Consider the following 223,794-nt stretch of genomic DNA (forward strand, 5'->3'; position numbering starts at 1 on the left):
CAGATTTCCAAAATCAAGGTGGGGGCAGGGCCACCCTCTCTCCGGAGGCTATAGCTGAGGCTCCTTCCTCACCTCTTCCAGCTTCTGATGACCCCAGATGTTCCTTGACTTACAGACACATCACCCCAATCTCTGCCTCTGTCATCACCTGGCGTTCTTCCTGTGTCTTCTGTGTCTGTGTCCAAATTTCCCTCTTTTAATAAGGACTTGACTGCAACTAGTCACATCTGCAAAGACCTGACTTCCAAATGAGGTCGCCTTCACAGGGACTGGGGGTCAGGACTTCAACATGTCTTTCTAGGGACACAATTCACCCCACAGCAATCATTAATGAAGAAACCAGTAACATTTTACAACCCAGGTCAAAGAAGAATCCAAACCACAGACACATCCACGGGCAACCCAGAATCCTGAAATGAATTCGTAAGTACAAGCAAGACCGGTCAGTACCCAAAGGGCAATCATCAATTGCTTTCCACTGGACAAAATTAATTTGCATTTCTATGAACAAGAATTGTTTGCATTACTATCAATTTTCTGCCATTGTAGAGCTATAAAACAGTTCAAAGATAATGAAAGACAAAAAATCTGGAAGAGTGAGCCAACAGGACACCCAATACATTTTTTGACATTTCAAAGTCTTTTGCAATTTATCCTGACAAAATTTCAAACACACACAAAAATAGAGAGAAGAACACCAGTACCGCCCACGTGGGCATTGCCAAACTCTAAGATCAGCTCCGGCCACCTTTGTTTCGTCTATTCTACACCCACATCCGCAGGATCATCTTGACGCAAATCCCAAACACGATCACATCATTTCATTCATGAGTATTTCCATGAGCAGTCTGCAAAGGCTTTCAGAGAGAGACAGGACATGATCCTACCGGCTTTTAGAAAAACCACTCTCGTTACCAAGTAGAGAAGGGACTAAAGGAAGAGACTAGGAGGAGGCAGGAGGGAGGACTCCACCACACCACACACACACGCACACGTGCGTGCACACAAAACATGCAGTGTGTGCACGTGTGTGGATACACCGCACATGCGCGCGCGCACACAGGTCCACACGCAGGCATGCACACAGCACGTGCACGCACACCACAGGTGCCTCTGCATACTTGCGTGCCCACCACACGAGCCCCCCTTCTTGGATGACGCCTTCACACAGAAATATCAGGTCCCCAGAGCCCCTCAAGCTATGCAGGCCTGAGCCCTGCGGCTGCCCTCAGCTCCTGCCTCATCTGTCTAACCTCTTGGCTCCAAGCAGCCTCCGGCTACCCAGACTTCTCTCCAGCCTCCAAAGACCCCCGGCTCCTCTCCTCTGCTATCTGGAAATGTAGGATTTGACCACACAGCGTTGCCCTCCAAGCTCCCCGCTGCCCCTGCGCAGCTGAGCAGGAAGCCAACTGAGGCTTCAGGCAGGGACCGAGTCCAGGCCCCCCACAGGGGCCCAGGTTAGTTTAGACACTTGAGACCCATTAAGCCCCTCCCCACAGACCTCTGCACCTCCCCCATCACCATGTCAGCTGGCAGCCGAGAGTCCGGCCTAGGTCTCCCAGCACCAGGGCTCCCCTTCTTCCTGCCCTCAGGGCTGCTGGCACCCACAACTGCCCTCCAAGCCACACCCCCACGTTCAGCCAGTCCGTCCCCAGGCCCTGCCTGCCGGGGCTCTCCTCCCCACCAGGCTGGCGTCTTAGCAGCTCCATTTCCCACCAGCCACCTACTGCCAGCCTCCACCCTTCCGTCCACCTTCTGTCCAGCAGCCACTGAAACGCAATGTGACCGTGTCACTGCTCTGCCTAAAACCCTCTTCGGCCCCAGGTCTACTCCCAGCGCAGCCCTGCCTGCCCTGCCGCCTCACCCCTCCCCAACTCCAGCCACGCACCCCAGCCTCTCCCGCTCCCCCCCATGCTCCTCCATCCCTCCCTGAACCCTAGGAGCACAGCTCAGAGGCCACCTCTCAGGGCTGGCCCGTCCAGACAAGCCTCTAGCATGACGAAGATCAACTCCAGATGGGGCTTCCCTGAATCCCTGGGTCACGCCCCTCAACAGGAGCGCACAGCTGGGTTGAATGAAGCCCTGCCACCAAGCCTGGGGTTCCACCATGGGGCCTTCGTTGGGTGTGTCCAGGCTAGACTTTGGGAAGGGCGGTGAGGCTCCTGGGCTAGGTCACAGGACATCCCCCTGGGTCACCCCCCAGGCCATCGGTCCCAAATCCTCGGCAGCAGTGCTCAGAATTGGCCACTGGGGGTCAGGGTTGAGCTGCACGATGAGAACCCGGCTCCGCTGGAAATGGAGAGACCCCACCCACCCACCCAGCCCTGGGGAAAATGGCTACCCCTGCGTGGTCAGGCAGAGCTGATCCGGGAGGGCCTCTTGGAAGAGAGGGGCTTCGAGGTGCTTCCCTCACGACAGAGCTCCACACCTCGGGCGAGCGGCTGGCCACCAGGTTTCCCAGCTCCCTGCACACGCTGGTGACCCCCTCACACGCCTCCTCCAGGAATTTCTTTCTGCCTGCAGGTCTCGACCTCTCAGCGGCCTCCTGTCCCACTCACAGCGGACGTGAGGCCAGAGTTCACTCCAAGCCCCCATCTAGCTGCCGGAGCCCAAGGCTGAAACCCCGGACCAGGCCCAGAGCAGCACGGGCAGGTGGGACCGGGGCGGGGCTCCTTCCAGCATCAAAGGCACTGAGTGGGGCAGAGCCCTTGCCCGCATCATCTCAACTTAACCTCTCCACACTGTGAGGCAGGAGAAGTATGATCCCCATTGGACAGGTGAGGAAATGGAGGCTCAGAGGTGTTGAGTACCTCACCCTGGGTACTCAACAGCAAGGACAGAGCTGGCTCTAGACCTGCACTCCCGACCGTCGCCTGGAGGTGTGGACAGACCTCAGGTGACTCCTGTCTCCACAGCACAAGTGCCAGCTCTGCTCAAGCCCACACTCCTCCACCCTGGGAAGGAAGCCGGGCCTCGGAGTTTCCAGCCGCTCTAGCGTCCGCCCACGGACACTGCTGACGGTGGCAGCTCCCTCGGGAGCTACACCTGCCTGTTGCTCAAGGATGGCACCTGCCAGGGGACCCCCTACCAGAGCCTCCTGCTCTCGCCTGTGAAGTGGGGCCAGAGCAGCCCTGCCTCCTGGGTCACCGTGGGATGGAGAAGGCATGGATGTGCCAGGGCTCCGCCAGTGCCTGGCACACAGCAGGCATTTAAACCAGAGGAGACAGACCAAGGGGATCAGCAGAGGGGCCTCGGGCCTGGGTGGCGACGGGGGGACAGGGGCTGTCTTCTGGCCGAGCCCAGGCCTGGCCACACCAGGCAGCCTCCCCTGGGGGCAGCATCCTCTCACGTCCCCCCCGACAGGCCCCCCGGGTAAGTGGTTTGTCCAGGACCAAGGGGTTTCCTGGAATGTGGACGTTCAGGCCTGAAACGTGGACAGTCACAGGTAAACGGGGGGGCCGGCCACCCGCCGTCCCAAAACGGGGACATTGGCGGTGACAGGGTCACGGGCAGAGAGGCCCTCGAGAGGACACAAAGTGGACACCGGGAAATGTCCCTGAACGAGACCTGTTGGGACGGGGTTGCCATGGTGACAGGAGCACCCACACATGGGCAGGGGCGGGTGGGAACTGGCCCTGCTGCTGACTCAGCAGGGCTGGGTGGGGGGCCCACAGCCTCCTCCGGACCCGGCAGTGCCTGGAGCACCAAGAAGAGGCCCGGGAAGGAAAGACACCCAGGTCCTGGGCTCCAGACGCAGTTCTGAGGACACAGCGGCCACACTCCGGGCCTCAGTCCAGCAAGGACATAGAGAAGAAGCCCCTGAAGTACCTGCAGGGCCTCTGGGCACAAGAAGGTGGCCCTGATCGGGGCAAGAGGCCACCACGCAGCCGGGTCCCGGCTGACACTGCCACGCGTCAACCAGCTCCTCCGTGCCCAGGCTGGGCTGGGCTCTGCTCTGCTCCAAGGTGGAGCCATGAACTCCATGCCCACAGCCCCTGCGGACCCTGATCTCCCCTCAGGGGCCCTCCCAGACCACGTTGGCCCCTCCCAAGACACCCTCGCCCAGCCCAGCCTCTGACCTGCTCTCTACCACTGCCAAGTCCACCACCACGGCACAAAGGAGCTGTCTGCACAGGCGACGTCCCCACGCACACGTGCTGCCTTCCCACCCTCCCGAGTTCCCGGCTGATGCCAACGGAAGCTAAAATTGTGGTGGGCGAGGTGAGGGGAGCTGCCCTGTCTGGATTCAAACCTCTGTCCTCCCCCAGCGCCAAAAACACCGGTGCCCAGGGCCTATGCAGCTGGACTCTCCCCACAGATGCTCTAGGACCCAGCAGGCCAGGCCAACCGGGTCAGCGGGGCTGTCCCTCCCTCCCCACTGCGACCCACAATTTGGAGCCAGATGGGGGCTGAGGTCCCAGGCAAGGAAATCTGAGCTCCGCCCAGGCCCCAGGCCTCACGTGGGCCCCGGCACCAGCCGAGAGTCGAGCCGCCCTCGCGACCTGCACACGCGCAGCCGCGGGAGGCCCTGCTGCGCACGCTCCAGACGTGGAAACGCCGCTCCTGCCACGCCTTCCTCTCCTGCTGGAAGCTCCCACCACCTGCCATCCCTGGGGACGGAGGAAGGGAGCCTCCCTAGAGCCCAGGGCTGAGCGCACCGTGGTGGTGACAGGGTGGTCCCAGACCCCAGCCCAGGGCTCTGTGGAGGGTCGGGCGGAGAGGACAGATGTGTGCCCCACGGGACACACGACCAAAAGGGCCAGGACAAAGGGCTTCTAGACCTGAGTCATCACCCACAGTTCCAGCCAGCTCAGACCCTCCGCCAGAAGCCCCTCCCCCACCCCAAGCCGCCGGCTCTAGGCTGGGTAGAGCCGCAGTCCTCAGCTGGGCCGGTGGGTCCAGCCCCCTCTCCTGACCGCTGCCAGGGTGACAACAGAATGGTCCTCCCACGAGCCCTGGAAAGAGGCTCCCCACCCCGGGCCGGGCACACAGAGAGGCAACACTGTCATGTGGCCCAGCAGAGCTCATGCGAGCACAGGGCCAAGGGCTAGGGGGGCGTCCAGGGCAGCCCCACCTTTAGGAGACCCGGGTCCCCGAGCTGCGGGTGCCTCCCTCTGGTCCTGGTGGCACCCCTCCTTCAGGTACTCGCTTGTGCAGCCAACGCCCAGCCCTGCTCAGAGCCCAGGATGCCGCCTCCCTGGGCCCCCTGCCCGGCCGAACCCTGCCCCCTCCCCGGCACTGCCCCCCTGTACCGTCTCCCCAGCCCTAGGCGTGGCCCCTCGCAGACCCCCACGTGCTGATCGGCACTCCTGCCACAGAAGCCCTCCCAGCGTCGGGTCCTGCAGGGCCCTCAGAGCCCTGCGGACACCAGGCCTCCCCAGGGGTCGCCCACAGCAGGACCCCAGAGGCCACGGAGAAGGCCTGGCGGTGGACAGTGCCCTGGCAGAGGCCCCTCCCGGGGTTCTGAGCCTTGTGGGAGAGCCTCGGGCGCGCAGACGAGACACAGCAGGGCGGCGGGGTGCTGCCCCGTGCAGACCTGAGGGGGCCCAGAGGTGCGTTAACAAGCCACGTGTGCACGTGTCAGCCTGAGGGGGAGCACGCTGAAACACACACGTGTTCACCACACGTGTGCATCAAGCATGTGACCACGGGGCTCCCGGCCTGCCCTGGCCACCTCCCCCATCACAGATCCCCCAGCGAGTGACGGCCCCTCACCTGAGCCCAGCCTTCCCCTGCAGAGGCCCAGTCTCTCAGAGACCGGGCTGGGCAGCGCCCACTCCAACCCAAATGGACCTAAAGGCAGCAGGCAGGACACCACCGTGCGCAATCTGGAACGAACCGGGAGGTTCATGTGAACGTCGGGGAGGGAGGGCGGAGCACCAGGACCTGCGGGGGGCGGGCGGGGAGGGGGGGGCATCGCGCGCTGTCCTCGGCTTCTGCCGCAGGCTCAGGCCAGGCTGCACCCTCTGAGCTTGGGGTTGGCGCCAGGCAGGTGGGAAGGGGGAGGGAACAAGCAAGACCAGAGGCCCCTGGCCCAGCAGGACCCATCACCCTGGCCCTACCAGCTGCCGGCTTGGTCTGTCCTCCCCGTCCCACGGACAGAGAGCTTGGTCCAAGGTCAGCGAATCTGGCCTCTGGAGCATCCCAGACCCACTGGGCCCAGAAAGCAGCTGAGCTGTGTGGCCATGAGGCCACGTGGAGGGACAAGCACTGCCCCCCTCCAGGGTCATGGGGAGGCCTGGTCTCCTGTCTGACTCAGGATTCCGCAGGAGTTGACTCGAGCATGAACCAGCCTTGCCTGCCCACCAACCTTCAGTAAGAATTCACAGACAGGGACTTCCCTGGTGGCGCAGTGGTTAAGAATCCGCCTGCCAATGCCTGCCAATGCAGGGGACACGGGTTCGAGCCCTGGTCCGGGAAGATCCCACACGCCACGGAGCAACTAAGCCCCTGCGCCATAACTACTGAGCCTGCGCTCCAGAGCCCGCGAGCCACAACTACGGAGCCTGCGCTCCAGAGCCCGTGAGCCACAACTACGGAGCCTGCGCTCCAGAGCCCGTGCTCTGCGACAAGAGAAGCCACCGCAACGAGAAGCCTGCGCACCGCAATGAAGAGTAGCCCCCGCTCGCCGCAACTAGAGAAAGCCCGTTCACAGCAACGAACACCCAACACAGCCAAAAATTAATTAATTAATTTTAAAGAAAAAAAAGAGTTCATGGACAGACCCGGAAGCCAGGCTCACGGATGCTTCCCTCCTGGGTCCGTGTCTGAGCGCTCTGCCGCCCACATACACACTCCCGCCACCCACGTGCTTGTCCGAGGGCCCAGTCGCACCTGTGACCCCCTCCCGCCTGAGACACGGAGGCACCTGCTCCCTCCCTCCCACTCCTGCCTGCGCTCTGAGTGACCGGGGGACCAGTCCACAGACACTCCGTGGGCAGTAAGCCCTCCCAGGAGACAGGCCCCAAGCTCGCGCAGGGCAGGGGGCCCCCGTGAAGCCCCCCGCCGGGCCCAGTAGGCCTGATCGTGGTGGCTGGCGTCTGGGCAGGAAGGAGGGGACAGGGCCTTACCGCCCCCGCCCCTCCTCTTGCTGGGGAGGGGAGAGGGAGCCCTCTGGTAACCGACTTAACAACCCCCCCAGGCTGAGAAGGGCTGGTGCCCAGGGGAGCTGCACGCCTCCTCCGTGCTTCCTGCTTCTCAGCACGGGGAGGGGGCGTGCGGGCAGGGCAGGCCAGGGGGCCTCAGGGCACCCAGCCTCCAGCCCAGGCTGCCCCTCCAAACCCCACATCGCGAAGGCCTCGGACGGGTTTGGACTCTGCACTCCATCCTGACCTCCAACCTTCCCGCCCCTCCCAACCCCCAGGCCAGGGCTCCTGCCAAGGCGCCCTGCTCCCCGCATCCCACACCCCTCGGACCCTCTTGGCCTAAGGACCTGGCCGACCCATCCTCCCCTCCTCAAAACTCTCAGGAAGACCAGAGCCCGTGTCCCTAGAAGGGCGGACCAAGCTCCTCCCTCTCCCGTGGCCGTGCCCCACACACGCCTGCCAGGCCTCTCCCGTCTCCTTGGTTTCAGCACGAGCATCATCTTCTCTACAGGACCACCCTGTTGATGGACAGGTGTCTCTCTGCTTTCTTCCTCCTAGAGCCCCTGCCCTCCAGCTAAACCTTGCGATGCACTTGGCACTTCCCGATGTTGTTTCCTGCCTCCCCCAATAGAGGGGCGGCCCTAGGAAAGCAGGAGTTTCCCCCTCTTTGTTCACTGCTCTTTTCCTAGACGAATACTTGCAGAGCAGACAAATGACTCTGGGCCCAGGGCTGGGATATTTCGGAGCTGGCTGACCAGGAGCCCCTGTGGGACCCCAGTCTGGCTGCCCCAGGCCTCTCCCACCGGCCCTGAGCCCAGGGTCTCCCTCCTGGCCTAGCCCAAGGAGATCAGGAACCGTCAAGAACCCCCAAGCCATGACCTGCCCCTGGGGACGGCTCAGTGCCACTAGTGCTGAAGGAGAGAGAGGCAGCTGGGCGCCGGGTGGCAGGGCCAGGGGTCCGAATGGCTAGGTTTGAAACGGGCCCTCTCAGTTTGGCCGAGTTCTCTCTCTGCTTCCCTGGAATGCGCTCTGAATCACCTGTCCCTTCTCCGTGAGCTAAGCCTCCCAGCCACCTACTCAGAGGCAGCACTTACCGTTCAGGGCTATCTTCTGAGCCCTCAGTAGGAGAGCAAGAGAGGGGACGGGCCTGGGGCCAAAGCACACACAGAGGCACGCAGGGCCGCACGCATCCGCCCGCGCCTGCGCGTGTACGCGTGTCTGCGTAAGTGCGTGCGTCTGCCGCGTGCATCTGTGTGATGTGTGCACGTGTGTGTGTGTGTGTGAGACGACCATCAGGTTCAGGTGGAAGGTGGTTGCCACACCAGGTGAATCACACACAGCTGTGAAAGCCGCTCGACTGAGCTTGCCCGTGACTCGACGCTGTGTCTGGTCTCCAGGCCCACCAGCCACACTGGGCTGGGTCAGGGCGGCTGCACCCCCCTCCCTTCTCCCTCCTCCCTGCGCAGGGGTGGGGAGAGAGGCTCACCGCCAGGACCTGCTTCCCCCCCCCACCCCGCCCAACAGCAAGCGGCTGCACAGACGCGCACACGCGCGCACACACACTCACACTCACACCGCGCAGACTCCCACGGGCTCCCATTGCGCAGGCCCCAGCCCCCGGAGACCAGGCAGAGGCCTCGCCCCTCCCCTGCGGCCCCCACCTCTCTCTCCACAGCCTGAAAGCCCTCACAGGCTGGTTGGAAACAGCCGATTCATTTCTGAAAATGGAACTCATCTCCCCAGGATGACACGCACACAATGCCCCATCCACGTGCAGACAAAGCCCCCTGCTGCCCCGAGGGCCAGAGAGCAGAGGCTGAGGCGCCCCCCACCGCTGGCCGGCGTGAGGGGCACCTGGGGGGTCACCACACCTGCAGGCCTGGTGCCCCCTCCTCAGCCCCCCCAACCCCTGCTGCCCCGGGGCCCCCATCCTCTCAGCTTCCGCCCCCAGCCCCCTCAGACGTGACGGGCCGGGTGGGGAGCCAGCAGCCCCCAGGACAGACTCAGGAGAGCAGAGAGCAGGCTGAGAGGGGCTCGGAGCCCCAGACCCTGGCAGACACTGGTGGGGCGAGCAGGGACCCCAGACTCACGGTTTGCCTCAGAGGAAGCCAGGGCCATGCTGGGAAACCGCCGGGAAGGTTCTTGTAGCTCTGGCACTGCCTGCTCCTCCCGGGGCTTGAGGGGAGACCTGCCTAGAGCAGCCCGGCCCCGGGCAAGTCTGGGGTGGCATTTGGCATCCTGCTGAGCTGGGGCAAGAGCAGGGGGGGCAGGAGGGTGAAGAGCCCCCGTCACAGGCCCACGCTCGGGGGGCACCAGTCGGCCATGTGCTGAGCCCCGGGCCCCCCCAACACACTCAGGAAATAGGGACCCCCAGCACCCATCCCGCGGGACACCCACAACCAGGCCCAGAGAGGTGAGCCCTGCCCCACCCCCAGGACAGCCGCTGAGCGACAGGAGGCCTGGGCCACTCCCTACAGGCCCAGCACCAGGGCAGTGGTCAGCCATTCACCCCCCAGGCCAGCCCGCACGCCGGCTCACACATAGGCCACACGGTCAAGGGGAACGGGCGGCCCATACACCAGGCCTGAGCCTCTCTCCGTCCTGTCTCTGGTGTCCAGGAGCTGTGACCTGACCCAGCACCCCTCCCCACGCACGAACCCCCCCCAAAATCACGAAAGTCAGCCCCAGATGCAGGGGCCTCTCCTCACGCTCACCCATCCCCTGGCCTCGGTGGGTCTCAGGCTGGGGCACCAATGACCAGTCCAGAACTTGCCCCACCCAGACCAGAGGGCAGCTCCCTCCCTCCCAGGCCCAGCTGGTCACCTTCTCTCTGCTTCTCAAAGAGAATCTCCTCGTCCAAAGCTGTGAAGCTCGTGTAGCCCACGTGGGACCGTGAGTATCCCGAGGAAAGTTCTAGCCCCAGTGCCCCCGTCCCCACCTCACACCAGAAACAAAAGCCTGTGTGTAGAGGCCGCTTGGAAGCACAGGGTTCTTGGGGGACCGGGGGACTAGGGGTCCCACCTGGGGGCAGCCCACTGGACGAAGGCTCGGCCCTGCTGGACAGCTGGAGCCCCTGGCCAAGGCTCGCAGCCCTCGGTCTCCCAGAGCCTGCAGCGCTCGCAGCCCAGGGCTCCGCGACAGCCGGGGGACCCCCTCCCCCCCGCCTCCTGGCACGTAGCAGCGCTGCCACGAGGCTGGAGACTCTTCGGGAAGCCAGCTCCCTCCGAGGCTGCCAGCGAGCAGGTCCTAAAAGCCCCCCAGGTGGTTAAGGACGGACTGGGACGCTGGCAGGGGGCCCATCGGTGGGGGCCACACCTCCCCCCTCCACCCCTGAGGCCGCCTGAGCTGGCCACCACCACATGTCACCCAGGCCACCAACTTCTGGCCATGTGTCTCCAGACAGGTCAGTGAGGAAAAGTGCAGGTGGCCACACACAGAGGGTCTGCAGCTTGACTGGGAGGGCACCGCTCCAGGACTCCCGATTCGAAGGGGGCCAGGAATATGATGGGAGGTGCATTTTCGAAGGGACTGTCTTGACTTATGTAGCTTGTGCTTTGGGGTGTGGCCGGGACAGGGGCTGGGGTCGGGGTGGGGGGGCAGATCCAAGCCCTCCCTTCCCAGAAGGGTGGTTGGCAGCTGCTCTCTGCAAGAGGAGGGGGCCTTGGGGGAGGAACCCAACCAGCCGAAAGTGCTGCCCAGGAGGAGGTGCCCACGCGCTCTGCCAGGCTCTCTCTTGCCACTGGAAAGGGGTGGATGGACAGAGACGCCATGAATCCTTGACCCCGGCAAAGTGGCCACGGCTTCTGCCAGAGAACTTGAGGCAGCTACCATTCTAAGCTGACAGCCAGATCCCAGAGTTTCTGGTTGTTTCTTTCTCAGAATCCAGCCCAAGGAGGCCCCTGCCCAGATTCCCAGCTCAGAAGCACCTCCCACCTGCCCAGGGCACAAACCATTATCGGTCCTGCCTCACGGTGGAGGCCACGGGGCCAGAGGGCCTGGACAGCCGAGGCTCCCCCTTGCCAGGCACAACGGGCGCCGGCCTCTCTTGGGACAACGGCACCAGACACAGCGTCGCGTTCCCTGAGCCGCTGCCGGCTCTCCACGAGCTCCTGTCAGTGGTGTACTCTGTCATCTGCGCCGTGGGGCTAACGGGCAACGCGGCCGTCGTCTGTGTGATCCCCGAGCGCCCAAGGTGAAGACGGTGACCCACGCGGTCATCCTGAACCTGGCCACCGCCGACGGACTCTTCACACTGGTGCGGCCCACCAACATCGCCGAGCACGTGCTGCAGCGCTGGCCCTTTGGGGAGCTGCTCTGCAAGCTGGTGCTGGCCATCGACCACTGCAACGTCTTCTCCAGCGTCTGCCTCCTGGCCGCCGCGAGCATGGACCGCTACCTGGTGGTGCTGGCCACGGCGCGGTCCCGCCGCATGCCCCGGCACACTGTCCGCGGGGCTAAGATCGCCAGCCTGTGCATCTGGCTGGCTGTCACTGTCACAGTGCTGCCCTTCTTCACCTTCGCCGGAGTCTACAGCCATGAGCTGCAGGTCACAAGCTGCGGGCTGAGCTTCCCACGGCCTGAGTGGGCCTGGTTCCAGGCGAGCCGCATCTACACGCTGGTGCTGGGCTTCGCGGTGCCCATGTGCACCCTCCGTGTTCTCTACGCGGACCTGCCGCGGAGGCCGCAGGCCCTGCGGCTCCACTCCGGAGCCAAGGCTCTGGGCAAGGCCAAGCGGAAGGTGAGTCTCCAGGTCCTGGCTGTGCTGGCCGTGGGCCTGCTCTGCTGGACGCCCTTCCACCTGGCCTGTCGTGGCCCTGACCACAGACCTGCCCCAGACGCCACTGGTCACCATCATCTCCTATGTCGTCACCAGCCTCAGCTACACCAGCTCCTGCCTCAACCCCTTCCTCTAGGCCTTCCTGGACCAGAGCTTGTGGAAGAGCCTCCGCCCCACGTTCCGGTGCCCGGGGGCATGAGCGCCCCTCCTTCGCGGCCCGCGCAACCGTAGAAAAGCTCTGTTCCTGCAGAGCAGCACCCCACCTGTTCACGTCCCATCACTATTTCCTCCAGACAGAAAGAGAAAGACCCACGAAGGCTGGCCACCGAGCCCGCAGAGGTGGCCATGGACCCACCCCTGTCTCTGCCTCCTAGACAGCCCTTGGGTGGCCAGCTGCAGGGATTCAGGTCCTGGCACAAGAGACATCCTGGGGGGCACCTGGGGCAGCAAAGCCAGGTGTTGCTGTAAAAGCCGAAGGTGCACATCAAAGGAGGCCATGAAGCACACTCTCACAGCCCGAAACTCAGGTGACATTTCACCAGGAGGCCTGTGCCCGTGTCCCCTCCTGGCTCCCTCAGCAGGGCTCAGGCTCCCTTGAGCACCCCATGCCCCTTGTGCCCTTCACGCCAATGCCTGTGGTCCCCCCCATGTCCTTCTTCCAGGACCTCTGGACCCCCACCGTCTAGAGGGGGCACCTGTCACTTAGACAGGCTAGCACCTGGACCCCTTCCTCCCTGAGGTGTGGCCTGCGGCCGAGACTCAGCCAGCAGGGGCTCCACACTGAGCCTGGGGGTGGGATGGGAACACTTAGGGGCTGGCTGCTCAGAGACCATTTCTGCCACTGGTGGGGGGTCAGAGGACAAGTCCCTGAAGACCGCTTTGGTAGGCCTCGGCCAGGCTCCGCACTCTTGGCCCCGTGGCTCCCAGCTGCTTCCAGGCCTGGAGCTCCAGCCTTGCCGTTCCGTAAGTCACCTGCCTGGCACCCAATAACCCTTCGAAGCTTATGGGGCCCCAGGTCGGTTTTAGTGCTGTGACACAGCTCTGGCCAGTCTGTCCAGCTGGCAAGCAGGACACACCTTTCGCCACGCGGTGAGGTGGCCCCCAGGCTGCATGGCCGCCTCCCCCCCACCCAGTCACGTGGAAGAGCTCGGGCCCACACCCCTCTCCCCTTCCCTCTCTCAGCCTGAAACAACTCAGAGGCTACCTGCGTCCTGTTATCTTTCTGACCACATGGTATTAGTAAGCCATTACTGTATAAAAAATTCCCCCCAAATTAGCAGCTCAGAACAACATTTACTAGTTCACAACTCTTGTGGGTCAGGAACCTTCCAGCAGCTCTCAGCTGGCTCCAGCTCAGGGTCTCTCACGACATTTCAGGCAGGACTTCAGCCGCGGCCCCAGTCACCCGAAGGTCGCACTGGGGCTGGAGGCCGCTCCCTCTCGTGGCCGCTGGCAGGAGGCCTCGGTTCCTGGCCCTGAGGGCCGTCCACAGGCTGCTTGGGCATCCTCCAGGGGTGGCAGCAAGCCCCCAGGGCAGCGTCCGAGAGAGAGCCAGGCGGAAACCTCCACACCTTTAAGGCCTATCTGCAAAGCCATTCGGCTACTTTCTATTCCTTAGAAGGGAGTCCCCAAGTCCCACCCACACTCAGGGGCTGTGGCCACTTCTCAAAGCGCCACTAGCACCCAGCCTCTCCCACGAAGAACTAGCTGTTCCCGATCTGCTCTCTCACTGCGTTGCAGTCACACCTCTCCAAGCAGCAGCCGTGATTACCTCGTCAGCGCTCATCCTGCGCCCTGCGAGCTCCTTGAGAGGGGAAGCTGCGCTCCCACACCCCAGCTAAGACCCCAGCTGGGCCGAGGCGAGGCGCGAATGCGGGGCGTGAAGGCAGAGCAGCAGGGGCGGGCGGAGCTGTGTCAGCCGGAAGCCCACGGGAACGCCGAGCCGAGCAAGGGTCTCCCACCCCGTGCCCAGCAGAACATCTCCCTAGCACAGGAGGTGCCAACCAAGCCTCCTCAGCAGGCCCCACACTCTGTTCCCTGGGGTGGCCCCCGCCCCACAGCCAGCCCAGCAACGGGAGCCACCGTCTGGCACTGGGAACTCCGTGGTGGGGACCGAGGAGAAGCAGGCCCAGCCAGGCGGTCCACATCCGATGGGAGGGAGGGTCTTCACGCAGGGCCCGCGAGACACCAAGGCGGGGGGGAGCCGTGGGCCAGCCAAGGTTGTGGGGAGAGGAGAGCCCTCACCGGGATCCCGCCCGGGGAAAATGCCGCCCCCTCCACCGTGACTCCGGAGACGGACTGGGGAGCGCGGAGGGAGTGTCCCCGTGCTCTGGGCTCCTTTCCCAGAGAGAACTGGCCCTCTCCTTCCGCTCCCCAAATCCCCTCGCCGTGGCCCGGCGCGGCCCCTGGGCGCAGTCTCCCGCGGGCCACAGCGCCCCTGGTGGGCAAAGTCCAGAGCGCCAGGTGAGCCCGCAGCTTCCCCGGTCCAGCCGATCCGCTGACCCCTCGCCCACCCGGCCTTCCCCCACTACCCCGTGAGGAAGGTTCGGCGTCCCTTCTGCGCAGGCGGGGAAACCAAGCCTCAGGGAAGCCGGGAGACTTGACCGAGCCCAGCTGGTGGGGGTTGGGCGGGGGCGGGGATTGGGGCGAGGAGAGGGGCAGGGGGCGGAGGTGGGGATGCAGGCTGGAGGCCGGGTCGGGGCGGTGGGGCGTGGAGGCGGGGGCGGGGCTGGAGGCAGGGGGCAGGGTCGGAGGTGGGAACCGAGGTGAGGTCTGGGTGCAGGTGGGGAGGACGAGCCAGGCGTGGTCCCGCTTCCGAGGTCCCGCGGGCTGCCGGCCGGGCCCTCAGCCCTGCCTGGACGGGGACGAGCGCAGACGCCCGCTGTGGGGTCGGCCTGGTCGGCAGGAGCCCACCCTGAGCCGCCTCCTCCGCCAGGACCTCGCTGCCTCCTGAGCGCCCCCCATGCTAACTGCCACTGACTGTCTTGCACAAGGCGTTCCCAAACGGCCAGACGCCCAGCAGGACATCTGTGCCCTGGAAGGGCAGTGTCAGCAGCACCGAAGTGTCTGCCAGGGCCACATTAAAGATGTAAATGTTGGTAGCTGTCTTCATCTTGGTGTGTCTGCAGAGAGGACGGGGAGGAAGAAGGCTTCATTTGGCCACCTTGGCCGACCTGGCAGCAAAGGGCAAGGGGCCCTTCTTCTTGGCCATCACAGGGGGAACCCTAAACTTTCCCTTGATGCTAAATTTTTGTGTTAACAGCAATTTGCTTGTCATTAAAACTTACATAAACCCGGACATTGGCCCCTCTGCCTGTGCCCAAGCACTGCGACCGAGCTGGCCCTGGATGCCCCTGAGAAGCCCCTCTCTCTGACAGGGTTGTCTGCCCAACAGTCAGCCTGGGTAGAACCGGGCCCACGCAGGAGCCAGGAGGATATCAGAATCTCAGGGCTGCCAAAGGAAGCAGTTCTGTCCATCTGTCATCAAAGTCCCTTGGATCCGCCCGAGGAACGAGAAAGGAGCTAGAGTGGGGGGAGGTGGTCTGCTTAGACTAGATGGAGTGAAGAGAACCCACAGCCCACTGTGGGGAAGCGCCCACCCACCGGATCCACAGGGACCTCTGGCTACAGGGGCAGGGAGTGCAGCGCTTGATTGTTTGGGGAGAAACTTTGTGCTGAAGCAAAGACAGGCCCCCAGCACGTCATGAACTAGTCGACACCTTCCCAAAGTGGGAGCTTCCCGGGGGGACAGTCTGCCAAGCACAGAGCCAGGTGAGGGGCACAGAGCAGGCTGGAGGACGAATCAACTTACACCCCACGTGCTAATCCCAGAGAATTTACCCCCATGGCCCCCCAAAGAGTCAGAAACACCTGTTGCAAGCAGAGCGCCCTGACCAGCGTGCAGGGGGTTATTCTGACCCTCCAACACGGCCCCTGGAGACAGTTCAGGGCTGGTTACGTGCAGGGGAAATCACACTGTCCACATGCATAGATACAGGGAGACACATGTTACACCGGCACAAATGCACATGTCTTTCAGCCTTGGCACGAAAATGCTGCAGCCATAGCGGCTCTGGTTCTCAGAGCCTCCCGCTGCTGGCAGCACGGACAGAGCCCCGTCCTCCCCAGGAACGATCCCACAGGGCCGGGGCCCCCAAAGCAGGAGAGGCCAGTCCAGAGTCAGCACCTTGTCCTCCTTCCAGGTGCCTCAGCTAACCTGGCCAGGTCTGCAGCTCAGCTGGCAGGCAGAGGCAGCTCTACCACTGCAGATGTTTCAGCAGCTTGTCTGCAGGGAGAACGCTTGCCAAGTCACCGACCTGCAGCCTCCATCTGCAGACTGGGAGGGTACTTCTCTGGGTGGTCACAGCGGGCAGGGTCCCCACGGCTCAGATGGTCCTTGCAGCCTCCCTCAAGCAGGTCTGCCAGCCCCAGCTCTCCTTCCAACTCTGCATACGAAGCCGCCTCTGACTGGGAAGCTCAGGCATCCCCCCACAGATAACTGGAGGCTTGTAAGTGAAGTAGGGCGTCAGTCACTGGGGGTGCAGGGCAGAACCTGTCCCAATTGGCATCCTTCCAAGGCCACCAGGACCCAAGCAGGACACAGGGTCCTGACAGCTGCACAGCCGCTGACCTCTGATGGAGTCTGAAAGGGGGGCTTTGAGGCACAGCCCGAGGGGGGGCCCAGGCAACCCAGACAGAGCACCACAGAGCCCTCCCCACCCCACAGCTGAGACCAGGCACATGGGGCTGCTTCACAAATGACAGGGTGGCCTGCGGCGGTCCTCCTGGCCACCTCGCAAACCTGAACGGCCATGTCTGCGGCGCAACAGTTCATGCGTCCTGGAGGGAACAGGCTTGCTGAGAAGCCTCCTAAAGGAGTTCCACTCTCAGGGCGAGTCCCACTGCCCAGGGATGCCCACTGGGCTCTCCAGGCAGCGCCAGGCCCATCCAGCTGCCCAGAGGAGACACTGCAAGGCTCCGTGCAGACAGCACACAGAACGAGGGGCACGTGGGACTGTACAGCTGCTGTCACGCTTCCAGCTGTGTGCCCACCCGGAGCGGGAGGCAGCAGGGGAGAGGCCAGAACAGTCCATGAAGCTTGGCAGTGCCGGGGTGGCTCTTGCCGAGCATGCTCACCAGTGAGTCCTTGCACCCCCTCCCCGCCCTCCACTAGGAGGGCAGCTTTAGTATGACCAGGGCCTCGGGGCAGCCCTAATGCTCTGACCTGTCCCATGATGTCACCGGACCCTCCAAGGCCACAGGGTGGCCCGTGGAGGCTGGTGATGGGCAGCTGCACGTCAGCCTAGAGAGCGGTGACCTGGGTGAGCTCCGTGTTGGGCGTGGATGGGCTCTGCGGGCTGACAGGCACCATGGGCAGGTCCACGCCTAGTCATGCCGGCCGTGGCACCATCTCAGCGGTCTTGCGAGCAACAGCCACATCCTTGGCAACGCTGCGCACGCGGTCTGACACCTGCATCTCCCGGCGCAGGCTGGGCGCGCAGCAGAACTTGCGGAAGCAGGCCTTGAAGTTCTCGTCCAGGAAGGCGTAGAGGATGGGGTTGAGGCAGCTGTTGACGTAGCCGAGGGCCGTGCAGAAACGTAGGATGGCCACCGCAGTCTCACTGCCTGGCTGGACGCCCAGCCCTTGGACCAGCACAAAGACCTGGACGGGCGTCCAGCAGCCCACGAACACAGCCACCACCACCAGCACCAGGCGCGTGATGCGCCGCAGGTTCCGGTCCTTCTCCCGGGAGCCGGAGAGCAGGCGGACGCCTCGCAGCCGCCGGACCATCAGGCTGTAGCAGACGGAGATGATGAGCACGGGGATGATGAAGGAGAAGAGGAAGATGCAGACGGCAAACACGGGGCCCCAGTAGTCCTGGGGGGCGGGGATCTCCACCAGACACTCGATCTCTGCAGGGAGAGAAGCAGGGTCAGGGCAGGCGGGCAGGGAGAGAGCCACCCAGAGCCAGGCGAGCGTGGCACTGGGGAGCAGGGTCCCCTGCACTGACCTTCATCCTCAACCTGTGCCGAGCCCATGATGGCAACGGGAACGCCGACAACAGAGGCCAGGGCCCAGATGGCCACGTTGACAGCCTGGGCCTTGCTGGATGTCCGGACGTCAAGGGCACGGATGGGGTGGCAGATGGCTACGTAGCGGTCCACACTCATGGCGGTCAGCGTGAAGGTGCTGGTGAACATGTTGTAATAGTCAATGGCGATGACCGCCTTGCACAGGGCGTTCCCAAACGGCCAGAAGCCCAGCAGGACATCTGTGCCCTGGAAGGGCAGTGTCAGCAGCACCAAAGTGTCTGCCAGGGCCAGGTTAAAGATGTAAATGTTGGTAGCTGTCTTCATCTTGGTGTGTCTGCAGAGAGGACGGGGAGGAAGAAGGCTTCATTTGGCAGACCTGGCCGACCTGGCCGCAAAGGGCAAGGGGCCCTTCCTCTTGGCCATCACAGGGGGAACCCACTCTGCCCCCTGCTAAAATGTAGGTTCATGGGCCCAGCCCAACGCCATGGAGCCTGAAGGCAAGTATCTTAACAAATTCTTCAAGTACTTACAGCACACAAAAAATGGTTCGCAACCTAAAGACTTGTCTGCCTTGGAAAAGATGGGTGTGGGGTGGGGGGGAGCAGAGTGTCTGCCTGACCCTGCATGAGAGCAGAGACAGGACTCATAAGACAAAGAACCTGTCCTCCTCCCTTTCAAGTCTCCCCCAAGACCCTTCTTGGACCAAAATGTTGGCCCTTCCACCACCAGAGGTTTCCAGGGACTCCAGAATCTGGAAGAGCACACCAAACCAGGCCTCACTGTTGCCTAGCAACCGAGACAGGAAATGGTGACAGGGATGGGACAGATGCTAATGGGGTCTGATTGTATGCAAGAACCTGGCATGGGTCTGGAGAAATTGTGGGTGCTTAATAACTATCTGCTAAATGAATTAATAGTTGTTATAGTGGTGATGGTGGTAGTGTTGGTGATGGTGGTAATTATGGTGGTGGTGGCAATGGTGGTGGTGGTGGTGGAGATGGTGCTAGCGACAGTGGTGGTGATGGTGGTGGCAGCGATGGTGCTGGTGATGGTGGTGCTAGTGCTGGTGGTGGTGGTGCTGGTGGTGGTGGTGGTGATGGTGCTGGTGATGGTGGTGGTGGTGCTGGTGATGATGATGGTGGTGGTGCTGGTGATGGTGATGATGGTGGTGCTGGTGCTGGTGGTGGTGATGGTGGTGGTGGTGCTGGTGATGATGGTGGTGCTGGTGGTGGTGGTGGTAGTGCTGGTGATGGTGATGGTGGTGGTGCTGGTGCTGGTGATGGTGATGGTGATGGTGGTGGTGCTGGTGATGGTGATGGTGATGGTGGTGGTGCTGGTGATGATGGTGGTGCTGGTGATGGTGATGGTGATGGTGGTGGTGCTGGTGATGGTGATGGTGGTGGTGCTGGTGATGGTGGTGGTGCTGGTGATGGTGGTGGTGGTGGTGCTGGTGATGGTGGTGGTGCTGGTGATGGTGATGGTGGTGGTGCTGGTGATGATGGTGGTGCTGGTGATGGTGGTGGTGCTGGTGATGGTGATGGTGATGGTGGTGGTGCTGGTGATGATGGTGGTGCTGGTGATGGTGATGGTGGTGGTGCTGGTGATGGTGATGGTGATGGTGGTGGTGCTGGTGATGATGGTGGTGCTGGTGATGGTGATGGTGGTGGTGCTGGTGATGGTGGTGGTGGTGGTGCTGGTGGTGGTGGTGGTGCTGGTGATGGTGATGGTGATGGTGGTGGTGCTGGTGATGATGGTGGTGCTGGTGATGGTGATGGTGGTGGTGCTGGTGATGGTGGTGGTGCTGGTGATGGTGGTGCTGGTGCTGGTGCTGGTGATGGTGATGATGGTGGTGGTGCTGGTGATGGTGGTGGTGGTGGTGCTGGTGATGGTGGTGGTGATGGTGGTGGTGCTGGTGACAGTGGCAACACCAGAGACAACAATGTTCCATGCCAATTAAGCTGCCATGAAGGAATCTGGGGTTTCGTTCTGCCTCTTAGAGAGAGATTAAGAATAAGCTCAAAGAGGCCTTAATCATGACCAAATAACAAGGACAGTGATGATGGCAGATGCCTGTGCCAAGTTCTTCACTTGGATTTTAACTCATTTAAGGTTCAGAAGCACTATTTTGATGCCCAGTCTGCACAGGAGGACATTCAGACTCAGAGACCTAAATGGTCTTCTCAAGGCCACAGAGCTGGTAAAAGGAAAAGTGGGTCAAGAGAACTAGAAGAGCAGCCACAGACAGGAGGAAAGATTTGCCAAAGACCCAACTGACAAAGGACTGCTGTCCAGAATGCACGAAGAACTCCTAATACGCAACGATAAGAACACAGACAGCCTGGTTAAAAATGGGCCAAAGACCTTAACAGACCCTCAGCAAAGAAGATATACAGACAGCAAAGAAGCACATGAAAAGATGCTCCACCTATGTCATCAGAGAAATGCAAATTAAAACAACAATGAGGACTTCCCTGGTGGCTCAGTGGATAAGAATCCGCCTGTCAATGCAGGGGACACGGGTTCGAGCCCTGGTCCGGGAAGATCCCACATGCCGCGGAGCAACTAAGCCCGTGCGCCGCAACTGCTGAGCCTGCACCCTAGAGCCCGTGCTCCACAACAAGAGAAGCCAGCGTAATGAGAAGCCCGTGCACCGCAACGAAGAGTAGCCCCCACTTGCCGCAACCAGAGAAAGCCCGCGCAGAGCAACGAAGACCCAACGCAGCCAAAAATATTTTTTTTTAAACAAAATAAAATAAAACAACAATGAGATACCACTACATACCTATTAGAATGACCAACATTTGGAACCCTGACACCACTAAATGCTGGTGAGGATGTCAAAAGGTACAGCCATTTGAAAGACAGTTTGGCAGTTTCTTACAAAACAGACTCTTACCATAAGATCCAGCAATCACCCACCCTTTGATATTTACCCAAAGGAGTTGAAAACATATCCACATAAAAACCTGCACACGGATGTTTATAGCAGCTTTATTCATAGTTGCTGAAACTTGGAAGCAACCAAGATGTCCTCCAGTAGGTGGATGAATAAATAAACTGTGGCTCACCCAGAAAATGGAATATTATTCAGCAGTAAAAAGGAATGAGCTGTCAAGCCATGAAAAGACATGGAGGACCCTTACATGCATATTGCTAAGTGAAAGAAGCCAATCTGAAAAGGCTACAGACTGTATGATTCCACATTCTGGAAAAGCAAAACTATGAACACAGTAAAAAGATCAGTGTTTGCCAGGGGCTGGGAGGTGGGAAAGGAGGAGAAGGCAGAGCATGGGATTTTTAGGGCAATGAAACTATTCGGTGTGATGCTGTAATGGTGGATACGTGCCATTGTATATTTGTCCAAACCCATAGAAAGTACAACACCAAGAGGGAACCCTAAGGTAAACTATGGATTTGGGGTGATTATGATGTATCAATGTAGGTTCATCAGTTGTGAAAATGTACTATTCTGGTGGGGATGTTGATAATGGGGGAGATTATGCCTGGGGAGGGGAGGGCAGGGCAGGGACTATATGGGAAACCGCTGTACCTTCTCCTCAATTTTGCTGTGAACCTAAAACTGCTTTAAGAACATTGTCTGTAAAAAAAGAGCAGGGACTGGAGCTGGGTGTTTCTGGCCGCTGAGGCAGTCCCCCCAAGCCCCACGGCTCAGAACACATCGCTCTGCCTCTGAGCCCGGCGTGCTCACAGCAGCTCGCGGGCACCACTCTCCGTGGGGACTGCTCGTGGGCAAGACGACCTCCCCTCTCTGCTCTAATCAAGACGTGCCTCTGAGGGTTTTGATGCCCCCGCGCAGAGGAGAGGCCCCAAAAGAAACACTCACAACCGGAAGGAGGAACAAGCCCACCCCCACCCACATTTCTCACCCATAGCACACCATCCAGCCACGAAGGGGCACGTGAGTCTAGTACCCCGGGGTCAGCACTGGGGGAAGGGCGGCTGCTCCTCCCAGCCCCTTGTCTGAGCACACACACGACACACACCAGCACGTACAAATGTACAAGGGCATGCTTACACACATGCACACACAAGGACACAGCCACAAGGGCGTGTGCACATGCACACATACATGTGCACGCATGCACACGTGTGTGTGCATACATACACAAGCACATGTGCGTGTACCCACATGCACACATGTGTATGTGTTCACGCTCACACATTCACGCCCATGCTCACATACATGTACAAACACGTACATGCTCGTGTGTATTGTGTCCATGCACACAGATGTATGTACAAAGTGCAGTACACACACGTATGTGCACACACCCAGACATGCACACACTCACATACGTGTACACATTCACACGGGTGCACACTCCCATGTGTGTACACACAACCATTTACATGCTCACATGCATGCGTACACATACATGTATGCACGTGTGTACACACATGCACACGTGCGTGTGTCCCCACGCCGTCCCGATGCCATCCCCACACTGTTCCCACCCTGTCCCCACACTCCCCCCCCATGCTCTTCCCACTCTGGCTCCCCATGCCATCCCCACGCTGTCCCCCACGCTGTCCCCACGCTGTCCCCCATGCTGTCCCCACGCTGTCCCCCACGCTGTCACCACACTCTCTCCCACGCTCTTCCCACTTTGTTTCCCCATGCTGTCCCCTCATACTGTCTCGGCCATCCTTCCACAATGTCCCCACACCATCCCCCATTATGTCCCCCCAGCAGCGTGGCTGCCATCCTTGACCCCACGAGCGTTCCCATTCTGAGCGCCAGCAAATGCTGGAATCGGCCCAAACACCAGCAGTGAACACGGAGCCCCGGAGCTGAGGAAGGGGCTTTGTGAGGCTGTCCCAGCGCCGGACCTGGACGCCGCCGACAAGAGCTGCCTTCCGGGATCACTGTGGGGGCCCGTGGGGTACTCACGCGGCAGCCTGGCTGGGAGCCTGGCCCACGGCTCAGGTGGAACGTCACCTCTCGGGAGTCAGGGTGACGCTCCATGTGGGACGGAGCTGCACCCCCTCCCACGCCCGGACTGGCCCCTGCCTCTCCCTCCCCCCAGTCAAGTGCCTCCCGAGGGGCTGAGCCACCAGGGCCTCAGGACTGACCCTGCCCGGTGGCAGGGGGACCGGGAATTGAAGAGGGGAATGGGAGATCCCCACCTGCCAAGCCTGCCAGAGCAGGCAGCTCTCGGGACCCACCAGTGGGAAACTGGGTCGGGGGGGGGCCCAGCCTACCTGAGGATGACATACATGACGAGACAGTTCCCCAGCAGCCCCCCGATGCACACAGCCAGGTAGAGCCCCACGATGGTGACCTTGAGCCCGAGGGGCAGGAAGGCGCCGTGGCTGGCATTGAGCAGCAGGTGCGGGGGCAGCAGGCTGTGGTTGGGGCTCAGGAGGGACAGGTTGCCCTGCAGGTGGCCGCCGTAGAGGACCTCCCAGAACGGGGCAGGGAAGAGGGACTCCATGCCCCGCCCTGCGCGCAAAGCCCCGCGGTACCTGGGAAGGCACAGGGGCATGTGAGCGCAGCACCCAGCACCCACCCTGCCCCGGGCCACAGACACGGAGGCACGTGCGTGCGCACACACATACACACACACACCAGGGCACATGGAGACACGCAAACGTGTATGCCAGGGACAGGGATACACGAACACAGGGGCACACGTGCACACACACAGGGACACAGTCTCAGCTGGCCTGCGGGCTCCCACATGGGATGCGCTTACGCAGCGGGATGTGTCCACCCACGGGGGCTCACAGACACACACACGCACGCACACACACACACAGATGCCCAAAGCTGCCCTCGTGCAACACGCAGACACAAAAGGGACCAAGACACGCCCAGAAGCACCTGGAACACTGGACACAGGGCAACCGAGCCCAGGGCCTCCTGCTGCCCCTCCCCAGCCCTGCCTGAGGGCTGCGGCCACCGCAGGTCACCTCCACGCCAGCCCCCAGCGGCTCAGCCTTACCTCGGTGACCTCCCTGGGAGCTGGGACCCCGGAGACCCGAACCCTCGGCCTGCGGCAGAGCAGGGCTGGGAGCGCCAGCCCGACTCAGCTCTGGGTCTGGACGGGACTGCGGCTGCCGCTCAGTGGCAGCTGCTCCTTCTCCTTCTCAGACGCCAGACCAGACGCAGCAGCCTGGTGCACGGAGCTGGGGGAGGGGAGGAGGCTGCAGCTCCAGAGGGGGAGGGGCCGTGCAGGATGGAGGAGGGGGCCCCAGGCTGGATGGGGACAGATGCAAAGGGACCAGGGTGCACCCTTAGAGATGAACAACAGAGAGAGGCTTGGACCCACAGAGCCCAGACAGAGACAGGCTCGAACACATGGACACAGGGACAGAGGTGCACGTGAGAACTCAGACGCGTGGACGGACACACACACACACACACACACACACACACACACACACACACGGACACACAGGGACTCAGGGACAGACACATGGAGACACAGCAACAAACACACAAGAACAGACACAAAGGGCATGCAGAAACACACAAAGCCATGGAACGGAGACTCGGAGAGACACACACAAGACAGAGACAGACGTGAAGCTCCATCTCACACAGAAGCAGGGCCTTGGACGGACTCAGACCTGCCCCAGCCGGAGTTCCATGCCCAGAACAGCGCCCCTCAGCTGGGATCCCAGGGCAGCTCAGCCACAGGGGGCCGCCGGTTGGGTGGCTGGGGCCGTGCCCAACCAGCCCTGATCAGATCAGAGCCTCATAAACAAGCAGGATGTCTGGATTGTCCAGTGTGTCCCGTGTGCCTCCTGGGTGCCAAGCCCGTCACAAGCACGAGCTTGTCCATCCCCACTACCCCTAACTGGGCCTCAGCACCACCTTTGTGCCAACAAGAGCAGTAAGCCTCAGCACCTCAGCAGTGTGAAGCCACCTGTCAAAGTGGCAGAGACAGCGTTCAAAGCCAGGTCTGTCTGCCACCTGAAGACCCACCAAGGGCACCTCTGCCACAGCTGGGTGCCTGAACAACATCTGAACATCATTCCCTCACAGCCTGGGCCCCCAGCACCCACACAGCAGAACATGGAGCTGCCTCCTTCCCATCCCTGAGGTCACATGCCTTGTGGGTGACCCCTGAGCTGAATTGCCAGCCCCACCCACTCAAGGGGTCGTTCTTCCTGCCCGGGCTCTGCCCACACAGCCCAGACCCTGCTTGGAGCATCTGTCTCCAAGGATGGGGACCTGGTTGCTAGGCGACTGGCAGCAGCGTCGCTAGGATACCTGGCGAATCCGGAGAGGACAGAGCAGGCAAATACCCTAGGGCTCAGCATCCCAGGCTGTCCCCCAGGACTTATCTCTGCATCTTCACTGCAGTCGACCCAGGGACACGTGTGGAGACATGGGGCACATCCACAGAGGCACTCAGGACACAAAGACTCACAAAAACACACACAAAGATGCCCAAATAGGCACACAGGTGAACAAACAGACATGGGTGCATGCTCAGAGGACACACAGACACTCGAAGGGACCCACAGACGCATGGGCCACACCCACGCAAACCCACACTAGGGTGCACGTGAGGCACGAGGTAGACACGGGAGAAGAGGCAGATCAAAGCCTCAGACGCCCAGGGGACACACGTGCACCACATTCTCCAGGCAAAGCTCGAAGCCCCATCCCATTGACCCTGGGAGCCCCGCAGGGCAGGAACCCCAGGGGCTTGCCCTCCTGCAGCCTCTCCGACCTGGGCTTCCCGAGGCCTGAGCAGCCAACCTCAGCCCCTCCCACTCCCACTACCTGGGCCCACCTGCCCGCCAGTTTACGAAGCTGCATTTCCTAATGGCCTTCAGCCTGGGGAAAGGGCGGGGCTAGGAGGCTGCCTTGAGGCTGGGTGTGAGTTCCCGTCTGGACAGACCTCCCAGGAGGGCACATCTGGCGGAGACAGCACCGAGGACGAGGACGCCTGGGCCCACCTGCCCGCACGGGCAGTCTCAGCCCAAGGACAGGACGGTGGGGGGCCAGGCCAGGGTGCTGACGACACTCCCTGGGGATGGTAGCCCCCCGCCCTGGACCCTGCAGGGTTCCCACAAAGGGGGCCTGGCCCAGGAAATGGCCCAGCCTCTCTCGACCCCTGTACGGCCAGAATAAGACACAGAACGTATGTGTCACACATGGGGCAGCAGGGAACACGTGTGAGCATCTGTATCAAAGCAAGACAACCTCAAACACACACATCATATGCAGGCCAAACAAAACATGCAAGGGTACCAGCGACAGCCCAAGACACGCAGCTTACGTGAATGACAGCACAGAACACAGGTCCGCAACATATCAAGTGACAGCCTGACCAGGGCTACACTTGGAGGTCACAGGCATTCCGGGCAGGACCCAGGTCCCGGAGTGCCGGTGACACCCACAAACTGGGGTGAACGCACCTCACTCTTGCACGCAGTGACTCAGGGCCCGTCAACGCCAGATGGCACACTGTCTGCTGCCCCTCGGTCCGTATATGCTTTGCCACCCCCCCACCCCCGGGAGTCGGGCACGGGAATCAAAGCACAGTCGCCAGCAGCCTCACCCAGAACAGCCATCCCCAGGGATTCAGTCACCAGGCCAGTTGTGCTGTTAAAAAGTAAAAGGAATGGGGCTTCCCTGGTGCCACAGTGGTTAAGAATCCGACTGCCAGTGCAGGGGACACGGGTTCAAGCCCCGGTCCGGGAAGACCCCACGTGCCGCAGAGCAACTAAGCCCATGCACCACAGCTACTGAGCCTGTGCTCTAGAGCCCGCGAGCCACAACTGCTGAGCCCGCGTGCCTAGAGCCCGTGCTCCGCAACAAGAGAAGCCACCGCAATGAGAATCCCGCACACCGCAACGAAGAGTAGCCCCCGCTCGCCTCAACTAGAGAAAAGCCTGCGTGCAAAACAAAGTAAACGGATTTTCATAATTCTGGGCTTCTTCATAAAATATTACTTTTTCCTTGTGATTTTAACTTCCTAATATTCACATACAGTGACAGAGAATTGTAGATTTGCAATATAATGTTAAATTTTGCAGTCATTTCATAATACTTACTAATACTATTTTGAAGTTTTACTCTCAGGCCTTGGCGTTGATCAGCATGCTCTCAGATCTCAGCATTTCCATCAGCCCTTGAAAAACACGTGAATCCTGGACACAGAAACAGGCAGGAGACGTGGCCCGGGGCCTCCCAGTGGCTGGGCCCCAGACGCAGGGATCACCCCCCCCTCCCAGGGGAGCCGTAGGGGGGTGGAGAAGCAGGAAGAAGCTCCTCTCAGGAATGTGAACTGTGCCAACACCAGGCCCTCTGGGAATTAGGGAGGAGAGGGTGTCAAAGGTTTTCAATCCTACAGAAACAGGGGGAAAGTGACAAGCCCTTTCTTGCAGGAGAGTGTGCCCATTCTCTCCCTCTCCCCAAGTGCAAGTCACTTCCTCCCCTCATCTCCCTGACCGGGACCCTGGGAAGCTGAGAGGAGGGCCCAGACTCCTGTCTCAGAGAACTCACTCCTGTGGGAGCGCAGAGTGAGGGCCAGAGGTGGTACTGGCCTGGGCTGTGTGTATCCAGGAGGACTGCTTGAAGGAGGTAGGTCAGCCTGCCTAAGCCCTCACTGCTTCTTCTGGAGCCCAGAGACCTTTGCCTTCAAAAGCCCCTCAGTGATGCTGAATCCCAAGGCCCAGGCCTCCCCCTAAAGGCACAAGCCCGGCGGCGGGAAGGGGAAGCACCCAGGAAACAGCTCCTGCAAAGGCTTGGGGGCTGGAAGGAAGGACAGTTTCATGCAGCTTTGGGAAGGAGGGGATGGCATGCCAGCTCCGGAGATACGGGGCCACAAAAGGGAGGGGATATGGGGATATATGCATGCATATGGCTGATTCACTTTGTTGTACAACAGAAACTAACACAGCATCGTGAAGCAATTATACTCCCATAAAGATGTATTAAAAAAAAAAAAAAAAAGCTTACCCTCTCACTGGGAGGCCAGAGCAAGCTTCCAAAATCAATGGGAACAGTCAACAGCCTGCTTCAGAAAGGCCAGAACCTCAGCTGAGACCCCACCCCCAAAGCCAGGACAGTCTCTCCCCTCAGGGACTCAGGTTGTGAACTCCCAAAGCGGCACCATCCATGGGCCTCAGTGACCCCCTCGGTACATCCATGAATGAAGGGGAGAGGCATGTTTACACTGTGGGAACCACCAATACTTTAACAAATTATGGACTTAATGCACTAATTTTGGCCTAACATCAACTGTGGAATGAGTACATGGATTAATGAATCCAGAATAATCTGACGAGTGCACGAACAAATTAAAGAATTAATCAATTAAGTGAATCAGTTATAAAATATTATGCAATTAACAAATGCACAAATAAATTACAGAAATCTAGGACCCAGGACCCAGAAATCAAAACCCGAGTCTGGGGACTTCCCTGGTGGTTCAGTGGTAAAGAATCCGCCTTCCAATGCAGGGGACGCGGTTTGCTCCCTGGTCGGGGAACTTAGATCCCACATGCCACAGGGCAGCTAAGCCCGCGCACCACAACTACTGAGCTCACGCGCCTCAAGGAGAGAGAGAAAACGTGCACACCACCACTAGAGAGAAGCCCGCGTGCCGCAACGAAGAGCCCACGTGCCGCAACTAAGACCCAACACAGCCCAAAAAGAAAAGGAAGAAAGGACTTCCCCGGTGGCGGAGTGGTTAAGAATCCACCTGCCAACGCAGGGGACACGGGTTCGAGCCCTGGTCCGGGAAGATCCCACATGCCGCGGGGCAACTAAGCCCGTGCGCCACAACTACTGAGCCTGCACTCTAGAGCCCTCGAACCGCAACTACTGAGCCCCTGTGCCACAACTACTGAAGCCTGTGCGCCTAGAGACCCGGCTCCGCAACAAGAGAAGCCACCGCAATGAGAAGCCCGCGCACCGCAACAAAGAGTAGCCCCCAGCTCTCCACAACTAGAGAAAGCCTGTGTACAGCAACAAAGACCCAATGCAGCCAAAAATAAATAAATGAATAAATTTATTTGAAAACAAGGAAGAAAATAAACATTTTTTTTTTAAAAAACCAATGGTCTAAAAAACAAAAAACCGACTCTGTTCCGACACCACCCCTGGGACCCCCAGACTTGCCCTGGAAGAGGTGAAGAGTCCTGAGTTCTGCTGTGGGAGGCCTCGTGGGCCATGAAGAGGGGGAAGGGGCTCACTCACGAAGGTCTCCTCAGATCTGCGCCCCTTGACCCCAAAACTAGCCAGCAAAGACCTCTCCAGCCAGGAAGCTGGGCCCACAGCCCGCAGAAGAGTGCGTTTGGGGCTCTTCAGAAAGGAAAAAGAGCGCACCCGGGCTGTTAAAGCTGGCGGTCATCTCCCTCGTGGTCCTTGACAGCCGGGAGGTCCCGGGGCGGGGCATCTGGCCGAGGACCTCAGCGCACTTGGACCGCGGTTCTGACCACGCACCTCCCCGAGGGCTCGCTCCGCCCCCGTTGGCTTGGGGGAGGGGCGGGCCTCCTGGTTGCCGAGCAACCGCGTCAACAAGTCCCAGAGAGTCTGGGCCGCGTTGGAGGCCCAGACCCGAGAAGGCGGAAAGTATGGGGTGTGGAAATGGGAGGCAAGGGCCGGGCACTCGACCGCCGCCGCTAGGGACGGGGCGGGGGAGGGAGCGGACGCCAGCCTCTGTCCCAGTGTGGGCCAGGACCCGGCCCAGGATCTGGGGTCCGGGGTCTGGGGTGCTGTGGGCTGGGCCGGGCGAGGAAAGGAGCCCTGCAGGGCTGCACCGGGACTTCCGCGGTGTTTCCCTCTCCCACCTCGTGGGCCCTTCCCCCTCTACCACCTTTTCCCTGGGCTCCTCTCTCCCTTTTACTCCATCTAGACCCAGCGGGGGACAGGCTGGGGGGATGGCGTCTCCCCTGCAGCAAGCCAGCTGTCCATTCGATTCTGCGACTCCCCCGCACACAAGTGAGACCTCCCACAGACACACAAACGGACCCACACAACAACATCAAACGCACACACATCTCCCAGAAAAGCATGAGTCCTCTGCCCAAGATATAATGAAGGCCCACCCCCTCCATCTCCAGCCCCTAACACTAAGACAGAGGGATCTGAGGCCTACGCAGACATGGGGGACTGAACACAGCGAGGGTCCTGGCATGGGAGGAAGTGTCCTCCTAGCCTCACCCAGAGCAGTCTCAAGCTGTCTCCACCCCTGGGTAGTGCCTGAGGTCAACTCAGGGCGGCAGAAACAGCCCGTGGGCAGGAAGGGAGTGGATCAGAAAGTTCTAGCGCAATGCAGGAGTGAGTAAGGAGGCCGAGCTGACCGGGACGTGTGCGAGGTGCGGCAAAGGTGCAGAGGTCAGAGGTGCGGGCCCTAAGGCGGGCTGCGCGGGGTCCAGAGGGGCCGGAGCTGGGAACCCACGGCGGGGCCAGGTCAGACCGAAGGAGCGGGCGCCAACGGGACATCGTCTTCCCTCGGCAGGGCCCGAGGATGCAGCCAGAGCCGGCGAAGGGGACCGCGCGCAGGGTCCCGCGGGAGCGAGCGGGCAAGGGCGCGCAGGGCGCAGGGGCCCGCGTGGGGTGTGCCAAGGCGGAGCCCCCGACGCCGGGCTGGACCCTCGCGCTGGAGGGGCTGGCGGCCATGCGGCCCGCGCAGCGCCACAGCCACCTGCTCTTCGGCGACCTGCTGGAGGACGTGGGCGCGGCCGCCTCCGTCTTCCCGAGCGAGTCAGCGGAGCTGGGGTACCGCATGCCTGACCCGCGCGCGTGGACGCTGCCGCTCGAGCCGCCGGCGCAGCGCCAGGACCGGGTCCTCGGCGTCCTCAAGGCCGCCGAGGCCCGCGGCCGAGTCCGCGCTCTCCGACTGCGCTACGCCCGCCTGCAGGTGAGGCAGGGGCGGGGCCGGGGCGAGGTCGGGACGGGGGGACCACCCGGCCCGGGGCTCTGCGGGCGCGGCGGGGCCGCCCGTCGCTAAGGCTCCGCAACACCCCCGCGCCCTGACCCCGGCACCCGCAGGCGGAGGAGGTCTCGCTCCTCATCCTGCGGCAGAAGTCCGCGCGCGCCGCCCTCCGGCTGGAGCTGTTCCTGCCGCCGCAGCTGAAGGCCACGCGGATCCCAGACCCCTTGGACCGTCAAGAGGTGCTTGCGAGCCCGGGAAGGGCGGGAGGGGGGAGCCCGCCCTCCGCCCCGCACACCCGGCCCCAGCACCTCCTCCCCCGCAGCGGAGGCGCGTGGAAACCATTCTGGAGGAGAAAGTCGACGGCAGCATCTTCCCGCGCTGATGGCGACCCCACAGTGCACGACTGCGCCCCACCCTCCTACATAAAGTTCTCACTTTCCAAGCGCCCCCTGGTCTCTAGGCTTCCTTTCTCTAGGTCCCCTGGGAGGCAAGGGGGACGGATGGATGCTGCGTCTCCCACATCCGATGTCACAGACACTGGGGTACTCAGAGTGCAGCTCCTCCAACAAAGTGGAAAGCTACAAGCTGGCTGACATCAGACTCACAGGGGGCAGGGACGCCCCTAATCCCCCAAATCCCACGCTGCCCCCATCAGGCAGTCTGGTGCCCTGCGAGTCCGTGGGAGCCCCCAGCCTGGGCGTGATGGGGAGAGCCTGCAGCAGCAGCAGTCACACCCCCAGAGGTAAGGGCAGCCGCAGGGAGAAAGTGGTACCCAAGTGGGCCGCCCCCAGACTGCAGGTCACTCCATCAGAGGGTCAGAGAGGAAGGTGACATTCTGGACAGGAGACTGGGGAAGGGGAGACCCCTTCAGGCAGAAATCACCCTCGGGTTTTCCTTTCCATCCTGATAGTCCTCCTCTGCCCCTGTGATCCCCCTTACTGGACCCCCACACACACACACACACACACGTACATACACATGCACACACACAGAGGACAGGAAGGACACCGCCCTTGTTCCATTCTGACAAACCCACATCCTGCAAACCCCCTGGATTCTGAAGAACCTCCCAAGTTTCTGCACAGATCTCTCCTTCGAGAACTTACTCTCCTGCCCAACACAGGCTCTTTGCAGAGACTGAGATTTCTCTTAGCCGGCTCTCCCTTTTCCTCCCTCCCAGCAGTCCAGCGGGCTACAGAGGTGGGGGCCTCAGACAAGGCCCTCCCCTGCCAGGAGGCTCTGGCAGAGTTGCCAGCCTGCAGCAGAGAACTGGTCCTGGAGGGGTGGGCCCTCTACTGGCAGAGGTCAGAGCTGGGGTCCAGCAAGGACTCCTGCTCTGTGGCGGCCAACACCCTCCCTGACGCAGCTCAGAATGGGGACCTGAGCCCTCTGTGTCCTCAGCGAGCCCTTCCCCCTCACAGGACCCTTCGCCTGTTCTGGGTTGTTGCACCCTTGGCATTGATCCAAGCCCAGAACTGTGTGTGGAGCTGGAGACTGGAAGCTCCATGAGGGAGGGGGGAGCTCTCTATGGGCGGGAGGGGGCGGGGGGCGGTTCAGGCAGGTAGGGGAAACAAGGAACAGGGGAAGAGAAGGTGGCTTGGGCGAGGGGCAGAGAGACAGGGAAGGGGAGCATCAGGCACGCACTTGAGGACAGAGGACGAGAGAGGCACCCACCGCCCTGAGGAGGCCAGCAAGAGGGCGGCCACACAGACAGCTCTGCACCAGGTGTGGGGCTGGCACATGGGCATCCTTTGATCCCCACACCAGGGAGGGGTCCTCGGTCTGCAGAGAAGGCCCGGGAAAGTGCCCGAGGACATTTCTGCAGGGCCTGAAGGAGGTTTCTGCTATGGGAAAGCAAAGCATGTAGGCCACAGCCCAAGGTACTGGGGGCTGTGAGGGATCAGGTGGGTCTCTGGGGCTGGGAGCTCATGCTCTAGACAGAGGGTCCTGGGTTCAAATCCCACCCCCAGCATTACCTGCTGCACAGCCTTGAATGAGCCCCTGCCCAGCCCACTTGGTTCCTCCTGTGGAACATGGGATAGACTCCCCAGAGGAAGGGCAGAAGACCCAGGAGGGCTGAGGCAAGGGGCATGGAGAGGCCTAAGTGGCCGGGGGACATGCGGGGGTGGCGAGAGGAAGGACAGTGTATGGAGGGCTGGGAGGGGGAGGGGCGGGCCAGAGAAGCGTATAGAGTGTGGCCTGAGTGGAAGAGAAGTGCGCTGACCCACACCCGCATCCAGCTGCCCCACACGTCTCAGGAGGTGGGTGAAGATGCCACGTCAAGCACCATGGCATAGGCAGGGCTGTGTGACCTTGACTAAGCTCTGGCCCGTCTTTGAAGGACCTACCTCCCAGGACTGTTATCTAGGCTAAATAAGAAGCAGCCACCTCCCATCTGGGCAGGCTTCCAGCCTCTGCCCTGTTCCAGCCAGCCTGTCAACATGGCAGCCAAGCCCCCCTGGGCACACGGCATCAAGAGGCCCCCCAGACTGCAGGGCCCCTCTCTCCTCCCTGACCTTGGCCCGCACTCTCTTCAGCTCAGCTCCTGCCCTGCTGCTCTACTAGCGGCTCCAGCTCTGTCCTGTGCTGAGCAAGAGGCAGCACTGAAACACCCACCTCCGCGCTCTGTGGTTCTCCTTAGCCCTCCTCACCTCTCACCCAGTCTGCAAGTCCACTTCTTGTCTGCTCCGGGGCTTGTCTGTCCTGCTCACTGCCAGGTCCCACTGACTGGCACACAGGGGACACGCAGACATTTGCTGGATGAATGAAGAGCGCATGTAAAATCTCCACTCCCCTTTATACCCCCAAGAGCACTGAAAAAAGTGATCACCTACAACTTGAGCAACTGGAAGGCATTTTGTGAGCGGGCCCTGGGCACCAGGGGACAGGCGCTGCATACGGTCGGAGGCCAGGGGGACTCAGACACTCTGCAGACCACTTCCAGAGCAGGCTCAGGGCCTCCCAGACACTGGCCCAAAGCATGCTGGGATAAGGAATTTAACTCACAGCTAGACCAGGTCATAAAATATGAGGAGAGTTGTCCAAAGAGAAGGGACAGGCATTCGTAGCAAAGGGGAGGTGTGGCTTTAAACTGTAGAACATCTGGGGGCAACTGGAGGGGTTGAAAGGGACTCAGCCAGGCCCCACGGACAGGGACATTTGGCGACCCCGGATATAAGAACCAGTACCCCCGGCATCACTGGCACCGAAGCCCAGGAACCCCCTTCCTTGGGAAGTCCCCTACAGCACGGTGACAGCGCGCCCTTAACCCTATTTCACAGGGGAGGACACCCAGTGCCAGAGAGGCTAGGGCCGGGCCGGGACTGACCACGGGGGACAGTCCTTTCCAGTGGCCTCTCCCTCGAGCGGGGCAAGTAGCCTATGGGGACGCCCCCCCACCTCCACCCCACCCCACCCCACCCCACCCCACCCCACCCCGTAACGGCAACGCTGGACCGGCCCCGCCGAGCAGAGCTGGGGCACGGCCACACCCCCAGCTGCCGCAGTACCAACTCAGCCGGCCCGGGGGGCCAGAGGCCCCATCATCAGCACGGGCCACCCTAAGCGACGGTGGGTACGGAAGCGCCGCGCTCCTGCGCGCGGGGCGGTGGGGAGTGGGCGCGTGGGGCGCTGAGCCGGCCGAGCGCGGGGCGGGGCGCGCCGGGCGGGGCGGGCCGGGCCGGCGTCTGCCCGCGCGAGGAAGTCCCGGCCCCGCGCTTTGGGGAAGTGAGGCCGAGGCGCCTGCGCACTGAAGCCTGCGCCCGCTCCCCGACGATTCGGCCGGACCTCGGAGCGCGCGGGCCGGCGGCTGCGGCGCGAGTGGCTCGGGAGCGCGGCCGGTGAGTGCGCGCGCGCGGCGCCGAGGACCGCGGCCCTGCCCCTCCGGCCAGGGCCCGGGGGCCGTGCGGGGCGGGAGCCTCGGAAACCGGCGCCGGAATCTGCGCCCCAAGGACTCCGCCGCGGGGTCCACGTGGACCCTGGGCCGCGGCGGGACTGGAGCCCGTCCCCGCGCGTGGGGGAGGGGCCGTTGCAACCGGGTTCCCCTTTTCTGCAGCTCAAAGCCTGGGGAAGTGATTGCTCAAAGCGGGGGTGGGGGGGCCGGAAGAACCCAGGTTTCCGCGTCTCCCGTCCCCCCCCTCAGCCTGTGGGGAGGGGCCGAGGCGGGACACCCGGTTTGCCCCCGCCCCCACCCTGTTGGCTCTGGCAGCCACTCATCCCTGCCAGTCGCAGGGGAGGCGCTGCGCCCCCGGCCCGAGCCGATCGGGGGCTCCTGGCGCCAGCCTCGCTCCAGAACGCGCAGGAGGACCTCCTGCCGTCTGACTTGAGTCCTGCTGCTGCAGTACACGCCCCTTCGGCAGCCAGGGTGGGGCCCAGAGCGAACCTGGCCCCTCCCGCCCCTGCCTCGCCTTTGGGTCGCTGGTGAGTGGGGCGCATGGCGAGTTCCTTGAGATTGGGGTGGGGGCGTCAGAGGCTGGAGGAAGGGGCAGACTTCTCCAGGCCAAACCCTACCATGAGAGAGAGGGAGAGAGAAGTGGGTTGCCCCCACCATTGTAGAGGTGGGCCGTGGCGAGGGTCACCAGGGCCAGGAAGACCTGGCCTGCCTTGGAGGAGCCAGGCTGGGACTTCCCTACGGGGGAGGGGGGCGGCGCAGCAGACAGGAAAGGTGCTGAGGAGGATGAGAAGAAGGGAATGGAGCCCCTCTGTCAACCCCCCTCCCAAAGGTTGTGGCATTTCTTTCCTGGGATTGTCACATTTTCTTATTCTTTTTTTGGACTGGGCGGGCTCGGGGACGTTCTTTTTCCTTCTGTGGAGCAGAGCAGCAGCCGCTCCCGAGGGAGCCTCGGTCCCCAGAGGCCAAACTTGCTGCCTGTCCAGCTTCTCCCATCCCAGACTTAGGGGCCAAAGCCTGGAGGGGCTGGGGAAGGGGAGGGAGCCCCCTCCCACGTGCCCGAATGAGGGGCGGGAACCCTGGTTCAGACCCTGGACCCCCACCAAGAAAGAGAGCAGGTGCCCCAGGGGTACAGGTGGCCCCAGCCAGCCTGAGGAGGGTGCAGGGAGCCAGGCCCAGGGATGGGTGACCAGGTGCAGGGCCTACAACCAGGACAGAAGGGGCGGCCTCTCCGCCTGCCCCTCCCCACCCCAGACTCGGCCCCAGCACCTGGGCCCTGCACCCTCAGGCAGCTCCCCTCGTCCAAGTCAGAGCTGAGTTGGAGAAGGCAGCCTAGAGGGGTACAGCCTTCTGGGTGCTGGGGGGGGGTGGGGGTTGGGGCCCTGCCCCCACTCACAGTGGGTAGGGGTGCAGAGGAGGAAGAGCGGCTCTGCCTGGGGAAGTCACAGCCCGTCTGGGGTACAGCTACCAGACCTCAGAGGTTGCCACACCCCTTCCTTTCCCTAGAAACTTGACCCCTGAGGGTAGGCATGCTGTCGGGCTGCTTCTTCCCCATCTGTTTGCTGGAAGCCAGTGGGATCCAGTTTGAGGGTCGCCCCCAGCGATCTCAGGGGAAGCCAGGCAGGTGGCCGAGTGGCCAAGGCCCCGTGGGACCCTACACCTGGCCCCCAGATTTGGGTCAAGGCCGAGGCCTCCGCACGCCCAGGCTCTGGAGGCAGAGGTGCCCCAGCTGTGCATATCCCGGGCTGTCACCTCTGAGCGCAGCACTTGGTCAGTGGCTGGGAGGCAGGAGCTGCCTAGCCTGGTGACTGACCCGGGGCCTGTCCCAGAGCGTCCACTTTCCTCTCCTGCCATCGGACACCCCACGAGGCCAACATGGACCAAACAGACGTTAAAAGGCCAAGAGCTGAGGGATGGGGGGCAGCAGGGAGGATGATCATTTAGTGAGAAAATAAAGTGAAACCAAGTCCTGAGCATCTCGCGGCGGGTTTTCAGGAAGGTCCGCGCGGCAGACGTGCCAGGGGGCGCCCCCGGCCCCGGCCGTGGGGCGGGGCGCCTCGCCTGGGCCGAGGTGGGCGCAGGCCGAGGTAGAGGTTGGGAGGCAGGTGGGGAGGCGTTCAAAACTGCCTCCTGGACCCTGATTGGCCGCCCCCGCGGCTCGGGTCCGCGGGTTTCCCGCGGGGGCCGCTCACCAGGATGGGGCGCCGGCGTCCCCCGCGCGCCCGCACCGTGGAAGGTGCGCCCCGACGCCGAGCGGAAGGGACCCCGCGGCTCCGACCCGCCCGGGAGCAGGACGCGCCCCCTCCCCCGCCGCCACCCGGCGCGCCCGCCCTGCCCTGCCCTGCCCTGCGGCGAGGCCTGGGGCCGCAGCGGTTTCCGCAGCCTGGCGGGGGGGGGAGGGGAAGGGAGGCCGGGAGACCCTGGGCGCGGGAAGGTGCCAGCCGAGTGTTCGGGTGCCGGGCCAGTGACCGGGCCGAGAAGGTGGCGGTCCCTGGCGGCTCTCGGCCCTCCTCACCGGCTCCTGCTGCACTTCCCGCACCCTCAGGACGTCCCGCCCCAGCCCCAAGTCCTACTCAAGTCCTCCTTGTCGCAGGCCTGGTCTGCTGCCCCTACTGAGTCCCCAGGAGCAGGTGGGGAGCCTCCCCAGGGCTGATCCGGACTCCTTCGTGGGGAGCAACCCTCACCACCTCCCACCAGCCGAGGAAAACCTGGGATGGAGGGAGCTGGGATGGGGGGGGTCTAAATGTCTGACCACCACCCCTATGCACCGCCCTTATAGCCCCAGACTCTGAGGGCCTCCAGCCCCCCTGGGAGGGGCCAGGAGCCGGAAACCAAGAAAGAGGAACCCTGGCTTCCGGCTTCCCAGGGAGCGAGCAGATGGGGGTGTCCCAGAACCTCCTGTGGAGATCTTGTCTGGGGTCCCCTCCTTCCTGACCTCACATCCCCTCACAGCCACAGTGTAGACTGGAGTGGGGGTCAGGGCCTGGGCAGAGCGGTCTGGAGGCGGGAGGCCGGGCAGGGGGCGGGGGGACGCCTCCGGGAGGATCGGGACCTCTCCAGGGCGGCAGGCCGCCACCGGTGTCAGGTTCTCCGTGAGAGTCCCGGCCTCTCTTCTCAGAGCCCCAGGCTGTGGTGAGGGTCCTGGAGCAGGCACCACGGAGCCCCGGCAACCTCTTCCACCCACCCATGCCCACCCCGCCTGAGGCTGAGAAGCAGGTGGGCCGCCTCCACCGCTGACTCTGTCCCTCGGGGGCTGGGGGTATGACTAGGAGTTGGGAGACCCTTGGACACCTGGGAGGCCAGAAGGGTCATGCCCCCCCCCGGGAGCAAGCACGGCCCCCAGCAGGCAGGCGGGGGGCGGGGGGTGAAGCAGGTGGTTGCGACAGGTTCTGCCTGGAGGCTGAGGTGGCCCCGTCTTCCCCCAGCACACAGGGCCAGAGGAGGGGGACCAGCCTCCCTCCATGTCCAGTCCTGATGCGGCCCCCCCGGCCCCCCCCGGGCGAAACCCCTGCTGCTTGTGCTGGTGCTGCTGTTGCAGCTGCTCTTGGTACGTGGGCCTGGGGTGCACCGTGTGCCCGGCGGGGAGGGGGGCACTGAGCGGACCTGGGGCCCAGGACCCCACTCAGCCCCTCGGGGGCCTTTGAGGCATCACCCACAGCCCTCGTCCAGGGGCCTGGTGACCGGCGGCCAGTGCCCAGGCCCCTCTGTGTGTGTGAGACTTTCATGGCTGGTGTACCGAGGTTGTGTCCACATGCAGGCACCTAGCCAGCACGTGCACGCGCACGTGTGTACGTGTGTGTGCCCGCGTGCGCGCGTGTCTACTGTAAGCCGGCCCAGACTGGCCCTGGGGACCCACAGCAGAACAAAAGCAGGTCCTACAGATTGTGTCAGGTGGAGGAGCTTTAAGCAGAGACCTGGCCCTGGGACAGTGCAGGGGGTGGACATGGGGCCTCCAGGGGGAATGTGGTTTCTAGGCACGTAGGGAACCTGTTGGGGTTTTTGTGCCTTGCAGAGGCCTGGCCCTTTTCGGGCTTCCATCTCTTGGCTGTTGAGTGGACAGCGCTGAGGGGACCCAAAGGGGGATCAGCTGACCAGTGCAGTGAGCAACTGAGGCCTGAAACAGCAGAGGGAGCGCCTGGGGGTAGAGACACGAGGCCGTGAATTGTTAGGGCCCGCTGAGCATCTGGCCGTGGGGGCCAAGCGGGGAGTCTGGCGTCTGGCGGGTGGGGGTAGGGTGGGACTGAGTTCTGCCTGGCCCTTTGAGTTTGAAGTGTCCATTAGCTGTCTCAGTGGCCCTGGGGAGCCAGCACTGACGCTGTGCCAGGAACGCAGGAGAGAAGCAGGACCCCGAGGGAGAGTCAGGGGTCAGACACACGGGCTGGGGGCTTTCTCCACATCAGCCGGAGTCTCTGGGAGACAGCAGTGGGGGTCGAGGTCAGGCCAGGGAGGGAGAGGTACCCCAGGGGCCTGTGAAGCACCAAAGGCAAGAAAACGGGCCCAGGGCCGGACTGGAGTGTGGGAAAGGAGCAGACCCACCCTGCAGGGGGTTCACACGTGTGCTGAGAGCCCCTAGGCCTCGTGCCCATACAGACACGTGTCGGTGTCACTGTGTGACCAGCCTCCTGCGCGCACACGCGTGCCGCGGAGGGCAGTGCCACCTTCCCCTCTGCCGGCAGGAACGAGGAGCGGCGGCGAGCATGGCGGGCCTCCCGGGAGAGCAGGCTGCAGCCCCTCCCCAGCTGCGAAGCCTGGTGAGTCCTGGCCGGGGGTCTGCGCGGTGTGGGCGGGTGGGGGGATCCGGGCGGAGGGGGCGGGGCCTGGCGCGGCCGGTGGCGGATACCCGGATGCGCATTCCCCGCAGCGCCACGCCGAGCCCCGAGGAGGTGCGGAGCTGGGCGCAGTCCTTCGACAAGCTGATGCACAGCCCAGCGGGCCGCAGCGTGTTCCGGGAGTTCCTGCGCACCGAGTACAGCGAGGAGAACATGCTCTTCTGGCTGGCGTGCGAGGAGCTCAAGGCCGAGGCCAACCAGCACGTGGTGGACGAGAAGGCGCGCCTCATCTACGAGGACTATGTGTCCATCTTGTCCCCCAAGGAGGTGCGCCGCGCGGGGCCGGGGTGGGGGGCGGGGGCGCCTGCGGGCCCCTGACCGCGGCCCCTGTCCCGCAGGTGAGCCTGGACTCCCGGGTGCGGGAGGGCATCAACAAGAAGATGCAGGAGCCGTCGGCGCACACGTTTGACGACGCGCAGCTGCAGATTTACACGCTGATGCACCGAGACTCCTACCCCCGCTTCCTCAGCTCCCCCGCCTACCGCGCCCTGCTGCTCCGGGGGCGCTCCACGTCCTCCAGTGAAGCCTAGACTGCCCACCGTGGCTGCCTGGACGCGGGACCCCTCCCGCGGGCAGAGACTCCTTTCACAAGAGCGCTTCACGTGTGGGGCACACCCGCCGGGCCCAGCGCCCCGGGCGGTCCCAGGCAGGAGCTCCGGGTGCAGGGCAGGCCAGAAGCCCCCTTCCCCACCCAGAGGACCCAGCGCCCCAGGATCCAGCCGAGAGGCAGGCGTGAGGGCCTCTGGGCCTAGGCGGCCCCTCCAGCACCACCACCCCCACTGAGCGCTTCCTGCTGGGGTTCCCACCTGGTGAAAGGAGGCGCCCTCCCTGAAAGCATCCTGGACCCACAAAGCTCACAAGGTCCTCCTCCCCGGGCTCCTGGGGGCCCTGAGAAATGCCTTTGGTGGAGAACAGAACCTCTGTACTGTCTAGTTCTGTGACAAGAGGAGACCTCCAGCTGGTGCCATCTGCACCCCGGGATCAGACCCAGGACCTCAGAACGAGGCTCAAGGCAGCAGGACCCGGTTTCTCTTTTATATGTTCATTGAGTTTAAACCAGGAAACATGGCACTGTGTGTTTTATCAAAAAAAAAAAAAAAGTTTTCATATTTAACTCCACTCCTCTTCCCCGCAAAATAGAATCTTATTATTGAAGATATTTTTAAAGTAAAAGCCTCTCCCCTCTGTCCACATTTGTGGGGGCAACTAGAGGAGGAGGAGTTGCCCAGGACCCCCAGCAGGGGAGCAGCCAGGCTCAGTGAAGGGACCCTGTGCTCTGCTCCAACCCCGCCCCTCAGAGCAGCAGCCTCAGCAGGCAGCTGTGCTCCGCCCTCCCCACGCGAGGGCGCTGTGGCCCCAAAGGCACCTGGCCACCAAGGGTGGCAACGCAGCAAGAGGCACCGGCCAGGTCCTGGGCAGGCAGGGTCCCTGGCAGGGGCTGGCCGGCTGGGGCAGGACACTTACGGGGGAGACCTCCCCGAGAACCTGGGTGCCGGGCGGTCACCTGTACTGTCTCACGGGCCCCACAAGGCACACACTTGCCACCCTGTTCCCTGAGTTTCTGCTTGGTAAAGCGATTCAGCGCTGCAACCGGGGCGCAGAGGGTCTGGTCAGGGGTCCACCCCCATCCACACTGCTTCCACGAGCAGTGGGGCATCGTGAAGGGTTGCAGGCAGGCACGGCTGTGGGGCCCAGACTTAGCCTCCCGCCCATAATCCCTGGACCCTGAGCTGCGGTGCCTGGAGAGGTCGTGAGACCCCGGCTCCTCCGTGCGCCCGCGGCCCTCCCCACCTGATCCTCATGCTATGCGTGCCCAGCCCTGCCCCTCCCACGGGCGCACTCGGGTCCCTCTGAGAGCCAGCGGGCTCTTCCGTCCAGTGCTGTTCCACGAGGCCAAGCCTCAGCGTCACCTGACCCCAGGGAGGTGGGCTGTCCCCGCAGCGGCGGGGGTTGGGGGGATCAAACCAGAGATGAGGGGATGGGGTACCCAGCTTGAAGCCCAAGCCTGTGCATGGCCCACCAGGACCAAGGGCCAGGGAAAAAACAGTGGCAAAATGAAACATTTTAATAACTGGGGGGAAAGAGGAAGAAAGGTGCACTGCAGGCAGGGTGGGGGGCAGGGTGTGCTGCCTTCTGAGGAAGGCCAGGTGGGCAAAGGGCAGGTCTCCAGACAAGCTGCATCTGTTGGCAGAGGATGGGGAAAGGGCGATGGCCCGCACTGGCCGTGGCCCAAGGCTGCAGGCACACATGCGCAGGGCTCAGCAGAACTGCAAGAAACAGGTGAGAGGCGTCCATCCAGCCGTGCGGCCCGCAGGACCCCAAAGGGCAGGAGGCAGGGCTGGGGTCTCCATCCACCATCTCCAAAGCTCCCAGGGGGCTGACTGGCATGGCCATCCCCCAAGTCACACCACAGACCCCACAAAGGCCGGAGACACCCACCTCCAGAGAACAGGGCTGGGGATGGCCTGGGCTCACCCACCTACCTTCCAGCGGTTTCCACACTCGTTGCAGACGACGAACGTGGTCATAGGCTCATCGGAGCTGCGGGTCTGCACCTGTGGGGAGGGCCACGGTGGGAGGGGCCCAGCCCCAGGGCCTCAGTCACTTGCAGCTGGAGGCCCCAGGGAGCAGGACTTCCCAGGAGTCACAACCTGGGGAGCCGCCACCCATGGCCTCGGGCCGCGCTGGCCTCACGTCACCTGGGCTGAGGCTGCCCTGCAACCCCAACCTTGGAGTCGCCCCAACCGCTTTCCTCTTACAGGGCCCCCCGACATCTCTTGGGGCCGACATCAGCGTCCACCTCCACGACTCTAGTGTAGTCCTGCTACCACCACCGGACACCCATCCTCCCACCAGCAGCAACACAGCGGGGCCGGGCTCCCAAACTTCAGTGCCCCAGGACGGGCTGGAGCCACCGCCCGAGACTGCCTACTGGGGAGCAGGGGTCCTCGGCAAGAGGGAGGCCCCAAGGGTGACCGCAGCTCCCGGCCCCATCGGAGACTAGGTTGTCGGACCCCCGTCCCAGCGCCACTCACACCGCACGTGTCCAGGCGCAAGGGGGATCCAGCCTGCATAGCAGGGGCATGGGCGGCTCCGAGGAGGGGCGGGGCCCCGGGAGGGCTGCCAACGCTCACCTGCGTGTAGGTGCAGTTCTTCTTCCTGCACTTGCCGCAGGTGAACAGGTCGGTCTGCGTGCCGCCCGTGCGCGCCATCTGGTGCTCGCGGATGGCCTCCTTGGTCATGGCCTTGCGGATCTCCTTCAGCTCGTCGCTGGCCATCTCCTGGGGCGAGGGGCGCGTGCTTAGCCCGCGGCCCCCCAGGGGCAGCCCCCCGCGCCCCCACGGGCTCACCTCCGAGGTCATCACGGCGATCTGCTGGGGCGTGATGGCGCCGCACAGCACATTGCGCCGCAGGCTGGGGTTCTTGGCGTCCTTGAGGTTGGAGAGGCGGCTCCGCACGCGGTTCTTGTACTTCATGTCCGTGTTCCCCACGTCCCGGAAGATGCGTGCGGACGTTTAAGGACCCGTAGGGAGGCCGATGCCCTGCCCTCCACCCCTGCCCCAAGTCAGCCAGGGCCTTTCGTGGGGGCCGTGTCGGAAGAGCCAGCCACAGCGGGTCGTCGACACTGACGCTTTCCCGGCTGAGACCCAACTGCAGGCTGGAGGCCCGGGACCCAGGCCCACCGCAGGCCCAGTCAGACCCCAGAGGGTCTGGGAGGAGCCCCCTGGTCAAGACAAGCAAGCCCGCCCGATCGCCCAACCCCCTGGCGAGGGCGCAGGACAGTGGCCACGAGGGGAGCTGAGCCTGGCCGGCCCCGCAAGTCCTCCAGAACTCCAGCCCCCGAGCCGCTGCACAAAGGATATATTCCTCGATCTGGGCCGACAAGCGCTCGCAGTCTGCACCGACAGCCACGTGGTCATCTGCAAGAAGGAGCCCTGACCGGCTGCCCTGCCGGCTCCCCCCTGCGCGGGATCCAGGTTCCCTGCTCCCCAAAGACCCCCGGCTCCCTGCCCCCAAGGTCAGCAGCACGGGCTTGGACTCAGGCCTCCACAGGCAGGCAGGGCCCAGGCCACCTGGGACTCAAGCGTGTGTCAGGAGCCAGGACCCCGAGGTGTGCTGGGTGGCCCCGGCCCAGGCACTCACGGTCCGTCTGCAGGGCAGCGGTCAGCATCTCGCGACACTTGTTGCGCACGGCGTCACAGGTGACCGGCACCGGAGGAAACGTGGTGATCCTGGGTGTCGATGGCGTCCTGGGCAGCTCTGGCCTCTTGCGGCTGGAGAGAGGCCCGCTCGGGCCGCGTGCACCTCCATGAGATGCCGGTCCCCAGAAAAGCCAATGTCACAGCCACGATGCCCCCAGACCCCGTCTGCTCCACCCTGACAGCGGCCCAGAACCCTGCCCATCTGCAGTCAGGTCCAGCATGTCCATGCGGTCAGGCCAGAGGCAGTGAGGATCACTGGGTGGGACACACTCCAGACGGGATCCCCACCCTCAGGGAGACCTGGAACACGGGGCCACACTGCCCGACGCAAACTGCCAGGTCAGGGACAGGCAGACGGGACTAGGGATCACCCAAGACCAAGTACCACTATGCAGGCAGCCCCACCCTTTGTAGGTCTGGGCACCCCCCTCCATGGGTTGCCTGTCCACAAGGCTCTGTCCACCCACGGCCCTCCTCTCACGCCCCTGCATCTCGTGACCTTGTGACCTCCACGGAAGTCAGTGGAAGCAGGCGGCTTCCTGGAGGAAAAATAACACGTGCAGGTGGGCGGATGAGCCCACGTCTCTGCACGGCCATGCCATGAATCCAAAGCTCAGCTTTCCCTCGCCCTTGGCCACTGCTGCCCAGTGGGGTCAAGGGCAAAGCAGCCTCTCAGCCACAGCCCATCCCTGGGGCGGCAGGAGCAGGGAGGCCTCAGTAGCCCCAAAACCTGCACCATGCCACAGCCTGGGGCATCGCCGGGGAGGGAGGGGCCGGCAGCCAGAGACACCAGGCCAACGGGGGTAGCCAGAGTTAGCCCGCGAGAACCAGACCCTGGACCGGGGCCTGGATCCGGGGGTGTGGGCGATGGGCTCCCACAGGCCCGCTCAGGCTGTGGGTCAGCTCCGTGCAGCCCGGCAGACAGGGCCTCCCCCTCAGATGCTTGGGGCTAAAAGATCCAGAGGCATCTCTGGAGGGAAAATGTCCAGCAAGAGGCTGACCCTGGGGAGAGTCCCTCCCGAGGAGCTGAAAGGGCTGATGACCTCGGCCCCCGCACCCAGGGCCCCTGGAAATCCGCACCCTGGTCTGCCGAGAAGGTGGGGCCATGGGCGGGGTGTGTGTCTGCCTTCCAGACGTGCTACCTGGGGTCCTGGGCCTCGGAGGCCTCCTTGGAGGACGATGTGGGCAGAGGCCCGCCCCTCCTCCGCTCCCTGGCTTTGGCGTCTGAAGCATCTACATGTGCCGGGAAAGAAGGGAGGGCTGGCTGGGAGAAGGCAGACCCGGAGGGCAGGGCAGGGCCAGGGAGGGGGGCAGACCACCACCAAGGCACAGCCCCAGCCATCGGACCCTGCCCCCAGCCCCAGCTTCCTGCGAACGACTGGGGTCCTCTCTCCCCAGCCAAGGAAGGTCCTGAAAAGTCTCCCTGAGTACAGAAATCCCCCCCAGAGTGACGGCCTTCACGGATGGCACGTTTGGACTTGGACAAAGGCTGGTCACCGCAGGCAGGCCGGACATGGCCACTCCCCAGCTGGGCCTCAGGCCCCAGAGCGAGCCATCGAGTGAGTCCCAGCCTGCACTGGGGACCTTCCCACAGGACGAGAAGCGTCCCATACGCCACCAGAATAAATACGCTTGTCCAACACGCAGCCCAACAGCCACGCAGGACTGGAGAGAAGCCCAGGACATGCAGCTCTGTTTCCCAAGGGTTTGGACAGAGCCCAGGAGGGGCTGGGAAGGGAGGGGAACCTCAGGGTCCAGTGGTGGCATCCCCGTCGCCCCACTGTCCCTAGAAAGAGGCTGCCCCTGTTCCCCCTGAGCGGCTCCAGACCCCCCTCCCTCCTCCTCCTAACCCCACCCCCCTCCCTCCTCCTCCTCCCCCTCCTCGCCCCGCCCCCTCCCCTCCCCACGTCCGGGGCTGCCCCCTGCCCTCTGACTCTTCCCCCCGGGCGACCTCCCCCAGCTCTGCCAGGTCCCCCTCCAGGGCTCAGCGCAGCCCCCTCCCCTCTACTCTTCCCCTTGCTCCTCGTGGAGCCCCTCTCCTCCCAGCCTGAGCCCGTGCTGCCGGGACTGGGCCCCAGGTGGCCCTGGCTCGGGAACAGCACAGTCTGTGAAGGGCCAGCGCATCGTGGGTGCCCCCTGCCCCCACGCTCAGCCTAGGCTGCCTGACCCGCACCCAGGAGCTTTTTCCAGGACTTGATGAGAGACTTGGCCAGCGTGACGACCTCCTCGTCCGAGCTCTGCTTCCGCAGGGCGTTGACGGACATGCCGACGCGGGTGGACTGCAAGGCAAGCGGCCAGGTTGGGGGCAGCGGTCAGACCCTCCCCACAGACCCTCGGTGACTCCCACAGGGCAGGCTGGGGACCAGCGAGGGGAGGGATGCCCTCCTGACGGTTACTGCCCCATCTGCGGGAAGCTCAGTGAGGGACGCAGTGGATTTTCCTTGAACGCCCCTCCCTGTCTCTTGGAGCATCAGAGAAAGGCAAGGGACAGTCTCCTCAGGGGCAGGGACTCATGCCAACCAAGGGCCGGGGTGGGGGGCAGGAAGCTCTGCCAGGTGCCTGGGAGCTGGGGGGACACACAGGGCCCTACCTGCAGCAGGTGCAGCGTGACGGGCATGGCCTTCAGCTCCCGCAGCAGGTCCATGGCTCCATCCTGGAAGGAGAAGGGAGGACCCTCGTGAACGACTTTGAGGTCTCAGTGGGCAAGCTCAGCTCCTCCCACACACGAGGGTTGGGGGAACACAAGGCAGTGACAGTTTGCAGATCCACCTGGGGTCAGATGCCCAGGGAAGGCAGGCATGAGAGGGGAAGCAGCTGTGCACTTAACCCCAGCCCAGGGCCCCCGAGGGCCGTCAGGGGGAAGGGCCGAAGCCCCTCCCCAGCAGGGGCGCCGCACCAGGTGGAGGCGCAGCCCCAGGAGTGCCCGCACCTGCCCGGTCCCACATCCCCCGCCCACGTGGCTCAGGCCGCCTCTCCTCAGTGCCGCCTGCTGGGGCCAAGCCCTCAGGGGCCTCTGCTCCCCTCATGTGCACCCCACACCCCCTGCTCACTCCCTCCAGCCGCGTCACCTCGCCTGGACGGCTGTGACAGAGCCCCGTCTCCCTGCCCTGCCCGCATCGGCTTCCTCGCAGCCGCACGCACAAGGGCCACACGCCTCCGCAGCAGGCAAAGCTCCCCAGGGCCCCTCAGGGGGCCGAGCCGCCCGCCCTGGGACCTCTGCCCCTGCTGCTCCCACTGCCGGCGACACGCCTGCCCCGCTCTCCCTCCAGAGCTCTGTGCAAATGACACACTCTCGGCGAGGCCTCTCGCGCGGAAGACGGCAAGCAGCCTGGCACCACCCCACGCGCTCCCTGCGTTGCCTTCCTCCACAGGAGGCTCATGGAACCCACCGGTGTGGTTTCACGTGTGCGTGTCTCCCTCACGACATGAAGGAGGCAGCCATCCAAGGGGTGACAGCCTCGGGTGTCCTGCAGCCTGGCCGTGGGAGGGGCAGAACCTGCCCCATCCCTGATCTGGACGGCATCTCTGCTCAGGCTGCTGCCCCCCCCTCATCACCCCCGCAGGCCCTGCCCCTTGGGCTACAGAGTCCAGCCCTGTAGTCAGCTCCTCAGAGGGGACAGATGGGCACCAGAACCGAGGGCACAGAGCCACTCTGCGATCGATCATCTTCCCCAAAACGGAGCCCCGGGCTGCAGAACGCCAGCTTTCTGTGGCCTCCGGACCAGAGGGGCTTAAACGTGATTCCCAGTCACGGCCCCCAACTCCCCCAAGGGGCCTCAAAGGTGCTGGGACCCACCAGGAGCCTCTGCTAGCTCTCACTCCCCACTCCATGGCACCCCAAGCCCCCTAGCCCCCTTCCCAGTCCACACCTGTCCCCCCTCCTCATTCTCCCCTGGGCTTCCATCCATGCGGTGCTCCAGCTAGATGCCCCCTCCCCCAGTCCTGCCTGGCCCGACCCAGCCCTCCGTGGGTTCCGTAGCCCATCTCTGCCCCCACCTGGGGGGCATTTGTTTTGTCTCCTTCAGAGGGGAAGCAGCTTCTTTCTCTGGTCATCTCTGGAAACAGCCAGAGATGTTCCCACATCCCTGCTCCGTGCTGCCCACAGCCTCCCAGGGGTGTGAACATCATGCAGGGTTTGGGGCAGGCGGCTGCTGCTTGATGGATGAATGAAAGCGTGGGAGCCAGCCCCCTTCCCAGCCCCGGGGGGAGAACCCTGTCCAAAGACCCAGACTCAACCATGCTCAGCCCAAAAGTCACCCCCAAACCACCAGTGCAGGCACACAGCCCTGGGGTGGTTGGGCAGGCATCTCAAGACCCCAGCTGAGCCTCCCTCACGGCCCCCACCACCACTCGGCCCGCCCCAGGAGCTCAGTCTGGGGAGAGAGCAGGTCGCGTTTATTGAGCCTCTCAGGGAGCCAGCAGGACTCCTCTCCACCCCCTAGAGGCAGGTACCACCCACCAAAGATGCTTCCTGCGAGGATACCCAGATCACCAAGGTCCAAAGTTGAGAGGGGCCTGAAACTGAAGCCCCATGTGCTGTCCACCCCTACCACCACCAGCCCGAGACCGGGCACAGCCTTCCCCAAAGGCTCACTGGCCGAGGGACGACAGAAGCCGGCCGCAGAGTGAGCACAGCTGGTCGCGGGGGTCGGGGGGAGTCCTGCGCCCGCGTATTCCCAGGCCAGGCTGGGGGCTTCCTAGGGCTCTTTCCCAAGGGTGCCTACGCATCTACCCACTCCCCAGTAGCTGCTGGCTGAGCCCTGGCTAAAGAAGGGAAAGGATTTATTAGGGCAACCTGGTTCTTGGGGGGCTGAACAGACAAGGAAAAAAAAGGGCCTCCCAGACAAGAAAGGCCTCTGGCCGATTGGCCAGTGAAAATGAGACGATGGGGGCCGCAAACCCCAGGCCAGGCAGAGGTAGGGGAGGCGCTGTAGCTCCAGGGGAAAAGGGGGTCCAATCTCACACTCCAAACTCTTGAAGGCGGAGAATGGGTGTGGGAGACCTAGGGTGGGACAGAGGGCTCTGAGTCGGGGATGGGGCTCGGCGGGGAGTTCTGGGGGACTTCGAGGATGCCCAGGCTGGGGAGGAGGAAGGCGAGGAGGGCGGGGCGGCCAGTCAGGGCTGCACGGGCCGGGGCTTCCGCAGGGGCCTGGAGGGACTGGGCCGAGGAGGGTCTCCACCAGCCCGGGCTCCCGAGGGGCTCCGGAGTGAGGGGAGGAAGCGGGCGGATCCCAGGCCTGCGGGGTCTCAGTCTGGCAGTTGGGGTTTGAGTCCAGAGCGGTTGGCTCCCGGGACAAGGTCCAGACCGGATCGCGGCCTCTGCCGTGGGTGCGAGATGAAGGGCAGGGCTGGCCCAGGGCGGGGGTCTCGGCCTCCGGCGGGGGTCTCCCCGTGTCCCGGGAGTCTCTCCCGGGGCGGAGTCTCGTCCTGCCCCTCGGGTGGTCGCCGCGGCCCTGACGGGGGCTCGGCAGGCTCGGCGGGGGCTCGGCGGGGCGGGGGTCCCGGGGTCCTGGCGGCCCGCGCCCCTCACCGCGCTCTTCTTGGTCACCATCTTGTCCAGCCTCCGGGCGATCCGCGCAATCTCCTCCTCCTTGCCCATCATCGCCTCGGGGGCACCGCCCCCAGCGCCCGCCGCGCCAGCCTCGGCCTCCCGACCCGGACCCCGGCCCCGGCCGCCGCAGCCTCCCGCACCCGCCGCAGCAGACGCAGCCCCGCCACGGGCGGGAGACCCTCCGTTCAAACCCCCGACCCCCGCGGCACCGCGCTGCATCTTGGGACACGTAGTTCTCACGCCCGCCCGCCACGCGCGCGCCCCCCCTGCCCCGGACCACAACTCCCAGGAGCCAGGGGGCGCGCAGGGCATCCTAGGAAGTGTAGTCCTTCCGCGGGCAGCCGCCTGTGGACCGGTTAGCCGGCGGAGGGCGCTGCGGCAGCGTAGGGCGCGGCCGTGCGTGGGGGCCGCGGCGCGGAGCCCGCGCTTTCCTCCCAACACCTCGCGGGGGCGGCCAGGGTCCGACTGCGCAGGGACGCAAAGGCACGCTGAGGTCCGTCCCCTCTCCCCGCCCCATGAGCCCTCCTCCGCCACCTTCCGCTGTCCCGGGGCCGCTGCCCGACCTCCTGAGCGCTGCGGCCGGGATTGTGGCCTCGGGGACCCTCGGGGCATGGTCAAGGGGGGTGTCCCCAGGCTGGTTTTCCGGGGTTTCTGCATGCCCACCCCCAACCCCCAGCACCTTGTCCTCCTTTGCCCTGCGGAGAAATCAGATGGGGACTGGCCTCGAGGCTGGCTCGGTAACAGTGGCCTACTCCCGGGGGCTGTGCTGATGGCCCACACCCTGCCTCAACTGGTGCCTCCGCCAGGGTTGGACCGTCTGGCACGAGCCCTTCTTGACAGCCCAGGTGATGCTTCTGGGAGGCCTCTCCTGATCCTCACCTTTCTGACTGTAATCTTAGGGACCGGAAGCTGCTTTGAGGTTTCTCGGAGATACATCCGCCCACTCCAGAGGGGAGAGGCTGAGTGCTTTGCTGCATGCTGACCGTGTGGTTGACACGCTCTGCCCTGTGCTCCAGCCTTTGTCAGAAGCCATGGCTGAGCTCAGCACCTCAGGATGCCCTGTCGTGGTGCTTGGAGGAGGAATTTCCTCCTATCAGTCCTCGAATCAGCTTAACTTTGTCTGTTGGGGAGGCCTAGCTGCGCAGCCTCCTCTGTCCTGGCTTTGAGTGAGGGAGGCTTCTATGTGTGGGACTGGGTTGGATGTTTCAAGCCACAGAGACTCTAAAGCATGACCTAGAAGCTGGTTAAGAAGGAAGGGCCCTGCCCCTTGTCCCCCAGGGGTGGGGCCCTAGGGTTTTGTCCTTTCTCCTCAGGTGGCAGAGGCACCGGCCCCCAGCCAGCCGGGTAGACACTGAACATTGGGCACACAGAGGAGGGCAGGGGCTTGGGGACTGTATTCCAAGGATGCAGAGTTTGTACCCCAGCCCCCGTGACCGTATCCAAGCTGCCAAGAGGGACAGAGGCGGCCGCAGGACAGGGACCAACTTGGGGCGGGGGGCAGAGATGGAGACAGGGCAGGTCTGGGAGCTGAGGAGGGGGACTGGGTCGGGGGGGGAGGGAGAATAGGACAGGGTGTCAACCTGCGGGTCAGGAACCAACCCCCTGGCAGAAAGACTGGTGGGAAAGACTCCCGGTCGCCTCTGCATTGCTCTCTAGGGGACACGTATTGTCCCTTCAGTTACGAATGAAGCAGTGAACCACGTGTCGCAGCAGGGCTGGGACTGACCACAGCACAAACTAGAGCCACTTTGTGTCACAGCCATCCTGCTGATACCCCAGCGTCCTGCCGAGGCCCACTGCTGTCGGGAGCTGCAGCGATAAAGAAGCACTTAGGTTCCGTATCACACAGTTTAGAAAATAATTTGGTAACTGTGTTTCAGTGTAATTGGTTTCCATGGTAACCCCATGGGCTTACTTTGTGCGCTGCCCCGCGATGTGGCACCAGAGCGAGGACAGGGAGGCGAGGAGGGGCTGTCAGCTGAGCACCAGGGCCCTGCCCCGGCTCGGCCAGTGGGAAACCCAGACCGCCCACCTCAGGCCCTCGTCCTCGTTCATGAGAGGCCAGGTGGTCTCTACCTCTGGAGCTTCCGGCAAGGGCCACAGAGACAGTTCGTCAGGAGCCTGACATGTCTCAGAAGCTCTCGACTAAGGCCACCAAGGCTGCACACAAAGGGAGACCAAGACGCCACGGCGCTCGAGAAGAGTGGCCAGGAGGTGGGGCGTCCTGCGGCAGGAGGGCCCAGCCTGGGGAGCCTGGCCCAGGCAGGGCATGTGGTGGGGAAGGGGGAGTGGACGGGCAGGCGGGGGTGCGTGGCAGGGGAGGCAGGGTGCTTCCCAGCTGGGGACCTGCGGACCACGGCCCTTCACCCCATCACGGGAGCTCTGAGCCCTGACACGGTGCAGTCCCACGTGGAAGCCACCCCCACGCAGGGTCCGGCCCGGGTGACCCGCCTTGTGTCCTGCAGGTCCCACAATGAGCAGAGGCCGCTAGGTGGCAGGAGTGAGCCACAGACGGCCTGCGGGCCAGGTGGCCACCACCCTCCCCACCCCCCAGGAGGTCCAGTGGGTTCTAGCCACAACCTCGAAGCAGCCCGGGTGGGGCTGTGGTTAGTCCTGGAGAGTGACCCTCACGTGTGGGGTCTGTCGGTGGGTCCCACCGTGGCCAGGGTAGCACTGACTGACCAACCCCGAAACCCCCAACTCCCCACCTTAGAAGTCCCTGGTCCCAGGGCCCCTCATGAATTCACAACCCCCAGAACCTTGCTCAGGTCAGTCACGGCCCACCCAAGACCCCTCGGACCCTACCCAACCTTGAGAACTTCTTCCTCCGAGGAACGTCCCCCAACAAGCTGCCTGGGCCCCCAGACCCTCCCGCGCCCGCAGAAAGCTGTGCCTGCAGGGTGACACCAGGACCGCGAGGCTGGCTGTGCCCACAACAGCGTGCTTACCGGGGCTCCAGAGCCCGCGTCCTCCTTGCTGCACCCGGGGAGTCGGCATACCGCCCGGGTCACGTGGGGGACGCGTGAAGCTGCCCACGTGCGTGCACGCCGGGCATGGCACAAATCACACGCACACACGCACAGGGGCTGTGAGACGTCTGTCTCCCCGGGCTGCTCGGCCAGGAGAACCAGGCCTGAGTTCCACCCTCTGCTGCATCCCAGCCCCCAGACACCTACTGGGTAACGGAAGGAACGTGGCACCCTGGGGGGAGCTGGAAAGAACTTACACCTTCACCTTCTGGCCACCCCCAAGCAGGGGAGCCCCCAAAACACCCACCCCCCCACCCCGTGAGAGGCCAGCTCGGGACCAACTTGCCTGCTACTCCGGGCTGCAGGCCTGACACACAGACTTTCCTAGAATCAGGTGGGGCCCTCTCCCTAGGACCCCAGCCCCTCCACTTCCTCCTGAGATGGGCCCAGGAGGAGCAGGAGTGGGGCACGGAGAGTTGAGGGCCAGGGGCACCCAACAAGGAGGTGCCAGGCCATGTCTGGAGACTGTGAGCCATGAGCAGGGGTGGGGTGGGGGCAGGGCTCCTGATTAGAGGTCACAGGTGAAGAGGAATCAGCAAGGAGCAGGGACAGAGCCCCCAAGAGTGGGGGACAGACGAGCTCACCTTCCCAAACCCACCCAGCCGCCTTACTCCAGGATGCCCTCCTGGACACCCCACCAGCCCACCGCCAGGGGGCCTCCCTCCGTCCCCACGATGGTCCCCAGGGAAGCGCCTGGTAGAAGCCCTGTTCCTGCCCCCACCCTGGGGCTGACCCCCCAGCTCCCCCTTAGGGCTTGTGTCCCCTCCTGCAGGGGTCTTCCACGCTTGACCCCTTTATGGCGAGAGATACATGGGTCTGCCCTCAGGAGTCCTGCTCTGTAGGGAGCCTGGCCCTGTCCTGGGGGCTCTGAGGGGGCAGACACAGCCCTGACAGGGGTCTGGGGACACCCCAACAACACGTCCAGGGTCCATCCCCCAAGGGACGGGCTGCACCTTTGGCCCAGAGGCCTGCCCCTCCCCCATCCTCAGTGCACGGAAACATCGGAAGCTCAGGCCATTTATTTTTCTATTTGTGTCCCCCACCACTTGCCGCCCAAAGCCGGCCATGACCCCAGCAGGTCGAATCTGTGCTTCCCTTCTGGCTGGGGCAGGGGCCTCGGTGGGAAGGCCAGTGCTGCCAAACTCACACGGAGACCACTCCCCCTCTCCCCATGGCCACGGGGGTGGGGCAGGGAGATCTCTCAGCCCCAGAAGCCCCCACCCCTCCCCTGTCACCCTGTCGGCAGCTCTCCCCCGACCCAGGCACCCAGCTGTTTCCGTACCCTATTTCATCAGACCCTCCAGCCCACCCCGGGGGCTGCAGTCCCCCACCACAGGGGCTCTGTGGAGCTCGGACCCCAGCCAACCCCATCCAGGCCTCCCTCCGATCCCGGCCTCTGAGCTCAGGCAGGGCAGTGACCAGGGACCAAGTCCAGCACGAGTCCCCTGTCCCATGTGCCAGTGCATATCTCGGCTCTGCCATCCAGCCGCCCCCTCTCTGGGCCTCGGTCTCCCAGTCTGCAGAATGGGAAGAACCGCTGCCCCCAGCAGCCTCTCGCGGAAAGTCCCCAGCCCAGCCCACAGCCTTGGCCCAGGCCCAGCTCCCTCCCCCAGAGGCAGAACTTTGGGGGAGGCAGGAGGCATCCCCCAGAGGCCAGCAGCAGCCGGCCCTGGCAGCCTGCTCCAGGCTCGCTCTAACAATGCGCTTCCCCCACACAATTCCCAGAAACACCGCCCTCCCTGCCCTGCCAGCCCGCCAGCCTGGCGGCCACTCCACCCTCCCCCTCCACAGGGGCCCCAGCAGCCGCAGGGTCAGGGGCTCCGGTGAAAGCAGGGGGTCTGACTCACAGGGGTCCCCAAGGCAGTGCCTCCTAGCGGTCCAGGCACACCAGCCCTGCCCTGGTGGAGAGAGACAGAGGAAACTCCTGGGAGAGGCAGACTGCGGGCCGAGGAGCCAGGCCTTGGGAGGTGGCCTTAGCCAGCCCCACTCCCACAGCAGACCCCTGCCCTTCTCTCCCAGTGGTGAGTTGGTGAGTCCGTCCTTCTGCCTGCACAGGCCCATCTCCACACAGCAGCTGTGGAAAGCTAAACCAGATCACACCCCTCCTCTGCTCAAAACCCTCCCAAGCCACCAAGTCTCCTTCAGATAAGAAAACGAGACCCTCCCAGGCCCCACACAGCCCCTGGTCCCCTCTCCAGCACAGGTCCCTGCCCCAGGGCCTTTGCATGGGCTGTTTCCTCTGCATAGAAGACTCTTCCCCACGTGTCCCCTCATTGCTTTCACGTGTTTCCTTCAGGGTTGGCTCCACGGTCACCTCCTGAATGGGCAGGCAGTGAGCACCCCGACATAGCCCTCCCTCCTCCACAGCCTGGCGCTCTGGATTCTGACTTGTTTGTGGATATGTTGATCGGCTCCCTCTCCAACAGAGCGGAAACTCCCCACAAGCAGGGCCTGGGGCTGTTTTGTTGCGCTGCTAAATCCCTATCTCCTGGAACAGGGCCTGACCCACGGTGGGGTCGATAACCAATCGATGGATGGATGAATGGATGGCTCCTGCCCCTGAGCAAGAAGGGGTAGGTGGTCCCCAAGAACACAGGCCTGCCCCCCGGCCAGTTGGCAGCCCCAACCGGTTGGACCATCAGAGCCATTTGTCACCAAAGCCAGGGCATCAGCCGAAAAGAAACTCACAGCTGCCGTGCCCACCAGGCCCCGTGGGCCAGTGACCGACCACCTGGCGGGCTCTACCCCTTCTTTCCATGCTTCCCAGGGCAAACGAGAACTGTCACCAGAGCCCAGTAGGAGAGACGAGGAGCCAGGCCAGCCCAGGGCAGGGCAGTCGGGGTGGGAGCCCGGGATACGCAAGGGTGTCAACACAGAGCCCCCCAAGCAGCACACACGGAGAGCCCCATCCCTGCCCCACCTCCCCTGAGAGGGACCAGGGCACCATTCCTGGAGAACCTGGGCCGGGGTCACCGAGGTCTGAGCAAAGACGGCCTTCCCAGAGGCTGCCCGGGGCCCAGACTGCGCGGCATGGGGGTGGAGCCAAAGACAGGAACACTGGGCCTGGCTGGCCAGCTGGGCCGGACAACTGGACAGACAGAGTGTCTGGCGCCTGCTCAATCAGGCTGGCCCTCCTCTCCCTCCTCTCAGCTGCGGCCTTCCTTCCTGAGCTGGTGTTTCCTGGCTCCTCCCTGCTGTTGCCGTGGAAACCAAGAGGGGCCTGGGCCCCCTGCCCCCGGGTTCCCACGGAGCCCCCGCTGAGCACCAAGCGGGGCCCACACAGGACGCAGGTCGCTGGATGATGAGCATGGCCCCGATGCCCCCGGGCTCGCCGGGCTCAGCACCCCAACTCCCCTCCAGCCCAGCAGCCCGGCGTTTGGAAATGCCTCTTCAAGACCCCAACACCTGGGACACCCACAAAAGTGACCTAACCCAACTGCCCACAGCCCACCTGCCCCCCGGAAGCCACCGTCACGGGGTCCTCCTCACACACACTGCATTCAGTGCCCCCTCCACCCACAGGCCCCTTCAACCCAGAGAAGCCCCCCACCCATTTGTTCCTGCTGGCCCAAAGCACTCAGGGGCGGGCCCAGCCCCTGCGCAACAGCCCTGAGACCTGCAATGGCGCCATTCTCTCCACGCGCCCAAGATGCCCACGGGGCACCCCGACGAGCACACCGACACCCTAGCTCCCACAGCGCCCAGCTCTTCTGGGACTCGCAGGTCCCACGACGGTGGCAAACCATGCACTGACCCCAGCACTCCTGAGAGCACCGCCCTGCAAGCGTGAGCACCGTGCCAGCTCCCTCGTACCCCCGTGGCCCTCTGCACACTGGGCCCGGCACCCCAGGACTGAGCAGGAAAGCATGGGTGGCGCGAGCCTGCAGCCCCAGGCCTGAGCCCCAGGGTCCACCAGGGTCAGGCCTGCCGCTGGGCGTGTGCCCACTTGGTTCTAGGCCATCGGGTGGCCTCCCCAGAAGCCACCCCCATCCCCACCCGCCTCCAGCCTTTGGAGCAGCCTCAAGGACAAGCCGGAGGATCCGGGCCAGTCCTGGAGCCCTGGTCTCTAGGGCCACAAGGAAGGGTCTGAAGTGGGCGGCCTGGCTCCAAAGCCGAGGTGTCAGGAGACCAGAGCCCTCTCCACCTGCATGAGCGTCTGACGGGGACCCCACCCCCGCCCTCTGGGAGCAGGAGGGTCCTGCCCCGCGGGACTCAGTAACTGGTCCCAGCCCCGCGGCTCCTGCAGCAGCCAGGCCCGGGCGGCTGGGAGCCTGTGAGGTCTATGCCCCGGGCAGCAGCGCCTGGGAGGTCTGCCACCCCCAGGGCCCAGCCAAGCCCCCACTCAGAGCCACCGAGGGGATTACCCAGCATCCCTTGCAGGCTTCGACCAGAGCCTAGGGGTCCAGTCCAGGCTGAGGGAGGGAGTGGGCGGAGGGCCAGGAAGGCAGTGTCCACTGGACGCCCAGGCCAGCCCCCGCTCGCCGAGCAAGCTTGCCCTCCCTCCCACCTTCTGTCTGGGGAGATGCGGGCTGCAGACAGGGCCCCCCCAAGGGTGGGCGGCAGCAGACCTGGACCAGGCCAGCCTGAGGGGGGTCCTGGAGACGTAGGAACGCCCCCAGACTGTGGATGGATCAGGGGCCACAGTTTGGTAGCCAGAGAAGTCTTGGGGAACCCCTCCCTTGGTGGGTGTCCAGGGCCAAACCTCCACTCTACTCCCCGCGGGGCCCCATCTCCCCACGGCAGAGTCCAGCCTCACCCCCACACCCGGGCAGACAGACACGAACACACAGACCACATACAGATGCACAGACACACACCTCGGATGCACAACTGGCCACACCCACGCCGGCCCCCCTACAGCCCCAGGGAGTACCCCCAGCCCTGAGGCTCCAAGGTCAGGGCCACCCTGACTGCAGCTCCCACCCCTCTGTCTTCCCAACTGGACCATGGGCCGGAGCCACCGTCCTTGTGCCTGCCGGGCAGCACACAGGGAAGGGTAGCCTGACCCCCAGGAGGTGGGTGGTTACCCCAGGAGACGCTCCCCTTGCCTTGCCCAGCCCTGGCCCACAGGACGTGACAGCCGGACACCTGAGTTCCGCAGCCCAGCCAAGAGGGAGGGTCGCTGGCTGGCGCCAGAAGAAGCAGCCGCCCTGGGGGGCGGGCACTGTGGCCACTGCGCTCCCAGCAGCTTGAGCAACTCAGCTGTCAGGGGCTGCACGGGGCCAGGCAGGGCCCCTAGGGGAACCCAAAGTCCGCCCCAAGGTAGGGCGCTACGGTAGAGGAAGCAGGAAGCCTCCTTCCCAAGCCCAGTGACGATCATCCCAGACCCACGGCTGCCCAGGCTGAGCCAGGCCCTGGTGACCCTAGATCACACCCAGAAGGCTGCAGGGAGAGGCCACCTCTGCCGAGTGCTGGCCCCTTGGACCCATCCTTCAGCCTGGAGTCCTCCTCACACGTCTCCCCCCTCAACCCCTGCAGGCTGCCCAGTCCACCCACCCACACTGGTCAAAGGCGAGCTGGCACCACTGGGAGGGGCTGTGCACCTGTCCACCCCCAGGCCCCCCGTTCTTGCCTGCCTCCCAGGAAAAGCCAGTCTTCCCCTGAGACCCAAGAGGACCCACCTTGACTATCCCCAGTGCCCCAGCATGGGGTGAGGGTCCATGAATTAGGTGCCAGGGCCTGGGAGATCTGGAAACCAGTCTGAGCCACCCAGCCCTACACCACAGAACCTGCCCTGGGGACAGGGTGCACGCCCAACGGCCCTCAGAGGACCCCTGTGGGCGCGCTGGCCTCTCCCCAGGACAGCTCAGGAGCAGCCGTTGGGGGGAGCTGTCGGACCCACAGGGGACCCGCCCCACTCAAAAGCACTGACTGTGGCCTAGAGGGACTACCAGGGACGGAGGACCCAGAAGCTCTGGCCACACAGACCCAGGGTCACCGACACCTATGGTCACGCACGCACCGTGGAGCTCCCAGCACATGGGGTGGGGCTCCTGATGTGGTAGTGGGGCTACAGAGCTCCCAAGCTGCGAATGGATGTGCAGGAGGGAAAACTCATGCCAGCCCCAAGAGAACCACCCTCAGCAGGAGGGGCGGGGAGGGAGCCTGCCCTGGGGGAGACCCCTCAATGTCTGGAGCCCAGAACCCCTCCTGATGGGGTGGGAGGGGACTGCAAGGAGGCTAGAAGCTCCTCTGGAAACCCTCTGGGGTCTGATGGCCCAGGGGAGGGCCCCTCTTCGCCCCACTTGCCCCAACTCGAGGTCCAGCCTCATTCTCTTGCTGCAGCGCTGGTCTGGCCCGCTGGGTAACCAGCTACTACTGGTCCCATCAGGCCCGGGGGAGGGGGATGAGGCCCCGGGCTCCACCCACTCTGGACCCCTCCCCTCCGGCTCTGCTAGGGGTCCGGGGCATCTACCCTCTCCCTCCCGGTACTCAGCTGCGGCTGGCCCGGTTCCCACTTGGTTTGGGAGTGGGGTGGGGGACACGGAGACCATCTTCTCCTTTAACCCCATGAACAGGCCTGGGGTGGCGGAGGGGCTCCAAGCCCCCAGCGCTGCAAGTTCCACGTGTGGGTGGAGGGTGGGCGAGCATGATGCCCCGGGGTTATCCAGAGCAGCTCCCCCAAGACACAAGTTGCTTTTCCCTAGGCGCCCTTCCCTTGGAGCCAGCCTCTGGTTGGGAAGGCAGCCTTCCCCAGTTCCTCCCCGGGGGGTCTGACTCTTTGTGTGTGTGGGTTCGTCTCTGAAAGCCTGACAGCCCCCAAGAGGACGCCCCCTGCCAAGCTTCGGGTCACATCAGCCACCCTCTCCCACTCGGGGGGGTCTCTCCTTCAGAGGGTGCGGGGGGCGCCGCGCAGAGGAGGCGGAATCCGACCGGGCCGAGAAGAAAGGGAGCCCCCGGGCGGAGGGGGCGGCCCGGGCCCGCCCCGCCCCGCCACGCCCCGTCCGCCACGCCGCCCATTGGCCCCGCGCCGCTATATCTGGGCGCCCACCCGGCGCGAGGCCACCGCCGTCCCTACCGCCGCCCACCCGCCCCACGCGTCCGACCCCGACGTGCCCGCTGCCCACCCTCCGCGCTCCCGCGCTCCGTTCCGCCCAGGCCGCGCCCAGCTGGAATGCAGAGATCGCCGCCCGGCTACGGCGCACAGGACGACCCGCCCGCCCGCCGCGACTGTGCATGGGCTCCGGGCCCCGGGGCCGCCGCTGAGCCGCGCGGCCTCCCCACCGCCCCCGCCGCGCCCGCCGCGCCCGCCGCGCCCGCCTCGCCGCCCAGCCCGCCACGCAGCCCGCCGCGCAGCCCCGAGCAGGGGCGCTATGGCCTCAGCCCGGCCGGCCGCGGGGAGCGCCAGGCGGCCGACGAGTCGCGCATCCGGCGGCCCATGAACGCCTTCATGGTGTGGGCGAAGGACGAGCGCAAGCGGCTGGCGCAGCAGAACCCAGACCTGCACAACGCGGTGCTCAGCAAGATGCTGGGTGAGTGGCCGCCGGGCGCGGGCGGGGGCGTGGGGGGCGGGCGGGCGGGGCGCGCGGGGACCTCACGCCAGGGCGCTCGCGGAGCTCGGCGGTCCGCCCGCCCGCCCGCCCGACGGCACCCGGCTGACCCGCGCCCGCCGCCCGCAGGCAAGGCGTGGAAGGAGCTGAGCCCGGCGGAGAAGCGGCCCTTTGTGGAGGAGGCGGAGCGGCTGCGCGTGCAGCACCTGCGCGACCACCCCAACTACAAGTACCGGCCGCGCCGCAAGAAGCAGGCGCGCAAGGCCCGGCGTCTGGAGCCCGGCCTCCTGCTCCCAGGCTTGGCGCCGCCGCCGCCGCCGCCGCCCGAGCCCTTTCCCGCGGCCACCGGCCCGGCCCGGGCCTTCCGCGAGCTGCCGCCGCTGGGCGCCGATTTCGACGGCCTGGGGCTGCCCACGCCCGAGCGCTCGCCGCTGGACGGCCTGGAGGCAGGCGAGGCCGCCTTCTTCCCTCCGCCCGCGGCGCCCGAGGACTGCGCGCTGCGGGCCTTCCGTGCGCCCTACGGCCCCGCCGAGCTGCCCCGGGACCCGGGCGGCTGCTTCGGGGCGCCCCCGGCCGAGGCGCTCAGGACCGCGCCCGCCCCCGCCGCGCCGCTCTGCGGCCTCTACTACGGCGCCCCGGGTGTGCCCGGCCCGGGCCCCTACCCCGGCCCGCTGTCGCCGCCGCCCGAGGCCCCGCCGCTGGAGGGCGCCGAGCCGCTGGGGCCCGCCGCCGATCTGTGGGGCGACGTGGACCTGACCGAGTTCGACCAGTACCTCAACTGCGGCCGGACTCGCCCCGACGCCGCCGGGCTCCCGTACCACGTGGCGCTGGCCAAGCTGGGCCCGCGAGCCATGTCCTGCCCGGAGGAGGGCAGCCTGCTCGCCGCGCTGTCCGACGCCAGCTCCGCCGTCTACTACAGCGCCTGCATCTCCGGCTAGGCCGCCCGGGGCGCCGCGTGTCACCGTGTCACCGCTCTGTCTCTCTCGCAGGCGGAGTTGCCGCTACTCGTCATAGCCCCGCAGGAACCGGCAACGCCGGGGCTTGGCCGGGCGGAGGGCGCCCCTACGGGGCGGTCCCCACACGTCCCGGGGCTTGGCCGGGAAGCCCAGGCCTAGGACGTGTGGGCTGGCCCTGCCAGGGCTAAGTTTTTGAAGCGCCTAATCCTTTTCTTGCCATGTATTTTCTAGAACTAGGCTGTATTTTTTACTTTGCCTTTTTTATATACGTGAAACAATATATTTAATTTTTAATTAAACTTTTAAACTTTTTCTTGCAAGGGGTTTCAGTGACGCAAAGCACCAATGTAGCAAGGGCTCTTTAAATAACGTTCGTTTGCTGTAAAGGAGGAGCCGGGAGCTGGGTGCCCCAGGCGAGGCCACAATAAAGTGCCTCTCCTTTCCTCGGAACTCCCGCGTCTGTGGTCGCTGGGGGTGGGGGAGCAGTTCCCCCCAGGGTCCTGGGCGTGCCCTTCCCTCCAAAGTCCAGGGACCCTGACTCGCAGCTGGGCTCCAGGGCGTGCACTTCTCCACCCTTCCAGGACACTCCGCACCCTGCCAGCTCTCCACCCTTCCAGGACACCACCCCAGACAGCCGGCGGGAGGCAGGGGCTGTGGGCACTCCGCACCCTGCCAGCTCTCCACCCTTCCAGGACACTACCCCAGACAGCCGGCGGGAGGCAGGGGCTGTGGGCACTCCGCACCCTACCAGCTCTCCACCCCCCCAACCCCCATTTTAACTCAAGCCTCATCGCGGTCAGACTACACCCAGAAATTCCCTCCACACCCTCACCCGGGTTTCACCATCCTCATCTCATCCTGAAAACAACTTCCTTCAAGCCCAGTGAGTGCCCAGGACAGCGCCCCTCTCTGAAGGAGGCTGGTGGGGTTGACGCCTGTCTGCAGACGTGACATCCTGGGACTCCCATCTGTCATTCTCTCTCAACCCAGTGTCCCCAGAGAGGGCAGCACCATGACAAATCCACACTGCTTGCCAGGGTGACGTGTGTGGGCTCTACCAGTGGCACGCAGTCAATGACCAGAGCAGGGGAGCTCAGGCCTCACGTCTCAAGCCTCCACCTCTGGAACCCATCACACTAGCCTTGGGCCCTCTCCCAGCAGGACCGGACACCCTCTTTCCACACGGCTTCCTTGGTTCCACTAGCGCCCCCTCACTGGGGAGCCCATGGGTTCAGGGAAAGTTGGCAACAATCATCTTGGGCGATTCTTCTCTCCTGGGACCGGGTCCTGAAGTGAGGCGCCTACACACTCACACCCTTCCCAGGGTCTGACGGGTCTTCCCAGCCAAGACGAGAGGTCGTGTGTCCCCCTGGCCTGTGCTGCCCCAGTAGCATATGGGGGGGCGTCCCGCTGACCTCTGACAACTCTGATGTAGTGCGTGCGCCCTGGGGCGTGGGCATCTTCTGATGACGTGCACTGCCGTGTGGCTGCCATGAGCCTGAATCCGACTGCGTGTGTATGAGTGCGTGTTAGCAAGTGCGTGCACGTGCTCCGAGCATGGCTGTGATGCTGTGACAGTGTGACCATGTGACTCGACGGGACCCTCCGTGAGGATGACTGTGTGTGACACCCGGGGTGTCTGAGACTCTGTGTGCGCATGCGTGTGTCTGTGTGTCAGCCTGGGTGTCCGTGCACGTGGGTCTGCTGCCTGAGCGTGGGTGCAGAGGTGAACAGGGTGTGGGGCTGTTCTTACAGGTGTCCTGCCTCTGAGAGGCACGGGGACATCACCTCTCTGTTAGCTGGAATGAGCCCCACACCTCGGTGGGTGGAGTCGGGGAGCGACACCTGGGCCCCCACACCCACCTCATAGTGAGCAGGGCCCAGAAACCTCAAAGACAAAGGGACAGAGAAAGACAAGCTGAGGAGGGCAGGAGATGGATTCGGAGGTGGAGAGAGGAGCCCTGGGCGGGTCGAGGCACAAACAGAAATGGCCCCCAGGACACCAAGGACAGCGCTGGTACACAGGAAGGAGGCAGGGAATGAGGCCCAAAGCGACGAGGGTGGTCCAGTCCAGCCGCATCTGTCATGGCGGAGGGAGCTCTGAGACACCAATGTTGAGTCCTGGGCTCACGCACGAAGGCTCACGTCACCCATGAGTGTGCACACCCAGCTCTCATGGCCCCTGACTCCCACTCTGGGCCTGCCCCTGGTAGGGGGACAGGTGACCCACCCACTGGAGCCCTGGGTTAGCAGGGCCAACGTGCGCCCCCCCCCCCCCCCGTGGGGATGGCCTCTGTACGGATGGGGACCCATAGCCGCCAGAGTCCAGCAGCCTCTGCCCCCTGCCACCCCCTGGGGGGCAGACCCTCCCATCTCCTCCCCCCACCCCCTGGCCAGGGCCGGGGGAAGGGAAGACCAGCCCAGCCTCTCCTACCGCCTAGAGCCAGGTGACAAGCCCCTCGGAGGGCCCCCCTGCCCGGGCCCAGGCATCGCCTCACCTGTGCCCCACCCCAGAGACAGCCATGGACACACACAGAGAGAGGCTGCAGAGGGGCAGGCAAGGCTGTCTCTCTAGTACGTGGAACAGTTTTCTAACGTCCTCCTCACCCCACCCTCGGAGGCAGGAGGATGGGGGCCCCAAGGTGCCTGGGGTGGCACAGGCCCCGCTGCCCAAGTGGGGAAGGGCCGAGTAGCTTGCTCCCCAGAAGACCCTCCCTCAGTGCCAGGGTGGGATGCCAGGAGGGGGGCATGGGGGGGTCCGGGGGTCCCAATTTGGACCAAGTCCCTGGAGCCAGGGGCTGGGGGCATTCAGGAGCAGAATCAGGACTGGGGACACACATACACACACACACACACACAGAGGGCAGCTGTTTTCAGGGAGTGCCTCAGGTGGGCACCATGCCTGGGACCCTCCCAAGGGACCCAGGGCAGGCTGGGCAGCCCTCCTAGGCAGGACCACAGCTCCAGGGCCTGGGTGGTTCCAGCCCTGGGTCAGGCTTCCCCCCCTCCACGCCCCCCCCCGGCTCCACCCACCTGCTTCCCCTAAGGTCAGAGAAGGGAAGTCCCCACCCCCAGCTCCCGCTGAGTCAGGCCCGCCAGGAACAGACCCAGGCGACCTAGCTCCTGGCGGGAAGTTCTAGCAGCCCGGCCTGGCCTAAGCCACAGCTCCCACACCCAGGACCCAGCCTAGCCCGGGGGTGAACTGAGCCGAGGTGTGGAACCCTCCCCAGCAAGCCGCCCACAGGAGGAGGTGGGGGGGGAGCAGGTAAGGTGCACCCCTCTCCTGAGTAGGCACGATCATCACCTCAGCACCTTCAGGAACACCCCGTACACAACCAGCCACACACCACACCAGGAGCAAAGCCGTGCTCACACACCCGCCCCCAACAAGGCCAGGCTGGGCAGGCGAAGAGGAACTTAACTGTCCACTGGATGGACAAATACGCTAGACGTTCCAGCTGCTCAGCTGTCAGCCTCCAACACCTACAGACACTTCTAAGGGGACAACTCAGTGGTTTTTAATCTATTCACAGGGTGGTATAATTATGATCACTAACTTCAGCACTTTTCCATCACCCCAAAAGAACCTCGTCCCCACTAGCTGTCACTTCCCATCCTCCTTGCTCCCAGCTCCTGGGAAACACTAATCTGCTTTCTGTCTCTGTAGACTTGCCTATTCTGGACTTTCCATGTAAGTAGAATCACACAATAAGTGGCCTTTTGAGTCTGGCTTCTCTCACTGAGCACTGAGTCTTCGAGGTTCATCCATGTTGTAATTTGAATCAATACTTCATTCCTTTTTAAGGCTGTATAATATTCCATTGTATGGATGGAACACAGTCTCTTTATCTCTTCATCAGCTGATGGACATTGAGGTTGTTTCCATGTTTTGGCTACTGTGATCAATGATGCTATGAACATTCGTGTGCAAGGTTTTATGTGGATGTGTTTTCAGTAAAGTAACATAAGTGTGTATCTCTAATGACCAAGTCTGAACAAGTAGATTACCTCAAATTCATGTGCTGGGTAAATGACCCTGAGAAAACCATAATTCAAAAGGACACATGTACCCCAATGTTCATTGCAGCACTATTTACAATAGCCAGGACAATGGACAAAGAAGATGTGGTACGTATATACAATGGAATATTACTCAGCCATAAAAAAGGAATGAAATTGGGTCATTTGTAGAGACGTGGATGGAGTTAGAGCCTGTCATACAGAGTGAAGTAAGCCCGAAAGAGAAAAACAAATAGCATATATTAACGCATATGTGGAATCTAGAAAAATTGTACAGATGAACCTATTTGCAGGGCAGGAATAGAGATGTAGAGGTAGAGAACGGACATGTGGACACAGGGCGGGTAGGGGAGGGTGGGACGAATTGGGAGATTAGGTTTGACATAAATACACTACCATGTGTAAAATAGAAAGCTAGTGGGAACCTGCTGTATAGCACAGGGAGCTCAGCTCGGTGCTCTGTGACGACCTAGATGGGTGGGATGGGGGGTGGGGGTGGGAGGGAGGTCCAAGAGGGAGGGGATATAGGTATACATAGAGCTGATTCACTTCACTGTACAGCAGAAACTAACAGGACATTCTGAAGCAATTATACTCCAGTAAAAAAAAAAAATCATATGCTAGAGCAGCTACCCCCAAAGGGGGGGCTCCAGAGCAGCTGATCTCCAATCCCAACTGGGCGCCCACAAGCAAGACTCAACCCTCCACCCAGCCCACCCACCCCCACTCCTGCCCCAGGCTCGGGGAGGGGCCCCCAGGAGCAGGCTCCAGTCCAGCCCACAGTGGGTTTTGGCCAAGCGTGTGGGAGTTCCTGGCCCGGGACTGGGGAGGAGGAGGGATGGGAGCACCCGTGTTCCTCCTCTTTGTGTTTCAGGACACAGCCCACTCCGCTTCCTTCCACCCCCTCTACCTCTGCACAAGCACCCAGCCTCCCAGGGAAGCCCGGCAGGGCTCCCCACCCTCTGCCTTACCTTCCACGCCCCCGACCCACGCCCCCGTCCTGCTCTGGCCAGCACAACCCGGCCCATCCCCCAGGACCCCTCTCCCACGCCCCCGCGCCATTCCCCCACGACCCCAGCCCCCTGCCCCACGCCCCCGCCCGCCCGCGCGAGAAAACAGGAAGCGGCCCGCGGCGGCGGCGGCGCTGGAAGGAAACGCAGGAAGCGGCGGCGGGCGCGGCGCTTATCTCGGGCCCCAGCCGGACCCCTGGCCTCACGCCCCGCGCCGGCCGGGCAGGGGACGTGGGGGCGGCCGGAGGACAGGCCTGCTCACCTGGCGGGGGGCCCTGGCCGCCTTACCACCGAGCCACAACTGTCACAACTGGGCCATGGAGGGAGGCGACAGGACTTCACTGGGCCAGGCTGTGCCCCTCCAGCCCGGGGACCCAGGGGCCGGTGTCCAACCGCAGGACGCCCCACCTCCCCACAACGCACACTGGCCCGCCCCGCCCCCCCCCCAGGCCCTGACCACCCCGTTTCCCCCCTTACGAGGACTCGCTTTGCCCTGCAGGTGCGGGCTCCCTGCTGCTTCTTCCGGACTTTAACTCTTGGGTTGAGGGGGGACGGCGCGCCGATGGTTGTTTCTGTGTTTACAAAGCTGGGTCTTTTCCTGGGGAGGGGGCAGGATGGGGACTGTCCCTGGGCGCCCCCCAGGGTCCCATAGGCCACTGGCAGGGACAATGGGCCTCCAACACCTGGCACTCCCTCCCCCCGCCCCCTGAGTATGTGCTTTGCTTCCTGGAGTGGGGGGCCGCGTGTGTTTCCGCGTCAACCACGACTGGAACGGCGCCTCCGCGCACACCTGCAGGCAGGGACCCCACACTCAGGCTCACAGGCAAGAGCCCGAGGGCCCTCAGGTCTGCTGCAGGTGTTTCCTCCGCGCCTTCGCGGCACCCAGCGCCAGATGCAGGGTCCGGCCGACTCACGTCCTGTCCCAGAGCCCTGGCTCCGCGAACGCGGAGGTGTGTCTGTTCAGGGCCTGGCATGGCGGGCACCCGTCTTTCCCACAACCTCCCACCGCCTCCTGGTGCTCAGCTGGGCTGGGGTGGCGGCCAGTCGGGGAGGGGACACGGGGGAGGTGCCGCTGGGGCCCATGAGTGGGCCCCAGGCAGGGCAAAGGCGCTCTGCCGCCCTCAGAAGGACCAGTGCTCGAGGTTGGCACGGACCCCACCCCTGCGGTCTGTTGGCAGCCTGAGGAGGGGCAGAGGTGGGAAGTGGGGGTCGGGAGAGAGAGGGGCCTGTGGGCGGGGGCGGGGGACACACAAGTGGCACAGTTGGGGTCACGTTTTTGGTTTTCTGAATCCAGAGACTCGTTTGCCTGTCGCCCGTGTTCCAGATGTTCTTTCAAAGGCTCCCAGTCTGGGAAGGCCGTGGGACGCGGACTACCCTTCAAAGCCTGCCTGGCCCCTCCTTGCAGCGCTGCACATGGGCGGTCTGGCTCCCTGGCCAGTGTCTGCCACCCCGGCACAGCCCCTCCCCCTGGGTCCCAGCGCCCACTCCCCCCACTCTGCCCCGGGGAAGCAGCTGAGAAGGCACGCGTGTAGGACAGGACACCACGGGGTGCAGGCCCCAACCCCACCACGTGTGTGCCCCAGAAACAGTGTTTTATGGGGGAAGAACCAGGCTCAGGCCACATGCCCGGGGCCTTGGCAGGGAAGGCAGGGCACTGGGGCCTGGCAGATACCTCGAGTCCACGACAGGCGGGGCCCATCCACCGGGTCACACCGCCTACACTCTGCCCTCTGTGGCGCCGTGACCCGTGGCCAGTGGCTCTGTCCTCACCGTTGAGTCTCTTTCCATCTCTCTGTTGGTTCTGGTCAGTTCCAGCCAGCAAAGATTTGGGTAGTTCATGTGCCCCGGTGCCGAGCCTGGAGGGCCAGACCTCAGGGCTGAGCAGGGCGGCCCCAGCTTTCCCTCCACCTGCCCCAGACGTGGTCTGGTTGGGATGTCCCCGCCCTGGACAAGTGAACTTCGTCCCAGAAGCCAGAAGCCCACCCTGCCCTCATCCTGCATGAGCAAAGATGCTGAAGTGGGTTGAATGGTGGCCCCAGAGATACGTCCACCTCCCAGAACCTATGAGTGGGACCTTAGGTGGAAAAAGGGTCTTGGCAGATGTAATTAAGGATCTTGAGGTGAGGAGATCATCCTAGATTACCCAGGTGGCACTAAATCCAGCAGCAGAGATCCTCAGGGAGGAGAGACGGCCACACGAAGCAAGAGGCAGGTACTGGAGCAACGCAGCCACAAGCGAAGGAATACCCGGAGCCACCAGAAGCTTCAAGAAGCAAGAATGGTTTCTCCCCTGGAGCCCCTGGAGGGAGCACAGCCCAGCCCTACAACACCCGATTTCAGGCCAATGATACTGATTTTGGACTTCTGGCCTCCAGAACTGTGAGAGAAGAAAATTTTATTGTGTTAGGTCACCTAGTTTGTGGTAATCTGTTATAGCAGCTCTAGGAAACTAATACAGATGGTTTCTGAGATATGGGGACAGCGGCCCACGTCCCCACAGCCATAATGCTGACCCGTCATCGGGGCTGGCAGAAGCAGGCCTGGGCATGATGTGCAGAGCCTCTGCCTGGCACCGAGGCCTCGAGAGAAAGTGCAGAGGGTGGACAGCGGCGGCCGGGGCGGGGGGTGGGGGTCTTGTGCTGAGAACAACTTCGAAGTGAGATGAGGGAGGGACCACTGGGGTCTTCGAGCTCAGGCCACAGGCCTCCAGCCCCCGCGCCCAGGCAGTCAATTTGCCAGGACAGACCAGGGTTAGACGTCAGGAGGGTGTGCCTGAGAGAGGGGCGCCCTGCCAGGCAGCGTGGGGCAGGAACCTGGACCCGTGCACTCACACATCCCTGCGCACACACACCTCGACATATACATTTGTGTACACACACACACACACACACACACACACACGCTCACTACCAGGGAGGCTCTGGCAGGAGACCCCAGGGAGGAACAGCCGGGCCAGGGCGCAGGAGCATCTCGTCCACCACCATGGCTGCAGCCCAGGACTCAGGCGGAGATTGTGTCCCCGTAACTGAGGCCTCTGCTCCTCCTCCCAGCCCCCCTGAAACGGGCTTGTTGGGAACCGCCTCAGGCGTGGGCGGCCGGAAGGGCTGCCCATTGCCCGCTCACCACGGCAGCAAGGAGTGCTGTGGGCGGGCGGCCGCCATGACGGCCCAGAGGCCACGCCCAGGCGCCCTTAGGAGAAGCGCTCTCCCCACAGGCCCTGGCGCGGAGGCAGGTCCGAGTGCAAGGAGCCAGGTGCCCTTGGGAAAGCAGGAGCATGGTGGGGGCCTCTGTGGAGGGCCTGTCCCCTCCCCGTCCCCACACCCGGAACCCCGGACTCTCTTACTGACCTTCTACCAGGCCCGATTCAGCTCCCCCAAGCTTTGTGCTCCAACCAAAGCAGGACTCTTCCCTCCTACCCGGACACCTGGCCACAGCCCCAGGCTTGCACAGCGGGAGCCAGCGACGTGACCGCGCCCCTCAGCTTGCTCCTCCACCAGTGTCCTCCAAGTTCAAGATGAGGACTCCCCCAGGGACTCAGGCCAGGACCCTGGGGTTGCCCGGACCTCCCCTCACCCCATTCACGGCCAAGCCCACCTCCTCCAGCTGCACCCCAACCACACAGGCCCCATGCCCAGGCCACCCTCACACTCAGAGTGCGACCACGTGGCCTGGGAGCCTATAAGGTGACGGGATGCACCCTGAGGTCCCCAACCTGCACACAGGGCACAGGCGGGCTGTCATCTGCTTGGGGCCTGGCTCTCATTGCGGCTCTTACACTTCCTGGCTGTGAGATCTGGGGCAAGTCCTGAAAGCTCCCCGGGCCTCAGTTCCCTAGTGTACGAACCAGGGACAGTAGTTCCTGCTGCTCGGGCTGCACGCGCTCACACGCACACACAGGGCCAGCTGCGCCCCGCTGACGGCTCCGCCAGCAAGGCCTGTCTGCATCTCCTGCTTGCCTCTGTTCTGCCAGGGTGCCCAGGGCAAGGCCTGCTTCGGTGCCTACTGGGTCCGTCCACCTGTCAGGGAAGAGCATGACGACAGGTGTGCCGACCAGGCATCCACCTTGACCAGGTGCTCTGCCTGCCCCGCTGCGCCCCCCTCTCCACAGGCTGTGATCCGGGAGGGGGCCGCGGACCTCCAGGCCTACGCGGCTGTAGGTGCGGGACTCCAGGGATCAGCCCTCCACCCTGCCACGCAAACATAAGGTCCCGGGACACAAGACGGTGGGTCCCTGGCTGGCCTGGCCAGTCCCGCAGAGGAGCTGCTGCCACCCTTCCCAGGCCACAGGAAATGGCCTGGCCCAGCTTGCAGCCAGGGCCGCAGCTCGCTTCCCTTCAGGCCCGTTTCCTTTATCCGGTTGTTTTGCTCCGAATTCACAAAGCTCAGCCTTCCCCTCCCCTCCATTTCCACCCTTCCCCCATCCCAGAGTGGAGCAGGACGGATACGATGCTACATTTTAGGACCAGCAGGAGTCCCCATCTGCCCCCGCGCCCCCCGCCCAAGCCTGCAGCGCCGACTTAGCAGGAGTCCCGTCCCGAGGCGCCCCCTGCTGGCCGAGCCTGGGAGCACCGCCGCTCCCCCCCTCCCCCACACCGCGTGTGCGGGAGGCCCCAGCGCCCCCTCCCCACCGAGGCGCGGAGCCGGGGCTGCCTGGCCCCACAGCTGGCAGGCGAAGAAAGAGCGAACAGGGCCGCAGCACCAGCTCAGTTTATTGGGGCCTTGCTGGGGGCGGAGGGCGGGCCCCCTCCGGGACCAGCTCGCCAGGCGGGCCCCGCCTCCCAGTCCCGGGCCCTCCGAGGAGTGCGGGCCGCGGCGAGGGAGGGGCCGGGCCGCAAGGCCCTTTCCCAGACCCGCGCGCTCGGGGCGCTTAGGAGCCCCAGGAGCCGTCGGTGGCCGCGGCGCGCAGCGCGAAGAGCTTCTCCCAGCAGGTGGCGACGGCGTCCAGGGCGCGCAGCAGGAGCCGCCTCCGGCCGCCCCGACGCCGAACAGGGCGCGTCTCGGGCCGCCGGCTCCGCTGTCGGGGACGCGTCGGTCAGGGCGTGGGCACGGTCCCCGCCCGCCCCCTCCCCCGCAGCTCGTGTCCAGCCCCTGGGAAGGGAGACCGCGGGGCCGTGGGAGCGAGCGGGGACGCGCACCTGGCGCAGCGTCCGGCAGTGGCGCCGCATCACCGCCTCGGTGCGCACGGCCACGGTCCAAGCCGCCTTTTCCAGAGCCCCACGGCGGCCCCCGGCCACCGCCCCACGTAGGGTCCGACCCAGGGCCACGATGGACAGTAGGATACTGTGCTCCTGGGGAGGGGAGGAAGCGGGGGACTGGGGGAGGAGCCCCGTGGGGAGGGGGCTGGAGGGCTTGGGTGGTGATGTCTCCATACCTTCTGGGCGCCACAGGAGGCTCCCACCCGGCCCCGCCATCGGGAGGCCGCGGCTCCAGTCAGGTTTTTCTGAATGAAATGGAGCTGTCTGGAGCCCGGCCCGGTCCACCGCACCGCGGCCTGCAGGTCCTCGAAGATGACCGCGCGGTAGTGGTGGAGCACGTCGGGGACGCTGCAGGCGCCGAGCCTGGCCCGGCCCGGTGCAGCCCCCAGCAGCGCCAGCAGGAGCGCCCAGAGCGCGGGCCTGGGGGGCCCCTGGAAGGGATACAGGCTCAGAGTCTGCGGAGGGGCCGACCCTCCTGCAGCACTGCGGGCAATGTGCTCCCCGCCTCTGCAACCGACTCCACACACACGTACAAAGGAATCTCTGAGCTGGTATAACGGAGACGTCGCCATGCCATTCAACAAATGCTCTAGGCACAGGGCTGGCAGGTTTGGGGAAGGACAGACGACAGCACCCGCAGCTCTGGTCTGCATGGGTGTGAGGGCCCAAGTGCCCATAAGACTGGAGGGCAGGACTGACCTAGGTCTGGCTACAGCAGGAAGCACCCCCTGTACAGCCTCACCCTTGGCCATGCCCTGACCCATGCCCACCAGAGCTGGGCTCATCTCCAGGTGCCCCACAGGAGAGGGCAGAACTGATCTGCCCCCTCGATGGCCGGGCAGCTCCTCCTCACCCTCCCCATGGCTCTGCTACCAGCTCTGAGAGCCGTGGGAGCTGGGGTTCCCTTGCACCCCCAACCCAACCAGGACAGGGGTGAGGGCTCAGAGCTCAAGGCCACACCCCCTTGGAAGGGGAAGGCTTGGGGAAAGCCCAAGGCGAAGGGAGGAAGGGGACTGCGGTCCACACCACCAGGGCTCCCCTCCCCCAGAATGAAGAGAACTGGCTCTCACGGGGAAGAAGCCCACCCCCACTCACAAGCCCAAACATCAGAGAGAAAGAGCAGCTTGTCTGCAGGCTCCCAGCCCCCAGGCTGGAGTCACACAGCACTGGAAAATCAATCATGCGAACCCAGCGAGACTTGGGACTCAAGACACAGGACTCGACTCTGCTTCCCAGCCTGGCAGGAGAGCCTGACCACGCAGGGCCGGACCTGGAGTCCGTGGGGGCTCCCTGCCTGAGGCACCTGGCAGCGTTGGCCGGAGGATCAAATGCAATTAGCTGTGGGCCCTTCTCGAAACCCACCCCCTCCCTAGACAGGCTTAGCATGATGGTCGACTCGGTCGCCCCCTCTGCCTGCTGAGGGTCAGAGATCATAGTGAGAACAAGAGCCGCTGGTGCTGGAAGGATGTCCAAGTGGGGTAGGTTGGTTGCCCAGGGGGTCCCGGGAAGGCCTGTCTGCCCCTGACCAGGGCCCGAGGCTCAGGCCAGCCCAACCCATGAGGAAACGGTGGCCCCAGCTCCAGGAGGGAGACTCCCCGCCCCCCCCCCCCCGCCCCGCCGCTGCCGGGAAGGCCAGTCAGGAGCACTCCGGGCCAGGCTGCGGTGACGGGAACCAAGGGGGATTTCCCGGTGGGGACACAGCGGGACAGCAGCCTCTCCTGGGCTGTGCACGCTCCCTGCCCCTCAGCCGAAGTCAGCCCCCTCCCCAGCGGCCCACCGCTGCTCACCATGGGCTTCTCAGGGTCAGGCCCTCCCTCACTCCCGCCAGTGGGCCTCGGACATGGTCCTGGGGTCCTCAGGTGGGGAGTGCCGCTGCGCTCCAGGTCCTGCTCCAAACCTGGCCAACAAGGCTTCCCTGGACGGCAGGCAGACGAGGCTTTTGAAGTTGGCTCCTCTGAGCAAAGGGGGGAGGGAGCAGCAGGGAGGCCCCAGGATCCCAGCCCTGCCCCCTCCCTCTCCCCACCGCTATCCAATCACTTCTTCAATTAACCTGACCCTGGAGCCCAGCCCCAGCGGGCTGTCTTCCCACCCAGTGGATCTTGGATTAAGCCATCGGACCTGGGAGATCTTCTCTGCCGGGGAGGGGGTAGGGTGCTCCGTGGGCAGAGAGCAGGGCAGGGCCCAGCTGGTGGGGAAGGGCAGCCAGGAGAAGCGGGGGCCGCCCCGCGCCCTCCTCCAGGGCCTTCCTCAGTGGTCAGCAGGTGCTGCCTCTGCCAGGAGCCTGGCCACCAGCAGGACCAGGTGAGCAGGACTTAACCCCCCCCACCCCCCAGCTCCCCCACCCTGACGTCCGGGGGGTCCTGCCCCAGCAGGTCCCAGGCAGGGGACTTCCCGGGCTCCCCGCTGGCCCAGCACTCAGGGGAGAGCTGCTTCCCACTGCTCGCCCGTCCTGGGCTCAGGGGGGTCTTTTGCTGGGGGAGCTCACGGCCACTCACCCAGCCAGGCGTGCAGGGAGCTGGGCCGCAGCGCCCTGCTGGGCGGTATCCTGGTGCTGCCCAGCCCTGCCCCCAGCAGTGCCTCCGAACAAGGGAAGCCTAGGAACTCAGCTAGCCTTGAGCTGGAACTGAAAAATGTCAGTGGAAGAAAAGCTAAGATATGTTTTTCCCAGGGAGAAAAGTAGTTTCACCACCACCTCGAGGCACTGAGAAAACAATCCCCAGGCAAATGAGGAAAGACATTTGCACGTGGACAATCAGATGCTCTGGAACGTTCCAAGGGCCCTGTGGGAGGCCTCACCTGACCTGAGATCAGAGAAAGTGTCCGGGAGAAGCCACAACCAAGGGCTGCCAGCTGCCCTGTGGCCGCGGCCAAGTCACTGCCCCTTCCTGGGCCTCAGTTTCCACATCTGTACAGGGACAGGCTTTCAAGCTCCTAAAAACTTCAGGACTCGCTTTTCAGTGCGACGGGCAGGATCCCTCCCACCTCCTCCAGAAGAGACCAAAGGCGACTCCTGAGGGTCAGTGCACACACCCAGGAACCCCCGGCGCGGCCCTCGGGGACCGGCTGACCTCGGGTGAGGAGAGGAAGGGTTTCCAGAGCCACAGACCATCCGTGAGCGGGGCCTGCCCCGGCCGCCCACCCTGGCACCAACAGTTCCTGACCCCACACAGGGATGGTCCGATCCCGCCCAGGGCTGGCCACGTCCCTGTGGCTCCCAGAGCATCGGAGGTGGACCCGGCTGGGCCCGCGCTCTGCAGGCAGACGCCCACGCCCTTGGTGCTGATGAGGAGGGCATGCTCCCCAACCTCGGCTGCTGCCAGAGGGCTAAGCCACGGGTCAGTGACTGACCCGCAGAACGAGGCACCGAGGAGCCCCTCTGGGATCGTTTCTTACAGAAGAACGTGTGGGAATAACTGCCAGCCGCCCTTCTCGTCACCACACGTGACAATCTGCATCTCTTCTCTCTGGCCCATGGCCTCTGGACCAACCCTGGCCTCCGGCCAGATGTCTCCAGCCGTGGCCAACGCACCCCCTTCCAAGAGAACTAGCTAGTTTCCAACTGGACACAGACGCAGGGATCCAGAGCCCGAGGAAGTCTTTCATCCTCACATGGTGAAAACACACTCAAGTCTCCCAAGTAATGAATGCATTTTCAGTCTAGAGAGAGGACAGTTATAAGTGCTTTAGCATAAAATTGCTGACTACAAATTAGCAAAAGTGAATTCACCTGCCAATGGGAGCGAGCCTCTCACACGCTGGGGGCAGCACCTCAGGGGCCAGGCCCGTCCGCACCCAGGAAAGTCACCTACCCAGGGGCACACGCAGCCTGCCGCTGTGGGCGGGTGGGGGCCGCAGACAACCCCGGGGCGGGAGAGCGCGTGCACCCGCAGGGGCACTGGAGTCACCGGGCCAGCCAGACCCCGGCTGTCCCCACGCAGGGCTTTTACCCAGGACATGAGGTCCTGCCACCATCTCCATAAAGCCCTGGAGAGCCTCACCGCTCCCCTGGCGTCTCCCCTGTGGGCACGGGCTCTCACGAGGCCTCCTGGAAAGTGAGCCCCGTCCAGCGTGGGGCAGACTGGGGCGGCCAAAGCGCGTGAGGGGAGGGCTCGGAGAACACCCGCCGGCCACGAACCCCACAACTACTAGAAAGCCTTTAATCAAAGACAGGACAGACAGCTCTCGCACCCCCCGCCCCGCCCCCAGCCAGTGCAGGGCCGGAACAGTCAGAAGGCGTTCTTGATGCAGGCTGCCACCAGCACCAGGATCTCCCCGATCTTCCGCTGCCAGTTGGCGATGTCCTTGGACGTGGCGCACCACAGCTCCCCGTGCCGGGGCTCGGCGTTCTCGCAGCGCCTTCTCACCTCCTCCCGCTGCTCCTGGGTGGGGACCGCGGGCGCGTGAGGCGCCCCCACTCCCCCGCCGCCCCCAGCCCCGCCCCCCGGGAGCAGGCCCGCCACATTCCACCAGGCCTCACACCAGTGCCCGCACCCGCCCCCCAACTAGGAGCCGACCAGCTCCCCCAAGCCTGGCTTCCACGTCCCGTGGGGACCCCACGGGACTGGGCTCCGGGAGGGCTCCTGCACAGCAGGACAGGGCCCCCGAGGCACAAGGACGACCCCCAGGCCTCCGGCTCCAGCCCCATTTCTGCCATGGCCCGAGCCCCCATCACAACCAACTCATTAAAAGATGCCCCAAACAGCTAAATGTCAGGCTGAGAGGCTCCAAGGCTGTAGCCAGAAAGCCGCGTGGAAGCTGAATCGGCCGTCAGCGCCGCGGGACAGGCGGGGCGGGGGGAGCGGGCGGCAGGTGACTCACCTCCGTGCCGTGCTGCAGCTCGAACTTGTAGAAGAAGGCCCAGGCATCCCCCAGGTCCGAGTCGATCTTCACGGTGCGGTGGAACCACTCCCGGGCCTTGGTGATCTTCCGCTCGCTCCAGAACAGCCTGTGGGGAGCAGCAGGGCGGGACCGAGTGAGCGGCCAGGGCATGGTGCTGGGGGGCACTCTGGGGCCGCAGCAGCCACGCTGGGGGTGGCCCTGGCCTCCTCGGGCCACAGCTCGCTCCCGGGTGGGCTGGACGCCGAGCCTGGTGAGCCTAGTGGCCTGCCACAGGCAGCCACGGCGGCACAGAGCCTGGCGCAGGCGCTGCTGGTCTTGTCCTCTCCCTGGAGAGCTTGGGCTTCCCACAGGGGTGCCGAGGAACCAGTCCTGACCACCCGGAAACCACTCCAGGTGACTAACCTGAAACCCTCCTTCAAGTGTCTAACCAAAGCATTTCTTAAAAAACCACCCACAGAGCAAGAACTTCAAACTCCCTTAAATTATTTTCCTTTGAGTAAAATACAGGGAGATGAAAGTAATAAACCTGACAAAAATTAAGTCAAGGCTTTGATTAGGGAAAGTGAAGTTTCCGCCTGCTCCTCCATATTCACCTTCTGGAACGTTCTGCCCTACCAGGCAGCTCCAGCAGGAACCCAAGCCCACAGTGAGAACCTGGGCTATACCAGCAGACACAGAAACGTGAGAACTAGGCCCAGGAGAGGACCCACAGCGTCAGAGACCAAGTCAGGGGCCCAGGGAGCCTTGCCGACGTGCCAGCAAGGGGAGGGCAGGCCAGCGGGGAGGCACGGTGGGCACTGACAGCCGGGGCCTGTGGGTGGCTTCCATCCTCCACCCAGCTCCGCAGCCAGAAGCACCAGAGCAGACGTGCACCACGCACCCTCCAGGCAGCTGTTTGGGCTGGTCTCAGCTACAAAACGGAACAATTTCACGCTCTGATAGCTTGATTGTTTTTTAAGCCTTGTGGTATTCTTAATTGCTAATGTTAGATAAACTGTGATTTAAAGAGCACAAACCCAGATAGCAGCACACAGAGCACCAGCCTGGGAACAGCAAGGAGGGGCCTGTTTACCTTACAAAGCCTTTTATGAGGTTTTATGGCAGCCCTATCAGAATGGAGTAGGAATAGGAGGCGGAAGCACAGGGCGGGCGGCCGGAGGGAGGGAGCCGCCAGGTGGGGGGCAGCCCAGGCTGCGGCCCAGGCTGCGCCTCAGGGGCCTGCGGGAAGTCCCACGCGCAGTGCCCTCGGCCCCCACGGAGGAGGTGCTGGCAGGAGCTGAGCAAGCAGCTGGGCCAGGCTCCTGCCGGGGCAGCAACAGCGCACAGGAGCTCCTGGGCCCCACACACCCCCGGCCCAGCTGAGAGCCCGAGGAGCCCTCCGCCCCAACCCCAGTCGCTCCTAGCCTGGCCACACCCAACCCCGGCCCGGTACTCAGGTTGCTCCTCTCAGGCCGTCGTCCTCCTTCTAGAAGGGAGCAGAGACCCTGCGGGGCCAGGAGGTTCTGAAGGCCCTCCACGCCTCCCCAGGGAGCCCCGGACCCAGCACCCTGCATGAGCTTGCAGTGGGAGGTCGCTTGCTCACCTCCTCTTGCCCTTGAGGCTGGGAGGTGGCCTCCACACCCCCAGGCACACTGACGGCCTGACCAACGGGCCCTGGGTTGTTCTCGGGGTCACACAGGTCAAAGGGTCTGGTTTCTGGAAACAATTGTCTTGCTTACAGCCCTCTGAACCAAAGAAGGTTCGCTTGTAACCTAAATTCCGTGTGGACCAGCCTCAGCAAGCCTCTGTCTGTCCTGCAACCCAAGGCCCGCATAGGAATAAACTGAGTAGTAGAGACAGAGAGAGCAGAGCCACAGGAAAGAACCAGGACAGAGGGTCGGGGTCCAGAAGAGGCCGCCCTCCTGGGGGTCCAGGACGACCCAGGCCATCCAGGTAGCCCATGTCCAGGGGGCCTCTGCCCAGAGATGCGCGCGGTCATGGAGCTGCAGAGGCCGCGGACCAGGGGAGCCCGCCCTGCTCCGGGGCCAGTGGGAGGCGCCGCACCGCCACCAGGACGCCGACTCACTTGGCCACGGCCAGGAGCACGTGCGGGTCGTGCTCACACCGCTTCAGGGCGTCCACGCTCTTGGTCTTCCGCTGGGGCCTCGCCTCCAGGAAGACGGCTTCAGACCACAGGACCCCTGAAATCCAGACACACAGACGTCTGCCTCAGCTTTCAGAGATGTGCCCGTCCACACACAGGTTGCCCAAGGGCAGCCTTCGAAGACTGAGGGTGTCCGCAGCTGCACCTCCCGCATGGCCGCTCACGTCTGCTCGGGCAGAGAGCAGAGGCCGCCTGTGCCGCCGGTCCCACTGCCCACCTGGAGCCACAGGGCCCCACTGGCACGGATGGAGGCGGCGAGGCTGGAAGCCCCAACAACTTCCAAGGGTTCACTCCCAGGGCCTCAATGACTTCACAGCTGAGAATTTATTGTAACAAAATAACCAAAAGTGCTACTAAAGATTCAGGCAGAAAGACAACCTGGGATTGATAGCAGCCTGCAAACTGGCCCCCAGTGAGTGGTGTATTTCTGACATAACACGCAGGTAATTCTACAATGCCACTAAAAAATGTGCGATCTTAAGAATTCAATAATGAAAAATTCTCACAAAATTTTCAGCTTTAAAAAAAGGCACGGGGCTTCCCTGCCTGGTGGCACAGTGGTTAAGAACCCACCTGCCAATGCAGGGGACACGGGTTCGAGCCGTGGTCCAGGAAGATCCCACATGCCGCGGAGCAACTAAGCCCGTGCGCCACAACTACTGAGTCTGCGCTCTAGAGCCCGCGAGCCACAACTACTGAAGCCCACGCGCCTAGAGCCCACGCTCCACAACAAGTGATGCCACCGCAATGAGAAGCCCACGCACCGCAAGGAAGAGTAGCCCCCGCTCGCCGCAACTAGAGGAAGCCCACGTGCGGCAACGAAGACCCAACACAGTCAAAAAAAAAAAAGCACAAAACCAAACACACAGTATGACTTTTTGTGCAATAATACAAGTTGTAAAAAGACAAACAAGCTAAAAGCAGTGATTTCCGAGTACTGGGCTTACAGGTGATTTTCATGTCCTTTTCTGCTCCAAATTCGTTTATACTGCACACGCACTAACTTACAGACTTGAGATGAAAGAGTAAAAAATTAAATTATATAAAAAAAGAAATGGTAGCACCTCAGAACACGAGGTCGAACTCCTCACGTTGAAGCTTGGATTCAGTCGTCTAAATGACCGCGTATAACAGATGTATTTCTGTCTATTTGCACCTGACGCCCACTGTCTGGCCTGGGAGCGGGGTGCTCACCGGAGTTGGGGCACTCCTGCAGCGCCTTGGCCATGAGCGTGCTGGCGATGTTCTTCAGCCCCGCGCGGTACTCCAGCCGCACGGACTCCAGCCTGTGGAGAGAGGCCCAAGGCGGGGGTCGAGCGCCGTCCACTGGCAGCCCGACGACAAGTGGAAGGTCCTGGGGAGCCGCAGGGGCTGGATTTCCCTGCTCTGCCCAGCGGCTCATCTAACAGAGGAGGGAGACACTGGTGACCCCCCACCCTCAAGCCGCCACCTGGGACTCTGATGTCATTGAGGTGCGGACGAAGACGGCCAGGATGCAGACAGACAGGCCTGCTGACGGCTGCTGGGGCGCCGCAGTGAGCTGACGCCCTGAAGGCGCACGCTGCACCTCTGTGTGCACGGCCTCCTATGGACATTCTTCACCCGGCAAACTCCTATTCGTCCCTCAAGGCCTTTCCCAGATATCACCTCTTCTGTAGAGTCCACTCTCTCGGTGTCATCCACCCCCGATGCCCCATCAACAGCTCCTGGCTCTCCTGAGGAACCCTTAATCTGAACACAAGCTACACTGTGTCCAACTACCTTCAGGCCCGTCTGAACCCTCCCACGGCCGAGACAGGACTCCTCACGGCTGGCACCTTCCCACGGAGCCTGAGCTGGAAATGCTGCACCAAGTCCTCGGCCTGAGGGTGTGAGCGAGGTTGGCTCACGGCGGGGCGGCGCAGGGGCTCACCACAGGCCGGGGTTCTTCGGGTTCTTCAGGCGAGACTTCTCCAGAATGGCCCGAGCTCGGGTCAGCTGCCCAACCTTCTCCTCCAGCCGGGAAAGCAAAAGCCACAGGGGTGTGGAGTGGGGACATTTCTTCAACTGCAGCCACAGACACAAGTGAGAGAGGGCTCAGCTGGCATCTGGGAGGGGCTGTAACAGCCGTGGTGGCTCCTCCAGCCGGGAGTGAGGGCCACCTTTGCCTCCAGAGACCCAGCCGCTTCACGCCCAGGCGTGTGTCTACACGCACGGCTGTCTTGTGCACACGTGCACGGGGTGCGTGTTCATGAGCACGCTGTGCCATGTGCACGCACACACGGGTGTTGACTCAGCAGCCTGTGCCTCACGTGGGCCGTAAACCGTACTCTGCTGAGTGCACAGCCTGGTGGGGGGCAGAAGCCGGGACCAGGTTAGGGGACGGGTCTGCCCCGAGCCCGCAGCTCCTGCGAGCCTGGGCCCGAGCAGGCCGCTGAGCGGCTGCTGCGGGAGGAGAGGGCGCGCGGGCCCGGGCGGAGGCTCACCCCCTGGCTGTAGGCCTCCCGGGCCTTCTCCACGAGCCCCTCCTGCTCCTCCATCTGGCCCCTCATCATCCAGAGCTTGGGGAAGTCCTCGTAGTGCCTCAGCGCCTCCTCGCACAGCTCCTGGGCGGCCGCGATCTTCCCCAGCACCCACTCCAACTTCACAGACTTCATGAACACCTGAGGGATCAGACGGCCTCAGCCCGGCTCCGGCGCTGGGCCTGGGCCGGGCCGGCCCCTTCCTGGCACTCGCCTCACCGAGAGCTCACCCCGAGCGCTGTCTCGTATCTTCTGGGACAAGCTAGGGCTACACACGTGAATGCATCTTAAAGCCAAGAGTGAACAAATGAGCTCCGAGCACCGTGGCCTCAGGCGGGGCGCGGGGGCGCGGGGGGTCCCCGCCCGCAGCGGGCAGGGCGGCTCTGCTTACCCGGGCGGTGGGCGCGCTGCTCCGCGCCTTGGCCAGCAGCCTGCGGGCCCGCTCGTACTCGTTGTTCTCGGACTCTAGCTTCACAGCCGCCAGCCAGATCTCCTCACTGTTGGGGTTAGCCTGCGGGGCGAGCACGCAGCATGAGAAGCGAGCAGGGCGAGGGTACCCTAACCAAAGGCAGCCCGCCTGGCGGCCAGACCAGGCCTCACCCGGCAGCAGGACGTCTGACCCAGGCATGGCCTGGGCTAACGGGGAACACAGCAGAGTCCAGCCCCGGGACACCGACTTCCTCACAAACAAGCCAGCCTGTCTCACTGGCACAGACGTGCAGCCTCCATGGCACTGGGGCCGTGGTGCCAACCGCCACCCTCTGCCTGCTGACGCCGTCGCTCACGTCCCACCCGCGTGGATCCGCCCACCCAACCCTGCTCTTTCCCAAGCCTGGCAATGAGGAACTGGCCGTCCCAGTGTGTCAACGTGGATAGGACGGAAGGATGCCCGGGACATCACGGACGGCACGGAGAGGGCTCCCAGGGTCAGGACTGGGTCACGTACAACCCAGAGTCCAGCAGACACGGGGATGGTGCCCTCCGGCCTCCTGAAAGCACAGCCAGCTGCTGGCCACACTCAGCTTGACCACGTCCCCAACCTGAGAAGCAGCCCCCCGGTGGCAGCTAAGGAGAAGAGGGGCACTGCCCGGGCAGTGGCGGGAGAGCGCCGGGACCACTGGGAGGGGAGGAGTGTCCTCCACCCTGGGCGCCCAGACGACAGCTGAGAGCAGACGGGAGACCCAGGCCAGGCCCCTCCACGTATTTACTCAGGGAAGGACAGGCTTGACTATGCCAGCCTGGGTGACAACAGAGTGACGCAGACTCCCTCGTTTATACAAAAGCGTGCTGCAAACCACTGGCTAACACCCCTGTGGTCATAAAGTATTAGGATGTTACACATGACAATCAAAATCAGGTCCTAAGAAAAACGCACAGGGACTGCCCAGGTGGTCCAGTGGTTAAGACTCTGCGCTTCCAATGCAGGGGGCGCGGGTTCGATCCCTGGTCAGGAAACTAAGATCCCACATGCCATGCGGCGCAGCCAAAAAAGAGGAAAAAAAAAAAATCTAAAAAAAGAAACGAAAAATGCACAGCTCACGGCATCAGCCGAGGTAAGCCTGCTAGGCGCAGCTGTCTGAGCCCAACTCCACCCGCCGACGGGCCTGGGCAGCGCCAGGTGGCCCACGTGTGACCCCAGTGCAGGCACCCATGCTCGGGCCTTCCTCCTGCAGGGACTGGGCACCCTAATGTTCACGTAGGAAAGCGGCTGTCGCCGTGCCCTCGTGTGGGGACGTGGCGCCCTGGCTGCTGCGCCGTCCCTCCTGTCTCCCTGAGTCTGTGTTGTGGAACACTTAGCCCGAGGTCAGACTGAGTGGCGGCAAATGAGAGGTAGGTGTCCATCGTCTGGGCCATTTTTCCTCCTCTCCGGCCCCCTCAGGGCCCCACTGCCCACAGAGCAGCCCAAGTCCCACGCGGCCTGACCGTGCTCGGCCCCTCTAGGGTCAGCTCCTGTCGACGAGGGGGGAGGGCTTGAGGAGGGCACGGGACCCTGGTGCCCTCAGGCCAAGGCTCACCCCTCACCCACCTGGAAGGCCAGGGCCAGGATGCTCCTCGCCGCAGGCACGTCCCCGGCCAGCCACTTGGACTTGGCGCCCATGAGCCACAGCACCTCTGCTTTGGGGCAGTGGGCCACGGCCCGCTGCAGCAGGGCCTCCAGCGACTCCCTGCAAGACAGGGGCTGGTCACCACCAGAGCACGCAGGCCGCTCTCAGCCAAGCTGCGGGCACTGAAAAGACAGTTAGCGCTTCAAAGTTCGACGCTGTCAATGATTTACCAGACTTTTACAATGGGGAGAGTGTGGGGAAATCTTTTCTCTCCATAAAGGCTCGAAAGTCAACTACTGAAGAGGGTGCTACAAAGCAATGCATTGTTCAAACAGCAGAGTCTGATGGAACTTCTCAAGAGAGCCTTTTACAGCCGTGTGTCCTGGAGGCGTGATAACTTCGCGGTCTGGGGGCCGGGGGCCTTTTCATCTCTAACCACAGATCCGCCGATAAAGATTACGACCCCGAGTCTACTCTCCGGCATCCAGAGAAACTGTCTTATTGGAAGAAAGTTATTTTAGGTCACCATCAAGCAAGAAGCCTGGGTTTCAGGTGTGAAGCCCCCAACCCCTGTGCAGCCCACCACCCCTGTAATACCCCCGGCACAGACGACCTCCCCGGGCCTCGGCAGCAAGACCGAGTGAGCGCCCAGAATCGTCTGCATGGCGTGAAGCTCGACACCGGAACCAAGACCCCCAGGTCTGAAGCACTTGGCCCCCCCACCCCGCCAAGGACGCCAGAGCCAGGGGAGGGGAACTGCCCCTGAACCCAGGGACCAAGACCCTCGGGAGCGGCCCTGCTCTAGACAGGACTGTCCGGGTGAGCTTGTACAGGGTGAACCGGCAGGGTCATTTCAAAATGTCCCCAAAGGAGTTAACTGCAAAACACACAGCAGCCGGTGGGAACGGGAACTTCAGCAGCAAAGACTCCCTGAAAAGCCCAAGACTGATCGATGAGACAAAAGAAAAAGCAACAGGGGCTCCGTGCTCCCAGCTGCAGCCCAGGTGGGACCAGCAAGGCCCGAGCAGAGAGGACGCAGCAGAGGACCCGGGCAGAGGCTGCCCACCTAACTGCAGACGTTGCAACATCTAATTTAATCAGCAGTTACAGCCAATAAGGCAGACCCGAAAGGTTTTTTCAATTAAAGAGCACAATTAAAACTGTCAAGGACCTCCTCGGAGCACAAAAACCAGCCCAAACCCAAATGCAGCACAGCTGAAACGAAAAACAGGCCTGCCGGGGCCCAGATGCTGCACCGCCCACACTGCCGAAGGCAGAGCCCCCACAGACGCGGGACTTTGGGCTCCAGCCCTGCCCCAGGGACCCCTCAAACCACCAGTGCCCCTGGCTCAGCTGCAGGCACTTGGGCAGATGGGCCCCTCGGTGCCTTGGCACTATACAACAGCAGCAATGCTAGCGCAGAAGGTGCCAGAAAGACAGCCTGGCTGAAAAGCCCAAGAGCTTCCGCCCCTCGCTGCAGAGGCTGGACCTCGAACAAGGCCCTAGCCCACCCGCGGGGACAAGAGGCCTAAAGCCGGCGCAGAAAGGCGGGCCTGCCACGTACCTGGTGCCGTGGTTCTTCTCAAAGTACGCGGCCCGCAGCCACACACTCTTCTTGCTGGGGAAGACCTGCAGGGCGTAGGCGTAGATGGCTCGGGCACACTCCAGGGCGCTGTGGGCCACACACTAGGGCAGAAAGAGGGCCATGAACAGGGCAGCCCGGCACTGACCCAGCACGGGTACCTGCTCTGTGACTCCTGACCTGAGCCCTGTAGGCCAGTTACAAAGACTCTGGGGCTTCCGTGGCCCCACGGGACCAAGTGACAGTCGCTCAGGGCCTGGGGGATGGGCAGGCCAGCCCATCTCTGGGGGTGAGCCCTGGAAAGCCCCACGCTCGTGGGCACCAAGGGCTTCCGCTCTTCCTGCAGGTCACAAGGCGCCAAGGACAGCTGCCTGCTCCAGCCCAAGTGAAGAGACGACAGAGAAACGGAAGAAAGTCTGAAAGGGCTCCAGAGTTACTGCTCCCACAGTCTGTCATCTGTCTGCAGGGTGACGCCCACCGAGGCCCCTGTGTTGTCAAGGGCGATGAGGAAAGTAAGGAGAAGCACAGAGTTCAAGTCCACACTCAGAATTAAAAGGGCTCAACAACCAGAGGGAGCTGGGCTCTTCCACACGTTGGGGGGGTCTCCTCCCAGGGCAGAGACCGTGGGAGCCTGTGAGGTCATTCTTCACACTTTTCTGTCTTAAATGTCATGTAACAAAAAGCCTTGAAACCACGATGTTGGCACTGGAGACTTCAGTGCTCACGAGGCACCCGGGTCACATGTGTGACACCGCGTGAGTTCCATGCAGACAGCGGCCACGGCCTGCATCCAGGGACCGGAGGAGCAGGAGAGCCGCCCACATGAACAAGGGAGAAAGAAAAGCTCTGCACTGCAGGAGTCCAACTGATCAACTCTCGTCAAACGCAGAAGCCACGATATTTAGAAAACCAGCACCTGACAGATACCACAGTAATAACTGACAGAAGCCAGAAGCGTCATTAATGGACCCGCAAACTAGCAGGTCAGAGTTTGGTGAGCAACGGCATGTTCACACAGTCTCAGTGTCTCCCCGCAAAACACTGACTAGTTACAAAGGGCCACAGCAGCCTTCCAGGGGAGGGGCCTGGCAGGCACCGCCTGAGCTGCTCAGGGGATGTGCCCCCACCGACCCAGCAGGACAGAGTCCTGCGAAGATCAGAGCCCGGCCGTGAGGACACAGCGTGGAGACCGAACCAAGGGGCCTGTCCCCTCAAAAAAGTCACACTCATGAAACACGACAAACCAAAGCCCTCCCCCGAACTCTCGGGGCCACGGAGACCTGTGGATATGACCCTGGGCAGCTCCCGGGCAGCTCCTCAACCAGAACACAGTTGGGTTTTTCCTTTTGCCAAAAGGCACTTAGTGAGCCAATTGGTGAAATCTGAATAAGGCCTCAGATTACATCATAGTCCTGCATCAACAGTGATCTCCTGAGCTTGATAGCTATGCTGTGGTTGCATAAGAGAAGGTCCCCTTTTAAAGAAACACACACTGAAATGTTTAGAGGGAAAGGGCCACCACATGTGCAATGTACTCTCAAACAGTTCAGGGAAAATAAGGGGCGTGTGTGTGCACGTGTGGAGAACACAAAAGCGAATGTGGTGAAACGGGTAAATCTGGGGGAATCTAGGTGTAGGGTGTAAAAGAATTCTTCTTACATTTTTGCAACTCTTCTGTAAGTCTAAAGTTATTTTTAAATCAAAGGCTATTGGGCTTCCCTAGTGGCGCAGTGGTTAAGAATCCGCCTACCGATGCAGGGGACACGGGTTTGAGCCCTGGTTCAGGAAGATCCCACATGCTGCAGAGCAACTAAGCCCGTGCGCCACAACTACTGAGCCTGCGCTCTAGAGCCCGCGAACCACAACTACTGAACCCACGTGCCACAACTACTGAGCCCGTGCTCCGCAACAAGAGAAGCCACCGCAGTGAGAAGCCCGCGCACCGCCACGAAGAGTAGCCCCCGCTCACCGCAACCAGAGAAAAGCCTGTGCGCAGCAACGAAGACCCAACACAGCGGGGGGGAAGAGGCTATTAAAAAGAGAGGGCCACATTTAAGGTATTAAAAGCCTCAAATGTTTTTATTGATTTTGAACACATCATCTCTTCTCTGGAACACCACTCCAAGGAAATCATTTCAGAGGGGGCAAGAGCTTCATGTGCAAATGTTTTCTGAAGCTCAGGTTATAGCAAAGACCAGAGGTAGGGACGGCCCAGAGGTCAGTGGTGAACAGCTGAGAACGCTTGGGAGATGGATTCCAGGTCCAGGTTAGCAAGCGCTCAAATTCTAGCTCTGCAGCAGACTAATAGAAAACTGTACTCCTTACAGTTGCAACTTATGTTTAAAAATCAGGGACTTCCCTGGTGGCGCAGTGATTAAGAATCTGCCTGCCAATGCAGGGGACACATGTTCGAGCCCTGGCGCGGGAAGATCCCATGGACCGTAGAGCAACTAAGCCCGCGAGCCACAACTACTGAGCCTGCGCTCCACAAGAGAAGCCACCGCAATGAGAAGCCCGCACACCCCAACAACGAGCAGCTCCCACTCGCTGCAACTAGAGAAAGCCTGCGTGCAGCAACGAAGACCCAATGCAGCCAAAAATGAATTAAATAAATAAATTAATTAAATAAAATAAAAATCAGCAGATCAGAAAGATTTCCAAACCAGAGCGGGTTCCCCACAAACACAGACTCCAGGCCCACGCGGCCACACTCACGCTGTCGGCGTCTTCCATCCACGTGTGCTTCCGGTCTTCCTCCTCAATGCCAATCCCAATCACGGCACGCATGACCGCCTGGCAGGTGGCCACACTCCCAGCCTTGTCACACTCCTCGGCGTCCTGAAAGAGGGACACAGAACTGAACTCACCACCCAGAGCTGCAGGAGCCTGACAGGTGGACGCAAGGCCTGGACGGAGCGGGCTGCAGGGGGTGAGCGCCAAGGGCTCTGATGCCCTCGTGGCCCTGCCAGCGCCCGCTGACTGTGATCACCCTTCCCTGCCACAAATCCCTAACCTACCCACTGAACAAACATTACATAAGCACCGACTGTGTACAAAGTACTAGAGTAGGCAACTCAGTGGCCATAAGGGGTTGCTATGCTAAGAAAGTTCCAAAGCACTTGGGGGTAAAAGATGAGGTCACTCACACTCGTACTGTCGGCCTGGGATCCAGATTTGAAATGGACAAAAGGAAGAGCCACTCTAACCCAAAGAGGCAGACCTGACGGGGGGAAGGAGCCCAGCACATGGAGGGTGAGACGGAAACCTGGGGAGGGACCAGCCACCAGGGCGTTCCGGCAGGCAGGGGGCGCGGGCTGACCAGCAGAAAAGCACTGGACCTCAGGACAAGCAGAGAGAAGACAGTCGTGGTTCCAGAGACGAGACACCGAGTGCCACTGAAGCCTCCTGCACGGCCGGTGGGAAGGACCAGCAATGCAGAGAGGAACGCGCGTTTACACACGTCAGACCAACGACATCGAAGTGTGCAGGCAAAGGTGGGGACAGAGGTACGTGCGTGCGGCCGAGGATGGACACAGGGACGACCTCTACCGCGGGCAGCTTCAAGCTCCCTATCAAAACAAAACTGACACAGGCTGACCCAGCAATGCCTTTTAAGGAACGTACTCCCAGTCGTTCAAAACGACGGATGCGCCAGGACGCTTCTGTAGCACTGTTTGCAGCAGCTAAAGGAGTAGGAAGCGCCCTGCTGATGCCATCACCCAGAGACTCCAGGCCGGCTGGACACGCGGAGCCAGGCTTCCCCGGTTGTGAGAGGAGCACAGCACGGCAGCCCTCGCCTGAGCCCCTCGGGCACGGTAATAAGCATCAGAAAGGCCTCCCAGGCAGAGGAGAGCCCAGGGCAAAGGCTCAGGAGAGGGCACGGGCTGACCCACAGCCAAGGGGCAGAGCCCAGCGCCCCGCAAGAGCACGGAGGGCAGAGCACGCGGCGCCAGGCACGAGAGAGGAGAGCCACACGGGGAGACAGCCCCGGGTACCCGCTCTGCAGAGGGTCCCCCGTGGTCTCCCCTGAGCACAACCCAGCACAGGCGGGCTGGAAAAAACCATCCAAAAGGAGTAGTGGGAATGGTCCTCGGAGTACACCTGGGTCCAGGAACAGCGCCTGTTCCCACCGGCCAGAGCGGAGACCCCCAGGGGATGCATGGCACTGAGCACAACACCCAGAGGTCACCTCCACAGGAGAGCGAGTCCCAAACTGCTCCACACTGACTACGGTCGGTCCCACCCAGCAAGGGTCGAGGCAAGACCCACGGGGTCAGAACGTTTCCAATAACAGAACCGCGCTCCAACACCGAAGCCCAGAACGCTCACAGTGGCACAGAAGCATCTGGCACGCAACAAGGGACAACGCACAGCGTCCGCAGCAAAGCAAAGGTTGCCAGGCAAAGAAAGCGGGAAAGACGGCTCGTAAAGAAGAAGAAAATATTCGATGCCTACCAAGAGCAACCCCAAGCTGACCCAGATGTTAGAGTGAGCAGACAAGGACCCGAAAACAATTACTATAATCATGATCCCCGTGTTCAGAATGTTATATGGCAACATGAAAGATGTGATAGAAGGTTTTTAAAAAGATCAAAATTCCTAGAAGTGAAAACTGCCAGGATCTAAGATGAAAAATGTCCTCGATGACATAGACAGCAGATTAGACATTACAGAAGATTAGCGAAACTTGAGGACAAAGCAATATAAGTTATCCAAGACGAAACTGAGAGAAAGAAGAGTATTTCTGTAACCGACCAGAGCATCAGAGGGCGTATGAGCTCACACCACACCCACAGGAAAGACTAGACGTCCCCCAGGTCCATGACCAGAGGTGGGGGCCCTCACCACTGCTCTTCTAGCCGGGCAAGCAGATGGGAAATAAAAGGTACCGTGCTGGAAAAGAGGAAGTAAAACTGTATTTGCAGACGGTAGAATCCTATACATAAAAAATCCTGAAGAATCTGCTGAAACTATTACAATTTGATAAATGATTTCAGCAAGGTCACAGGACATAAGATCAATACTTAAAAATCAATTGTATTATACTACACACTAACAACGAACAACCGGAAAATGAAAGTAAGAAAAAATTCTATTTATGACAGCATCAAAAATAATAAAGTACTTTAGATTACATAAAATAAGTGTAATACTAGTACACTAAAACATTACTGAAAAAAATTTTTTAAAAACTAAATAAATGGAAAGACACCCCACGTTCACTGACTGGAAGAGTTACTACTGTTAGGATGGCAACAGTCCGCCCAGATGATCTGTAGTATAGATTCAACGCAACCTCTATCAAAATCCCAGCTGGCTATTTTGTAGGATCTGACAAGTTGACCCTAAAATTCATATGAAAACACAAAGAACCAAGCATAGCCGAAACAATCTGTAAAGAACAAAGTAGGAGGACTCACAAAGCCTCCTCATTTCAAAGCCACAGTAAGCAGAACAGTGTGGTGCTGGCATAAACCCAGACATACAGCCTAACGGAGCAGGACTGAGATTCCAGAAGTAAACTTGTACATTTATGACCAGCTGGTTCTCCACAACAGTGCCAGGACTACTCAACAGGGGAAGATCTAGTGGCGCCGGGACAACAGGACACGCACTTGTAAAAGCATGAAGTTCAACTCTTTTAAGGCAAATGGATCACAGACCTAAATGTAAGCACTAAAAAAATAAAAATCTTAAAAAACACAGGAGTAATCTTCATAACCTCAGGTTAGGGAAGGTTTCTTTGATATAACACCTAAAGCACGAGTAACAAAAGAAAAAAATAAACTGGACTATATCAAAAACATTTGTGCTATAAGCGATACAATCATCTGACAAATGGCTTGTATCCAAAATATATACAAAAAATTCTTAAAACTCAATAATAAAAATAGACAATAAACAATAAAAAGATAAATAACCCACTATATTAAAACCCACTGAATTACCCACTTTAAATGGGTAAATTTTATGGACGGTTAATTATAGCTTAACAAACTGTTAAAAAATGAAACAGAAAGAATAATTTAAAAAATGAATAGCTCACCATGAGCTGGAAGACAGCTTCAAGTAGCCTAATGAGCAGGTAATTGTGCCTGAAAGAGGATGAGTTGAAGAAACAGGGGACACAAATTTTCCAAATCTGATAAAATCTATAAATCCACAGATCCAAGATACTGAACGAACTCTACACACAAGAAACATGAAAAACCACACCAAGTCAGATTACAATCAAACTGCTCAAAACCCATGATACAGAAAAACATCTTAAAAGCAGATAGAAATCTTTTAATTTAGAAATTTAAAATTTTTTAATTTAATTTAAAAAAAAAGTACTTACAGAGGAGCAAAGATGACAGCAGGTGTCTCGCTGGAAACAACCCAGGCAAGAACAGTGTCTTTAAAACACTGAAAGAAAAAACTGTCAACCTAGAATTCTACACCCAGAGGAAATATCTTTCAAAAGCAGGGATGAAATAAAGACTGTTTCCAGACATTTAAAAACTGGAAGAACTGACCATCAGGCCTGCACTGAAAGAAATGTTCAAAAAAGTCCGTCAGGCAGAAGGAAGATGACACCAGCTGGAAACCGGGATCCACACAAAGGAATGAGAATGTCAAAAATGGTTAAACAACACTAAATAAATAAAGGAGCTGAATCTAGATGATTAGATTTTAGAGATATATATGAGGCCTTGCACCTGAGATTTTAAAACATTGCCCAAACACAGGAAGGGAAGAGAACAGAGGCACTGATCCATCGCCACCTCCTCGGGAGGAGGGAGACGCTGGAGCAGCTCCGGCGCAGCAGCTGGAGCCACTGGCAGAGGGCAAGCAGCACTGCGGCAGCAGGGGCGCGAGACGGGAGGCGGCAGAGGTCTGGGGCCGCCTTCCGAGGCTGAGGGCAGCGGGTGAAGCAAAGGGGCAGGAGGAGGCAGGAGAGGGCAGCTGTGGCCTGGCGGCGGGTTAGAGCGCTTTCAAAGACCTCGCTGGCCACGATCTACAGAAGGAGTTAAAGACGGGGACCTGAGTGACAGAAGCTCTAAGGCTCACTCTCTTTTAAATCGTATCCTCTCTACTGGAAAAGCGGGGCTGGTCGCAAGCATCGGGACACTGAAGTTTCCCCCAAGGTGCACTCAGGCTTGCACCTCCATAAAAAGCCACGAGGCGGTCACATAAGGAGAGGCCACCCCTGTGCCTGCTGTGCCTGCCAACGTGAGGACGGGCCTCTCAGGTGCCACCCCGGTGTCCCCACCCTCCAAGGGAGTCTGACAAGCAGGAGGGCGCCCGTGTTTAAAGCGGACACCACGGCACCTGCCAAGCTCACCTGGATCCACTGCTCGCGGTTGATCTCCACGCCGTTGGCCCGCAGGGAGGTGATGGCCCGGTCGATGATCTTCTCCACCATCTGCGTGTTCCCATTGGCCTCCTCCAGCTTGGCGGCCGTGATCCAGATGTGCCGGTCCGTAGGGATGTTCTCCCGGGCCTTATTTAAGACCTTGCGGGCATTTTCGTAGGTCTCTAGCCTGGCCAGGGCGAGCCAGAGCTGCACGGAGAGACCCGCCAGGTCAGGTAGGCCCTCCACAGGCCACAGCCCTTGCACAAAATCCTCTGTACAAGTTTTCAAGGACCATTTAAACAGGGCCCAGGAATGTGTGCGGCGGCATTTTCTGCCTCATCTGAAAGCTGTTTGGCTATGCTTCTGACTTACTTAGTGATGTGGGCAACATGAAGAGTTGACGGGTTCTCAGCCCCGCGTTCCAAACACTGGTTAAAGGTACACAGTGTTAGGACAGAAGGTGAGCAGGGTGTGACTGTCGCCTGCGCAAACTGAAAGGACACAGGTGTCCAGCTGCCTGGAGTTCTCACACCCCAGGCCTTGATTCTGCAACAGTTTATCACCAAAAATGTGTGTGGGCTCTATTTATTTTTATGTAAATAAATTAAGATTAATTTTGTTTGGAGAATTTCACAACACCCCTTAGGATAATTAAAGACAGATTGGACATCATAAAATCATGACTAAAAGTCACATCACAAAACGCTGTGAACCAGAAAATTTAAAACTAAAGAAAGCAGCTCCAAGTAGCTCTGAGGCAGAGCCAACCTCCCGCTGGGCCGGCAGAAGGACACGCCAGTCTTTTGTGTCACCCTTCACCCTTCAGGTCCCAGCGACAAACTCCGAGCTGAACCCGGAGGACCGGTCCCCAAAGAGGAGTGCTCAGCGCGGAGCGCCCCACGGGGTCGGGCCGAGCTGAGGGTCTGCTCTGCGTCTCCTTCGGGAGCATACGGTCACTGTGCTGCCCGGCAGCTGGGCCACAGGGCAGCGGCCCAGGAGTCCCTCCCTCAGCGAGCTCGAGGCCCCGCCGACACCTCCTGCAGACACTGGCCTCGGGCTCAGGCCTCCGCAGGGCAGGCGACTCACCTCCACGCTAGTGGGGCAGCATTCCACAGCTCGGCTGAGCATGATTCTAGCATCTTCGGGCTCTTCCAGCTCCACGGCCGCCTTCCACAAGCGAACTGAGTTTGGAACGTGCTCAAGGGCTGGGAAAGGTCAAACAAGAAACCAGATCACAGAAAAACGGAAGTGAAAGCAAGACACTGTGTCACAGAGGACGCTGCTGCCAGCAAGTCCAGATGGTCTCCGTCCGGGGTGACAGGCCGGGACTTCACACGGGTCCCTCGGGTCTGGACAGACACCAACGAGACCAGTGCAGACGTCCCGAATCGGCAAGCAAGGGTGGCAGAGAAGGCTGTGCGTCACCTCACACCCATTCACACTTGAAAATCAACACGAGAAAACGAGGCAGCGCAGACCAGACACCCGCTGCCCAGGAAGGGCCAGCCGAGCAGGCTACATGCGAGTGAGTGTGCGGAAGTCACGGGGACAGAAAGTGCCAATGACTCTGGGATCCGCATCTGCCCAGGACGGCAGAGCAAGGGCTCCTCCCTGGACCCCAAGGAGCACGAGCGCAAAGGCACCAGGTGCTGCACCACACTGGCAGCCTCGGGGCCTCAGTTCACACGAGTGACAGCAGGAAAGGGGGACCAACTCCCAGGAGAAGCTATGACATCCTGCAGTCCGGAAACTCCCAAACCTCTGTTTAAGCAGCAGAGCCCTTCCTTCAGATGCAACATACTGAAAAGGCCAAAACACTGGGCAGCTAAACACAGAGCCCTGCAGCAGGGGGACTAGGGAGGCTGAGGCAAGGCCTCCACAGTCAGCCCCTGGCAGGAGTGACAGCGACTAAGAGCTGATGAAGGCAGGAAACCAGAACAGCCCAAAGGAGATCTCCTTTCCAGAAACCACACGGGCCAAGCTTGCGGGAAACAGCCCTAAGGTTCAATGGTGCAGAATCTGCAGACCCACCAAGTCTCTCGCGTTCCTCCCTTCAGCAGAAGCAGCCCCTCCCACTTCTGGGAGACGGGCCTCCCTCCTTTATAGGCCCTGTAAAAACGGGGCACCCCTCTCCCCTTTATAGGCCCTTGAAAAAGGGGTGCCCCTTCTCTCCCATGGCCAAACCAGATGGCAGTGGCTCCAGGTCACCGCACACGACGCCAGTCCCTCCCTGGCTGGTGAGCAGGAAGCAGCACGTGCCCGAGATGCTGAAGACCAGTGGGCCAGAGGTGGGGAGACACACCCCACGAACCCCAGGGGCCCACCCCCAGTGAGTTTCAAAGGTTGCCATGGTCCAGGGCTCATGGGGACCTCCCCTCTAGGACAAAAAACAAGCTGCCACTCCGGAACCACCTGCCATGCAAGACGATGCCCAAGCCTGAGGCCCAGGGCTCTGCAAGGACCACAGCGCCACCAGCCTGCAGAAGAGGTGCAGCCAAGGGCTTGGCCCCTGGGCTTCCCTGGCCTGACCACACCTGATACTCGGCCCAGCGCCAGCAGGGCGCCAGCTGGGGGACCCTCGCAGGAGGCCACACGCGGTGACAGCGGTGCTTCTCGCTCGAGCAGGACCCCCCAGGGCCAGGAGGGAGCGCCGACAGGCACATGGCCATCCCTGGGGGAGCCTGGTCCCTGTCCCCATGGGTTTGAACTCAGCTGTCCAGAGGTCTCATCCCGAGGGACGATGTGGCCGTGGTTCTCCTGCACTGGAGGCAGAGGCTGAGCCAGCTCTCTGGCCTCCACGTGTTGCCAGACCAGCCCCGGCTGGCGAGGTGAGCCCTGACCCCCACGGTGAGACCGGTCTGCCACCGTGTGCGGGAGGGGAGACCTCAACCACAGCCCAGAGCGTCCTGAGGCCTGGCTGAGCAGCCCCACTTCCCGGAGTGACAGTCACCAGGAAGCACAGCAGCCCAAGAAAGCCAATACCACCGAGAAAACAGCCCCTCAGCAGTGATGTCAGAAAAGGAGGTCTGCGGGGGCCCGCCCCGCCCGCCCCCTCCCCCTGGTCACACTCCACGCCAGTGGCCATGGGGTCATTAACTTCATCCCGCGATGGGCATGAGGCCCAGGACAGTCCCCACTTTTCGGGAGAGACTGGGAACTCCTCTGTTGGCATTTCATCAATAGCCCACAGGACCGGAGCTGAAGCCAACCACTGCTGGCGAGTCCAGATCTCACCAAGGTGCTCCCCAGAGACCATCCACCACGCCAGGTCAAGGCTATCTCCAAGTGCTGTGGCCAGCCGAGGTGGAAAGGGCGGCCCGGTCAGGAACGGAGCAGTCTGAACTAGACAGCCTGCGATCAGAGGCCAATGCACTCTCTGGCCCTTGGCCCCAAGGTGGGACACACGGTGCCATCCTGGACTCACTTTACGGACCAGAGCACACTGTCTGGAGACAGAGCCACTCCACTGCTCCAGGCCCGCATGATCAGCAGAGGAACATGGTGCCTGACACCTTCATCGCGAGCGAAGCCCACAGGAAGCAGCCGCAGCCTGGCCCCCGGAGCGCAGCGCTCACAGGCCCACAGGGGCCCTTACAGACGACAGCACGCAGATTGAGGCCAAGCACCCACCCCACGTCACTCAGCCTCCTAAGGCCCCAGGTCTCAGAGTAGCATGTGAAGCTCAAGTTCTCCCAACAAAGGACCACGATGTCAGCTGCACCAGCTGGGACCCAGAGCTCAAGCAGAAACTGAGAGCTGGCACGAGTCCTCCCCAGTCACTGATGGAAGTAACTGTCACTGGTTTCCAAATATCAGATCCTTCCGGCAGTAGCTGTCACGTTCACCAAGAGCTAAAGGAGGCATCGCCAGCTGTGCCCCAGGCACCTAGAGAAAGAGCACTGTTTTTGGAAACACTCTAAGGACGGGGAAGGCCAGGAACAGGACCAGGGAGCAGGGCGGAGGCCAGCGAGGGGCTCCACGCTCTCCCCACCTTCGCACAGCCAGAAGGAAAGCAGAGCCGGGAAGCCCGCTCCCCTTGAGGCCCAGGATGGCCTGGAAACCAATCACTCGACACTCCCCTGGAGGCCCCCTTCCAGGCCCAGTCCCCTCTCCAAATCTGAAGCCAACTGGAAATGAACCCAGGTAATCTGGGGGTGAACAGGGAGTGGCCACAAAGCCATTCTGACCATTCATCACACTGTGGCAGGGGAAATTCAGTAGCGCTTTCCTAAATAAATCGTGCTAATTACCCAGAGTTTAATGTGCTTGTCATTAGAGAACTATTTTCCTGGCTGAAAGGAGATGAGCTGATTTCTATAAACCAAGACAGGGGCTAACTTTCCGCCCCGGCCTCATTTTAAGTGTGGCAGGGCTGCCATCAAGAAACCAGACCCAAGAGAGGAAAACACACTGGAACACACATTCACAGTCAGGGTCACACACAAGGTGGCCACCACCTGGCCCCTATCAAGCACAGAGACTAGAGCACCACAGGCCGCAGCCAACAACCCCTGCATATCTGACATCACACGCCCCGGACGGTTCACGCAAACACACACCTTAGAAACAAGAGCTGGAAACTGCCCACTGCAAGCTGCCCTCAATTCCCCAAAACACACCTAATTTTACCCACGCTACAAATTCAAGGGGAACAAGCGGTCTGCACAGGCTTACTCCAGGTCAGCCCTCCGACCAGCTGGTGCTGAATCTGGAACAAAAGTCAAAAGCAGCATCTCCTCTACAGCTCCAGTGAAGGGAGCAACGCTGTTCTTTTCTCACTTCTGCAACAATGAAAAGCAAACCACCCACAAAAGCTCCATCTTGGCCGTGAGCCCTAGGTGGACTCAGTTTCCCTGGCGTGCAAACCGTTCAGCGTGCCACAAGCCAACGGCGTACACGCCAACACGCTGCCCTGCAGGAGTTTCCCAAGACGGGACAGAGTTAATTCACGTGCCACTCTGGTGCGGCCGCCGAGGCAGTTAAGACTCAGACCCGGGTGGCACCTTGTACCTGCTGCAGGCGGAGGCGGGAAGGCTAGCGCCGCAAGGCCAGCTTCTAGTGGCCCCCTCGCCCTGCACACAGCACCTGCACGCGGCACTCCACGGCGCCACAGAGCACCTGCCCTCACCAAGGCCACACGGCAGGAAAAGGCAGGCGCGAGCTCTACGCCCGAGCACCTCAGCCAGAAGCTTCCCTGACAGAGGCTCCTAGGGCAGAAGCAGCCCAGGCCGGCCGAAGGCCTGGAGAGCGTGCCCCGCCCTCTAAGCCCTCCCAGCCGAGCCCGCCCCCACCTTCAGGTACGCAGCCCGGCGGCGCCGCTCCTGCCGGGCCCGAGGGAGGCTCACCCTTTCGAAGAACCCGCTTCTTGGCGCGGATGTCTGTCTCCAGCTCTGCTGCTCTGATGTAAATCCTAACGGACTGTGGGAGGTGACGGACAGCTTGGGCCACCACGGCCTTGGCTGTGTCCCCAGGCTGCAACCTGGCTGCTTCCAGCCACACATCTTCACTCTGGGGGGCAAAGGGACAGGACAGGCAGCGTACGCGCAGGCTGGTGGGGCGGCAGGCGCCCCCGAAGGGCGCACGCGAGCCTCGGAGACAGGGGGGGCCAGGGTCCTCCCACCCAAGGGGCCCGAGGTTTACGGTGAGCTGGGCACCCAGCACGCCTGCGCCAGAGACCCCCTGAAAGCCCCACACGTGGGAGCGTAGCTACAGCACGTCTGTGCCTGTGTGGGAGACACGCCACCACACCATGAGGAGAGCACAGCCTGCCCTCAGGGTAGGAAGTCAACCCACGACGAGGTGGAGACACACAGGCAGGCAGCCTTGCGTCTGCCTGGGAGGTTCGGATTGATGTTAACGTCCTGGGGGAAGAATTCACAGGGCACCTCTGGCTGTCAGGGTGCCCCAGCCTTCACAGTGAGCGTACAGTCCCTCAGAGGGTCTCAGGACTTTCTGGAGCTGATCTACTCCCACCCCCTAAGAGTCAGGCCCACCTCCAGGTTTCTGACATCGGGGAGGGGGAAGGGCTGGCCAGTCTTGCTCTCTCCAGTTAAGGTTATCTCCCTGTTGAAGCAGCGGCAGTCGGGCTTTCACTCCAAGTAAAAATAAGCAGGAAAAACCCTTTCCCGCTTTCTTCCCCTCCTCGCCTGTCCCACCGCCTGCAGCTTCAACACCAAAAGGCAGGCAATTCCCTCCAAGTCCAGCTCACGCCCACGGCGTCCTGCGCGGCCCAGACGCCGAAGCCCCTCAGGGGCCTGGTGCGGCTTGGGGAGGGCGCCCACCTTGGGGCACATCTCTGTCCCCTTCATGATGAGGTTCCGGGCCACCTGCAGCTTCCCAGTGACTTCCTCCAGGCGGGCCGACGCGATCCAGGCTGGCGGGTGGTGAGGGTTTGTCTCCCGAACAGACTTGAGGAGCAGCCTCGCCTTCTTGATGTCGCTGTACAGGCGAGAAAGCACAGGGTCAGGCCGCCACCTGCCGAGGGCGTGCCCGGCCCGGAGGAGGGTGCCACTGCAGACACGACGTCCAAACTGTCACATCGGATGCCCCTGCTGACAGAACCAAGTCAGAACTCAGTCGGCACGCTTCCAAGTCTGCGGCACCTCCACACACACAGGCGTCGAGCCCAAGGTCAAGGTCAGAAACATGGGATGCAATCGGCAAGCTGCTCGCTAGCTCGGCACACACACAGATTTGGAATGTTATCTGTAACAAATTTAATGTCCACGATGAACGGGTACGGATATGCTTTAAACGAGAAATCAAACAATTCCACTCTACCTTTCTTAGAATATCCACATCCTGTTTTGGCTGCATATTTTTCAAATAAAATCCAACACGTTCCCGGCAACCTGAGCCCACCCAGCTGCTGGCCCTGCAGGGTACTCACTTGATGTCCCCTCCATGAGTCGGGATCATGGAATTCAAATCTGTCAGATAGCCTTTGGGGTCAACCACAGTCTGCCCACTCACCGAGTCAGATACCTGCAAGACAGGCCAAGCCCAGCTAGTCGGACAGAGCCAGGAATGCCTGGAACGAGGTCCTCGGAGGGTCCCTGAAGCCCCTTCCCATAATCCCGACTACCAGTGGACACTGGAACTTTTAAGTAAGAAAACAACCTTAACTCAAACAATAGTTTGTAACGATAATAAGCAAATTTCACCCATATAGAACAAAGATTTTATAAAAAAAAAGAAAACATAAAAGTCCCAGGGGGAAAAGCCTAACTGACATAAGGTCCATCTAAGAATGAGTGAAACCCAGAAATCACAAAGATTGATGATTTCAACTAACGTTCTTTACATTTTCATGGAGCAGTTCATTGTAGCATTCTCTCAAGTTGTGTCTTAAAGTTACCATGACAACAACAAAAACAAAACCACCTGAGTAAAAAATGGGCAAAAATGCAGCAGGACAAGAAAGGGATGAGAGGAAAAGCGATGGGAAGGAAGAAATAAAACTCCCTTTGTTTGCAGGTAACTTGATTGATTATCTATGTGGAAAATTTGAAAAAATCAACAAAAAACTCCCAGAACTAATAAGTAATTACAGCAGGGCTGCAGGATACAAGGTTAATATCAATCACTATCCTACATACCAGCAATAAATATGTCGAAACTGAAATTAAAAACACAACATTTACAAGAGCACCCAAAATTGTGAAACACAATGGACCCTTGAACAACACAGGTTTGAACTGCGTGGGTCCATTTATACTTGGATTTTTCCCCTCAACACATACCACACCGCTACACGATCTGCAGCTGGCTGAACCGATGGCCATGAAGGGCCCTCGACTGCATACAAGGGTCAGTGCCCCTAACACCCCACACTGTTCAAGGGTCAACCATACCTAGACATTAATCTAACAAATACGTACAAGATCTGTAAGAGGAAAACTACAAAGCCTTAACAAATGAAATCAAAGAAAAACTAAATCAATGGAGAGAGATTCCATGTTCATGCACAGGAAAACTCAGTATTGTCAAGATGTCAGTTCTTCCCAACTTGATCTGTAGATTCAACACATTCCCAATCAAAATCCCCGTATGTTAGTTTGTAGATATTGACAAGCAGATTCTAAAGTTCACATGGAGAGGAGGCAAAGGACCCAGAACAGCCAACACAACATTGAAGCAGAAGAAGAAAGTCGGAGAACACGACCCAACTTAAAGACTTACTATAAAGGTATAGTAATGAAAACAGTGTGGTACTGGCAAAAAAAAACTCCTAGACAATAACACAGGAAAAAATCTACATGACCTGAGGTTTGGCAATGACTTTTTAGATACTACATCAAAGGCACAATCCGTGAAGGTAAGAATTGATAAGCTGGACTTCATTAAAATTAAAAATTTCTGTCTGTGAAAGACACTGTCAGGAGAAGGAAAAGACAAGCTATAGCCAGGAGGAAACATTTGGAAAAGACATATCAGATAAAGAACTGTTATCCAAAATACACAGAGAACTCTTAAAACTCAAGAAAACAAACAACCTGGGGAATTCCCTGGCGGTCTCACTGCCAAGGGCCGGGTTCAATCCCTGGTCGGGGAACTAAGATCCCGCAAGCCACGCATCTCGGCCCCTCCACCCAAAAAAAAAAAAAAGGGGCAAATGACTTGAATAGACATCTCTCCAAGGAAGAGATACAAACTACCAATAAGCACATGAAAAGATGTTCAACGTCACCAATCAGGGAAATGCCAACGAAAAACCACCATGAGCTACTACTTCACACCCATGAGGATGGCTACTATCAAAGTGCCAAGAATAACCAATATCGTCAAGGATGCAGAGGAACTGGAACCCTTGTGCAGAGCTGCGCTGCTGGGAACCTAACATGGTGCAGCCGCTGTGGAAAACAGCATGGTGGTTCTTCAAACAAGTAAACCTAGAATTACCATGTGATCCAGAAATTCCACTTCTGAGGTTATATCCAAAAGAACTGAAAACAGGGACCTGAACAGATATTTGTACACCAAGGCTCACAGCAGCATTAGTCACAATTGCCAAAAGGTGGAAGCAACCCAAGTGTCACGACAGATAACAAGATAAACAAAATGCAGTTTATACATACATACAGTGGAGCATCATTCAGCTTCAAAAAGGAAGAAAATCCTGACACCTGCTACAACATGCGTGAGCCTTGAGGACATAAATGAAAGTATGTGAAATAAACCAGCCACAAAAGGACCAATACTGTATGAATCTTTTCATATGAGGTCCCTAGAGCAGTCAACTCACAGAGACAGAAAGTAGGATGGTGGGGCCAGAGGCTAAGGTCGGGGATGAGGAGTAGGTGTTCAATGGGGACAGAGTCTCAGTTTGGGAAGATGAGAAAGTGCTGGAGATGATGGTGGTGACGGGGCACAATATGGATGTACTCAATGCCCCCGAGCTATACACTTAAAAACGGCTAAAACTTTAAATTTTATCTTATACATATCTTAGCACAAAACATTACAATTTTTTCTCTACATTTTACACACAAGTGTGAAAGATAAACAACAAACTAGATCCACGCAACATAAATGAAGCTCAACTTCACCACTCACAAGGATGCAAATTAAGTGGAGGCTTGTTGGAGGGAATGGGCCTCCCAGATTGGCAAAGACAAAGACAAAGGCCCCCTGACCAGAGCTTCCAACGGGGTGGGGGTGGGGGGCGATTGATCGCACAGCCAGCTCCCCCATGTTGCCGAGTGTGAAATGTCGTGCCTTTGAGAGACAATTTGGCACCTAAGTGAAAATACGCCAATCCAACAATTCCACTTTAAAGATACTGTAAAAATATTTACTTAAATCTGCAAAGATAGAAGCACGAGGAGTTCATCAAAACATGGTTTGTGGGACTTCCCTGGTGGCGCAGTGGATAAGAATCTACCTGCCAATGCAGGGAACACGGGCTCAATGCCTGATCTGGGAAGATTCCCACATGCCACGGAGCAACTAAGCCCATGCACCACAACTACTGAGCCCGCGTGCCCTAGAGCCCGCGAGCCACAACTACTGAGCCCGCGTGCCACAACTACTGAAGCCTGAGCGCCTAGAGCCCGTGCTCCACAACGAGAGAAGCCACCACAATGAGAAGCCCGCGCACCACAACGAAGACTGGCCCCCGCTCACTGCAACTAGAGAAAAGCCTGTGCGCAGCATCGAAGACCCAACACAGCCAAAAATAAATAAATAAATTTATTAAAAAATAAAAAAAAAACATGGTTTGTAACCACGAACAAGCAGAAACCACCCAAAAGGTCCATCAATCAAAGACTAAATCATGATATTCACAATGAACTACTCTCCTATTTATAAAGTAAATACATATCTAGTAACATGAAAACATGCAATTTTTTGGATCTGTAAGCTACTATTTTTTTTTTTTACTGTAAAATATCTGCTCACCATAAAAAACTCAAGTATAGGCTTCCCTGGTGGCGCAGTGGTTGAGAATCTGCCTGCCAATGCAGGGGACACGGGTTCGAGCCCTGGTCTGGGAAGATCCCACATGCCGCGGAGCAACTAGGCCCGTGAGCCACAATTACTGAGCCTGTGCGTCTGGAGCCTGTGCTCCGCAACAAGAGAGGCCGTGATAGTGAGAGGCCCGCGCACCGCGATGAAGAGTGGCCGCCGCTTGCCACAACTAGAGAAAGCCCTCGCACAGAAACGAAGACCCAACACAGCCATAAATAAATAAAAATAAAATAAATTAAAAAAAAAAACAAAAAACCTCAAGTATAGCAAAAGCTCAATTAAAATTTAAGTTTTCCACTGCAGCAACAGGAATGGTTGAGTACTTCACTCTGCTGTTTTTCTAAGTATGTGTGAAATTTTTCCATAAAAATGTTTAACACAAAGCATTCCGCAGTGGTGTGGGTGTGCCGCCCTGGTCACGTCCTGGCCTGTGCAGATCCACACTCTCTTCAACACACACGACTACTCTGGGTCTGGTTTTCATGTGCATGATGACTCCTTCCCGATTTGCTGGTTCTCTTGACTTTACAGTGCTTTCTATTGTGCAAAAGTTTTTAATTTGTATGTAGCCAATTTGAAAATATTTTCCTTCACGGTTTCTGACGTGCATGTCATATGAGAAAGGGTCTTCACTCTGCCTGGGTTTTCTAGAGCACGGAACCAAGTGCACGCCCCGTAAGGACACAAGGATTCACTAGGGTGCAGGAGGAACACACGTACGTTTAACTTTTATGTAAAGAGGGAAGGGCATTAAGCGACATCAACAGTAAGCACGTGGCTTGTCACGAGTGCCTGTCTGGGCTGCTCCTCAGGCAGCCCTCTGTCACCTGCCACAGACCCCAAGCCCCAAGGGAGCAAGAGAACCGCATCAGGTGGCCCTTTGCTGCCGGCACTGAATGCAGCACACCTGTGCCCGCCCTCCGGGTCGACACACGCGCCAGCCTGAGTGCAGAATCCCGTCACACTGTGTAATGGGACAGGGAACTGGACATGTCACAGGTCTGTTTTAACATGTGACGAAGCACTTCAAATGGTGAACTTTTCACAAATATAAATTAGTTTTATAAGCAAAACCAAAAATTCTTTAATATAATCTGTAGGAAAATGACGCATGACACAACCTCTCACCTGGCTCAGCCTCATGTCCATCAAAGTGTTCCTGGCTTGGCCGATCTTCCTCATGTCCAGCTCACCTGTGCCGGGTGTCATCAATCCAGGTGTCATCCCACCTGGGTATGGAGTGTTCAGTCCGCCTGGATAGGGTGTGTTCAGACCTCCAAATTGCTGGGGGAAGCAAGGACAAAACGCTGGCTTGCATCTGCATGCATTTCATTCTCACCTCTGGAAACTCTTTCCACTGGACCCCGACATCTGGACCAGCGGACAGACTCAGCCGCAGCACAGCAGGAGCACGTACTCCGGCTCCTCCAGCGCCGCCCCCACCCCCCCGCACTGATCTGTCCGACCAGACACAAGGAGCCCCGTGTGCCTTCTCTGTGGGTGCTCACAGTCTGCCGGGGATCTACTGACGTGTGGTTCTCTCCAGTCTGTAGATGCTTGGCAAAGAAACTGTCGGGAACAGGGGTCAGCTTCTCATAGCGGGGGTTCCGCTGGCGCTTGTTTCTGGCGTCGCCGACCTCAGGGATGCTCAGCCACTCTTCTTCTGTGACTTCTGCCAACTTCCTCTGGAAACACCCGGCCCCCAAACATTAATTCTCTGGCAGAATTGCACATGCACAAGAAAAATTATGTTCTCCCTGACCCCTATCGCCCAAATCATGATGCCTTAAGGACTCTGATGCAGACATGGTTTATCTACTTCGCTTAGAAAAATCAACCTGTTGGATCTGCTCTACTTCACTCAGATGTAAATTGTTCTGTCAAAGCCCAGGGAACACAGTTCAGAAAACGTGATGCCTAAATGGACATAGTTACAAAGTTACAAAGAAAATCAGCCCCTCTGTCCCCCCTTTTCTGGGGAGGAGAGCTTTTCTGCACACACATGTAGGATTCAGCACACCCAAGCAGGGCCCTTCTTCTCCCCCCAGAATGAAAGAAAGAGCAGAGCGAGCACAGCTGTGATCCAGAGCGTCTGTCCTCCGCTGGGAAGCCCACGAGGGACAGCCGGCCACCCATCTGCTCACTTTGAGATCTGAGAACTGCTGCTGGATTTTGGGGCGCTCCATACGGTATTTCTCAATTTCTTCTTTCTCCCTTTGCTCCCTAGAAGTAAAATGTGTGCACATATTAGAAATCCTGGATGTCCATTCTGAAACAAAGTCACTTTATTATCCTTCCTACTTAAATCACCAAAAAGAGTAATTCCAGGGCTTCCCTGGTGGCGCAGTGGTTGAGAATCTGCCTGCCAAAGCAGGGGACACGGGTTCGAGCCCTGGTCTGGGAAGATCCCACATGCCGGAGCGACTAGGCCCGTGAGCCACAACTACTGAGCCTGCGCGTCTGGAGCCTGTGCTCCGCAACAAGAGAGGCTGCGACAGTGAGAGGCCCGCGCACCGCGATGAAGAGTGGCCCCCGCTCACCGTAACTAGAGAAAGCCCTCGCATAGAAACGAAGACCTAACACAGCAATAAATAAATAAATAAATAAATAAGTCAGGAGCTCTTTAAAAAAAAAAAAAAAAAAAAAAGTAGTTCCACACACTAAGCAGTTAAATCAAATCTATTTTAAGGCAACAATGGATACATTCACAAATATCTCAACTCGCTACCAGATGAAAACATGCAGAACTCACTAAAATAAAAAGCTACTTGTCTTACTCCATTAAATACTTGCATTTGAACACCAGTATATTTACTGCTTTAAAATTCTATGAAATCCCAAAGGTAGGGCCATCCTCTGAATAACTCAGCTCAGAAGAAAAGCTGAACCGTTGTCCTAGTTGCCCATCCAAATGGGTTCCTGGTGACTTAGGACCAGGTCATATGTGAACACAAAGAGCCGTGGGCAATGGTGACAAAGTGTCGACCAAGTTAGGCAAACCGGAGTAGACATGAGCCCAGCAGCTAGGGCTTCCCAACGCTGAGATTTATATTTCCCTCCATAAGGTTAGACAGGAACTTGAATGCGTTGTGAATAATGACGTGCTTGGAAAAGACAAACACCTCTTGACCGGCTGGAGACAGCCTGGCATCACAGCTCCTGATGGGAAGCAACTCGCACAGATACCGTCAGGTTTTCTGGCCAAAGATGTTCCACCTGATCTGAATCAAGCCTCAGGCTCCAACTTCCAATCCACAGGAAACGCTGAGAGCGTAACAAGTAAAAGGGTGCCATGAGGAGGTGGGCAGTCATTCCGTAAAGGGGGGGTGGTGGCTAGGAGACATGCCCGAGGAGTGGTGCTGATTGCGGCATGGCTCGTCAAAGGCAGTCCTACGACGTTCTGGGGACAAGCAGGGAACAGTGGATGTGGACCGGCTGCCGGGTAACAAGGATGGACTGCTCAGCGCCAGGGCGAACGGACCCCAGCGGGACCCAGCAAAGCCCACCTGCAGAAGCAGAAGCAGCGAACGTGCAAACCGAATAGCGCAGACTCCGTGCGGGCACACGCCTGTCTGCTGCGCGGTTCTTTCTGCTTTTTTGTATTGTGAAAAGTTTTCAAAAGCCAACCACTTCCCTAAAACCACTTAATACAACAACTTTCTGTATGTATCCACATCACTCAGATTTTTTTAATGAATGAATTCCAGAAGATTGGACTCAAGTCTTCTTTACTATGCAAAACCACCTAATTACGATACGTATAAATTCATGCACATTGATTAAATAATGTGCTTTTATTTTTTTATTTTTTTTATAATTGCCTTACAATGGTGTGTTAGCTTCTGCTTTATAACAAAGTGAATCAGTTATACACATACAATATGTTCCCATATCTCTTCCCTCTTGCATCTCCCTCCCTCCCACCCTCCCCATCCCACCCCTCTAGGTGGTCACAAAGCACCAAGCTGATCTCCCTGTGCTATGTGGCTGCTTCCCACTAGCTATCTATTTTACATTTGGTAGTGTATATATGTCCATGACACTCTCTCACCCTGTCACATCTCACCCCACCCCCTCCCCACATCCTCAAGTCCATTCTCTAGTAGGTCTGTGTCTTTATTCCCGTCTTGCCACTAGGTTCTTCATGGCCTTTTTTTTTTTTTTTCCCTTAGATTCCGTATATATATGTTAGCATACTGTATTTGTTTTTCTCTTTCTGACTTACTTCACTCTGTATGACAGACTCTAACTCCATCCACCTCATTACAAATACCTCCATTTCATTTCTTTTTATGGCTGAGTAACATTCCATTGTAAAATAACGTGCTTTTAAAAAACTCCCCTGAAGAACGGTACTTCACTCTTCTAATATGATTTTGAAAAAGCTAAAAATTCTACAAGTTATGAAAAGAAAACTGTATGTATAATGAGCAATAGAAAGAAAAAAGTATACCCTGAGAAAACCATAATTCAAAAAGAGTTGTGTAACAAAATGTTCACTGCAGCTCTATTTACAATAGCCAGGACATGGAAGCAACCTAAGTGTCCATCATCGGATGAACAGATAAAGAAGATGTGGCACATATATACAATGGAATATTACTCAGCCATAAAAAGAAACGAAATGGAGTTATCTGTAGTGAGGTGGATGGAGTTAGAGTCTGTCATACAGAGTGAAGTAAGTCAGAAAAAGAAAAACAAATACAGTATGCTAACACATATATATGGAATCTAAGAGAAAAAAAAAAATAAAAAATAAAAAGGTCATGAAGAACCTAGTGGTAAGACCGGAATAAAGACACAGACCTACTAGAGAATGGACTTGAGGATATGGGGAGGGGGAAGGGTAAGCTGTGACAAAGTGAGAGAGTGGCATGGACATATATACACTACCAAACGTAAAATAGATAGCTAGTGGGAAGCAGCCATATAGCACAGGGAGATCAGCTCAGGGAGATCAGCTCAGGGCTGTGTGATCACCTAGAGGGGTGGGATAGGGAGGGTGGGAGGGAGGGAGATGCGAGAGCGAAGAGATATGGGGACATATGTATATGTATAACTGATTCACTTTGTTATAAAGCAAAAACTAACACACCATTGTAAAGCAACTATACTCCAATAAAGATGTTAAAAAAAAAAAAAAAAGAAAGAAAAACGTAAACCAAAATGTTAACTGTCACCTTCCAGGCTTGTGAATAAACATTATGCTCTTACTTACACTTAATCTTATCGTCCTAATATTCTAGAGTGAGAATGCATTCTTTTTGTAGTAAAAAATATAAAAATGTTATAAAGCAATAAAACTTATCATAGTTTGCAAGATCCTATGTTGACTTTGCATATATTTCCCCAGAAAACGACAAGGAATCAGAAAGTTGCCAATGAGGTAACATCAGTAGGACAGACGTGCTGGGCCAAGTTCAGTCCAACACACCCACCTGAGAGCCCCAGAGGGAAAACAGGAGGGCTCTGAGAGGGAGTGGTCTTCCCCCAACGGACCCCCAGGAACAGAGGGTGCCCCTCCCTCAGCCTGCCTGGGCCTCGCACCCTCCAGCTCACTGGAGTCCGTCCCCACCAGCCCAGCTCAACAATGACGTGTGCAATAAGATTCTCAAGACACAGCCGCATGCCCACGAGGACCGCGATGGTCATTTGCCATCTTCAGTGAACCTCCAAATTACTTAATGTACACTCATCGACATCACCACGCCCATTTCAAAGATGGTAACCCTGATGCATAGGCAGAATAATCCCCCAAATTCTGTCGATTTCTGGGAAGTCAAACATGGAGTACCTAAGCTCTCCACTCCAGTCCCCAGGCCCCAAGGCTACTCTGCAACAGTCCAGGGTTTTCCAAGTGTGGCTGCCACAGACCAAGCCCCAGGCAGCCTCAAAGCTGAGCAGACACACGTCCTATTCTTGCAACTTTTCTCCAAGTCTGAAATAAATCGAAATAAAACTTTTTGGGACTTCCCAGGCAGTCCAGCAGTTAAGACTCTGCGCTTCCACTGCACGGGGCACGGGTTTGATCCCTGGTCGGGGAACTAAGATCCCGCAGGCCACGCGGTGCAGCCCAAAAACAAACAAACAAACACACACTTTTTTTTAAGTTGGATAAACACAGCATGAAGAGCGATAATTTGTCTTACCTTCTCTCTTTCCTTCTTTCATCCATCCTTTTATCCAGGGCTGCATAGATAGCATCTGCTTCCTCGTCATCTTTCTCGTAGGGCCCACTTGAGAAGAGGCTCCCAGCATAGCCGTTAAACTGAGAACCAAACAACACACTTAGAGTGTCAGCTTTTCTCCAATACAACCCCCACCAACAGAAACATCAATAGAACACATCTAGCTGCAAAATGCTTGCTCAACAATTTTTTTCAATCAGTCGAACCCAAACTGAAGGATAGCAAAATAGCTGATGAGTACTCTTCAAAATTACCAAGGGCATGAAAGAGAGAGTACCCACACCAACCAGAGGACACTAAGGAGGCACAACTAAATGCAAGGTGGGGTCCTGGGCCAGAAGTAGGACACAGGTGGAAAAACCAGTGGAATTCAAGTAAGATCTACAGGTTAGTTAATATTGCTGCGTCAGTGTTAATTTCCTGGTTTCAATAACAGTACTAGGGTGCATATACCCAATTCAATATCCTGGGATAAACCATAATGGAAAAGAATGTATATATCTGTATAACTGAGTCACTTTGCTGTACAGCAGAAATTAATACAACACTGTAAATCAACTATACCTCAAAACAAAAACAAAAATAAAATAAATGAAAATTTAAAAAATAGGGACTTCCCTGGCGGTCCCGTGGTTAAGACTCTGTGCTTCCACTGCAAGGGGCACTTGTTCGATCCCTGGTCGGGGAACTAAGATCCCACATGCCATGCGGTGTGACCAAAAAAATGAAAATTCTTAAAAATTTAAAAATAAAATAATAATAATAGTACTAGGGTCATGTGAGATGGGGAGAAACTTGTGAAGAGTATGCAGGAAGTCTCCATATTATTTTTGAAAGTTCTCTGTAACTTTAAAATTACTCGAAATTGAATTTTTAAAAAACTTTTCTCTGAGGAAAAATGTTGTAATATATCTGTAGAACACTTCAATAGACCAAACATGAATTCATTAAGAAAATAAGCACTAAAGCAAAAGAAGGTAAATATGACCAATTCCACTTAAAATTTTCATCATTAAAGACCAGCCAAGACACAACACCAACGCAACAGTGCTAACATTTGCAAGTGCATCTCTTCTGAAGAGACCACAAAAAGGCACATCTCTTTATACCTTTCCTGCTCCCCTCTCAAACTCCGTTTGAGCTATCCCCTACCCCCTGACTAGCTGAAGTAGTCAATGTACCCAGCACTCCAAGCCACTCATCACAGATGCCAACAGCACACTGGGTTAAGAGCATGCACGCTGGCCGGGGGGCCCCTCACAAGTCACCTCATCATAGTTGGTGTCATTCAGATCCTCGTCATCGTCATCCGCGGCCTGGCTCTTCTTCATCTGGTCCCCGACAGTCCTCTTGCCTGGGGGCGCATGGCGGTCATCCACAGGATCATTGGCATCCCGGGCGGGCCCGATGTCCGAGCGGGTGGTGAAGCCAGTGGCACTGCAGGAGACCCCAAGATGCCCATTTATCTGAGTGGCCTTGTTCCTGTGCCAAGACCCTCCACAGCTGTCACCTAATGACACCTTTTTTTCTAATTCCTCTGGGAAACCTCCAAAGAGCCCAGAAGCAGTGAACTCCACACAGCTGTCCTCTTCAAGAGAGAAACCTGAGAAGGTTGTGAGGCTACCTTCTGCCACCCCACATTCTCCTTGAGGGAGATTCCCCCGGGCACCAGACCTCTCTGCTCCCAGGTCACAGTCTCCCGTTCCCAACAATCTGCCAATCAGCCCTCTGTCTGAATCCAACCAGGCCCCCAAACCCAACGTGGCCCAGTCGGAGTTCCTCTTCTGCGCCTGCCCTACGGTTGCTCTGGGTTGTTTCAGCCGATGGTGGCAGTGCCGTCCCAGGCACCACGGCATCAGCTTTGCCTCCCTCTCCCTCCCATCTGTCTCTAAATTCTGCGGGGTCTACTGCCAAAATCCCTCCTCCGAGACCATGACTCCCATCACGGCTGGGATCCAAGTTAGCTACCCCCGCGCGTAGCTTTCCTCTGCTTCAACACAGCTCTGAGCACGGCGTACTGAGGTGTCTACTTCTGCAGTGCCTACGGGGGCTCTGGGCCCTCTGCTCCCGCAGCGCCACGCCACCCACCGCACGTCCCACCCACACAGACTCCTCACAGTTCCTTCCTCTTCCTCCACGCCTCATCTTCCTTCTCAAACGCCCAACACGCAAAGCATCAGTTTCTCCTCTAACCCTGCCACATCTGTACACCCCTACGTCCTCCTTCTGAACTTGGCGCAGATGTTGATCGCGGGAACCCCAGAGTTCTAAATCTGTTCCTCTTTATGCACTTATTTATGCAACCACCTCGTCTCCCCTAGTAAACCGCAGGTCCTCCGAAGACACTGTCAAGATCTTAGACTTGTGTGCGCCCCAGATTCTAAAGTCCATAACGCTGGACATAATACTCCCAACAAGAGAAACCTGATCAAATGAATAACAAATAAACAGGGTGACGATGCCTGCTCACGTACTCGACAATACGTGGTGGTCATCTGACCTGGGGGACCCAGTCACAAGGCTCACAGATGCCATCCCCACCCCCGCGGAGCAGAGAGTCTGAAGCAGCAGCAATGTGACCACCAGCACCTCAGGGGAAGAATAAGGTACCACCGTGAGAGGCCACACAGAGGACTCCAGCCCGGATCGTGGGGAGAGAATCAGTCACGTTCAGGACAAGGATGGGGGGGGGGGCCCGGTCTGCCCGGCCTGGTGGGGGGAGGGTAGCCACGGTACTCCGACTACATGACGGAGATTTACGTCCTCGCCACGGCAGACTCGCAAGACGGTGCTGCCATCCACCCCGGGGACAGAAACCGGGCTCAGAGCCGTCGCTTCAAGCCCAAGCGTCCCGCCTCCTAGGGGCAGACAGCCTCCCTCGGGTCTGCCCTAACCCAGAGCGCCGTTCTTCCCACCAAGATCAGGCCAACCCCGCGCCATCCCTGTTCTCGTCCTCCCCGTCGCTGTCGGCGGCCGCCCAGACCCGGGCCCCTTCCCCCAGCGCGCGGCCCGCCCCAGGCCTCACCCGCGGCCCAGCCCCGGCACGTAGCCGAGCGGGGCGGGCATGCCCAAGAACGGCTTCTTCTTCTTGTTCATGGCGCCGGTGACGCCGACGGCCAAGAAGGGAAGGGATGGAGGCCGCGGCCGGAGGCGAAAAACCACAGACGTCCGAAGCTCTGTAACAGGAAGGATCACGGCCCGCGTCACCCGCACCCCGGAAGCAGAGCTCGTGGTCCCACGTAGCCCCGCCCACCGCGGATTCCCTGGGCGGAAGTTTCCGAAACTCGACTTCCGGCGGCTCCCGGCGGCTCTGGACCGAGGCTAAGGGGACAGAGACGCGGCGAGCGCATGTGCTGTAGCGCCCGCTCCTGGTGCGGCGGGCAGGCGATGTGCTCCTGGACTAGCCCTGGGGGACCTCAAAACTGAGCAGGGGCGGCCCTGCTTACTGCGTGTTTTCGATGCATTTCCGAGACCTGCCTGTACGAGCAGGACCCATGGGTCCCCTTCCTCCCTGAGCCTCCCACCCTGCCCTTCAGAGTCGCCTTGGCCGCGGGGTAGGGCCTAACACACCTGAGCAGGCTGCACACCTAGCCGACTGTGTAGGGCTTGTGCGGGGTGTATGTGCCCTGATCGCGGCACAGACTGCTGCCCTAGCTCTCCGCGCTCAGATTCCTGGGCCCAGTTCGGGCCCCGCCCACACCCCCACGATACCCTGAACATTCCGGTGATTCCGGTGACCGTGGGAGCCCAGACCCTAGAGAGCTAATTGACGAAAATAAATAAATGCAGCAGAACAAGTCAGTATGTGGGCATGGGCGGTCACAGCATGTGGGTGAATTCCGTGTGTGTTGGTGCGCACGGGTGCAAGTCCGACCACCCGTGCTCATATTTTAGGTGGACGCGCAGGACTGTTACCTGGATACATGACTGTGTGTCCATGTGCACCTTTGCTGAGGTGGCAGTGGAACATTCTTTGGTCCCCACATACACCTGGGGAGAGCCCTTGGGCTCTTGGCAGAGCAGGCAAAAAGCTGGTCACAAGTCTAGCCTTCTGCTGGAGCAGGCAGCCCCCAGCCCACCCTGACACTTCTCACTGGAGTCCTGAAGCAAGCACATCCCTCCTGCCTGCTGCAGCCCCCTCGGAGTTTCTCTCTCCTCCCTGTCCCCAGCCTACCCCTTTTCGGTGCCACGTCCTGGGCACTGAGCCAGATTCTGGGGCTACAGAGGGAAGGGGAGAGACCCTGATGTCCTCCTGAAGTTCACAGAGTGGGGAGGGGGAGGTAAGAGAGGGTCAAACTGGCTTCTCTGGGGAAGCAAGTGCCCATTCGATGGAGAAACCTCCAGAGAGGCCTGGAGAATGCATGAATAAAGGAATCAGTAAGTAAATTGACAAAGGAGAATGGAGGGAAGTGGTGGGTCTGGCCCCTGACCTAGGCCCCATGGGGCAGAGGGTCCCAGGAGCAGGTAGGACACCCCCTCCTCTCCATACGCAGAGAGGACTAAGGCACCCTCAGATGCTCCTGCAGACGCCTGGACCCCGGGCGGCCGCACAGAGTCACTCGTCCTTGGAGCCATGCCCAGGTGCGCACAGCCGCCCCTTGCCCTGGCAGACGCCCTCCGCGCTCGCACATCCGCGCGCCGCCGACACCCCTCGGAGCTCCCGGAGCGCGCCCCGCTCTCAGGGCTCGGCAGCAGGTGCCTCGCCGCGCAGACTCGCCGGGCGCGGGGACCGGCTCGGGCGCGGGGCCGGCTGGGGCGGGGCAGCGGCGCGCGTTCCCCGCCGGCCACACGGCCGCCCTGCGCCCGGCGAGGGGCGTGTGCACCGGCTGGGGACCCGCGGGCCCCATGTTCACGGAGCTGAGGCCCAAGCCGAGCCCCCCGCGAGGCCGCGCCGGGGCTGTGCGCGCCGGCTTCGGGGAGCAGCGGGATGTGGACGGTGAGCAGGGCTGGACCCGGGCGCGGAGCTGTCGCGGTCTGGGGGCTCGAGGACCGGAGGGACCAGGGCCGGCTCCTAGCGAACTCCGAACTGCAGCCGCGCTAGGAGTAGGGGGCGCGTCCCGGCCGAACGGGGTTCCCGGTGTCTTTATCCCGCGCTGGGGCGAGGGCGGGGGGGCGGGCGGCGGTCAGGCCTCGGGGATCTGCGCCCCCTGGTTTGGGGGAGGTGACCCGCCGAGGCTCCTGTCCCCAGGCTAGCACCACCCTGCGGTCACCTTTTCCTTCGCGCGGAGAAAACCTTCCCCGGCCCCTGCAGTGGGGCCCAGAGGGGGTCCCCGCCCCATTTCCTCCTGGAATTCTGACGTTGGGGCTGGAAAGGAGGGACGGACCGACAGCCGGACGGAGAGCCCTCCCCCAGCGCGGGCAGGAAATGGGCGGGGCCCGGCTGGCCCAGGACAGGTGCGGCGCGGGCAGAGGCATCCGACTGGTTCTCCCGCCTGGAGGCCCCTCCAGGCGAAGCCCTGCGACCCGGGCGCCCGTCCCCCGAAACGTGCCTGCTTAGAATGAGTCTCCTCCCACCGTACTAGAACCACCCTCGGCCGCGCCCTCTGTCTGACCCCAGACCTCAAATTTAGAGTTGCCATCCAATTCCAGAAAGTTGCGAGACTGGGGAAGGAGGAGGGGGAGGAAGATGTGGGTTTCCCTCATTACTGAAACCTCCTGGGCACACCACCAAGCCCTGCCCTCAGTGGGGGTGAGGGGCTGTGTCTGTGGTAGCCGGGTCACTGACTCTCCTGCTGAGGGGGTGCGGGAAGGACCCCGGCCTGGGAACCCGATCCTGCCTGCTGAGTCAGGGCGCGGATGCTGTAAGATGGGCCAAGGCTGGGCCCTGCTTCCTGTCTCTCCCCAGGGCTCTGTTGACTCGTGGACACCACACGGAGCCTTCATCCATCCATTCAGTCATTCACCGTGTTTCTGGGCACTTCCTGTGTCCCGAGACCTGTGCAAGGCCTTGGGAGGAGTCAGTCCGGGTGTCACCCTCCCCTGACTCCTGTCAGCAACCAGCACAGAAATGATGGTAAAACTAAAACGCGATGAGCGTAACGAAGCTGGCGTGGGAAGAGAAAGCACAAGGCGTCAGCCTGGGTCCCCGAGCGCGTGGTTGCAGCCTGCGTGCCTGCGCTGACGCTGCCGCGCACAGGAGCTGCCCTGGGCCGGGGGGCCTGCAGGAAGGGGGAGCAGGAACCTTGTGGGCTTGCCCAGAGTTCAGGCTTCTTCTTGTTCACAAGTCACAGCCAGTGAGCATAGCAGGACAGAGGCCAAGCCTCCAACGAACGCCAGGTGGGGCTGCAGGGACCAGGTGCCTTCGACGACGTGGGCAGGCAGCCCAGCCACAGGGGTCTCCCCAGCGCACAGAGTGTCCCAGGACGCGGGGGCCGCGTTTCCTCACAGGCAAGCCTGTGCGTGCGTGCGCCCTGGTCTGATGTGGCTGTGCCAGCCCAAGGAGAAGGTCAGGGGCGTCCCAGGAGAGCCCCAGCTGGTTCTGAGTGCGAGGCTCCCTGGTGGGCATGTCTCTCTCTAATTAAACAGAATCCATCCTGCTCCCCAGAGCACAGACTATGCTTCTGGAAGGTGGAGTCCTCAGGACAGCTCGCGCACACTTCCTTCTCTTTGGGGAGGCTTGGGAACCCCTAACTGGGAACGTGCCTCTCCTCTTCCGTGGAGGGAAGATGGGCTGAGCAGGAAGCCGGATCACAGGGAGGGAGGCCCTGCCCCTGACCGCTGTGACCAGGCACCCCTGCTCTGCAGCCACTGCCCACTTCAGCTTCTGCCGGACCCTCCTGGAGCACACGGTGTCGGCCGAGAGCATCCCCTGCCCCCTGCCTCGGACCCAGGGCACCAGCCTCACGTGGCACGACTCCCGCAGCCAGAGGGCAGCTGGCAGCCGGCAGGTCAAGCTCCTTCAGCAGCCCGGCACTGAGACCCCCCAGGTACCCACCCACACACTACACCCACCTCAGCCCCTGCCCTCCTTGCCACCCCACTCCACCGGCCACCCCTCTTCCCACAGGGCCGGCTGTACTCTGACCACGATGGCCTGTACCACACAAGTCCCTCCTTGGGTGGCCTGACGAGGCCCGTGGTCCTGTGGAGTCAGCAGGACGTCTGCAAGTGGCTCAAGAAGCACTGTCCCCACAACTACCTCGTCTACGTGGAGGCCTTCTCCCAGCACGCCATCACCGGTGCCGTGGGGGCTGGGGGGCTGGGGTGTGGCAGGGGCCGGCTCCCCGGAGAACCTCCTCCCCCTCCCCTCTCTCTTCTGCTTCCTCCCCAGTCTGCCTCTCCGTCTGGGTCTTTGTCTCTGTTTCTGTCGCCACCTGTCTTTGCTCTGCTCAGCCTCTATTCCTCCTTGCCCTCCCTCCGCCTCTCTCCCTCGCTTGCCCTGTCTCTCTGAGTCTCTCTCTGCATCTCTGTCTCTGCCCACCCGACCCATTTCTTTCTCTCTCTCCCTTCTCTCTCTCCGCCTTTGCTCTCGAAGCCCCTTGGATGGCAACCTCGGCTCAACCCCTCTCCCCTCCCTCCCAGGCCGGGCACTGCTGCGGCTGAACGCGGAGAAGCTGCAACGGATGGGGCTGGCGCAGGAGGCGCAGCGGCAGGAGGTGCTGCAGCAGCTGCTGCGCCTGCAGGTGCGCGAGGAGGGGCGGAGCCTGCAGCTGCTCAGCCAAGGTCAGTGGGAGGAGCCAGGAATGCCCACAGGTTCAGAAAGGCCTGGGGGGGGGGCTGGGCCTCGAGGTCCCGGAGTGCAGGGTGGGTGGGTTGACCTCAGGAGGGTGGCCGGGGACCCCAGTAAGGGCTGTCCTGGACCTGGGGCAAGAGGGGATGATGCCAGAGGCCCCCGACCCTCCTCACCCCCATTCACCCCGTAGCTTCCTTCGGAAACATGTCCTAGCTGCTGCCTAGGCTTGAACGCCGGACCTCAGCACTGTGACCGGAGCCCCTGACGAGGACGAGGCAGAGCCGGCCGTGCAGCCCCTCTCAGACCCCGCGTGAGGCCCCAGGGGCCAAGCCCAGCCCCAGCATCGCCACCTCCAGCCACCTCTGGGTGTGCGCTCCGGGCTGTGCCTGCGAGTGGGCGGGCGGGCGGGCGGGCAGGGGCTGCCTGAGTGGGGCCCTTCCGCCCGGGACCTGAGCCCAGGCCCACCCCCTGGTGCTGCTGGCAGCATGCAGGACAGTCGCCCGGAGCCGGAGCCGGCCTGGACACCCCCCCCGGACTCCCAAGGAGTCTGTTTATTTACATTCCCTTCCCCTGCGCCCTCCGTGCCCGCTGAGTCACACGTCTTCTAAGCATCCTGCCCTCTCCCGGGGCCAGAGGTCTGCCCCCTCGCCCCGTTTACGCCCTCCCCCGGCCTCTAGAGGACTGCCCGCACAGGTGGGGTAAGCTGCCAAGGCTCCCTCTGGTGTGTGCCCCTCCCCTGCCCTTGCCCAGAGAATGGTCATCGGCCCAGCCCAGCCAGCCACCGTGCCAAGTGCTCTCACGCATTTTTGAAACCCTTACCACGCCCCCATCTACTCATGGGGACTGGACACACGCCCAAGACCTGACCCCCAGGAGGACCCCATGCCCAGTGCCCAGCACCAGGCTCACCTGTGTCCTGGCCTTAGGCTGGGGGACAGCTCCCTCCTCCCAGGGTCATGGAGACTGCCTTCCAGGCTTAGTCATGGGTGGGCGTTCCCACTGCCCCTTTCCCAGGAGAACCCGGATCCACACAAGAACTGTTGCGACAGCTGCACCCCCCCATGCCCACCCAGTGGAGACCCAGCCAGCACCTGAGCAACCGCTCCGTGGGCCCAGCAGAGGGGTAGCTAGGGCAGTCCTGGCAGCCCCACCCTCTTGCACCTCTGCCCACTCAATCCCCTAGGGGATTCTGAAAATCTTGGGGACAGATGAGACTGAGCCACCAGACCCCAATCCGTGCCCTGTGCCAGCCTCAGGATGGGAGGTTGGTTGTTGCAGGTCCCATGTGGAATTTGAACAACTGGCCTGGTGCCCCCCATCCCGTGTGCCTCCCCATGGGAGGCCCCTCATCCTGCCCGGCTGCCCTGAATATCCCTGGCCACCTCGTGCCATCACGACACGACCCTTTCCAGGGAGCGCTTCCTGTCTCTCTCCCCTTTTCCCTCCCTGTCTTGGACCCTCAGCCCCGCTGTGTTCCTGTCTCATCTTCCTTGTTTTGCGCTTTTTTATATTCTGACAAAAAAATGAGAAGTAAACTTGGTTCTCAAGTGCCGTGAGTGTGGTGTCTGACTCTGGCCACCCAGGCATGTGGGGGACACTCAGAGCCTTGAGTGGGGCCTGGGCCTGGGAGGAGGGGGCGCCGGGCCAGCTGCCTCCAGCTGGGGCCACCAGGGGGCAGTGGTGTCCCGTCCTGGTGGGGCGCCTGTTTACCCCAGGCCCCTGCTGGCCCCAGCTGCCCCATGGGCCGCACCCAGAGGCATGGACACAGGTGTGTTAGGTTCCTGGGGCTGTTGTGACAGATGACCACGACGGGGAGGCTTAACACAACAGAAACGAACTTTCTCACTGTTCTACAGGCCACAAGTCTGGAATCCAGCAGGGCAGCACTCCTTCCTGGGCTCAGGAAAGAACCCTTCCTCGTCTCTCCAGCTTCTGGGGGCTGCCCTGGGGGGATCCCTGGGCTCATGGACACACCACTCCATCCTGGATTCCGGGGTTACATCACCTCTTCCTAAATCTCCAAATCTCTGCCAAATCTCCCTCCTACAAGGACACTTGTCACTGGACATAGGGCCCACCTGGATAATCCAGGATGATCTCTTCATTTCAAGATCCTTAACTTAATCACGTCTGCAAAAACGTTATTCCAAATAAGGTCCCATTCATAGGTTCCAGGGATCTGAAGTGACTATCTTTTGGGGATCCCCATTTAGCCCCCCACACAAGTGAAAGCCCTGACATAAGAAACACATGTCACAGCACATGCCCCCACACATACCCACACAGCAACCAGACACACAAATACTAACACAGAGGCATAAACCGAGCCCTGCAGTCTGGACACACATGCACCAACACACAGAGACACGATGACACCAGCATCCAGACACACAACACACTGACACACAGGGTCCCAGCATCCCATGACCTCCTAACATACAGAAAAACACCAGGCACAGTGCACCCCATACACAACACACACAACATCACACGTTGCCCTGACATGCAGACGCGCTGTGGCCTGGACACACATCCACCAAGACCCAGACATCCCCCCACACCTTGTGTCCAGTCACTCGGATACTAACATACGACCAGCATCTTTGTCACCTAGTATGGGACACAGAGACATACCCTGACACCCTGATGGCCAAACAGGACACAGCTTGACATATGTGGTCATGCAGACACACACCTACCAATTGGATGCACCTGAGGGCACACACACTGAGCCCCCCCTCCCAAAATCCTGCATGTCTTGACCCTGGGGTGGGCACAGTGAATGAGGGAGGGATTACACAGGTCTCTTTGGCTCTGATTTCCAAAGGAAGGACTGACTGACCCCTCCACAGAGGGCCCCTCCCTGCCTCTGCCCCAGTATGGACACGTTGTGCCTCGAGAGAAGCAGCTCCCAAAGGTTCCTGTGAGAAAAGGAAGACTCCAAATCTGCCCACATGTTTTGTGCCCTGCCCACAAACAGTGTAGCCGAACCTGCTCCAGCGTGGACAGAGCAGGTAGAAAGAGCCTCGGGGAAGGAGGAGCACCTTTTACCTCTGTCTCCAAACTAGCGCTCCTTCCCTACTTCATTCATTCCCAAGTCTTGGTGAGGTGGGTGCCCTGTCACCCCCAGACCTGATACAAGCATCCCTGCCAAGAGCCCAGTTCTGGGGCACAAAGTAGCAAGGAGGGCACTGGCTGCTGGTCTAGGACCACCGCCCTAAAGTAGACAGGCTGCTCAGTCACCCCAATAAAGCCCACGGCCTCAAACTGCCCCGGCAGTGCCAGGAGCCGGGCCACTTCCTGAGCGTGGCCACAGGCAGATGTGGTCACAGGGCTGCTTGGCAAAGAGGCTGGATCCTGCTTTGCAGGCTCAAGGCCCCCGGGGGCCAGGAGGTCAAGGTCCCAGGGGAGGGCGGCCTCCTTCGCTGCCCCTTCCAGTCGCTTCCATCCGTGCACCCTGGGCTTGGGGCAGCACCCAGCGCCCCATCGTGCCTCAGTTTACCCCAATGCCTGAAAAACACCTCCCGCCCGACGGAGGCATAACTGGCCACTTCGCCCTGACGGCCCAGCCCACGCAGGCGACGGACGGGGTACCGGGCAAGCGGATGGCCGCACGAGCCCCCTCCCCCGACCCGTCTCTCCCGTCGCGGATAGCGGCAGGAATACCGCGAGAGTTCGCCCCCTCCCCCCCACAGTAAAACTGTCAAAGGTGGGAGGGGCGGGAGCGCGCATGTGCGCAGCGCGGCGCGCAGCCTGCGCCGCCCGGACCCCGCGCCCCGCGCCCCGGCCCGGCCCGGCCCCGGCCTCCGCCCGGCCCCGGCCCGCTGGGCGCCGCAGGTAAGCGCCCGGCCGCGCTCCCGGCCGCGACCCTGGGCGGCCCCCGCGCCGGCCGCACCCTCGACCCTGACCCCGCGCGCAGGTCGGGAGGCCGGACCCGGAGCCCCCGCCCGCCGCCCCCGCCGCGCCCGGACCCCCGCGCCGCGCCCCGCGCCCCGCGCCGGCGTCGCGTCCCTGCCTCCTTCTTCTCCAGAAAAAGTCGCCATTTTGGTTCACTGCCTTTGGGCCCCCCCTTCCCCAGGCGCCCGGGATCGGCCCTTCCGGGGCCACGCCGGGCCCGCACCCGCTGCAGGTGACAGGTGGGTGGCGAGGCCAGCCCCCAGGTGTGCGTCCCCTGGCCGGCCTCACCCGCGCGCCCGGGCCTAGGCCGGGGTCCCGGGCCGAGCGGCCTGGGCCGCGGTCCCACCGCCAGCGTCGCCTGTGGTCAGCGCGAGGCGCTCCTATCACCCCCTCCAGAGGGTCCCACCTCTGCGACCCTGCTGGCCCCTCTGGGGAGGGGCGAGCCCTTTCTCCTCCTGGTGCGCGAGTCACAGGCCTTGAATGGAAGGGGAGTCTGCTTCCTAGGCCAGCCCTGGTCCCGGGGGCTCCCAACTCCGAATTCTCCACCCAAGCTGGAGGAAGACTGGAAAGGTGGGGCTCAGCAGGTACCCACAGTAGCCTCTGCTGGGGTCAAAAGGGCGCTGGCATGTCTCCTTGGAAGTATCAGTGTGAGGGCTTCCAGAGAAGTTTGTTTAGAGTCCTCTGGATCCTTACCGACCCCAGGCCCAGGATGTAGGCAGCCCCCTGACCATGGGCAGTGAGTGTCCCGATCTCTGATCTCAGCCGCCCAGATGGCCTCTGGACCTCCTAGGCACAGCAGATCCTTCTTTTTCTCTCTGTTAGAAGTTAGGAGACTTCCCTGGCGGTCCAGTGGTTAAGACGCCATGGTTCCACTGCAGGGGGCACCGGTTCAATCCCTGGTCGGGGAATGAAGATCCCACATGCTGTGTGGCGCAGCCTTAAAAAAAAAAAAGTTAGAAACCATCAGGGGAGGGGTAACCTGCCCACATGCCGCCCCCCCTTCCTCTGTGGCCTTAAGCGTCCCTGTGGGAGGACCCAAAAGGGCTGAACTCAGAGTCGCCCCAGCTCTCAGAGCCTGGGGTCCCCCAGCAAAATAGGCCCACAGAAGCCCAGCCTCAGTCGGCGGAATGTTCTCTGTGGCCAGGGGCCTGTGGTCTCTGGAGTGGCACTGGTGGGCCTGTAGGTTGGGGACAGAGAGTCTCTTGAGGGTGGAGGTGAGGAGGAGGTCAGCCAGGTGGAGGAATCCAGCATGAGGCGTCCGTCTGGTTGGAGGGGCCCCAGCGGGAAACCAAGCAGGGCAGGGGGTCAGGGAGGGTGGCTCAGCTGGCACAGGGACCAGAAGCCGGTGCTGCAGGGTCCTTGGTCTGCTCCCCCTAGAGAGGGTGTGTGCGCAGTTGGGGAGTGGTTTGGGGCCCTCGGTGCCCACCTGGGCCATCTTCCAACTGTGTCCTGGGGAGAAGGATGCGAGGGCACCCACCTGGGCCCCAGAGCGTGGCCTTGGGTCTGGGTGGGGCTGTGGGGGAAGGTGTTTCTAGGTGCTGGGCCAGCACAGCCTGTGAGCCGGCAGCCACGCTGGTGTCATAATTGGCCCCCGAGGGGTGTCACTGGCCTCCCTCCCCTGGGGCACTCCGCCTCTCCTGGAGCCATCCCCAGCTAAGCACCAGGTACGAGGTGCATGAAAGGTGCGTGATTCTCTCGCTCTCTGGGGTTGTGCGTCTGGAGGCAGGGAGCCCCCGGGAGCTGGCGAAGGTCTCAGGACAGGGCTAGATTCTTCCACGCTGATAGTGTTTTCTGGGTCATCCAGGGAGGCTTTGGCTGAGCAGCCCCTCCCCTAAACCGGAACACCCCCCCCCCCCCCACCCATCCACCCCTTCACCTGCTTTCCCTTGTGGCCAAAAACACAGGTGGGCAGGCTCCCCTTCCTCAGGCCAGAGAGTGGGCCTGTCTGGGGCAGGGTCAAGAGCAGCCCATGTCAAGTCCTGAGTTGGGCCCAGTGGACCTCATGGGCCTGTCCACTTGCTCTGCAGAGATGACCGATCCCTTTTGTGTTGGAGGAGGCCGCCGGCTCCCGGGGTCCAGCAAGAGTGGGCCTGGGAAGGATGGCGGCCGGAATGAGGTCCGACTTCCCATGCTTCACGACCCACCGAAGCTGGGTAAGAGGAGTCAGGGCAAGGTCAACTCCAGGTGGTCACGGGCAGCCGCTGCTGGGTGTGGGCCTCCCTGGATGTCCAGCTCCTGGGCGCCCAGCCTTGGCTCCTGAGAGGCTTCCCGGGGTGGGGGCAGCCTGGGGCCCTGGGTGGACCACGGCCTCCTGCCCCTCGTGCCTCAGTGCAGGGGGAATGAGGCTCCTTCCAGGCGGGACCAGCGCCCTGGGTGGCAGACAAGGCCGCGGGGAATGCAGCCTCTGAGCCTTGGTGTGTTGTGTGCTGCAGGGCTGCCGGTAGTCCGGGGTGGGCAGACAGCGCCCAGCCAGGCCCCGCTCTGCTTTGACCCGGGAAGTCCAGCCAGCGACAGAACGGAAGGGAAGAAAAAGGGGCGTCCGAAAGCCGAGAACCAGGCGCTCCGAGACATCCCTGTGAGCTCCCCTAGGGCTGGGTGAGGGTCTGCGGGGGAGCCCACTGCCTTGCCAGGCCCGCCTGCTGCGTGTCCAGTGCCGAGCCCTCAGCCCGGATCCGCTGGCTGCTCCGTGTGCGAGGGCTTCGAGAGACGGCCCGGGGCCCAGCGGGTCCTGTGCGGGGCTCCTGCAGGCCTGGGGACAGTGCTGAGTCGGGGGCTGGCCAGCAGAGGCCTGGGTGGCTGCAGGGTCAACAGCCTGGCCTTTCCCACGCCCAGCTCTCCCTGATGAACCAGTGGAAAGACGAGTTCAAGGCGCACTCGAGGGTGAAGTGTCCAAACGCTGGGTGTTGGCTGGAGTTCCCCAGCATCTACGGGCTCAAGTACCACTACCAGCGGTGCCAAGGGGTAAGGGGCTGCGGCCTGGGGAAGGGGAGGCCCGGGGCCCACCCTGCCCTGGCTGTTGGCTTGGGGGTGTCCACGCCTGCCCTCTCCACCCAGGGTGCCATCTCAGAAAGGCTGACCTTCCCCTGCCCCTTCTGTGAGGCTGCATTCACCTCTAAGACCCAGCTGGAGAAGCACCGGATCTGGAACCACATGGACCGACCCCTGCCTGCCCCCAAGCCTGGGCCGGTCAGCCGGCCAGTCACCGTCAGCCGGCCCGTAGGGGTCAGCAAGCCCATTGGAGTAAGCAAACCTGTCACTATCAGCAAGCCCATCGGCATCAGCAAGCCAGTGACGGTCAGCCGGCCCGTGCCGGTCACCAAGCCAGTGACAGTCAGCAGGCCTGTGCCGGTCACCAAACCAGTGACGGCCAGCAGGCCCGTGCCAGTCACCAAGGCTGTGCCGGTCACTAGGCCTGTGCCAGTCAACAAGCCTATACCGGTCACCAAGTCTGTGCCAATTGCCAAGCCAGTAACAGTCAACAAACCGGTGCCGGTCACCAAACCAGTGACCATCAACAAGCCGGTGTCTGTGACAAAGCTTGTGACAGTTACGAAACCCGTGCCAGTTGCAAAGCCGGTGACGGTCAGCAGGCCCATTGTGGTCAGTAAGCCGGTGACGGTCAGCAGGCCCATTGCCATCAGCAGACACACGCCACCCTGCAAGATGGTGCTGCTGACCAAGTCTGAGAACAAAGCTCCTCGGGCCGCGGGGAGGAGCAGCGGTAAGAAAAGGTATGGGGTCTCCTGCTGGGCTGGGGTTGGGTGTCCCCGGCTGCAGCTCAGGGGTAACAGGGCCCAGAGCGGGCCCTCCCGCCCCTTACCTCCCTGCTCTCTGCAGGGCTGCAGACGGCCTGGATGCCTGCCCCCTCCCGCCCAAGCAGGCGAGGCCGGAGAACGGGGAGTACGGCCCGTCCACCACAGACCAGAGCTCAGCCTTCCCGCTGAGCACAGACCCCAGCAGCAGCCCCCTTTCTCTGGGCAGCAGACCCTTGGGGGGCAAGGAGGCGCCGAAGGCCGCGGGCCCCGTGTCCCTGCCTGAGGAGGGTGCGGAGCGCACGAAGCACAGTAAGACGAGAGCAGGGGGCGGCGGCAGGGCGGGGGCGGCGGCAGGGCGGGGGCAGCGGCCAGCCGGCCCGAGCCTCCCGATGGTTATTTGACCAGAGCCTTGTTCTCTGTTTTCTCTCCCCCGAGTCAGGAAGGAAACAGAAGACACCCAAGAAGTTTACGGGTGAGCAGCCCTCCATCTCAGGGACTTTCGGACTCAAAGGTGAGGCCTGGACCAGCCGGGCACCTGTGGGGCCGAGCACACGCGGCGGCCGCGCCCTCAGCCTGCACCTGCCCCTCCCGCGTGTGCACGTAGGCCTGGCCAAGGCGGAGGACAAAGCCCGCATCCACCGCGCCAAGAAGCAGGAGGGGCCGGTCCCCGAGGAGGCGCGGAAGAAGGGGCCAGCCCCCACCAGCGCCGTCAGCAAGGAGGTGCCGGCCCCCGTGGCCCACCCAGCCCCAGGTGGGAGCTGCCGGGTGGCGGGGCACAGGCCGGGTCTTGATGGTGGGGCGGGTCCTGAGCCGCGGGGACGGGGGCCGAGCGTGGACCCTGGGTTCTGTGCTTGGCGTCCAGGGCATCTGGGAGCTCCTGCCTGCCCCTGAGGCCCTGGCCCTGCTCCACAGGTGGCCCTGAGGAGCAGTGGCAACGGGCCATCCACGAACGGGGGGAGGCCGTCTGCCCCACCTGCAACGTGGTCACCCGAAAGACCCTCGTGGGGCTCAAGAAGCACATGGAAGTGTGTCAGAAGGTAAGGCTGCCCCCGGTTCCTGGGAGGGGAGGCGGCCCAGGGCCAGCTGCTCACAAGCGTGCCCGTCTGCAGCTGCAGGATGCACTTAAGTGCCAGCACTGCCGGAAGCAGTTCAAGTCCAAGGCGGGCCTCAACTACCACACCATGGCTGAGCACAGCGCCAAGGTACGCCACTGGGCCCAGCTGCCGTCTGGCCCTGCCCGCTGGCCGCTGGTCTGCTCCCCCCGCACCCGTGCAGCTCTGCCTGCTGGCCTCTCACTAGCAGAGCCTAGTGGCTCCCGTGCCTGACTGGGGGCGTCCGTGGCCCCGGCCCCTGGGCAGGGGCAGGGGCAGGGGCCCCGTGGTGGCGGGGGCACTGAGGCTGGCCTGCCCCCCAGCCCTCTGACGCCGAGGCCTCGGAGGGGAGCGAGCAGGAGCGGCGGGAGCGGCTGCGGAAGGTGCTGAAGCAGATGGGGCGGCTGCGCTGCCCCCAGGAGGTCAGTGGGCCGGCGGGTGCGGGCGCCAGGCGGGATGGGGCCCGCCGCGCTCCGGCCACTCACCTGCCCCCGGCACCCCAGGGCTGCGGGGCTGCCTTCTCTAGCCTCATGGGCTACCAGTACCACCAGCGACGCTGCGGGAAGCCGCCCTGCGAGGTGGAGACCCCTTCCTTCCCCTGCACCCACTGCGGCAAGACCTACCGCTCCAAGGCCGGCCACGACTACCACGTGCGCTCGGAGCACGCGGCCCCGGTGAGCGGCCCACAGCCCGGCCTCCTGTCCCTCGGGCACCAGGCAGGCGCGTCCATGTGCTGCCTGCCACGCGTGCTCCGCCTTCCCTCCCAGGGGCCCACGTGCATCATGGGTCGGGGGGAGTGAGCCTGGGGTGGGCTTCCGTGTCCCCAGGGCGCTTGCTCGTACGTGCTCTCTGTGGCACGCGCCGCGTGGCTCCCGTGGCTCATCCGGCCTCCCCCTCCCCACCCCCGCAGCCCCCCGAGGAGCCTGCAGACAAGGCCCCCGAGGCTGAGGACCTGTTGGGTGTCGAGCGGACCCCCAGCGGCCGCATCCGCCGCACGTCGGCCCAGGTCGCTGTGTTCCACCTGCAGGAGATCGCGGAGGACGAGCTGGCCCGAGACTGGACCAAGCGGCGGATGAAGGACGACCTGGTGCCCGAGACCGCACGGGTGAGCCCAGCCTCCCAGTCTCTGAGCCTGAGGCCCCCAGGACCTGGGAGGGCGTGGTTGAGGGCTTTCTCAGCTCAGCAGGGAGTGTCTGGGTCACCTCCAGCCCAAGCCCCGAGCTTACCCTGGCATCTGCCCACGTCTGCAGCTCAACTACACGCGGCCCGGCCTTCCTGTGCTGAACCCCCAGCTGCTGGAGGAGTGGAAGAATGAGGTCAAGGAGAAGGGCCACGTCAACTGCCCCAACGATGTGAGCCAGGGAGGCTGGGCAGGCGTGGGAACGCTGGGACTCAGGACGGAGGGCCCAGGGGTGGCCTTGGGGGGGGGAGCCCTCCACGTGGCCCCTGCAGGGTCCTCAGACGGAGCCCCACAGGCAGAGAGGCCTTGACCTCAGCCCTAGCGGCCCAGCCTGCCCACACCCCTGGGCAGGGGTGACTCCTGGGATCAAGTCCCCCCACTTGCCCGAGATGGGCCCCGGGTCCCCCGGGCTGGGCGAGGGGTGCACACTGGTCGGGGGGCGCCTGCCGGAGGGCCCGCCCCCACGGTCGCCTCCTGCCCCCAGTGCTGCGAAGCCGTCTACTCCAGCGTGTCCGGCCTCAAGGCCCATCTGGCCGGCTGCAGCAAGGTCAGTGTCCAGGCCCTCCCGGCGGCCAGGCGTGCGTGCTTGGTGCTCCCAGCTGCCCCCCAGGGGTCCGCACACACCGGGTGTGCGCCCCTGCCCCTGTGGGGCCAGGGCCAGCGCAGCCCAGGACGCTCGCCGCCTCCAGCCCCGGCCATCAGTCACTCGGTCTCGGGTGGTTCTGCCTGTGGGGGTTGCTCGTCTGTGCCGGGGCAGCCCGATCTGGGCTTGGGGTAAGGGCCCTTAGCAAAGGGCTGCGACCCTTCCCAGGAGCACCTGCCTCCTCTCACCCTCTCCTTGCTTCCTGCCTCCCTTGCAGTGGGGGCACCTTGGTGGTCCTGCCACGGAGTGGCCTCGTGGGTCCCCAAAGCACACCTGTCAGGCACCCATCCAGATGAGCCCCACAGGTCGGGGTGGTCCTGGCTGCGTCTGGGTACTTCTGGTCCTCCAAGGGCCAGTGGTGGGGGCCAACCTCCAGGGGCCGGACTGCCCTGTGCCTTCCAGGGGGACCACCTGGTGGGGAAGTACTGCTGTCTGCTGTGTCCCAAGGAGTTCAGCTCCGAGAGTGGCGTCAAGTACCACATTCTCAAGGCCCACGCGGAGGTGCGTCAGGGACGGGCCTGGTGTGAGAGCCCTGCCGGGCCTGCGGCTGGATGCGCTGGCCCCACGGAGGGGGCTGGGAAGGGCAGGGGCGTCAGGGTGACGGCTCTTCGTTTGAGCGAGTGGGCGACGTTGAGGAGTCTGCTGGTTTCTCTGCAGAGCAGCCTCCGGCTTCCCTAGAAGCTCGGGTGTCCCCAGGCCCCAGGTCCCCTGCCTCCCCGCCCTCCAGGGTCCTGGGGCCCAGGGTTTCCATCGCTGCTTCCCTCCCCCAGAACTGGTTCCGCACTTCGGCAGACCCGCCTCCCAGACACAAGGGCCCAGACTCCCTGGTGCCCAGGAAGGAGAAGAGTCCGGCTGGTGGGAAGAAGCGGGGCCGCAAGCCCAAGGAGCGACCCCCTGAGGATCCAGCCCCTGGGACGCCTCCCCACCGGGACGACTGGCCCCCAGGAGGCAGAGACAAGGGGGCCCGGGGCTCTGCTGGCCGGAAGGTGGGAGCCGGCAAGGCGCCCGAGAAGTGAGTTCGGAGCCTGGCAGGTGGGTGGGGCCCGGCCCCCTCTGTCCAGGGTGGGGCTCCAGAGCCTCCTGCCCTCCAGGTCTCCACCCCCCACCCCTGCCTGTTCATCTGTCCAGCGGGGGCGGCCAGCCCTCTCCCCTCCCCGAGGGTGGCCCTGCCCCACGCGGGCTGCCGCAGGGCACCTTGGGCTGGGGCTCCCGGGAGGGCCAGGGCAGCTGCAGAAGTGCAATAGTCTGGAGGGACCTTCACGGGCCGGCAAGAGGAAGGGCTACAGCCTGGGCTTCGGTGCTGGGGCGGCATGGAGCAGGCAGATGGCCTTCTGGTCCTCGGCATGTGAGCTCCATGCCCCATCTGCTTTCTCGGGCCCAAGGCTCGGGGGTCCCTGGTGGCCCATGGTTCTGGGCTGATGAGGGTACCTGAGCAGCCTCACCTCGTGACCCGACACTGGAACCCCGGCACCCCCCAGCTACCTCCCGGGACAGGCCCCAAGTCTGACAGCTGCCGTGCTGACCTGCCCGCCCCACTGCACCCCATCCCCCCCACCCCCACCCCGCCATCTTCTGGTTCCTGCACTTCCGCTCTCTACCTCTCCAGGCCCACCCTCCCCTGCGGTGCAGCCCCTGCTGTGCCCGGGCGCTGCCCCACTGGCCCGTGTGCAGCATGGTGGCGGAGGCAGCCCTGCTGCACCGTCCCCAGTAGCGCTCCCCACTGGGGGCCAGGCGGAGGCTCTGCTTCTGCCACTGCAGGGCTGTGGAGCAGAGGCCACGTGAAGTGAGCTCTGGCCTCAGCCTCCAGCTTCGCTAACGCCGCTGGCCCAAGTCGGGTAGCCTGATGGGTTTAGGGATGGGCCAGTCTGGGTTCCGGGGTCACCTGGGGCCCACGGGCATGAGGGGCGGGGACCTGGGGCCTGGCTCGAGTAGTGACCACTGTGGGAAGCAGCCTCTGTCGCTGGCCTGGGTTGGCCCATGGCCAAGCTCCCGTGGGAGCCTCCTTCCCCCTTTTTTACCTGCTCCTTCGTTTCTGGTTGTGTGGCCTTTTGATGTGAGAGCCGAAGGCCAGGGGGAGCTTGGCCAAGGTCACAGTAGGTTGGTGGCAGCTCCAGGGCTCTGTCTTGGCTCCCTTTGGTGCCCTGAGGGCAGCGAGGTCTGTAGGTTGGGTCAGGTGGCGTCCAGGGCACCCTGAGGATGCGGCCACGTGGTTTCTGACCTCCTGCCTGGGCCCCACCTTCCAACCATGGCATCGCTGGGACAGGGAGGGTGCTCAGAGCTGCTGCGTTTGGATGGAGGCTGTTTTCCACGGGGGGGTGGGGGTGGGCTGAGGGCTCGGCCTTGCCGACCCTGGATGATGTGAATTTTGATATTTGCCCGTGTGCGTGTGTCTCCTGGGTGTAGTGGATGCCAGTCTTGTTGCTGTGACAAGTAACAAACCTTTTTTTTAATTCTGTTTTTTATACGAAAACTCACAACAATCTGACATTTTGGTGCTAAGGGTTTCCTGGTGCCGACGGTGGATCTGGGGGCTGGGCTGGGGTCCCTCTCCTGCTCAGGGAGGCGGTGCTGACTGGGCACCCCTCTGCCCCCCAGCTCCTGTCCTCCTCCAGCCCCTGGCGAGGAGGGGCTGCAATCGGGCTCAGCTCTCCTCACCCTGCGCTAGGGAGACAGTTTCCAGGAGGGCTTTGGGGCCGAGGCGCCGTGCTGCCCGTCTCCGGCTTCTTCCTTCAGCCAGAATGCTCTGACGCCAGGCAGTCCTGGCCTGATGTGCTAGGGAGGGGGTGTGGAGACGTGGACTCCCCCGCCACTCACACGCACCTGATCTGATCAGGGGGTGGAGGCCTGGGCAGGTGCAGGTAATCCAGCATCAAAGGCTGAGGCAAGCAGCATGACTTCGGGGCAGGAGGGCTTTCTTTCCTGTGTTCCTGGGTGTCACTGGGGTGCAGCTGGTGGAGGTAGAGGTGGGTCGGGCAGCCACTGCAGGGGCAGCTGCCGGGGGGAGGGTAGGGAGCAGGCACTGATGGGAGCCCCACGCGCACTTTGTCCTTGTCACCAATGGTTGGAGGAGGTTGGACCTCAACACCTCTGCTGGGGATAGCTGCCTGCCCCGGCCTCTCAGGTACTTGGCCCTTGGGGAGCGGGGGCTGGTTTTGGCTGGGGGATGCGTTTCATTGTCACCCCCGAAAGTCCACGTGTGGTCCCTGGCGTGGGAACCCCACCAGATATGTGGGAAGAGGTGGGGTCCTGGGTAACTTGATGTTTAGCACTTTAACCCCCTTCTTTGTCTTTAAGGTGGGCGTGGGGACTGCTGCCAAAAGTGGCGCTGGGTTGGACCCCTCTCTCCCCTCTCCCCTCCCGGCTTCCATGCTCTGGCTGGTGGGTGGCAGCAGCAAGCTGGTCCTCAGAGCCCTCCTCCTGCGGTGGCAGAGCCCTGGGCGGCTCAGCAAGATCTGCCCACTTCCCACTCTGGTGGGAGTGCAGCCAGGTAGCCTTGACTGACACCTTCAATGAGAGGGACTGAGCGGCAGACACCCCCCTCCATGCGGTGGGTGTGGACCCTGCCTGAGACCCCAAACCCAGGGCACAATGTCAGGTCCCTTTCTGAAGATCTACCTCTGGCCCAGCCCACGCCCCCTTGCCCTGAGAACAGGAAAGGGTCGACTCAAGGGACCGACACGTCACAAGAAAATAGGATGCGCTTTTGTGCTCCTGCAAGGGCAGATGAGTGTTCCCTGGTGTGAGTGGTGGCCCTCCCAGCCGTAGGCCCCTCCTGTCCCTCTGGTTTGGAAGGGAAAGAATGGGTGCACCCTGACCCGTAGAGGGTCCCCCTGGGTGGGCCCCAGGCAGCTGTCCTGGAGGCCTGGGGTTTTGGCGGCAGCCAGCACCTCCTGCCTGGCAGCCACACGTCCTGTACTTGGGGTTTCTTGGTTTGGGTGTTTTAATGCCAGTTCTCCGTAATAAGTGCATTTCGAAAGAGAGGTTCCGGCTATCAACTTGTAACCATATATATACGTATATATTCTATCTACAAAGTGTTTATTTGCAAGATGTTTTGACGGTGAGCTCGGGCCCTGCCCGCCTTGTGACCATCTGTCCCCGGTCCTCGTCCCCGCACCCCGGCCCCAAGTGGCACGGGGGCGGGCCATCAACTGTATGTATTAAAAATGACTGTATCAAATAAATGTTTATTGATTTTTTTCCAGGGGTTTTGTGCAGCTGAGTTTGTGGTAAAGCGCGGGTTGGGGCCCTTCCCCACACTCGCGCCGCGCGGCCTCGTGGGGCTCCTGGTTTGCGGGGCGCGCGCGTCCTGGTGGGACTTGTAGTCCGCGGGGCGCGCGCAGCCTGATGGGACTTGCAGTCCGCGGGGCGCGCTGGCGGGCGCCTGGTGAGCTGGCGGGCGCCTGGTGCCGGCCCCGAACCACAGCTTCCGACAGGCTGCGCGGCCGGCCCCCGAGCCCCGCCCAGCCCGCGGAGAGGCCCCCGAGCTTATGGCTGCGCTCCCGGCCTCAGCCGACGCACCCCGCCCGGTGCCGCCGCCCCTAGCGGCTGGAGACGGGCCAGACCGGCTGGAGGGGAAGAGCGAGGACCGGTAGGCGCGGCGCGCCCCTCGCGTCTCGTGGTGGGGGCGGCTCCGGGAGCCGAGCCTGGACCAGCGGAGGGTCCCCGGGGCCTGGCGGTGGCGGGCCCTCGCGGACGGCCGCGGGAAGGGGCCCGTGGGCAGGGCCCGCGTGGGGCCTCGGTCTGTCCCGAGCAGACGGGGCGCCGGGCCAGCGAGCACCCGCGCTGGACTGTGCGCCCGCCGGATGTTCCTAGATGGTCAGTTCGTTCCGGGAGCCGCACGGGCTCGGCCTGCCCCACTCGAGGCCGGAGGTCGTGATGCTGGGCGGCGCGGTGCTCAGTGCCTTCCGACTGACGGCCAGGCTCCGGGGGAGGGGACCCTGGAGGCTCTGGGGGCTTTGCAGGAGGGGAGGTGGTGGGGGTCGCTGTCCCCTGGTTGGGGGGGCGGCTTCCGCTGTCAGCCTCGGGCCAGGCCCCAGGGGGTGACGGCTAAGCGGCGCTCGGGCGAGGGCTGGCTCGTCACTTCTGGATCTGAACCGTCCCTGGGCCAGGGCCAGCGCTGGCCCCAGGTTGGGGCCAAAGGAAACTTTTCCAGCCAGGTACCTGTTCCTGGGAAGTGCCGTGCCCTGGACTGCTTGGGACTGTCTGGGTGCTGCCAGCAGAGCCGCTGGGCAGGCGGGGAGACGGGTCGCAGGGGTGAGCTGCCGGCAGGAAGAGGCTCCCTGGGCCTGGAGGAGCATCTTGTGTTCCTCTAGGCTCACCCCCTCCTGGGGAGCAGTGACTCCGAGCCTGGCTCAGGGTGATAGGGTGGAAGAGGGAGGATCTGAGTCTGTGACACCTATTAGTTCCAGAGAATCTGATGTAGCCTGAGACCACATAAGCTCTTGAGAAGAACACTCCCTGCAGACACAGAACGGTGGCAGCAGCCGTCTGGCTCTGCCCCGTGCACACACCGCGTAGTGGGCATGGGTGCCCCTCACGGGGCCGGGGCGGCAGTGGCCTTCCTCTCCTCGGAGCGTGGTCCTCAGGGGACAGGAGGGGAGCCAGGGCCCGTGGGGTGGCCCTGGAGCTGCCTCTGGACATCACGGGGAAATCGCTCCCGTTACACCCTGCCTTCTCTGCGGTGTTCCTCAAGCACGTGCCCTCCCCCTCCGTCCCTGCATGGCCTGAGGGGGCCAGAGCTGGCTCTGGTCAGTGTCCGGGGGTCTGTGCAGATGTCTCCAAACCGAGGCTCTCCCCACCTGACCACGGCTCCGGCTTCGCCTTCCGCATCATCGTGGCTGCACGATGTGGTCGGTCTACCTTGCCGTGGCTTCTTGTGTGCCTGTCCCTCCGGAAGGTCAGTCCGGTGAGGACGGGGACCTCGGCCTACCTTTGCACTGGACATGCTGGTGGACAAGTGAGCACCTCGCAGTGGTGACAGGGTATCCCTCGGGCTGTCCCTTGGTGAGGTCCAGGTGGGCACGGGTCTGGGGGCTGCCGCTGGGCGCCTGGAAGGAAGCTGGCTGGACTCACCTAGAGCAGCGAGAAGGAGGGGGTCCCATAGGGGGATTTCCAATGGGGGGGTGGGGACAGTGCAAGTTCCTGGAGCCTGTTGCACCCCTTTAGGGCTGCAGCCCCCCCAGCCCCCCAGTTCTCTCCCTGCTCTGAGAAAGCTGCCCTGATTTCCCTGTCCCTGAGCCAGTCTGGGACCGCCCCGCCTCCCCAGGCCAGGCCCCAGTGGGCCAGCTCCTCCCTCCTGCTTCTGGCTTCATTTGACTCACTCCCCTGGGAAACTTTCCTAAAGCAGGACAGGGCATCAGGGCTCCTCAGCCCCGAGCCTGAGTGCGGTGGGCAGGGCGGGAGCAGGAGGGAGCAGCTACCGTGGGGCAGGCCTGTTACCCTGAGGCAGCGCCCGGGAGGGGCCCCCTTCAGTGTGCGGACCCCAAGTGAAATTCTTTCTCCTCTGAGCCCCTGCCAGCCGTCTCCACGTTGATGTTGTCGGAAGCCGACTAGGAAAGCTGGTGTATGGGCTGGATTAATCACAGGGAGGGGGCCAGGGACCTGGGACAGGAGTGAATACTGCAGCCGCCCACCCGAGGGCCTGCTCTTCCTCCTGCTGCCAGACTGGGGCGCGGCTGTGTCCCCAGCTGAGCAGTGAGCGCGGGTGGCCTTGGGGGACATGCTGGAGCCGTCGTGGAAGGGGTGGGGCGGGCAGTTATTCTCGGAGGAGGCCTCAGCCGGCTAGAGTTTCAGGTTGTTTATGCCTCTCGGAGGCACCTGGGGGCAGGGGTGCCCAGCTCAGCGCCGCTCCTCGCTGACGGCTTGGCCGGCTGAGAGACACCTCCGATGTCCCTGTCCCGCTCGGGGGGGTGCGGGGGTGGGCCCTGCAGTCCCCGGCAGACCAGGGGTCTGGAGCTTTCTCCAGGCTCTTCTGGAGGAGGGGGCACAGTGGTCCTCAGCCAGCCCTGGGTGGGCAGCGTGCCAGCCTGAGCACAGGAGGGGCAGTTCACACCCGATGCTGGCCTGAGGTCCGCCTGGCTGTCTTCGGCAGGTCAGTGCTATTAATATCAGGCCAGCGCACGGCCCCCAGCCGGGTGATCCTCTTATGCCGGTAGCCTCGGCCTCGGAGGCCAGCGGTGAGTGCTGTTGCTTCGGCACGGGCTCCCGGGGCCTCTCACCTGCTGGCCCCCCGCCTCCCAGGGGACAGCCTCTGCCAGCCAGGGCTTGGACCCCACTTCGGCTCCTCACCTGCTGTGCTGCCCACCCGTGGAGGAGCAGTTCCGGGGGCTGCTGAGCTGTGCTGGGGGGCTGCCGGGGGTCGAAGAGGCGGCGCGATGATGGCCTGCACACACCTGGGATCGCCCTGCCGTCCCGGTTTCCCCTGTGTCCTGGCCATGAGCAGCCCCCCAGCTTACCCTGGCATCAGGGTCTCGGGGTGCTGGACCCTTGGCGCAGAAGGCAGGTGAGTGGCAGGCCTGCTGTCTTCCGGTGAGGATGCCCGTCTTTGCTGCGTCTCGGCCGCCCCCAGCCCCGTGTGCCGTGTCTAGTGGACATCAGGGCAGAGACAGGCCAGGCAGGTGCTCGTGGGGACCAGCTGCCGGCTTTGCTTGGGGCTCTCAGTTACCAGCCGACCTGTGTCCATGTGGCTCATAACCCTTTGGTTGAAATTGCCTTCTGTCCTTGTGGCTGGCAGCACCCTGGCCATCTGTGAGCAGGGAGGTGAAGTCCTTCCCACGTCACAGTTTGTCCCGTTGTGAAAATGGGGTGAGGCCTGCTCTGAGGGCACAGTGAGCTCTTTCCCCGGCTTTGAGAGGGAGCTGGGCTTTTGGAGGAGGCAGCGGAGCTGGACTTCGTTGCGGACCTGGCCCGATGCCGTTCAGGCCTGTTGCAGGCCTGTGGCCAGACGGGTTTCTGGCAAGGTCGTCCCTGGCTAACCTTCGGCTCTTCCCCGAGGAGGCGTCCGTCCCGGGCTGTTGGCGCCACAGGCCTTGGACGTCGTCAGTGGTAGTGGTCGTCGTCACCTCAGTAGGACAAGGGCCAGTCACCGAAAGGGGTGAGGGCTCCTGCTGGACGGGCCAAGGGCACCAGCCTGGGGTGAAACGCAGGGGAACGGGAGCAGCACCAGCCCAGGCCTCCCATCCCACATCGGTCCCGCGAGGCCGTCTGGCTGTCCGTGAGCGTGCTGGGCACAGGGGCTGGTTTGCTGGGGCACCGAGGCCCTGCTCCTTTGCAAGCCAGGCTTTCTGTGTTGGCTTTTCCTCCCCGGGTAGAGGCGCAGACTGGACTTTTTCTCTGGGGCTGTGCGGAGCTCCCCTCTCCGGCTGTAGGCTGTCGGTCATCTCCAGGGTCTGTGGGTCGCTTGTGGGCAGGGCAGCTGTGTGTGAGCCCTGGGGGCCCCGTGCTCGCTGTTGGGGGACAAGTGCGTCCAGGGCAATGGCCAGCGCTGCCCTCTGGCCGGGGCCTGAAGACACCACTGCTTGCGCTCCGTCCGTCTCCTGCTTGGCTGAGTGAGGCATCAAGTGAGCCGTCACTGCCCCGTCATCTGGGTGTCCCACTGTGTTGTTTGCTCCACGGACGCGTAATTGCTGCTTCCAGAGGCAACACAGGCAGCCAGTGACTCCCGGGGCTCGCTCCCCACGCCGTCCCAGTGACGGAGGACCGAGGCGGCCCGGTGCTCTCTGTCCCCCGGACGGTGCTGCATGCCTCCTGTCACATCCGATGGCCGGCTTTCCTGCTGCGTAACTTGTGCTGACACGGCCCTCTGTGCCCTCGAGAGCTGCTGGTGTGGCTCGTCACGTGTTAGGCCTGAGCTAATTCCTCCCACTGCTCTCCCCCCGCCCACACGTGTGTGCACGCAGACGCCGTCCTCCTGGCTCTTGGCAACGCTGAGTGTGCTGGGAGCACCGCACAGCTGGAAAGGCCAGTGTTCCTGGCGGGGGATGCCCGGGCCACCCTGAGCAGGAGGCGCCTGTCATGCCCTGGGCCAGCCGGCCCTGCCCTCGTGGGGACATCTCCCCGAGGCCACTTTCACAGCACCCTGCGCCCTGGCTGGGACAGCAGGCTGTAGCGGTGACAGCGAGCTTCAAGGACAGACAGAGGCGTGGTTTGGTTTCTGATAAAGCAGGGGCGTGTGCTCATAAAACATGCAAACCTGGCGGGAGTCCTTGCTCCTGCCCTTGGTGGCCGTCTCTGTGCACGCGTCTCACAGGGTGTCTCACAGGCTCCCGCTGGCTTTCATGGCTCGAGGCGCTCTGCCATCTCACCTGATGGCGCCTCAAGGAGGCCGGCCGTGTGTGGCGCCTCCTCCGGCTCCCGCCCGCGCCCCAAGCAGCATCACGGGGGCTCCAGCCACGGGTGGACACGCGTCCTGCCACGGTTGTCCGCTGCACCCCCAGCTTCCCGGTGCTTTCTTCCTGCCTAGCCGATCAGCTTGCCTCCGGAGTCTCCGGGGCGGGCCTGCAAGCTGACGCCGTGAGCAGCCTCTCTCTCAGGCAGTGGTGGAAGCGCCTTCTCCCTAAGCTGGTCCTGCCCCCGGGGCCACCTTCACACTGGGTCTGCGTCCCAGCCTCTCAGCATAGGCTGAGCCGGCATCTGGCAGACGCTACCTCTCGGCGGGCCCTCAGCCAAGCCGAGCCTCCCCAGCTGTCCCTGAAGGCTTTGAGGCCTTGAGGCCTTGGGCCAGTCATCACTTCTGTGCCCTTTAGGGGTATAAACCTACAGAGAAGCCAGCACAGCCCCACTTGAGTGGCGTGGCACGGCGAGAGCAGGCACAGGTGGCGTCTGCGTCTCCCAGGCGGGTTCCCGCCTTGTGCACGGCCTCTGGGGGCCTCCGCCCTTCGGCAGGGCGCCCTGGGTCTCCCTCCCGGTCCGTCCACACCACGTCCGGCCCATCCCTTTTGTCAGCGGCCTCTGTCTCTGGAGCCCCTCTCCCTGCGTGCCCCGCAGGGTGGCACAAAACTAGAGGGCCGCCCAGAGTGTGTCTGGGGAGAGGGCATAGTCCTCGACAGGGTCTTGAGTGTCCTTGGCGTGCCTACCTCTCATCTCCTGGGGGAAAGGGGGCCCTCGTGGCCCTGCTGCGGCCCAGTCCACGTGGGAGGAAGAGCTGGGCCCGGACAGCGCTCCCCTTGTGTCCTCCTTGCCACTTGCTGTCCCTCTGGATTTGTAGACAGTGACAGTCCGAGGCCCCGGGCCCAGCGGATGGGCCGTGGCCAGGTTTGCTGTGTCCCGCGCACGAGCCCGCTCACCTTGGCCGTGCCCACGTGCCAGCGTGGAGGCACCACGTGGACCAGTCACGCCAGGCCCAGTGTGGGGTGGCAGGGGGGCTGGTGGCCCTGGGCCGAGGCAAGCGTGCCCCCGCCCCCCCCCCCCCAGCAGCAGCAGCAGCAGCAACGCGGAGTCCTTGGACAGGCTTCTCCCACCTGTGGGCGCCGGGCGCTCGCCCCGGAAGCGCACCACCAGCCAGTGCAAGTCTGAGCCGCCCCTGCTGCGCACCAGCAAGCGCACCATCTACACGGCGGGGCGGCCGCCCTGGTACAACGAGCACGGCACCCAGTCCAAGGAGGCCTTCGCCATTGGTGAGCGTGGCTGTGGTGCGTGGGTGGGCCGAGGCCGCTGCCCGCCCAGACCCCCGAGTGGGCGGGTCAGGCAGAACCCACCGCCATGCCCGAGCCGGTGTTTCCCTGACCCGTGCCGCTCGGGCCCCTCGGTCCAGGTCAGCCCGGGGTGGAGGCAGCGTCGGGTGGCGGGCACCGCTGGGACCCATCTGTGAGGCTGACCTGGGCCACTCCGCTCAGGGTCTCTCTGCCCCTCCCCACAGGCCTGGGAGGCGGCAGTGCTTCTGGGAAGACCACTGTGGCCAGAATGATCATCGAGGCCCTGGACGTGCCCTGGGTGGTCTTGCTGTCCATGGATTCCTTCTACAAGGTAAGGATGTCCTGCACGAGCAGCTGCCTCCATGAGGTCCACGGCTCCTGCCCCTGCAGATGCTCCTCCCCCCGCAGGTGCTCCCCCTCCGCAGATGCTCCTCTCCCCGCAGGTGCTCCTCCCCCCAGGTGCTCCTCCCCCACAGGTGCTCCTCCCCCCAGGTGCTCCTCCCCCTGCAGATGCTCCTCCCCCCGCAGGTGCTCCTCATCCACAGGTGCTCCTCCCCCCAGGTGCTCCTCCCCCCCAGGTGCTCCTCCCTCCGCAGATGCTCCTCCCCCTGCAGATGCTCCTCCCCCCGCAGGTGCTCCTCCCCCTGCAGATGCTCCTCCCCTTGCAGGTGCTCACCAGGCAGCAGCAGGAACAGGCCGCCCACAACAACTTCAACTTCGACCACCCAGATGCCTTTGACTTCGACCTCATCATCTCTACCCTCAAAAAGCTGAAGCAGGGCAAGAGTGTCAAGGTGCCCATCTACGACTTCACCACCCACAGCCGGAAGAAGGACTGGGTAGGCCCCGCAGGCTCAGCTGCACGGGGCTGGCGCAGGGGCCTCAGGGCCGCTTCAACACACACGATTCCTTTGCAGAAAACGCTCTACGGTGCAAACGTCATCATTTTCGAGGGCATCATGGCCTTTGCTGACAAGACACTGCTAGAGGTGAGGACGGGCTCCAGGACGGATGGCCTGGCTCCCGGATCCTCCCGTGGGACTCACCTTAAACCTGCCTCCATCCCCGTCCCGTGCCGTAGCCCCAGGGTTGGGTGAGGAACGGCATTGTCTCCTGAATCTCACCCCCCCTGAGTCAGGGTTTTGGCTGCTGTTCTCTTCGGTCCACGTGGCTGCCAAGGTCAGAGCGATGTTGGTGGGAGTGGGTTCACCTGTGGGTGTGCATGTGTGTATTCTTGCCTGGGAGGGAGCCAGCCTCCTGCGTCTGCACTGTTTGTGAGGACATCCTGTCCCCTGGGAGGCTCTGGGCAGCTGCCCCAGGTGTGACCCACTCCGGGCCAGGCCTTGGGAGCCACCTTCCCTGCCCTGCCAAGGCCCCAGGGGGCACAGCCGGCTATGCCCTTGTCCTTGCTCCTTCACTGGTCCCAAGTATGAGCGTGCTCAGGCCCCAGGAACCCCACTGCTCGCCACGCACGCACACGCACAACACTCCACGTGCAATGCACACCCCCCCACACACGCAGCCACACCACACGCTCCCCCCGCCCCATCCAGACCCGAGAGGTGCCGCGCAGGCCTGGTCTGCTCCTGGGCCCACACGCGGACCAGACGTCTCTGCCGGAGGCCGTCCCCTGTTGTTCACTCCGGTCCTGCTGGTGACAGGGCCTTGCAGCCCCCTGTGTCAGGCCCGCTTCAGCAACTCGCTCTCCCCGTCCAGCTCCTGGACATGAAAATCTTCGTGGACACGGACTCTGACATCCGCCTCGTGCGGCGGCTGCGCCGTGACATCAGCGAGCGGGGCCGGGACATCGAGGGTGTCATCAAGCAGTACAACAAGTTTGTGAAGCCCGCCTTCGATCAGTACATCCAGCCCACCATGCGCGTGGCGGACATTGTGGTGCCCCGGGGTGAGCCTGCGGCCCACCTGGTGGGGGGAGGGCAGGGGGCGGGCAAGGCCGGACCTCACCCTCCCTCCTGTCCCGACCCAGGGAGCGGGAACACAGTGGCCATCGACCTGATCGTGCAGCACGTGCACAGCCAGCTGGAAGAGGTGAGCCGGTGTCCAGGCCCTGCTCCCCACTGCCACCTGCCTGGGCGGCGCCCACGTTTACTGCCCCGTCGTGTGCCGGCCAGAGGCAGCTGGGCTCCCTGAGGGACCATGGGGCACGGAGTATCTCCAGCGCCCCCAGCCTGAGCTGGGCCTCGTACGGAAGGGTGCGCTCCTGTCCCTCCAAACCCTTTTGGGCCACCGTTGGGTTTTGGTGCCGAGTCCCACGTCCTGAGCATCCTAGGAGGTCACACACCGCGGGGCGGCCCAGGGCGCCACCCACCCCTCGGGCAGGCTTTACGATGGGGTGCTCGGGGCCTGCGGAACAGAGCCCCAAGGGTCCTGGCTCTGACAGCCCAGCCCAGAGGTGCCCACGCCAGAGGCCACAGGGAGCTGGCCCCCTCCCATGGCAGGCAGCCCCCTGGGACTCTCCCGCTACGGGGCTGTGGTGTGTCCGTGCCTGGGTGGGGGCGGCCCGGCTGGCTGAGGCACACGGTGGCGACAGGCCATGCCGTCCGGTGACTCCGAGGTGAGCAGTCTGCTATCACTGATGCCCCACCCCATTCCCTTGTGTCTCCCTGTGTCGCTGCCGCAGCGTGAGCTCAGTGTCAGGTAAGACTTCCCACACCTGTCTGCACAGACGGAGGCATTTCCAACATCCACAGGGAGCTCGGAGTCTGGGTTGTCACCCAGGCAGGCAGCGAGGTCCCCTCCCACCATGCCCACCCCCTGTGGTGGACCCACCCCAGGCACAGAAGGAGTGGTGTGGTGGCCGCCACACCGCTTCTACCTGCCCTTGCCAGTAGTCAAGGGAATTAAGGCCCAGAGAGGTTAAGGTGTTTGCCCAAGTTCACACAGCACCCTTACTCTAGGCTGGCCAGACCTCTCTGGAGGCTCTTACCCGACTTGGGGCTGGTTGTGTGGGGTCGGACCCGAGGGCACAGCTGTCCTGAGCCAGCACCACTGTGCCCCAGGGCTGTGGCCACAGGCCTGTCCTTCAGCAGCCAAAGGGCCTGGGTCTGCGCCTTCTCTGCTTGAGCCGAGGGGCGGGGCTTTATTCCCCCAAGCGGTGCTGAGGCACCCCACCTCCCGCGTCCCGGCACCCCGGCCCACCCTGGCCCTGGAGCTGAGGCACAGAGAGCCAGGAGGAGCCCCCAGGAGTCCTGGGCTGCGTGTCCTTCCTGCCCACGAGAGGGATGGGGCGCCTGTCCCCACGCAGTGGTCAGCGGAGCTGGGAAGCACCAGACCGAGCCTCCAGCTCAAGCTGCATTGGAAATGCCTCCAGGCCCGGGCGCCGGCCTCCAGCTTCCTGCCCACGCATGAGTCTCCGCTTGCCTCTCACCCGGCCCGGGGCACCTGCGGGTCTGGCCACGTCATGTCCTCTGGAAGCCTTGGTTCAGAGAAATAGAAGTTTCCAGGAAGCGTGGCTGTGGTGGGTGGGAGGGAGGGACCCGCAGGGCCGAACGCAGTGGACTCTCGGCTGCTCGCGGGCCCGGGGGCGCGGGCTGCAGGGTCTCCCTGCTACCAGGCCGGCCTCCTGCGCTTCCCTTCCCCAGGCCAGCCGGTGGCCACGGGGACCACCGTGCTCCCGGCTAAGTGGTCTTTTCTCTCTCTTCTTTTCCTCTTCTTTGTAAACCCTGGGGTTTCCTGCCCTGTTCCCTCCCTGACCTACTCTTCGCCTCTTCACCCGGTGGGCAGAGGAAGCTGCGCTGGGATCTGTGAGGACAGAGTGCTCTGGCCGTGGTGCTGCCTGCGCGCTGTGTGCCCGGCGCTCTGCAGGCTCCGCCCCTCCCCTCCCCCTCCCCCTCCCCCCACCCCCCCACTCCTCCTCCTCCTTCCCGCCCCACCCCGCTCCAGGCTGGGGCAGCAGGGGCAGTGCGAAGCCAGCTCTGCCCGCCTCTCCTGAGGGGGCCGCACATCACCTGGGGGGAAGCCTTAGGCGCGGCTTGGCCCCGAAGCTCAGCTGTTTCCCCAGGGAGAGGTGTCCTGAGGTTGGGGTCCAGATGCCCAGCTTGGGGGCTAAGATTCATCTGCACGTGTGAGGCCTCGCCCTCCCACTGCCAGGTCCCGAACGGGGAGGGGACCTGGAGCGGGAAGAGAGGCTCGCACCGCAGCCCCTGCTTCCTGCCTAACGGTCAGCTGCTCTGCCTTCCACCCTGTCCGTTAACCGTTGCCTGGCTGTTACGGGGGAGGGCATCTCGGGATGGGCCCCTCCCTCCAGATCAGCCACTGGGAGGGTGGCCTCCACCCTGCACACCCACCGTGCCCACCACGACTGCCCCCTACAGTCTGCAGCGGGAGGATGGGGCTCTGGGGGAAGATGCCCCTTCTTGAGTTCCCCATCGCTTTGTGTCCCCAGGGCCGCGCTGGCCTCAGCGCACCAGTGCCACCCCCTGCCCCGGACGCTGAGTGTCCTCAAGAGCACGCCGCAGGTGCGGGGCATGCACACCATCATCAGGTGAGGCCCATCCCACTCCCGCGGCCTGGCGGGGGGGCGGGCGGGCGGGGCCGACCTTCGCTAATCCAACCGGGCCCGCCCTTGGCAGGGACCGGGAGACCAGCCGCGACGAGTTCATCTTCTACTCTAAGAGGCTGATGCGGCTGCTCATCGAGCACGCGCTCTCCTTCCTGCCCTTCCAGGTGCGGGGCGGGGGGAGGGAGGGGGCCGGGGGAGTAGGGGGGAGGGGAGGCTCCTCGCGCTCACGCCCCGCCCCCGCCCTGCGCAGGACTGCGTCGTGCAGACCCCGCAGGGCCAGGACTACTCGGGCAAGTGCTACGCGGGGAAGCAGGTACCAGGGGCCCGACCTGGGCGACCAGGGGCTGGGGCGGCCGGAAGGCGGGGGCCTGGCTAGCTCAGCCTCGTCCCCCCAGATCACAGGCGTGTCCATCCTGCGGGCCGGTGAGACCATGGAGCCGGCGCTGCGGGCCGTGTGCAAGGACGTGCGCATCGGCACCATCCTCATCCAGACCAACCAGTTCACCGGGGAGCCCGAGGTGGGGGGCCTGGGGACGGGGGACGGGGGTCGGGGGGGCGGGGAGCCCAGGCGCAGCCTTCCGTTTGGGCCGCCCTGACCCTGCGGCCGCCTGCAGCTCCACTACCTGCGGCTCCCCAAGGACATCAGTGACGACCACGTGATCCTGATGGACTGCACAGTGTCCACTGGCGCGGCGGCCATGATGGCGGTGCGGGTGCTGCTGGTGAGTGGGCGGGAGGGGGGCGGCGGGCGGGGGCGGGCCCTGGGCCCGGCTCACGCCCTCGCCGCGCAGGACCACGACGTGCCCGAGGACAAGATCTTCCTGCTGTCGCTGCTCATGGCGGAGATGGGCGTCCACTCGGTGGCCTATGCCTTCCCGCGCGTGAGAATCATCACCACGGCGGTGGACAAGCGCATCAACGACCTCTTCCGCATCATCCCCGGCATAGGTGAGGCTGCCCGGGCCTGTCAGCGACAGCTGGGGTGGGGGGGGCAGGTGGGCCTGAGTCCCCACCACAAGGACCTGCTTCTTCCCCCAGGGAACTTCGGCGACCGCTACTTCGGGACCGACGCCGTCCCCGATGGCAGCGATGAGGAGGAAGGGGGCTCTGCGGGGTAGCCGCCCACCCCGCCCCCAACCCCTCCTGCTTCCCCGGGGCTTACAGAGTAGAGATGCTAACTTATTTGAATTAAAAAACGTGTTACCGGTGTACCTTGTCTAAATATTTTGTAAAATAAAACTTGAAAATGAAGCTGTGACTGGTTAGCTGGGGTGCGGGAGTGGTGTCCCGCCTGGGCCCCCAAGCTGCGAGGCCACTGTGGAGAGGGAGGGACTGAGGAGCCTGGCCTCCGCTGGGTCCTGGTTAGGCCCCCGCCTTCCCCGCAGCAGGACAGGGGCTTCTGGTCTTGTACGTGGCTTTCCTCACCGTCTAGAGTCAGTGCAGATTTAGGAGAGGGCAGAGCTGGGCCTGCAGCTCCTGGCCCTGCTAGACTGGCCCCTCGGTGGCCACCTGGCCTGGGCCTGGGGCTCTGGGTCTTACAAGATGTCAACAGCCTCCACAGCCACTTCCCTCCCCCAGCACGTGTTTGTCCGCAAGGCAGGGGCGGAAATGGGTGTGGGCGGGGCTGGAGGAGGGAGTGAGGAACCGGCCCTGGCCTCGCAGGAACCCCACTTGCAGGGGACGTGGCCGGTGCCTCGCCGAGCCGGCCACACCGCTCAGGGTCAGAAACCACATCCCGCCCTGCCTTCACCGCTCCTGGGCAAGGGCACCGGCGAGGGTACTGCCAGCCTGGCTCGAGAGCCTGATGCCGATCGATTCGCAGCTGCTGCGGGTGAGCTCTCAGAACCATCCCCACCCCGTCCTCCGCCTCCTGGCCTGGCACTTGCCCTTTCCTGCCCTCCTGGTCTCCTCGGTTTCCCCTCACCTCACAAAGGCCATGTCATGGAAAAGCTTGTCATGGGGCGGGGACAGGAAGTCCCTGGGTGGGGCCCAGGCCAAGGGCAGCAGATAAAGGCGGGAGCTTGTCCAGAGGTGGCCAGGCGCCAGGGTAGAGGAGCGACACAGCCCCGAGGTCAGCAAGAGGGGCATCTCCTCCCCAACCTGGTGAGTTGACCCTCCCCCATATCTCCAGGGCCCCATTCGTTGGTTGGTTGGTTGGTTCATTCATTCATCCTGTGCTCTGTGCCTGGAGCCTGGAGGCCGCAGCAGGCCTGGCCCTGCTCAGGTGCTGTGACGCGGCTGATACCCTTCTGTCTGGCCAGCTCTTCCCAGATGAGCAATGGGGCAAACTGTTGACGAGGAGCTGGGCAGGAGCTAGGTCGTCCTGGGAGGGTCCCCGAGTCCAGCTAGAGGATGAGCAGCTCCCACAGAAGAAATCAGACCCACATGTGCTGATGCGTGTGCAGATGGCCACATGGCCCCAGACACACACGTGTGTGTGATGCAGCTCAGGGCCCCCACCTCACTCAGCCACCAGCCTCTGGGGGTGGGACGGCTTCCTCCCACTTCTCGAGGGTCGGTGGTGGCCTAGGGCCGAGCCCTGCCTGCTCAGGCTGGGGTTCCTCATCAGAGACGAGGTCACGGCTTAGGGGAGTTCTTGGGCCACTTCCTGCCAGGACCCCAAGGGGTGGTAGAAGAGGGTCACCTTCCAAACAGACCTGACAGAGGGTCTTCGGGGTGCCGATGGGAGGAAGGGGCAATCCCTCCAGCCCCAGGGAGCCTCCTGGTCCCAGAAACAGGACCAGGATCCAAGGTCCAAGGCCGTGCTGGGGACAGGGCTCAGCACAGCCACTGGAAACATCGGGGGCTTCCCGTCTGGGAAGAAACCTTGGGCGGTGCCCTTCAGGGCCGGAGGAGCCCACCCCCAGGGAAAACCTCTCAGGCTGTGTGGCAGCTGGGACTGATTAGCAGCCCCTGGTGTTGCCTTCCGGGCACCTGGGCTCCTGTGGGCCCAGCAGAGGCCGAGGGGTCGGGGGAAAGGGGAAGAAGCTGAGGGTGGGGCTGCAGCCTGCAGCCTCAGAGCCCGGGACAGGACAGGGGGCGGGAAGCAGAGCCGGAGCCCCTCCCTCACTTGTCCAGAAGTTCCTGGGACACAGGGTGAGGAGCCCAGAGGAGCAACGTGCCTGCTGAGGCGCCATCAGCCGCCTGGGCAGCGCCTCCAGGACTGTCCAACCTGAGAATGGTGAGCATCCAGGGACAATCTCAGGTTCGTCAGCCCGCGAGGTGCCGCCCCCTCCCCAGCAGCAGCTGCCACGGGGCGAGGGGCACGTGCACTTGGGCCGGTCGGCAGAAGGATCTGGAGGGTCGGTACCACCTGGGCAAGGACTCCGCCCGTCACGGTGTCTCCGCTGGGCCACCTGGCGTCAGGACGCACCCACAAGACGCCTGTATCCTGGGCCCAGCCTGACGCAGCCCTAAGTGCTCCAGGGTGAGTCCGAGGAAGGGGCACCTGTACAGGTTCCCGGGCCAGGGCCGGGGCACGAGGCAGCCAGAGATGCTGCGGGCCGCTGGGAGACTTCCAGGCTCTCTGAGGTCAAGCTGAGGGCTTGTGGGTAGCAGGAAGGGAGGGGGCCGTGGATTCAGATGTGAAGGAACAGGGCAGGGGCAGCAGGTGGGTTTTAGCTGTGCTTGGGTTAGAAGGGTAAGAAAAGGGCAGCTGGCACGGAGTTCACGGGGACCCAGGTCTGTGACCCCGGGATGGGAGCCATGGCGACATCAGCAGCGACACATCCGCTAGAGCGGCCGCACTGCCAGGCGGGCGGGCCGGCCTAACCCCCCGCGCGGGGCCCTCGGGCGCCGCTGGTCACCGATGGCTGCCCACTGCGGGGGCCGAGAACCGCCCCGGCGTCACGTGTCTGGGGGTGGGACTGGCGCTGGCTTGGACCCTCCCCAACCGCCACCACGCCCCCCCCAGTCCCAGCGCGAGCGGAGTGTCCCGGCCCAGGGCTGCTGGGGGCCACGCGCCCGTACGGAAAGGGCCGAGAGCACAGGGCTGGACGGAGCCGCGGTCTCGGGCGCCGCGGGTGCTGCCTCGGGGCCCCCCGGAGTTCTGGGGAGTCCGAGCAGGGGGGTCTCCCTGAGGCCAGAGGGAGCCGAGTCCCCGGGACTTGGAGCGGGTGGGCGGCCGGGCGCGCCGGGGGCCGGGGCCGCTCCACAGCGACGGGTTCCTCCCGCCGGGACGGGCCGCGCGGCGTCCTCGGGCCCGGAGCCCGACCGGGCAGACGCTGCTCCGCGCGGGCAGGTGACGCCGGGCGCGCCCGGACCCCCGCCCCTCCTCGTGGCCACGCCCCGCGCGCCCACGGGCGGGGCTGCCTCGTGGTGCTGCGAGTGGGGCGGGGAAGGGGGGCGGGAGGTGCGCCTAGGACCCTGCCCGCACGCTGCGACCCCGACGACCACGACTTCAGCCAGGAGCTTCAGCCAGGGTCCTGGGACTGGGCACCGGAGGGCAAGGGGCATCGGGGGGACTTCGGAGTCTTTCCGAAGCGCCATTCAGCCACGCCCGCGGCCCTCGGTCCCCCTAAACCAGGGCCAGTAGGGTTGGCGGTCCCGTTGTCCACCACCCTGAATGCGCATCATTAAGGGTTGGTGTCACGTTGTCACGTCCTGTTTCTCTTTAAGTATCCCAGGTAGAAAATACTGAAAATAAGGAAAAACGTCTGAGGACGCCACGGCTGGCAGGGAGATGGGAAGGGGGCCTTCCTCTCTGTGGATGTGCAGGGCATTTGGGGCCACCAGTCAAGGGAGGGCTTCCAGACCCCTGCCCAGCGATGGTCCCCGGCGAGGGCAGTGCAGCTCTGCTTCACCAGCCAGTAACTAAAACCCACCTGTGTCCTCAATTAACCAGACCACCAACCACTTGTGTTTAATTCATATGATATATGCTGTACAGAAATTAAATTAACTAGACCTAGATGTAGCCACACGGATTAAGAAAAAAAACCCTGCACTAAATGAACACTCACAGTGATTTAGTGCTGTACAATTTATGTAAATCTTAGAAATCAGTGGTACATGTTATTTATGGAGCTGAGACTGGTAGGCAGGGTTTAAAACCACAAACAGAAGTGAGCTGAAGTGCCTAGTGGGCCACCTCTGGGCCTGGGAGAGAGGTACAAATGGGTCTTCACTGTCATGTTTTCTTCTCTGGAAAATCTAAATTAAACTACTTCGTATTTGTTATGTACAAATAAAGAGTTTCAAGGTGTTTGTTATACAAGTCTTAGTATTTTTAGGCAGTTTTGATTTTTTGAAATCATTTCCGCCAGGCCCTTCGCTAAGACCAAGGACACAGAAGGAAGACCCAGCGCCCGCCCCCAAGGGGGGGCACAAGCGTGAGGGGCCATCACCCCCCGGGGTGTGGAAGGTGGCGACCGCAGCCGGGGCCTGGTGTTTCTGGAGGCACCTGCTCCCGACAGCCCTGCAGGGCCAGGTAGTCAGACCCATGGGCCTCCTGGGTTAGGGTGGCCTCTCCCACCTAACGCCAGGGTCCTCAGGGCCTGAGCACCCCGATGTGTGCAGAAGGGCACACGTGGTGGACGTGAACCCCCATGGACATACATGCCCTGAGGCAGAGATGGCGCCTCCTGCCAGAGCCCAAGAGTGGATGCTTGTCTCGGGTGGGGAGACAGGCACAAAGGCACCTGCCTGCACCACGTCCAGGGGGGCGTGGTGGTGCTCAGGCTGTCCCCTGCTCCTCTCTCCCTGTCGTCCAGGTGATGGGGGGGAGGTAAATCTCAGAACTCTCTGGGGGCCAGGTAGGAGGACGGGCCCTGCCTGGGAGATGCCAGAGAGCAGGGCCGGGTCCCCAGCAGCTTGGCGACAACCCAGGAAGACGGGGCAGCGGTGTCCAGGTGTGAGGACCCGAGCATACTCCACGCCGATGCCCTGGGTGGAGCTGGACGTGGGTGGGGCTGCCCAAGGGGCAGAGGAGCTGGCCAGGTGCCCTCTGTGGTAGCCCTTCCTGACTTTGTGCTGCCAGCTGAGGACAGGCCCAGGACTGGCCTGCTCTCCTGGAGAGCTGAAGCCCCGCTCACCCGGCCAGGCAGCTGCTCACGGGCAGCAGGATGGAGGGGCCGCTGTCTGAGGGCGGCAGGGATGGTTCCCAGAGGCTGAGGTGGCAGGACGGTCAGCTGGGTGGAGAGGAGGGGACAGTGGGACCAGTGGTTGTTGGCCACTGGCTTGCTGGCCGTGTCCCAGGAGGGCTCCAGGACCCACAGTCCAAGCTGCCCGTGGCGTGTGGCTCTCCCAGCTCACACATTCCTTCCTTCACCCCAGTCGCGGTATTTAGAAAATGGAGGGGTCTGTCCACACTCGGACCAGGCAGGTGGTAGTGAGGTCCCAGCCTCCAGAGGACTCAGGAGGGCCGCTGAGGTCAGCTGCCCCCAGAGTGCAAGACTCCCCTAAAGCAGGATTATGCAGGGATCATTGAATAAGACATACACCCAGTCTGCAGTGAAAACATTTATTTTTTACAAGTTATCTTTATTATAGGTCAACATTCAGACGTAAGAGACCATCACCATGGGGAACCACCGTGACCCTCCAGCCCCGCCCCAGGTGTGTGCGTGGGCTCAGGGCAGAGGCCGGTCCCAGCAGCAGGACACAGCAGCACACGGACGATCGTGGTCCACGCGCCTGCGTTTAGCTTCTAACCATGACGCATACGTGTTTCAGTGTAAACTGCTCCCCTCACCCACCCTGAAACACCCTTAATTCCAGGGAGACAAAATCACCAAAAGCTGCTGCCCACAGGACCCCAGGCCCAGCCGCTTCCTGCCCCGGGGACCCTCCAGGGTGGATCTGGGGTCAGAACAGAGACCCCTTTGAATGTGGCTTTGTCACTGATTGTATCTGATGCTTAGAAAATTGGTTTTAATGTTTCAGGGGAGGGAGGGGTTTCCAGCCACTCACCTCTGGGTCAGGTGAGCCCCCAGGTATGGGTGTGACCTTGGCAGCCCTGCACCCTACCCTGGAGGAGCCGACACCGGCAGCGCTCGGGCGCCCGGCCTGCCGTCCACACTGATTCCAGGGACACAACAGGGCCGGTGTTTCCTTCTGTGCACCTGGCAGAGGAGCTCGCCCAGACCCTCTGCTCCTGCCCCGACTCGTCAAGAAACCAGAGGCTGTTTTGGAGCCCGCTTTTATTGTACTGTCGCTTTGCCCCGGACGGCGGCAGTCACGCCGCTGGGTGATATATACATATACACATATGTACACACACTGCCCACACCTACAGCAGAGACGACGCCAACCGTGCTTGAAAGGACAGTAAAAATGCTGCTTTTGCCAAATTCCACAGGAGAAAAGGAGTCACAACCAAAACAGCAAAACAGGTGAGTCCTGTGTCACACGGGCTCACAGCTCAGAACGCTGGGAAAGGAATGAGATCAGTCACTTTTTCACGCCCCTCACCACCCACCCCCCCACCCCGCGCTGTCCCCCTGGCGGGATGTGCTGAGAGCCAGGGAAGAATGGACGGGGCCCCTGGGCTCTGCCCCCGCAGAGCCTGGCCCCTCCAGGGAGAGCCCACGAGCCGGTGCCCACCCCCCTCACAGGTGGTCTCACACCAGGGGCCACGGAGGCTGCCCGTCTCCCCGGTGGGCACTGCACGAGCTCCCCTGGAACAGACCGCCCGAGGTTAGAATACACCAGATGGTCCCGGCAGGGCCCCTCCCCGAGCAGGAGCCCTGTGGACACAGCACGCCTAAGGGGCCCAAGCGGTGCTGGCTGCTCGACTCATCAGAGAAGTAGGAAAGCTCACGCACGAGCGGTAACATCTACAGCAGTTTGAAAACAGAAAAACGCCCGGAAAAGACAAGAGACCACGTCACCAAGCAAAAGCAGAAACCTACGGGCCGGCAGCTCCCATCTGCACCCTGCGGCCTCTCCACGCCGCTCCCTGCAGGCCACAGGCGGGCAGTGCTGCCATAGCCTCAGGGCACCCAGCACTGGCCTCGGCGGCCCTGGAGCGAAGGCCGAGGCGCTCCTGTTCCCACCACAGCAGGCAGAGAGGGTTGTCCCCTCCGAGCACACGAACAGGGGACCCTCCAGACACAACACCCTGCTCACCAGGGAAGCAGGTGGGCCACACAAAGAAAAGGGAAATGCAACCAGGGACCTAGGTCTTCAGTCAGGGGAAGGGCCTGAAAGCACAGACAGGGAAGACTTTGAAAGGGCTTCTGCCTCCAAATCAACAAAGTGGACGTGCTTCGGGGTTGGGGTCAGGGTCAGGGGAGGGGGGGGGCGTGGTCCAGACCCTGCGCCTGGCCCCTGGGGTACCCAGCTCTCATGGAGTCATCAGCACCGCCTCGAGGATTGTTGTCACCACCGTCACGATTTATTTAGTTTTTACAAATTCTACAGGAGACTGGGTTCAACAAACTTCCGGACCTGCCCCTCTGGCCTCCAGGGGAGCATCACGTTTCTAGCGGACGATCAGTAAGATTCGGGAACCAAAAGACACCTGGCAGGGACTCGCCCTGACCTGCGTGATGGGCCTCGGAGTTTTCTGCCCACGAAGCAGTGACACAGTCCCGGTGGGAGGGGCAGCTGCCCACCTGAAGCCCCACCTCTGAACTTCGTGCTTGGCCACTCCAGGGAAAGACAACTCACTTCGTAAGTCATTTCCAGAAACGCCAGGAAGGCCGACTAGGGCCTGCTCTCAGGCTGAATTCTTGCTGGCCTGGAATTGGCACCTAAGACTGTCCTAGTGTCTGGCCTCCTCCCTGTTCCAGGGTAGGTCAAACAATGGATTTCTTGTCCTTTTGAGAGGTCGGATTTCAGCAGATTATTTCTCATTTAACATCAGCGCAGATCTCCCCTCTTGCTGAACATCTTCGTGATTGTTTTCAAGGGCAAAACCCCAAACAAAATGGAACCCACACGTGCCCACGGACCTGGTGCCTGCAGAGCCGGCTGCTCACCCCACACAGCACTGGGAGGGCAGCAGGCAAGCTGGGGCCTGGGCGGGGGCGGGGCGGGGTGGGGGTAATCAGTGGCTCGGGAAGGTGTCCTGGTGCGTCTGACCTCCTTGCCTGCAGCCCTCTGCCCCACGGCCTTCCCTACTGGACATTCCGGAGGAGCCCAGCGGTCGCAAGGTGCACGATGGGAAACCAGACCCACTTGGGCCACGCAGGTCCCGGGGCAGGTGCTGGTCTGACACGGGCCCAGCACAACCACGTCTCCAAGGCCTCAGAGCAGGGGCCACCACAGATCTGGACGCGGACAAGACAGACTGGCTTCCAACAGCCCACAGACGGTGCACGGACAGACATGCACGGGGCTTCCGTGGTCTGGCTGCAGGCTAACGAGCCCAAGGGCACCAGGGCCACTTGGGGACCCAACCCTCTGCCCAGAGTGTGCCTTTGGTCCAGCTGGTCCTTTCTCCATGAGCCCGATGTCTCTAGCTCTGCCCAAACCATCAACGACGGCCAAAGGGAGCAGTCGGAGGAAAGCGGGTGGGTGAGGGCTCTGGGAAGCACAGAGGGGAGGGCTGTGCAGCCCACTCGCCACCGGCAGCCGGGACTCTCAGCCCCCCGACCACCACTAATTGGGCCGCTGCTGCCATCTGTGGTTCTTAGAGGTTCAAAAAAGCATTAGCAAGAGGCCAGGAGGGCCTGAAGGAATGTGGAGGGCGATGCAGGGAAGGGGAGAGTGGAGGCCGCGGGAGGCGCCCCTTCCATCCAGCTCATGGCCTGGGGACGTGTGGGAGCGTCCCCACCCCGGGAGGGAGCACGCTCGAAGTGCGGGGGCCTCAGGTCAGACATGGGGAACAACTGCCACGAGGCTGAGCAGACGGGGGGAACGGGTCCCGCACAGACTGTCCTCGGGACGAACGCCACAGAAACACCCCGGCGCTGGGAGAGGGGGCCCAGCTCCTTCCTGGCAGGTGAGTCCAGAGGCCCTGCCTGTGGCCACATGGTAGGCAGGCACGGGGCAGGGAGCAGACCCCACAGCTCCAGCCAGGCAGCACCTGCCTCAGGCCCCCATGGGCACGAGGAACGGAGCGCCCGTCCCGCCCGAGCCCGCCTGACCGTGAGGGACCACACAGGCCGTCCAACCACTGCGTCGACCTGCCCGAGAGCCCTGAGGCGGCCCCACGTCCGGGGAATGCGGCCTGGCTGCAACACGCTCACAACACAGACAGACATGGAACGTAATCCCGTACATGCTATTAAAAAAGGAAACAACAGAAGAAGAAGACCGTAGCTAAACTGCTTTAAATACTGCATGCTACGCACTTCGTGTGTCAGGGATCGGCGGGTGGGCGGGCACAGAGGCGGGCTGGCGCTGCGCTCCCGGGGCCAGGGCGGCTCCCGCCCCCTCTCTGGGACTACAGTCCATGATTCTAAGGTCGAGCGGCTGGGTGCTGACTGACCCTCGAATCACAGCTTCTCCTGAATTTAGTTGAACCCATCGGTGTGATAGCTGGGGTGGGAGTCGGCTGTGAGCTGGGTGGTCTCCGTGGCGGACGCCGGCTGGATGACGATCGGCGTGTCTGCGGCCTCTGCAAGCAAGCGACGCGCGGCGTCAGGTCGGGCCGGTGGGCCTCTCGGCCCCTGACACCGTCTCTGGGTGACACACTCGGCCACCTGGTGGCTCAACCGGGGTTGGAGGTCGTAAGACGAGCGCCCAGGGCGGGGCGAGGCTGCCAGGACCTCCGCCCCACGCGACCTTCCTCGGCGGCCTCGGCCCTCGGCCCTCCCCGCCTACTGAGCCACCACAGTCGGCGGCGGGGACAGCCCTCCGCGCCTGCTTTACCTCCGGCGTCCACGTTCACACCTCAACCGTCCCGCTGCCACCACAAACACTCCCGCACAGTGTCAGTGCCCTCCTGTTTGACGAGACAGGGCGACACGTTCAGGGCCCGCTCCGGCCCTGCCCCTCGCGCGCGCCCCGGGCGGCGGGCACACTCACCCCTCTCGTCGGACTGCAGCTGCGCTTCCAGGTCCTCGGGGGACACGTAGAACTCGGTCTCCTCGCCCTCAGGCGCCTTGGGCTTGCACTTCCCGCAGCAGCAGTTGAAGCAGCAGCAGAGGCAGCAGCAGCAGTAGCAGCAGGTGAGGAGCCCGCAGAACACGAACAGGGCCTGGGGGCGGGAGACGTGGCTGTGCGGCGAGGCCGGGACGCAGCGCTCACCCGGCCCCCCCCCCCCCCGCCAGGGTCACAGAGGGGTCCCCACACCAGCAGCGGACTCTTTTCCAGATCAAGGAGAATAAAGAAAGCACTGAACACGGGAAGACAGGAGGGCAGGAGGGAGGAGACCCGCTGCGTAAAGAAGGGTGACTTCTGAGAGGGGAGGAGGGCTGACTGGCCGCTGCCAGACCGGCTTCCGACAGCCTAGTGCCCGGCAGTGAGCCACATGCTCGGGCCTTACACGACACATGCTTTGGACAGAATCAGGAAACCCAGTAATGTTACGATATAAAACAGTAATATTTCTTCAGAAGTTTCTCAAGCTAGATATTTCTAACAAGTCTTCCCTAATCACAAAAATAAATCTATCCACAAAGTGATGAAAAAGTTCGTTTCCTACTTCTACCACAGTGACTCACGAAAGAAAATGCTGTGGACGCCACCACTCAGCACAGACCTCGCTCTGTGCGCTCGGGCTGGATGCAGGCAGGCCACAGGCCAGCTACCATCCGCTGGGACCGGGCGTTTGCCCCTATCTACGGGGACGAGGAGCCCGCCACGTGCCCAGATCCACCTGGCGGGATGCGAGTGTGGGAGCTGCGTCCTCACCTTGGCCCACCAGCTGGAGAGCACGAAGTAGGTGTTCACGTTCTCCTCCCCAAACTGCTCGGCCACGTAGAGCCCCAGCGAGCCGTACTTGTCGTAGATGTTTCTTCTCGTGGCGTCCGTCAGGATGGCGTGGGCGTTGTTGATCTCCTTGAACTTGTCTGCGGCCTCTGGGTTATCTGGGTTCTTGTCAGGGTGATATTTCAAGGCCAGCTTCCTGCAAACCAAAACCATCTGTTGGCCTCACGTCTCATGCCCATCCACCGGATGGAGGGCCGGCAGAGGAACGTTTACCCGTCACCACCTCCCTTTCCAACCGGCCACAGAACTAGAGAACGCCAGGCTCAACAGAAATCTCTGCAATTGCCTCAGGGCAAGCCTCCCGTCCTGAACCATCCACAGAGCAGCAAGTGCCCGGGTGAGAGCTGACCTGCGGGCACTCCCAAGAACTTCCAACCCCGCTGCTGCCCTCTAGCGTCCTGACTGTACATTTGCCAAACGGAGGGACAGGCAAGGAGCGTGCGGCACAGGCATTTTATTGTACTGATGAGGAGATAAGCTGAGAACACAGAGGACAGTGTCGGTCTCTGGCAGCTGCTCAGTGACACCGCACGGGAGGGGCCAGCTCAGCCATACGGGAAGGCTACCCCGGGGTGTGCAGACCCTGCCATCACAGCTCAGCACATCCAGACCTGCCCCCCGAGCCGTCTGTTCCAGGGTAGGGAGTACACATGACCCACAAACTGCTATTTTTTTGTTGCCAAGAAAACATTAAGGTAATAATCGTAAGCTATAAGGGAACACACTACACACACAAAGATGCAATGGAATGGCTACCAGTGAAACAGCGAGTAGGCCGGGGAAACACACGCAGATAAAAGACAGGAGGGGCGGGAGCCGCCCGCCCCGGGCCCAGGCCTCTTACCGGTAGGACTTCTTAATGTCATCCGAGGTTGCATTCTTGTCCAGCCCCAGAACGTGGTACAGGGATTCCCCAGAGGTAGAGAGTGAGCGCTGTCTCTGGTCTGCCATGGCAGGCTAGTCTACAAGGAGAACGCAGAGAAAACATCAAAGAGTACAGATAAAAATTCCAAGCGCAGAGCTGATGGACTTGATTCCATTTGACTATTTTAAGCAAAAAAAAATCACAGCGCTTTGTAGGGGTCACAGCGTACACCAATATAACACATTCAACTACAGCAGGAAGGAGGTGTGGTCCCACGTGGGGGTAAGGGGCAGTTTCTAACTGTGCTACACTACTGTCACCCTAAGTAGACTGTAAAAAATTTAAGTGTGTTTATTGTAATCCCCTGGGCAACCTCTAAATAAAGACGTAAGGAGGCAAAGCTAGAAAGCTGAAGGGAAAATGAAAATGAAATTCCATAGACTAAAAACTCCATTAAGAGGAAGAGATTGTCAAAATGGATAAAAAATGCAAGACCCAACTAGACACTGTCTGCGAGAGACACTTTAAAAACAGAGCCTCAAAATACATGAAGCAAGTGCTGACTGAAATAAGGGGAGAAGCAGACAACTTCAGTCACAAAAATCTTAACACCCCTCTCTCAGAAACTGACAGAACAGACACACACACAAAATCAGGAAAAATACCGACAATCTAAAGAACACTATCAACCACCATGACCCAATTACCTCTACGACACCCACATCCACAGAACTTACACTTCTTAAAAATCACCAAGACATACCACATGATGGGCCTTAAAACAAGTTTTAACAAATTTAAGTGGACTGAAATCATACACAGTATGTCCCCAACCCTATCAGATTAGAGATCCAAAGGAAAATATCTATGAAAACCTCAAGTGTTTAAATATTAAACGATACACTTCTAAATAACATGCAGTTCAAAGAAAAGAGGACGGACATAATTTCTAAACTCATTACTGATCTAATAATCTGTGCGTGATCATAGGCTACTACTTAAAAATAAGTTGACATATTCATAGTTGCCCAAACTCAGAAGCAACCAGGATGCCCTTCAGCAGGTGACGGATAAATAAACTGTGGTCCATCCGGACAGTGGAACATGATTCAGCAAACTTGTGTTTTCCATGAAAAGACAAGGAGGAACCTTAAGTGCATTTAAGTGAAAGAAGCCAATCTGAAAAAGCTACAGACTATAATGATTCCAACTCTGACATTCTGGAAAAGACAAAACTATGCAGACAGTAAAAAGATCAGTGTTTGCCAGGGGCTGGGAGAGGGAGGGATGAACAGGCAGAGCACAGAAGATTTTTAGGGCAGTGAAACTATTCTGATACTACAATTGCAGATACATGTCATTATACGTTTGAAAAACCCCACAGAACGTGCAACACCAAGAGTGAGCCCTGATGTAAACTACAGACTTGAGTTACTCTGTATCAATGGACCACACCAATGCTAATAAACTGTGGGACTGGGGTGGGCAGGGAGTACAAGGGAACTCTCTGCACATTCTCCTCAATTTTTGTGTAAACCTAAAACTGCCTTAAACAATAGTTCTGCTATCCTCAGAGACTGAGATTACAATAAGCTGTGAAGAAAAAGGAGCACAGAAGGATAAGACAGTCTCTGGAAATCACTATCTGAGCAGTGAAGTTGTCAACGAAGCAGACGGGTACAACGAACGATATGCCTGAAACGGCTGAGGGCCAGAGTACAGAGAAGGCACAATCCAGGAAGCGTCTGAACAGAACCAGCACAGAGAAAACAGAAAATGAGAAAATCTGCCAGGCAGGAATTTGAAAGGCAAAGAATACAGACAACTGAGAAAAAAGAGTCAATTGAAAACAAAACTAGAGCTGAAAGAAAACACAAGTGTGCAAACTGAGGCCCCACCAGGTAGAGCACCAAGGCCATGCTTCAACATCCTGGGCGCTAAGAACTTCCCCAAACAAAACACGTTTCGAATTCTAAGGAGATAGGAGTTTCACCTTAGGATTCCACTATCAACAAAGTGTAAAGTCAGAAGAAGGTATAAATGCAAGAGTCTGGGAAAAGTACTGCTCGCGCATCTTCAACGAAACAATGATCTGAGGCGTATTTCAACAAAATGTGGAAAGAAATCAAGAAACAGGAAAAGATGTGATAAGAGGAGTGGTGGTGTCCCGGCCTACGGGGGAGTGGCCCAGGAGTGCCCTCTCCTGCAGGTGGCATGGTCACCTCTGATCACAACACAGGACACGCACATGAACTCCCTCCAGACTGGGGTCCGCAGGGGCTGGGCTCCCCTGGCCCCCGGTAGCCTCACGACGCAGGCACTCCGACGGTTATGTCACAGACAGAGAGACAGATACACAGAGAGGTGAAGTCAGGACCTGAACCCAAACTGAAGGGCGCGGCCTCTCGGCTGAGGGACACCAGGTCAGCCACCTTGGTACGAAGCCTAAGGGACGGTGGTGTACAGCTGAGGGCAGGAAATTAAACACGCCTCACTTCAATCCCAGAGATGGTGGGCTTTGGCATCACGGCGTGAGGACCCTTAAGCCCAGTTCCGACAGCTTCCAGATGCTGGGCGTGGCCAAGTTGCTGCAGTGCTTGGAGCCTCCCTCCTCACCTGGATGGACACAAGGACCCCCTTACCCCCCGCCCCATGGCAGGGCTTCACAGAGCCCAGGGACCCTCAGTGATGTTGATGGCGGAACATACTCTCGTCAAGTCTCCATTACTAGGAATTTTGTTCATTTACTCCACAACAGAAGTACCATGACTTCGTCAAGTTTAATTACTACTTGGCTAAGTAATTTTTTTGGTCCTTAGGTACTGTTACGGAAAATACAACTCTGACAAATTATTTTGTATTCTCAGTTACTCAGTGCCTACTAAATAGCACTTTTAGAAGCCCATCCACAGGAAAATATCAATACACACTTTTGTATCTGCTTATAGAAGTAACTATATAATTATCTAAGACATCTAGAGGCAGTCAGCTACTTAATTTGACTAAAAAGAATTCCCTGCGGAACTTTAGCATTTAAGTCATGATTCTCCAGCACCGCTTACACCAGAGATCACAGACGTTCTTGCAACAAGGGGCAACATTTCCTAGTCTAGGACAGAACCACCCTAAGAAAAATCAGCACACACCTGGCTTAGTTACTAGGTAAGCTAGTCACTGTGATTCATCATCACCTGCTTGTTCACAGGTACAGACAGATCACTGACTTTCAAAACCTTAGAATTAATTTTCTTTTGTTTTTTTTTTTTGTTGGTGTTTGTTTTCTACTGCTGAGTTTTAAGAAAGCTTTCCATATTTAGTTATTTTTAAAAATTTTTATTTTTTATTTTTTGGCTGCATCGGGTCTCGTTGCTGTGCACGGGCTTTCTCTAGTTGTGACGAGCGGGGGGCTGCTCTTTGTTGCAGTGCGCGGGCTTCTCATTGAGGTGGCTTCTCTTGTTGCAGAGCACGGACTCTAGAGCGCAGGCTCAGTAGTTGTGGCGCACAGGCTTAGTTGCTCCGCGGCATGTGGAAGACTTCCTGGACCAGGGCTCGAACCCGTGTCCCCTGCATTGGCAGGCAGATTCTTAACCACTGCACCACCAGGGAAGTCCCAGAATTAATTTTCTTAGTTTCAATGAACTGCCAGCAACTATGACCAAACTTTAAAAGGCCAATACTTGTTTAATAATAAACATATCTCCTCAATCCCAGGGATTAAAAATCAGCTTCCGCATTCCCAGTCCTTAGTGCCCGGCAGCTTTCCCTCCCCTACCAGGTGTGGCGCGACCCTGTGACACTCGGTGCCAGAATGTGGTGGAGCAACGCCGGACATTCTGCCTGGACACTGACACCATCAGGCAAGTTCTCCCCACACAGAGGGCAGGTTAATGCTCATGTGCATTCAAGAACGTATGGAACCAAGAGCTTCCAGAAAAAACGACTTGGTGATAAAATCCAGCAAGTGAAGATGTGAACCAGAGGAAAGTCATCAAAAATGGAAGCCGGGGCAACAGGTCTGCAGGCAGGCGACAAACCCACAGAAGTGCAAGACCCCGAATGAGGAGCGGCAGGAGCTCCAGCAACAAACCCCCCACAAACCTCCTGGCCCCAGCGGCGGGTCAGGACACAGGTGGGCACAGTGTGTGCAGCCCCACGGCCCCAGCGGACCCTGGCACACGGGTGCCCCTGGTTAAGGGGGCGGGTCTGCTGTGGTGAGGGAGCAGCAGTTTTATTAGCATCACCGTGATCTTTTGTTTGCCAGATTCGAGGGAAACTGGAACAAACGCTTCTATTTAAAAGACGATGTGGGGATTTCCCTGGTGGCACAGTGGTTAAGAATCCGCCTGCCAATGCAGGGGACACGGGTTTGAGCCCTGGTCTGGGAAGATCCCACGTGCCGCGGAGCAACTAAGCCCACGTGCCACAACTACTGAAGTCCGTGCGCCTAGAGCCCGTGCTCCACAAGAGAAGCCCTGCTCGCCACAACTAGAGAAAGCCTGCACGCAGCAACAAAGACCCAACACAGCCAAAAATAAAATATAAATAAATAAATAAATTTTAAAAAGTAATAAAAATAAAATAAAAGACGATGTGAATATCTTCGGAAGGTAAGTATCTGGTAATCTGGTTGTTTCTGGGAAGAACCAGGGAGCAGAGGTTAAAAGACTTATTCTTTGTTGTCTACCATTTCTTTACCTATTCCCATACTATTGTTTGATTTTTAAAATCATGTTCTTCTGTAGCCTTTTCTGCATTGCATGAACTTTTTACAAATCTATATATGTATCTTTTTAATAAAAACTACAAAGTTGTCGTTCTCCTTGTGCTTCCAGATGCATGTCTGCCCTCCTAGAGGCTCTGTCACAAGTCACTTCCAGGACACACGACTTTAGCACATGTCGGACTGTCGGGGGTACTGAGAACCCAGCCTTCCTGGGCAACAAGGTCCTCTAGCCCCAGGAGTCTGGCCCACGTTCCTGTGCACTAACTTCCCTCTCACAGCCAGCAAGCCTCCAACAGTCCCCACAGAATCCCTTCTCATCAGAGTTCAAGAGCAAGCTGTCCATTTGGGAATCTGTTTTGGCTACTAGCCAATCAAAGGGACCTTAATGGAGGATCCAGCCAACCAGGGTCTAGTCAACTCCAAATTCTCCTAGGAACCAGCAAACATCCTCGTGTGGACTCCCTCCAACCCAATTTTCAATCAGAGTTTTCTGACATCACAAACAGTAAAGAGTGAGAGACTAAATAAACTTCCTTATATTTTAATGAAATCACTGACAGCACAGCGATGGGTCTGGACAGCTCAAGCCTAATTTAATTATGTCTAAGCCAAGAAGTCAAACACCAGAAAACAGCAAGCTGGGGACAGTAAAAGTCAGCACAGACTTTAACACCAAGGCTTACTTTGGTGCTATTCATCCAAGTATTATTACTCTAGAAGCAGGTGTGCAAGCTTTTTGGTACAGGGCAAGATAGTAACATTTCCGTCTTGTGGGCCATCCAGACAGTCTCCGTGTCCCGAGCTCTCAGCTCTGCCTTTGAAGCATGGAAGCACACAGTGTCTAAAAGAACGGGCACAACTGTGCCCCCATAAACCTGACTTAATTACAGAAGCAGGCACAACCCTTGCCCCAAGGGTCAAGTAATGGCTCTCTTGTGAATTATTTTAGGGAAGTTGGGTGTTGTGAACAGGCACTTACATTTGTGTGCTGTGGGCAAGTGTCGGCTTAGTTACTGTGACTCCTTTTCGGTCCTCAAAGTTAACTCTGCACAAATACAAAACGAAGACGTGGGCAAGAAATGTTGTGAATATGCATTTCCAATCAAGATGGCAAAATCCAAAGAAATTTGTTGCAACGTGAAGCGATTAGGCCAGACAGCAGCAACAGCGCCCACCCCGAAAAGCTGCTGGAAAAGCTGTGAACGAGGTGATGGCATTTTTGACATAAACCATCCAAGAGTGCTCACTGTCGTCCCCCGTCAGTCACTCTTCTTACTTCAGATCGTGGTTTAAGCACCACTAGCTCTGGCTTCCGAGGGTTTTTCCAACTGGAATCTTAGGTTCCCATGTAATACGGAACAATGACCCTGATAATATCTTCATACCAAAGAACAGAGAAACGAGATCGTCTACTTTGTGAGTCTCTCCACTGACACGAGGAGAGCCCGCTGACTGCATCAGATACAAACTGTCCCCGAGGATGACGCCCCCCTCCTGTCACCGCTGGCGGGTACGGATGCCGGCACAGCGACAGTGCAACGCTACACCCACGCAATAAAGACGACTTTCAGTGTGCTTTGCTGGGGCTCCAACGACGATGACTCTGTTCACAGGACACACGTCTGTCTCGAAGGGCGTTGACCCTTCCCCAGGGTCACGGGTTCAAAAGCATTTACACACATGCCGGGTGCTGGGCAGGAGACACCACCCCTGATGCCGGGGAGTGCTGGGGCGGGAAGACACCCTGAATCAGGGTGAGCGTAACTCCCCTAGAACACTGTGATGGGAGCAGAAGAGGCCCATTGTAGGATCAGCTGGCTGCAGAAGACAGAATGAATATGGACAGAATCACGCCCAGGCCCCCCAGTCACACTGCTGAAAACCAGAGATCAAGAGAAAATGGACGCGTTGCAGAGGAACGAGCGTGTGAACCATACTCTCCTCATTAGAAATCACAGGACCCAGAGGGCAGTGGTACCCGACTGGAAAGCGCTCAGATAAAATACCCGTCAAACCAGAATTCTATTTCCAGAAAAAACACCCCTCAGAAACAAAGGCTGAAATGAAGACATTTTCCGACAGAGACTAAGAGAACCCATCACAAAAACCTAAAATTCAAGAAACACCAATGAGAGTTACCTGGACCGAGGGGAAATGACACCAGATAGAAACCAGCATCTTTAGAAGGAATGAAGGCCACTGGAAGTGGTGAGCACGTAGGTAATAGATGATCTTTTCCTTTTTCTTTTTAAAAAATACACAGGACAGCTGGAAGCAGGAACGATCAACCTTGGCTTGTGGGGTTTGTGCTGCAAGTAAGACAAACAGGACACCTTCGCACAGAGAGGCAGGGGGTGGGGAGAAATGGACGCCTTATGTGAAGTGGGCAGCATGAGCTCTAAGAAAAGCAAACACCACACAGGGCCATCAACAGAAGGACTGACAATTTCTGGTCTATTCTATACAGAACACTACTTACCAATAAAAGAAGGATAACATACTGACACAGCAATGAAATCAATAAATCTCAAACACAATGTGTTACACAAACAAGCTAAACACAAAATGACTCCATTTATACAAAGATTAAGAACAGGAAAAACAATGTCGTGATATAAACCAGAAAAGCGGCTGTTTCAGGGAAGTAAGGGGACCTCCTAGGAGACAAGAATATTCTTAATTTAAATGCAGCAGTGATCTCACAAGCGTACACACCAAAACTCATTGAAATCCAGTTAAGATCTGTGCCTTTCACTGTATGTCAAGTTTACCTGCAGTAAAAAGAGCCGCTGTTGTAATTAATGTGATTTGTTCTCAACGTTAATTAGATACTACAAGAGAACCAAATGAAACATAAAATTCTCTAATCTGTGATGGCAAGCTGCCTGCTTTTACAACAACTTTCATGGAGACACAGAAAAACATCTGTTTGTCTGTCATTCTGTGGCTGCTCTCAGCAGACTGTGTCACCAGGAAGCCGAAAATACTTACCGTCTGGCCCTTTAAGAATAAAATAGCTGCTATGAACATGATTCAAACCAGTATTTTATAATTTTGGGTCAGAAAATGAAATAAATGCTGTCCAAGCATAAAAATTATTAAATGTAAATTTCTACATTATTTTCACACACGTTTCAAAAGTTAACATTCTAGTTAGAAACTACCCACTGCCAGGAAATACGCACTTTTAAGTTTCACGCTCAGTTGGGACACGGTCTTGTAACTAAGAGAGAGACCTGAACTGCAAATGGACAGATCTGACTTCATTCTCAGTATGTGTGATATTGGGAAACCCATCTAGGAGGCTCCTGGCAAGCAGAAAGGTTGTGGAAGACAGTGAAGGGGAGAGAGAAAGAATCAAGTTTTGTGGGGTTTTTAAATCATTAAAATCAACTTTTTTCAAAAGTTGTCTTAATAGTTTATTTTCTTAATTTTCTTTTTTTGAGGTTTATTCTAATTTTATTTTTTAAAATTTATTTCATTGAAGTATAGTTGATTTACAATGTGTTAATTCCTGCTGTACAGCAATGTGATTCAGTTATACATATGTATATTCTTTTTCATATTCTTTTCCATTATGGTTTATCACAGGATATCAAATATAGTTCCCTGTGCTATACAGTAGGACCTTGTTGTTTATCCTTCTTAATTTTCTATAGTGATCGGGTATACTTTAATGATTTAAAAGGAATAAACATTTTTCCAAAGCGGGAAAAAAGATCATCCTAAAAATAATGTCCCACAAGTGACAAACTGAAGACCATCCCCTTTGCACCTGGTCAGCGCTCTCCCCTCCCCAGAGCTGGTTTCTCCCATGGTCTTGTGACCTGCCTGCTCCTTCCCTTGATTTCCCCCATCTCCCCAATACCTGGCACCACGGGCACACCGCTCCAGGCTCAACGCCGTGAGGAGGCTCCACTAGAGTGTCACGGGGGAACCAGGTGTCCTCTGCCGCCAGCCTCAAGGTCCAGGAACAGGCCAGCTGTGCTGAGTTGGTGACTAGTCTTTGCCTGAGGAGTCCAGGAGTCCACCTGTTATTTGTTTTGTTTTGTATTTTTTTGGCTGCGCTGTGTGCCTTGCAGGATCTAAGTTCCGCGATCAGGGATTGAACCCGGGCCACAGCAGTGAGTGCGCCAAGTCCTAACCACTGGACCACCAGGAAATGTAGCATCTGCTATTTGAGGTAGCACCTCAGCATTTTGGTTTTTCCTAAACCCGTTTCGATTAAATTTCAAAGGCATCCCCGAGGCCCATGTCAGCACCTGGGGAGCAGCCACATCTACCTGAGCTACACCTGCTATAGCTCAGGAACCACCATCCCAGCTATGCTCCCAGCCTTGGCTCCAGGAGGGTTAGGTCCTGATTTTTAGGCTGCGTCATTTTTAGTAACACATACCTTTAAAAACAAACAATGGGCACATTCTGCAAATCTGTAGTGCGTCCTGGTGCTGCTAGGAAGAGTACTGGGGCTCGTCCACATTGCGGGGCGGACAACACAAGCCACATACGAGCAGGGAAAAATGGGCTTTAAACCAGTCAAAGCTCGCCAACCCCAAGAGGCAGGGGTCCGGTAAGGGGGAGGCTTTTCTGGAGGATACGCAGTCTGTCCTCCCTCACTGCCACCAGGACAAGTCTGTAAAGCATGGCTCTACTCCTGTCGCCACCCCACTCAGGTCCTTCCCCAACAGCCCACTGGCTGCAGCATCAAAGCCCAGCTCCCGGGCCTGCCCTACAAGGTCCTTGTGGACACAGACCCTGTCAGACACCAGCCTCCTCCCGCCACTGCGCCCACCGGGCCTCGCGGCCTGACAGCTCGCTCTTAGGCAGAGGCAGCGCTGCCAGCCCTGAGCACCCGGGGCCTCCTCAGCGTCCTGCCCCTCCTACGCGGAACCCCTACTTAGACCTCCGACCCCGAGGCGGCATCCCTGGTCCCAGAAGGCTGGTCCTGGCGCCCGCTCCACGGGTGCACAGCAGAGCCCATCACCTTCGATGGAGCCGTCCTGAACCTTGAGCACATGTCTGTGTTGTTTATTTGTTCAACAAATGGTTATGAAGCACCTGCCATGTGCCACACTCTGCTCTCAAAGCTGGGGATTCAGCGGTGAACAGAATAAGCAAAACGGACCAAAATCCCCGTGCTCACAGGGCACGTCTATGCTCCTTAGAAGACTTAAACATCTTCAGGGCAAAGAGATGTGTATTCTGACTCTTGTATCTCCATGTGTAATATCAGCATGCACTGAATGTTTATTAAGAGTTGCTGTTGAATTCAACCTACTATTGCAGGAAAAAATCATATGCCAACTTCGGAAAAATCATATGCCAACTTTGGAAGAAACAGATTTGAAAACGTCTTAAAAGGAAGGCTATTTTGGTTCTGTTTTTTTGTTTTTTTTTAAAAATCCCCCTCCCTCCCTTCCTTCCTTTCTTGGTTGCGCCGGGTCTTAGTTGCTGCAGGCGGGCTCCTTAGTTGCAGCACCTGAGCTCCTCAGTTGTGGCATGCAAACTCTTAGTTGCAGCATGCATGTGGGGTCTAGTTCCCTGACCAGGGAGTGAACCCAGGCCCCCTGCACTGGGAGCGCAGAGTCTTATCCACTGAGCCACCAGGGAAGCAGTCCCTTCGTTCTGTTTTAAATATTTTATATAATATTTGATACACAGAAAGGAAGATATGGCACACATAAGTCATGATGCATCATGATAAAATAAACACCATGATCCCATCCTTCAATTTAAAAACTAGAAAATTACCAATAATTTTGAAACTTCCTGCATTCTCCCCATATACATTACCCTGAAGCAATGTTTATTACAATCTCTTGCTTAAAGAAATTTACCTCATATGTTTCTCCCTAAACAATATTTCGTTTTAATTTTTTGAGCTTAAAAAAATGGTCCTGGGCTTCCCTGGGGGCGCCGTGGTTAAGAATCCGCCTGCCAATGCACGGGTTTGAGCCCTAGTCCGGGAAGATCCCACATGCCATGGAGCAACTAAGCCCGTGCGCCACAACTACTTAGCCTGTGCTCTAGAGCCCGTGTGCCACAACTACTGAAGCCCGTGCGCCTAGAGCCTGTGCTCCACAACAAGAGAAGCCACAGCAATAAGAAGTCTGCGCACCGCAACAAAGAGTAGCCCCCGCCCACCACAATTAGAGAAAGCCCGTGTGCAGCAACGAAGACCCAATGCATCCACAAATAAATAAATAAATAAATAAATAAATAAATAAATAAATAAATAAATAAAAAACACGTTGTTAAAAAAAAAAAATGGTCTTAACGCTGTGTATGCAGCCTTCTGTGACTTGCTGGGTTTTTTTTTTTGGCCCGTGACTTGTTTTTGAAACTCAATTTCTAAGATTCTCCCAAGTTGCTGGATGTATCTATAATTCACTCATTCCTAGTACTGGACAAATTCCATTTTGGGAACAGACCACAACTTATCAATCCATTCTTCTACTGGAGGATGCCTGGTTATTCCCAGGTTTTGCTATTACTGGGGTCCTCTGAACCTTCTGAGCAATTCCCACCTACAGTTTCTCTAGGGCAGTGCCGGGCATGGGGTGATGCCCTGCCAGCTCAGGTTAGTGCTAAGGGCAGAAGTTGACAGCAAGACTTACCCAACTGTCAGAGCAATAGCAAATAAGCACAGGAGAAGATACTCAACATCTCTACTCATTTGGGAAATGCAACTTCAAACTACAATGAGACACCACTACATATGTATCAGAATGGCTTAAAAAATAACCAGACAACACCCAGTGCTGGTGAGGGTGAACAACGGCTAGACTCGCACACTGCTGGCGGCACACAAAATGGGGCAGCCACTCTGGAAGAGAGTTTGAAGTTTCCTATAAAGTTAAAGATAGGCTTTCACATGACCCAGCAATCCCGCTCCTGAGCATTTATTCAAGAGAAATGGGAATTAACGTTCACATGGAAAACCTGTACATGAATATTTATAATCGCTAAACCCAGAAGCAACACATATGTCCCTGTGAAAGGATAACAAATCGGAAGGCGAACACAATGGAGCGCCACCCGGCAGCAGAAAGGAGCGAAGCGCCCGCCACACGACGTGGAGGACTGTCAGTGACACCGCGTGGAGCGAGCGGCTGGCCGCAGAGGCTACAAGCTCTGCGATTCCATGCACGTGACGTTCTTGAAAAGGCAGCTGCACCTCCAGAGAGCAGAACAGCGGATGCTGTGGGCGTGGGGGCGGGTACCGATGAACGTGTCCCACAGCCTGAGCAGGGTGAGGGTTACACAAACCTCTATGTACTAAAACTCAAGAGAACCGTACATCGAAAAAGAGGTCAATTTTACTGTATGCTTATTTTAAAAACGTAAAAAGAAAAAAATCTGGGCTTGCATTTTTTTGTTTTGTTTGCGACTTATTCTTCTAGCTAGTCATTCTCATCGTAGTTTACAAAAGTATCAGCCTGTGACACATTGGAAATTAAAACAAATAAAATCTGGCCCTTCACCACAAACAGATTAGGAAGAACTGTTGTAGGGTGTGTACCTACAAGTGGAACTTTAGGGTCCCAGAGAAGGGGCCGGCCAACCGCTACCCAGATGACCACACCCCACAATGATGGGCGCCCCCAGGCTTCCCGATTTCCCACCCATCTCTTTTTACTTATCATGAACACAAGTTCATACATTTTTCTATTGTGGTAAAAACTATAGGACCGACCACCTTAACCACTCCTACGCGTACAGTTTGGTAGTGTTACCTATTTGCACATTATCATGCAGCAGATCTCTTTTTCTTTTTTTTTGGCCACACTGCATGCGGGATCTTAGTTCCCTGACCAGGGATTGAACCCGTGCCCCCTGCAGTGGAAGCGCGGAGTCCTGACCACTGGACTGCCAGGGAATTCCCTCTCACAATTTAATTTCTATGTAACTGAATATATCAAATCTTTGTGAACGTATTTTTTCTCTTTTTTGTTCAGTAAATCCTTCTCCACCCCAAAATCCAAAGTGAATTCTCCTACACTTTATTCTAAAGTTTTGTCACCCACAGGTCATCCGCTCCATCTGGGGTTAACCTGGGCCCAGCATGAGACACAGACCAGCATCACTCGTCTGAGCAATGCCAGCCCCAAAGTCCGAGATGCCCCCACAGAATGTCCAGTCTTCCCCTGGGACCTGCGGGTGCACTCTTCCACAGGGGAGGGCTATGGGTGGTGGTGAGGGGTCTCTATTTGGTTCCATTCTCAGAGTACTTTATTCAAAAACCTCCAAAATTACCTGAGGCAGTCTCAAAAATTTTTACAAAAGCTACAAATTCTGTTACTTCTACACACATCATTAAATAATACTTAAAACAATCATATTTTAATACAAGCATCCATTACAAAGACAAGGTGGGTTTAAAAGCAATGAACAGAGACTCCCCTGGCAGTCCAGTGGTTAAGACTTGGCCTTCCAATGCAGAGGGTGTGGGTTTGATCCCTGGTCGGGGAGCTAAGATCCCACACGGCTCAGGGCCAAAAAACTAAAACATAAAAAAATAAATAAAATAAAAGCGACGAGCAGGTAATCCCATGAGCCACACCTCCTGGTGCGCAGACAGGTTTGCCCCCTGTGTCCCCTGGGGACAGGCCGTGGTGGGAAGGCCACACCAGGGCCTCTCACTGTCTCTGGGGATGCCCCTCCGAGATGCAGAGGTTTCTAGGGCTGCCATGAGGTGCTCCGGCCTCCCCACCCGCTGCTGGTCATCGCAGGAATGTGGCTGGACAGGCAGCCTCGAAAGCCGCTGTGTTGCCAGGGGTAGGAGGACAGAGTGCGCAGAGTAAAGAAAGTTCAGGCCACAAAGATAATACATCATATCATGGGTAGTCTGAAAATACAGACGCTAAGAAAAAGGCTAATAATGTAAGAAAAAGGCTGTTAGGAACCTGGGGAGAGAGAGGCACTACTCTAGGAAGAAAACGTCATCAGAGCAGGGTCCAGGCTCTGTAATAAACATGGTTTCCACAAGTGGGAATAACGTAAACAATTTATGGATTTTCAGCAATAAACTTACAGACAAGCAACTATATGTTTACAAAACACAACGTAAATTTCTCTTGACAGTGTAAAAGTAAAAGGACAAATGAAAGTCAGAGGAGGGGAAGGGAAGAAAGGAAGAAAGGCCAACACCCTCCAGTTAGTGAGAGGACAATGCATGCTGTGGATGGAGCAGGACCAAGTCCTGTCACACAGGAGACAAGAGGTAAGCGCAGCTATGCTGGGACAGGAGGACAAAGACACTGCTACGTCGGGTCAGGACAGAAGGAACAGGGGATCCGCCAGGTGATGAGTCGGGACACAGCCATGAGGTGCGATGCAGTGACCGTGAGCCAGCACCTCGGGGAGGGGATGGGGTGCAGCCCGGTGCAGGCACGGCTGCAGAGCCTCCCACACTTGGGGCCTGGCCCCACAGAAGGAAAACTTCACTGAAAATAAAGATACTAAAGACGAAGTACAACTGGTGTTCCAAAGACAGCTGACCTGCTCCCATCAAGCCTCTTAGATAGCCTCAACCACCAGAGGGCAGACAACAGAAGCAAGAAAAACTATAATCCTGCAGCCTGTGGACCAAAAACCACAGTTACAGAAAGATAGAGAAGATGAAAAGGCAGAGGGCTATGTACCAGATGAAGGAACAAGAAAAAACCCCAGAAAAACAACTAAATGAAGTGGAGATAGGCAACCTTCCAGAAAAAGAATTCAGAATAATGATAGTGAAGATGATCCAGGACCTTGGAATAAGAATGGAGGCAAAGACTGAGAAGATGCAAGAAATGATTAACAAAGACCTAGAAGAATTAAAGAACAAACAAACAGAGATGACCAATACAATAACTGAAATGAAAACTACACTAGAAGGAATCAATAGCAGAATAACTGAGGCAGAAGAACGGATAAGTGACCTGGAAGACAGAATGATGGAATTCACTGCTGCGGAACAGACTAAAGAAAAAAGAATGAAAAGAAATGAAGACAGCCTAAGAGACCTCTGGGACAACATTAAACGCAACAACATTCGCATTATAGGGGTCCCAGAAGGAGAAGAGAGAGAGAAAGGACCAGAGAAAATATTTGAAGAGATTATAGTCGAAAACTTCCCTAACATGGGAAAGGAAATAGCCACCCAAGTCCAGGAAGCACAGAGAGTCCCATACAGGATAAACCCAAGGAGAAACACGCCGAGACACATAGTAATCAAAGTGGCAAAAATTAAAGACAAAGAAAAATTATTGAAAGCAGCAAGGGAAAAACGACAAATAACATACAAGGGAACTCCCATAAGGTTAACAGCTGATTTCTCAGCAGAAACTCTGCAAGCCAGAAGGGAGTGGCATGATATACTTAAAGTGATGAAAGGGAAGAACCTACAACCAAGATTACTCTACCCGGCAAGGATCTCATTTAGATTTGATGGAGAAATCAAAAGCTTTACAGACAAGCAAAAGCTAAGAGAATTCAGCACCACCAAACCAGCTCTACAACAAATGCTAAAGGAACTTCTCTAGGTAGGGAACACAAGAGAAGAAAAGGACCTACAAAAACAAACCCAAAACAATTAAGAAAATGGTCATAGGAACATACATATCGATTATTACCTTAAACGTGAATGGATTAAATGCCCCAACCAAAAGACATAGACTGGCTGAATGGATACAAAAACAAGACCCATATATATGCTGTCTACAAGAGACCCACTTTAGTCCTAGGGACACATACAGACTGAAAGTGAGGGGATGGAAAAAGATATTCCATGCAAATGGAAATCAAAAGAAAGCTGGAGTAGCTATACTCATATCAGATAAAATAGACTTTAAAATAAAGAATGTTACAAGAGACAAGGAAGGACACTACATAATGATCCAGGGATCAATCCAAGAAGAAGATATAACAATTATAAATATATATGCACCCAACATAGGAGCACCTCAATACATAAGGCAACTGCTAACAGCTATAAAAGAGGAAATCGACAGTAACACAATAATAGTGGGGGACTTTAACACCTCACTTACACCAATGGACAGATCATCCAAAATGAAAATAAATAAGGAAACAGAAGCTTTAAATGACACAATAGACCAGATAGATTTAATTGATATATATCGGACATTCCATCCAAAAACAGCAGATTACACGTTCTTCTCAAGTGCGCACGGAACATTCTCCAAGATAGATCACATCTTGGGTCACAAATCAAGCCTCAGTAAATTTAAGAAAATTGAAATCATATCAAGCATCTTTTCTGACCACAACGCTATGAGATTAGAAATGAATTACAGGGAAAAAAACGTAAAAAGGACAAACACATGGAGGCTAAACAATACGTTACTAAATAACCAAGAGATCACTGAAGAAATCAAAGAGGAAATCAAAAAATACCTAGAGACAAATGACAATGAAAACACGACGACCCAAAACCTATGGGATGCAGCAAAAGCAGTTCTAAGAGGGAAGTTTATAGCTATACAAGCCTACCTAAAGAAACAAGAAAAAGCTCAAGTAAACAATCTAACCTTACACCTAAAGAAACTAGAGAAAGAAGAACAAACAAAACCCAAAGTTAGCAGAAGGAAAGAAATCATAAAGATCAGAGCAGAAATAAATGAAATAGAAACAAAGAAAACAATAGCAAAGATCAATAAAACTAAAAGTTGGTTCTTTGAGAAGATAAACAAAATTGATAAGCCATTAGCCAGACTCATCAAGAAAAAGAGGGAGAGGACTCAAATCAATAAAATCAGAAATGAAAAAGGAGAAGTTACAACAGACACTGCAGAAATACAAAGCATCCTAAGAGACTACTACAAGCAACTTTATGCCAATAAAATGGACAACCTGGAAGAAATGGACAAATTCTTAGAAAGGTATAACCTTCCAAGACTGAACCAGGAAGAAACAGAAAATATGAACAGACCAATCACAAGTAATGAAATTGAAACTGTGATTAAAAATCTTCCAACAAACAAAAGTCCAGGACCAGAGGGCTTCACAGGTGAATTCTATCAAACATTTAGAGAAGAGCTAACACCCATCCTTCTCAAACTCTTCCAAAAAATTGCAGAGGAAGGAACACTCCCAAACTCATTCTATGAGGCCACCATCACCCTGATACCAAAACCAGACAAAGACACTACAAAAAAAGAAAATTACAGACCAATATCACTGATGAATATAGATGCAAAAATCCTCAACAAAATACTAGCAAACAGAATCCAACAACACATTAAAAGGATCATACACCACGATCAAGTGGGATTTATCCCAGGGATGCAAGGATTCTTCAATATACACAAATCAATCAATGTGATACACCATATTAACAAATTGAAGAATAAAAACCATATGATCATCTCAATAGATGCAGAAAAAGCTTTTGACAAAATTCAACACCCATTTCTGATAAAAACTCTCCAGAAAGTGGGCATAGAGGGAACCTACCTCAACATAATAAAGGCCATATATGACAAACCCACAGCAAACATCATTCTCAATGGTGAAAAACTGAAAGCATTTCCTCTAAGATCAGGAACGAGACAAGGATGTCCACTCTCACCACTATTATTCAACATAGTTTTGGAAGTCCTAGCCACGGCAATCAGAGAAGAAAAAGAAATAAAAGGAATACAAATTGGAAAAGAAGAAGTAAAACTGTCACTGTTTGCGGATGACATGATACTATACATAGAGAATCCTAAAACTGCCACCAGAAAACTGCTAGAGCTAATTAATGAATATGGTAAAGTTGCAGGATACAAAATTAATGCACAGAAATCTCTTGCATTCCTATACACTAATGATGAAAAATCTGAAAGAGAAATTATGGAAACACTCCCATTTACCATTGCAACAAAAAGAATAAAATACCTAGGAATAAACCTACCTAGGGAGACAAAAGACCTGTATGCAAAAAACTATAAGACACTGAAGAAAGAAATTAAAGATGATACCAACAGATGGAGAGATATACCATGTTCTTGGATTGGAAGAATCAACATTGTGAAAATGAGTATACTACCCAAAGCAATCTACAGATTCAATGCAATCCCTATCAAATTACCAATGGCATTTTTTATGGAGCTAGAACAAATCATCTTAAAATTTGTATGGAAACACAAAAGACCCCGAATAGGCAAAGCAGTCTTGAGGCAAAAAAATGGAGCTGGAGGAATCAGACTCCCTGACTTCAGACTATATTACAAAGCTACAGTAATCAAGACAATATGGTACTGGCACAAAAACAGAAACATAGATCAATGGAACAAGATAGAAAGCCCAGAGATTAACCCACGCACCTATGGTCAACTAATCTATGACAAAGGAGGCAAAGATATACAATGGAGAAAAGACAGTCTCTTCAATAAATGGTGCTGGGAAAACTGGACAGCTACATGTAAAAGAATGAAATTAGAATACTCCCTAACACCATACACAAAAATAAACTCAAAATGGATTAGAGACCTAAATATAAGACTGGACACTATAAAACTCCTAGAGGAAAACGTAGGAAGAACACTCTTTGACATAAATCACAGCAAGATCTTTTTTGATCCACCTCCTAGAGTAATGGAAATAAAAACAAAAATAAACAAGTGGGACCTAATGAAACTTCAAAGCTTTTGCACAGCAAAGGAAACCATAAACAAGACGAAAAGACAACCCTCAGAATGGGAGAAAATATTTGCAAATGAATCAACGGACAAAGGATTAATCTCCAAAATATATAAACAGCTCATTCAGCTCAATATCAAAGAAACAAACACCCCAATCCAAAAATGGGCAGAAGACCTAAATAGACATTTCTCCAAAGAAGACATACAGACGGCCACGAAGCACATGAAAAGATGCTCAACATCACTAATTATTAGAGAAATGCAAATCAAAACTACAATGAGGTATCACCTCACTCCTGTTAGAATGGGCATCATCAGAAAATCTACAAACAACAAATGCTGGAGAGGGTGTGGTGAAAAGGGAACCCTCTTGCACTGTTGGTGGGAATGTAAATTGATACAGCCACTATGGAGAACAATATGGAGGTTCCTTAAAAAACTAAAAATAGAATTACCATATGACCCAGCAATCCCACTACTGGGCATATACCCAGAGAAAACCGTAATTCAAAAAGACACATGCACCCGAATGTTCATTGCAGCACTATTTACAATAGCCAGGTCATGGAAGCAACCTAAATGCCCATCAACAGACGAATGGATAAAGAAGATGTGGTACATATATACAATGGAATATTACTCAGCCATAAAAAGGAACGAAATTGAGTCATTTGTTGAGACGTGGATGGATCTAGAGACTGTCATACAGAGTGAAGTAAGTCAGAAAGAGAAAAACAAATATCGTATATTAATGCATGTATGCGGAACCTAGAAAAATGGTACAGATGAGCCAGTTTTCAGGGCAGAAGTTGAGACACAGATGTAGAGAATGGACATATGGACACCAAGGGGGGAAAACTGCGGTGGGGTGGGGATGGTGGTGTGCTGAATTGGGCGATTGGGATTGACATGTATACACTGATGTGTATAAAACTGATGCCTAATAAGAACCTGCAGTATAAAAAAAACAAACAAAACAACTAATACTAAACTTTCATTGGGTTATTTGTATGGAAATATGTTAATATAAATGTTTCAGACATTACATGAAATTTCTAAAAATCTTATATTTGTACTTGTATGGAAATATGTTAATATAAATGTTTCAGACATTACATGAAAAAAAAAAAAAAAAAGACAGCTGACCTCTCTTCTTTGAAGGAATCGTCATTTAAAATCCGTGAAGAACCTTGGAAAAAGGACATTCAAGAAACAGTTGGCCGGGGCGGGTGAGGGGGGGGAGCTTCCCTGGTGGTCCAGTGGCTAAGACTCTGCGCTCCCCATGCAGGGGGCCCGGGTTCAACCCCTGGTCAGGGAACTAGATCCCGCACGCATGCTGCAACTAAGACCCAGAGCAGCCAAATATATAAATAAATAAATATTAGGGGGGAAAAAAAAAAAAAAAAGGAACCAGCTGGGTCTGGAGCACCTCACCTCCTCAGGCAAGGGAGGGCCAACTCCTACCGGTGCTGGGGACACACTCAGAACACGGTGGAAAACCAGTGGTTTGAATGTATGACTCTGAGCTCATTATCTGTTCCAGAAGGAAGATTAATACACTGCAGAGTAGAAGGAAATGGCCACCAATGACCTCCGCAGATATATCTGAAGAATTATAAGCAAGAGTCAACAAACGTGGAAGGGGTAAAAGGGCCGATGCTGAGGACCACAGTCGTCCGTCACCTTTACTCCTAACCTAAAATGAATTTCAAACGTAAAGAATTCCTAAATTCTTCCGGAAAACAGAGGAACCCCTAATGATGTCATCTTTCTTCCTTAATTCTAAGAAGAATAAAAAGCAACAGTGATGCCGAGCCTTAAGACAAAGAGAGAGAATTAGAGTCAAACGGATCCGTCTTTAAGGAGGGCTCCCCACCAATCATCAAAGCACGAGAGAGAATGGGTCTAAACCCCAGGCAGACTGGCCAACCTACCAAAGAACAGTAACTAAGTAGCACTTTCACCTAACAATAAGCACAATGCTTGGTCACAAAAAGAGCATGCATTCCAGTACTAAAGACACCGAACACTCGGCCCTCACAGAGGGAGCCCGAGGCTGACCAGCAAGGGCTCAGCAGACACCCCCGGGGGAGCCGAAAGGCCCCAGCACGGCCGCACCCTAAGCCCTTCCGAGGTATAATAAACTCAGCGACTGCCCCAGTACTGGCCGAGCATTCAGTACGGTCTATGGAATTAATTTTATCAGTAGTGACTTATGTCCAGAAACCAAATAAGGATTTTCTTTCATAAACTAACGCTTACATACAGTCAGTCAAAAGGAAAAGGTCAGAAGTTGAGCAAAACAACTCTAACTATGTGTCTGAATACAAGGAGGGTCAAAAAAAAACCTGAACATTCTCAAAAGCCTGTGCCTCAGAGAGGAGGCTGCCCGTGGTCCAATGTGGACGGGAGCCTCACTTCCGACCCGGCCCTCCTGGCCCTGCCTGCTCAGCATCCTGAGGTGCAAACAACAGGGCGACGCTGCCTCTGTGTAAAGCGGGCCTAAAGCAAGCTGGAAGCCTGACACCAGAACATGACCAACAGACACAGGTGACATTTCCATCATCACAGCACTGGAGCCAACGGGTACTCACCTATGCACGAGGCTGCAGAAAGAGATTCTAGGCGGACCACTGCTATGACCAAACATTTCCAGAAAACCTTAACATAGTCTCAAAGCTAAATATGAAACTAGACAGTGGAAGGCAAAAATATTTCTTATAAAAGTAACGAGCAGGGGAGCTTTCTGGGTGTTGCTGTTCTAACCTCACAACCCCTACAATCTCAGGTACTCAAGTCACAGGTACCCTTCAACCCAGGCAGCCACCTGCTGCCCCCGGCCCTCCGCGGACTAGGCCTGCAGGTCAGCAGACAGACTGGAGAACCGGAGGTATCTGTATCATGACAGAAAGGGCGTAATGTTGACTGGCAACCAGGTGCAAGTCCACTCTCATGAATGCTTACCAGGAAGGATTTCTCACTATCTAGAGACCACCACGACATTCAAATCCTCAACTTTGAATATCACATGAAAATACTTGTGACCAAAGTCACGGTCACACAGTAGCGCGTAGGCTAAGACACCTACTTAACGCTTCTGGGAGAGCCCACAGGCTCAGAGCAGTGCAGTGTGTGACACCGACAACCCAAAGACCCACCACCTTGGAGGCAGCTCCGCCCCCACCGAGGGGACTGGACACTCCAACTCCAGAATGAGCAGACGCCTAAGACACACATAGTGGCTCTAAGTTCATCAAACGCAGCAGATGCAGCCACGACGTCTTCTGTGTCTCCAGCAGGAACGTGTCTCGAAACGCATCCACTAGAAACCGCGCTGCACTGGGACGCCCCAGCCGGGGCTGCCCCATGTGAAAGCCCCTGGGGCGGGGGCCGCCCAGGGTTCCCACTGCTGGACTGACTGCCTCTGATGAAGCAATGGACCCTGCAACGATGACCAAAACCAACCATTCCATCAAATCTAGTACGAAACCAAGTATGAGCTGCACGAATTACCCCAGGATGAGCCAAGTGTAAAGAGACGCCTGATGTCAGAAGCGTGTCAAGACACATGCATGTGCTATCACAGTTGTACTGGTGACAGAACTTACGATCACTGCTGTAATTTTACCAACATGGTACCTACAACCTAGGGAGCGCATACCACGCGCAGGCATTTAGGGGCACACATGCTCTGGACCAGGAAGCCTGTGGGGCAGGTGCCCGGTCCAGTGGGTGTTGAGAGTGCAGCTCTTGGGCTACCTGCCTGGGCTGGAGCCTGGCTCTGCGACACATGGGCTCAGTGACCTGGGCAGTTACTCAACAGCTTCATCTCCTCTTCGTCCAGTGGGGCCGCAGACAGCCTGGCACAGTGTGTCCGTGATCGAGTCGTGTGAAGTGCGGAGAACAGCGCCGGGTACAAGATTAACACGAACCGTTACTGTTACGGCCTCCAACTTACAGATGAGAAGACTAAGGCCCAGAAACGGAGCCATCGCGAGGTCACTGTGCCAGGGATCAGCAGCACTGCGATTCAAATCCAAGTCTGGCTCCAAGTGCTGTACAATCTGACTGACTCTCGGTAACCATTTTACAAAGGGGAGTAATTTTTCCCTGCCCTGAGCACAAATAACTTATTTTCTTGTACTAACCTACAAGCCTTATCTAAATTAGGTACTATATTAACCCTTTACTGTGTTTTTAAACTAAAATAAATACACAAAGTTTATAATGGTGAATAAAAGTTATGTAGGCTATACTTTTGACTCTCAGCTTGAACACTAATATTATCGTTGCATACATTTTAGATGTAAAATCCATACTTCACTGATTTGCCTTATTGTGTCGTTTGCCTTTTAAAAATATAGGAAAAGACCTGCCTTCAAGGCTTTACGGGGCAGGCATCTAATCAGGTAAGGCTGTACCGAGCTGCTAGTCACTGACACACGCTCTGCCCCTGTGACCACCGCAAAGAGGTGAGCTGTTGGCCAGCTGGATGGTCCTTCTGGGGTGAGGACAGGACAAAGACCCCTGCCCACTCCAGGGAGCAGCAGGGGGGTCTGATGAAGTGACAGGTCTGCCTCACGACACTGCGACTCTGTGAGCAGTTTAAGGAATGCCACAAGTAAAAGGCAGATCACAGACACTTATGAAGGTTGGCACAGCTCCCCCAGAGGAGAGCAGGTCCAAGAGTGCCCCTAACGCCTACGTGCACTGCAGTCCAGCAGCCTGAGTGAGGATGAGACGGCGTCAGGAGCTGGCTGGACAGGCTGGCCTACTCGGCCACCAGGACAGCCCCTCAGACAGTGGGCTACAGTCACCCTTGTCACGGATCAATTTTTATAAAAGAAAGGGAAGGGGCAGATGAAACAAGTGTGGGAGTCACATGGATACTACACACCAGGGAGAAGGATGCTGTCGGTTAACAGTCAGTTAGGGTCACCCAACCAGGTAGGATGATGCAAGAGAAAACGTCACCAACAGAAACAGCATTCTAAGAGGTAAATTCCGTGTTGTCATTTCAAGGTGTGGGACGGCATTATTTGTGCTTATTCTTCAATACCACACTTTCATACTAGAGAAAATATGTTCATCTCAGTTTCCTTATCTATACAATTGGATAACAGCTACCTTGCAAGGCTGTCCTGGGGATTATGGCTGATGCATATTAAGTGACCCTGGCCTGCTCACAAGCAGATTGCTTCAGAGGGTTTGCTGTAGGGGGAGGGGAGGCATCCTCTAAGTGAATTTTAGAAGAAAACAAACTGTTTCCAACAGACGACAACTATGCTTCGACAAGTTAAGAAATACTTCGTAGACAATCCTTAAATTGTAGACGTTCTAGTTTCATCTCAAAATGAAACTGGGCCATTCAATTGCATTAAAAAATTTCAGCTTTACTTGTGAGGAGCCTCATGATTCAAAGTATCAGGTAAATACAGTCCAGTAAAAATTGTTATCCGGAATACAATTTCTTTTTCAGTTAATTAAAAAAAAAAACCAAAACAGATGTGGCCTGGTTTCGCGCATCTTAAAAAGCCTATTTATCACTAAATTATCACTCTTTATTTCTTAATTTACTTAAAATTCTTATTTTAAAGGACACAGCAAAATTTTTTGCAACTGGCTGAAAAAATCTCACATTTTATTATCCAAACCCTATAGCAGTAGTTAAATTAGCAGCAAAATATAAAATATAAAGTGTTAAAATCCTGTGTAGGTGAAGAAGAAAAGACACACACTGCCAGAGGAAATATAAATTTAGCAATATATGGCAAAAATAATAAAGTCTGTATTCTGACCTAGAATTTTTCATTATTTATCTTAGAGAAACCCTCTCACAATTAAAGACACTCCTTTTTAATAAAGGAAAATCCAATGGGACCACCTAACTAAAAATCAAACATTTGCTATGCTGCTAATCCCTTCCAATAACAGAAGGAAAAAAACTAAAGCCAGGCAGTGGCACACGCTCCCTCTGCAGAGCCCGGTCCAGCTCAGTCGGGGAGCCCATGGTCTCGGACCCCCGGCGCCCGAATTCATGACCTCTGAAGCACCACAGGGCCAGAGAGTACAGGAGAACTCAGTTCTGATGGCCTCACTATAACGCATTTCACTCCACCCAGTGAAAAGAATAGAGGTGAAGGGCAGAGCGAGCTCTCTAAGAAAGGGGCTGGCCATCCCAGAGATAGCCAGGGCGGGGCTCAGCCGGCAGGGTAGCAAGTCAGCATTCCAATCCTCTGACTTCCAGGCCTGCAACTTCATAACCAACTGGCACAGAATTCCTCAGAACACAGCAATGGAGACGCCAAATGACTGCACATTTCACCGCGTACACCGCCCTGTTTTCCGGTGTTACATGTTCAGTGTAGAGAAATTAAAGGCACAATAAAATTATAAGTAATTCAGGGCTTCCCTGGTGGTGCAGTGGTTAAGAATCCGCCTGCCAATGCAGGGGACACGGGCTCGATCCCTGGCCCGGGAAGATCCCACATGCCGGGAAGATCCCACATGCCACGGAGCAGCTAAGTCTTTGCGCCACAACTACTGAGCCTGCGCTCTAGAGCCCGCGTGCCGCAACTACTGAAGCCTGCGCGCCTAGAGCCCGTGCTCTGCAACGAGAGAAGCCATGACAACGAGAAACCCACACACCGCAAAGAAGAGTAGCCCCAGCTCACTGCAACTAGAGAAAGCCTTGCGCACAGCAACGAAGACCCAATATAGCCAAAAATAAAAAAATATTTAGTAAATTATAAGTAACTCATGATGATGAACAAGGTTCATTTACACTCATACATTCAAAAAATATTCACTGATCACTCACAATGTATCACACAATTTGAAAATATTAGTTGGGTTTAATGTCAGGAAAAAAAGACTATGGTTTCTGCCACAGAACTAAGTTCTAAAAACCAGTGATGTAGATACACCTACAATGGAGTATGATTTTGGAGTGAAGTGGACCTTTGATGTATGCAGACAACCCTTGAAAAGCAAACCACTTACGAAGGCATTTTCAGTGACACCCACTGAACGTATGGTCTCACTACATACTCTCTCTTTGGAGAATGAGATTCTGTACTTCTTTTCTGCAATTTCAATGTGAGCTACCAATATGTTTGCAAAACTCTTAGAATTTAAAACAACTCTTACCTGCTAAAGACCAAAACCTATTAAATGTCTGCAAGTACTAATAACCGAGAGAACATACCATTTCACCCATACAACGTCCTCAAACAAAATTAATGCAAAAACAACGAAAGACAAAATCAAAACTAAAAATTGTTTGGTAATCTAATCCTTAAATCCTCTGGGTTGAATTTCGAGTGACCAGTAACAGACTGCTGTTAATCCTCTTCAGGGGATGTCACTACCTGAGCACTGGCCCTGCTATCAGGACAGTAAAAGCATAACAGTTCCCTCGTTTTTTTTTTTTTTTGGCCGCACCGCGCAGCATGCAGGATCTTAGATCCCCGACCAGGGATCGAACCCACGCCCCCTGCACTGGAAGCTTGGAGTTTTAACCACTGGACCACCAGGGAAGTCCCAACAGTTCCCCCTCTTAAATGAGGGATAGCATTTTCATAAAATATGACTACTGTCATTTTTCAGAATCTGTGTCTCTTAAATTTAGGAAGCAGTTGATGACATACCTTCCCACTTACCATCTCCTGTACTCCCCCGACAGGCAGTAAGGGCAGGTACCATGACCCTCATCTTAGTGGGGCCCCATCATGTGAGCCCGAGTCTCGTCCTCTTTCAGGAAGTAAAGTCTAGTACAGATTCTGCTGACACACAGACAGGGAAGGACTGTGACAGAGCAGGAGATGAGTCTGCAGCTGAAGAATGCTCTGATCTGACCATCCAATAAGAACATAAAAATGAGCCCCATTTGGGGAGCACTGCAGTTTTAACTATTGCATGGGGAGCACCTAGAGACTCACAGGGCACCGTCAAGAGCCAAGAGTCTCCTGTCCACCTCGTGGGCAAGAGCTGGCCGTCACCCTCCACACCTGTCCCCTGAAGACACAGGGTCTGTTTCCTTACTGGAAAATTGGCTGCCCTCATTGGCTGAGATACGGTTTGCCTACAGCACTGTATGCTCCAAACCCTGTACAAAGGACTTTACAAAAGCGTTCAGGAATTTTTCAAGGGTGATTATATCTGTGTCTATCATGCTCATTTTGGGGCTTCCCTGGCGGTCCACTGGTTAAGACTCTAGGCCTCCACTGCAGGGAGCTCAGGGTTCAATCCCTAGTTGGGGAGCTAAGATCCCACATGCTGTGCAGTGTGGCCAAAAAAAAAGAAAAAAAATCATTTGTAAATCAATTATACCCCAATAAAAATGTTTTTAAAAAATCATGCTCATTTTATTCCCTGACTTTAAAAGCAAAGTCCCACCTTAAATAAAATTCCACCTCGTCTGCTTACTCCCAGCCTCACAGCCTCAATTTTAGTCACCCATCCAGCACCTACTGAGCATCTTCCGCAGCCCAGGACCAAGGCCAGCATGTCACACCTGGGCTCTGAGATGCAGCACCAGCAGCTTCCTAGGGATCCTGCCCGGTGGGGTCAGGTGGGTCAGCACAGGAACCAGTGCAGAGGCCCGACTCCAAGTGCCAGGTCTGAGACTGGGCAAAAAGCACTCGTCTCCAGGGTAGCTCAGCACTGAGCACAGAGCCATCCTTCCTCGAGTGAGGGGGACTCAAGAACACAAAGGGCCAAGAAACATGCAGTATCTGTTCAGTCCCAGCACCACATTAATACAATGAATGAAAAACCAAGAACATAAATTCACTCTGAGTGAAGGTTCTGGAAATGACTTGAGTCCTTCAGTCACACATCAGGATTCAGAGCAGGCCTCGGGAACAGCTCACTTTCATGTGGTTCTAACAGATTACTCCACCTCACCCATTTAATCAACAAGTGTCGGGACTTCCCTGATGGTCCAGTGGTTAAGAATCGGTCTTGCAATGCAGGGGACGCCGGTTCGATCCCTGGTCAGGGAACTAAGATCCCACATGCTGTGGGGCAACTAAGCCTGCATGCCACAACCAGAGAGCGCGCGTGCCGCAACTACAGAGCCCACGCGCTCTGGAGCCTGCGCGCCACAACTAGAGAGAAGACGGAACACCGCAAGGAAGAGCCTGCATGCCACAACTGAGACCCAACGCAGCCAACAAATAAATAAATAAATAAATAAATTTAAAAACAAAACAAAACAAATGTCACTGAGTATTTGGGACTAGCATGTGGGTTTTACTTTCTGGGGGGTTAATCAAAGACAAAATTTCTAAAAGCATTACTACCAGTGGTAGATCTGACAAAAAACTTTTTATTTTGCACTAACTATAGACTAAAAGTTGCAAAAAGATTTACAGGGAGATCCTAAGTACCTTTCTGATCTTCCTCTTAACTGGCTGTCCTTTCCCAAAGGGGAGGTGACTTGCCACACACCTCCCTCAGAACCCAGCCACAGTACTCAGTACTCAGCCACAATGACTTCCGAGTGACAAGGTCACTGTATTGCAGAGCTGCTACTACGATCATCGCTTCCATTCATTCCAACAGTATTTCCTGGGCACGCAGTATGTGCCAGCCACTGTTCTCTGCACAAAACAGCCTCCCTGTGGACTTCACCTCATAGTAAAACATGAAGTATAATAAGTATATTACACAGGACATCAGAAGAATGAAGTGCTGTGGGAAAACTAAGCAGGAAAGGGAGACAGGAAACAGGAAGTGGCAAGCTGAAATTCCAGGTAAAGCAGTAAGGGAAGGCCTGCCCTCCCGGAGCCTAAGGGTGAGGGCACCAGTGATCTGGGTAGAGCCAGGGACGGAGCACAGGAGTCTGTTGAGAGCCTGGCAAAGAGGCCACTGTGGCGGGGGGCCCGCAGAGTGAGTCAGGGGGCCAGTGGTAGGGAGACTGGTCACAGAGGATGGGGGTGGCCTGACAGGCATCCCTGCCCCGCAAGGGTCCCCATCCGAGGCCACACTGGTTCCACAGCTGAGATGCCCCAGCAAGGCCTTGTCTCCTCCACGTGCCTCTCTAGTGTCTGCTCACCAGACAACCCCTGGCTGCTCTGACTTCACCAGGGCCAAGGGGGCCAGGCATGGGGGTCCTGCAACACGTGTGCCCCTCAGAGCCCCGTGCTGCTGAAAGCACCTGCCACTCAGCCCATGGCTTGGCCACGTGCCATCAGAGGTGCCCCAAGTCCCGCAACTCTGACACAGGTGGAAGGAGAGCTGCACGCCCTCAGGAAGTTTCTTAAAGCCCATAAGTCCTGCCTCATAATTTCATCTCTCAAAGTCTGACAGGTGCCTCGATCCTGAAACTCAGCACCACGTTTAACAAGAGAGAAGCAAATAAATGAACACAAAATCTCAGAAGCTTTGACTAGAGTTCTGCTTTCAGGCAACCAGATTTAAGACGGGGCATTGTAACTGTCGATGTCAGCCAAGTAGTTTTTAAACAGACAACTAGTAAGGACAAAGGCGTCCAGCACAGCACCTCTCAGTCTATGACCTCTATCACACCTAAACCTGAAAACCAAAATAAAACAGAAACTTTTGCTTCCTTTTCCTGCATAGCACAACCGAGCGAATTTTGAGAACTCATCTCTTAGGCACATGAAAAAGCGAGTCCTTGATCCAGCCGCTCAACACAAACAAGTTTGAACCCGCGGGAATGAGTTCCTAACCCTCTCTCGGTAAGACTACAACACAAGGCACTGCTTCAGATGTCCTCGCGAGCAGAGAAAACATTTTTTTCTTACAAACCAGATGATTTTCACCCGCGAGATTAATCTACAGCGCGTCAAGGAACAAAGCTCAATTCCGCGAGCTATAACCCTACGACCCAGGCACAGGTTACGTGGCTGCTGGACCGGCGGCGCCCCTCTTCTCTGCCCTCAGGACCGCAAAGACCCTCCCCGGGGCGGGGGCGCCCCGCGCAGACCCCGGCCCCGGAGCGCGAGCTGCGCTGGGGTTGGGGGGGGCCCTGGCTGACGCACGTCGGGTCTCTGGCCGCCCCCAAGCGCGGGCCCGGTGGCCCGACCGCGGCGCACGGCCTGGGCCTTCCCGCCGCTCCTCCGGCCGCGCCGCCGCCCCCGGTCCCGAGGGGGGAGGGAGGGGGGAGGGAGGGTCGCCGCCATTTCCGCCTCCTGGCGCGCGGCCCCGCCACCCCGCACCCTCTCACCCCACCCCCCGTCACCCTCACCTCGCGCCCCGCCCCCGCCCCCTCATCCCGCTCTCGTCACCCCGAACCCCCGCCCGCCCGCCCGGCCTGACGCGAGGCCGCCGGCCCGCCGCGAGCTCACCTGTCCGCCTGCCCGCCCGCCCGCCGGCTCCGCTCCTCCCTGCGCGGCGCTGCTGGGCAGCCGGCCGACGCGCTCCTCAGCCGGGGCTGCGCCTTGGGACCCGGCGGCGGCGGCGGCAGCGGAGACGGCGGTGGGGGCAGTGGCAGAGGGCGCGGGACCAGCACCGGCAGAGGCGGCGAGGGCGCGCACGCTCACGCACGCTCACGCACGCTCACGCACGCACCCGCACCGGCGCGCGCGCGCTCCCGGGAGGACGTGAGCGCCGGCGGGTCGGAGCCGCGGGAGGGGCAGGCCGAGCGTGCGCCCAAAGCGCTGGGCGAAGGCTCCGCCCACTAGTGGGGCGGAGCCCCGAGTGACAGCCCACGGGCGGGGCCCCGGGAACTGTGGGTGGAGCTCGCACCGCGGAGTCGGAAGCGTCCACCGCCCCGCAGGGGCGGGGCCGAGCGCGGGGGCGGGGCCTGCTCACCAGAGCGTCAGGTGCTCTCCGGTGTGCCGGCAGGTGCTGCGGCCAGCCGCACTGAGGGAGAGGTGCGGGGACTTGTCTTGCAGCTGAGTTTGCCCCGCGCTTTACGTAAGATTGAGAAAACATAATTGTTCTCGTCAAAGAACGGGAGAGGGAGCTGGTGGGGATGACCAGGAGGCCGACGGCCCCTGAGCCACTGTTTAGCACTGACGTTTGCTCATCCCTGCAGCGCAGAGATGCGACTTCCTGCCTGCCTGCCCAATCATCGAAGTGCCGCCGCCATTGTCCGGGCCCTCCCAGAACCACCTACAAACAATGTCTTGAAAGGGCAGTTGAACCAACTTCCACTCACTTCCCTCCCTGTCCAGGTACGACCACTGCTCATCTCACTGACCCCCTGAGGGAGGGGAGACCTGCTCGTTACCCTTCCCTATCACTTCTTATGACAGAAACAGTTCTACCATTTACTGAGTGCCTGCTCTGTGCCTGGTACACCGGTATGTGCCAGTTTTAATCCTAGAAGCCATCCAACAGATTTTCTGGCCAGCCTCCCCACTTCCATACTTGCCCACTGGCCATTTTCCACTCAGCGGAGTCATATTCTTAACACAGAAACTTCATGACATCCAAGCCTCCCTATACACGTTGAGTAAAATCCAAACTCTTTGCCAACAAGCTCCAGCCCCGTCTACCTCTGCCCTCTTACACCTCTCTGCCATCATGCCGGCCTTGAACTGCCCAGTTTGTCCGAGGCTCAGGGCCTCGGTAAGTGGCAGAGAGCTCAGGAAGTCGCCTGGCAGCCATTAAATTGTGCAACATCAAGCAGGCACGAAAAGGCCTTTGAAAACCAAGAAGCAGAAGGGCCAGATTAGTGTCTATGTCTGTTGATTCAAAAGGATGAAAGGTTTCGGGCCAGAATCACAGGAGGAATAAGAGAACCAAATGAACCCGGTACCAATTTCAGAATGAAGCTGTGTTGGGCACTGCAAGAATGAATGAAGCAGGCCTTAGTGAGTCCCTCCTTGACCTACTAGTTCCACTTTAGGGATATTCTTTCTAAGAAAATGTTCCCAAATACAGAAAAAGTTGTGTGCACCAAGCTGCTCTTGATGGTGTTATTTATAATAGTGAAAATGGAAACCTGCACAACTGTACAAATAAGCACATTCAAATGGAATATAGTTATAAGATGTATACAAAGGTTACCTAATAGCATTGAAAATTTTTGTGATAGCTCCTGAAAGTAAAATGAGCAAAATGCACGACATATATTAGAAGTACATTATTACAAATATGTTTATAAACAAACAAGCCAACCTGTTTGGAGAAAATAAGAGGAAGAATACTGTCAAATACCAACAGTGGCTGCAGTCCAGCCCTGTGCTTTGCAGGCCCTTCAGTTGGGCCAGGTGGGTGCCCTTATCCTCACCTTGAGAAGAAACTGAGACTTCAGGGAAGCAGGTGCCATGGCTGCCCTCCAATGCCAGCCCCACCACTTGCTACAGTCCTTCAAGCTCTCAAAGCTCATCTCACGGGTCCGTTATTTAGGGGGAACACCTGAGGGCTAGGTCCATGTCAGGGTCATCCTTGTACCCCAGAACAAGAGCCTAGCAAACTCTTACCCACAGACGTTTAAATACTGAATTAAGTGAAGACCACATGGAACCCATTTCCATCGTCAATGAGAGTAAATGCTGACTGGGGGCAGCAGTGGTGCTTTCTCCACTTGGTGCCGCCTCATGTTGTGTTGGACTGCCGGGCCGGGGCGTGTATCTCATACAATCTGAAGTCATTAACTTCCCCTGCTCTTGCATCTCAAGCAAGCCATGCCCTCTGACCCCAAAGGAGGTCCGATGCTCCCAGTGAAGGTACTTCCCACTGGGCACACCCAATACAGCAGGAATGGACACACGTGAAGCACCAGGGCAGCGCAGAGCGAGGCTCTCCCCGGAAGAGTTTTGGGGGTGGTGCGGCTAGCACTCCAGGACACAGCATTAAGAAGGAAAAGCAGAGTGCAGGAAGTTGTAAGCCATCTTTTGAGTAAGGATGGGAAGGGAATGAGAATACACGTTCGTAGTTGCTCGGTTTTGCATGAATAAAGCACTGGGAGGATGAAGAGTCATCGTAGAGGGCAGGTGGGGGGTGTGCAGGGAACGGGCGCATGTGAGCGGGCCTCACACCCAGTCTGGACTTCTGAATCCTGTACACAGAGGACCTTAAGAAACTTAGCAGAGAAGGCCTCCCCGCAGCATCCCCGCACCCCACCCCCAGGTCCCTGCTCCCCACTCTGCACCACCTGAGCTCACCCACCCCTGCCTCATTCCTCCAGGACTTGTCATCTACCCGTGGTCGGCACCTTCACGTGGTGCCCCAGCAGAGCGGGGCCATGAGGACGGGAAGATGGCCGCACACTGCTAGCCCAAGGAACAGGACCCTCTTCTTCCCAAGGCCCACCCCCCTCTCAGTGAGCCCCTCCACCCGCCCACCCGGCCGAGGACACGTGTGCCCTTCCTGCACCACAGCTGTTACAGCTGCAGCCGGACGACCTCAGAAGTTCAAGCAGCTCTCACGCCAGGCCGGAGCCCTTCGGTGGGGAGAATCCTGGCCGGCCGGCCACCCTCTTGCTGCAATGCCCGCCTGCATGGCTCTGGCAGCTCAGCCCAGACTCGACTGTAACCTGGCCGGCTCCTCCCCATGCTCCATACCCCTTCCCGAGAGACCCCACAGCTTTGTCACCAACACACCCTCTCACGGCACTGCAGATCTAGACTTTGTGTTTGAGACCGTCTATTTCCTGCCTGCCTCTCCCTAGGGTGCAGGGACCCTGCCTGTCGGTTACTTTGCCACTCTTTCGCCACCTTCCTGAATGAAGTAAGATGCACCACACGAGCTTAAGTGGGTTTTCCCCCAAAGGAATGCTTTATTGACAAATCACCCGTTATCTACTTTAAGGAAAAGATAAATCCGTTATTACACCTGCATCCTGCCTTCCCATCACACCCCATCTGAGAGATTCCAACCCTGGGGAAAGAGCACAGAGCAGCGTTCCTCCCAAGGCACGAGTGTGGACTGCAGCCACCCCCCCCCCCCGTGTGTCTGAAGTGACCAGCAGACACTCAGGTACCAGACAGCACATCACGGTCGACCAGAGAAGACACTGAGCTGACGGCTCCTCCCCTTCGAGAGTGCACAGATGCAGGCGAGGCCTCTGCCCGCTAAGAGCCTGTAAGGCACAGAGCTGCCCCTCCAGGCGCGCCAGACGTGGGGCCCTGGGTGAGAGGCTGCTGGGCTGTGGCAGCATCGGAGCAGAAACAGATCTTTGTAGCTCCTGAGAAAGGCAACAGCAGAGTCCCAGCTGACCCGACGCCCTGGCTCTGACCTACCTGCGGGTCTGCCTGCCGCTCGCTGGCCCTGGCGTGTGCCACACACGCAGGTTGGAGCCGCTGATCGGCGACGTGCCAGCCAGGCCCAGCTTGCACAGGGGCAGCGCCAGCCCGCTGTGAAGGTGCTGGTCTTTCTTTCTCCCACCCCCATCGGCCAGCGGGAGCTGCGCCGGTCACTGAGAGAAGAGAGAAGCCAGTTTTCTATACGGGGATGGAATGCACTCGTGAAATAAAACACACCACTGGCACAGAGGTGCTGCCCCTCGGCTGGATGCAGGATTTTACATAGTGCTCAAAATCCACTAAAGAACCCTCGTTTATATATATAAAAACATTATAAACAAATAAAACATAAGGCGATATAAGGCGTGCACTTCAGCTTGAGTCCAAAGGAATAATATTTTCTAACTGTGAGGCTAAAGCTGCTTTGCTTAGTTTTACTTTTTGAAAAACCTGCTGCATTTAAAAAATAAAGAATTTGCTTTTGTTAAAGCTAGATCATTAGTGTAATGATTAGGCATCTGCTGATAATCAGCTTTCTGGAAGGTCTCAGAAAATGGGTAGTTTTCCTGTTAGGCATTTTGAAATAAAACTGCAGATCCGGCAGGGCTTTCTGGATGACTCTTCCTTCTGCGACTTAGGGAAGGAGTTTAGAAAACACCACGCATTTTATACTTATCGCTCTTCCCCCCACCCCCACCCCGCTTTCAACATGCTGATCAACTAACAAGACTCCCAACAAGAGCTTGGCTTTGGCTCACACCCCGGGACCCGCCACCCTGTCCGCTTCCTGCTCCGAGGCAGGACGGCGCAGTGATTTGCTGAGCTACCGACAGAAGGGGAGGCATCTGTGTACAGGACATGTTCTCGGACCCATGCGAGCGCGGCAGCCACGTCTCCACGGGGATGGCGTGATTGTCCTCAACACCCGCCGCTTGAGGTTGCAGTTGTGGCGATGAGGGTGTGCTTGTGCCGTGGCCGGGCAAAGCTGCTACGGGCTTAGAAGGGCGTGTGATCGGGCAGGGGTCTGTCTCCACTCCCGGTCGGGGAGGGAAGGTTGTCACTGCCATTCTCTCTGCCACTGACAACCTTAGTCTACAGATGGGAAAAGACCAAGAAAGAAGAACATGAGACAGAGCAGACACGCCTAGCAGATCCTAGGCCCGTGCTGGGAATGCAAGGTGTCCGATCTCTACGTGAGTTTATGTGACACGGACACCGCTCAGCGATAAAAGAAACAAATCACCAACACGGGAAACAGGCTGGATATCTCTCTAGGAAATTAGACAGAGTGAAAAGAGCCAATCCCCAAAAGACTACACACTGCATGGCTGCATTTACGTGACGTTCTTGACACAACAGAAACGGAGAGCAGGTTAGGGGTTGCCAGGGGTGTAGAGCAGGGGGTAGGCAGGCCGCAATCTTTGTGGGGATGGTGGAACTGTGCTCTGTTGTGACTGTAACAGCATTGTCTCCTGGTTGTGACACGGCAGGATGTTACCACCGGCGGAAACTGCACAAGGTACAAGAGCTCTCCGTATCATTTCCCATAACTGCACGTGAACCTACAATGACTAGTGACATGTCCCAACCCGGCAGAACTAGGCGGTCCAGATCCAGTTACCTTTATGGTCCCAACTCGGTCCTCCAATGACTTGAAGGTGGCGGAATTCCTTTAAAGAGAGAGAAAGATGTCAGCATAAGGAGCACATTGTTCTGTCACCCTCCCAAACCTGAAGGAACTTGGGGCTAGGGTCATCCTCTGGAGAGATCCCTGAGAGACGCCGAGGCCTCACTGCAAAAACGTGACGAGCCAAAAAAAGGAGAGGGGGCACACATGTTCGGAGGCTTCCCCAGGACAGAACCGAGGTCAGCCACACCCCCCAACTGCAGGACAGAAGATCTGCATGCCACCAGCTGGTGAGCCCCAGACTTCACCTGGGCAAACTGCGGACCCCTCGACTGGGCAGCCGGGGGATGCCAGGCACGTTTCTGCTGCGCCCTAAATGCACACATCTTGGGGTTACGGAAAGTCCCACGTGTTCTTCACACAGATCTCTCACAGAAGTCGAGCAAGAGGAAAACCAAGGAGCATTCGGGGAGCAGAGAGTGACGAGGAGGCAGAGGAGAAAGCAGGCCAGGCCTGGTCCCACCCAGCCCCCGTCCCCCTCCCTGGCTCCGCAGCTCCCTGAGCCCAGGCCTCTGGAGGCAGCCTGTCAGTGACCCCTGGCATGCTCGGGGGGCAGCAGCTGCAGCAGATTCTCCTGGGACGGGGACATGAGCTCTGCGGGGACCCAGGCTGCACTACAGAGCAGGAGCGAGCACAAGTGGGCATTTCGAGGAGGAACAGGTCTCGGCTCTGGCTGTTCTCAGGATATAAACAGCCACCATAAAAATCTTGGAGACACCTGAGACCTCTTGGCGTGTGCAAGCCTCTCTGCCCCTTCCGGCCCGGCCCTGAGGGCAGCCCTGGAAAGTTCCAGGTGGAGCCCAGTTTGGGGCCTCACCCCCACCAGCTCTTCAGCCTCAAAGAGGTATCTCCCAACCCTGAGCCAAGAGGACGCTGAGGGGGAAGGTGGTCCTTGGTTCAGGGGTTTGGGGAGTGAGACGGACCAGCCGGAGCCACCCCCTCCCACCGGCCTCCCAGTGGGGTCCAGCGGGCTCGGGGAGCCGTGGGGGGCGGGGGCACGTTACCTCATGGCCGGCATACTTATGGAGTGGCGGATGGAGTGGCTGCTGCTCGGAGGCGTGGTAGGAGCAGAGAAGGAGAGTTAAGGCGAGGACAGGACCCGCCTCCCCGTGCAGGAAGCTGAGCCCCCGCCCAACCCGCACCACTGAAGCACAGAGAAGCCGCAAGGCTGCCCTCCGGGGGAGAACCAGACCCGGGTGCCCCTCGCGTGGCCCCAGAAGCGTGACACTGCCGGAGGAGGGTGCTGGGACAAGGAAACTAAGACGCTCTTCAGCCTGGGGTGCTAAAGACACTTCTGGTGCCAAGAACCGCCAGGTGTCCCCACGTGACTTCAGAGCAAGCTCCAGAGAGACCAGCAGGGCAAGTAGGAATATTTAAAGTCACAGACTGTTCTGGATTTGGGTTCCAGACCTCCAAGGCAGAGGAGCGGCTTGATCAGCACGAGGTAAAGGACACTCGGGAGGCTGTCTGAGCCGGTCCCAAGCGCCCGCGGCAGAAAGAGCGCTTGCTTGCGGGGAGAAGGAGAGCAGCTCCACTTGGAGGGGCAGGACCGCTCTGGGGAAGGAGGACATGGGGACACGACGGCTTGAGGGCTGGCAGGGCCCCTTCCAGGAACAGAGTCAGGGGTGGGCCGATGGCCACTCAGTGAGGCCGGGTCAGAGCGGGCGGCGACAGGACCCAGCGGGCTGCACAATCAGGAGAGGAGCCCTGCACCCATCACGCCGCCGGTGACCACCTTGCTGTGCTGGCCCCACCCCCACCTTCATCCGCACAGCCTCCCCGGGGCCAGCCGTGCCCGGCGTGTCCAGCGTCAGTCTTACCTAAAGGAGTGTGAGAAGGGCCGAGCCCTGAGAACGGCGGCAGGAGGAGAGAAGAGATGCAGCGTTAGGAGGGGCGCCTGGTCCTGCCCCGGCCCCTCTGCTCGAGCTCCGGAAGAGCACAGGGACCCCAGCGACCACGCTGCCAGAGGAGGGCATGTGCCCCCTCTCCAGCCTCTGCCCCACCCTCCCGGATGCGGTCATATACGAGGGACCCTCGCATCTGACTACGCCACAGACTGGAGAGAAGGAGCCCAAAGAAACAAGCAGAGCGAGGGCGTGAGGTGCTCTTCGGCCCGCGGGGTCCGTGCCTCACCCAGGACCCCATCAGCCTGCACTCCAGCTGGGCCGGGGCGCCCCCTGCACCGCGACAGGGCCTGCGACACCCCCAGGGCTGAGAACTTCATGCTCTGGCTCCATCACCACACATGACAGAAGCTGACCGAGAAATCTGAGCATGTCCAAGGGCAGCTGCCCGGGGGGGGCAGGGGGTTGGGGAGGGGGACGAGGCCACCCCAACACGGAGATCATTTCAGAAGTGACAGTCACGTGGCCTGATGTACCCACACCGCTCTGGTGGGCGGCAGGACCTGCTCCGCTCGGCGGGAGAACGAGCCCAATGGTGAGAGGAGGCACGTGTCCCGTCAAAGGTCACCCAGCTGGACGGAGGCCTGACCCTGCTTTAACTGGGCCTTTGGCCCCAATCCAGTTCCCCACCCCCGGGGATGCAGAAGGCCTCTCAACCCGGGCTACTCCTGGACGGGCCCTTCGAGACACCAGCGTGGGGCTGCTGTCCTGAAGGACTGAGCAGCCCCTGACCCTGAACGTGCAAGGGAGACCTCCCTGGGCCTGGTTCTCCTTCTCAAGAAGCGGGCAACTCCATCAGCCTCGAGCTCCAAACCACAGACGTAAATGGGCCTTGGCCTCAGAAACCACCTGAGACCACGTGGTGAGGCGATGGGGACACACCGAGGACCCTGAGACCCAGAGATCACAGCACCACTGGAATCACGAGAGCAAGACCAGCAGCAGGCACACAAGGCCCCGGAACGAGACCCCGGCCAACAGGCCCCGTGACCACACGCCACTTCCTCTGCCAGGCTGACTCACGCACGGCGGGCACGGGACCTGCAGCGACAGGGCCACTCCGGGTTCCGAGCAGAGAGCGGGGGCAGACGGAGCATGGGCCGCGTCACTGCTCCCCCAGATCGAAGCCGTTCGTGTGAGGAACTGCCCAGCCGGCTCGCCCACAGCCGCTTCCACCCACGCCCGGGGCTCTGCCCTCTCGCCTGCTTTCCACCCAGAGTGCTCCGAACACGCTCAAAAGTGAGTGAGAATACTGAACGTGAGCGCATGACACCAAAAAGAGAACGTTCCCAGAAGAGGACGAAGCAGACCTCTGTCACCTGCTTCAGATGCCCTGTCATCAGGCCAGCCTCTGCAGGAAAGCAGAGACCCGAGCAGACGCTCCCCTCGCTCTGTGACGGGCCCTGGGAGTGAGGCCTGGCTGCCAGGGGTGTGTCACCAGCCTGGCTCAGGTGGCCTCGGCAGGCATCCCACGCAGCGTCACGGGAGACCCGATCCAGGGTCACAGCCAGAGTCAAGCGTGAGCCGAGCCGCGCGAAGCCTTGGGAGCAACTGCCACAGGCCCTCCTGCTGCCAGCGCAGCGCCACCGCCCTGGGGGGTCCCTCTTGTGCCCGCATCACAGCCGCGGTGGGCAAGGCCTGCATCCGAGCGTGGCCCGCAGGGACCCCCAGTGTAGAGGGTGCACCCCTGAGGCCCAGACTGCCTAGTACTGACTGTTCAGCTGCTCCGAAGGTTTGAAGTTTTTCAAAATAAAAAGCTGGGGGGTCGGGGAGAGGAGAGGGGTAACGATGTCAAACAAACACGGATAAAACGTGAGCACGGCTCCAGGCACCAGCTGTTCTCTGCTCAGCCGGGTGGGGCCCGGGGCTCGTGAGTGCCTGTGGCCAATCGGCCAGGGCAGGGCTCCTACCTTGAGGCTGGGAAATGCTTACCCTAAGCAGGCAAGAAGGAGCCCACTCAAGGGTGCGAGGTGAGGGGTCAGGGCCAAGGGGACCCCCAACGCCATGGTCAGCAGGCCAGACCCACGGCAACTCCATAGGATTCTTGGCTATGAGGAGACAGGGCAGGGCCGGCAGTGGAACCCGGGGGGCCAAGCCCAGGGTGCTGGCGATGGGGATGACCCGCACTGCCCGCTGTCTCTCACCAGTTAGTCCCAACAACCCCGAGGGAGGCCCTCGTGAGGGCACAGCGAGGAGGGAGCTCAGCCAGGAGTCACACCCTGGCCTCTGGCTCCAAGGAGGCCCTGCGGGGGCAGCAGCGAAGCCCAGAGCAGGAAACTCAGGGTGAAGCCTGGCTTGGGAGCGGCGTGGCCATCGGGCTGGGGGTGGGCACTGCTGCGTGCGGTCCACCTAGTGCCCGGGCCCCCCACGCTCCCTGGCCCCAGAGGCACTCGGGTGGCCACCAGGGTCTCCTCCACTTCTGGGGCAGAACGCTCCGTCGGGGGCCCTAGTGCGTAGCCGCACGCTCTCTGAGGGCAGGCCTGGCAAACACCCCGAGAAACACCATGCTTGTCCTCGACTTGTCCAGGCTGGCAGGCCACCCAGGCTGACGCTGCCCCCAGGCCGAATCGTTTTCTCTCCATGGAACTTCAACAAGAAGCATCGCCTCCACCCACCCCAAGTACCAAAGTTCCCCACAGGCACCAGTGACCTCCCCCCACCCCTCACCCCGAGAAACATACAATTAAATGGCAGAGGCAGCCGGTACACAAGGGTTTGTGAACCAACTGGTCCGGGGCTGGTGTGGCCACAGCTGCGGGCGGTGAGGGGCCCCTGAGGCATGTGCATCTGAGCCCGGAGGCTCAGGCAGGCTTCCTGCAGACCCTCTAGTGGATCTAAACCCCCTAAAACCCCACCTGCCCGTCCCAGGTCTCAGGGTGGAGGTGTCGGGCCAGGGAGTCTCACCTCATGTCCCCAAGCTTCCGGCTGATGGCAGAGCCCATGGTGGACAGGGCTGCTGAGGTCTTCTGTCCTGCCTGAGAGAGGGTTTCCTGGGTCTTCTTGTAGCTGAAAGGAGAAACACCAGTTAAACCAACCACGCTAAAGGCGCAGCCACGCCTCCCCACAGCAAGGACAAGGCACCCAGAGGAAAGAGGCGGCGGTCAGGGCGGTGAGTGAGCCTGGCCACCAGGGACAGAACACGTGTCCTGTCTCAGGGCCCCCAGGGGACTGCATGAGGGACAGACGCAGCACTGCCAGGTCACGACCCCCTACCCTGCAATAACGCCGTTTTCTGCTCTTCCTGTAATGCAGGCTCCCCTCCCCTCCGTGGAAACTTACTTGCCCCACCTCTCTCGACCCCTGCAGCAAAGAGGCCCACAGAGCCCAGGGCCTGCGGCCAAGCAGACCAGCCCCTCAGGCCCTCCTGGGGCTTCTCTTTTCTCTTCTCGTCTAAGACAGTCCTCTGAGGACAGAACAGCTCAACCACACCCACAGGGGATGCAGCGGGCAGTGCGGCCTGTGCCGGGCCAGCCTTCAGACCCCGAGCAGCCCCCCCAGCCCTCCACCCTCCTGTTCTGCGTCTACCATGTCCTTTGAGAACTGGTTCAATGGGGGTGGTCTTGGCGCCCCAAGGAGACGGCCTGTTCCACACCCTCCTGCCCTGTCCACCCACAACGAGATGGCTTGTGACCTCAACGGCAGTGGCACAGGCACGGGCAGGGTGCCTGGGCCACAGGGACGGCAAGGACACCCTCAGGCCCAGGCTGAGAGCCAACACCTACAGCCGCCAGCACCCCACCCCGCCCCCCGTCCAGCCCCCACCAGAAACAGAAGACACAACAGCCTGAACCCAGGAGCTCCTTTCTAGCCAAACTGGCAACCCCACAATAATGGCTCGAGATGGTAGGGCTCCAGAGACGCCAGCTGGCTCCGGCCCTCCTGGCACCCCCAGGTCACAGGGGGCTGGCTCGGACGGCACCAGCAGTGGGGCTTCCCGGCCCCCCTTTCCCATCCACCCCGCACCGTCGCCCTCGGGAGGCCCCACGTGAGCGGCTGCTACCCGCCTCCCTCAGGCCAGCCTCCTACCTGGAGCCCTGCACTCCCCGTCCTGTGGGGACGGCCTGGCCCCAAGCACCCTGGAAGGGCCTCCCTCCCCTCAGCTGCAGCCACTCACAGCACAACAGGGCCCGGGCCTCAAAACACGTGTCGCTTACCAGCAAGAGTTTGGAAATATCTTGAAATCGCTAAGACATTTGAGTTTATCTCAGTTTCCAGAAGGTCAGTAATATTGGAACACACTGTTAATAACGGCGAAAAAATAATTTCTAAAATCCTTGCTGAAAAATCTGCCTCTGCGTTTTCTGGATTCAAAAACTAGTAAGATGCCTCATTCTGAACCCAGGCCTTAGAAGACCCTGACAACGAGAAATTCCTCCCCCAGTGATAGTCTGACACGATCACAGAACTGAAGTGAACAGGAACTCAAAGTCCAATCACCTGCCCAGCGACCCAGGTATCTGGACAACTGGGGCCTGGACAGGATCCCCTGGGCCGAGCGACAAGGTCCATTCTAGGCCACAGCTGAATCGTACTAAAACCCAAAGTCCACACCCTCCTCTCAGAGGACTTCCACACAGACTGTGGTCGCAATTCTCCCAGGCGCCTTCTGACTTGAAGACGCTTTCACCCGGAGCTGCCACCTACAGCACGGCCGGTCTCAGCATCTCTCGAGACGGTGGCAACAGAAGTGGAGCATCCTGAGGGTGACTCAGAAGGGGGCCCAGGCACTGAATCACCAGCAGGTGAGGCGCGTGCTGTGGGCCACTCTGCAGGGCAGCACCCCTCTGGGACAGATGTGGTGCGGAGGCCAGGGCAGAGCCAGCGTCCGTGTCCTGGTAACTCGGCCCCACCCGCGCTTGCGAGCAGCAGGCTGTGCGGCCCTGGCCGCTGCCCCTCTGGGAATTCCTTTCACCTTTTAGGAAAACAAAGGCCTCCTCCCACGATCAGTGAGCGTGACTGTCAGTCAGAGGGAGGCAGCTGCTGGATGCTCCTCCTCCAGGGTCCTCCCTTGGGTGGCCGTCTCCACCTCCCGCTTGGTGGGGCACGTGATCCCAGACTGCCTGGCCAGAGGCTACAGCTCCCTGACCACAGTGAAAGCACAATCTTATTGTTGGTCTGCAAGGCTGGGAAGATACCATCCAGCCCCACCAGGCACCCCTTGACCACAGAGGAGCTACCTGAGAACAAAGCCACTGTGGGGAGAGTGGAAGGGGGAGGGACACAGGTTGGGAGTGCTGGTCGGAGCCCCGGGTGGAGGGTCTGGAGCTGGGGCTTCTCGCCAGGCGAAGCCTCCCCGTCCCTCCTAGGCTGACACTATCTGTAGCTGTGCTTTCTGTCACCTGCGACCAAAGAACTCAATATGCCAACGAGTGACTATGCGATTTATTGGTGTCCACGCAAAGCACGATTTTAGCTATGATCTACCTAAAAAAGGATCCCATTAGGTGATCACTTCACGACCAACAGAGCATGGCTGCTGAATCAACAGCTGACTGAGGGAAGAGACCCCCTCCCAAATGGCATCAACCCACTCATGACAGGACCACTGCACCAGAGCTAAGTGCTCGGGCTGCACACGCCCGCCTCCTCCCCCCAGGCAGTGCTCTCCGAAAGGGATCCACCAACACACGGATCGCGAAAGAGAGGGTGGCTCCGAGGCTCTGGACGCGGAACCCCGGCAGCGGTCTCCGGCAGTCACCGCTAGGGAGGCACAAGTCAGGCGCCCCGAGAGTGCAGAGCAGCTGTGTCGTGTTGTCCCCGTCCTGGGCTATCACTGCAGAGACGCCTCCAGCCCTGACAATTCTACCACCAGACTTGGGGCTAAGACCTCATGGCCGCTGCCTGATGAAGCGCGTGAAAAGGGCCATCCCGGGCTTCCCTGGTGGCGCAGTGGTTGAGAATCTGTCTGCCAATGCAGGGGACATGGGTTCGAGCCCTGGTCTGGGAAGATCCCACATGCCGCGGAGCAACTAAGCCCGTGCGCCACAACTACTGAGCCTGCGCGTCTGGAGCCTGTGCTCTGCAACAAGAGAGGCCGCGATAGTGAGAGGCCCACGCACCGCGATGAAGAGTGGCCCCCACTTGCCGCAACTAGAGAAAGCCCTCACACAGAAACGAAGACCCAACACAGCCAAAAATTAATTAATTAATTAAAAAAAAAAAAAAAAAAAGCACTACAATCCTGGATTTGGATTGTAAGTATCAGTATAAAACAACAAAAAAAAGGGCCATCCCACCAGCCACACTTGCAGGCCCAGAGCCACAGGGTCCGTTCAGAGGAGTCAGAACCGTGATCGTCGGAAACAGTATCCCAGCAGTTTCCCGTCAACTGGCTTTACAGAACAGCACTAAGATCTCCCAAGGCTATTTTCAGCTTTGGTCTGCACCGTGAGCCTGCCTGCAGCGACGGGCTGCCCTACCAAGCCACGCAAACAGCATGAAACTCCAACCACCAAACCCACTTGGTGCCCGGCTCCCCTCGTGACCCCAGGCTGCAAAGGCTCCACGCACACAGCTGGCCAACCTGGGCTTCCGGGCACCTCCAAGACAAGCTGGGTCACAACCGTTTCCTTTCAGCCCAACAGTGAAGGGCTTTCTGCCCATGCCTTCTGGCAACCACGACAGCACTTCCTTCTAAACAAGACATCCCAGAAAGTGACTATTTTAAAATACTGCAGGGGCTTCCCTGGTGGCGCAGTGGTTAAGAATCCGCCTGCTGATGCAGGGGACACGGGTTCGAGCCCTGGTCCGGGAAGATCGCGCATGCCGTGGAGCAACTAAGCCCGTGCGCCACAATCGCTGAGCCTGCGCTCTAGAGCCCGTGAGCCACAACTACTGAGCCCACGTGCCACAACTACTGAGCCTGCGCTCTAGGGCCCGCAAGCCACAACTACTGAGCCCGTGTGCCACAACTACTGAGCCTGCGCTCTAGGGCCCGCGAGCCACAGCTACTGAAGCCTGCGCGCCTAGAGCCTGTGCTCCACAACAAGAGAAGCCACCGCAATCAGAAGCCCGCGCACCACAATGAAGAGTAGACCCCCCTCGCCGCAACTAGAGAAAGCCCGCGTGCAGCAACGAAGACCCAACGCAGCCAAAAAATAAAAAAAATCTAAAAAATAATAATAAAATAAAATCCTGCACCACCCAGTTCAAAGGCTATAACCAGACTGGAGCACAAATGAAGTGCTATTACCTTGTTTAAGAAACTCAAATAAAACGTCGGGAGTCCTTCTGGACCAGAGCTCTATCAGACAGAGAGCTACCCATGAGGGCTCTGCGCTCTACTTCTTTTCTGTGTGGCTGAGAGCTTGGCGCCTCTCAGGCCACAGGAGTTCCTTCGAGATCTGACCCGCACGGCCCACGCTGCGCCCCCAGCTCAAGAGCCACCCCTAAGTGCAAGAAACCCTGAGAGCACCACAGCTGGAGCCAGGTCTGCAGGGGAAGGAGGGGGAAAAGCACCGTGAGCGTCAGTCCAGATGGCGCCCCAGGTACATCACCAGCCAGAGACGCGGCCCAAGCTCGGCTCCGGCCTCTGATCTGAGGGACACACATCAGGCAGGGGCAAGTTTTCAGTGTGGTCTGGTGGCGGAGTGAACTTCCTTCAGCGTCTGCACCCTCTTCCAGAAGTATTTAAAGGACAATTTCTTTTGTGTTTGAGAGGAGAAAAATTATATTAAAAATAAAATAGCCAAGAAACACCACGACTAGGTCTGAGCCAAGTGCGCACAGCCTCCCTGTCCCTCAGAGAAGCGTCAGGAGGGGAGAGGATGGAGGTGCCGGCAGCAGAGGCACTCACAGGTCCGACTGGGTCACTTTCTCATTCCACTCTCCAAGCTTCTCAGAAGTTTTCACGTAGCTAAAAACAGAAAGTCTGTGGTAAATTATTTAGAACAACGACTTCAACTCAGGTTTCAAACTTGCAAGTGAAATTCCAGGGAAAACAGAGAAGGACCACTTGGCGGGAAGACTGGACGTTCAGCCTGCTTCTGCTCAGCACCTGCTCTGCAGGCCCAGGTGAGGCACCTGCAGGCCCAGCCGCTCTCCTCATGCCGAACGAGGGCCTGCTCATTCGACGGAAGCTGTCTCCTGGGGAACAGCTGGGAGCAGCAAGGAGGGCACAGCCCTTGGCCCCAACACAGTACTCTGACAGCCACCCTTCGGGGTTCAAGGCCTGCAATTTCCTAGGACAGAGAACTGGGCCTTTCCTAGGGCAGATTTATGAAAACTGACTCGGTCTTCCTGTGCGGACATGGCTTCCCAGACAGTGAGAAGCGCCTCCCATCCCTCCACCTTGGAGCCACACAGCCGCACTACCCAAATTCGGAGAGCTGCGGCACAGGGGTCTGGGTCAGAGGTCCTGACCACGTCAGCTCATGAGAAGGACTCATGTCCACTTCGGCAGACGCTGACCTGTGGGGACCACTGGAAAACCAGCCTCATTAAGCACCTAATTCGTGTTCTCTCCAATTTAGACCCTGAAACATATTCTTCTTGTCAATTTCTGCTTGCACAGCTAGCTAGCGTGTCTGCCGCCTCTTAAAAACACGTGTGGACTCTACACTTTTTGAATAAATACAAATTCAGTTGCTGGCAAGGATTCAGGGCCCCCAGCTGGCTGCTTCCAAGCGGCACACTTGCTGCCCGTTCCCAGGAGGCACCTCACCCCCAGGACTCAACGCCCATCAAGCAGGTAGAGCAGACACTCACGCGTTAGAGACCTGCACATCATGCCAACCCCTGGACAGGTTCTGCTTCAGGCCCTCCAAGGCAGAAAGGCCCAGCCTCCTCTTCAGCTCTCCACAGTGCCTCTCCTTGGCTGCCAGCACCTGGCGCAGAGTGACAACCTCCTCCTCCACCTGCAAAAGCACGGTTACCAGGATTCAGCCACCACTACGGCAGGAAGTGACCACCATCCTTACACACGTCGCAGTGAAGGCCTTCTCAGAATCACCTAAGAATTTTCCATTTACAGAAACACAGCTCGTCTTAGGAATAGTCTACAGCAGGCATCGGTTCTGTTTGAACGTGGCACCAGCACCTCTTCTGGAGAACTGTCCCGCCCCCCTAAGCCAGGTGTTCTGGCGGGGCTACTGACCACAGTGCCCAACCGCGGATGACAAGCAAGGCCTGCCGGGGCTCTTCCCTGGGACTAGGAACGGCTGTTAGAAGACAGCAGCCCCTTTCTGTCCGGGCTCCGGGTCTGGGTGTGAGTAACAGAAGCGGGGAGGGTTGGCAGCCAGGCCCCATCTGCACCACGGGGGAATTCCACACGTCGGGGTGAGGAAGCAGAGCTGACAGACGGATGGGTGGCCAGAGACCCACGTGATGGAGAAACAACCCTTATGACAACATTTGTGTTCCCAAGGTCAGCTGCAGGCCTCGGCAAAAGCCACTTACACAAGCCCAAAGAAAATTCTCTTTTTTGCTTAATTTGAGTTGGGCAACAGAAAAAATCTTGACAATAAAGACCAGAACCTTCTCATGTCTTAAAACAAAGAGTGAACTACAGAGAGGAGCATCCTTTAGAGCCTTCCTACTTTAGATTCTCAATACTTCCTGCTCCTATGTGAACAGCTACTCTAAAACAAAAGTCCCTTTCTTAAAAAAATGACTGTTTGGATTAAGGCACTAACAACAGCCTAGAGCCCTGCATATCACTAGATTCTGCTTTAGAAAATACTGAAAAAGAAACGATTCAAAACTACAGGATCATCTAAGGCCAAACTATTACCAGTCACCCCAGCAGTGACACTCAGTGACTTGACCTTTCCATTTATGGTGCTCTGGGCACATGGGCTTAAGGGCACGTGGACACACAAGCTGAAATTTTTACGAAACACGAGAGCTTCTTCATTCTGCAATTCACTTCTGAAAAAGACCTTGTGGTTTTCTTCTCTAAACCAACATGTCCTGAAATAAAAGGCAAAACATAAGTCTCCTGGGACTTCTTGCTGCTTCTCCTTTAACCTCTGTTCAATTCAGAAAGGGCGGCTTCCTCTATGGTCTAAAACCTGGTCCTGGGGCTGGGTTTGTCCGCATGACCAGCTCTGCTCAGACCCAGGCCTGGACCCAGGATGTATCAGGACAGGCTTATTTCCGAAGACGGAGCAGAGAACTGCAACAAGCGTGCTCCAGCCTCTGCCTGACTGATGCCAACAAGTTCACTTCCCCAGATTCTGGAATCTCAAGTGAGTCACTATTAGACTCTGTATCACACCGTAAAAAGAAACACTCTTGGCAGTTAGCCTGAATAAAAATTATACGCAGAGACTTTTGTTCTTAACTCCTATTTCCTCTTAAAGAGCTCTCACTTTAAAAAGATCACATGAAACGCTTTTTACAGAAGAAGTATTTTTAAAAGAAAAATGAACATCCAGGGACAGATACATCCGTGCGGGTCTTGAAAATGTCGTGTTGATTCCAAAAGAGAAACTCCCAGCAGATGGTGTGCTCAGAGCAGCTGCCCCATGTGGGCATTCTCCACATGGAGCACCTACAAGGTGCCAGACACACGCAAACCAAGGGCTGCAGAGGGTAGTTTCTGTGGGGCTCCAGGGACCATCTCCCAGGGCAACTTCTCCAGAGCACAGCCAGCACTCTGGCCCCTCATTAGGCTGGGAGGGCCTCACAGTCACCCCCAGATGCACAGCCATGACACAACACCTTTGCAAGTTCAGCCCTGAGCTCCTCCGCCTCAGCATCTGTCAGACCCTCAACAGCAGGAGCCTGGGTGGCCACTGCTGTGTCGACAGGGACGTCCGTCATGGAGTCGGAGAGCAGACCTTTGTTAGGAGAATTCAGGTTGATATCTGCCAGAGACAAAATGCGGTCAGAGAGCATCACATAAAAAGTCACAGAGGAACAGAGGACAGAGGTCTCCACCAAGGGAGAAAGCAAGGGTGCAAGGGCAGGTTTAGGGGAAAGGAGCGGGGGACCCGTGGAGACAACGCCTCTTCTCTGAAAGGTTCTGCAAAGACGGTTTTGGCCACCAGACTGGGAGCAGCCACATCTCAGGCCACCCAGGTTGCTTCTTCAGGTTCTAGAAATGCTGGCACAAGGCAGCCACTCCCTAAATCTGGTTCCTCCTGTAAGAATACTATCTTCACAGACAGGAAACCTTTGTTAAAAACAAAGCCGCTGGATCCAACAGCTCTGCCATTTTTTAGCGTGAAGGAACTTAATACAGCTGTAAACACAAGCAGCGCCACTTTCCAATCAGCGGCTCTGCCAGGGCACAGGCTAAGATGACACACAAGGAACACAGTCGGCCAGCCCCTGTGGGAGTCGGCAAAACAAAATCCGTTCAGTTCATCCCCGACCCTCACCCCGCGGCAAGAAGGCGGCGGCGGTGTGCAGAGGGCACTGCCGCCTCACACCTCTGCTATACCCGGACCAGGTTCGAACCCCTGCGTCACGTTTGTTCTCCACGTTAAACGCGCTTTCCCGTATGCACTAGAAGTTTACAAGAAGAACAGGTCTACGTCAGTTCTTGCCAATTCCAAACGCAAGGCCGTCGTTGTTTAGTACATTACACAATGAGCATTGAAAACATCTTCCCTTTTGATCAGCACATTCTGTGAAGAGACGGGCTCTGTATGGTGTTTGGCACATTTAAAAGTAAATTAAAGGGAATTCCCTGGCAGTCCAGTGGTTAGGACTCTGCGCCTTCACTGCCGAGTGCCCGCGTTCAATCCCTGGTCAGGGAACTAAGATCCCACAAGCCAAGCGCGGCATGGCCAAAAAAAAAAAAAAAGAAAGAAAGGTAAATTAAAGGCACGAAGGCTGCAAAACAGTAAAAGTGTCTTTAACTGCAGGTATGTTTGTCTACTCTAGAAACCCTAGAGTCTGCTAAAAATAGGCGAAATGCCCTTAAAACCAAAGACACTCTATTTAGCTGGCCGTGTCATTCCCTTCACATGTCCCACAGCTGGAGCCATGCACTTCTGTGGTGCTCTAGAGATGTTCACTAAATAAAGCTTTTCTTTTTAATCAACAGATTTCAATATTTAACTGAGATCAACCTACGTGGTTTTACTTCCTCGTTTGTATCCGCTATGTTGAACCTACTCAAGTTCAGTAAGTGCCTTAAGATCCCTACAACTTTTCTATTCTTAAAAAACAGATGAAGGCCCTCAGACAGTGTCTGCTTATAAAACTAAAACTGGATCCCACGGAAATCACCCCCAGATAAAACTGTACACTCACGAAACATGCTGTGCACTGCCCAATCACTGGGTGAGACCAAGCTCAGTACCCCCTGCAGGCAGATGCCATTCACACCCTGACTGAGAGGAGACCAAGGTCCTTACCAAAGGACCTACAGAGAGAATTAGCACGGGCTGGTGCAGTAGGCAACACGAGGGGCCTAGAGCCCCTCACCTGGGTGAGTCTCAGCTCAGCCTGTATAATCATCTGCAAAACGGGGTTTTTTTTGGACCATTCTAAAAAGGTTATTCCGAAAATGGAAAAAGATCTGAGAAACAGGCTTGGAATGGTGTCTGGCACATAGTAGGTGCTCAGTAAATGTTTTCTGTCGTTCTCATGACCGGAACCCCATGCTTGTGACGAATTCTAATGTTTAATTAATATGCTGATACAGCTCAAACGATAGAAAAGCACCCTGAAATCATTCAGCGTAGTTCCATCAACGTAGTATTAGCACCCCCTCTAGAGCCCCAGGATGGAAGACAGACTCGTACCACCTCCTCAAGATCTTAAGCTTCTGGGCCCGCTCCACACCCCACAGCGGCCACCTCAAACTAGTCTGGGATGTCTGTTCCGGAAACCGGCCTGGTATGCTGGGTGTGCCCCTGACTCACTGCACCCTTCCCCCTCCAGACAACTCTGCAGTAGGCTGGGCTCCGAGCTGCGCTGCCACCCAAGGGACGCTGCGCCCAACGCGAGGCGTCGCCTCCCCTCCCCTCCCCGGGCGCCGCGCACGGCACCTCGGCCCGCATCCAGGGCCGGATGGAGTGTCCCCGAGGGCCCTGCGCAGGGACTGAGGGCGGCCCGCCGGGCAAGAGTCGGGCGGAGGCAGAGTGGCAGCTACCCGGAGTGACGAAACCCAAGACTCTGGGGCGAAGGGAAGGCGCTGGGGAACCAGTGCTCAGAGCGGTCCCAGCGGGGGCGGAACACCCGCCAGGAGCTTCGAGGCCGCGCGCCTGGGAGAGGAAGTGGTGCCGCGGGATGGGCGGGCGCAGGCGGAGGAGCCCAAAGGCCGCCACGCGGCGCCGGGCCCGCAGGTACCTTGGCCGGCGGAGTCCATGTTTAGGCGGCGGCCGGACCGCAGCTGGCGTCGAAGCCGGGGTCGCGGGCGCAGTGGGAACCGAGCGGGCCGCACCAGGTGTCGCTCGCAGCTTACGCACCAACCAGCTGAATCGCCTCAGGCGCCGCGGCATTACGTGATCAACAGCGCGACGACCCACTTCCGCTTTGATGCGCGCTCCGCCCCCCCCGTCCCGCCCCCACGAGCGGTATCCAATGAGGGAGTGCTTTGGCCAAGTCCCGATTCATCAGCTTCAACCTGATTGGCCGAGGCTGCGGACGAAGCCGGAAAGGGAGGCCGGTCCACCAGCGAGAAGCACAGGTAGAACGGTCTTGAGGTGCACGGGGTAAGGTGGGAACTCGGAGGACCGTGCAACATGGCGCTACGGGATCCTGGAGGTGGGCCTCTTGGAGGGCTCCAAGGTGTTTGCCCCTGCCTGCGAGCGCCACGGCTCACGTACTTCGGCGGGTCAGACTCAGGCCGCTTGCGATCCCTCCGAGGCCCGACCCACTGACTTTGGGGCTCTTTTTCTTTTTGGGTCTGTCCTTTTTGTAGGGATTTTTAAGTTGTATGGGGGTTGCGCAGAAAAAGGCGCGACCACGAGTTGCTCTCTTCTGGCTGGAGGCGCCCCTCGACCCCGTGTTCTCTCACTTCCTTTTCACAGCAACCCGGTGAGACAGATGGGGCCCTCCCCACTTTACAGATGAGAAAACTGAGGCCAGAGTTACTTGCCCATCACTCAACTAGTTGAGTTGCTTCCTGCAGGCTCCGGAGAAGCGTTTGCCAAACTTGTCAAAGGAGAGGTGTGTAGCCTTTAGGCAACACGGTCCCGCTAAAACAAGTCCCACGACTACCCTTCCTTGGCTACTAATTGCCTCTGCAAGCAATCCTTTAGTGCAGGGGCCGGGCTGCACAGCAGCAGGTGAGCGGTGGGCAAGCGAGCGAAGCTTCGTCTGCCGCTCCCCATCGCTCGCATTACCGCCTGAACCTTTCCCTCCCCCCGTCCGTGGAAAAATTGTCTTCCACGGAACCGGTCCCTGGTGCCAAAAAGGTTGGGGACCGCTGCTTTAGTGGTATTCAAACCCTTGAGGATCTGACCCTTCTGGACAGCATTCCCCCTAACAGTCAAGCCACCCTACATGTACTGATGCCTAGGAAGGAAACCCATTCCTCACCTGGCTAACTCCTTTTACTGTCTCAGCTCAAAGCTCACCTTCTCCCAATAGGTCTTCCTGGTACTTTAGGTCACCTTAAGTACCTGCCTCTGCTTGCACTGGCCCAGGTGCATCCAGGCCAGGTCCTGCTCTGGTGCCGTCAATTATATGCCTGCCCCACTTGCCGTCTTTCAGCTTTTCCAGAGTTTCTAGCTGAAACCACCCTGGCCAGCCCCTGTCCCCAGGGGTTGAGGACAGTCAGTAGTCCCTGCTTCATACAATTAAGGGCAGGTGGTGAGGATGCGACTGCATTACAGATGGTGGTGGGCAGAGGGCTTGTCTCTCATTCTGTGTGGCATCCCTGAGCCAGGAGCAAAGCAGTGAGTGGTCAGTGCAGGTGTGTCTGTAGTCCCACCTGGACTGCCTGCCACTTACTCTGAGTCTGTGCTTCCACGGTGAACCCCATCCTGTAGAAGCCAGGAATGGGGCGGGGGGAGCCCTATGAAGCAGCAGCATCGCACTCCTGGGGAGGTCCAGCTGCTAAGACTTCTACAGCCCTTCCAAAGCCAGTGTCCTTCCATAGTTAGAGGCGACTTGCACAGACCCTTCAACACTCATCTTTCCCAGAGTCATCCTGTAACCCAGGTCAGGTGAAGGATGCCTCCTGGCGTCCCACAGCCCATGTTCACACCATCCTTTCTAGGTGATCAAGGCACCCATCACACAGTGTTGCCATAAACTGGGTCAGGTTAATCTTTGCATTCCCTTTAGCAGCTGGGAGCAGACTGGGACCGTCCACAAATGTTGGAGGGAGGAAGAGAAAGGAGGGAAGGGGAGGCCCCAGTGAGGGAGAGTGCCAGGTCCCTATGCACTGCCCCACCCTCCCCCAGACACCAGGTGGGGATCCTGGGCAGGGCCAGCTTTACTGGTTTGGGGTGGGGGGTGGGAGAAGGGACACGCAGAAGCACGGTCTACAGCCTCCAGGGCAACTGGAAGTCCTCGGGTTCCAGCGGACTGCAGTGGGTCGCCTCCACGTTCCTGAGGTGCTGGCGAGCCAGGAACAGCGCGACCTGCCGGCGCCGCCGCCGGCTCAGGCCCTGGCCCACTAGCCAGGGGAAAGCGAGCCCGTGCGGGCCCCAGGCCTCCTGGTCCTCCTGCCGGTCCTCGCAGCGCGCGCGGTAGGAGCGCAGCAGGGCTAGGCACCACTCGTCATCCACGCGGTAGCGCGCGTAGAAGGCGGCCTCCTGCGCCAGGCTGCCGGCACGCAGCCATCGGGTCACGACAGCGAGGCCCTCGCGCGCCATCACGGCGGGGTAGCGGTGCTGCAGCAGGCGCAGGAGCAGCTCGTTGCCGCGGTGGCCCTCCACGTCGCCCGACGGCAGGGGGCGCAGGTGGCCCGAGGTGCTGACCACGTCGTCCAGCGTGCGCCGGAGCAGCAGCACCGGCCCGGGGTAGCGGCACAACTGCTCAGCCACGTTGAGGTTGAAGTGCTCGCGCACCGTGCGCACCACCAGTCCCTTCCAGCTGTGAGGCATGACCTTCAGCGCCAGCGGCACGAGGTCGTCGAAGGTGGCATCGAGCACCAGCGCGCCCAGCTCCGGGTACGTCATGGTGGCCCACGTGGCCGTGAAGCCGCCGATGGACCAGCCGTAGAGCACCACATGCGCGGGCGGGAAGTGCAGGCGGTGCAGCGCGTACTTGACCACCACGTCCATGGCGTTGGCGTCGTGCTGAGGGAACGGTGCGCCCGTGCTGCCCCCGAAGCCCGGGTGGTTCCAGCCCAACACCGAATAGCCGGCCTCCAGCGGCGCCGACAGACAGCCCATCTCGTAGAAGCCGGCGTTGCCCTCGCAGCAGATGACGAGGCGCAGGCCGCGGCCATGGCTGCCCGGGCGCTGGCGGCGGTCCATGAACATGGTGTCGATCTCGTTGCCGTCACAGGCCACCAGCTTGGCGCGCCGGCCGCGGTAGCGGTCCACCAGGCGCTCCTGGCCCTGCTGCAGCAGCGGCAGCAGCGCCCGCGTCATCAGGAACATGGAGCCGGGGTACACGAGCCAGCGGCCCATTGAGTGGGCCAGCGCGTAGCTGGCGAGCTGGCCGGGCAGCTCACGGATCTGCTGCAGGAGGCACTGCACCTGGCTGCGCGCCCCGCGGGGCGGCCGCCCCTGCGCGTCTTCGCCCAGCGCCGCGCCCCGCAGCAGCCACACGCCCGCCGCGGCCGCCGCGCACGTCAGCGCCCGGTGACCGCTGCGGCCCCCGGCGGCGGCGCGCACGTCATCCCAGCGGAAGTCCACAGGCCAGCCGCGGAAGTTGCAGGTGTAGTTTGCTGTCAGGTAGATCTTGAACAGGTGCACCAGCGCCTTCACGAAGCAGACCACGCACATGGGCGCCGAGGCGCTGGGCCCCGACAGAGAGCCCTAAGGCCCAGTCGCCGGGCCGGGTCGCGCTTGCAGTGGGAGGCCCAGGTCCGGCCCGGAGGGCGGCGGCAGGGGCGGGCGCGCGCAGGGCCGCCTCGGGACATGCCTCCTCAGGGCTTGGCCCTCGTGGCCTTTATGACCTGGGCCCACCGGGGCCCGGGAGAGACGTCCTCTGCCCGGCGAGGGCCGGCTTTGTGAGTCACCGTTGCCCGGGAGAGGCGGCACTCTGTGATGGGCGCACAAAGGGTTCCTGGGCGCGGTGGACCGCCCCCCACCCCCGCCGCGGCCACAGCCTCAGGACCCTGGCGCGGCCACACCCTCGCCAGGCCCTCTTTGGCCCGCATCCTCCCGGGGCCTCATTAGCCTCTCACCCCACGCCCAAGGCCATCTCCACCCGCGCCTGAGCAGCGTCTGGCCCCCTCCTCCTTGAACTGTAGGTGGACACACAGGCCAGAAATCAACAGTGCTGACCTCTTCCTGGGTCTCACCGGGAAAAATGCAGGGCTGCCCACGGCCCTGAACCCCCGCTACCTCCCGCGGCACCTGCCCGGGTGGGAGAGGGAGCAGAGACAGGACGAAGCAGCCCTGGGGATCAGGCTGTGTGAGAGTCCGCAAAGGCTACGTGGGCCCCCCAACAGGCCAGCCAGGAGGAGCAGCTCCCTGCCCAGCCCTCCCAGTGCAAGGGCGACGCCCAGGAAGTCCCTGGGGGGGCAGCGAGGCTGGCTGGTGGGGCTCTTTGCTCACTGCCTGTGCCCCTGCCCTCCACGCCTTCCTTCCCAGAAAAGGGGGTGAGTGCAGGCTGGAAACCACCCCCTCTGCCCCGACCCTGCCCCCCCACCCCGGGCTGTTCTGGATCCTCTTTCCACTGACGCCTGCAAAGGCAATGACCTTCTCCAGGTGGGTCCTGCCTGGCCAATGTTCCTCATTTGCAGCCCCTGGTCGAGCCCTCCTCTCCCTGAAACCACCCCACAAGATGTCCCTTCTCCTTTTTTGGAGGGCTCTCGTGGGTTCTCCTTTCTCTCCTGCACCAAAGTGGGCCGGCCCACCTGAGGGCAAAGAGGGCAGGGCAGAGTCCATGGGGGAGGCAGACAAGAGCCAGGTTCCGGGGGGGGGGGTGCTCCTCAACAGTTGCCTGGACCTGAAAGGGAATTTGGCAGACCCACCTGGACCCTCAGAACCCGAGAGGCCTGCCTTGGAGACCCCAGCCCTCTGGGGAGGGGGCTCCAGGCCCCACAAGTCCTCTCTGCTCCACTGCCCTGTGACGCTGAGCTGGGGGCATTGTTGGCCTGGTCAGCTGCCGCCAGGCTTGGGACACAGAGCTGAGGACGGCTGCTGCCCTCCAGGGCTGGTGGGCAGGAGGGGCCCATGGGCAGAGTGAGTGAGTTGAGAGGGTTGAATAGCCATCCCCCCAACCCCTGTTTCCAGGTAAAATACAGAACACCCAGTTAAATCTGAATTTCAAATAAGCAACCAATACTTTTTTTGAGTGTAAGTATGTCCTAAATATTGCATGAGACATACTCATATTAAAGTATCATTTATCTGAAATTCAACTGTAATTGGACATCCTGCTTTTTGGTGTGTTTGTTATTTTTTGCTAAATCTGGCAACTCTGCCCCCAGCACCCCTGCCCCCAGGCGCTGAGATTCTGATCTTCCTGATTATCCAGCTCGTGTCCCAGACGGGGTTGCTTCACTCATCAGTCGGGTCCTGAGGCCCAAGAGGGCGGCTCAGAGTCCGGGTGCAGGCTCCGCTCCTGTTCCTTCTGCCCTGAAAGCACTTCTCTTCTTTACTAGGTCCTGGGTGGCAGCAGGGGCCATGGGGGCACCGCCCCAGGAGGGAGCCCGCAGGGTGCCATGCCTGGGGTCAGGGGATGGGCAGAGCCGCCCATGGGGACTCTGAGAGTCCCCATGCCTGGTCCTCCTGAGAAGTCTGCCCCGGCCCTGAGGTTAGGGGGAGCGTGTGGGCGTTTACTCTCCTAGGGACCTCTTTCATAAACTCATATCCTGGTGGGGGGGGCGTGCAGACCCAGAGGCTCCAGGCTCACTTTGCGAGCCCTCAGGAGCGACCCCAGCCGCAGAGCAGAGGCTTTGTCCTGTGCTCAGCCCGGATCCAGGCAGACATGGCGGCCGCGGTGGGGTGGCCCGCGGGATCGTCTGCACGGTATGGTGGACACATCACATTCTGTTTTGATTCCCCGGGGAAAGACGGGGCATGGAGGAGCAGCGTCCTCCTGGGGGTAGTCTCCCATCTTGGTTGGAAATAGAGGCTTCCCTTTGGCCGGGCCCACCTGCACTTGGCTCCCCTGGAAGAGCAGGAAGCTTGGAGGAGGGGGAACAGCCAGAGACCGGATTCTGGGGGGGCAGAGGTCAACGGGCTGGGGCTGCTGGCCCCCCGGAGCCCTTACCCTGTGTCTGGCCTGGCCCCTGACCCCACCAGCCCTGCCCCCAGCCCACAGGAGCCCAAGTGCCCCAGAACCACCAGCTCTGTTGAGACAGGAAAGCACATGACAGGAAGGGAGTCCTCCTCCTGCTGTCCCCTCTCCAGAAGACCCCCCCAGACAGGACCAGCTGCAGCAGCAGTGACCTCTTGTGCCCCATCCCCCTGGCCCCGGTCTGCTCAGCGAAGGTGGGGCTGTGTCCCCTGTTTTCGGTGCTCAGATGGAAGAGGCCACCCCCCAGTGTCCACCGGGCAGACATCTGAGCGTGCGTCCCCCCTCCCCCACCCCCTCCCCAGGGCTGGCTGGGGTCTCTGACCTCTGGCCTCCACCCCACAGGGCTCCCACCCTCCCCCACTGAGCAGGGCTCCCTCCTGGCCGGTTCTGCTCAGCTTCCCCAGAGGCCCCGATATAGGCTGCCAGCCTCGGAGGAGGAACGGAGGGAGAGAGGGAAAACCAGTCCCAGAGGCTAGAGGGGCGGGGGCAGGATCAGAGCCCCTGGCAGAGGGTGTCCAGGCTCTGGGGGCAGCACCGGCCCTGGGAAAGCTGAAGCCGCCCCACGGGAGGGGGAGCTGAGTCTGCACAAACGCCTCTGCTCAGGAAATGGGGTGCAGGGAAGGTAGGGGGTGGCTCGGAGCCCGAGGACAGGAGGGGACGTTTCCTGGCGGATGCGGGGTCAGAGAAGGGGCGGAAATGGCCAAGACAGCTGCTGAACATCTGGAATCACAGAGAGTTACCGGCGCCCTCAAGGATGGCGGGGTTTGTGGGGAGCTGTGCACACCCCCGCCCTCTCCTCCTGCCTTCCTGCGGGTCAGTCTCAGCCTCCCCTCCCACTGTCCCCCCATCAGGGTAAAGCCTGGGTTGGGGTCAAGAGCCCTCCAGGCCAGTCGGATACGGGCCTACTTCCCGGGGGCTCGACACCCCTGGGTGGTGCACAGTGTGTGCAGGCCTCAGGCCCGCTCCTAGGGTGGTCCCCGGGGCCCCATGCATGGCTGGAAGCATCAGTGCACGCTCGGAGCCCCGGGTCGCTGCTGGCGGAGCTCCTCAGGGCGGACCTTACCCTTTCCACTCCCGCAGCCCCCACTCAGGGTTTGATGTAAGGTGATGGCTGCATTATGTGATACAAAGAGTCACATAGGCTCCCTGCCATGAGTCAGGCAGAGTGTACGAAAGGGGACCGTGCTTTCTAAGCCCCTCTCTGGTACCCAAAAGTCTTAACCTTTCTCTACTTGCCCGCAGACATGCCCACCTACAGGCCTGTGAGCATCGCCGCATGCCCGCGGCTGGCCAGTGGCCACTCCTCCCCATGTGCAGACACTAACGCCCCAGCGTACCCTCTGCTGGTGGATACCCAGGTTTCCAGATCTTTCCCTTCAGCGTGGCTGCCAAGAACACCCTTGTCCGAGGACCCTGCCCTCTTGGTGATTTCCCCTCCACACCCGAGTCCTAAGAGTGTGCCAGGGTGTGGCCAGATTGCTTTTCCAAAAGTTTGTGCTGGCCTGTGAGTCATGTGGGGAGCGTCTGCAGCAAGGCCAGGGAGTGTGGTGGTTTAGTATTTGTTGGTCTACGTGTGTATAAGTTTAATGAGTGTTGACTGATCCTGACCTGCTGACCAGGCACCAGGAGCCATTCCATCAGTCAGGCAATCCAGTCCTGCTTTTTGCCCGCTGCCCCTTGGAGGTCCCTCACCTGTGGGACCCCGGGCTGGCCAGCTTCTCTCGTGGTGGCCAGATGGAAACTGTGGCCTGGACCTCAGCCAGCCCTGGCTCTGGAGAGGGGAGACTAAGCGGGGCGGGGATGATGGGATGATGGAAAGGATGGGGTACCCTCGGCCTGGGAGTCAGGTCTTGGGGTTTGGGGGTGCTACGTGTTTTCAGCAGGGGACCCTGAAGACCAGTGATGATGGCGGGAAAGGGGATCAGCACAGAGGGCCTGAGATGGCTCCTTGCCCACTTGCCCCAGCGCCCCCCCTTCCCCCCACCCCCGAGTTGGAGCCCTGGTTCCTGCCCACAGAGCCTCTCCTGGGGACTCTGACTCCACCGGTGGGGGTCTCCAGGGGGCACAGATGTTGCCTTTCCCTCCTGGCTCCTCCAAGTCCCAGAACCATCAACATTTGTCTCCTGGTGTTGAGGCGGAAGGTGGGAGGTGTCTCCAAAGGGGCAACCCACACAGTGGTCCTTGGAGAGCTCCGGAGGGCGACCCGGAGCCCCCCACACCGGTGCCCTGTCCCCCTCCTCCTGACACTCCAGCGGGGAAGCGGCTCCTCTTTGGAGGCGGGGCCGTTACTGGGACGCTCCCACTCTACCCCCAGCAGCATCCTGGGCCCAGGCAGCCAGCCCAAGAGCGAAGAAGCAGGTGGGGGGCGTGGGTAGGGGTCTCAGGAGTGAGCCCTCGGCTCTCCTCGGCGAGGACAGGGTGGGGATCCCCTTGGCCTCCACCCGAGACCCCCAGGGCCAGCCTTCCTGGGGCGTGGCTCTCCCACCTGCCCCGGTGGGTGGGCTGAAGCTGGCTTCCGCTTAGGCCCGGCGTCAGGGCTGGGGGCTCACGAGCGGGGCTCCTTCCTGACGCCCCCCAACACACACCAGAGAGCGGAGGAGGGGGAAGCGTCTGGAGGTTGGGGGCGGGGCAGAGCCAGCCCAGAGCAGGGGGAGCCCTGCAAGGCCCCCGAGATCTCCTGGGGTCTCTGGCACAGGGTCCGCTCTGCCCTTCGGGGTACGCAGCCGGGGGAGGGGGCTCTCCTTGGGCTGCACTGCCGGCACCTCCTGAGCTGGCTCTGAGCGGATCTAGGTTACAGCCCTCGCGGCTCCTTCTAAGTCTCTTGCGCAGATTAAAAATGGCAACTGTCCTGGAGCTGACCCCAGGGGACCCTGGAAGTTTCCTCCCCCCACTTGCTCACAGACAGTCTCTGTTCTCAGCGTCTGCTCAGCTCCGGGGCGGCTGCTCTGAGCCGCGGGCTCCCCACCCCTCTCACCCCGCCGGTCTCTGGGGAGCTGGCGCGAGGTCAAGCCCACCGCAGCCCATCCAGCCCACCTCCGTGGAGGGTGTGGGCGGGGCCGCGCCAGGGCCCAGACAGGCAGGCCCTTCTCCCCGTCCCCTCCCCTCCCGGCTGCCCAGCTTCAGGCAGAAAAGTGGGGCAAGAAGGGAGGGGGGATGGGGGGAAGGGAAGGGGTCCGCGCCCCCTCGCCACAGCCGGGGCCCTGAGGGGTCCAGGAGGGGCGCCCCGCGTTGGCTCCTGAGGTTTCCCCAGGGGGCTGCCCTCCAGGGGGAGCCCACTCGGACCGCACACACATCACAGTCATGAAGGCATCACCACCCCCAGGCGGCCTGGCTCCAGGACAGGATCTGGGGGCCAGGAAAGCGTCTGGGCCTTTGCCCTAAGCCCACCCAGGAAGGCAGTGGGGCGGGGAGGACACAGGAGCAGAGAGGGCCCCCTTATCCCCCCCTTCCTGTCCCCCACCCGCCCTGGGGATCTAACCGCAGGGCTGCCCACCCAGCCACTTTGAAGCTGCCTGAGGAGCGGGACTCAGCTGCCGGAGCTCCTGCGCCGGGCCCGCCCCTCAGGCTGAGCTGCGTGGGAGCCGGGAGTGACCACAGGGCTGCCAGCAGCCTTTGAAGTGCTGGGGCGAGGCCGCAGGAAGTGGGCGGTAGCCCACCCAGGCCCTGGGCCCACCCCACCCGAGGGCTGGAGCCCCTGCCCACTGGGCCCATGCACTGGCCACCTGGGCTGCCCAGGTGTGCCCTGGTGTGGGGAGTTAGGGGGTCAACTCCCCAGCCTCTGGCGCCCAGCCCCCGTTTTGCCCATGCTCCCTCTGGGGAAGCAATGGGGCCAGGAGTTGGTCCCTCTCCCTCAGCTAAAAATAGCAGGGCTCAGGCTGGGTGGAAACCCCCCTGGCGGGGGAGGAAGGAGCGGGGCCACAGGGCTGGGGCCTCCGGGAGTGAGGCTGGGCAGGAAATGCCGGGGTGCCCCGGCCCCAGCAGCAGAGGTTCCCTTGGTGGCACAGCCCCCTGGAAAGTCCCAGGCAGTGCCTGGGACCCGCATGGGGCAGGAGTCTCCCAGGTCCCTTGGGTTGGGCCTCGCATCCTGGAGGGGGGGCTCCCCCATACCCCAGCTGGTGACCACCGCCTGGGCCTGGCCTTCCTGGCCCCCAGGAAGCCCGGATGGAGCTAGTTCTTCCTCCTCGGTCATCTCTGCGCCTGGCCATGAACTGAAGAACCCGCCTCCAATCCCCCCTCACTTTCCCAACAAGCACCATTCACGGAGGGCCTGCTGGGCTGGTGGCGGGGGACAGGGCTGCCCCAGGGCACTTGCTGAGCACAAGTAAGGGCTTAGCCTGAGGGAGGGCTTTTCAGGAGGGAACACCGGGTGGTCGCCAGCCTGGAGTGGGGAGGGCAGGAGCCGAGACCAGGAAGGTGGCGAGGAGTTCGCAGCCTGGCCCTGGGAGAGGCCTGGAGCTGAAGGGAACTTGGCGTCCTGGAGGAATAAGAACGAGGCCAGTGTGGCTGGAACCTGGGAGGGGGGTACAGGAATGAGGCCAGGAATGGGGGACAGATCACGTGGGGCCTGGTCAACTGGGGAGAGGGGTTTGAGAGGAAGCCACTTCTCAGAAGCCACTGAAAGATTCAGTAAGAAAGTTCCAGACTCACGTTTGCATTTCAGAGCAGTCACTGCTTTGTGAAGGAAGGGCTGGGGGCGGGGGCGCGGCTTAGGCTGGAGGAAGGCTCCAGAAGGCAGGGAGGGGCCGGCAAGGGGGGTGTGGGAGCGGGCGGGCACAGCGGCCTGGGAGGAACGCGAGGGCCGGAGTGTCAGGGTCAGCTCCTGGTCTGCTCTCTGGTGGCACCAGCCTCCCGGTTGATTTTCCGAGCGGAGAGCAGCGGCTTAGGCGCTGGCAAGGAGAGAGTGGTACCAGGAGAGGATGGATACGCTAACACTTCTGGTGTTCTCGAGAGAAAATATGACATCTAAACAGGATAAGAAGGAAGCCAAGAGAGGGGAAAGCCGAGTGCTTGGGAGAAAAGAGGGCTGTTCCTGGTGAGATGTCACAGCTGTGGGCGAGTGGGGGTGTGGCCACAGCGGGAGCTGGTGGGAAGAGTCGCTTCAGGGTGGGTGGAGGTTTAGGTGACAACTTGCTCCAAGGTGTGACTCTGGAGTGGGGGACTGGAGGTGTTTGGAGGTGGGGAGGTGGAGGAGACATTCAAAGAGGGCCCTCACGACGACTCCACGGAGGGCAAAGCAGGCGTTTCTAGCCTTCACCGTGACAGACACCACCTCTGTCACCGCCAGCAGCCCCGTCACTGTCCCCTAACCACAGTCACCTCCATCACTATCGTCACCTCTATTGCCTTCAGCGCCATGATCACTTCCCATCAGCATCACCCAAATCCACCGTCCCAGGCACCACCATCACTGGTTCATTCACTCACTCTGTGGGCAATAGTCCTGGCACGGAATTGCACTGGGCTCTGGTCGTGGCGATGAACAACACAGGAGATGCCTCTTCCCTTGGTGGAGCTTACAGCCTCGTGGGGCAGAACGAAGACAAACACACTCAGAGGTTTAGAAAACAAGCATTAGAATGATCCCGCAGTCCCACTCCTAGGAACTTGCCCCAAAGAAGTGAAATGAATTTGTCAGCTGGCAAATGGTCCGTCTACACACTGGCAAGAAAAGGAGTGGATAACTGCTGCTCAGAATGAGCATCCCTGGTAAGGGAAAGGAGCCGGGACCAGAAGACCCCATTCTACACGGCTTTGTTTATGTGAAATCCTGGGAAAGACAAAACTATAGTGACAGAGAGCGGATCAGTGGTGGGCAGGGCAGGGCAGGGCCGGGGGCCGGGGGCAGAATGAACACCAAGAGGCTGAGGGGACTGGGGGGTGATAGGAATGTTCTATATCATAATAGTGGGGGAACAGTGGGGGTGGTTACACGACTGTTTGTCAGAGCTCATCGAATTGTATGCTTCAAATTGGTGAATATCATTGTATGTAAATTATACTCCAATAAAGCCTCATTTTTCAAAAGACATAAGAACTGTGAGTGGAATCAAGGAAAGCGTGTGGAGGCGATGGGGACGGAACTGAGGGCTGGGAGCTGTGAGGGTTGGGTTTGGCCTTGTCTTCCTGGCAGAGGTGTCGCTCCTCTTGGGTCATGAGCTAATCCGTGGTTAAGTCCCCTTCGGTGATTTTTTTTTCTTTTTTTTAATTATTTATTTATTTATTTATTTTATTTATTTTTGGCTGTGTTGGGTCTTCGTTTCTGTGCGAGGGCTTTCTCTAGTTGCGGCGAGCGGGGGCCACTCTTCATCGCGGTGCGCGGGCCTCTCACTGTCGCGGCCTCTCTTGTTGCGGAGCACAGGCTCCAGACGCGCAGGCTCAGTAGTTGTGGCTCACGGGCCTAGTCGCTCCGCGGCATGTGGGACCCTCCCAGACCAGGGCTCGAACCCGTGTCCCCTGCATTGGCAGGCAGACTCTCAACCACTGCGCCACCAGGGAAGCCCCGAGGTAACTCATTTTTATAGGCTGTTTTTAGATGGGACATCGTTTCCCACCCAGGTAACAAGAACAGGCTGGCAGAAGTGTCTGTGAATGGCTAGTGGGCACTTGTGTCGGACTCACCACTGGCCAACAGGCGCAGGCTTGCTCCCAGGTCGGGCAGCCTGGATGCGGTGATATCCTGGGACCGTCAGCTCCCAGACCATTGAGCGGACGGTCAGCTGTGGGCTGACGGTGTCAGCTTTGGGGGCCACGCTTGGGGGACTGCTGCTTTGCTGCGGGAGGGGGTGCAGGAGCAAGGGTTCCCCGTGGCCTTCACCCCACCTTGACCGTCCCTGGGTTTCTAGTCCTGGGCAGGGGAGGGCTGGGCCGGCCTGAGGTCTGGGCCCTGGGCCCTGGGATTCACGTGGGCTCCCAGGAGTGGACTCCCAGCGGGGGTGGGGGCGCCCCACAGTGCAGGCGATGGTGACCCCCTGGCCTTCTGGCCTCTCCCGTGACCTGTGGGGCTCCCTGAGGCGGGGCCCTGGGCCTGGTGCCACCGGGAGTGGGTCCACACACTGGCGGGCCAGAAGGGGCCTGGGGGAGTGTCAGGGACTCGGGTGTTTCTTTGGTGCTGGCTCTGCTGTCCTTCCCGAAGTCACGGCCGTCGGTGCCAGGGCCCATCTCGGAACTGGTGAGCCCCAGGCCCCAGTGGCCTTTTCCCCCTGTGGCCTTGACTGGGGCTGGGAACCTCCGGCCTGGCGTCCTGTGTCCTGCCAAGAGGATGTCCTGTCCTCCAGGCCGGCTCCCGCCCTCCTCCATCCCTCTGGGGCCTCCAGGGACAGAGGTGGGGGTGTGGGGGGTGGAGGGGATTTGGAAGCCAACCGGCTGCCCCCCGGCCAATGGGTCCCGGCCCCGTCTGTCCTCCCGGCTTCCTCCTCCCCCTGGACCCGGATGCAGCAGACAGAGGCCCCCAGCCCAGCACCTGGGGTTTTCCAGGATAGACTCTGGTTCCCCTGCAGGGTGGGGGGTGAGCTGCTCCAGGGAACAAAGGCCAGGGGAGGAGAGGGGAAGTGGGGAGCAGGGCTAGGAAGGGGAGGCCCTGAGGCCACAGCGCCATGGACTGCCGCCCCCATCCCTCTCTCGGTTTCCTGTCCTGAGCGGGCGTGGGCCAGAGTGCGGGGGAAGAGGCTGCAAGTCAGCTCAGCGGCTCCTGCCGCAGGCCTGCCCCTCATCTGGGGGAGGGGGAGGCCGGGGTGGGGCATCTGGGCTGGGAAGGTGCTGAGAGCTCAGGGAAACTGGCTGGTGCTTGGGGAGCTGGAACAGGGTGCGCTGAGCGCCTGCACCTGTAGGCCCCTCCCCACATCAGTCTAGAATGTGGCCTGAGGGTCCTCCCTGCACCCCCAGCATCTGTGCTGTGTGTCTGCCCGTGTGTGTGTGTGTGTGTGTGTGTGTGTGTGTGTGTGTGTGTGTGTGTGTTTCCAGGAGGACTAGGTGTCTGGGGAGGGCTGAGAGACCGTCTATGTGTCCCTGTATTTGTCTCCTGAGTCTCTGTGCATCTGGTATGTTTCTGAGCACGTCCCTGGGCCGTGCGTGTGTGTTTGCATGTGCATGTGTGCCTGTGTGTGTATGCACATGCGTGTGTGCTTGAGTCTGTATCCCAGGCATGTGTCTGAATCTTGGGGTATCCACGTGGCCTTCCTGTATGCCTATATTTGTGGGGTGGAGTGCTGTTTCTCCTCTAAGGTCAAGAATGACCAGTCCCCCCACCCCCCAGGAAGCTCGGACCCCGGGAGGGGTGGTGGCAGGAAGGTAGCTGCTGGGCCTTCTCCCCCCCACCCGCAGGCTCTGTCCACCTTCAGCAGCTCTGGCGAGTTAAAAATAGCCCCGGGGCCTCTGGAAGCGGAAGGGGTAGAGGCACCCGCGGGGGGAGGGCGGGAGGCACCCCCGGCCCAGCAGGCAGAGGGCGGGTGTCCCGGGCCCACGCCAGCACTCTGAGGCCAGCCAGCCCGGCTCCAGCAGGGCGGGTCACACATCCGCCCGGCCCCACCTGCGAGGCTTCGGGACCCCCGCCTTGGGGCTCCTTCGGGCCCTGCTCTTGAGAAAGCGGAGAAGGCCCTGGGGCAGACAGCCTGGCAGAGCCTCAGTCCCCAGAGGTAGGAGAGGCCCCAGGGCTGCCCCCAGCACCTGCCCTGGGGCTGCCCCCTCCTGGCCCCCACTTCCCTGGAGCCCCAGGTAGGAGGCAGGTCGGGGCAGGGAGGGAAGAGGACAGACAGCCCCAGGGAAGCATCTTCCCTCAGGGAGGGGTCAGTGGAGGATTTGGGTTTTTTTGGTGTAACTGTTTATTGACATACCACAAGCATACTGAAAAGTGCACATACCTTGAGTACATAGTTAATGAATTTTCATAAACTGAACACAACTTGTCACCAGCACCCGAAACAGGAGAACAGGACCTGGCCAGTCCAGGAGGCCCCCGTGGGCCCACATCCCAAAGGCCATCGCTGTTTGACCTCACTGGCTCCGCCTGTCCCGCCCGTTTCTGAAGGTGGCCTGTCGTGGAGGCGAGGCCACTGTGGAGCCGGGAGTCACAGGTGGCTGTCCTCCTGGCTGTCCAGTGTCCCCTGTGTGACAAGCTGCATTTCACTTACATACTCTGCTGCTGGTGGGCAGTGGGTTTTTCCAGTTTGGGGCTATTGCAGAGGGCGTCCTTGAACATTCTGGGACGTGTGGTTTTTGTGAACCTGAGCACGTATTTCCTTGGGCCCCCCTAGAAGTGGAGCTGAGGTTTGAATGGTCACAGCTCTCTCTGAGGATATTATGGGGGTCCTGTGGACACTCCCAGAAATGCTACAATTTGCTCCTGCTTTCAGGGAGTGCACACCCTGGGGCTCCTAGACTCGAGGCCTGGCCTAGGGCCTCTCCAGCCTGGGGTCTGTTTGTCCTTGGCCGGGCTGGGCCTTGGGCTAGGGTCTCCCTGGGCGAGGCTGTCCTCCCCCCCAGGAGGGCAGCGCCCATGCGCCCTCCACCCGGCGGGCACGCCCAGAGGAGGTGTCCCATCCCGGCGGCCCACACCCACCCTTCCTTCCTCAGGAAAACCTGTGGTCTGATAAGGCCTCCAGGCTCTGGTTTTCAAACCACCCCGGCACCAGGACCCCCCAGGGGAGGGGGTGCAGAGCCCCGCGCAGCCCGGCCCGCAGCAGCCGGGGACTGCGGAACTGGGCTCTCGCGCTCCCAGACCCCTCCCGAACCTCAGAGACACACGCGTGGCCACAGAGATGGTCTCTGAGGGTCCTGGCCAGGTCTGGGGGCAGTGAGGCGGGGCTGGTCAGACCAGGTCGGATGGCTGCTCCTCCCGGTTCCCCCCAGCAGCTCCACGCAGGCAGGGGCCTTCCGAGGCAAAGGCCCCGAGCCCCCTCCAGCCCCCTCCCCCGGCTTCCCCCCCCCCCGCCCCTCTTCTGGGTGTGTGGGGTTGAGGGCTCAGAGGAGGAAAACTGCCCCGCAGTTCTCACTCACCTCCCAACACCAGGCAAACACGGCCTCTTCCCAGGGCCTGTCCGCCTTGCCTGGGGCTCCCAGCAGCAGCCCAGGGTGACCCCAGCCTAAATCCTGTCAGGAAGATGTGCCCACAGGACATCCAAGGCTGGCACCGCAGCAGAAAGCCGGGAGGCTGCTCTCAGTGCCCGCCTGGCCCGGGCCCCTTATCGTGCCCACCTGGCCCTGGTGACTGTTAACCCCCGTGATAACGATGATGACAAGGGAGGCGGCACCTTGGGGCCGCTTTTGTGTCCTGCCGTCTTGCTCAGTCCACTCAGCTATGCCAGGTGGGTTGTTCAGGTGCAGACTGTCACCCAGAGAAGTAAGTGATTTACCCAAAATCACACAGTGGGCGTTGATCCCAGTTCTGGCCAGGCTGGCCCCTCAGGACCCAGGACACAAGAGGGAATCTGACATGGCCATGCCCTCATGGAGCACAGGGAGGGGTGAAGGACAGTCAAAAAGTGCAGGCGTTAGGCCAAAGTGGAGTCCTGTCTGGGCGGGCTCCACTCTCCCTGAGCAAGAGTGCACAGCTGTCTTGGCGGGCTGGGGGGCAGGCTTGGGAGTGGGTCCTCAGGACGGCTGAGAACCACCAGGTGGGTAGGAGCAGGAAAGGCATTCCAGGTTGAGGGAACAGCAGGTGCAAAGGCCCTGGGGCAGAAGAACTGCCGCATCTGGGCCCTGGCGGGCTGGTGTGTGAAGCTGGTGTCAGGCAAAGCCAAAGGGCAGGCGTGGTGCCCCCGCAGCTGGCAGTCTCCCTCGTCCACAGCAGGTGTGTGGGCCTGGGACCCACCTGTCCACAGGTCCGGCCCAGGGGATGGCGGTGAAGGGTGGGCCGGCTTCCTGAGCAGGCTGGCAGATGGGGTGGAGGGACGCCCCAGGCACCCACAGTGGAGGGTGGGGCGTATTCCACTTCATTTCAGGTGCTCCCTGCTGCCCTCGGGCTGTGCTGCCCTGGACGCTGGCTGTGTGGGGCATCCGTGGGAGGGAGTGTCACTAGCTGTGGTGGGGCTGGCTGCATCCCAGAGCTGTGCCAGGGTGAGGGGAGGGTCCCTCGGGGGTTGGTCCCACCTGGGCAGGAGTGGAGGTCAGTTTGCCCCAACTTAATGGGGGCCCCTGAGGCCCATAGCACGGACTCTGGTGTCCCACCCCTCAGCCGAGGTGGGGAGAGAGTCCTGGGTGGATTAACGGGGTCTGCGGTTGAGGCTGGTTGGAGAAGGGGGTCCAAGCCAGGGTGGCCCTCCAGGCACAGCTGTGGGAGCCCCCCCGACCCGCCAGGGCCCAGGTGCCCCGAGGGTAGGGCTCTGCGCGGGCCCCTGCCCAAGCGACCTCTGAAACTCCAGTGAGCAGGGGAGAGGAGTGCCCTGTAGTCACCCTTCTGCCACACGACCTCCCCTGACCCCAGCCACGCTGGGGTGTGGGCTGCGTGCCCCAGGGTCACAGGCACCCAAGCCAGCTCCTCTCCTTCGAGGCCTCCCCGCCCCCGCTGGGCACCTGCAGCCCCGGCCTTGCTCCACAGACCCACGTGTCTCCCGCGCCCACACCCGCTCTGGTTTCCTGTCCCCTGAACGGGCACCCGCCGCCCCGCGGCCAAGCAGAGAGGCAGCTCCCCCTGCTTTTCCCTCATCGACCGTGTCCACCCTACCCAAGGCTCGTCAGCTAAACACCTAAACACCTCGTCCTAACACCTAAACACCTAAACACCTCGTCCTGAACACCTCTCTGGATCATTCGATCGAGACCGTCTCCTCTTCAAAAGTCTGTGACGGCACCTACAGGCTGTGGAAAACCCCAGAAGCTCCTGCCTGGCAGTCGCCACGTGGCCCCAGGTGGCCTTTGAGGTCATCGCCCCCAGAGCACCTGGGCTCGGCCCAGCGAGGACTTCCCCCCGCCCGGCTCAAGCTGCACTCTGTCACCTCCGCAGCCACGTCCCCCCCTCCCCATCCGGAGGGTATCTTGCCCTCGTTCCAGAGATTTGGGCGGGACCACCTCCTGCCCAGTGTCCAGAACTGGGCCTGGTTCCCTCCAGAGTGAGCAAAGCAGGACACTCTTGTACAAACCTGGCGGTCGCCTCTGAACAAGCTCACACGGACCCAGACACACACACACACCTGTGCACCAACACACACACACACACACACCTGAGGAGCCCACAAACACGTGTGCAAACACACAGGCATGACGAAGGCTCATGGCAGCTGTCAGCAGAAACAGCCCCGGACAGGCTTCGAGGCAGCGAGATGGATTTCATGCGGTCTACTGCAGCGGGGAGAGACTCCACTCCAGCTGAGACAAAGATGCAGGGGGCAGGGGGTTCAAAGGGAGAACAGACTGGGACAAAGCCCATTGTGAGGTTTGGCAGCATTGGGATTTCTTTTCTGCCTGTGCCACACAGCATGCAGGGGTCTTAGTTCCCTGACCAGGGATCGGACCTGCGCCCCCTGCAGTGGAAGCCCAGAGTCTTAACCACCGGACTTCCAGGGAAGCCCCAACATTGGGATTTTTTGAGCAAAAAGACAGTGTGGGGGGCTGGGGTCACCTTTAGGGACATGACGGGTGCAAGTGGAGGCCAGGCTGAGGCTGGGTCAAGGCTCTCGGCAGGGCACTGGGGCAAGTCCTTCGTGGGTCCAGGGTTTACACCCCTGGCTGCTGCGCCCTGAGGGTGGGCAGGCTGGGAGCCGCAGGAGTGTTCGGATCCAAAAGTGAAAACGAGCCCCAGGCCTGAAGGTTTTGTCCCATTGATTGGTTGGGTCTGTTTATTTTGGACTGATTTTAGGTAGATGGAAAAGCAGGGACGTTTGGGAGTCCCCAGAGTTCCTGTGTGCCCCTCCCCCGGCCCAGCTTCCCCTAAAGTTACCACTGCAACCCTGAGGCAGCTTCTCTTAAGTGCAGCTCCGACCCTACTTGGATTTCACCCGTTCTTCCATCAGTGTCCCTCTCCTGCTCCAAGACCCCAGCCCGGGCACCACATTGCAGGGCCCTCACGTCTCCCCAGGTTCCTCTGGGCTGGGACCGTTTGTCTGACAGCACTTGTTTTCATGACCGTGACAGTTTTGAGGCGTGCCGGTCAGGTGTTTTGTCGCATGTCCCTCAATTTGGGTTTGTCTGATGTGTTTTCTAATGATCACACCAGGGTTATGAGTTGGGGGGAAGACAGCAGCAGAGGTGAGGGACCCTTCCTGTCACATCATATCGGGGCCTGACGTCCCATGATGTCCCTGATCACTTGGCTAGGGGGCTGCCTGCCAGGCCTTTCCCCGCTAAAGCCCCTCACTTTCCCTTTTTCG

General features: G+C 59.3%; 14 protein-coding genes and 1 long non-coding RNA gene across 54 annotated transcripts; 8 read left to right on the top strand and 7 right to left on the bottom strand.

The window, feature by feature from the left end:
• Window positions 1–10,472: 10,472 nt before the first annotated feature.
• On the top strand, window positions 10,473–12,184 carry NPBWR2 (neuropeptides B and W receptor 2; the record flags this gene model as incomplete). Its single annotated transcript, XM_082362331.1, is given in 5 exon segments — window positions 10,473–10,488; window positions 10,923–11,261; window positions 11,264–11,888; window positions 11,890–11,995; window positions 11,999–12,184. Coding segments are annotated over 5 exon segments (1,149 nt in total). The 3' UTR covers window positions 12,062–12,184.
• A 3,497-nt stretch (window positions 12,185–15,681) lies between these two features.
• Window positions 15,682–34,461, bottom strand: OPRL1 (opioid related nociceptin receptor 1). Of its 9 annotated transcripts, none has more exons than XM_082360266.1 (5): window positions 34,271–34,461; window positions 33,413–33,517; window positions 23,119–23,382; window positions 17,874–18,229; window positions 15,682–17,775 (listed from the first exon to the last, which is right to left on the bottom strand). In XM_082360266.1, the coding sequence occupies exons 3-5, from the start codon at window positions 23,349–23,351 to the stop codon at window positions 17,252–17,254; spliced, it is 1,113 nt and encodes a 370-aa protein (XP_082216392.1). In that variant the 5' UTR covers window positions 23,352–23,382; window positions 33,413–33,517; window positions 34,271–34,461; the 3' UTR covers window positions 15,682–17,251. The 9 variants fall into 9 exon arrangements, with proteins under 9 accessions (XP_082216392.1, XP_082216391.1, XP_082216395.1 ...); XM_082360265.1 differs by having other exon boundaries at window positions 34,197–34,461; XM_082360269.1 differs by lacking the exon at window positions 23,119–23,382.
• LKAAEAR1 (LKAAEAR motif containing 1) lies at window positions 28,730–32,203 on the top strand. Of its 5 annotated transcripts, none has more exons than XM_082361689.1 (4): window positions 28,730–29,462; window positions 30,083–30,227; window positions 30,345–30,746; window positions 30,878–32,202. In XM_082361689.1, exons 3-4 carry the CDS (start codon window positions 30,354–30,356, stop codon window positions 31,352–31,354), a joined length of 870 nt encoding a protein of 289 aa, XP_082217815.1. In that variant the 5' UTR covers window positions 28,730–29,462; window positions 30,083–30,227; window positions 30,345–30,353; the 3' UTR covers window positions 31,355–32,202. The 5 variants fall into 5 exon arrangements, with proteins under 5 accessions (XP_082217815.1, XP_082217813.1, XP_082217812.1 ...); XM_082361687.1 differs by having other exon boundaries at window positions 28,730–29,455; window positions 29,947–30,227; XM_082361686.1 differs by having other exon boundaries at window positions 28,730–29,455.
• Window positions 34,453–40,652, top strand: RGS19 (regulator of G protein signaling 19). Of its 8 annotated transcripts, XM_082360279.1 has the most exons (7): window positions 34,535–34,600; window positions 35,102–35,180; window positions 37,769–37,866; window positions 38,076–38,197; window positions 39,327–39,401; window positions 39,512–39,746; window positions 39,818–40,652. In XM_082360279.1, exons 3-7 carry the CDS (start codon window positions 37,837–37,839, stop codon window positions 40,007–40,009), a joined length of 654 nt encoding a protein of 217 aa, XP_082216405.1. In that variant the 5' UTR covers window positions 34,535–34,600; window positions 35,102–35,180; window positions 37,769–37,836; the 3' UTR covers window positions 40,010–40,652. The 8 variants fall into 8 exon arrangements, with proteins under 8 accessions (XP_082216403.1, XP_082216404.1, XP_082216406.1 ...); XM_082360277.1 differs by lacking the exon at window positions 37,769–37,866 and having other exon boundaries at window positions 34,453–34,600; XM_082360273.1 differs by lacking the exon at window positions 35,102–35,180 and having other exon boundaries at window positions 34,502–34,600.
• Window positions 40,653–41,521: 869 nt separating this feature from the next.
• On the bottom strand, window positions 41,522–49,676 carry TCEA2 (transcription elongation factor A2). Of its 2 annotated transcripts, none has more exons than XM_082360262.1 (10): window positions 49,212–49,676; window positions 46,272–46,334; window positions 45,855–45,960; window positions 44,824–44,914; window positions 43,623–43,753; window positions 43,343–43,399; window positions 42,830–42,984; window positions 42,614–42,760; window positions 41,963–42,034; window positions 41,522–41,746 (listed from the first exon to the last, which is right to left on the bottom strand). In XM_082360262.1, the coding sequence occupies exons 1-10, from the start codon at window positions 49,542–49,544 to the stop codon at window positions 41,738–41,740; spliced, it is 1,164 nt and encodes a 387-aa protein (XP_082216388.1). In that variant the 5' UTR covers window positions 49,545–49,676; the 3' UTR covers window positions 41,522–41,737. The 2 variants fall into 2 exon arrangements, with proteins under 2 accessions (XP_082216388.1, XP_082216389.1); XM_082360263.1 differs by lacking the exon at window positions 49,212–49,676 and adding an exon at window positions 47,071–47,179.
• A 9,566-nt stretch (window positions 49,677–59,242) lies between these two features.
• On the top strand, window positions 59,243–61,027 carry SOX18 (SRY-box transcription factor 18). The gene is made up of 2 exons (XM_082361106.1): window positions 59,243–59,733; window positions 59,881–61,027. The coding sequence occupies exons 1-2, from the start codon at window positions 59,376–59,378 to the stop codon at window positions 60,687–60,689; spliced, it is 1,167 nt and encodes a 388-aa protein (XP_082217232.1). The 5' UTR covers window positions 59,243–59,375; the 3' UTR covers window positions 60,690–61,027.
• A 9,429-nt stretch (window positions 61,028–70,456) lies between these two features.
• Window positions 70,457–73,226, bottom strand: LOC309612695 (uncharacterized protein C20orf204). Of its 2 annotated transcripts, XM_082358708.1 has the most exons (5): window positions 73,051–73,226; window positions 72,720–72,847; window positions 71,109–71,363; window positions 70,873–71,025; window positions 70,457–70,751 (listed from the first exon to the last, which is right to left on the bottom strand). In XM_082358708.1, exons 2-5 carry the CDS (start codon window positions 72,720–72,722, stop codon window positions 70,605–70,607), a joined length of 558 nt encoding a protein of 185 aa, XP_082214834.1. In that variant the 5' UTR covers window positions 72,723–72,847; window positions 73,051–73,226; the 3' UTR covers window positions 70,457–70,604. The 2 variants fall into 2 exon arrangements, with proteins under 2 accessions (XP_082214834.1, XP_082214833.1); XM_082358707.1 differs by having other exon boundaries at window positions 72,720–73,226.
• A 1,849-nt stretch (window positions 73,227–75,075) lies between these two features.
• PRPF6 (pre-mRNA processing factor 6) lies at window positions 75,076–111,261 on the bottom strand. The gene is made up of 21 exons (XM_082360347.1): window positions 111,065–111,261; window positions 109,308–109,476; window positions 108,001–108,119; window positions 103,996–104,074; window positions 103,360–103,536; window positions 102,980–103,135; window positions 98,271–98,365; window positions 97,663–97,819; window positions 96,727–96,889; window positions 92,468–92,586; window positions 91,370–91,588; window positions 86,758–86,880; window positions 84,025–84,146; window positions 82,442–82,580; window positions 80,807–80,926; window positions 80,380–80,556; window positions 79,827–79,960; window positions 79,109–79,200; window positions 77,837–77,951; window positions 75,751–75,877; window positions 75,076–75,311 (listed from the first exon to the last, which is right to left on the bottom strand). Exons 1-21 carry the CDS (start codon window positions 111,133–111,135, stop codon window positions 75,159–75,161), a joined length of 2,826 nt encoding a protein of 941 aa, XP_082216473.1. The 5' UTR covers window positions 111,136–111,261; the 3' UTR covers window positions 75,076–75,158.
• A 128-nt stretch (window positions 111,262–111,389) lies between these two features.
• SAMD10 (sterile alpha motif domain containing 10) lies at window positions 111,390–117,262 on the top strand. Of its 2 annotated transcripts, none has more exons than XM_082360360.1 (5): window positions 111,390–112,975; window positions 114,784–114,965; window positions 115,046–115,217; window positions 115,561–115,701; window positions 115,902–117,262. In XM_082360360.1, exons 1-5 carry the CDS (start codon window positions 112,885–112,887, stop codon window positions 115,922–115,924), a joined length of 609 nt encoding a protein of 202 aa, XP_082216486.1. In that variant the 5' UTR covers window positions 111,390–112,884; the 3' UTR covers window positions 115,925–117,262. The 2 variants fall into 2 exon arrangements, with proteins under 2 accessions (XP_082216486.1, XP_082216485.1); XM_082360359.1 differs by lacking the exon at window positions 111,390–112,975 and adding an exon at window positions 113,250–114,426.
• A 2,144-nt stretch (window positions 117,263–119,406) lies between these two features.
• Window positions 119,407–127,434, top strand: ZNF512B (zinc finger protein 512B). Of its 5 annotated transcripts, XM_082360351.1 has the most exons (17): window positions 119,408–119,548; window positions 121,636–121,761; window positions 122,041–122,183; window positions 122,441–122,569; window positions 122,663–123,339; window positions 123,446–123,672; window positions 123,803–123,874; window positions 123,968–124,114; window positions 124,276–124,400; window positions 124,473–124,565; window positions 124,778–124,876; window positions 124,958–125,128; window positions 125,365–125,559; window positions 125,705–125,806; window positions 126,119–126,181; window positions 126,680–126,778; window positions 127,048–127,434. In XM_082360351.1, exons 2-17 carry the CDS (start codon window positions 121,638–121,640, stop codon window positions 127,291–127,293), a joined length of 2,712 nt encoding a protein of 903 aa, XP_082216477.1. In that variant the 5' UTR covers window positions 119,408–119,548; window positions 121,636–121,637; the 3' UTR covers window positions 127,294–127,434. The 5 variants fall into 5 exon arrangements, with proteins under 5 accessions (XP_082216474.1, XP_082216478.1, XP_082216477.1 ...); XM_082360348.1 differs by having other exon boundaries at window positions 119,407–119,548; window positions 123,803–124,114; XM_082360352.1 differs by lacking the exon at window positions 126,680–126,778 and having other exon boundaries at window positions 119,407–119,548.
• A 277-nt stretch (window positions 127,435–127,711) lies between these two features.
• UCKL1 (uridine-cytidine kinase 1 like 1) lies at window positions 127,712–142,684 on the top strand. Of its 6 annotated transcripts, none has more exons than XM_082360358.1 (15): window positions 127,712–130,868; window positions 136,691–136,893; window positions 137,136–137,242; window positions 137,580–137,750; window positions 137,829–137,900; window positions 138,628–138,817; window positions 138,899–138,960; window positions 139,553–139,569; window positions 141,317–141,415; window positions 141,504–141,597; window positions 141,684–141,746; window positions 141,829–141,951; window positions 142,048–142,155; window positions 142,225–142,381; window positions 142,472–142,684. In XM_082360358.1, the coding sequence occupies exons 1-15, from the start codon at window positions 130,768–130,770 to the stop codon at window positions 142,549–142,551; spliced, it is 1,647 nt and encodes a 548-aa protein (XP_082216484.1). In that variant the 5' UTR covers window positions 127,712–130,767; the 3' UTR covers window positions 142,552–142,684. The 6 variants fall into 6 exon arrangements, with proteins under 6 accessions (XP_082216484.1, XP_082216482.1, XP_082216483.1 ...); XM_082360356.1 differs by lacking the exon at window positions 139,553–139,569 and adding an exon at window positions 140,656–140,675; XM_082360357.1 differs by lacking the exon at window positions 139,553–139,569 and adding an exon at window positions 140,656–140,675 and having other exon boundaries at window positions 136,694–136,893.
• Window positions 142,685–151,631: 8,947 nt separating this feature from the next.
• DNAJC5 (DnaJ heat shock protein family (Hsp40) member C5) lies at window positions 151,632–183,952 on the bottom strand. Of its 4 annotated transcripts, none has more exons than XR_014235796.1 (6): window positions 183,788–183,952; window positions 154,098–154,215; window positions 153,176–153,389; window positions 152,348–152,519; window positions 152,192–152,264; window positions 151,632–151,937 (listed from the first exon to the last, which is right to left on the bottom strand). XR_014235796.1 is itself a non-coding variant. In XM_082360524.1 (6 exons), the coding sequence occupies exons 3-6, from the start codon at window positions 154,202–154,204 to the stop codon at window positions 151,834–151,836; spliced, it is 597 nt and encodes a 198-aa protein (XP_082216650.1). In that variant the 5' UTR covers window positions 154,205–154,215; window positions 159,821–159,886; window positions 183,788–183,949; the 3' UTR covers window positions 151,632–151,833. The 4 variants fall into 4 exon arrangements, 3 of the variants coding, with proteins under 3 accessions (XP_082216650.1, XP_082216651.1, XP_082216649.1); XM_082360524.1 differs by lacking the exon at window positions 152,192–152,264 and adding an exon at window positions 159,821–159,886 and having other exon boundaries at window positions 183,788–183,949; XM_082360525.1 differs by lacking the exon at window positions 152,192–152,264 and adding an exon at window positions 162,710–162,851 and having other exon boundaries at window positions 183,788–183,949.
• A 155-nt stretch (window positions 183,953–184,107) lies between these two features.
• On the top strand, window positions 184,108–187,988 carry LOC309613574. The gene is made up of 2 exons (XR_014235798.1): window positions 184,108–184,358; window positions 184,480–187,988. It is a non-coding gene; the product is annotated as an uncharacterized lncRNA (long non-coding RNA).
• On the bottom strand, window positions 187,142–204,655 carry TPD52L2 (TPD52 like 2). 6 transcript variants are annotated; one of them, XM_082360518.1, is made up of 11 exons: window positions 204,473–204,655; window positions 201,890–202,035; window positions 199,934–200,082; window positions 199,023–199,082; window positions 194,132–194,233; window positions 191,144–191,170; window positions 190,734–190,877; window positions 190,328–190,369; window positions 189,572–189,635; window positions 189,258–189,306; window positions 187,142–188,728 (listed from the first exon to the last, which is right to left on the bottom strand). In XM_082360518.1, the coding sequence occupies exons 1-11, from the start codon at window positions 204,489–204,491 to the stop codon at window positions 188,724–188,726; spliced, it is 807 nt and encodes a 268-aa protein (XP_082216644.1). In that variant the 5' UTR covers window positions 204,492–204,655; the 3' UTR covers window positions 187,142–188,723. The 6 variants fall into 6 exon arrangements, with proteins under 6 accessions (XP_082216644.1, XP_082216645.1, XP_082216643.1 ...); XM_082360519.1 differs by lacking the exon at window positions 190,328–190,369; XM_082360517.1 differs by lacking the exon at window positions 189,572–189,635.
• Window positions 204,656–204,785: 130 nt separating this feature from the next.
• On the bottom strand, window positions 204,786–217,284 carry ABHD16B (abhydrolase domain containing 16B). The gene has a single exon (XM_082360516.1). The coding sequence runs from the start codon at window positions 208,027–208,029 to the stop codon at window positions 206,617–206,619; it is 1,413 nt and encodes a 470-aa protein (XP_082216642.1). The 5' UTR covers window positions 208,030–217,284; the 3' UTR covers window positions 204,786–206,616.
• Window positions 217,285–223,794: the final 6,510 nt, after the last annotated feature.

This window comes from Balaenoptera borealis (assembly GCF_965194805.1).
Source record: "Balaenoptera borealis genome assembly, chromosome: 16".
NCBI classification, from domain to species: Eukaryota; Metazoa; Chordata; class Mammalia; order Artiodactyla; family Balaenopteridae; genus Balaenoptera; species Balaenoptera borealis.

Bases quoted from the DNA above. Each gene is read 5' to 3' on its own strand.
- OPRL1 (XM_082360271.1), bottom strand. From the start codon at position 23,402: ATGCCCCTGTGCCTTCCCAGGTACCGCGGGGCTTTGCGCGCAGGGCGG. The intron at 18,230-23,118 runs GTAGGCTGGGCC...TCCTCTCTGCAG, and splicing joins GTCATGTATGTCATCCTCAG to ACACACCAAGATGAAGACAG. The intron at 17,776-17,873 runs GTCAGTGCAGGG...CTCTCCCTGCAG, and splicing joins GGCACAGGTTGAGGATGAAG to AGATCGAGTGTCTGGTGGAG.
- LKAAEAR1 (XM_082361689.1), top strand. From the start codon at position 30,354: ATGCAGCCAGAGCCGGCGAAGGGGACCGCGCGCAGGGTCCCGCGGGAG. The intron at 30,747-30,877 runs GTGAGGCAGGGG...CGGCACCCGCAG, and splicing joins TGCGCTACGCCCGCCTGCAG to GCGGAGGAGGTCTCGCTCCT.
- RGS19 (XM_082360273.1), top strand. From the start codon at position 37,837: ATGCCCACCCCGCCTGAGGCTGAGAAGCAG. The intron at 37,867-38,075 runs GTGGGCCGCCTC...GTCTTCCCCCAG, and splicing joins CGCCTGAGGCTGAGAAGCAG to CACACAGGGCCAGAGGAGGG. The intron at 39,747-39,817 runs GTGCGCCGCGCG...CCTGTCCCGCAG, and splicing joins CCATCTTGTCCCCCAAGGAG to GTGAGCCTGGACTCCCGGGT.
- TCEA2 (XM_082360262.1), bottom strand. From the start codon at position 49,544: ATGCCCTGCGCGCCCCCTGGCTCCTGGGAGTTGTGGTCCGGGGCAGGG. The intron at 44,915-45,854 runs GTGCGGGTCAGG...CGGCACATGTAG, and splicing joins GTCCTGGAAAAAGCTCCTGG to ATGCTTCAGACGCCAAAGCC. The intron at 43,400-43,622 runs GTGAGTGCCTGG...TCCTTCTTGCAG, and splicing joins CGCTGCCCTGCAGACGGACC to ATGACCACGTGGCTGTCGGT.
- SOX18 (XM_082361106.1), top strand. From the start codon at position 59,376: ATGCAGAGATCGCCGCCCGGCTACGGCGCACAGGACGACCCGCCCGCC. The intron at 59,734-59,880 runs GTGAGTGGCCGC...CGCCGCCCGCAG, and splicing joins GGTGCTCAGCAAGATGCTGG to GCAAGGCGTGGAAGGAGCTG.
- LOC309612695 (XM_082358708.1), bottom strand. The intron at 71,026-71,108 runs GTATGGAGACAT...TCCCCTCCCCAG, and splicing joins CCTCCTGTGGCGCCCAGAAG to GAGCACAGTATCCTACTGTC. The intron at 70,752-70,872 runs GTGCGCGTCCCC...CGTCCCCGACAG, and splicing joins ACTGCCGGACGCTGCGCCAG to CGGAGCCGGCGGCCCGAGAC.
- PRPF6 (XM_082360347.1), bottom strand. From the start codon at position 111,135: ATGAACAAGAAGAAGAAGCCGTTCTTGGGCATGCCCGCCCCGCTCGGC. The intron at 80,927-82,441 runs GTGGGTGAGGGG...CTCGCCCCGCAG, and splicing joins TCCTGGCCCTGGCCTTCCAG to GCTAACCCCAACAGTGAGGA. The intron at 79,961-80,379 runs GTGAGCCTCCGC...CTGTGGCTGCAG, and splicing joins GGGAGGCCTACAGCCAGGGG to TTGAAGAAATGTCCCCACTC.
- SAMD10 (XM_082360359.1), top strand. From the start codon at position 114,069: ATGAGCGTAACGAAGCTGGCGTGGGAAGAGAAAGCACAAGGCGTCAGC. The intron at 114,427-114,783 runs GCAAGCCTGTGC...CCTGCTCTGCAG, and splicing joins GGGGCCGCGTTTCCTCACAG to CCACTGCCCACTTCAGCTTC. The intron at 115,702-115,901 runs GTCAGTGGGAGG...TTCACCCCGTAG, and splicing joins CCTGCAGCTGCTCAGCCAAG to CTTCCTTCGGAAACATGTCC.
- ZNF512B (XM_082360348.1), top strand. From the start codon at position 121,638: ATGACCGATCCCTTTTGTGTTGGAGGAGGCCGCCGGCTCCCGGGGTCC. The intron at 124,566-124,777 runs GTACGCCACTGG...CCTGCCCCCCAG, and splicing joins TGGCTGAGCACAGCGCCAAG to CCCTCTGACGCCGAGGCCTC. The intron at 124,877-124,957 runs GTCAGTGGGCCG...CCGGCACCCCAG, and splicing joins GGCTGCGCTGCCCCCAGGAG to GGCTGCGGGGCTGCCTTCTC.
- UCKL1 (XM_082360353.1), top strand. From the start codon at position 133,654: ATGATGGCCTGCACACACCTGGGATCGCCCTGCCGTCCCGGTTTCCCC. The intron at 133,782-136,690 runs GTGAGTGGCAGG...CCCCCCCCCCAG, and splicing joins ACCCTTGGCGCAGAAGGCAG to CAGCAGCAGCAGCAGCAACG. The intron at 141,952-142,047 runs GTGGGGGGCCTG...GGCCGCCTGCAG, and splicing joins AGTTCACCGGGGAGCCCGAG to CTCCACTACCTGCGGCTCCC.
- DNAJC5 (XM_082360524.1), bottom strand. From the start codon at position 154,204: ATGGCAGACCAGAGACAGCGCTCACTCTCTACCTCTGGGGAATCCCTG. The intron at 153,390-154,097 runs GTAAGAGGCCTG...TTTGGTTTGCAG, and splicing joins GACATTAAGAAGTCCTACCG to GAAGCTGGCCTTGAAATATC. The intron at 152,520-153,175 runs GTGAGGACGCAG...TCCCGCCCCCAG, and splicing joins TCTCCAGCTGGTGGGCCAAG to GCCCTGTTCGTGTTCTGCGG.
- TPD52L2 (XM_082360517.1), bottom strand. The intron at 190,370-190,733 runs GTCTGGAACCCA...GCCTCCGAGCAG, and splicing joins GCCGCTCCTCTGCCTTGGAG to CAGCCACTCCATCCGCCACT. The intron at 189,307-190,327 runs GTAACGTGCCCC...CTCTCTTTAAAG, and splicing joins ATAAGTATGCCGGCCATGAG to GAATTCCGCCACCTTCAAGT.
- ABHD16B (XM_082360516.1), bottom strand. From the start codon at position 208,029: ATGTGCGTGGTCTGCTTCGTGAAGGCGCTGGTGCACCTGTTCAAGATC.